This window comes from Prorops nasuta, unplaced genomic scaffold (genome assembly GCF_024137725.1).
Source record: "Prorops nasuta isolate Cenicafe-Biocafe unplaced genomic scaffold, Cenicafe_Pnas_1.2 PNAS00020, whole genome shotgun sequence".
NCBI classification, from domain to species: domain Eukaryota; kingdom Metazoa; phylum Arthropoda; class Insecta; order Hymenoptera; family Bethylidae; genus Prorops; species Prorops nasuta.
Genome location: NW_027116817.1, coordinates 1,880,554 through 2,168,911, shown reverse-complemented (window position 1 = coordinate 2,168,911; position 288,358 = coordinate 1,880,554). Strand labels below are relative to the sequence as shown.

At 35.6% G+C, this 288,358-nt stretch overlaps 3 protein-coding genes and 1 long non-coding RNA gene across 9 annotated transcripts; 1 reads left to right on the top strand and 3 right to left on the bottom strand.

The window, feature by feature from the left end:
• Window positions 1-18,647: 18,647 nt before the first annotated feature.
• LOC136780815 (uncharacterized) lies at window positions 18,648-19,316 on the top strand. Its single transcript, XM_066739359.1, has one exon. It carries the CDS (start codon window positions 18,738-18,740, stop codon window positions 19,314-19,316), a length of 579 nt encoding a protein of 192 aa, XP_066595456.1. The 5' UTR covers window positions 18,648-18,737.
• Window positions 19,317-61,505: 42,189 nt separating this feature from the next.
• On the bottom strand, window positions 61,506-62,551 carry LOC136780813 (uncharacterized). The gene is made up of 3 exons (XM_066739358.1): window positions 62,408-62,551; window positions 61,916-62,159; window positions 61,506-61,834 (listed from the first exon to the last, which is right to left on the bottom strand). The coding sequence occupies exons 1-3, from the start codon at window positions 62,549-62,551 to the stop codon at window positions 61,506-61,508; spliced, it is 717 nt and encodes a 238-aa protein (XP_066595455.1).
• A 17,101-nt stretch (window positions 62,552-79,652) lies between these two features.
• atl (atlastin GTPase) lies at window positions 79,653-282,230 on the bottom strand. Of its 6 annotated transcripts, XR_010823805.1 has the most exons (10): window positions 282,031-282,230; window positions 246,990-247,052; window positions 213,967-214,117; window positions 200,141-200,397; window positions 199,137-199,916; window positions 170,071-170,292; window positions 151,880-152,094; window positions 151,751-151,817; window positions 116,254-116,619; window positions 80,243-80,379 (listed from the first exon to the last, which is right to left on the bottom strand). XR_010823805.1 is itself a non-coding variant. In XM_066739260.1 (9 exons), the coding sequence occupies exons 2-9, from the start codon at window positions 247,017-247,019 to the stop codon at window positions 80,248-80,250; spliced, it is 1,854 nt and encodes a 617-aa protein (XP_066595357.1). In that variant the 5' UTR covers window positions 247,020-247,052; window positions 282,039-282,220; the 3' UTR covers window positions 79,653-80,247. The 6 variants fall into 6 exon arrangements, 5 of the variants coding, with proteins under 5 accessions (XP_066595357.1, XP_066595356.1, XP_066595360.1 ...); XM_066739260.1 differs by lacking the exon at window positions 116,254-116,619 and having other exon boundaries at window positions 79,653-80,379; window positions 282,039-282,220; XM_066739259.1 differs by lacking the exon at window positions 116,254-116,619 and having other exon boundaries at window positions 79,654-80,379; window positions 282,031-282,220.
• On the bottom strand, window positions 233,859-235,602 carry LOC136780769 (uncharacterized). Its single transcript, XR_010823823.1, has 3 exons — window positions 235,078-235,602; window positions 234,726-234,780; window positions 233,859-234,657 (listed from the first exon to the last, which is right to left on the bottom strand). It is a non-coding gene; the product is annotated as an uncharacterized lncRNA (long non-coding RNA).
• Window positions 282,231-288,358: the final 6,128 nt, after the last annotated feature.

Here is a 288,358-nt window from a genome sequence, read left to right as displayed (position 1 = left end):
AATTTGCAACTTAGAAAATATATACAATTCGAAGGAGTGTGAGTGGGGTAAATTTAGTCTTGGATGGAGTAAAAATTTCGAACCACCGTTACCCAAGTGTATGAATCATTATGGTATATGTTCACTGCAAAATGTTTACTTTATGAAATCTGTATATGATCAATATATAAAGGAATAAAAGACTTCTGAAAAAAAAAACAATGTATATCAATGTCAGTATGCATCTCGGACGAAACAATGGGATGTGTAGATACCCCTACTTCCATTCTCTATTCGATATATATAAGCGTTACTCTTCGGGAGAGACGCATTCACAATTATTAATTTATTGTTGTTGTTCACCGTATGACAGAGTCATTTCTTTAAGAAAAAACATAAAATGTCGACTGAATTGCGAAGAAAATTTTTTACAATTAATAGTGCGAATGAGTACGATGCGTGGGTACTGGAATGTCGCGAGCATATTCGACGATTGAGCAACGCGGATCGAGCTTTACCCGTTGGAACGCGTCAGAAGAATTTTGCCGAAATCGCGTGTATAAAGTGTCTGTTGCTACGAGCGCAGAGGGAATTGAATTATATTAAATCAGGGGCTGGTTGTAGCAATGACGTACAAGGACTTACCTGGGAGGAGCTTGATTCGGCGTTTCGAAGTCGAATATGCAGCGGCATGGTAGTTAATAGTAATTATATAGAGCCTAAGGATTTTTTAGTAGACGCGGAAGTATTAGTGCGTACGCGTATAGATAAGGTATTTGTTAGTGCAAATAGTGTTAAGGTTAATTGTGTATTTAACGGACAATTCATCTCTAAGGACCAGAGTGATGATAAAAACATTAGTACGACTAATGCTACATTGTATAAGACTGATAATTTTAGTGATTGGTATAGGAAAAACATTTTAGACGTTATAATGAAAAAATTAAGTGAATTTCAAGAGCGTGATAGTGGATGGGCTTTGCACAAAATTCATTATTTAATAGTTAACATTAATCGTTTTAACCCGTTGCACGCGGGTTGTAGAATTAATATACTATCCGCTATCACGAGTAGGAAAGCTCTGATAAATTTAGAAACCAGTGATAATGCATGTTTCGCGTGGTCCGTGACGGCGGCACTCTATCCGGCAAAACCTACGGCTAATCCAAAGCGCACGTCCTCTTATCCACATTTTCGGACGGTTTTAGACGTCGGTAGCCTAACCTTTCCGACTACGCTAAAACAGATTCCGAAATTCGAGACGGATAATGACGTGTCGGTTAACATCTTTACCTTGGAGAATGAAGAGCCAAATATCGACGCAAAAATCGTACCGCTTCAGGTGACGAAGAAGAAGAGATCGAGGCATGCTAATCTTCTTCTCGTCAACGATGAACAGGGGGCAGGACATTTCATGTGCATAAGGAATCTGTCGAGATTGGTGCGAAGTCAATTCACCAAGAGCAAAAATGCGCATTATATATGCGATCGGTATGTATTAATAATGATACAAATATAACTGCATATGTTTTATTTATTTATTTATTTATTTTTTTAGATGTCTCCACTACTTTCGCACAGTGGAGAGGCTGGAGTCGCATGAGCAGGATTGCTCGCAGCTCAACGATAATCTCCGATTGATGTTACCGAGAGAGTCCGAGGATCGCTGGGTTTCCTTCAAGAACATCAAAAATGGGGAACGAGTGCCATTCGTCGTATACGCGGATCTGGAGTGCATATTATCAAAAGTTGAACAATCGAACAGTAGTGATATTTATCAGAAGCATGAACCTATGAGTGTAGGCTATTATTTAAAAAGTGCTCGCGATGCGTCACTCTCGAAATACGATGCTCATCGGGGTGCCGACTGCATCGAATGGTTCGTACGCGAGCTCGAGGTCATTGCGCGCATCGCGAGCGAGAAACTGGGGACTGTCGTGCCCATGCATAATCTTAGTATTAGCGAACGATCGCGTCACTATAATGATCCCAATTGTCATATATGCAAAAAGCCGTTTCTTCCGAATCAACTACGAATTCGCGATCACGATCATCTGACCGGCAGATACAGAGGACCGGTTCACAATAATTGTAATTTAAATTTCAAAGATTCGCATGTCATTCCAGTCATTTTCCACAATTTTTCCGGCTATGATTCACATTTCATTTTCGAGACGATCGCTAATTTGTACGAGGGATCGGTATATCTGCTGCCTGTGCATAAGGAAAAATACATTTCATTCACCAAATATCTGCGAAATTATAATATACGGCTGAGATTTATCGATTCGTTCAAATTCATGGCCTCCAGTTTGGACAAATTGAGCTCGTACTTGGCGGAATCTCAGCTGACAAATTTGAGGTCACAATTTTCGGAATTGAGCGTCGAACAGTTGAATTTGCTTACGAGGAAAGGTATTTTTCCTTACGACTATATAGATAGCGCGGCTAGATTGGAAGAGACGGCTTTACCACCGCGACAGTCGTTTCGCAACAGACTGACCGACAGCGATATCAGCGAGGAAGCATACAATCATGCCGTAGAGGTATGGACCAAATTCCACATGCGCACACTTGGGGAGTACAGTGACCTGTACCTGAAGACCGATGTCCTATTGTTGACCGATGTTTTCGAAAGTTTTCGCGATAGTTGCATGCTAAATTATGAGTTGGATCCAGCCCATTATTATACGCTACCGGGCTTCACCTGGGACGCGATGTTGAAGCATACGGGAATCAGGCTGGAGCTTTTCACGGACGTGGATATGTTGCTGTTCGTGGAGCGCGGTATACGCGGTGGTTTGAGTCAGTGCTCCCATCGTTACGAGAGGGCCAACAATCGGTATATGCGGGACTACGATCCGGCGGAACCGTCGAAATATCTCATGTATTACGACGTAAACAATCTGTATGGGTGGGCAATGTGTCAGCCGCTGCCCACCCATGGATTCCAATGGATCGAGGACGCTGCCAATCTCGATGTCTCCGCTATACCCACGGATCATCCCGAGGGTTATATTTTGGAGGTCGATTTGGAGTATCCGCGCGAGCTTCACGACAAACACGCGGACCTACCGTTCTGCATGGTGCGCGAGAAGCCGCCGGGCGCGAGCCAGGAGAAGCTGCTGGCCACTTTAAACGATAAGACCCGTTACGTAATACATTATCGCGCTCTGCAACAATGTATGCGTAATGGACTCGTACTGAAGCGTATACATCGCGGTTTAAAGTTTCAGCAGTCCACCTGGCTACGCGATTACATCGAGCTGAACACGCGTTTGCGCACCGCGTCCACCAACGAATTTGAGAGGAATCTCTTCAAGTTGATGAACAACGCGGTTTTCGGTAAAACAATGGAGAACGTGAGGAATAGAGTTGACGTGAGGCTCGCAACCAAGTGGGAGGGAAGATACGGGGCGGAAAGCCTGATTTCCAAACCGAATTTTCACAGTCTCGCGATTTTCAACGAGAATTTGGTCGCGATTCAATTGTCGAAATTGTCCGCGAAATTTGATAAACCCATTTACGTGGGAATGAGTATTTTAGATATTTCAAAAATTTGCTTGTATGAATTCCACTATGACTATATGCTTCCTACATTCGGCGGTAAATGTAGAGCGATGTATACCGACACGGACAGTCTGATATACAGTGTCGAGTGCGACGACGTTTACTCGGTCATGAAACGCGATCTCGCGCGATTCGACACCAGCGATTATCCTGACGATAATCGGTATGACTTGCCACGCGTCAACAAAAAGATACCCGGTCTGATGAAGGACGAGAACAATGGTCGTGTCATGACCGAGTTCGTAGGACTGAGGGCAAAAATGTATACTTTCAAGGTGCAGGACTGTGCGAGAATTACCAAAAAAGCCAAAGGTGTCAAAGGTTACGTTATCGATAGAAATATAACATTTGACGACTACAAGGATTGCTTGGATAATTTCACCGTACAGTCTCGCAGTCAAAATTTGATTCGATCGAGGCTGCACCAGGTTTTCTCGATCAGTCAGAGAAAGGTCGCCCTCAGTCCGTACGACGACAAGCGTTTCGTTACACCCGGCACCGCGGCGACTCTACCCTGGGGACATTATAGTCTAAAATAATTTGTTTATTTATTTATTTATTTATTTATTTATTCTATATTTTGATACATCTTAATAAAAGTTATTATAAAACATTGCTCTTATTTATCCAGGAATTGTGCGTCCTGTCGAATCCCAGCCACTTAACGAACACTTTATCGCCCTTTCTACGCAATACTCTCTCCACCAGATACACATCGGGATTGATGGTTTTCGAAAGCTCGTATTCGTAAAATCCACCCAACAGTTCCGTACCCCTGGAATCCTTAAGGAGATACGTAGCGGGATTGGTCCTCTGCACTTTCGCCACCTCGAATATTTCGGTAGTCCAATTAGGCGTGTAGCCTTTGGCGAACATCTGCTTGTATTTACTGATTCGTACGAAATCACCGACTTTGAACTTGGCACGACCTGCGACCTTGATGTGGCTGTATACTGTCTTGAGTAGCTTATCTGCATGCTCGGGTTTCACATCCACGGGACGCATTCCCGTGGTACGATGCTTTCGCGCATTGTACGCGTCCACCAACTCTTGCAGCATAGCGCGCCACTTGTAATTACCGTTCAACGTAAATCGTTTCCACATTTCCGTCTTCAACGTACGATTCCAGCGCTCGACTATCGACGCTTTCATCACGCTGTAGGTCGAGTAGTGATTTATCCCGCGTTTCTTCATCAACGCCCGAAAGTCACTGTTGTAAAACTCCTTGCCGTTGTCGGTCTGTAAATTTTTCGGACATCTGCCGTTCTTCAGTAGGATTCTCGTCATTGCCGTCGTCACTTCTCCGCCGCTCTTGGTCTTCAATGCCACCGCCCAAGCGTATTTCGAGAGGGTATCGATTACAGTGAGAATGTACTGGTGACCCGCATCAACGTAATTGCGCATATCAACAAGATCGGCCTGCCAGAGATCGTCGAAGCCGTGCACGATGACTCTTCTGCGTGGAAAATTTATCCTCGCCGGTGCGTGGAGCTCCTCCACCAACTGTATCTTTTCTTTGCTCATTTTTTCAAAAATAGACAGATTCTTCGAAATTCCTAATGAAAAGTGTTGCTAAGTATTGCTCTTTCCAGATCTTTTTTACTCACTTTATCATCCAATTTTTCACAAATTGTTTGAAAAATTTGGTCCATCTTTTTCTCAAATTGTTCATTATGTTTATTCAATGTCATTGTCAGATATTGTTTGAATTCATGCAGTAAATGTTCTAAATTTGGTTCGTGTTTCCTACTCTCACCATCCAGTCCAATTCCAAATTTATTTATCGACATTTCAAAAATCAGTCTCCTGTTCCTCGTTATTATTATTCCTCTTTTTGATGGCTCGTAATGTCGAGAGTATACAGTCTACGATGTATGTTAAACAAATGCAAATTTCACAGCAGCAGGAGTCAGACATTTATTTACCTCGTACTACCGAAAGACGTTGATATTACACTGAGGTAAGAGTGTAACGTGCAACTTTCTTTATACGATGAGATCCTCGTCGCGCAACTCCTCGATTATCGACTGTATCTCGTTGTGATGACTCGTATTACCGGCAGCCACCGACGCGATCAAAAGTCTCAAACGTTCGATCAATTCATTCGGATCGTTCCAATGTACGTAGTTGATTGGTCCCTCGGTGACACGCATAAGACCTTTACCCTTTTTTTTCGATGATGCTGATGACGGTTTACTTGCGCTCGACGGTTTACTTGCGCCCGACGGTTTACTTGCGCCCGATGTTGACGCGTCAGAAGTTGACGATTTTCTTGCGCGTGATGTTGATGGTAACCGATAAGGCGGTAAAATAGGTTTTCCCAATAGCAATGGTTTCATAATTTCTGTATATTTTGCACCTCTATTACCTTTGATTTGTTTTAGACTATCGTTTAACAGTTTATGCGCTTTAGTTTGATTGAGAATACTCTTGTATTGTTCCAAATCGTCGGGTTTTATAATGGCTCGATTGGGTTCTCTCAAGAAAATTAGTTCATAAGTACCCATTGTACCGGTGTATAACGTCTTATCGAGAATAATATCTCCCTCATGACTTATTTCAAATTTACATTTACCAAGCGTCAGTTGATCATCTTCATAACGAGGTCCAAAAGCACGATCAATCAAGTTATCCCTATCAGTCAGAAGTAATTTAATATACTTGCCAGGGATCGGATGTAATTGAATATGTTGAAAGACATGTTGAAACAAGCCTGGTTCCTGTTTTTCATCAACATTTAATTTTTCTAGCAAACTTTTTTTTTAATCGGGCGACGGTTGATCGGTTATAGAAGACTCGTCGTCGTCGTCGTCGGTCATGAAATCCAATGGATTCGTAATAGTTTCACTAATATTACTACTACTAAGATTCTTTGCTCGTTTATGCGGTGTCGATGTGAAATAGGCTCCCCTCTTCAATTTATCGTTGTATTTGACAAACGAACTATTATTATTATTATTTGTGTTATCCTCCGTTTGCGAAACGAGTTTCTTCAATGGTTCGACTATCGGCTTGAATGTCTCGTTCAAACTGCTCTCCATTATCGCCTTCTCCGATTTCAAGGCACGATGCTTGTCGCGAATGACCTCGCTCGTCTTGGCGGTCCTCTTCAGAAGCGATTTTTCATCCATCGCGATGCTGTATAAAACAGCTTTCCCCCGAATTGAACGGTTTTTAACCGACCTGTTGCGATGCTGTATTCTCCCCGAACCGACACGGGTTTTAACCGACCTGACACGGTGATCCGAACAGCCTGCGCTCCAGTATCAAACTGACACTCAAGGCCGTGATCGTGAAACCTTACCGGCATGATTATCGACATTCACAAGGCCGAAACCTTACCGGCAAGGTCGAAACCTTACCGGCCTGACAAGACCGTTCACTCGATCGTGGCGTACTCGTTGAAACCTTTGCGATAACGACCGTTCCTCAGAGAGCTATCCTTGTCTATTACTAAGAAACCGTAATCGCGACTCCAACAGGTCGAACACAATGTGAGAAATTTCTCATACGACATATCACTGTTGACGTAATCGTTGAAAATATGCTTCAGATTAGTTCCATCCTGCTTAAATATTATTAGCAAGTTTGCGTTATCTCGTATCAGATGCTTCGGTATTTTCGCATAAGTCTGACAGAGGTAGAAACAATCGATGTTGGAATGTCTACCCATGCAAAAGTAGTCCCTTATATTGTCCTGCTTGTCGTTGGCCACATCGTCGAATATGAAAATGGAATTCGGCTTTGCATCCGCGACGTTCACAACCTCGCAATTGTTGGAAAATTGAAAGTAACCGATTTCCTCCGTTTCCTGCAGAAGCTGCTCCAGATATCGATACTTCGGTTGCTGGAGCGATTTCGAGTAGACGTACAGGTTCTCGAATCTCACACCGTGCGGACTCTCTATGAGGCTCAGCAGCACGTTTGTCTTACCGCAATTCGACGGACCGCAAACTATGCAGCGTATCGTAGATGGTAATAGCGATCCGTGACGTTTTTTTTTTATTTGCGCGGTAGCATTGTGAGCATCCAAATTTGTCACGCGAATAGTCGGCACGTGCTTCACGAAATGCATCCTCGCTATTAACCTTCGGGAACAGCCGTATCGTTCATTTATATTTCGCGAATTACGGAACTATTCGGTCAGTTGCCATTACGATGGCGTTCATGCTAGTCGTCGTCGATTCTCTGCATAACTTGACGAATCATCAGCTCGAACACATACCGAAGATCGTATTGCTCGAGTACTTTCCAGACAGTATCGCGAGTGTGTGGGAAAGATTACCTCGGCACATTCGCGCGGACTCGGATGTGCAGCAATATCAATATTGTTTGCAACACTACAATCTACCTGATACCACTCACCACGACGGACCACCGAGACGGATAAAAGACTGTTACGTTTGTCAGCAAGAGAAGCAGTTGCTCTAAATGTCTGGATCGTTCTTCAATAAAGTCTTGAAAAAATTGCCATTTGAGCTGCACGTGCCCGGTTACAATAATTGCGGACCCGGCACTCGACTTCGCGAAAGATTGGAGCGCGGCGATCGTGGTATAAATCCGCTGGACGAGGCCTGCCTCGATCACGACTTAGCATATTGGCACAACGAGGATCTACCGGAGCGTCATCAGGCCGATAAAGTGCTAGCGAGGAGAGCGCGTGAACGTATTAACGCAAGAGACGCGACCTTGGGTGAACGCGCGGTCGCCGCAGCCGTATGGGCATCGATGAATGCTAAGCGTAAACTTGGCTTGGGATTACATAATAATAATATTGTTGCGATGAAGAAAGCAGTAGCGGCTAAAAAAAAGAACAACAACAAGAAAAAAATTGGTATTACGAGGAAGAGAAGAATTCGAATGCCGAGGAAACGGGGTGGTATAATACCTATACTTCCACTACTAGGTGCAGTCGGAGCATTGGCAGGTGGAGCATCGGGTATAGCGAGTGCTGTAAACCGTGCAAAAGCTGAGAGAGAACGATTGCGGGAAATGCAACGTCACAATCGCGCGATGGAAGCGTCGCGCGAGAGAGGCCGAGGTCTTTATCTGAAACCGTACAAGCGAGTCGTCGGAGAGGGTATCCGTGGAAAAAAAAAACAAAAAAAAAAACAACAAAAAAACGGTCGAGGAAGAAAATGAATGAGGGAAAATTTCGTCGTCGTCGCGATGCTCTCCCGGATTCAGGTCCTACTAGTAACGTACAATTGGCACTCATCTGCCGACGCATACCATACTTCCGTGGAGTCTTTATGCGCACATCTCTGCCGCTAGACGGACCGCGGTGCAACGAGTGCGCGATCGTGAATCTCGACGATCAATGCGGTCCTGGTACCCACTGGGTAGCCTACGTCAAGCGTAACGACATCGTCCTATATTTTGATTCCTTCGGAAATTTGAAACCGCCGAAAGAATGTGTGCGTTACTTTGGTCCTAACGTTACAATCTACTACAATCATGATCGATATCAATCGTACGATAAAAGCAATTGCGGTCAGTTGTGCGTGAAATTCCTGCGAGAACAGATACTTTGAAAAAAAAAAAAAAAATGTCTTTCACCGTGACATTATCGGATCGTAAATCAGTATTAAATTCAGATTTCTTTCCCCCCATCAATCTGCAAGACGATCGCTACGAGATCGGTCTCGTGGACATGCAAACGTTCAACTCGATAGCCAATGTGGACGAGACGAATAATAAGTTTTACTACGATAACGATAAGGTACTGACGATACCCAGAGGCTGTTACGAGTTGAGTGCCATAAATGAATTTTTCCAGTCTGAAATTTCTGCGAGACATGAAATTAAAGACAACATTGACAGCGTCATTCTTCTACGAGCGAATAACAATACACTGAAGAGTGAAATATTCTGTAAATATTCGATTGACTTTGGAAAACCGAATAACACTGGCTCGCTACTGGGCTTCTCGTCGAATCGCGTGATCGAGCCGAACGTCCAGGCTGAATCCGACGATACCGTGGACATTGTGAAAACAAATATTCTACGCATCGAGTGCAACATTGCGGGTGGTGCGTACACCAACGGTAGACCACGACACATTATTCACGAGTTCTTTCCCAGCGTACCACCGGGCTATAAAATCTCGGAGGCATCGAAAACCGTCATTTATCTACCGGTCATCGTCAGAGTAATCGACCGTCTCACGTTACGTATCCTCGATCAGGACGATCGTCTCGTAGACTTTGGACGTGAAGAAATTACCATAAGATTACACATTAAGAAATGTTAATTTACAAAAGTAGTAGCGAGGATTATAAAGCGGTGAAACTGGATGAAACGTTCGCTAGTCGTTCGTCCTACGTGGAGTCGAATACACCGGCTCGGAGTGAAAATCGCGACAAGAGGAGCTTCCTGCTAACGAGAAGAAATATCGAATTTTTACAATCATTGGGATTCACCGTGAAGAGATTGGGCGAAGGTAGTACATAGTGGAACAATGGCAGATCCCTTGAACGTCACCGCACCGCTGACCTACGACAATCGCATCACGAAAATGGAGATGCATGCCTACAATCCGTATGCGAACGCCTCGTTGGCGAACAGCGACGAGATTCGCATTCCCATACAGCAGCAAGATTTGATACTCCTGCCGTGCGAGAGTTATCTCTACGTCGAGGGCCAGCTGGTGGAGGGTACGCGTGACGCGAGCGCCACCAACGATGATACAGTTACGCTCGACTGCAATTCCGCGGCTTTCCTCTTCGACGAGATTCGTTATGAATTGAACGGTATCGAGATCGACCGATGCAGAAACGTCGGTATTACCAGCACTCTGAAGAATCTCGTTTCCCTGAGCACCGAGGAGAGCGCCAGTCTACGTCATTCCGGATGGTTCGTCGCTACGGCCAGAGACCGGCTCAAAAAGGAGGAGGCTGTTAAGAATTTCAGCTTTTGCGTGCCCCTGAAAATGCTGCTGGGATTCTGCGAGGATTATCGGCGAGTCGTCGTTAACGCGCGTCACGAGCTCGTTCTCATTCGCGCGCGCGACGATACAAACGCCATTTACTCGGCGGTGAAAATCACCGATTCGTCGATCAAGCTGCTACGAGTGCAATGGAGAATACCCCATGTGACCCTGAACGAAATTACGAAACTCCAATTTCTCGGTATCGTCGAGCAGGACAAGAGTCTGTCACTCGCTTTTCGCGCCTGGGAACTTTACGAGTATCCCCTTCTGCCCAAGTCGCAGCGACACACGTGGTCCGTGAAAGCGTCCACGCAATTGGAGAAGCCGCGATACGTCATTCTGGCGTTCAGAACGAACAAGAAGAGTAATCAGCACGAGGATGTGCTGAGATTTAATCATTGCAAAGTCCTCGATGTCAAACTCTATCTGAATTCCGAATCCTATCCGTACGATCGTCTCGACACTGATTTCACGAAATCCCGCTACTCCGTCCTCTACGACATGTATGTAAAGTTTTTCACCTCCTATTACGCTGGTGAGAAACTCGGGAGACCCATGCTCGACTATACGGACTTTTTGACGTACGGGCCGCTCTTCGTCATCGACTGCTCGCATCAGAACGAGTCCATAAAAACCGGCACGGTCGACGTTAAACTCGAGATCGAGTGTATGGAAATCATTCCGGATAATACTACAGCCTATTGTTTAATCATACACGATAAAATTGTACAATATAATCCTCTTACGAATATTGTTAGAAATGTAAGTTAAAAAAAAAAAAAAAAAAATTATTGTTAGAAATATAAGTTTATAAAAAAAAAAAAATAAAATACTTTCTTAAAGTTCTTAATGTTTTATTCCTAAATTCTACATTATGGGAGATTAAACGTAGGGAATAAATAAATATTAATAATTATAAGCATCAATTAATTTTTTATTTTTAATACAAAATATCTATCAAACTTTACACTTAAATTCCACGTTGTGGTATTTTCCTCCTTTATATAACATTATTAAATTATTTGCTGCTGCAGCCTTTTGCAGCTGCTGCAACTGCTCCATATCTTCCGCCAATTTTGCCATTCTCCCTGGCAAGAATACCCAATCGGCTGTTGGCAGCTTTACAATAATTTTTATGCCATATTTTGTCTTAATTATTTCAACTTCAGATATTTCGTATTCGTCATTTTCCGTTAAGCTATCTAATTTAACGAATTTTTTTGGAATGACACTTCCCAATTCATTGATCTTATTGAAGTTCATTTTTATCTCTATGAAAAAATTAGTCTCATTAGAGTAAAAAAAAATCAATTAAATAATGCATTTACTAATCGAATGAAAAAGAAAATCCTTACCTTTTTTTATTTATGTAAGAATCAAGTTTATTTTTAATGCGTTCAAACACACACACACAAACTTATTTTTTCTGAATAGTTCAAGCACGGTGGTACGACTATGCAGCTCTCGTTTAACAGACTGACTTTTTATATGAACGATATTATCATATATTAAGCGTATGCAATGTTTGGAAGGGGTAATTTTTGTTTTTTTTTTTTTTTTCTTTCTTACTTGCGATGAATTTCCATTGTGATTGACCTATAGGTTTATCACAGTATAACACAATAGGAAAAAATATCTATGGATATCACTATACGGGGATTATTCAGAGGGTATAGTGTATCCTTCTTAATTAAGAAAGAAATAATGGAAGGGGTAATTTTTTTTTTTCTTACTTGCGATAAATTTCCATTGTGATTGACCTGTAGGTTTATCACAGTATAACACAATAGGGAAAAATATCTATGGATATCTCTATATACGGGGAGGGTATAGTGTATCCTTTAAGAAAGAAAGAATGGACTTCTAATGTAATTTCATATTGAAAACAAACGATAAAGACTCTCTCTCTCTCTCGACGGGATTTCTTCAGAGGCTGCATTCAGTCCTCGAACGTTCATCAGTGCGGATAGTAAAGTAGAAAAATAAAGAAATGGAAAGTGAACGTTGTTTAGTGACAATAAATCTAGTAGAGGAGGAGGAGGATAAAAATCAAGCAGAATCGATGTCTGATTACATCAAAAGAATTAACGATTCTCATAATCGTTATTTTGAAGAATATGAAGCAATGCTTCATCATAATATGCACATGAACTGTAAGTACTTATTTTAATTTCTTTTAAAGAAAAAAAACCCTACCCATCCATACAGATTGTTTATTTCAATAAATAGAATCATAAAAGAATTTTACGACACATATATTTGAAAACTGTTAACAATCCCACTATTTGACCAATTTTTTTTTTTTTTTTTTATTATTATTCAAAACGAAGAATTACGAAAAAAAAATTTTTTTCTTTTATTTTTTACCAGCCATTGCTTTAGAGGAGAGGGAGGAAGAAGAGGAGATGGTGGAAGAAGAGGAGATGGTGGAAGAAGAGGAGATGGTGGAAGAAGAGGAAGAAGAAGAAGAAGAGTTTGTGATTTTTGTAAGTATATTTGCTTTGTTAAAATAGTTATTACAATATCAAAAAAAAAAAAAAAATAAAATGTTTTTCAAATATGTCCCAGGTGAAAAATATGGCCACACAAATGGAGTCCATTGCTACAAGAACTGAGGCTACGCAAATGGAGCCTCAGATAGATCTCACACCACATTACTGGTGTACAAATTGTACAAAATATGGTCACCTACGCATCAATTGTTCACTACCAGAGTGGTGTAGCATTTGTCATAAATATATACATCATGCAATTGAATGTAAAAAAAATTTCTAAAAAAAGCATTGTAAATAAAACCTTTTTAATACTTCAATAAATTATAATTAAAAAAAAAAAAAAAAAAAAGATTCCCTTTTTTCTAACTTACGAAAAAAAAAAAAAAAATATATGGGGGAGCGATCACTGGATCGCTCTCTACGAGTATTCTCTCTCTCTCTCTCTTTCTCCAAAGCGTCTACACTATTCGCCTTAAAAGAAGTCGGTCGCGCGGGCACCCAGGAGCGTAAAGACTCGGTTGGGCACCCCCCAACTCTCATCCCAGGAGCGTCAAGATTCGCTTGGGCACCGCTCTTTAAGGAATTTAAGGTAAAAGGGGGAGGCCACATTTGTACCCCCCCACCAAAGGAGTCAGAGGGGGGATACACGCGACAACTATCGGTAGTTAGCGATACCGACAATCATCGATGGAATCTCTCTCTCTCTCTCTCTCTTTCTCTGCGTCCACTGCTTAACGTAAGAGGGGGGGGGGCCCACGTGTGTACCCTACGAGTTTAACGTCGGGGGAGGAGGATGCGCATGCGCACAACCGCTCGAGGAGAGGGGGCAATTCCCCTACTTCCCTTGCCCCCGCGGGACCCAGACCCCCTCGTCACCCGGTCATAGAATCCCCTTAGCTACTCTACTACTGCTGAAACTTCAAACCGCGATGTATACGCTTCAGTACGAGTCCATTACGCATACTTTGTTGCAGTGCGCGATAATGTATTACGTAACGCGTCTTATCGTTTAAAGTGGTCAGCAGCTTCTCCTGGCTCGCGCCTGGCGGTTTCTCGCGCACCATGCAGAACGGTAGGTCCGCGTGTTTGTCGTGAAGCTCGCGCGGATACTCCAAATCGACCTCCAAAATATAACCCTCGGGATGATCCGAGGGTATAGCGGAGACATCGAGATTGAGTAGACATACTATGCCGATTCTAGCCCCCCCCCCCCCCACCCCCCAATCCTGTCCACTCGGCTGAGCCTGGTTGCGAGGTAGTGGGGGGAGCCAAGAAGTGCTAAGCGGTGGTGGTGGGGGAAATCGGAGGCTCCACGTGAGCTTGAAGCAAGTATAGGCGAGAGGGTTGCGGGGGTGCGGGAGGATACTTGCAGCATTTTGACGTCACACCCCCACTCGTCTGACGTCAGGTCCCAGTCGGTAAAAGCAATTTCCTAGATGGTAAAACAGATTCTCTTTGGGGTGATTTTTTCGCTCGCATAACCTTGAATCTTTGCAGCATGTTACTGACCCCGCTGAAGCCGCTTTACCCTAAATGTAGCTGAGTGTGTTACTTTTTTCCATAGCTCAGCAATTTTTAAACTAATATATAATAGCATGTGCAAATATTTGATTTATTCATTGTGTGCTTGGGGTGCAACTTACTGTCCAGTACTCTCTCGAGTAAATAAATCGGTTGAGGGAGCAGGGACAACAGTTTAACACAATTTTTCCAAAAAAATCTTGAAGATTGAAAGGATGGCTCCAACATTTGTGGATTTTCAAGGTTTTCGATTGAAAGATAAATCATTCATAGTGAAAGAATTTGCAGTCTTACGTGATGGAAAAGTGTTTCACATTTTATTTTCACCACCGTTTCCATATACATGGTTAAATGAGGCGGAGATAAAGCAATCAAAGTAAGTATAATTGATTCTCCAAATGTATATCTTTTTAAATGATGAGTTTCTTGTTTTTCATTCCATCTAGCTGGTTATATTATAATCATCATGGTTTAAATTGGATGGATGGTTATTCGCCTTACTATAGATACAAAGAGGTTATAAGGAAATATGTGAGTTCAAATGAGGATGAAGAGATTTTCGTGAAGGGACTCGAAAAGAAGAATTGGCTTAGTAATATCTGCGATTTTGTTATAAGTGATATCGATGAATATGAGTGGGGTGATTTTAGACTGAAAGATAGTAATAGCAATACATACCTACCTACATGTCTAAACCATAATATTATGTGTGCGTTGAGGAATGTTTATTATATGAAATTTATGTATGAGAAAAAGAAGGAATAAATAATTCGGCTTGAAAATTCAATTTGCATTATTGTATCAAACTCCTGCAGTATTCTTATTGTTCTGATTCACGGCACGTGTTTAAAATAAAGAATCAGCATATTGGATATCTGATACCTGATTTTTTTCCATTTTCAAACGATTTTAACATTCACACATGCACATAAATAGATGACTAAGTATATCAAATTTCATCTTCATACGAATTATAAAAAGATTCATCGCGGGTGAAAAGTTTCATTATAGTTTCACCCAGCGATTTATTGTTGGACACGAAGCAACTTATCAGAGATCTTCCAGTGATCATACATTTACAAAATGTATACCGAACTTCGAAAAAAGTTTAGCTCAATTAGAACAGAGGATGAATACTCTACATGGGTTCGCGAATGTCGTGATTATATTCAGGAATTAAGAAACATTGATCGAAATGCTTCAGTAGGTACGCGACAGAAACACTTTGCCGAGATCGCGAGCATTAAATGCCTCCTCCTCCGATCGGCAAAGGATAAGAGTTTCATTAAATTTGGTTCTGGCTCCAATGCAGCGGAAGGACTCATTTGGGAGGAGCTTGAATCAGCGTTTAATAGCCGAATATGCAGTGGTATGGTGATAAACTCAAATTATATAGAACCATGTGATTTTCTGTTAAATGCACAAGAAATTGTACATACCCGTGTAAATAAAGTATTCTGTAGTGTAAATTGTGTTAAAATAAACTGTGTGTTAAATGGACAATTTATTAGTAAGGATATTAGTGATGATAAGAACATTAGTACAAAAAATTATGTTTTATATAAAACTGATAATTTTAGCGATTGATATAGGCAAAATATTGTAGAGACAATATTGAATGATTTGAGCGAGTTTCAAGAACGCGATAGTGGATGGGCTTTGGAAAGAATATTGAACTTGATAGTCAATATAAATCATTATAATCCACTGCGTGCTAGATGTGGAGTCAAATTACCACCCAGTATAATACATAAAAGAGCTGTGATAAACATTGATAATGAGGATAGTGCATGTTTTGCATGGGCTGTGACGGTAGCGCTTTTTCCTGCAAAACCACCCGCCAAAACCTACCGTACATCCTCCTATCCGCATTATCGGTCTGTTTTAGACGTTGGAAGCTTAACCTTTCCAACCACTCTGAAACAGATCCCGAAATTTGAATCGGATAATGACATTTCAGTCAATGTGTTCACAATGGAGGAGGAGGAAAATGAAAGCAAAACTGAAATAAACATCACACCTCTTCAGCTAACGAAGAAGAAGCGATTGAGACATGTTAATCTCCTTCTTATCACAGATGACCAAGGAAATGCACACTTTCTATGTATACGAAATCTTTCTAGATTAATAAGCAACCAGACAAATAAAAGGGGACATACTATTCATATTTGTGAACGGTTTGTAATGGATGTACAAATATATGTATACATAAATATTATATTCATACTAAAATCATATTCATTTTTTTGTTTAGCTGTCTACACTATTTTCATACGGCAGATAAACTTCAGGTTCATGAGAGGGATTGTGTGCAGCTTAATGACAATATCCGTGTCATACTGCCAAAGAATGCAGAAGACTGTTGGGTATCTTTTAAGAACCAGAAGAACAGTGAAAGAGTGCCGTTTGTCGTCTATGCAGACTTTGAATGTTTACTAGAGAAAATTGACAATAGTAGTAATAGTAGTAAAAATAGTTACGATTATCAGAAACATGTACCTTTTAGTGTAGGGTATTATTTAAAAAGTGCTCGCAATGCGTCACTCTCATGTTATAATTCACATCGAGGTGCTAATTGCATCGAATGGTTCGTATGCGAGCTCGAGAGCATTGCACGCATCGTCAGCGAAAAATTGAAGACTGTAATACCGATGAATACTCTTAGTGATGTTGAAATTTCGCGGCACTACAGTGAACCTAATTGTCACATTTGTGGAAAACCGTTTCTTCCAAATCAAGTGCGTATTCGCGATCATGATCACCTAACTGGTAGATATAGAGGACCGGCTCATAATAATTGCAACTTAAACTTTAAAGACTCGCATGTTATTCCCGTAATATTCCATAATTTATCCGGCTATGATTCACATTTTATTTTTGAGGCGATCGTGAATACGCTTGAGGGATCGGTAAATTTGCTGCCTGTAAATAAGGAAAAATACACTTCATTTAGTAAATATCTGCGAAAGTATAATATACAGCTAAGATTCATCGATTCGTTCAAATTTATGGCATCCAGTTTGGATAAATTGAGTTCATATCTGAATAGATCTCAGCTGAAAAATTTAGAGTCACAATTTTCGGAATTAAGTATTGAACAGTTCAGCCTGCTTACGAGAAAAGGTATTTTTCCTTACGATTATGTGGATAACATTACTCGCTTGGAAGAAACGGTTTTACCTGCACGAGAGTTGTTCTACAATAGACTGTCCGATAGCGATATCACGGAAGAAGCATATAATCATGCCAAAGAGGTATGGACCAAATTCTCTGTGACAACACTCGGGGAGTACAGCGATCTTTATTTAAAGACCGATGTCCTATTGTTGGCCGATGTTTTCGAGAGTTTTTGCGATAGCTGCATGAAAAATTATAGTTTAGATCCTGCTCACTATTATACGCTTCCAGGCTTCACTTGGGACGCGATGCTCAAGCATACGGGAATCCGTCTGGAACTCTTCACCGATGTGGACATGTTGCTTTTTATTGAACGCGGTATACGCGGTGGTTTGAGCCAGTGCTCCCACCGCTATGAGAGGGCCAACAATCGATACATGCGAAACTACGATCCGGCGGAACCGTCGAAATACTTGATGTATTACGACGTTAATAATCTATATGGATGGGCAATGTGTCAACCGTTGCCAACCCACGGTTTCCAATGGATCGATGACGCTGCCAATCTCGACATCCTTAATGTGTCCGAGGATTCGTCCGAAGGCTATATTTTGGAGGTGAACTTGGAATATCCACGCGAGCTTCACGACAAACACTCCGATCTACCATTCTGCCCGGTGCGTGAGAAGCCGCCAGGTTCACACCAGGAGAAACTGCTCGCAACCGTCGACGATAAGACGCGTTATGTGATACACTACCGTGCTCTACAGCAGTGTATACGTAACGGTATCGTCTTAAAACGCATTTATCGCGGTTTAAAGTTCCGGCAGTCCACCTGGCTGAAGGCGTATATCGAATTAAATACACGCTTGCGGACAGCCTCGAAAAACGATTTCGAGAAGAATCTCTTCAAGCTAATGAACAATGCAGTATTTGGTAAGACTATGGAAAATGTTAGGAATAGAGTTGACGTGAGGCTCGTAACCAAGTGGGAGGGAAGATACGGGGCGGAAGCGTTGATTTCCAAACCGAATTTTCACAGTCGTGCGATATTTAAAGAGAATTTGGTCGCTATTCAATTGTCGAAATTATCCGCGAAGTTTGATAAGCCCGTGTACGTAGGCATGAGCATTTTAGATATTTCAAAGACCTGTCTGTATGAATTCCATTACGATTATATGCTTCCTACATTCGGCAGTAAATGTAAAGCGATGTATACCGACACGGACAGTCTAGTGTACAGTATCGAGTGTGACGATGTTTACTCGGTCATGAAACGTGATCTGGTCAAATTCGACACCAGCGATTACCCTCCTGATAATCGGTACGGCTTACCTCGAGTCAATAAAAAAGTGCCTGGGCTAATGAAGGATGAGAACAATGGAAAGATCATGACCGAGTTCGTTGGACTGAGAGCGAAAATGTATACCTTTAAGGTGCAGGACTGTACGAAAATTACCAAAAAGGCTAAGGGGGTCAAAGGTTATGTTATCGATAGAAACATAACTTTTGACGACTACAAGGTTTGTTTGGATAATTTCACCGTACAGTCCCGTAACCAAAATTTAATTCGTTCGAAATTGCACAAGGTGTTTTCCACTACTCAGCGAAAAATTGCTCTCAGTCCGTATGACGATAAACGTCACATAACACCCGGTTCTGTAGCGACTCTACCTTGGGGACATTATAGGTTAAAAGAGTAGATTTTAATAGCTGTATTTATTGTATTATATTATATTACATAAATTATTATTATTATTATTACAAAACATTTGTTATGTACATAGAATAAACATACATAACTCATAGCTATTATAAGCACTATATAATTAATATTATTAATATTATTATCATTTAAAGATATAATTAATAACTCTAAATCTATCATGATTATATTAAAATATCAATAGCCTCATTGTAAAGGAGAGATACTCCTAAAAGCGACAAATTCCTAAATGTAATACGAAGCGCCAGACGCAGCTCGTTCACACAGTCGCCAAGGCTAAGTCCCGACACGTGGCAAAATGCACTTCGACGGCAGTCGAATGTTCTAGAACAATGACGCATTTGACCATTGGGACCCACAAATGTTACCATATAAGGTGATGTTTGACGCTGCACTTTGAGGGTAGGAGCCCCAAACGTGCAGCCCCAAAAATCAGTTCGAGTCAAAAGCTAGAAGGAGCAAGTCGAGTCTCCTAGGACCTTCAGTCCTCTTATTTCTTAAACTTATCCAGGCAATCCTTTGTCTCTTAAAACTATAATTATCTAGCTCATAGCTCTGGTTATCAATTTGTATAAAAAAGAAACATTGTAAATCAAACGTCAATAAACTTTATTATACAAAAGAATTTCGAGTTTGTCGTGAATCAGCGATTGAACCACAACAAACTGGTGGCAGCGGTGGGATCCGTTGACTGGTGAAGATCAAACCTACATAAATCTTCATCCCAAGGAAAATCAAGAAAATTCTATTTCTTCGATCGACCAACCTCTACAAGGACGAACCGACGTGGACGATCATCGATACTCAACGAGACCTCCGCCAACTTCGCCTTTCTCAGCAACGGAGCGACAAACCCACAACTTCGAGGTTCACCCCGCATACTACCTCACGACTACAAGAAATCAACGACTGGAAACCAGCAGAACTTGCAGCCAGCCAACCAGTGAAAATGAGCTTTTGGTGAGTACGGTACCAATCATATCAGTAGCAATTTTAATTGTGAACCTTGTAACCGCGAGCCCATAGCGTTCGTAGTACTAAATTTCTTCCATGTACCGTAATCCCGATAATTTAGACCGAACTCAATCTGAACCCAGCTTAACTCCCGCGACACATAGCGTACCTCGACCAAATCGTGTTTCAATCTCCCGAGAGATAGACAGTTGCATCTCTCAATTAGGGAATAGAACTTTGCGTACTCTTAGGGAAACCGACGAAGGAACCCCATTTCGAAACGTAAATACGCGAAGACGGAATAGACTAACTATGGCTCACCGTGGCAACGCGAATAACGACGCCCCAGATTTAGACCATAGTTACACCGCGGAACGTCCCCCTGTCAGAATAGAAGACGCACCAACAAACACGATTCCACTTGACGAAAGCGTACCTCCTAGCGCCATAGATGCTGAAATTAGAAGATTACACCACAGCATAAGGCCCCGCGATATTAGCATAATGGAAGAAGAAAACGCGAGACTGAGAGACGAACTCTCCAGGTTACGACAAAATTTTAATAGGTTTCCCTCGAGGACCTCCACGGCAAGACCGACACAAAGAACATCGTATGTGACTCCATGCGAAAGACCTCGATACGTGCCAGATCTAGACGATGAGGAAGAAGAAGAACCTCACCACGGATATGCTTCCCTACACGTAACTCTTGGAAGAATTCCAAAGTATAAAGGAGACCCAGACGAGCTAGAACCGTTTGTGAATTCCATAATTATGGCAAACCAAAATCTACACCCGTTAGATAGAGACGAATTTCTACGGCAGGTTAGATTCACTATACTAAGAGGCAAAGCTTACACCGAAACTAAGCACAAAGTAATCGAAAATATCGAGCAACTAATACGAGAATTAGAAGAAGCATTCAAACCCCGACGGTCTACCGCGACCCTTCAAAATAGTTTAAATCGATGCCGACAAGGAAAAGATGAATCGGTACGATCCTATGCTTCTCGACTAGAAGACATATTATCAGGTTTGAAAGAAAGATGCATCACGCCAGCAAATGATCCGGCTAAAAACGAAGCCATAGAAGAATTGTTAACGCAACAAGCGAAACATCAATTCATAAAAGGATTGAATTTTAAACTCCAAGTTATGGTAGCATCTTGTGAGCGTGCAACTCTAAGAGAATCAATTGCTATCGCAATCGATCGTGAATCCTTGACTCGCTCCGACGAAGAGTACAGAACTCAACAGGGCTCGACCCATGGCAGACGCGATAACCAAGGACAACAACGATCCTCCGGACAACGGAATAATTCGCACCTCCATTGCAAACGCTGCGATAGGAAAGGACATGTAGCCGAAAAGTGCTACGCGCGACTTAGCAACGCAAAACGGACTCAGAGTCACTCATCTTCCGTTAACAAAGTATCCACCTCTTGCAATTATTGCAAAAAACCAGGACACACCGTCCAAGAGTGCCGCACATTAAAAGCAAAGCGAGAAAGAGAAGCTCAACAGAATGCAAATAATTCAGAGCAACCAATTAACGAAAACCTGAATCGACCAACACCTGTAGGAAATTTAACCGCTAATATGGTATTATGTACTCCCATAAAAAATCTGATCGAAGTACAAGCCGCTGAATTCATACGACCAGCAACCTTACTCTTCGATACCGGAGCCGATGTCTCCATAATTAAAATAAAAGTCCTGCGCAAGGAAACGATAGCTGACAAAACCCCGATTACGCTAACAGGAATAAGTGGAACACCTGTAAAGACGCTTGGATCAGTTTACCTACACGTAAAAGTCGGAAAATACACTATAGCCCATAAATTTCAAATAGTACCAGACACCTTTTCGCTAATAGCCGACGGACTAATCGGTATGGATTTCTGGAAAAGAAACAGTTTCCATTATGAAAAGGACGTGTCCTTGACGATGCTGGGACACACCTGGCCAATGAAACAAGTAGTATCACGCACGGTATCACTAAAACCGAGATCCCAAACATTAGTAGCCGCGTTAACAGATAGTAAACAAGACGGCATTGTAAACGGACACCAAATACTACCTGGAGTGTATATAGGTAACTGTGCCACTAGGCCAACCAACTCTACCTGCTGCGTCAGCATCTTGAACATCACGGAGAAAGAACTAGAGATACCCTTGCCTACAGTTGTGTTAGAAGATATTCCGAGTCCACCGACTCAGGGCAACGACCCTTCTGTACCCATAACAGTATACGCTGTAAATAATTGCGCCAGCGATCGACTCGCCCGGCTAAAGTCTCAATTAGAACTAAATCATTTAAATCGGGAAGAATTGCGCACTCTAACAGAAATCTGTGAGGAATACAATGATATATTTCACTTAGAAGGTGACAAACTCCTCACCACTGAAGCGGTAAAACACACTATTACCTTGGTAGAAAATACCAAGCCTATCTTCAAGAAACCCTATAGGTTACCTGAAAAGCATAAACAGGAAATTGATAAACAAATTTCTCAGCTAGAAGCTGACGGAATAGTACGGCCGAGCCGAAGCCAGTGGAACGCGCCACTGCTCGTGGTACCCAAGAAACCCGATGCACAAGGAAATATAAAAATGCGCATCGTCGTAGATTTTCGCAAGCTAAACGAAGCTACTATAGGTGATGCCTATCCATTGCCAAACATCACCGAAATATTGGACCAACTAGGCCACTCGAAATATTTCACCACCCTTGACCTAGCCTCTGGATTTCACCAGATAGGCATGGCTGAAGAAGACAAGGAAAAAACTGCCTTCTCCACACCCCTAGGGCACTACGAGTACAACCGCATGCCCTTTGGATTGAAAAACGCGCCAGCTACGTTTCAACGTTTAATGAACACCGTATTATCCGGACTCCAAGGGATCCAATGTTTCGTTTACCTTGACGACATAGTAATTCACGCCCCTACTCTAATAGAGCACAATAAAAGACTAAAACAAGTGTTCATTCGATTGCGTGAAAATACTCTAAAGCTGCAACCGGAAAAATGCCGTTTCCTTCGCAAGGAAACTTGCTACCTGGGTCATATAATTACGGACAAAGGCATCTCTCCAGACCCAACTAAAATAGAAGCTGTAAAAAATTTTCCAGCACCCAAGAGCGTAAAGGACGTACAATCCTTTTTAGGCCTAGCAGGCTATTACCGAAGGTTCATTGACCATTTTGCTGACCTGTCGAAACCCATGACGAACCTGTTAAAGAAAGGAGTGAAGTTCAACTGGACCTCCCTAGAACAATCATCATTTGAAAATCTAAAGGAAAGATTGACTACTGCACCACTTTTACAGTATCCAGACTTTCATCTTCCTTTCATTCTGACCACGGACGCCTCCAATAAAGCAATAGGAGCCGTGTTATCGCAAGGCGAGGTAGGCAAAGACCTCCCCGTTGCTTACGCCAGCAGAACGCTTAACAAGGCCGAAGTAAACTACAGCACCACGGAAAAAGAATTAGCAGCTATAGTTTGGGCTGTACAAAATTTTCGACCTTACTTATATGGTACTAGATTTACCATCATCACCGATCATCAACCACTTACTTGGCTTTTCAATGTAGAAAACCCAGGCTCCAGATTGATGCGTTGGAGATTAAAGCTAGCCGAGTACGATTACGAAATTAGATACAAACCAGGTACTCAGAATACAAACGCAGATGCGCTAAGTCGTATATACGTAACCACGCGCTCAAGAGCACGGCAAGCCGCCCCAAGGCCAACCGACTCAGACGAGGATGCAACCTCAGCTAACTCCGACGCCGAGGAAAAAACAGCTGATGAGAAGTCATCAACCTATACTCCCGCAATGATAAACCAAATCCTTTACGAATATCACGATACTCCCTTCGGAGGACATGAAGGCGTAAATAGAACTCTGCAAAGAATTAAAATTAGACACGTTTGGCCAAATATGAAAAAGGACATTGAAGAATACATAAAAAAATGTGACAAGTGCCAGCGCAATAAAACAGGCAACGTGAAACGTGCACCAATGCAGATAACAGACACGCCAGTAGAACCCTTCGAAAAGGTCGCCCTAGATATAATAGGACCATACCCTGCGACCAAACAAGGAAATAAGTATGCCTTAACCTTCCAAGACCTTTTCACAAGGTACAGCATAGCCCTACCAATTCAAGACCAGTCAGCCTCTACTGTGGCACGACTATTCGTTGAAAGGATCATTTTTTCTTACGGGCTACCCCAAAAGGTTTTAACTGACCAGGGCACTAACTTTCTAAGTAACCTCTTTAAGGACGTCTGTAAGCTATTAAAAATTGACAAAATACAGACCACGGCATACCACCCACAGTCGAATGGTGCGCTAGAAAGGTCGCACCGAACATTGGCGTCGTACTTAAAAAACTTTGTCAACGAAGATTTAGATAACTGGGACGAATGGTTACCCTACGCCATGTTCACCTATAACACTACGCCACACACAGCTACAGGCCGAACGCCTTTCTCACTGCTATTCGGACGCGAGGTTGAATTACCGACCACGCTCAAATATCCGCCGCAACCTACGTATACATTTGAAGATTATTATAACGAGCTTCGCGAAAGAATTCGCTCAACAGGTAACGTCATGAAGGACCAATTAATACGGGAAAAGGAAAAATCGAAGATCTATTATGATCACAATACTCAAGAATCAAATTACGAAGTAGGAGACCAAGTATTGTTAAAGCGAGAAATGATTCGCGCTGGAAGACCAAAGAAACTGGAACCCCTATACGACGGTCCCTATACCATAACCGCAAAACTAAGCGAGTTAAATTGTGAGTTAGCAGTAGGTAAGAAGAAAATCGTAACCCACGTCAATAGGCTAAAGCCGTATCACGTATAGTTACCGACTCATACACTCACATACACTATCCTCTCTTAACTCTTTTTCCCATCGCCCTAATCAATTTCCTACTACAATTTACTCTTATAATTACTATTAAAATTAAATCAATTCTATATGCTACTACCACTAGAATTATCTAACCATAATAATTAAATTTTATGAATAATCAACCTTACCAATTTTTTTTTATCAAAATCAACTCTTAAATATTTTCGTTACAATTAATAAGTAAAGCTCGATTAAAAAAAAAAAAAAAAAAAAAGGGGAAAGAGATATATATACATAATTTTAATCCCTAAGATATTTTTATAAGTTTTCCCCTCCCTTATTATCATTAGAATTTCTCTAATTCCTCCTTCCTCCCTCTTGCCCTAACTATCTCTAAAAACTTAAATATCAGGGAAAGGTACTAAAATTAGAAATAAGACATACATTTAAATAAATCGGAATTTATTCAAAACCAAAAGAGTCAACACGCCTCCACTCACAATTGTTACAACAATTTTTTTTTTAATATATAAACATTTATTTTATTTTGAATACAAATTTTTTTTTTTAACTAAATTAAACCGTGGTAACGGAGGACGTCCTTCTCCTCCAACGGCGGACCCGTCCACCCTTCAACCTGCTGGTTGGGATACCCCCAACCACGGTAGGGCTCCACCCCGGTGTACTGGAGCCACCGTATTCCAAACAAGTCGAAGACGACCCAGAAGCTGTCCTCCAGGCAGTCATAGTCCCACTCGTGATGCCTCTGGATGCGGTCCGACTTTCGGCACATCCTCCGGAACTGCACCGCACCCACGTTGAAAATTATGACTAAATAAACAAAAAAAAAGGGGATAGAAACAACGAAATTAAAATTAATTAGAAACAAAAACAAAAAAAAGAGAGAGAGACACTCACCATCATCCAGCCTTAAGAAAAGGCGACGCCCCTGGCCGTCAATCTCTCCACGGTCGTACATGTCTTTTCGTTTGTACACTTGGACAGCCATTGCACAATAACTCTGGGAAACTTTGAAACTTTTTCGGTCGAATCAAGACGAAATGAAATTCCCCGCACGGGAACCACTAATATATAGTGCATTCCCCACTTCACGCAAATTCACGCAAAAACGCTGACCCAATGTCTACGAACTAGACGCACCTTCGCGACCGACTAAAATAACTCCCATGTAGAAATAAAACTTGTTTAAATTTTACATATTAAAATTCCAAAATTAACCAAACATACCCTTTATTATAGGTGCATGCTGACCCTTATGGTCATAACGATCCACAGAAGCTCCCAGCAAGTCCAAAATATTCCCATCAAAGGTCAACCGGGACTATTCTATGAAAAATTCGGCACGGTCAATTTTTATAAAGAGAAATGGAAATTAGTGATAACTACCGACATAGTAGAATACCGCCAAAGACTCGCGCAACTAAACAAATTCCTATACGACCACGCCCTTTGCTCCACACAAGAAGGAAAAAAAATCTGTAAACACTCCGTCATTGATACCGTCTACAAATTAGAGACAACCGAAAAAATCCTAGACGAAATAGATGAAGTAACGCTACATCAAGAAAGAAACAGACGAGGACTAGCAAACGGAGTAGGGTCAATCGGAAAAATTTTATTCGGAATAATGGACAGTAACGACGAAGAAGAAATAAATAAACATCTACAAAATTTAGATCAAACAGTAGAAACCAACAGATTAGCACTCCTAAAACAAATACAAATTATCGACCAAACCATAGAAACCTATAATAACACGATACAAAAAATAGATGCGAACGAAAAAATGCTGATGAAAGCAGCACGTGATCTAGAAGCCCAAGCGGACGAGCGAGAAGCTCTATATAACATTAATCTTACATCCGAAGAATTAATGATAGACACAGATCACTTATTAAATTTCGTGATAATGGCGAGCCAAGGAATAATAAACCCGAACATTATTCGATACACAAAAATTATCGAATACCTTAAAGATGCGATTCCTCACATCCCTCCTGGCACGCAATTCCCTTTTCCATTAGAAACACTAAACATCCATTTAATTTCCAAACTAATGCAACCCACAATTTATACCAAAACAAACAAACTAATTGTAGTACTCCATATACCTCTAATAACACCCAAAGAATTCGATCTTTTACAAATATATCCAATCCCAATCCCTATTCAGAATTCTACAACATTACACTCCATAATAGATTTAAGAAAAGATTACATAGCGATAGATAGCATCGTTGAGCGATACACAGAATATACCGAAGACGAACTACGAAAATGTTACACGATAAAAGATAATTATTTCTGTCCAACGGATAAACCATCCAACAAAATAAAGACAATTAATCCATGCGAAATTGCATTATACTTAAAATACATAGATATAAATACGTGCGAGCATAAACTTATACATTTAGTGCAACCGATGCTAATTCCCATGAAAAACCAAGCTTCGTGGATATACTCCACACCGCGATTAGAAATTGTAGAAGTAATCTGCAAACAAAAACCTACTTATAATATAGAATTAATGGGCTCCGGAGTAATTAATTTATATAAAAATTGTATCCTAACAGCTACTGATTTTGTTTTGGAACCCGTACAAACCTCCAAGCCCAACAAACATAAGAACTATATCCCGCACTATAATTTCTCTTTGAGAGCCATAGATCCTGAAAACTACGTAGCAGCAATCAACACAACCAAAATTCCCAGGCTGCATAACATCTTGAACAAGGTCAACGACCTCAACACGCTCAGCATCCAGCTAAAACAGCTGAAAAAGGATGTACAAAACGAAAACCTAGGACAACACCACACCTATCAACATATGGCCATCTCATACTCTACTACAACGCTAATCATCATAGGATTAACCATCTACATAATCTGGCGATATCTTCACAGAAGACCAAAACCTAAGCCAAGACTCAGGTCAATACAGGCATTGGCATCCAATGCCATCGTAACAGATGACGTCGCCGCCCCAGCAACAGACAACGTTGTCCCGACGCACATGATTATCGTCACACCTGAGCAAGCGGCAAACATTCAATACGAACCCGATTATTAACCACCTACCCTCTTTTTCCAGGGGGGGAGGGGTGTTATGTACATAGAATAAACATACATAACTCATAGCTATTATAAGCACTATATAATTAATATTATTAATATTATTATCATTTAAAGATATAATTAATAACTCTAAATCTATCATGATTATATTAAAATATCAATAGCCTCATTGTAAAGGAGAGATACTCCTAAAAGCGACAAATTCCTAAATGTAATACGAAGCGCCAGACGCAGCTCGTTCACACAGTCGCCAAGGCTAAGTCCCGACACGTGGCAAAATGCACTTCGACGGCAGTCGAATGTTCTAGAACAATGACGCATTTGACCATTGGGACCCACAAATGTTACCATATAAGGTGATGTTTGACGCTGCACTTTGAGGGTAGGAGCCCCAAACGTGCAGCCCCAAAAATCAGTTCGAGTCAAAAGCTAGAAGGAGCAAGTCGAGTCTCCTAGGACCTTCAGTCCTCTTATTTCTTAAACTTATCCAGGCAATCCTTTGTCTCTTAAAACTATAATTATCTAGCTCATAGCTCTGGTTATCAATTTGTATAAAAAAGAAACATTGTAAATCAAACGTCAATAAACTTTATTATACAAAAGAATTTCGAGTTTGTCGTGAATCAGCGATTGAACCACAACACATTATTCTTATTTATCCACGAATTATGCGTTTTATCCATTCCTAACCATTTTACAAATACCTTATTCCCTTTCTTACGCAATATCTTCTCTACCAAGTATACATCAGGATTAGCTGTTTTTAAAAGTTCATATTCATAAAATCCACCATATATGTCTGTACCACGAGAATCTCTAAGTAGATACGTGGCAGGATTTGTCCTTTGCACTTTTGTAATTTGAAATATTTCAGTAGTCCAGTTCGGTGTGTAACCTTTAGCAAACGCATTTTTGCATTTACTGATTCGCACGAAATCACCAGCCTTGAACTTGGTACGTCCAACGATCTTAATGTTGCTATATACAGTAGCAAGCAGATGCTCAGCATGCTCAGGTTTCACGTCAACGGGTCGCATTCCTATAGTACGATGTCTTCGTGCGTTATAATCATCTACCAGCTGTTGCAGTATATTTCGCCATTTGTAACTACCGTCCAGTGTAAAACGTTTCCACATTTCGGTTTTTAAGGTTCGATTCCAACGCTCGACTATTGACGCTTTTAACGTGCTGTACGTGGAGTAATGATTTATTCCACGTTTTTTCATGAGCAGTTGAAACTCGTTGCTGTAAAATTCTTTACCATTATCAGTTTGCAAATTTTTGGGACATCTTCCACTCTTTAAAATTTTTCCCATAGCTGTGGTCACTTCCTTACCACTTTTTGTCTTAAGCGCTACTGCCCAACCATACTTCGATAAGGTATCAATCACTGTCAGAATATAGTGATGACCAGTATCAACATAATAACGCATATCAACAAGGTCAGCCTGCCAGAGATCATCGAAACCACGTATTATGACTTTTCGTCGTGGAAAATTTCTTCTCGCAGGGACATGTAACTCTTGCACCAGTTGTTTCTTTTCTTCACTCACGATTTTCCCTGATTCGCTTTTTACAACCTTTCCCCCAGGCACATATAATTTCTGTTTCTTTTTTTCACTCATGATTCTTTTTCTTTCGAAAGCAATCGATTATCATGAGTATAAAATGTATGATGCATCCTAAACATCCACTTTTTGGATCCATCATTAATCTTGCTGTTTGTTTGCAAAAGTTTTGCCTCAATCTCCTGTATTTTTTTATTTATTCTTTCTTCAATTTTCTCCTCCAATTTAGCTAAACTGTGTTGCAAGAACTTTATATTCACAGCACATGTATTATTATCAGAATCAATAGTCAAATTTACTATTTTTTTATTATTCAAATCCAGTGCTCTTTTAGTCACATTTAATGTACCAATATTAAATTCTTTCCTTACGTTAAAACCACTACCAAATTTGTTAATTGACATATTGACGTGTGGTACGCAACTGAAGAAAATGTTTATAAACTGTACCCTTTTATAGAATAAGATCCTCTTCACGCAACTTTTCTATTATTGACTGTATTTCATTATGGTGGTTTGTATGACCTGCGGTGGTTGATGCAATTAAAAGTCGCAATCGATCAACTAATTCATTAGGATCGTTCCAATGTATATAGTTTACAGACTCATCAGTAAGACGCATAAATCCACTACCAGCTATCACTCGTTGTGATGGTACTTTATTGTAAATTAGTAGTTGAATAATTTTCTTATACTTTGGACCCTTATTCCCTTGAACCTGTTGGTAACTATCATTTGCTCTTTTATATGATTTAGTTTGTTCAAGGATTTGCTTATATATGATCTTGTCATCAATGGTGTAGAGCTTTCTATCAGGCTCTTTCATGAAGATTAATTCAAAAAGCCCTCTCGTACCAATATAGCGCTTTTTATCAATTAAAATATCACCTTCATGACTAATATCAAATGTACATCTTCCCATCACATATTGGTTCCTTTCATCTAATGTAACTCCGAAACCGTGATCGATTTCATCTTTATTACCGAAAAGGAGCAAATGCATATAATGACGTGCAATAGGTGGAAATGATCTCCAATCTATGGAATGATTTATTTGTTTTTTGAGCAATCCTAAGGTTTCCTGTCTTGATGTTGAATGTGATGATGATGTAGACTCTTGTCCTGGCTCTGAATGTAATGATGCAGATTCTTGTCCAGGCTCTGAATGTAATGATGTAGATTCTGGCATTGATTTCATTGGTAATATTGATTTATCAAAAGTAGATTTTTCATCATTATCATCATAGATCATCAATGATTTATTTGTAAGAGTACCGTCATTGTTATGCAATTTCTTTTTTTTCTTGATAATATACTCATTGGGGGTTGAAGTATGATAACGTTTCCGCTTCTTGTCATGATTTAGATCAATGTTTAAGTCATAAGATTGTTCATTGCTATTATCTGTTTGCATAACTAGTTTTTTCAGTGGATCAACAATTGGTTTAAAAGTTTCATTCAATCTACTTTCCACCATTGATCTTTCCGATTTCAGTGCGCGATGTTTTTCACGAATCACCTCACTCGTTTCAGCAATCTTCTTAAGTAGTGACTTTTCATCCATTTTTTTTATAAACTTTTAATTGTTTAAGCAGTCAATGTGCTAGTTCAATCGATCTTTAAAGCTGTTCAATCAACTAGTTTAGCAGTTCGACCGACAGGTTCAGCGGTTCAACCGACCTGTTTAGCGGTTCGACCGACCGGTTCAACGGTTCACCTGACCGGTTTAGCGGTTCAACCGATCTGTTTAGCGGTTCAACTGACCTGTTTAGCGGTTCAACCGACTTGTTTAGCGGTCCAATCGAGCTTTTCAGCGGTTCGATTGACCGGTTTAGCGGTTCGACCGACCGGTTCAACGGTTCACCTGCCGGTTTAGCGGTTCAACCGACCTGTTTAGCGGTTCAATTGAGCTGTTCAGCGGTTCAACCGACCTGTTTAGCGGTTCAATCGAGCTGTTCAGCGGTTCGATTGACCGGTTTAGCGGTTCGACCGACCGGTTCAGCGGTTCAATCGAGCTGTTTAGCGGTTCAACCGACCTGTTTAGCGGTTCAATCGAGCTGTTTAGCGGTTCAACCGACCTGTTTAGCGGTTCAATCGAGCTGTTCAGCGGTTCAACCGACCTGTTTAGCGGTTCAATCGATTGGTTCAACGGTTCACCTAACCAGTTTAGTGGTTCAATCAATCGGTTTAGCGGTTAACCGACCTCTTTAACGATTCGACTGACCGGTTTACCGATCCAAGAGACCCGTTTATCTGTATAACTGGTTTGCTTAATAATGTAACCGGTCCGTTTTGTGTAATTAAAAGCTTTACACTGTTCAATGCACTACGTTAAACTAACACTTTCCAGCACTGATATGATGCTTTATGCTACTCGATGGTTGCATACTCATTGAATCCCTTCCGATATCGACCATTTTGCATACCACTGTCCTTATCAATTACTAAAAATCCATAATCTTCCTGCCAACACTTTGAACACAATTCGCAAAATTTTTCAAATGTCATATCAGTGTTTACATGATCTTTGTAAACATGCTTCAAGTTAGTCCCATCCTGCTTAAAAATGATTATCATATTTGCATTGTCACGAATCAGATGTTTTGGGATCTTGGCATAGGTCTGACAAAGATAGAAGCAATCGATGCTCGAGTGCCGACCCATTGAAAAGTAGTCTCTTATATTGTCCTGCTTATCGCTTGCCACATCATCAAATATAAAGATTGAATTTGGTAATGCATCTGTCACATTTATAACCTCACTATTATTTGAAAATTGATGATAACCAATTTCCTCCATATCTGTCAATAGCTGTTCCAAGTAATGGTACTTCGGTTGCTGTAACGATTTCGAGTAAACGTACAGGTTGTCAAATCTTACACCGTGAGGACTCTCAATAAGACTTAGCAATACGTTTGTTTTCCCACAATTTGAGGGTCCGCAAACTATACAGCGTATAGTTGACGGTAGCAAAATTCCATGACGTTTCATATCACTAACGGTGGCAGTGTGAGAATCGGTATTAGAGATATTGATACTTAATGGCTGCTTTACGAAATGCATTCTCGAACGACTGTGAGGTTAAATCTTAATTGCACGAGCTACTTATAGGCATGAAATCAGAGAATTGAATCAGTTTTCATTATGCCTGCATTTGTGTTGGATGTTACAAGTTTGGAGGAGTTAAGCAGTGATCAATTGGAATACGTACCGAAAATTGTACTTCTAAAGTACTTTTCACACAGTATTGACAGATATTGGAATAAATTACCCAAGCATATCCGTGCAGATCCTGAGGTTCAAAAATATCGCTATTGTTTACAACATTTCAATCTATCTAATACTACTCATGCGGATGGACTACCACCGTTGATAAAAGATTGTTCTACATGTCGTGCGTTGGATGTGGATCATTTCTCAATAAAACAATAAACAAACTACCGATTGAGCTTCATTTACCGGGATACAATTACTGTGGACCAGGAACTCGACTTCAAGAACGATTAGCACGCGGTGATCGAGGTGTGAACCAGCTGGACGAAGCCTGTCTGGAACACGATATCGCATATTCGCAATACAAAGACCTATCGCAGCGTCATCAAGCTGATAAAGTGCTCGCAAAACGTGCACGTAGACGTATCACAGCTGGTGACGCAACCTTGGGTGAGCGTGCTGCAGCAACAGCTGTCTGGGCGTCTATGAACGCAAAGCGTAAACTTGGTTTAGGATTACAAACAGATATGGTGAGGAAAGCAGCAGGGAGAAAAACTGGAAATAGTGCTGTAAAAAAACGTAAAATTCGAGTGCCTAAAAAACGGGGCGGCTTGTTGCCTCTGCTCCCACTGCTAGGTGCGGTGGGAGCACTAGCAGGTGGAGCATCAGGTATAGCGAAAGCTGTAAACGATGCCAAAGCTGCGAAAAAACAGTTGGAAGAAATGCAGCGTCACAATCGTATGATAGAAGCAACTGCAAGAGACGGACGGGGGCTGTATCTCGCACCGTACAAACGAAGCGGAGGAGGCGTAGCAAAAAAATCAATGTCAAAGAAGCGAACAAAAAAGTAACTGTACACGGTCTACCAAGATCTGGTGCTACAAGTAATATTCAATTATCTCACGTATGTCGTGATATACCAAATTTCCGTGGAGTCTTTATGCGTACAAGTCTACCACGAAACGGTCCATGGTCTAAAGAATGTGCAATCGTTAACCTTGACGATTCTAATGGTCCAGGCACTCACTGGGTTGCCTACGTTAAATGCAATAATCTTGTAAAGTATTTCGATTCTTTCCGTAATCTGAAACCACCGACTGAACTTGTTCGGTACTTCGGTCCGCTTAGTACAATTTATTACAATCATGACCAATATCAGTCGTATGATACGAGCATTTGTGGTCAGTTGTGTGTTAAATTTCTAAGAGAACAGACAAAATGTCTATAACATTTACGCTATCAGGACACGGTCATGTGTTGGAATCAAATTTTTTCCCTCCGATCAATCTAGACGACGGTCACTATGAACTGGGGCTCGTAGATTTTCAAAGTTTCTACTCGATCGCCAATGTAGATGAGACGAATAATAATTTTTACTTTGGTAAAAATAAACTAATAACCATAACTACAGGCTGTTATGAGTTGAGTGCGATAAATGAATACTTGCGTATGCGGTTGGAGTTACCGTATGATGATAACGTTATTATTCTGCGTGCCAATAATAACACACTGAAAAGTGAAATAATGTGTAAATATTCTATTGATTTTACAAAAAATAATAATATTGGTTCTCTGCTAGGATTTTCGTCGGACCGCGTAATCCTACCAAACACTTGGGCTGAATCGGACGAACCTGTAAATATTTTAAAAGTAAATATTCTACGCATCGAATGTAACATTACCGCTGGTGCATATACGAACGGTAGACCACGACATGTCATCCACGAATTTTTCCCAAGCGTTCCACCAGGCTATAAAATCTCGGAAACACCGAAGAACGTCATTTACTTGCCAGTCATAGCAAGGGTAATCGATCGTTTCACATTACGTATTCTCGATCAAGGCAATCGTTCTGTAAATTTTGGAAAGGAGGAAATCACCATACGATTACACATTAGAAGATGTTGATTTATAAGAATACCTACGATTATAAACCAACATTATTCGATGAACCAATCAGTCAATTAGCTGCAACAGAGCTGAATACATCAGTTCAGAGTGAAATAGGGAAAAACGTGATCGGTGACAAAAAAGTTTTGACAAGAAAAAATATAAATTTTTTACACTCATTGGGTCTGACTGTGAAGAAAAGAAATCATGGATCCATTGAACGTTACCGCACAGCCTGCGTACGACAACCGCATCACTAAATTGGAAATACATGCTTACAATCCGTATGCGAATGCATCATTGGGAAATAGCGATGAAATTCGTATCCCAATACAACAGCAAGATTTGATTCTTTTGCCCAGTGGTAGTTACCTCTACATAGAGGGGAAGCTGATTGAAGGTACTCGTGCTGCTACTACACCTTTGACGGATAAAATTATGCTCGACGCTAATTCCATGGCATTTCTATTCGATGAAATTCGTTATGAATTGAACGGTATTGAGATTGATCGGTGCAAAAACGTTGGTATCACTACCAGTATGAAGAATCTCGTATCTTTAAGCAGTGAAGAGAGTATGAGTCTACGTCATTCTGGCTGGTTCGTTGCCACTCAAGAGCGTGAAAATGTTGCTGACACATTCAGCTTTTGCGTTCCCCTGCATATGCTGTTGGGATTCTGCGAAGATTACAAACGTGTCGTTATCAATGCACGCCATGAGCTCGTTCTGATACGAGCGCGTAATGATATAAATTCAATATTTTCTTCGAATCAGTTTACCGATTCTGGGATTGAACTGCATCGAGTGCAATGGAGAATGCCTCACGTAACTTTAAATGAATTTACCAAACTACAATTTCTACGCATTATCGAGCAGAATAAAAATCTCACCATGGCTTTTCGTTCCTGGGAGCTCTACGAATATCCCCTTTTACCTCAAACACAGCGACATGCATGGGCTGTTAAAGCAGCTACACAATTGGAGAAGCCTCGATACGTGATACTGGCGTTTAGAAAAAATAAGAAGAACGATCAATATTCGAATGTACTTAAATTTAGCGATTGCGATGTACGTGATGTTAAAGTCTATTTAAATTCTGAATTTTATCCGTACGATCGTCTCGATACTGATTTCACGAAATCTCGCTACTCCGTACTCTATGATATGTATGTAAAGTTTTTCCACTCATATTATGCTGGAGAAAAACTGTCGAAACCAATGCTCGATTACCTAAACTTCTTGCAATACGGTCCGCTCTTTGTAATTGATTGTTCACATCAGAACGAGTCAGTGAAAACCGGCACGGTCGATGTTAAGATTGAAATCGAGTGTTGGAAAAATATTCCGAGTAATACTACAGCCTATTGTTTAATTATACATGATAAAATTATAGACTATAATCCGCTTACGAATATTGTTAGAAATGTAAGTTAGATATGTAAGGTTAGAAAAAAAATAAAGCACTTTTTAATAAATATATATAAAGCATTTTATTCACTCATTTATTATGCAAAACACTTATTGTTTAATCTTAAATTCTAAATTATTATATTTCCCATCTAAATATTTCATGATTAAAATATTTTGTGATGCTGAATTTATCAGCTCCGTAAACTGATCCTGCGATTCGAGTAAGGCAACCATCCGGGCAGGGAGATAAAACCAATCCTCCGTTGATAGTTTCGCTATTATCCTCATTCCATATTTAGTCTTTATTTTCATCATTTCAATTATTTCATATTCTTTATTTTCCTCGAGACTGTTTAATTTAACAAATGTCTTCTCAGGGATGAAAGCGAATGCATTAACTCCAGTTAAAAATGCCATTTTATCTAGACCCTGTATTGCAGAAAACTATTATTATTATTATTGAAAATTAAAACAATATTTGAATAATATATTCCTACCTTTCTTTATCAGTTGAGACTGAGGTATAAACTGATCTGAGTATTCTTACTGGTTGTGGTTGATGCACTAACTAAAGTACTGATTTGAAGATTCTTGCTGGTTGTGTGGTCGATGCACTAACTAAAGTACTGATTTGAAGATTCTTGCTGGTTGTGTGGTCGATGCACTAACTAAAGTTTGAACAGATTCAAGCTGGTTCACTATTGTTCGAATCCATTTATATAGAAAAAAATGTTGTTGGAAGGGGTAAAATTCATTGGTGGAAGGGGTAAATAATTTTTTGTTGAAAACGTGTAAGATGATATACTGCTGATTAATCAAATTATGACTCTATTAAAAGAATATGCATGAATCATTCAAGGACATATTGATGATCTTCAATGTGTTAGGGATCAACATATCTGTAAAGATCTATCATCTGGATAAAATATATATTATTATTTTTTAAAAAAATATGATCTTGCTGAAGATCTCAATTTCACCCCCATACGTAGACATATCGTTATACGGTAAGGTCCAGTGTGGAGCGTATACGTCAAAGATATTTGTATATCTAAAGCAGGCTTCTCTTTCGCTGAAATTTGATGCATCAAAAGTATTTGAACATCCAAAACATACATCGTTCATACAAACCTTTCTAATATGTATCTTATTTAAGAATTAAACGACATAGGCTTATTAATAAAATTTCTTGAAAAATTTTTTCTTCTCGTGCTGAAATTAATACCACAAAGATATTTGTATATCTGAAGCATGCTTCTCTCTTGAATCTTTATTACATGCATTCTTACGATGATTTTAATTTCATTGTTTAATAAGATGATGATGTGTGTTTGTTTATCTAAACTTGGGGTGTAATTTCATCAAATGACACGTATAAGTACCCTCAACACTGTCGTTGAAAGGGCGTTTCTTATTAAGATAGCTGGTGTTAGAGATGGTATAAAAATCATAGTAGTTACGTTTATTCTCACGATGATTTTTGGTTCCATTGCTTAGTAAGACATTTGTACTTCTCGAGGAGTGAGAAGAAAGGATGATATTTTTTCCTGGAAGTAACTTACTCTTATTTCAGTTCAGAGAAAGAGATTTTACCACTGATCTGTAAAGATCTATCGTCTGAATAAAAATCCAAAATTTACATTAAAATTTTTTAAAAGGGATATAATCTTGCTGGAGATCTCAATTTCATCATACGTAGACATATTGTTTTATAGTAAGGTCTAGCGTGGAGCGTATTAGAAGTTCTTAATTTTCTTCTCTTGCTGAAATTAATACCACAAAGATATTTGTATATCTGAAGCATGCTTCTCTCTTGAATCTTTATTAAATGCATTCTCACGATGATTTTAATTTCATTGCTTAGTAAGATGATGATGTGTGTTTGTTTATCTAAACTTGGGGTGTAATTTCATCAAATGACACGTATAAGTACCCTCAACACTGTCGTTGAAAGGGCGTTTCTTATTAAGATAGCTGGTGTTAGAGATGTTATAAAAATCTGAGTAGTTCCAGACTGCTCATTAAAGTTTGCTTCTACTTCCGATCTGTTTCAATTAAAATAAACGTAAACATGTGCACCGGAAATATGTATAATGGTAATAGTATAATCCGAGAATCCTCAATCGATGGTAATATGATAAATCTTTTAGATGAAATTGGTGTTGGGACAGATTTAGGGGCGATAATAAGACTTTTATTAAATGACATTGAAGAAGTGGAGGAAATGAGTAGTGATGACGATGGTTATGATGGTGATGATGAAGAGGAGGAGGTTTTGAGGGATGAAGAGGGTGAAATGGATCTAGTAGTGGAGGACGATGAGGGCGATGAGGAAGAAATGGAAGAAATGGAAGTGATAGTTGTAGAAAGTGAGGATGAAGTACAGTTTTTATATGAAGAAACAAACATTAATGAGAGTGTGGTTGTAATTGACAGTGAAAATGAAAGCGTGGTTGAGGTTGATAGTGATGATGAAACTATAAATGAGATTTTGAGTATGGATGAAGATAGCAGTGAGAATGAGAGTGTAGTTGTGATTGGTAGCAGTGCTCATGAACAAATTGTGGAAATAGACGTAGAAACAGAAGTAGATGCTGACATTTTAGAACTTTTAAATGGATTTGAAAGGGATATTGAAATTATAATCGAACTTTTATTTAGTAGTGATATAGTGGAGGATAAGAGTGTAGTTGTGATTGATAGCGATTGATAGTGATGCCGAAACTATATTTGAGATTTTTAGTATGGATGAAAAAACTGATTCTGACAATGAAGATATGGAGATAGTTATGGTAGAAGACATGGATGTAAAAGAGGTGGGGTCGGAGTGAGAGAACTATGAATGCATGGAAATGATTGAGGTAATGGATATGAATGTGAAGAATGTGTAAAAAGTATAGTTAAGCTTATTTTAATAAATTGTAATTTCATTTTAATGCTAATAGTTATCTATTATGAGTTATTTAAATATCTATGTGTTTCATTTATATCAATAAAACAATAATATTAGTGATACAGCTTACCAAGGCTTTTTCCCTCTTTACGGAGGTTTTTATGCCTAGGTAAGTAATTGAACTATTAACTTCACAGGAATTAATCGTATATTTATTTACCTACCCGAACTCCTTAACCTTATAAGAATCCAGTTTACCACATATAAGAAATTAATTTTACCGACTGGAACCTGACGTCAGACGAGTGGGGGTGTGACGTCAAAATGCTGCAAGTATCCTCCCGCACCCCCGCAACCCTCTCGCCTGTACTTGCTTCAAGCTCACGTGGAGCCTCCGATTTCCCCCATCACCACCGCTTAGCACTTCTTGGCTCCCCCCACTACCTCGCAACCAGACTCAGCCGAGTGGACAGGAGTGGGGGGGGGGGGGCTAGAATCGGCATAGTAGTTGGAGAATCAATTATACTTACTTTGATTGCTTTATCTCCGCCCCATTTAACCATGTATATGGAAACGGTGGTGAAAATAAAATGTGAAACACTTTTCCATCACGTAAGACTGCAAACTCTTTCACTATGAATGATTTATCTTTCAATCGAAAACCTTGAAAATCCACAAATGTTGGAGCCATCCTTTCAATCTTCAAGATTTTTTTGGAAAAATTGTGTTAAACTGTTGTCCCTGCTCCCTCAACCGATTTATTTACTCGAGAGAGTACTGGACAGTAAGTTGCACCCCAAGCACACAATGAATAAATCAAATATTTGCACATGCTATTATATATTAGTTTAAAAATTGCTGAGCTATGGAAAAAAGTAACACACTCAGCTACATTTAGGGTAAAGCGGCTTCAGCGGGGTCAGTAACATGCTGCAAAGATTCAAGGTTATGCGAGCGAAAAAATCACCCCAAAGAGAATCTGTTTTACCATCTAGGAAATTGCTTTTACCGACTGGGACCTGACGTCAGACGAGTGGGGGTGTGACGTCAAAATGCTGCAAGTATCCTCCCGCACCCCCGCAACACTCTCGCCTATACTTGCTTCAAGCTCACGTGGAGCCTCCGATTTCCCCCACCACCACCGCTTAGCACTTCTTGGCTCCCCCCACTACCTCGCAACCAGGCTCAGCCGAGTGGACAGGAGGGGGGGGGGGGGCTAGAATCGGCATAGTATGTCTACTAGATTGGCAGCGTCCTCCATCCATCGGAATCCATGGGTGGGCAGCGGCTGACACATTGCCCACCCATACAGATTGTTTACGTCGTAATACATGAGATACTTCGACGGTTCCGCCGTATCGTAGTCCCGCATGTACCGATTGTTGGCCCTCTCGTAGCGATGGGAGCACTGACTCAAACCACCGCGTATACCGCGCTCTATGAACAGCAACATATCCACGTCCGTGAAAAGCTCCAGCCTGATTCCCGTATGCTTCAACATCGCGTCCCAGGTGAAGCCCGGAAGCGTATAATAATGGGCTGGATCCAAGTTATAATTTAGCATGCAACTATAGCGAAAACTTTCGAAAACATTGGTCAACAATAGGACATCGGTCTTCAAGTACAGATCACTGTACTCCCCAAGTATGCGCATCTGGAATTTGGTCCATACCTCTACGGCATGATTGTATGCTTCCTCGCTGATATCGCTGTCGGTCAGTCTGTTGCGAAACGACTGGCGCGGTGGTAAAGCCGTCTCTTCCAATCGAGCAGCACTATCTATATAGTCGTAAGGAAAAATACCTTTCCTCGTAAGCAAGTTGAACTGCTCGACGCTCAAGTCCGAAAATGGTGACTTCAAATTTGTCAGCTGAGATTCCGTCAAGTACGAGCTCAATTTGTCCAGACTGGAGGCCATAAATTTGAACGAATCGATAAATCTCAGCCGTATATTATAATTTCGCAAATATTTGGTGAATGAAATGTATTTTTCCTTATGTACAGGCAGCAGATATACCGATCCCTCGTACAAATTAGCGATCGTCTCGAGAATAAAATGTGAATCATAGCCGGAAAAATTGTGGAAAATAACTGGAAACACATGCGAATCTTTAAAATTTAAATTACAATTATTGTGAGCCGGTCCTCTGTATCTGCCGGTCAGATGATCGTGATCGCGAATTCGAAGTTGATTCGGAAGAAACGGCTTTTTGCATATATGGCAATTGGGGTCATTATAGTGACGCGATCGTTCGCTAATACTAAGATTACTCATGGGTACGATAGTACCCAGTTTCTCGCTCGCGATGCGCGCAATCAACTCGAGCTCGCGTACGAACCATTCGATGCAGTCGGCACCCCGATGAGCATCGTATCTCGAGAGTGACGCAGCGCGAGCACTTTTCAAATAATAACCAACATTTATAGGTTCATGTTTCTGATAAATATCACTACTGTTCGATTGTTCAACTTTTAATAAAATGCACTCGAGATCCGCGTATACGACGAATGGCACTCGTTCCCCATTCTTGATGTTCTTGAAGGAAACCCAGCGATCCTCGGACACTCTCAGTAGCATAAATCGGAGATTATCGTTGAGCCGCGCGCAATCCTGCTCATGCGACTCCAGCTTCTCCACTGTGCAAAAGTAGTGGAGACATCTAAAAATAAATCATATGCAGTTATATTTGTATCATTATTATTATTAATACATACCGATCGCATATATAATGTGCAATTTTGCTCTTGGTGAATTGACTTCGCACCAATCTCGACAGATTCCTTATGCATGTAATGTAGGGGTCAGCCACCTCGCCGAACCAAAATAGATCGCACGCGTCCGTGTGCAATACCGGTAGTATTGCACATTGCTGACACCCGGACTTCTTTTCCGGAAATGCGTCAAACCTCGGGCGTCGGCCGTGGATGTGGAGACTTTTTGGTTGTCATGTGTCGAAAGATCATGGCGCTACTGACGACACATGACCTATTAAGCCTCCTACATATATGCGAGTTCCGCGACCCTCAAATTGAGTCTTATTCTGTGCAAGCTTAGCCGCTGCCGCATCATCCGCGTTCCAAGGTCGTAACTCTAGTGTTCGTTCCACGGGAGCAGAGTACTCCACCGTATTCTAACAAATCTCTTGCCCAGTCGCCGTGTACTGGTAGTTAAGTCTAGTATAATTCAATCCGAAACAAGTCGTGTAGAAATTGTCGCGAGTGTACATCTTTCAGTCGTGCCTAACACGTACCGTTCTGGAAGACAAACACAACTACTACGAACTGCTCATAATTAATTAAGTGTGAGAAATCCACAACCATAGGAGAGTCTAGTCTCTCCAATAGTTGTGACAAATAGTAAATAATCCTGCGAATGCTGATCCAGCATAATTAGCGTTTACTGTAAGTATAATTGTAATACCTGAAAATACATAGTTTTGTGTCACACCTGCTGTTCCAACGTATGTTTATACATACTATCATTCACCCCGAATCTTGCCAACTCATTACATTCTTACCGCTCGGAGTGTAATACTTTAGTATGTTGTACTGTGAGTCGCAAAGCTCAGTCGGCGTTTCTACTGACCCAGACAGTAGTGTCAAGTCAGCCGAAACACGACCGATAGGCGGCCACGACTACCCAGTACGTAACATGCACATAAAATGTGCAGCTCCCTGTTCATCGTTGACGAGAAGAAGATTAGCATGTCTCGATCTCTTCTTCTTTGTCACCTGAAGAGGTACGATTTTTGCGTCGATATCTTGCTCTTCATTCTCCAAGGTAAAGATGTTAACCGACACGTCATTATCCGTTTCGAATTTCGGAATCTGTTTTAGCGTAGTCGGAAAGGTTATGCTACCGACGTCTAAAACCGTCCGAAAATGTGGATAAGAGGACGTACGATTTGGATGAGCAGTAGGTTTTGCCGGATAGAGTGCCGCCGTCACGGACCACGCGAAACATGCATTATCACTAGTTTCTAAATTTATCAGAGCTTTCCTACTTGTGATAGCAGATTGCAGATTAATTTTACAACCCGCGTGCAACGAGTTAAAACGATTAATGTTAACTAGTAAATAATGAATTTTTTGTAAAGCCCATCCACTATCACTCTCTTGAAATTCACTTAATTTTTGTATAATAACGTCTAAAATGTTTTTCTTATACCATTCACTAAAAATATCAGTCTTATACAATGTAGCATTAGTCGTACTAATGTTTTTTTCATCACTATTGTCCTTAGAGATGAATTGTCCGTTAAATACACAGTTAACCTTAACACTATTTGCACTAACAAATACCTTATCTATACGCGTACGCACTAATACATCCGCGTCTACTAAAAAATTCTTAGGCTCTATATAATTACTATTAACTACCATACCGCTGCATATTCGACTTCGAAACGCCGAATCAAGCTCCTTCCACATAAGTCCTTGTACGTCATTGCTACAACCAGCACCTGATTTAATATAATTCAATTCTCTCTGCGCTCGTAGCAATAGACACTTTATACACGCGATTTCGGCGAAATTCTTTTGACACGTTCCAACGGCAAAGCTCGATCCGCGTTGCTCAATCGTCGAATATGCTCGCGACATTCCAGTACCCGCGCATCGTATTCATTCGCACTATTAATTGTAAACAATTTTCTTCGCAATTCAGTATACATTTTGTGTTTCTTAAAGAAATGACTCTGTCATACGGTGAACAACAACAACAACAATAAATTAATAATTGCGAATGCGTCTCTCGCGAAGAGTAACGCTTATATATATCGAATAGAGAATGGAAGTAGGGGTATCTACACATCCCATTGTTTCGTCCGAGATGCATACTGACATTGATATACATTGTTTTTTAAGTCTTTTATTTCTTTATATATTGATCATATACAGATTTCATAAAGTAGACCTTTTGCAGTAAACATATACCATAATGATTCATACACTTAGGTAACGGTGGTTCGAAATTTTTACTCCATCCAAGACTAAATTTACCCCACTCACACTCCTTCACATTGTATATATTTTCTAAGTTGCAAATTTCTCTCAACCAATCATATTTCTCCCATCCTTTCACGAAAATCTAATCTTCCTCGTATGACGTTACATACTTTCTTATTATATCTTTATACTTGTAATAAGGTGAATGACCGTCGGTCCAATTGAATCCATGTCGATTAAAATAAAGCCAACTTTAAAAAAGAAAAAAATTATATACAAAACATTACATTTAAAAAAAAAAAATACTTACTCATTCTGTTCTCTCTCGAGATCGCTCAACCAAGCTCCTTGAAATGGTGGTGAAAATACATTGTGATACACTTCATTATCACGCAACACCGCAAATTCTTTAACTATAAAACTTTTGTCGGTCAATACAAAACCTTGAAAATCAACGAATGTCGGTGTCATTGTCGTCAGTCACTCGATGCAATACTGACTGATCTTGTTTTTTTTCCCCCATTGTGATTGTTACCTATAGTTTAATCACAGTATACTACAATAGGAAAAAAAATATCTTACGGAGATTATGCAGAGGGTATATCTTTCTTTGATTAGGAAAGAATGGACTCCTTATCAAATGTAACTGTATATTTTAAAGAAACGATAAAAATTCTTCCTCTCTAAGGGGATTGCTTCGGAGCTTCATTTCAGTTTTTTTTTTCTTCGTCGAGAATAGCGCGAGCGCAACAATGCATAGAATAACTCACATAATGGATATAGAAGGTTTCTTAGTTTATAAAAAAGAACTTAAATATAAAGTGTTATGTACATAGAATAAACATACATAACTCATTGCTACAATAAGCATTATATAATTAATAATTATAATATTATTATCATTTGAAGACATAATTAATAAATCTAAATCTATCATAGTTATACTAAAATACCAATAGCCTCATTGTAAAGGAGAAATACTCCTAATAGCGACAAATTCCTGAGTGTAATACGAAGCGCCAGACGCAGCTCGTTCACACTGTCGCCAAGGCTAAGTCCCGACACGTGGCAAATGCACTTCGACGGCAGTCGAATGTTCTAGAACAATGACGCATTTGACTATTGGGACCCGCAAATATTACCATATAAGGTAATGTTTGACGCTGCACTTTGAGGGTAAGAGACCCAAACGTGCAGCCCCAAAGTGCAGTTCAAGTCTACAGCTAAGAGGAACCAGTCGAATCTTTTAGGACCTTCAGTCCTCCTGCCTCTTAGACTTCTCTAGGCAATCCTTGCCTCTAAGTACACTATTAACTAGCTCATAGCTCTGGTTATCAACTTGTATAAAGAAGAAACATTGTAAACAAATCTCAATAAATCTTATTATACAAAAGAATTTCAAGTTTGTCGTGAATCAGCGATTTAACCACAACAAAAGATATAGCTATAATTGATTTAAAAAGTAACCAAATTTCTTACGCATCTTTTCGTTTGCGTGACACTATTAACAACCTTAGTGAGAAAGACAAAAAAACTGTGTTGTATTTGCTCAATATGGTGCATGGTATAAAATACAGTGATACGGGATTCGAGAAATACGAGCAGGAGGATGTTGAAAATTTTATTAGAGATTGCTTAACCTGCGAGAATCCCGTAGTAGCATAGAAGGGAGGGGATATTGAAAAAAATATATTGAATAGGATGAATGTGGAAAATATCAATTTAGAAGTGTATGGTTGTCCTAAGTTTAAGGATTTAATTAAATTATATGATTTTGAAAAAACACCGTGTAATTTACACGTTCGAGAAACGAACTTGGACAATGAACGTATCCACTGTCCGTACGAGGAGGTGTCAGTTTTTGCCAAGTCGATAAAAGCAAATATGTGATTCTTTAAAAACTATTTAGAGAAATAAAGAGAAGAACACAAGTCCTCAAATCTTCATTCAATCTTATACCGTCGTCGGTGCTGCACACAGAAAAAAAAATGAGCTGCGAAAAGTGTAAATTAATCATGATTCAAGAGGATATTGTTCCTCATTCACCCACTCTTCCCAGAGAATTGACAGAGGAATACGTCAATGGAATTAACGATTTTTTCAATCGTTACTTCGAAGAGTATGAACGGAAACTGCATCATTATTTGCATAAAAACTGTAAGTATTTATTTTTTACATTTTTTCATAATTATTATTTGTTTGTTTGTTTTTTTTAAATAAAGTGAAGAAAGACGAAGAGAAACAGGCTGAGGAAAAAGATATTGAGTCAAAGGAGACGAAGAAGGAAGAGGAGGAAAAAGTAGAGGAGGAAGAATGTAAGTATTTATTTTATGTTTTTTTTTTACCTTTTCGTAATTATTACCTGTTTGTATTTTTAAAATAAAGTAAAGAAAGACAAAGAGAATCAGACTGGGGAAGATATTGAGTCAAAGCAGATGAAGAAGGAAGAAGGGGAGGAAAAAAAATAGAGGAGGAGGAAGATATTGAGTCAAAGCAAACGAAGGAGGAAGAAGAGAAAAAAGTAGTGAAGGAGGAGGAGGTGGAGGAAAAACATATTGCGTCAAAGCAGACTAAGAGAGAAGAAGAGGAACCACCACATTTCTTTTTCTTTTACTATTAAATTATTTTATCAAATAAATTGAAAAATATTATTGTAAATATACCTTTTACTAATTCATCTGGAGATAACGGAAAGAAATCTAATACGTATTGAGAAATGGATATAAACTTCTCTCCGCATTGATAATGAGATGTAAACTTCATCCGAAGTGGAGAGACAGAAAGCTAATATATATTGATAAAGAGACGTAAACTTCATCTGAAGTGGAAAGAAAGAAGGCTAATATGTATTGATAAAGATATGTAAACTTCATCTGGAGTAAAGAGAGGAGAGCACTTTTCGCTTCAGTCTTCAGTGAGACATCATGAGCTCCACACGGCCAATAAGTTTACCAGAGAAGAAACTGACATTAAAAGACTTAGAAAAAAAGTAAAAACAAAAGAAGTTTTTTCTAACGCACTTAATCTCTTTCTTTTCTTCGATACGTCTGACACTACTGGATCTGCTTTGCAGAATAAGTTTTACAGACTGAAGCTTTTTCTTCTTCTGCTGTTCACTTGACTTCTTTGCAAAAGATATTATCGTATGTTAAGCGTATTTAATTTCAATGTTTTGGAAGGGGTAATTTTCTTTTCTTTCTTGCGATGCACTTCCATTGTGATTGACCTATAGGTTTATAACACAATAGGATAAAATATCTATACGGGGATTATTCAGAGGGTATAGTGTATCCTTTTTGATTAAGAAAGAATGTACTCCTAAGTGTTATCAAATGTAACTTTATATTTAACAAATGAACAACAAAGACTTTCTCTCGACGAGATTTCTTCAGAGGCTTCATTCAGTCGTCGAACCTTCATCAGTGCGGTATAGATTGTAACGTAAAATATTTAAAATAAATGGAAAGTGAACGGTGTTTTGTGACAAAAAATCTAGTAGGGGAGGATGAAAATCCTGCAGAGTCGATGCAGGATTATATCAAAAGAATTAACGATTCTCACAATCGTTATTTTGAAGAATATGAAGCAATGCTTCATCATAATATGCACTTGAACTGTAAGTACTTATTTTTATTTCTTTTAAAGAAAAAAAACCCACCCATCCATACAGACTGTTTATGTCGTGATACATGAGATAATGTCAATAAATAGAATCATAAAAGAATTTTACGACACATATTTTTGAAAACTGTTAACTATCCCACTATTTGACCAATTGTTTTGACCAATTGTTTTTTTATTCAAAACGAAGAATAACGAAAAGAAGTAATTTTTTTCTTTTATTTTTTACCAGCCATTGATTTAGAGGAGAGAGAGGAAGAAGAAGAGGAGATGGAGGAGGAGGAAGAAGAAGAAGAGGAGGTGATTTTTGTAAGTATACTTGCTTTGTAAAATAGTTATTACAATAAAAAAAAAAAAAAATAACAAAATGTTTTCAAATATGTCCCAGGTGAAAAATAGTGGTACACAAACGGAACCTATTTCCGCAATAATAGAAGCTACGCAAATGGAACCTGCGATAGATCTAACGCCACATTATTGGTGTACAAATTGCAAAAATTATGGTCACCTGCATATTAATTGCTCACTTTCAGAGTGGTGTACCATTTGCAGAACATACGTACATCATGCCATAGGATGTAAGAAAAACTTCTAAAAAACAAGCATTGTATTTCAATTAATCGCAGATGCTGTTGCTGCTGCAGTTTAGGAGCAATATTATTATTATTGCTATTATGTGTTGTGACGGGGGTTTTCATTGTACCCCGTCCCAAGAATATAATTAGAGCAAGTGGTCAAAATTGAGGCCCCAGGGGTAGAAAGACGGTCCGAGTGTTTGAGGAGATATCCTTATAGTGCGACTATCTCTCCCTTTACCCCGATATCCACCTCCTCTAAAAATCATGAAAATCAGTCCATTTCTGAGTTAAAGTGTGTCTGGTGATTGTGTTCAAGGTATCGTTATGGAGAATGCGAGGCGGGATAGCAGGGATTTTTTGTAAAGTTTAGAAAATTAGGGGACGTCAGGCCGGAAGTAGCACAGGAGGTGATGGCGAATCGTCGAGCCGAGAGAGAGAAGGAGAGAGAGAGAGAGAGTACCCACTCCGACGTGTAAAACCTTTTCGGAGTGAGAGGAAGCTATCCCGAAAAGACGACCAGAGCCAAAAACATCCGCTGCCTGGTTATGCGGAGCGATGGGCGAATAAGATGCCACCGAGGACTCCGATCGGCCAATCAATAGGCTATCATATTATATGGAATCTTCATATAATCGCCCAATGTTGACAAAAACTATCAACAAGGAGGGATGGAAATAACGAAGAGTGGGGAATGGAAGGAGAAGATGATCTGAGACCGATCGAGTGAGGGATCGCTCTCTTAATGCGAAGACCCACGGAAGAGGTAGAATCATCCCTTTAATAGGAAGTCCAGCGGAGCGAAGAGTTGCGATACGGAGTTACTGAAAAGACCATAGGAGAAGGAGGTTAATTCGCGGACTCAGGATTGAAGAGGACAACTGAGAGAGAGGGAACCGTTGGGAGGCCTGGAGAGAAACCTGGACGGGAGCCTTCCAGGAAGCGGTGAGAGGAGGTGACCAGGAGGACCTGCGAGGAGCTGCTTCTGGAATTGAAAGGGACAGGTTAGAAGGTAGCATCTTTCCATAACCCTCTGTGTGTGTGTAGTTTAGCAGGGAGGATCGTCCCAGGAAGGGGGAGGTGTGCTGAGGAGACCCCTGTGAGGAATTCCCCGCAGTTTCCGGCTTTCCCCGGAGATGGTTTTCCCGGTGAGTGGTAGCCTCTCCCGGTGTTCTACTCCGGGTGTATTGGCTGGTGAGTGGGCGATCGCGAGAGGGTGGAGAGGTCCCCTCCTCGCGAGGTCCAGGGTTAACTCAGAACATCACTCCCTAGGAATCCCCCTGCCGAAGGGCAACATATAGAAGGAAGGACTCCTGTAGGGAGTAGATGAATCCCCTAACTTAGAGGAGAGTAGAAGGACCGTCGGTTGGTCCATAGAATCATTCACGAGCCGGGTACGCCGGCCCCCGTCCTTGGGACGGGTGATATCCGATCGGGTGAGGGAGGTACCCCGGACCTGCGACGTTGCCTAGGGAAAGGAGCTGTTCGAGGTGCCGGGAGTCCTGTCGCTAACCCTCACGCCGAGTATCGCCTTCCGGAGGGGCCTCTTCAACGAGCGCGGTTGGAGAGTGTGTGCCGAGGGCCTCCCCGTGGGGTTCGAGGTATTCAGGCTCGGAGCGTAAGCCTCCTTCTGGACTTGGCATTAATAATCGGGATCATCTATTCCCCGTCATCGGGAGAAACTATCAATACACACAGAGTGGTGCGGGCGAATATCCTGCCCGAGTCGAGTCCCCGTAGTTCCGTCTCGCATGTCTAGAATGAATGTGTGTGTCGTATGCGTATGCCCTGTGTGACGGCAGTTATGTGGATGAATGTGATTAAGAACATAGTAACGCGGGAAAATAAATACAAAATTCTTCCCGATTGAATTTTTATTGTTTTACTTATGAAATCCTGTCTCCTCATCGGAAACATACACTTCTAACCCTTACCCCCACCCCCTCTACCATTTTACACACCTAGCTAGCCTGGTGAATGGAAAGGTAACATGCCGCTGGATTCCCGATGCTATGGTTCCGTCAACGAACCTGGCGCCCAACTACTATGTAATATAGTAAATTTATCTATTTTCCCCTTACCGGGTGATATTCATAGCGTCAATCCTAGAGGTATGCTTTTATACGACTATGTGTGGAGATAGGAGTCTTGGAACACACATAGATACGTTATAAAATTTGGCGCCCAACGTGGGGCCCGATTAGAGTGTGTGTTTCAGTAATGTGAGGTATAATAGTGTCCACTGTTGCTATGCCTCAAAAGTATTGAACGGGAACGGGTGGAAACTTTGTAGAAGTGGTCTATGAACCTCCCCTACCGAGGGAAGCTCGGTTCAGGAGATTGTTCCTACCTTTCTGGAACAAGTCCCCTTATGAGGGAGGAATCTTTGTGACGTGGGCATTATTTTTCGCGACCCACTCACAGAAGGTAGAATGAAATCGGTATGACTGGTATAGAATTAAGTATCCCCGCCGCGGGTAGAAAATCTATGTAGAAGAAGTATGCGAACCTCCCCTGATGAGGGAAGCACGGTTCAGAAGTTCATCTTTGCGAGTAGGTGAGTCCCCTTAAGAGGGATGATTTTACTCCATCAATCCAGGACCGAAAACTCAGTACTCTGCCGGCTGAGAATGTGCAATATGGTCCAGGGTATGTTCAAGGTACCCTGGGTGAAGGAAGGGGGAGTTGTGACGGGGGTTTTCATTGTACCCCGTCCCAAGAATCTAATTAGAGCAAGTGGTCAAAATTGAGGCTCCAAGGGTAGAAAGACGGTCCGAGTGTTTGAAGAGAGATCCTTATAGTGCGACTCTCTCTCCCTTTACCCCGATATCAACCTCCTCTAAAAATCATGAAAATCAGTCCATTTCTGAGTTAAAGTGTGTCTGGTGATTGTGTGCAAGGTATCGTTATGGAGAATGCGAGGCGGTTGACAAAGATTTCGGGTGTCGTCAACGGGTAAATGTTCCCCGAGGACATAAATTCCCCGATAGATAAAATACAGTAAATTTTCCCCTGATTGGAAGGGTGTATAGCGGATAGGTTAGCCACGTATCATTAAGTGATAAGTAGGAAAAACACTATAAAATCCCCCTTCCCAATTTTCTCCTATCCCCGGTCGCGTGAGGGCGATCAAGGGTGGATTCGGGTGATGGTAACAGGAGAATATTCCCCGAAAAAATTAATTCCCCAGTAATAAGGAGAATAAGTTAAACGATCTCCAGTGGAGCGGAACAAAGGGATCTAAAATGAGTGATCCTTCGACTAACAATCCAGTGCCCCGCGATAGTGATGAGATCGACCCGTTAGCGTGGGTAAATACCCTTAATACGGAGGAACTTAGGGCCCAATTGGCCACTTTGGGACAGCCAACCAGTGACGTACTACCAACTTTGCGCAAGCGTCTATATGGGTATCTGCGTAAGCAGGATCGTGACGCGTCTAGGGGTGTGCAGGAGTTTTTGGCCCCGGAGAGAGTGGAGAGCGCGGACGCGGCGGTCCCCGGCCCATCGGGAGTTTTACGGGATCCATTGGCTGATCGGGAGGAGTCCAGCGAGCCATGGGTCAGTTCCCCCGAGATTGTGGGTGGAGGCGGAGAATTGGCGGCGTCGGAGTCTGAACAGCCTTCGAGAATTGGCGGTTCCGCGGAAGCCTCGATGACTGAGTCGCGTAGGGATTGTGCTAGGATTTCACGGTTAGAAGTCCAACTAGCCGACTTAATGAATCGGTTAGCCGTGTGTTTTCCGTCGGGAGTGCGGGCTGGGGAAGGGAGGCTGCCTGTCGCGGATCACGAGCGAGGGGTGGCGCGGGATTCTCCAAAGGGAGAAATTCCGAGCCAGGGGTTCCCAACACGGGAGATTCCCGGCAGGAGTACTGGAGACGAACATTTCCTCCCGGAGAACAGCCGGTTGGTCCCTGAGCGGGTGGTAGTAAGTTCGAGTTCCCCGGACACGTCGGGTGCGAGATACCCCTTTATCTCCTTTGTGCCCGCGACACAGATCACAGATCCAATACGCATCACGGCGGGTTCGACCCAGACGGCAGTGAGGGAGACCGTTAATTACCCGAATCCCCGTTGTGCCACGGGAAGTTTGCAAGGTAGTCGGGGGAATGAATATGATTCCCACCCCCGAGGAACCAACCGACTGGGGGATCCGCAGAACCCGACGGGGACCAGTAGGATGATCGGCTCTATAGATCCATATTTGGCTTATTCAACGCATACCGTACCACCGCCCACAGTGTATGGAACGACGGGTTATTAACGCGACAATCTTGCCAACCAAGTGTCTGCCATTTGCTCAATGTTCAGTCGGCTGTGGATGAGCTTTTCGGGAAAATCCGGGGAAGACCCCGAGGCTTTCCTTCTGCGATTGGTGGATGTCCGCGTGCCGTTGAACATTGCGGACTCAATGATGTTAGACTATGTTCGTTACGCACTAACGGGCATCGCGTTGCAGTGGTATCGAGGGTTGCGTCCGCGTTGGGGTAACTGGTTCGCGTTCGAGAGTGCCTTCCGCTTGCGTTTTGGCGGGCCTAACGCACAATTTAATTTGCGCCAGGATATAGCGAAACGCACACAGGGGGAGGGAGAGTCCGTCGCGGATTATTTTGTGTGTATGCGGAATTTGTTGGATCGATTAAATCCCCCCTGGCCGGAACGTGAGTGGGTATGGACCGCATATAAGAATTTGCTCCCGAGATTGCAGCCCGCGATAGATATTGACGCTATTGGATTATTTGACGCCCTCGAAATGAGAGCCTGTCGTATTGAGGAGGCCATGAGGGCTGCCCTGACGTATGTCGCTCCGCCCCCCCCCCCCCCCCCCGATCGAGTATTATACCCGGAATTGGCGTGTCCGCCGAACGCTCGGACCACTCGCGCACCTAGAAGAACCACAGCTATGATGGGAGAAATGCCGGACTTAGGTACTGAGGTCGTCCCCCTCGCGGGTAAATCCGAGGAGGGCGTGAACCTAGTCCAGCTTTCAAATGAGAGACTCGCAGCGACGACCTCGTCTCTCGAGCGACGACCATTGAGGTGCTGGAACTGCGCACAAGCCGGTCATTCGTGTAGAAACTGTCCCGCGACTACCAGGAAAATTTTTTGTTATCGATGTGGAAAAGACGGAGTTGTAAGCGTCCAGTGTGAATGTCAGTCGGGAAACGCGAGCAAGGGTCAATGAACATGCCTTTGACCTACGAATGTATTAGGTCCGATGAAATCATATCTCCCCCAATCGATTCGATATTCCAGATTGGGAACCGTGGTCCCTTATTATATCTAGCCGTATTAATTGAAGATGTACCCTTACCGGTTTTGGTGGATAGTGGGGCCACGAACACCTACATCGGGACACGCGGAGTGGAGATGTTGGCGAGTTTGGAGTTGTCGATTTTATCGGGATCGGAAAGCGTAGTGGTGACAGCCGATGGTACACGGATCGAATTGGACGAGGAAATTATACTCCCCATGACGTTGGGCTGGACTAGTCAGGATGTCAGGACTAGGTTCTTTCCTCAATTGGCGGTCCCCTGTATACTAGGGCTGGATGTGTTGCGCGCGTTTGGGATCGTGGTAGATTTCGCGAACTGCTGTTGGTGGTTTGATTCCCAACCAGGGCAGATTTTCTCCTTTAATGGTGAAAAGGGTAAGGAGGTCTCCGAATCCCCAGAGGTAGAGTCCTGGGAGAATCGGGTGCAAGATCTCCTCACAATCGAGCCCTCTGACGAAGTTCCCCCAGAGTGGGAGGCGGAAATAGTTCCTGCAGACGATCCCCGCGTATCGGGAGAAATAGTTTTCCCCGCCAGACTGACGGGAGGATTGCGACTCCCCGGGAACGGGAGAAAATGCTCTGAAGTAAGTCTGGGACTTAGTGAATTGGAACCCGCGGATGAAAGGATTTTAGAAACCTTTCTAGAAAAAGAACGACCGAAACTGTTGGCGGCACCCGGTCTTACAACTCTCACATCACATCGGATCGACGTCGGGGGAGCCACCGCCATTAAACAAAGATACTATCCCGTATCCCCAGTAGTGCAGCAAGCCATTTACAAAGAAGTAGATCGGCTATTGGGAGAGGGAATAATCGAGCCATCGGGTAGCGAGTGGTCCTCACCTATCGTCATGGTGCGGAAGGCGGATGGATCGTATAGGTTCTGCTTGGACGTCCGCCGAGTCAACGCTGTGTCACGGAAGGACGCATACCCTTTGCCCTACATGCAATGTATTCTCGACAAACTCCGTTCCGCTCGTTTTATTTCGGCCATAGATCTTAGCCAGGCATACTTCCAAATACCGATGGAAGAATCGAGTCGTGAGATTACGGCGTTCACGGTGCCCGGTCGGGGATTGTTTCATTTTCTCCACATGCCGTTCGGTCTGACGGGTGCTCCGGCCACCTTCCAGCGTTTATTGAATAAGTTGATTGGCCCCGAAATGGAGCCACACGCCTTCGCGTATTTGGACGACATCATCGTCGTTACCGAGACCTTTGCGAACACCTTCACTGGTTAAGACTCGTGTTTGATCGTGTCGCTGGAGCCGGATTGCGAATTAACCCTGATAAGAGCGAGTTTTGTAAAGCTCAAGTTCGTTACTTAGGTTTCCTAGTTGACAGACATGGCTTAAGGATGGATCCCGAAAAAGTCACTCCCATCTTAGAATACCCGCCCCCGCGTAACCTGAAACAAGTGAGAAGGTTTATGGGGATGGCCTCGTGGTACCGACGATTTATACCAAACTTCGCTTCGAAGAGTGCACCGATTAACCGGCTACTGAAAAAGAATCAAGTATGGGTTTGGGGGGAGGAACAAGAGGATGCGTTTAGGGATCTGTGTCATCATCTGGTCACCGCTCCTACGTTGGCATATCCCAGATTCGAACTACCCTTTACCCTGCAGACGGACGCAAGCACCATCGGGTTAGGGTCTGTTTTGGCACAAACGTTGGAGGGTCAAGAACACGTCATCGCGTACGCGAGCCGATCCTTGAATGATGCCGAGCGTAACTATACGACCAAGGAATTGGAGTGTCTGGCGGTAATTTGGTCAATTAAAAAGTTCAGGGCATATCTGGAGGGTACCAGATTCACTGTTATAACTGATCATAGTAGCCTCCGTTAGCTACATAATCTCAAAAATCCTACGGGTCGTCTAACGCGATGGGCACTGGAATTGTTGGAGTATGATTTTGAGATAGTCCACCGAAAGGGTGCGATGCATCACGTGCCAGACGCTCTGTCTCGCATGTTTGAGGGGGATGAAGGAACTCTATCGACGGGAGTCCCCCAAATAACAGGGGCGATATTTACCATGGGAATAGAGGAAGGTAAGGAAGTGAGTTCGGAAAAAGATTTTGAGGATGTTAACGATGTGTGGTACACCAGGAAATGCTCGGACGTCGCGAAAGAGCCCGGGAAATATAGGGATTGGCAAATCGTTCAGGGGCGTCTTCTTGTCTATCGTCCGAATGGAGAGTGCGAACCGGATTTACGCGATCTAAATGCTTGGAAACTGGTCGTTCCCTTACGATGGCAGACTCGGGTGTTAAATGAATGTGATAGTGAGTCTCAAGCGGGTCACCTGGGTATCGATAAGACCTACAGGCGGGTAGGACTGCGGTACTTTTGGCCTCGCATGTATAAGAGCGTGCATGACTATGTTTCGAAGTGTGACATTTGCCAGAGGACGAAGGTCGAGACCAAAGCCCCGGTGGGGATGATGGGTCGTAGAATCGTTGAGAGACCCTGGGAGTGCGTTGCCGCAGATATCATGGGACCTTTTCCTCCTAGCCGACAGGGTTTTGTTTACGTCGCGGTGTTCCAGGATTACTTCACAAAGTGGGTGGAGTTGTGCGCGCTACGTAAAGTCACTGGTCCCAAGATTAGTGAGTCGTTCCGCGATCTAATTCTGTCAAGATGGGGAGCTCCTAGGGTACTACTAACTGATAACGGGACCGAATTTCTGAACTGTGTTATCGATGGCTTATGTAAAGACTATCACATATATCATGCCACCACACCACCTTACCACCCACAAGCGAACCCCGTTGAGCGAGTCAACCGCGTCGTAAAAACTATGATAGTGGCTTTCCTAAGTAAAAATCAGAAAGAGTGGGACGCGCACCTGACGGATTTCCGTTTCGCGTATAATACCGCCCAACATTCGACCTTGGGGATGAGTCCGGACTTTTTGAATCTTGGACGAGAGTTGTCCCCAATCGAGTGCTTCCACCTACAACAGGGTATGATGCTCCCCGCAGATAGTGAAATTTCATGGAGCGAACGCATGACCAAGTTGCGCGCGGTACAAGAATGGGTCGTTAAGAAATTAGACCAAGCTTATACGAAACAGTCTCGGAACTATAATCGGGGGCGACGTAACCTTAGCTATCAAGTGGGCGACTTGGTTTTATCCAGAGCTCACTGTTTGTCGTCAGGTGTTCGGAATTTTTCAGCCAAGCTAACACCCAAGTATAAAGGACCCTATCGTGTGCGTCGAGTCATTTCCCCGGTTGTGTACGAGTTGGAGGATGTCGCTACGGACAAACATTTCAAAACTCATGTATCCTATATGAAAGCATATTTTCCAGCTCAAGGGTCCCCGAATCTAATACCACGGGAGGAGGGTTAATTTCCGGAAGGAAAATAACTCCGCCGGGCTGGTATCCCCGCACTGGGTGAGTGGAAGCTCCTTCCAAGGATCCGAACGGGGTAGCCTTTTCCCAATACGGGCTGGTCGAACTCGATCCCCGGTTTTCGAGAAAATCCCCCTCTTTGTGGAGGAGAGACCAAAAAGTAATAATACGAAACACTACCAGCTACCCGGGAATTCAGAGCCCAGTGAAGAATAATCTATAATGTCTAGGAACGAAAATTTCGGCATTCCGCCGGACGAAAATCCCGAAGTACCCTTGAGGCGACCGAAGACAAGGCCGGGGACCACAACATCGGCAGGTCCTAACGACTTTGAGTTCGTGGACCTCACTGAAGGAGACAGCGAGCCGGAGACCATCCGCCGGGAAGCGAAAGTCAGCAGTGACGAGGAGGTCGATCTCGACGGAGAGCCACCAGACCCGCATGGTACCGACCCAAGTCGTCCCCTCTGGCCGTTTATTGGAAAAATTGAGAAGTGGTGTCGCCGCTACCCAAGTTTGAAGGAGCGGGTCACCGACAGTCTAACGAGGCTCCTGCGGGAGGATCCAAATACGGTCCGAAATTATTCCCACCCGACCTCTATACAAGTCGGTCAAGTGGACCGATATACGCAGACCGATTCTGTACAAATAATAACAGATCAACCCGGCCCGAACGAAAAGGGGGTACAAACCGAAAAGGAAGAAGAGGAACCGGCGAAACCATCCACACAGGAATCCGGGGTGCAAGTAGATATCCTACCCGGGCCTTACCCGGAAGGGGGAATGAGTAAATACCCCAATCCGGGCAGTGGTAAACCCCCTCAACCCACGCCAGAAGGAGAGAGTAGCCCTAATGTGGGATCCGAATTGGAGAAGTGGGAGGCCGCCCCAGACGAGTCACTTGCTGCAGGAGATTCGACCCGTCATCCCTCCACCAGTCGAACTCCAGAAACTCAGCCGGGGGGAGCGGAACAGGAGCTCCCCGGTCCACCCGCACTGGCGACAGTAACCAAACGAAACTTGCCAGAGGGTGCGCAATACTATAAAAGTGCCCGCCAATTTACCCGGAGAGAGGGGGACGGGCACGCAGTAGTCGAGAGACGCATTCACTATTACCAAATGGGAGGAACAGGAGGGACCCCACCCATCAGGATTGTCACTCGGGGCAGGCCCCGTTGTTTCCTTTGCCTGACCCGCGGGCATACCTTCCTGAATTGTCCTACGGCGGCTGCTCATCGTTAGTTTAGGCTGATGTCTAATGGTCAATCCCCGAATCGGGCGGAAATATTGTAATAGTATAATAGTTCTCCCGAATTAAAGGGGATGTTTTGTAATTAAATAAAAAAAAAAAATAAAAAATAATCTATCACCGAATTATGTCCATCCCCTCTTCATGGGAAGTTCTAGATATATGGTCGGAGGCCTTAAGCCTGGGTCGGGGATAGCAATTCGAGTAGTTTTTAAGTATCCCCGGAACGGGTGGAAACTTTGTAGAAGTGGTCTATGAACCTCCCCTACCGAGGGAAGCACGGTTCAGAAGTTCATCTTTGCGAGTAGGTGAGTCCCCTTAAGAGGGATGATTTTACTCCATCAATCCAGGACCGAAAACTCAGTACTCTGCCGGCTGAGAATGTGCAATATGGTCCAGGGTATGTTCAAGGTACCCTGGGTGAAGGAAGGGGGAGTTGTGACGGGGGTTTTCATTGTACCCCGTCCCAAGAATATAATTAGAGCAAGTGGTCAAAATTGAGGCCCCAAGGGTAGAAAGACGGTCCGAGTGTTTGAGGAAAGATCCTTATAGTGCGACTCTCTCTCCCTTTACCCCGATATCAACCTCCTCTAAAAATCATGAAAATCAGTCCATTTCTGAGTTAAAGTGTGTCTGGTGATTGTGTGCAAGGTATCGTTATGGAGAATGCGAGGCGGGATAGCAGGGATTTTTTGTAAAGTTTAGAAAATTAGGGGACGTCAGGCCGGAAGTAGCACAGGAGGTGATGGCGAATCGTCGAGCCGAGAGAGAGAAGGAGAGAGAGAGAGAGAGAGTACCCACTCCGACGTGTAAAACCTTTTCGGAGTGAGAGGAAGCTATCCCGAAAAGACGACCAGAGCCAAAAACATCCGCTGCCTGGTTATGCGGAGCGATGGGCGAATAAGATGCCACCGAGGACTCCGATCGGCCAATCAATAGGCTATCATATTATATGGAATCTTCATATAATCGCCCAATGTTGACAAAAACTATCAACAAGGAGGGATGGAAATAACGAAGGAGTGGGGAATGGAAGGAGAAGATGATCTGAGACCGATCGAGTGAGGGATAGCTCTCTTAATGCGAAGACCCACGGAAGAGGTAGGATCGTCCCTTTAATTGGCAGTCCAGCGGAGCGAAGAGTTGCGAATCGGAGTTACTGAAAAGACCATAGGAGAAGCAGGTTCATTCGTGGACTCGGGATTGAAGAGGACAACTGAGAGAGAGGGAACCGTTGGGAGGCCTTGAGAGAAATCTGGACGGGAGCCTTCCAGGAAGCGGTGAGAGGAGTGACCAGGAGGACCTGCGAGGAGCTGCTTCTGGAATTGAAAGGGACAGGTTAGAAGGTAGCATCTTTCCATAACCCTCTGTGTGTGTGTAGTTTAGCAGGGAGGATCGTCCCAGGAAGGGGGAGGTGTGCTGAGGAGACCCCTGTGAGGAATTCCCTGCAGTTCCCGGCTTTCCCCGGAGATGGATTTCCCGGGGAGTGGTAGCCTCTCCCGGTGTTCTACGCCGGGTGTATTGGCTGGTGAGTGGGCGATCGCGAGAGGGTGGAGAGGTCCCCTCCTCGCGAGGTCCAGGGTTAACTCAGAACATCACTCCCTAGGAATCCCCCTGCCAAAGGGCAACATATAGAAGGAAGGACTCCTGTAGGGAGTAGATGAATCCCCTAACTTAGAGGAGAGTAGAAGGACCGTCGGTTGGTCCATAGAATCATTCACGAGCCGGGTACGCCGACCCCCGTCCCAGGGACGGGTGATATCCGATCGGGTGAGGGAGGTACCCCGGACCTGCGACGTTGCCTAGGGAAAGGAGCTGTTCGAGGTGCCGGGAGTGCTGTCGCTAAACCTCACGCCGAGTATCGCCTTCCGGAGGGGCCTCTTCAACGAGCGCGGTTGGAGAGTGTGTGCCGAGGGCCTCCCCGTGGGGTTCGAGGTATTCAGGCTCGGAGCGTACGCCTCCTTCTGGACTTGGCATTAATAATCGGGATCATCTAGTCCCCGTCATCGGGAGAAACTATCAATACACACAGAGTGGTGCGGGCGAATATCCTGCCCGAGTCGAGCCCCCGTAGTTCCGTCTCGCATGTCTAGAATGAATGTGGGTGTCGTATGCGTATGCCCTGTGTGACGGCAGTTATGTGGATGAATGTGATTGAGAACATAGTAACGCGGGAAAATAAATACAAAATTCTTCCCGATTTAATTTTTATTGTTTTACTTATGAAATCCTGTCTCCTCACCGGAAACATACACTTCTAACCCTTACCCCCCCCCCCCCCCCCCTTCTACCATTTTTCACACCTAGCTAGCCTGGTGAATGGAAAGGTAACATGCCGCTGGATTCCCGTTGCTATGGTTCCGTCAACGAACCTGGCGCCCAACTACTATGTAATATAGTAAATTTATCTATTTTCCCCTTACCGGGTAATATTCATAGCATCAATCCTAGAGGTATGCTTTTATACGACTATGTGTGGAGATAGGAGTCTTGGAACACACATAGATACGTTATAGTGTATATTATTAAAAATATATAAATTTTAATTAAAAACTCCAACGATCGTTCATTTCGCAACCCCCCATTTTCTTTCTCCTTCTCCTTCTCTTTCTCTCTTTCTCTCTCTAAGGCGTCCACTGCTTAACGTAAGAGGGGGGAGGTCACATGTGTACCCACACCAAAGGAGTTTAACGTGGGTGTTTTCTCTCTTTCTCTCTCTAAGGCGTCCACTGCTTAACGTAAGAGGGGGGGAGGTCACATGTGTACCCCACACCAAAGGAGTTTAACGTGGGTGACACACAATGCGCACAATCGCACGAGGAGAGGGGGCAATTCCCCTACTTCCCTTCCACCCGTGGGATCCCGACCCCCTCGTCATTCGGTCCCAGAATCCCCATAGCCACACTACTCATTATATTATCTTACATAAATTATTATTATTATTATTACAAAACATTGTTCTTATTTATCCACGAATTATGCGTTTATCCATTCCTAACCATTTTACAAATATCTTATTCCCTTTCTTACGCAATATCTTCTCTACCAAGTATACATCAGGATTAGCTGTTTTTAAAAGTTCATATTCATAAAATCCACCATGTATGTCTGTGCCACGAGAATCTCTAAGGAGATACGTGGCAGGATTTGTCCTTTGCACTTTTGTAACTTGAAATATTTCAGTAGTCCAGTTCGGTATGTAACCTTTAGCAAACGCATTTTTGTATTTACTGATTCACACGAAATCACCGGCCTTGAACTTGGTACGTCCAAAGATCTTAATGTTGCTGTATACAGTAGCAAGCAGATGCTCAGCATGCTCAGGTTTCACGTCAACGTGTCCCATTCCTATTGTACGATGTCTTCGTGCGTTATATTCATCCACCAGCTGTTGCAGTATATTTCGCCACTCGTAACTACCGTCCAATGTAAAACGTTTCCACATTTCGGTTTTGAACGTTCGATTCCAACGCTCGACTATTGACGCTTTTAACGTGCTATACGTGGAGTAATGATTTATTCCCTGTTTTTCCATAAGAAGTTGAAACTCGCTGCTGTAAAATTCTTTACCATTATCAGTTTGCAAATTTTTAGGAAATCTTCCACTCTTTAAGATTTTTCCCATAGCTATGGTCACTTACTTACCGCTTTTTGTCTTAAGCGCTATTGCCCAACCATACTTCGATAAGGTATCAATCACTGTCAGAATATAGTGGTAACCTGTGTCAGCATAATAACGCATGTCTACCAAGTCAGCCTGCCAGAGATCATCGAAACCACGTATTATGACTTTTCGTCGTGGAAAATTTCTTCTCGCAGGGACATGTAACTCTTGCACCAGCTGTTTCTTTTCTTCACTCACGATTTTCGCTGATTCTCTTTTTACAACCTTTCCCCCAGGAACATATAATTTATGTTTCTTTTCTTCACTGATGATTGTTTTTGTTTCGAAAGCAATCGATTATCATGAGTATAAAATGTATGATGCATTCTAAACATTCACTTTTTGGATCCATCATTAATCTTGCTGTTTGTTTGCAAAAGTTTTGCCTCAATCTCCTGTATTTCTTTATTTATTCTCTCTTCAATTTTTTCCTCCAATTTAGCTAAATTGTGCTGCAAGAACTTTATATTCACAGCACATGTATTATTATCAGAATCAATTGTCAAATTTACTATTTTTTTATTATTCAAATCCCGTGCTCTTCTAGTTACATTTAATGTTCCAATATTACATTTTTTCCTTACGTTAAAACCACTACCAAATTTGTTAATTGACATATTGACGTGTGGTAAGCAACTGAAGAAAATGTTTATAAATTGTACCCTTTTATAGAATAAGATCCTCTTCACGCAACTCTTCTATTATTGACTGTATTTCATTATGGTGGTTTGTATGACCTGTGGTGGTTGATGCAATTAAAAGTCGCAATCGATCAACTAATTCATTAGGATCGTTCCAATGTATATAGTTTGAAGGCTCATCAGTAACACGCATAAATTCACTACCAGCTATCACTCGTTGTGATGGTACTTTATTCTAAATTAATGGTTGAATTATTTTCTTATACTTTGGACCCTTATTCCCTTGAACCTGTTGGTAACTATCATTCGCTCTTTTATATGATTTAGTTTGTTCAAGGATTTGCTTATATATGATATTGTCATCAATGGTGTAGAGCTTTCAGTCAGGCTCTTTCATGAAGATTAATTCAAAAACACCTCTCGTACCAATATAGCGCTTTTAATCAATTAAAATATCACCTTCATGACTAATATCAAATGTACATCTTCCTATCACATATTGGTTCCTTTTATCTAATGTAACTCTGAAACCATGATCGATTTGATCTTTACTACCGAAAAGTAACAACTGCATATAATGACTTGCAATAGGTGGAAAAGATCTCCAATCTATGGAATGATTTATTTGTTTTTTGAGCAATCGTAAGGTGTCCTGTCTTGATGTTGAATATAATGATGCAGATTCTTGTCCAGGCTCTGAATGTAATGATGTAGATTCTGGCATTGATTTAATTGGTAATATTGATTTATCAAAAGCAGATTTTTCATCATTATCATCATCATCATCATAGATCATCAATGATTTATTTGTAAAAGTACCATCATTGTTATGTAATTTCTTTTTTTTTGATAATATACTCATTGGGGGTTGAAGTATGATAACGCTTCCGCTTCTTGTCATGATGTATATCAATGTTTAAGTCATAAGATTCTTCATTGCTATTATCTGTTTGTATAACTAATTTTATCAGTGGATCAACTATTGGTTTAAAAGTATCATTTAATCTACTTTCCACCATTGATCTTTCCGATTTCAGTGCGCGATGTTTTCCACGAATCACCTTACTCGTTTCAGCAATCTTCTTAAGTTGTGACTTTTCATCCATTTTTATTGTAAACTTTTAATTGTTTAACCAGTCAATGTACTAATTCAATCGATCTTTATAGCTGTTCAATCAACTAGTTTAGCAGTTCGAGCGACCGGTTTAGCAGTTCGACCGACCGGTTCATCGGTGCAAATGACCTGTTTAGCGGTTCAATCGAGTTGTTTAGCGATTCGATTGACCGGTTAAGCGGTTCGACCTACCGGTTTGGCGGTTAAACCGATCGTTTAGCGGTTCAACCGACCTGTTTAGCGGTCCAATCGAGCTGTTTAGCGGTTCGACCGATCGGTTTACCGGTTCAACCGACCTGTTTAGCGGTTCAATCGAGCTATTCAGTGGTTCGATTGATCGGTTTAGCGTTTCGACCGACCAGTTCAACGGCTCACCTGACCAGTTTAGCGGTTCGACCAACCTGGTTAGTTGTTCAATCAATCGGTTTAACGGTTAACCGACCTTTTTAACGATTCGACCGACCGGTTTACCGATTCAAGTGATCCATTTATCTGTATAACTGGTTTGCTTAATAATGTAACCGGTCCGTTTGTGTAATTAAAAGCTTTACACTATTCAATGCTCTATGTTAAACTAACACTTTCCAGCATGTGATATAATTGTTTATGCTATTCGATGGTTGCATACTCATCGAAACCCTTCCGATAACGACCATTTTGCATACCACTGTCCTTATCAATTACTAAAAATCCATAATCTTCCTGCCAATATTTTGAACACAATTCACAAAATTTTTCAAATGTCATATCAGTGTTTACATGATCTTTGTAAACATGCTTCAAGTTAGTCCCATCCTGCTTAAAAATGATTATCATATTTGCATTGTCACGAATCAAATGTTTTGGGATCTTAGCATAGGTCTGACAAACATAGAAGCAATCGATGCTCGAGTGCCGACCCATTGAAAAGTAGTCTCTTATATTGTCCTGCTTATCGCTTGCAACATCAACAAATATAAAGATTGAATTTGGTAATGCATCTGTCACTTTTATAACCTCACTATTATTTGAAAATTGATGATAACCAATTTCCTCCATATCTGTCAATAGCTGTTCCAAGTAACGGTACTTCGGTTGCTGCAACGATTTCGAGTAAACGTACAGATTTTCAAATCATACACCGTGAGGACTCTCAATAAGACTTAGCATTACGTTTGTTTTCCCACAATTTGAGGGTCCGCAAACTATACAGCGTAAAATTGACGGTAACAAAGATCCATGACGTTCATATCACTAACGGTGGCAGTGTAATAATCGGTATTAGAGATATTGATACTTAATGGTTGCTTTACGAAATTCATTCTCGAACGACTGTGAGGTTAAATCGTAATTGCACGAGCTATTTTTTATAGGCATGAAATCGGAGAATTCAATCAGTTTTCATTATGCCTGCATTAGTGTTGGATATTACCAGTTTGGAGGAGTTAAGCAGTGATCAATTGGAATACGTACCGAAAATTGTACTTTTAAAGTACTTTTCACACAGTATTGACAAGTATTAGAATAAATTACCCAAGCATATTCGTGCAGATCCTGAGGTTCAAAAATATCGCTATTCTTTACAACATTTCAATCTACCTAATACTACTCATGTGTGCGGACTACCACCGTTGATAAAAGATTGTTATACATGTCGTCGTTGGATGAGGATCATTCCTCAATAAAACAATAAATAAACTACCGTTTGAGCTTCATTTACCGGGATACAATTACTGTGGACCAGGAACTCGACTTCAAGAACGATTAGCACGCGGTTATCGAGGTGTGAATCAGCTGGACGAAGCCTGTCTAGAACACGATATCGCATATTCGCAATACAAAGACCTATCGCAGCGTCATCAAGCTGATAAAGTGCTCGCAAAACGTGCACGTAAACGTATCATAGCTGGTGACGCAACCTTGGGTGAGCGTACTGCAGCAACAGCTGTCTGGGCGTCTATGAACGCAAAGCGTAAACTTGGTTTAGGATTACAAAACAGATATAGTGAGGAAAGTAGCAGTGATAAAAACTGGAAATAGTGCTGTAAAAAAACGTAAAATTCAAGTGCCTAAAAAACGGGGCGGCTTGTTGCCTCTGCTCCCACTGCTAGGTGCGTTGGGAGCACTAGCAGATGGAGCATCAGGTATAGCGAAAGCTGTAAACGATGCCAAAGCTGCGAAAAAACAGTTGGAAGAAATGCAGCGTCACAATCGTATGATAGAAGCAACTGCAAGAGGCGGACGGAGGCTGTATCTCGCACCGTACAAACGAAGCGGAGGAGGGGTAGCAAAAAAATCAATGTCAAAGAAGCGAACAAAAAAGTAACTGCACACGGTCTACCGAGATCGGGTGCTACAAGTAATATTCAATTATCTCACGTATGTCGTGATATACCAAATTTCCGTGGAGTCTTTATGCGTACAAGTCTACCGCGAAACGGTCCATGGTTTAATGAATGTGCAATCGTTAACCTTGATGATTCTAATGGTCCAGGCACTCACTGGGTTGCCTACATTAAATGTAATAATCTTGTAAAGTATTTCGATTCTTTCGGCAATCTGAAACCACCGACTGAATTCGTACGGTACTTCGGTCCGCTTAGTACAATTTATTACAATCATGACCAATATCAGCCGTATGATACGAGCATTTGTGTGTTAAATTTCTAAGAGAACAGACGAAATGTCTTTAACATTTACGCTATCAGGACATGGTCATGTATTGGAATCAAATTTTGTCCCTCCGATCAATCTGGACGACGGTGACTATGAAGTGGGACTCGTAGATTTTCAAAGTTTCTACTCGATCGCTAATGTAGATGAGACCAATAATAATTTTTACTTTGGTAAAAATAAACTAATAACCATACCTACAGGCTGTTATGAGTTGAGTGCGATAAATGAATACTTGCGTATGCGGTTGGAGTTACCTTATGATGATAATATTATTATTCTGCTTGCCAATAATAACACACTGAAAAGTGAAATAATGTGTAAATATTCTATTGATTCTACAAAAATTAATGATATTGGTTCTCTGCTAGGATTTTCGTTGGACCACGTAATCCTACCAAACACTTGGGCTGAATCGGACGAACCTGTGAACATTTCAAAAGTAAATATTCTAAGTAACGAATGCAACATTACCGCTGGTGCATATACGGTGGGTAGGAGAATGACCTAAAGATAAAATGTCCTAACGATAAAATGACCTAAAAACGCTAACTTCACGTTGGTTAAAAGCCGGTATTGCAGATTACCGACCGAAACGTCCGAATTTCCTAAATTTGAGTAGCTGGCAACGCTGGACTGTCAAACGTCAGTAAATAGAGACAGAGGTTATGCACAGTAGGGAAAAATTCTGGACCTGTCAGATAAGTATTTTAAATGAATAAATGAAAATGAATGAATTACTTTGTGGGTATTTCTTACATTTTACAGAAGAGCTACGAGAGGAAACATTTAAAATATTATGATGTCATGGAAGATGAGGATGTATTCATAGAATTTGCTAAGCAACATATTTTGAAATATTTAAGAGCCGACCCACAATAGGATTATTTGTTATCCACACTGACAGTCTTTGGATAAACGAGAGAGAGAAGGTTATGCTGCTCGAATAATGTTAGGATATTAATACTGTGCCTGGATTGCATATTGCTGCCAAACAGTTTTTGCTTTAGCAACCTTCGTGTTGAATAATGCCTATAAAGAAGGCATGTTTTCAAGAGGTCTAGTATATAGGGGAGATCGTTTTTCTCGTGTAATTTTGGTAGTGAGTATAAACTTAAAACTTTTCAATCTGGAACAAGCTTATGCAGGATTAACGCAAATTACTTGTATAGTTATTTGAGCAAATAAATTATTTTTAGAAGCTCTATTAAACATATACCTTTTGCTTGGATATAATGTTATATGTTTTTTGTAGATTTGTTGAGAAGAAAAGATGTGAGATTACCTTTCGAACAGTCTTTGGAAACTGCAGAAGCTACCTGACAAATATGGTTGCAATCTCACTGAGGTAAAAGAATGAGATATCTTGGTGAATTTTGTAAAATACAATTCTATAGAAATGTCCCAGTTACTTTTGATAAGAAGAAAGACCAATTAATTTTATTGAAACAATCTGTGTATGTGCTATAATATTTATTACTTTTCTTAGATACAATGATGAAATAAATTTCTGATTGCCTGGCCTGTATTGTGGAGAACCTGATTCAGAAATAACTACTACTAGACTCGAGGAATCGAATATAAACCTTACTAGAAGAAATTGGAATATTAATGTAAAGCATTGCATGCTGTGCATTTCTCTCAAATAGAAATTATTCTTTCTATCATGATAAATACTTCATAATTTTAACTGAACTTTGTTAAATGACTGTTTCAATTTTTCATATTATTCTGTAGATTTCACAATTTACCTGATGGAAGAAAAATATGATTAGAGGAATTCTAAACTACTAATAGAAGCATTATAAATTTCCAGTGCTATTATTACACGAATTTCCTGAAATAGCTGCCTATAATTGGGGATATACAGAGTGTCCACATTTTAAATGTTGAAAAATCAGGAATTTTTGGTTCTAAAGTAATGACTTAAAAAGACCCTCGATTAAAAAATACATTTTGTGCATTAAGTGGAACTTAGAAGAGTGTTTGCAGATTAAATTTAAAAAACGCATGTTCCAATATTTATAATTGTGGTGTGGCAAATTTATGGTCAGATATATAAGAACCTTTGTGTCTTTTACCTTCATATATATCTGACCATAAATTTGCCACACCGCAATTATAAATATTGGAACATGCGTTTTTTAAATTTAATCTGCAAACACTCTTCTAAGTTCCACTTAATGCACAAAATGTATTTTTTAATCGAGGGTCTTTTTAAGTCATTACTTTAGAACCAAAAATTCCTGATTTTTCAACATTTAAAATGTGGACACTCTGTATATCCCCAATTATAGGCAGCTATTTCAGGAAATTCGTGTAATAATAGCACTGGAAATTTATAATGCTTCTATTAGTAGTTTAGAATTCCTCTAATCATATTTTTCTTCCATCAGGTAAATTGTGAAATCTACAGAATAATATGAAAAATTGAAACAGTCATTTAACAAAGTTCAGTTAAAATTATGAAGTATTTATCATGATAGAAAGAATAATTTCTATTTGAGAGAAATGCACAGCATGCAATGCTTTACATTAATATTCCAATTTCTTCTAGTAAGGTTTATATTCGATTCCTCGAGTCTAGTAGTAGTTATTTCTGAATCAGGTTCTCCACAATACAGGCCAGGCAATCAGAAATTTATTTCATCATTGTATCTAAGAAAAGTAATAAATATTATAGCACATACACAGATTGTTTCAATAAAATTAATTGGTCTTTCTTCTTATCAAAAGTAACTGGGACATTTCTATAGAATTGTATTTTACAAAATTCACCAAGATATCTCATTCTTTTACCTCAGTGAGATTGCAACCATATTTGTCAGGTAGCTTCTGCAGTTTCCAAAGACTGTTCGAAAGGTAATCTCACATCTTTTCTTCTCAACAAATCTACAAAAAACATATAACATTATATCCAAGCAAAAGGTATATGTTTAATAGAGCTTCTAAAAATAATTGATTTGCTCAAATAACTATACAAGTAATTTGCGTTAATCCTGCATAAGCTTGTTCCAGATTGAAAAGTTTTAAGTTTATACTCACTACCAAAATTACACGAGAAAAACGATCTCCCCTATATACTAGACCTCTTGAAAACATGCCTTCTTTATAGGCATTATTCAACACGAAGGTTGCTAAAGCAAAAACTGTTTGGCAGCAATATGCAATCCAGGCACAGTATTAATATCCTAACATTATTCGAGCAGCATAACCTTCTCTCTCTCGTTTATCCAAAGACTGTCAGTGTGGATAACAAATAATCCTATTGTGGGTCGGCTCTTAAATATTTCAAAATATGTTGCTTAGCAAATTCTATGAATACATCCTCATCTTCCATGACATCATAATATTTTAAATGTTTCCTCTCGTAGCTCTTCTGTAAAATGTAAGAAATACCCACAAAGTAATTCATTCATTTTCATTTATTCATTTAAAATACTTATCTGACAGGTCCAGAATTTTTCCCTACTGTGCATAACCTCTGTCTCTATTTACTGACGTTTGACAGTCCAGCGTTGCCAGCTACTCAAATTTAGGAAATTCGGACGTTTCGGTCGGTAATCTGCAATACCGGCTTTTAACCAACGTGAAGTTAGCGTTTTTAGGTCATTTTATCGTTAGGACATTTTATCTTTAGGTCATTCTCCTACCCACCCATATACGAACAGTAGACCACGACATGTCATCCACGAATTTTTACCAAGCGTTCCACCCCAAGCTATAAAATCTCGGAAACACCGAAGAACGTCATTTACTTGCCATTCATTGCAAGGGTAATCGATCGTCTCACATTACGTATTCTCGATCAAGGCAATCGTTCTGTAAATTTTGGAAAGGAGGAAATCACCATACGATTACACATTAGAAGATGTTGATTTATAAGAATACCTACGATTATAAACCAACATTATTCGATGAACCAATCAGTCAATTAGCTGCAACAGAGCTGAATACATCAGCTCAGAGTGAAATAGGGAACAACGTGATCGGTGGCAAAAAAGTGTTGACAAAAAAAAATATAAATTTTTTACACTCATTGGGTCTGACTGTGAAGAAAAGAAATCATGGATTCGTTGAACGTTACCGAACAGCCTGCGTATGATAACCGCATCACTAAATTGGAAATACATGCTTACAATCCGTATGCGAAAGCATCATTGGGTAATAGCGATGAAATTCGTATCCCAATACAACACAGCGCAAGATTTGATTCTTTTTCCCAGTGGTAGTTACCTCTACATAGAGGGGAAGTTGATTGAAGGTACCCGTGCTGCTACTACACCTCGGATAAAGTTTTCCTCGACGCTAATTCCATGGCATTTCTGTTCGGTTAAATTCGTTATGAATTGAACGGTATTGAGATTGATTAGTGCAAAGACGTTGATATCACTACCAGTATGAAGAATTTCATATCTTTAAGCAGTGAAGAGAGTATGAGTCTACGTCATCCTGGCTGGTTCGTTGCCACTCAAGAGCTTGAAAATGTTGCTGACACATTCAGCTTTTGCGTTCCCCTGCATATGCTGTTGGGATTCTGCGAAGATTACAAACGTGTCGTTATCAATGTGCACGCCATGAGCTCGTTCTGATACGAGCGCGTAATGATATAAATTCAATATTTTCTTCGAATCAGTTTACCGATTCTGGGATTGAACTGTACCGAGTGCAATGGAGAATGCCTCACGTAACTTTAAATGAATTTACCAAACTACAATTTCTACGCATTATCGAGCAGAATAAAAATCTCACCATGGCTTTTCGTTCCTGGGAGCTCTACGAATATCCCCTTTTACCTCAAACACAGCGACATACATGGGCTGTCAAAGCAGCTACACAATTGGAGAAGCCTCGATACGTGATACTGGCGTTTAGAAAAAATAAGAAGAACGATCAATACTCGAATGTACTTAAATTTAGCGATTGTGATGTACGTGATGTGAAAGTCTATTTAAATTCTGAATTTTATCCGTACGATCGTCTCGACACTGATTTCACGAAATCTCGCTACTCCGTACTCTATGATATGTTTGTAAAGTTTTTCCACTCATATTATGCTGGAGAAAAATTGTCGAAACCAATGCTCGATTACCTAAACTTCTTACAATACGCCCCGCTCTTTGTAATTGATTGTTCACATCAGAAAGAGTCAGTGAAAACCGGCACGGTCGATGTTAAGATTGAAATCGAGTGTTGGAAAAATATTCCGAGTAATACTACAGCCTATTGTTTAATTATACATGATAAAATTATAGACTATAATCCGCTTACGAATATTGTTAGAAATGTAAGTTAGATATGTAAGGTTAGAAAAAAAATAAAGCATTTTTTAATAAATATATAAAGCATTTATTCACTCATTTATTATACAAATCACTTATTGTTTAATCTTAAATTCTAAATTATTATATTTCCCATCTAAATATTTCATGATTAAAATATTTTTTGATGCTGCATTTATCAGCTCCGTAAACTGATCCTGTCATTCGAGTAAGGCAACCATCCGGGCAGGGAGATAAAACCAATCCTCCGTCAATAGTTTCGCTATTATCCTCATTCCATATTTAGTCTTTATTTTCATAATTTCAATTATGTCATATTCTTTATTTTCCTTGAGACTGTTTAATTTAACAAATGTCTTCTCAGGGATGAAAGCGAATGCATTAACTCCAGTTAAAAATGCCATTTTATCTATACCCTGTATTGCAGAAAACTATTATTATTATTATTGAAAATTAAAACAATATTTGAATAATATATTCCTACCTTTCTTTATCAGTTGAAACTGAGATATAAGCTGATCTGAGTATTCTTACTGGTTGTGGTTGATGCACTAAAATACTGATCTGAAGATTCTTGCTGGTTGTGTGGTCGATGCACTAACTAAAATTTGAACAGATTGAAGCTGGTTCACTATTGTTCGAATCCATTTATATAGAAAACATTGTTGATGGAGGGGGTAAAATTCATTGGTGGAAGGGGTAAATAATTTTTTGTTGAAAACGTGTGCAGATTTTTAGCATGTCATTAACACTGATTAGTAAGATGATATAATGCTGATTAATCAAATTATGATTCTATTAAAAGAATATGCATGAAACATTCAAGCATATGTTTCATTTTAAGAAAAAAGATGATCTTCAATGTGTTAGCGATCAATATATCTGTAAAGATCTATAATCTGAATAAAAATCCAAAATATACATTAACATTTTTTTAAAAAGAATATGACTTGCTGGATATCTCAATTTTATCATACGTAGACATATTATTATATAGTAAGGTCTAGCGTGGAGCGTATTAGAGGTTCTTAATTTTCGTTTCGTGCTGAAAATTAATACCACAAAGATATTTGTATATATGAAGCATGCTTCTCTCTTGAATCTTTATTATATGCATTCTCACGATGATTTTAATTTCATTGCTTAGTAAGATGATGATATGTGTTTATTTATCTAAACTTGGGGTGTAATTTCATCAAATGTGATCAATATATCTGTAAAGATCTATCGTCTGAATAAAAATCCAAAATAAACATTAAAATGTTTTAAAAAGGATATGATCTTGCTGGAGATCTCAATTTCATCGTACGTAGACATATTGTTATATAGTAAGGTCTAGCGTGGAGCGTATTAGAGGTTCTTAATTTTCGTCTCGTGCTGAAATTAATACCACAAAGATATTTGTATATCTGAAGCATGCTTCTCTCTTAAATCTTTATTACATGCATTCTCACCATAATTTTAATTTCATTGCTTAGTAAGATGATGATATGTGTTTATCTAAACTTGGGGTGTAATTTCATCAAATGACACGTCTAAGTACCCTCAATACTGTCGTTGAAAGGGCGTTTCTTATTAAGATAGCTGGTGTTGGAGATGTTATAAAAATCTGAGTAGTTCCAGACTACTCATTAAAGTTTGTTCTACCTCCGATTTGTCTATATTAAAATAAACGCAAACACGTGTACCGGTAATATGTATAATAATGATAATAATAATTTAATCCGAGAATCCACAGTCGATGGCGGTATAATAAATCTTTTAAATGAAATTGGTGTTGGGACAGATTTTGGGGCGATAATTAGACTTTTATTAAATGACATTGAAGAAGTGGAGGAAATGAGTAGTGATGATGACGATGGTTATGATGGTGATGATGAAGAGGAGAAGGTTTTGAGGGGCGAAGGGGGTCATATGGATCTAGTAGTGGAGGACGATGAGGACGATGAGGAAGAAATGGAAGTGGTAGTTGTGGAAAGTGAGGATGAAGTGGAGTTTTTGTATGAAGAAATAATTGTTTTGGATAATGAAGATGACAATGAAGACGAAGTATTGATATTGGATGAGTGATTGAATCGATTGATAGTGATATTGTTACAATTTGTTTTGGATAATGAAGATGACGATGAAGATGAAGTATTGATTTTGGATGAGTGATTGAAATGATTCTTGAGGAGGTTCATCGGCAAATTTCTAAAGGACACTTTAACTGTAGATATAATATTTCATGTAAAAATTGGTTAACATTAATTGTAAGGGGACATACACATGCGCTTAAGCCTAGGTTGTACGCAAACTAAATTGTTCTCCATCGTGCTTCGAACCCATCGGAAGAGGAAAACTCGCTCGAGGACGGAGGACTCTTTGTTTCTCCTTACGTAAAATTTCTCTATCGATCAAAACTGTGATTTATGGATTTTCATCTGAGGTGTGCAGCAACAACAACAACTACCATTCAGTGTCTCAGCAAACTTCCAAACGTTATTTGCCATTCTCTCACAATGTACATTAACTAGAATTTTGTAAATAAATATGAACGAAATACAGAGAGAAAGAAAGGGCAACAAGAATCGTACCAACGACTCTTCGAGGGGTTGGGAGAAAAAGGTCAGGAATTCAGTTGTGCTGTCTCAGCTTTACTCACAGCAGAGTGAAAGATTTTGTATATGGCAAAAATAAAATTGTACTCTGAATAAAAAAAATGAAAGGAATGTTTTGTTAAACTTACCCGCTGTTATAGCACAGTTGAAAACCATTTAAGAAGTATTTCCAAAAGGTTTGATGTAACGTTAATAAGATATTATCTCTATACTGATATTGTTAGAATTAAGATGCACTAGCTTTATTCACTATAAGAAGATTAATTTTAATACTAAATACTCAATCAATTTATATTATATATATGGGGCATTCCACGCCATAAATCGGACGGTCACTTACCTTTAGATCTCTAATTTTTGGGAAACTGTTTTTTATGATTAGTGCTTAGCGAAATATGTCTTCAGATTTTTTCCTAAATTTTTTCAGCTTGCTATTTAGGAAGTCTGAATTTTTGAAAATTTGATCCTCTTTTTTTTTAAATACTTATATCTTTCTCAAAAATGCATAAATTTTAATAATTTTTTTTAACTTCTTGTTTTTGACGTACTTACAGAAAAAAATATTAAAGAATCATAGGAAGGTAACTATTATGAGATTTTTCGATTTTTGGAATTTATTTCACTGTAACTTTTTTGTTGTACAGATCGATTTTCTTCAAACTTTTTTATTAAAATCTACTAGAGTTTTTACAAACGTCAACCGATTTTGAAAATGGGCACACGAGATTTACTATTTTATTCTTCGAATTTTAATTATGTTATACATAGTTTCCACTTGTATACATTATGGAAATTCGTTTCTAAGAAATCAGAGAAGAGTTGAGATTCGGATGCGTCTCGCTCTCACTCTGATTTTATTTTTCACTAGTCTCTAGTTTGCCTAGCCACAGCTAGGTGTAGACAACCCAGTATACCACCAGCAGGGATAAATAACTAACTCCGTAATATAGGTTGGTACGACTACTCAATGCAAATAAATTTAAGTTATACTTGGCTGTTAAAATTGACCTCGCTAGTGACTTAATACGAAGACGAAATTTATCTTTGTACATATCATTATAATAAGTATTTATTTCTTCTTGCGATTTGAATAATTATTTAATAATAATAATGAGTGTTGGCGCTTTTAAAAAATGCTGCAATCCTTTACTTTTGGAGCATCATAAAGTTCGGAATAAGGGTCTACGACCACCATCTGCAGCTATTAAAGAAATGTGGAATTTAAGTAACATGGATTATTTATGTACCCAATGTAGGAAAAAAATTAAAAGCTTGAAGGCTTCATCTAACAATATTGTGGCAAAAAGTAATAAATGCGTCAAAATTATTACTCAAACTGAAAATGTTGACCATACCGAAGAAAATAAGTTACTCTCTCCAATTTCAATTGGTGTTATTGGTTAATTTATTTATGGTTATTGATTAATTTTATTTAAATGCAAAAATATTAATGTTAACATATGAAATATTATGAAATATCACTAATATTTTTTTAGAATCAGGATCCTCTGATGACATATTAGAAGCTCAACTTAGTACTTGTTCTCGAATCAGTCTAAATACAGAGCTTCCCATAATAAATACAGCTTTTCTGTTGCTAAAGGAGTCTCCAGTACATAAAAAGAAAATTAACAAAATTTCGTATTTGAAAGCAAAACTTGAAAATGTAAACAATAATTTGAAAGATACATTAGGCATTGGTACGAATTCTGAAGATGAAACTAATTCAAAAGACTTTAAAGATATGATTGGTGATTTAAAAAGAAAGTTCAATGATGAACATACTAGTCAAGACGAAAAAGTACAAATTTTGACTTTACTACCGAAAAGTTGGAGCATTGCAATAATTGCTGAAATTTTTGGAGCATCGAAGCATATGGTAATATTAGCTAAATCACTTAAAAACGAAAAGGGAATATTATCTAAACCTGGATTAAAAATAGGTAATTGCACTTTTCATATAAAATATCGGTTCATATAAATGTATAACACAATATTATAACTAATTATTTTTACTCGTAGGTCGACCCTTATCTAATGAAATAAAGTCAGCTGTATTAGATTTTTATATAGATGACGAAATAAGCGTGAATTTGCCAGGTATGAATGATGTTGTTTTTGTTCGCAATGACCATGGTAAACGTGTGATTTACAAAAAAGGCTAATTCTCTCTAATTTAAAAGAGCTGTATAAATTTTTCAAAAAGCGATATCCTGATTATAAAATCGGTTTTTCAAATTTTCCAACTTTACGCCCTCAACAGTGTTTACTTGCTGGTTAAAGTGGAACACATACGATATGCGTTTGTTCAGTACATCAAAACGTAAAACTTATGATGATAGACAAGCATAGTTTTATCATTAAATTCATGTTGTTAATTATAATACTTAGAATTTTTTTACAGGAAGTAATTTACCTATTTTAACAAAAGATCTGTTGGCACCTTTACGGCAATATAATGATTGCATTAAAATGGTCATCTGCGAAGACCCGCTATTCTATTGTTATTTTGAACGATGCGATAAGTGCTCAGGTATCAAGGTTCTTAGAAGTTTGTTAACTGATATATTTTACAATAATGATATCGACGATATAACATACAAGTACTGGGTTTCAAATCCGCGTACAAGCCTAGAAACATTTACAAAAACCTCAACTGATTTTGTGGATAGTTTATGCGATAACATAAAGAATCTTTTACCTCAGGCATTCATAGCAAAGGAACAATCACATTCTTTCAGATCTTTGAAAGAATCTTTAAACCCAAATGAGGTTATCATCGTATGCGATTTCGCAGAGAATTATGAATTTGTAGTTCAAAATGCCGCACCTGGATTCCATTGAAATAATAATCCAGCTACCATATATCTGATTGTTATTTATTTTACTAAAAGTAATGAATTATTTCATAATAGCCTAGTGATTATTTCTGACTGTCTACAACATGATGCTACTTCCGTGCATCTATTTTCAAAAGTTGCTTTGAACTATATTATTAATAAGATATCCAAAGATATGTCTAAAATATTGTGTTTTTCTAACGGTGCTCCCCAACAATTTAAAAATTTTAAAAACTTTGCAAATTTGAGTTGTCACGAAGAAGATTTTGGATTAAAGGCGGAATGGCACTTTTTCGCCATAGCCCATGGTAAAGGAGCTTGTGATGGTATTGGCGGTACAGTAAAGAGATTCGCTGCACGAGCAAGTCTGCAGTTATCTTTGGATCGACAAATTACAAATCCTAAAGAACTATATGAATGGGCTACGAGACCCAATAAATTGAAGAACATATCGATTTTTTGTGTGCCACAAATCGATTATACTGAAGAGAAGAGAAAACCTGAGATCAGATATAGAAGAGCGCAATCAGTCAAGGGTACATAAAAGTTTCATTGCGTCATTCCCATACAGAGAAAAACATTACAATTTAAAAAGTTTTCATGATCCGATATGAATAATGTTCACAAGATATTTAAATAATGTTAAATATTTAAGTATATGAATAATAGATCTTTAATAAATAAAAATGTATGTAATATAATATAGCGTATATCATTGTCTCAACATCTTTTGAATGGTTTATTCAATTTTGCCATTAATCTAAAATAAATTTTCAATAAATATTTTCATATAATTATAGTGATATAATTAAAAAATCGAAGAATAAAATAGTAAATCTCCTGTGCCCATTTTAAAAATCGGTTGACGTTTGTAAAATCTCTAGTATATTTTAATAAAAAAATTTGGAGAAAATCGATCTGTACATCAAAAAAGTTACAGTGAAATAAATGCCAAAAATCGAAAAATGTCATAATAGTTACCTTCCTACTATTTTCTAATATTTTTTTCTGTAGGTACGTCAAAAACAAGAAAGTTAAAAAAAATTATTAAAATTGATACATTTTTGAGAAAGTTATAAGGATTTAAAAAAAAGAGGATCAAATTTTCAAAAATTCAGACTTCCTAAATAGCAAGCTGAAAAAATTTAGGAAAAAATCTGAAGACATATTTCGCTAAGCACTAATCATACCAAAATTTTCCCAAAAATTGAAGATTTATAGGCAAATGACCGTCCGATTTGGCGTGGAATGCCCCATATATATATTAGATTAAAAATTATTGTGAGATATGCAAAAAGTAACACGCTCAGCTACATTTAAGGTAAAGACCGTTCAGCGGGGTCAGTAACCTCTTAAAAAGATTCAAGGTTACGCGAGCGAAAAAATCGCTGCAAGGAGAATCTCTCTGTTTTACCATCTAGGGAACTGCTTTTACCGACTGGGACCTGACGTCAGACGAGTGGGTGTGTGACGTCAAAAGGCTGCAAGTATCCTCACGCACCCCCGCAACCCTCTCGCCACTACTTGTTGCGAGCTCACATGGAGCCTCCGATTTCCCCCACCACCACTTAGCATTTCTTGATTCCCCCCAATACCTCGCAACCAGGCTGACCCGAGTGGACAGGAGTGGGGGGGAGGGGGAGGGGCTAAAATCGGCATAGCTTGTCTACTTATGAGTTTTCATTAGATAAAACTTTAACCCTCTAAGTGCACTAGGGGTCTAAAATATCCCAAAGAAAATAGCTTTAATTGTAACTTGTAGGATTTAAATTTTGTGTTTGTACCGGCAATTGTGAAGAACTGATTCATGAGAAACATTATTAATTATTTTCGTAATAGATTACTTGAAAATACAAGTTTTGTAGACATTATAAAACGTTAGGGTCTTTAGACCCCGTGTACGTTTTATGATATTAATAAGAAGTGTACGCTTTAAGGGTTAAACAAGTTTTTCTCAAAATTACATTTTTTAACTTAGCGCAGATGATTTAAAATAAAACGATTAAAATTACCGACTTCAAATTTTGACAAATTATTCAGAACAGTCGGGACTATCGTCGAAATATCAATTGTATTAAAATTTTGATTCTAACATAATTTTGTAGTGATTAATACAAATAAAAACGCTTTTTTTCCTTCACTTGTGCAAAAATCATCGCCATTTTATTATTTTTCAATGGAATTTAAACACTGAGGTTCTAACGATAGCGATACTACCATAAATTATGAATATTAATCAATTTTTTTGTTTCAGATATGTAAAAGGGGTGGAATCATTTACGCCAGAGGAACAAGTTTTTATTAGTATTGGTTCAAGAAAATATAAACAAATAAATTATGCTAAACACATTAATTCATTATTAAAGCAATTGTTTCTTATTTTCCTAAACCTTACCTTTCGAGGAAAAAAATTTTGATTTATTATATGCAACAATTTTTGAAAAAAATATTGAAAATGATTGTTCTTAGAAGTGGTCATTATACTATACCATTAAAGTACAGAGGTTTTATACAAATAATAAAGAACATTTTTTTGTATAGAGTGTATGGATTTTAATCAACCTTGTTATAAAAAAAAATACTACATATAGACAAAATACATGTTTTTTCACCATTTTTTTTTTATACATTATCTCCAATTAAATACACATTCAACAAAAAGTTTAATCTTCGCTTAAAATGTAAACATTCCTTGGAAAAACGGTTAATCGCCGTAATACAACAATTTTTTAATTTGTCTCATAATATCATTACAATTATAAAAATTGTTCAAATAAATAATGACAAATAAAACGATCCACTACAAATTAGAACATTTAATAAGAAAAAGAATATACCTTTTAAATATATTTTAAAATACAAACATCAAATTAAAGTTATTACTTTAAATATATTAAAATATCGATGAGATAAATCCATTATACGACAATAAATCAAGTTAAAAGATTATACATCTGTTCTCAATGCCCACAATTTTACAATCAAGATGATATATATATGCCTAGAATTTTTTAACTGAGTGCGTACTACACTACCATTTTATATTTTTTTATTTTAAAAATAATAAAAACTATTCGTTTGAGAGTAAAAGTGTGGGCTTCAAAAATAGAATTTATGCTATAAAGTTTACTTACATGAACATATTATACTAACTCGCTTACAAAAATCTAATAACTCAACAATTTTATGGTAACTTATACTTGGCAATAATAGTTGAATTAGCATTAATAGTCGAATTTGCCGTTATTTCAGTAGCTTGTGCCACAGCTGCCGATACTGACTTCTCCATTAACGTCTGATAAAACGGCTTCATAAACTAAACAAAAAAATAATTGCGAATTATTTAGAGTAAATGATTACTAATTATAGTTTATGGTATTAATAGTAAATAAATTGATCGAATATAAATAAATTTTGCAAGTTTACAAGGGTAATTTAAACGACATGGAATCAAGTGTATCATATATAATTTTCTGAATTTGAATATGACTTCTTTCTCTCATATTACGTCACTTTTTTTAGTTTTGCTTAAAATATAGTTAAGTTTACTACATGTTATAATACATTTTGCGGAGTACGGTTCGGACTTTTATAAAAACAAAACATGTTATGTTAAAAAGAAACACAATAATTTTGTTTAATGTAAGATTTAAAATCCTATATTACTTCAGTGATATAAGGCTCTAGTTTGCATTAAAACTTTCGGGTAGAGTTTTATCCAAAAAACGCATACCTTACCCTTAACCCATTTGGGACGCAATCGCCATACATATACGTTTTACATTTGTCATATTTCCGGCTTACGACCGTACTTTGACGTTATGAAGGCTCTTAGCTTAAATTGCTGCTACGAATTTTAATAGCATTGTTACTTTGCAGACCGATTAACATGTATGTACGGGGCCTTCGTTTGAATTCGATATCAAATGTTATGCCTGTATGTTCCAGGTGCCTTGATAATTTACATCTGCGCGAATGGATTAAGGGGTTAGGGGATTTAGAATCGCGAAATAAATCACATATTTCACGGTGTTTTTTTTTTACATTTGGTGAAATATTTTATGAAAATAAAACAGAGTACTTTAATAATGTTATGTCCCTAACCAATTATTTAATTTCGAAAAATTAAATTTATTTTATAATAGAAATACGATAACTGAATGCAATCCCATATACCAGAATCTACAGCCACCGTTGCCGGGATCTTATCTTTGCCTACGTTTGCATCTTGTATCATGCGACTGCAAGTCCGTGAGAGAATTCTGCCTCCCACTCACTCTAAGATGCTTTAATTCTTATTGGTCAAAGATAGGAAAATTTCATTTTAAAAACGCTTTGATTGGCTTAGCCATCTCCTTGGACCATGATCCAGGGCCCGGCGTCGGTTAATTCGATTAGTCGTTAAGACAGTACTAATTGTACCTTCAACAAAAATAGCCTTGCAAGGCTCTTATACTTGTTACGGTTAATAACTAAAACCATTAAAAACCATTGAAGTCTACTTTAACTAAGTGTTACATCCTTCGACACAAATCCTCCATCGAATTTCCTACTACTACCAGCTGGTAGGGAGCGGTCGCTGAAGCCCACACTAAAAACTGTTCCTAAAACTACTACACAAGTAAGGACATAACAATAACAAGGCTTTAATGAGTATATGTGAATTTTTTCATAACAGAAAAGTTATATGGGTAAGTACACCAGCCGGTTTCATGGATGACCTTTCCAAAAAAGGTTGCTGGCGGTGAGCAGCATAACTCAGTAATGGATCGTCTGAAGATAAAATTTAAAATTATTATGAAAAGTAGAATCTTGTTTGGGTTCTCTGATCAAAAGGATTGCTTATTATCTTTACTACTTTTTGTTTTATTAATAAAAAACATCAAACAAATTTTTCAGCAAAAATGAATTTTCAAGTTTAAAGATTTGTCATTTTGTTTATAATATATTTTTTTCAAATCATTCGGCCCGGAACCCAGACAAGACTCTACTTTTCATATTAATCTTAAATTTTATCTTTAGATGATCCAAACTGAGTTATGCTGATCACCGCCAGCACAACTTTTTTCGGAAAGGTCATCCATGAAACCGGCTGGTGTACTTACCCATATAACTTTTTTGTTATGAAAAAATTCACATATACTCATTAAAGCCTTGTTATTGAAGTACTCTTTTTTATTTTCATTAAAAATTTCACCAAATGTAAACAAGAAAATCGTAAAATAAGTGATTTACTTCGAGATGCTAAAATCCCCTAATCCTTTAAAACAGAATCACAAGTACATAAAAATCCTAATTGAAATAATATCATAGTTAACACTGCTAAGAAAAAAAAACACATTAATTACAAAACGTATTGAGATCAAAATTTTAAGCAATTATTGGTAATCCTAATTAAAAACAATATTAAATCAAACAAAAATAATAGTTAAAATAAAAAATGAAACAAATGCAAAAGTTTTTTAATTAAAAAATTTTCACAAGTTAGGCATAACTTTATTCGATATTAAAAAATAATGTTTCGAAATATACAGGATCCGTGAGATAATTCATATCAAGTAGTGGAGTCCCCGCTACTTGAAAAGCCCCCCAATAGTAATTAAGATCATGATTGGTCGCGAAGAGATAGATATAGATAGATAGATAGTAATTGAGGGCCTGGAAAGCATAACGCGACTCGCGCTCGAGGTAGACCAACCTAGTACGTAAGGGAGGGGGGATAAAGTCTACTCATCGCAAAGAATATAATATTTGAAATAAATTCCCAATATTTTCAAATCACAATTTCTCAGTTAATGATAGTTGGATTGACTTCTTTTTTGTGGCAAATTATTCGTGAATTTACAGCGCTTCTGTTTATTCCAGACATATCATCAATTTTTCATAATATTTATTGATAAACATTGAATAAATTTGTCAAGAATATTATTAATTTCATTACATTTTCTACCTATTGAATATATTACTTTCAATGATTTGTAAGGTAAGTTTGATGCAATGGATGCATTGTAAAAACATGAAATTTATAACTTCGTTTTTTAAGCTCTAAGGTGGGTAAAATTGATTCATTGTTTATTAATAAGTATTATGACAAATTGACGATAAGTCTAGAATAGTCAAAAGTACTGAAAATTTACGAATATCTTGCCACGAAAAAGAAGTAAATCCAACTATTATTAACTGAGAAATCGCGATTTGAAAATATTGGAAATTTTATCAAAATATTACATTCATTGCGGTGAGTAGACGTTATCCCCCCTCCCTTACGTACTAGGCTAGGCTACCTCGAGCGCGAGTCGCGTTATGCTTTCCAGGCCCTCAATTATTATCGTACAAGAGCAAAGCTCCATACCTGAGTCGAAATTTTACTCTTACCGTAATCCTACGAAAGTCCTCTAGTGAAGACTTCATAGTATTTGTATAGAATTTCGTTAATGGCTTCACATTCTCTTTTAATTCTAAAAGTTGTCACATTTTGAACAATTCCCTAACTAATATGACAAAGGTAAGATTTAGCAAAACCTCCTATAATCCTTTGAACTCATTCTTTGGAGTAATGTAGTATGTGGCTCACCGGATGGATCGTGCAACGCATTGATACGTCGGGATCGGTTCCGTTAATCTAATCTGATTTTAATATAAACCATGAGTCTAATATTGATTACGTCTTTATCAGGAAAATCGGATAAAAAAAAAATTTCTTTAACAATCTTTGCATATTTTAGCCTCTAAGCAGCTACAGCTCAACTACTATATCAAATACTATTTATTATTCATGTGAAAAAGCGACCTGTAAATATATTTCATTTCTGCAACAGTGGGACTCGAACCTGGGACCTCGCCAACAGCAGTCCATGCCTTTGCCTACTCCGCTAACCTGCGATTCTTATAATGTTGATTTCTTATAAGACCTCCTTTGGACTTCAAAGAATCTAGTGTAAACAAGGGCTATGAAGGCGCTAAAGATCTTTTAAGACGTAAAATAGGCTTTCAGAATAAAATTTGATTTTAATTCTACAATATCATACGTTCAAAGTTCATTGAAAAGCCTATAACAGCCTACAAAAGGAATTAATATTACTTCATTCACATTGAAGAATAATTTAAGATTTAGAAAGAAGTTAGATAGTTCTGTAAAGAAGGAAAGTACGATTGTAGAACAAAATAGGATAAAATGAGGTTTTTTTAAGATGTTTAAGGACTAATGTAGGGTTAAAATTTCGACTCGGGTATGTACAAAATAAATAACAAATTTTTATAACAAAAAAAAAATAAAACCAGGACAAGAATAACGTCCTTTTTATTCCCTTTATATTGCTCTCTTATTAAGTAAGACGTAACAAAAGTAGATTACCATCAAAGTAACAGTTATACTTTTGAACTTAAACTAATTGTGGAACCATGCGTAAGATTGATAATACATAACACTGAAACGAATTTATTGCAACCTATACACTCGTCTAAAATTCGGAGTGCCCATTGAATATAGGATTATACAATTTGATTTTTAATTTATTAAAAGATCTAATATCCTATATGTTAGGAAGTAATCATTCCAAAAAAGAGTACCAGTAACAATAAATGGCTGCTGTTATATAACAGTTCAGCATGAAGGTATCTTAACATTAAACGTACCGAAGATATTTTATACACGCGAGTTTACATTTAAAAAGGGTCTTCTGACTGTCAAATGTTAGCTTTAATGTTAATATAGAATTTAGGACGTCTAATACTACAAGATAAATCAGAATATTATAGGAGATTACTCACTATATTACGAAACGCTGGTACAGTAGGCTGGTGAAAGACTATAAATACTATCTTTTAAATAAAAACATCGTTTCTTTATTTTCAGGAAATTTGTCCTTTTATAGTATTAAGTGATATGATCTGAATTTTAACCTCATAAATTGCATGCATGCATTTAATGCTCTTTGAAATCTAATATCCTCAATTACACATATGTCAATGAAACCAATCAACAATAATCAAAAATTGGAAATATAAATGAGTTAAAAAGCTTCAGCCTCATTCTTTGAAAAATACAACTTTGATTAGGTCTAAGCTGGTATAGAAAACACGACAAAGTTTTGCTCCAGTTGAGTCTAGATAAAATACATACACCAATATTTTTAGCAGAAAAAATAAAGGGGACAATAACCCCATCAAGAGACAGGGTAGTATTTTGAAAGCAAGTTCATACAGTGCTAAAAAATTCCTGGATCCCCTAAATAACTTGAGAATAAAGAGTTTAAAAAAAATGCTTCAAACAAATTTGTAGGGTTTAAAAAATTCAGTGCAGCAGTACTATAACTGTGATCTTGAACAACCACGTGGAGCAGATGTGAAGGTCACGACAAGATTTTTAAATGGCAACCCAAAATTTTGTAACATCTTCTTTGTAGCTTATTTCCAGAACTTTTCAAAACATTATATTAATTTATCATTTGAACTAACCCTTCACTAAATACTGCGAATTGAAATTGCAAGTAGTTAAGCGACTATGCTTATGTATGAGTAGCAGTCACGCACACTACTTTCAACAAACCACCACATATATGCAATTTCAAATTGAAATATCTAGTGAACCACTAAATGGAATTGATTATTAATATAGCTTTTTAGAAACTTCTTACATAAGCTACAAGAATATGTATACAAAATTAGGGTTAGTATTTAGCACAATTTCTACCACGATTTTGTGTATACTTATTTCGACCAAAAGGTGTCTTATTTTGATCCAGGATGAGGTGAAGGAAGTTGATACGGCTAAATATAGAAAACTACTATTGTATATAAAAAGTTTAAATATTAATCGAACAAAAATTATTAAACCTAGAAAAAACTTTAAAGTTAAAATTTCTAAGGGTGTCTTTCAACACCTTTGGCAGATATAGTGCTAAAATACTCCTAGTAACCTTCACACCTTTTTCACAAGTCGTTCATGAACTAATCAAGAGACACGGTAGTGTCTCGACGGCAAGTACATACAAAAAAAAAAAAAAAAGAAATGTCTATACCGCCGAGCACTACCGTTAACTTATACAGCTAGTTCGGCCGTCCCAATTTTCAAACCGATTTATCTCCGTGAATATTCCATTGTCATGATTCAAGTAAAGCTTTTCTTAAAATAGTTTTGAACAAGCTTTCATTTGAGCCCATAAACATCAAAATCGGTTCACGCAATTCAGAGATCTTATACTCTGTTAGCTATATACAGTGGGTCAAAAAAGTTTACATCTTACTTAAAACACTTTTTTAAGGTAAATTGATAAAATAAATTCAAAAGGTAAACATTTTTTTGATGGTTTAATATATAACGAGGTATAATATACCAGGTTAAGTAATTAAATATCAATATATTAATCCATTAATAACAAAAATTAAACTCTGCAAAAAATCTGACAAAATTTATGTCAAAGAACTCTCCGTACATATATACTTATTACGACTATTAAATGACTTTTTTTAACTTATTAAAATGAAAAAGTATTTCATTTGTATATTTTATTATTCTTTAATAATCGGTTGGACCTCCTTTAGCTTTTAAAATTTCTCGCATTCTTTTTTCCATCGCATTTACTAGTTTCTTTGTAGTATCTGGTTCTATTTTATTCCATTCTTCAATTAATACATCTTTTAGCTGCAGCTTCTTTCATACATTTTTTGTTTTAATACGCCTGACTAATTCGTCCCATAAATGTTCGATAGGGTTCATATCTGGTGATTGTGGGGATGTATGCAGCTGCTTAGGCACATTGTACAGTAACCACTTTTTAACTTTTTTAGCTGTATGCTTTGGGTCGTTATCCTGTTGAAAAATAAACGATGACGTAAGACCCAATTTTTTAACACTATCATTTAAATTATGTTTTAGAATATTTAAATAAATATGTTGGTCCATATTATTGTCTATAAATACTAAATTTTCAATACCAGCTGCACTCATGCAACCCCAAACTAGTAAGCCGCCTCCACCATGTTTCACAGTTGGACATAAGTTTTTTAATTTCATATGTTCATTGGGTTTTCTCCAAATTGTTACCCTTCCATCTGAACTAAAAACTTTAAATTTGCTCTCATCACTAAATAAAACTGAGCTCCAGAAATCTGCACACTTGTCAATATGAGCTCTTGCAAGCGCCACGCGTTTTTGCCTGTTCACCTTACTGATAAAAGGCTTTTTTCTAGCTACGCGCCCCTTGTATCCTGCTTTTCTTATTACATTTCGAATAGTTTCAAGTACTACTTTAACATTGTAAGTAGAGTAGCTGTAAGGATTCTGGGACCGGGTGGCGAGGGGGTCGGGGTCCCGCGGGGGTAGGGGAAGTAGGGGAATTGCCCCCTCTCCTCGTGTGGTTGTGCGCATGCGGTTGTGCGCATTATCGCGTTTCCCCGACGTTAACCCATTAACGTCCAAAATGTCAAAATTTCTTGCACGTTTTCAAAGTGATTTTTTCCTATGTAATTGGCGTTGAAAAAATTCTTGAACCACATATTCTGATGTAAAATTGCATGCTCTTTCAGAATCCGTTGCCAGAATCATGATAAAACTCACAGGAAAAGAGATATGCTCGATTGAAACATAAAAAACACCTAAATTTTCGAAAAAAAAAATTTTTAGGATTTTTTTTCGAAGTGTTACGGTGAAGATATCACCTTGCGACCGTGATCAAAGGTGATCATGGGAGTTGAAGTTTAACAGGGAATTTTTTTGTTGACCTTGAACCATCACTTCTTTACAAAATGGCGGAAAAAACGAATTTTATTTTTTCAATCTTCATCAACTTTTTTCTCGAAATCTATGGTCTTTAGAAAAAAATTCATAAAAACAAAAATGCCATAGAATCGCTCTAGGAATATTCTCAAATTTTTTCAGAATTTTTTGAGACAATTTTTTTTTTTCCGGGAAACTTGTGAAATGGAATTTTCAAAAATTGTCTCAAAAAATTCTGAAAAAATTTGAGAATGTTCCTCGAGCGATTCTAAGGCATTTTTGTTTTTATGAATTTTATTCTGAAGACCATAGATTTCGAGAAAAAAGTTGATGAAGATTGAAAAAAAAAATCGTTTTTTTCCGCCATTTTGTAAAGAAGCGATGGTTCAAGGTCAACAAAAAAATTCCCTGTTAAACTTCAACTCCCATGATCACCTTTGATCACGGTCGCAAGGTGATATCTTCACCGTAACACTTCGAAAAAAAATCCTAAAAATTTTTTTTTTCGAAAATTTAGGTAATTTTTATATTTCAATCGAGCATATCTCTTTTCCTGTGAGTTTTATCATGATTCTGGCAACGGATTCTGAAAGAGCATGCAATTTTACATCAGAATATGTGGTTCAAGAATTTTTTTAACGCCAATTACATAGGAAAAAATCACTTTGAAAACGTGCAAGAAATTTTGACATTTTGGACGTTAATGGGTTAATTAATGAAAAGAATATATAAATGTCACTACAGTTTACCAGGGAAAGAGCCATAATGCAAAGGTGATAGTGAGAGTAACAACTAAGAAAAAGGTGGATTTAAAGGTAAATTTAGAAACAAATTTTCGAAAGCGAAAGGCTTTAAGGAGATTTTGGGTATAAGATGTTGAAAATATAATTAAAACAGTCATTGAATCCTATGTTAAATGCTTCTAAAAGTGTTATTATGATAAAAACTCATCATTGTAATATTTTGTATTTTATTTAATAGATTAATAAATTAATATCTCGAATTGAAGCTGTAATGTCCAGGCCGATTATTCTTATTTCTCAGGCGTTCTGATAACTTTAATTTCGTTTCATTATTTCTTTTAAATAGATTTGTTACTCTAGAGTAAATGTAACATTGTTTCGAATCTCTTACATTATTTGCTCAGACCGATCGTCAGCATCCCTTGAACTTCTTTCTTGAACATTTCGATTCATTCATTACTTTTCCTTGCGTTTAAGAGTAAATGTCTTATTTATATTTAAAAATGCTTTCATTCATTATTTTTCCTTGCGGTTAAGAGTAAATGTCTTATTTATACTTAAAAATGCTTCATATTCCAAAAAACGCGCCAGCGATCATCTTATCTTCGCGCCGCGCGGATCCAGCTCCTGTTTTCCTTCCCCCTTTCTTTGAAAGGAATTAATTAACTCGATTGTTAGATAATCTTTCTTTTATTAATCATTCTTTCCTGTTGGGTAATCAATTTTGCCCTTTTGGTCATTTAAAATGCTAGCGCTTTCCCTTAGTCGGGAATAAAAGATTGCAGGCAGCACATTAAATCCAAAGGTTCTTCAATGTCCGAAATCTTCCTCATCTTACAATTCTCCATATTTTTCCTCCTCTTTGGATCAATTTATTTAACAAATACTAATTTTGTTTCTTTTCCTTATCTTCTCTTTCTCTCTCTCTCTCTTTGTTTGCTTTCCCAAAAACCCACCGTTAGTCACGTTACTCGCGATAACGTTTTCTCTCAGACGCTAGTCAGCGGATCTCACGCTTACTGCCTTATGCTATTCTATTCCAACTTTAATACATCCTGTGTCCAAATTTTAACCATCAAATCCGTTCTGTCACCAGCATGGCCCCAAAGGAACTTTTCGTTTGCGAGCGGTTATTATACAAATATGTTAGGACCAATCCAGCCCAAAGGATCTGTACCTATTGCGAGGCCGCCCTTCCGGACAACAAACGAAATATCTTAGCGACAATACGTCAGCACCATCTTAGAGCTGCAAAAGATATTTTTTTTTTTTTTTTTTTTATTTTCCTGAGCGACCTTTCGGGGTTCGCCCCAATTTTCTTATAATCGTTCCACATAATTCCTTACATCTACTTATCCTATCTTAACCTATTTTACTCCATTTTCTTAATCCTTATATACATAGATACATACACACAGATACATACAGAGAGAGAGAGACGCCTCATTCATCCTTCCATTCCACTCATCCTCACGCATCCTTCCGCTGACCTCCGCTTCCGGCTTATCCACCCATTCCTCTCTTCATCCATCTCTCTCATCCATTCCACTCCTTTTCCACTTCCATACAATATCTCCCTTATCCTCTCCTCCACCCCCGTCTCATCCCCTTCCTCACCCCTTCCACATCTTCCCAACACATGCTCCCAGCTTTCCCTTTCCCACCCATATACCCTACACCTTCTCTCATCCTCTTTCCTCCAATATTGCCCTTCCCTCATCTCATTTCCTAGCCTATACCTTGCTATTCTTCTCCATTCACCTTCTCTCTTTCCTCCTCTCAGGTACTCCGGTATCCCTTCCTCCATCACTATCCTATACCACCTATTATATCTCGATGCTCCTATCCTACTCCTTCTCTCCTCTTCTTCTCTCCTTTCCATTTTCCTCGCTACTTCATCCCATATCCTTTCTCTCTCTTCCTTGTTTTCCCATCCTTCCCTGCCTCTCTTTTCACCATACTCCTCTAACAGACTTCTCCTCTCCTCTTCCCATCTTGACCCTTTTTCTCCTCTCCTTTCTTTCCCTTCCATCTCCCTCAGACACTCCCTTGCCCACTTGCTCCCTTTCCCTTCCCTCAGCTTCTCTTCAAAATCCCATGCCCTCTTTCCTGCCTTTCCCTTTAGCTTTCTCATTTTCACTTCCTCCCTCACTGCATAACCTGGTGTAACCCACTCCACCCCCAGTACCCATTTAATGAATCTCTCTCCCATCGCCTCTATCCTTCCTCTCTCTACCCAACCCCATATCTCTGCTCCATATCCCATCACAGGCCATATCATCCTCTCAAACATCCATAGTCTTCTTCCCACATTATTTCTAAATATCCTTCTTCCTAATCCCCATACCACCTTCATCACCGCTCCGGTTTTCCTCACTCTTTCCCCTACGTGCCCGTCCTGTCTTCCATTTCTCTTCATCGTGTATCCTAGGTATTTCACCTCGTTTACTTCTTCGATCCATCCTCCCTTCCACCTGCATCTCACCTCCCCTCCTACTCTCTTTCGAAATCTCACTATCTTTGTTTTTTCCACACTTAATTCCATCCCTCTATCATCCAAGAACTCCTCCACTACTCCCAGCATCATCTTCATTCCCCCCATTCCTTTTGCCATCACTACAATGTCGTCCGCATACGCCAGCGAATATATCTTCCCTGCCCCTATTTGTATTCCTCCTTTCGCCCTCTCCACCAATCTTTCCTCTAACTCATCAATATATAAGATAAAAAGCTTCGCGCTCATCGGACAACCCTGCCTTACTCCCCTTCCCGTCCAGAATTTCTCCCCCAACTCTTATCCCCTCCTTACTCTGCATACCGTTTCCCCATACATTTCCTTTACCGCCTCCCTCAAATCTTCACTTACCCCTTTCTTTTCCATCACCTCCCATAATATCTCCCTGTCCACTCTGTCAAAGGCCGCCCTTATATCTATGAAACATCCTACCATTCCTCCTCTTCCCTCCTCCATTTCCCTATTCACCAGGTAGTTCAGCACATAGATGTTTTCCATCACTCCCCTTCCTTTCCTAAAACCCGTCTGCCCTTCCCCTATCATTCCTTTCTCCTCCATCTCCTTTTCTAACCTTTCCCCTAACACCCCCGCATACACTTTCGCCATTGTGTCCATTAAGGTTACCCCTCTGTAATCCTCCACTTTCTTCCCTTCTCCCTTCTTCCTAATCGGCACAATTACCCCTACCTCCAATCCCTTCGGCCATCCCTCTCCTCTCCATACCCCATCACATACCCTCCATGCTTCCTTTCTTATTCCTTCCCCCCCCCCCCCCCATTTCCATACTTCATTTTCCAATCCATTTTCCCCTGCCGCCTTCCCTCCCTTTAGCCTTTCTATTTGCCTCTCTACCTCTTTCTCATCTATTCCCCCTTCTCTCTTCTTCTTTCTCCCTCTTCTCTCAACCTCCACTCTCTCTCCCTTTTCCTCCCCCCATCCCCCTAACTGCTCCTTAAAAAACCCGTCCCATTCTTTCATTGCTATCTCTTCTGCCCTATTCACTCCCCTCCTTCTACTCCTCCTTATAATTTCCCATACTTCCGCCTCTGTTCTCGCTTTGTCCACTTCCTTGTACCATTCCTCTCGCCATCTCTCTTTCTTTCCCTCACACATCTCCTTGTACATTCTTTTCTCTCTCCCGTACTCCTCCTTCCCTCCAGATCCTCTTAACCACCTTCTCAGCTTCTTCCTTAATTCCCTTTTCTCCGCTCTACATTCTTCATCCCACCATCCCCTCCTCATCCCCGCCCCCTCCCTCTTCTCCTTCTTCACTTCTTCCTTCACTTTTCTCACCTCCTCTTGCAATTTTTCCCATCTCTTCTCTACGCCTTCCTCCCCTTCCCTTTCTATCCTCTCTGTTTTCTCTTTAAACCTTTCCAACTGCTCTCTTTCCCATCCCCTCTTCACCCCGCCCTTCCTCCCCCTTTCCTCTGTCTTCTTCCTCTCTTTGTCTAGTTTCACCACTATCGGTAAGTGATCCGATTCTACTCTCACCTCTACCTCCATCTCCCTAATCTCCTCCCTTGTTTCCATATCTCCCACTACGTAATCTATTACTGATCTTCCCATGTGCCCTACGTATGTGTATTCTCCTTCACTATCACCTCTCACTGTCCCATTAAATACCACCAGTCCCACCTCTCCCATCAATTCCATCATCCTTGTTCCCTCTGCGTTCACCACTCCGTCCTTCGACTTTCTTCCCATACTCCTTCCTCCCTCCTCTCCTTCCTCCTCCTCCCTTGCCTCTCCTATTCTTGCGTTCCAGTCGCCTCCTATCAGACATTTCTTTCCCTGTTCCCTTTCCACCACTCTCCTTATCCCATCTTCTATGCTTCTAATCCCCTTTCCGACATACACTCCTATTATTCTCCACTCCTCTCTCCCTATCTTCACCTCTATCTCCATTATTCCTTCCTCTTCCTCCTCCTCTCTTTTTCTCTTTCCGTTCATTCCTTTTTTCACTCCCATTACTATCCCACCTTTCGCCCTCCCCTTTTTCTCCTGTCTTTTCGCCCACTGTACCCACCATTCATGCCCCCTTGGCATCTTCTTCTTTAAGGTTTCCCATCCCTTCTCTTCCAACCACGTCTCCACTAAACACACCACATCCCACCTCCCTATCCTCTCCCAAAAGTCCTCGTCCTTGTTACTCACCCCTGCCACATTCCAAAAAGCTATCTCCACTCCTCTTCCCTTCCTATCCATTTCTCTTCTTTCCTGCCTCTCTCCTCTCTTCCCCCTCTTCTTTTCTCCTCCACCTCCTTCTCTCTCTCTCCCTTCCTTCTTTCTCCCATCTATCTCTTCCCATTCCCCTTCCCCTCCCTTCCCCCAAAATTTTCTCCCTCTCTTGCCTCTTCCTTATTCCATCCTTTCCCTTCCTTGTTCCATAGCCCTCCCTTCCACTCATTCCACCTCCACTCCTCATTATTCACCCATACCTTCATATATCCCACCCTTACCCTTTCCCCCTTTCTTCTTTGTCCCTCTGCTATCTCCCTTACCTTCCCCATTATCCTTCTTTCTTCCCATGTTAGATCATCCTCTATCCTTTCCTTCCTCCCCTTCAATTTATTCTTCCCCTCCATCACTTTTCTCTTCACTTCTCTACTTTCTAGTTTTACTTCTATCCCTTTTCTCCCTTCCCCCTTCATCCCTCTTAGCACCCTCACCTCCCTCACCACTCCTTTCACCCCAATCATCTCCATTATCCTTCCTACCTCCTCCTTCAATCTTTCCTCACCTCCCTCTTCCCTTTCCATCCCCACATTATTATACTGTTCCTCCTCCTCTCCCTTTCCTCTCTTTCTCTCTCCCATTCTAACCTCTTTATCCTCTCTTCCATCTCTCCGTTTTCCTGTCCTCTGTTCTCTTTCCCTACCCTTCCCTCCTGTCTCTCCCTCTCCTTCTCTCTCTTTTCCAGCTCCTCCATTCTTCCCTTCAGTCCTTCTATCTCCCCCCTCCACTCCCTCCTATCCTTCTCTATTTCCTCTCTCACCTCCTCTAATTTCTTCAGTATCTCCTTCTTTCCCTCCTCTATCCCACCCATCTTCTCCTTTATTCCTTCTATTGCCTTCAACACTTTCTCCATTCCCCCTTCCTCTCCCCTCACCGGCGATCTCTCCACCCTGGCACTCTTCTTGAATGCCCATTTGTCCCCTCTTCCTCTCTCCTCCTCTCCCTCTCTTTCCTTTCTCTTCCCCCTCAAAAAATCCTCCATACTTCCAGTACTCTCCGTCCTCCTCCTCTCTCCCTCCCCTCTATCCCTTATCAGTCTTCCTATATTCATTCTCCCCCCTTCCCTTTCCTTCTCCACCTCCCTTCCCACTTCCTCCTCCTTCCCATTTTCCTTCTCCCCTCTTTCTCCTTCCCTTTCCATTTCCTTAATCTATTCCTCCTTCCTACCTTACCGACCTCTCTGTCCTTCCTTTTTTCCCCGCCAGGTGCCCCAGTTCTCTTCTTTTCCCCTTATCGCCTATCTACCTCCCTCTCTCACTTTCCCGCCTTTCTTCCTAACCTCCAAATTCCTATCTCTCTTTCTCTCTCCCTTTTCTGCTCACTTTCCCTTCCCCTTCCTTCCCTTATATTCCCTTCTCTCGGGCTCCCTTTCCTTTTCTCTTCTTTCTACTTCCTGTCTTATCCTTTCACTAACCTTTCTTTTTTCTTGCCTCAAATGCCACTCACTCACATCATTCACCCATCCACACACACACCGGAAACGGAAGTCCTGCAAAAGATATTAACCACATCTTTTGTAACATCTGTCATAGATCGCTGTTTTTTATCGCCCCACTTAACACGTGCCTTTGCTGCAAATATGCTTTTTATTTGCATAGAGAAACCCTTCAGCGAAAGGAAAATAATCGAACCTTTGTAAATTCCATTATCTACGAAGATAGATATTGGAATTTCGATTTTCCTAACCTCAATAAACCATGGGGAACATAATTGCGATAAAATATTAAGCGTTTTTCCTCCGTAACCATTCGGGCATTTTTTCTTCACGCTTAACTATTTTAACCGTTTTTTTTTCTTTCCTCTTCTCCGTAACCATTCGGGCCACCGTCTATATAAGTCCAACCATAGGAATAAGAAACATTAGGTTATTAGATATCCGGTCCCATGAGTAACGTGATATCGAATCACAAGCAGCCACGTGCATACTATTTTTTGTATATAACTTTCCCTTGGAAGCGGTCAACCGTTTAACAATTTAATTGTTATGGGATCTTTAACCCTAAAACGGTGATCGTTTTCCTCTCGCAGTTTTCATCCTTTTTTATTAGTACTTTTCCCTCATGCCTAGATTAGGACACTTTTTGCTCATGCAACGGCTAATGTCGTATTAATCATTAAATTTTGTTAATATTTTTTATATAATTGCGTTTTAGTCATAAGTAAACGATTGTATGCAAAAAGGTGCAAGCTCAGCACCCTTTGTGCCGTTCTCTAGCGTACCCAAGCTTAGGCAGTAGCGCCTTCTTATTGGCTCAAGGCGACGCGACGCCCCCCCCCCCCCCCCCAGCTAATTATTTAAGAGCGGAACGGATGGACGCCGCATTCATTCGTTCATTCTTTTTTCAAGTTAGACTCATTCGTTTTTTTTTTCTCTAAATTACTTTCACTCATCTCGCACGTTTTGATTAAGTCAATTCATTAAATTTTAGAATTTGCATAAAGTTTGAACCTAGAAAGTGAGACAAAGTTCGCGTTCATAATATTGTCAAAATACAAGAGCATTAGTTTTTTTCTTTTTTTTTAAACGAGTGAATTATTTACTAAATTAAAAATCATTTCTCTCTATAATCGATTCAGTGCACATATTTCTTTTCACCAAACACTCATAATCATCCCTGGTTCCCTACGGCGACGACGACCGTAGTCCAAGCAGCAGTTAACAGGAGAGTCTCCCTTCTACCTTCTACCTTCTTCTTTCATTATTTTTTATTGTTGTTCATCACCAGGTAATATTTGAATTATATTTATTTCTAACCCTGAATTTCATCTTTTCTTCTCATTTTGTACGCCAGAGTTTCTTTTCCTTACCTACGACGCCTTATTTAAAAGAAATTAATAACGCTACCTAAGGACTCAGCGACAATATAAAATTGTAGTTGAGCATCGTATTAAATTTAGCAATCATACAACTCTGGACATTACAAAGCTTTACATTATGGAACGATGAGAACATTGGAAAATGTTTTGTTACATTAAATTAGTTAAAACAATTTTTTAGTTTTAATTCCTATATTCTTACAAAACGTTATAAGATCCCATAAAAAACTAGCTTCGCTTGTAAAAAAAGGGCGGCAAGTACATAAGTCGTATCTAGCATAATTAAAATATAGTAACATAAAATATTTTAATTAAAAAAAAATAGTGAAATCCAAATGTTAGGCAAGTATAAATTTCTACTATGGCGAACCTTGAAATTTGGAACAAAGTAAATAGTAATACAAAAATTACTTGCCGGGCCCGTAATATTCATGTGTAAGTCACTATATTGCTATATAAGCTTTGCTTCTCGTAAGTTAAAAATGTGGTTATTTAATACGACTGCATGCAAAGGGCCCGGCAAATAATTTTTGTATTACTATTTACTTTGTTCCAAATATCAAGGTTCGCCATAGTCAAAATTTATACTTGCCTAACATTTGGATTTCACTATTTTTTTTTAATTAAAATATTTTATATTACTAAATATTAATCATGCTAAATACGACTTATGTACTTGCCGACCTTTTTTTACAAGCGAAGCTTGTTTCTTTGGGTTTATATTACTGTTACATAGAATTTTTTAAACCTCACAATTTTTCTACGAAGCATCTTTTAAAAAACCTATTATTCCCAAGTTATGTAGGGGGTCAGGGAATGTTTTGAGCATTCTGTATACAGGGTGTAATAGCAATGATGTTTTTAATTTTAACCACATATTCTTGAGGCTAAACTAAGTAGAAAAGTCCTATACTATGACATCCGTAGAAGCATAATTGCTCAGATAAATCAATTTTAAACCGATAAATCAGGGCTTTGATTCAACGGAAAAATTACTTTACTTTCAATTTCGTTGACAATTTCTTTTCGAAAAACAAAAGAAGTTCGTACTTCTCCACCATTTCGTATTGTCGTACGAGCACACACACATGTACGCAACTACGCTGATTATTAATATGACCTCCTAATGTCTTATATTTCTGATCCTAGTGCTGTATGAAATTTATTTTCTGTCTATTTTAAGGAGATCCTTAATATCACCTATTAAGTCGAAGATTTTGAACAATGATACGGCGTTATTTGTAGATTAAATTCGAAGCTGTTTCATCTTTTCGGTGATGCGCCCTATGAACTGCTCTATCTAATAAAGTAGTCAGAAAATAAGTATTATACTAAAAAGCCTATTTGAAGAAACACTTTGTTTGCTTTTTGAGAATCTTACTGTTGTATTACATACAGCAGATTGCTACATTAATGAAAAAATAAAATTGCTAGAAAATCGGTTTTCACGCAAGTAATACCATAGTCTTGTCTCGAAATTTCGGCCTAAGCCGAGAGCCTGAAGGACCCCTTAAGAATAAATAGGCCTTTTTTCATTTTATGGAAGGACAAGACACAAAATCAATAATAATATTTTGTTAATGCCGTAGATTATTATTCATAGATTTTACAGGCTCTTAGTTATAAGAATATTCCAGATAAGTTGGTAAATACTATTGTTTTTCTCTTCCTTTTATTACAATTACGTTGATGAATTGATAAATATTTCACTTAGGATCATGCCATCCTCTAGTCACTATAAACTACAATCTGACCTAGCAATTGCCTAATTTTACTGGCGTCTATTCAGGCAGGCACTATGCAAAAAGTAATAAGCAAAAACTTTGGATAATCTACGGCATAAAGAAAACATTCGTACTTTTTTAGTTTGTCCTTTCGAAGAATAGAGGAGAAAAGGCTCATTTATTCTTGAAGGAATCTCTCAGTTTCTTCACTTCAAAATTTCCATACAAGAATATGGCCTTACTTGAGAATATATTTTCGAGTTATTTTGTTCTTCCAATGATGTAGCAAACTGTTTTATCTGATAAAACAGTAAAATTTTCAAAAACCAAAAAATATTAAAATTGTTTAAAATCGTCTTTCTAATATAATACTCAATTTCTGATTACCTTATTAGACAGAACATTTCATACGGCGCATCACCGAAAAAATGAAACGGCTTCAAAATTAATCGGCAAATAATGCCGTATCTCTACTCAGAATTTTCAACTTAATATGTCCTATCAAGGATCCATTTAAAAATAGGTAGAATATAAATTTCATCAGCACCATGATCAGGAATGTAAGACGCCAGGAGGTAGTTTTTAATTGGTATAGTTGCACATGTGTACGAGTGACAATACGGAACGGTGAAGTACGAACTTCTTTTGCTTTTCGAAAGGGAATTGTCAATCAAAGTAAGAGTATAGTCATTTTTCCGTTGAAATATAGCCCAGATTTATCGGTTTAAAATTAACTTCTCTCAGCAATGATGATTTTACGGATGTTATAGTATAGGACTTTTCTACTTAATTTAGCTTCAAGAATGTGGTTTAAATTAAAAACATCATTGCTGTTAAATCCTGTATAACGCCAGGTTAAAGCATTTAAGTTGAGAGTTCTTTACTTTAATCTATTACGATATATACACTTAACACCAAAAAAGAGGTACACCTAAAATTTGAGAAAAAATTAACAAATTTAAAATCACTGTACCTCGGGTAATAATAAAGATATTAACGTTACGAAAAATGTAAAATGAAGTTTGAAAGTTTTACTTGAAGAAACCTTAGTCAAACTAATTGTTTGCTTGCTTTCATGGAGGTTCCTGATGATAGAATAAAGTAATGCGATTTTGCTAAAAAGCGAGTCCATTTCAAATCGGTGCACGGTGTAAGTGAAGCGACGCAGATGAAGGAAACTAAATGTATTTTAAAGTGTATTTCCTTACCTTCAAAATGCTTCCACCTAGATCTCGATACGATTTTTTTTACACGAAGTTATTGCAAATTTAACTGAAAAACAAGGTTTTTGTAGTAGTTTCAATAATTCCGGGAAAAATAATTGTATCGAGCTCTGCGTAGAAGCATTTAAAGGTAAAGAGATACACCTGAAGATGGGTTTGGTCTCTTTTATCTGTGTCACCTCATTCATACAGTGTGTCATTGGAAACTTTTATCTTTTTTTATTAATGTCGCATCTCCTAACTTTTTTACCCCGACTTTTCGGGAAACATTAAGTTTTGAAAATATCATTAAAATTCCAAGAAAGACATTTCCAAACCTTTCAAATAAGACTACAAATTTGTCTCTAGGACTTTTCAATCTCAAGATATTCAATTTTTAGCCGAGAGTAGGGTTAAATTTAACGTTACTTTGACCAGCTACTAAGACACTGTTTTCTTTTCCTATGCAAATTACGAATAAACTCATAATCGATCGCGAACGTACTAAATAAATGAAGTACAATATAATCTTTATGTATCAGTGTTTCTCCATACAAATTTGAATGCACAAATGTAAAATTAGGTTCGTTAACGATTCCTTTCGCTGGCTAATTTAAGGGATTCGAGCTTTTCCACCATGTAAAGGTGAATCCTCGGAAAGGGTGTGTATATGAGCGTTTTTTGTATATGTGCATACCTGCAGTAAGTTTATACCGCAAATGTAGGGACCCCGTTGTGGGTTTTCGCCAATTCCACGGTATTTTCTGACTCCAAACTCTGTTTACGATGCTCCACTTTTTTCTTAATAACGTGTATGACTACCTCATGTCCGCATTACTTCCTCCATACAATTAGGCATACTTCTTATTAATATCCTTTTTTCATTTTGATTTTTAAACAGCCTTTTTATGTTGATCTTTTATGAATTAATCAATATAAAACGGTCATCGTTTTGATCAATAGCACGAGAGCGTCTTGAGCTAGATCTTCGTTAGAATGAATTGGTCTTTTCTTTTAATCCCTGAAGAAATCTGCCGCATCTTCTACTTATTTATTTTTAATTAAAACCGTTGTATGAGTACAATGTACAAATATCCCGATGTGGAAAAGAATTAAACTCGATCACATCAAGAGACACGGTATTGTCTCGACGGCAAGTACATAAAAGCAGAAAAAGTCATGTCTATACCGCCGTCGAAGCACTACTCTCTTATATAGCTAGTTGGGGCGTCCCAATTTTCAAACCGATTTTTTTCCGCGGATAATACATTGCCATTATTTAAGTAAAGCTTTTTTTAAAATAATTTTGAAAAAGCTTTCATTTGCGCCTAAGAACATCAAAATCGGTTCAAGCAATCCAGAGATCTCATACTCTGTTAGCTATATATATATTGAAAATAAAATTTTCCTTTATAATCTTCTTCTTCTTCTGCAGCCAGAGTGTATGTCTCGGGCTGAAGTTGGTCGCTAAGAAAAATGACGTCATTTTCACAACGCTTACAACATAATATACTCAAACGACCAAACTATATATGGTTGTGAACTGTCAATTCGGCGACTATACTCTAGTTAAGTACCGCCAATAGCGCCAACTGGCGGTGAAAATTGTAGGAAGGGGGAGTACACATAAAACATTGCGGGAAATAGATATTTCTATTCTCGAGTAATGCAAGCCTATATTGTAATTTAAACAATATAATTGATAAAGCCTTTTAAAGTATGCCTGGTGGCAATCGAATTTGTTGTGTTGTGGGTTGTACACACACAGAAAGAAAAAATCCTGAATTGCAATTTTATAAGTTTCCTGGCCGGACAATTCAGAGAGAACGAAAATTGCAATGGATTACGGCTATACGTCGTTTGGGGTATGTAATTTGAAATGTTCTCACTATGAGTATTATTGCAAATCTTAACTAATAATATTATGTCAATATTAATAAAAGCCATTTTTAAAGTGCAAATAATAAACCATGGAGACCAAAATATTATTCAAGAATATGTAGTTCTCACTTCGAAGGTGGAGAAAAATCGGAAGATCCACGGAAAATAGCGTATAATCCTACTATCTTCCCACAACAATATAGACAACGAACTTTAGGGAACTCGCACAAAGCTGAAAGATTAATAGCTCGCAACATGCGAAAAAAAACAGCAGCTACTTTGCGAAAAAATAATAATAATAATGATAATGAAGGTTAAGCAAATTTAATTATAATAATGCTTGTAATATTAAACCATTTATTAAATTATTGTGATTTTTAGATTCTATTATGCTAGAAGAGAGCTGTAAAAATAGTACACAGGAACAAACTTTATTAGTTGATGCCATTACACAAACAGATCACACATTGAGTACAAACGATAATTATCATTATAATAATACGAATAATTTATCATGCTCATTCTTTGTTAAAAATGAAGCTTCAACTCAAAGTAATATATGTATTACTTCTACAAATTCAACGGGAAAAATACGGAATAATAATTTATTAAAAGAACCAGTAAAAACATACAAAAATGCATCAGTGGGTGTTGATAGTTACATGCATACTTGTTTTGTAGGTTTTCAATCTGTAAACAATGATAAATCTATTAGGCATCTTGGCGGGGTATCATTAGAGCTTTTTAATATATTGTTAGAGTTTATTTTACCTGGAAAGAATGGTCAGCCTCAGTATTTTAAAATTCTTTGTAAAAAAAATAGGCTGTTATTATTCTTAATGAAAATGAAGACTGGAATAAGTTTAGCGGCCTTGGGAGACATCTTTAATATATCAACAACAACAGTATCAACGATATTCTTTAGCATTCTAAAAACTCTAACAACATGTACAAAAGACTGGTTATATTGGCCTTCAAAAGAGGCCGTAAAAGATACGATGCCGACTTCTTTTGAAAATTATCCCAATTGCCGTATAATTATCGACTGTACAGAAATTCATTGTGATACTCCACCTACCGTAGAACAACGAGTGTTGATGTATTCAACATATAAAAATGGATATACGTTGAAATTCTTGATAGGAATAAGTCCTTCTGGACTAATAATATTTTTATCTAAAGCTTATGGAGGTCGTGCTACTGACGCATTTATAGTTAATGATTCAGGTTTCTTAAATCTTTTAGAATCTGGCGACGAAGTTTTGGCAGATAAAGGATTTTCACAAATTAAAATAGATATATTATAAAAAGGAGCTACAATAGTTATGCCACCATTTGCTTACAAATCACAGTTTACTGAAATGGAAGTCGTAGAAGGATATTCGATAGCTTCTGTGAGAATTCACGTTGAACGAGCAATTCAGAGAATAAAAATTTTTAAAATTTTTTCACAGGTCAATGTGGAATTATTTGAACACATTGACAATATTATGTTTATAGCCTGTATTTTGGCTAACAACAAAGAACCTTTAATAAAAAAATAAAATCTGCAACTTATTCTTTATTAAAGGTGATCCTATTAATATTAAATAAAATTATTAGCTCGACGATACTGAATTACGCTATTCCGGCTATCTTTGACCGTATATTCACGTTTCTATGTATGTACGCCCAATTGTTTACAATAATATAATAAAAAAACACATGCAAGACAAATACTAGTTAAAGAGCCTTATTTATTATCATTATTTAAAATAGCTATAAAGTATTTGTAATAAAAATATTCCATTTTTGGAATATTTTCGCATACAAAATTTTCATCTTTTGTAATAAGTATGAGTATGTGATCTTTACTCGAGTAGATGAAAAAATGGCAAAGTTTCAGATTCAAAATATACATGGAAACCTGTATTTGGGTATAATATTTATGCGATTTTTTTAAGCTCGCATTACCATTTTCGTCAAATACTAAATATTCAAGAATGCTCGTTCTAGTTTTCCGATCAATTATAAAAGTATCCTTACATCTGAAAGGGCATTTTACTTCTAATAGTCGGTAGGAACCATCAATTAATATAATTCCATCTGGACTACACGCAAGAAAAGGTTGCAATACTTTGACTACTAAACCAACTGAAAATACTTTTGTAATATATTTGTTCTCAAAATAGCATATGGCCTCCCTTTCCATAATAATACCATATACTATCTCTTTATTTTTCATCTTTTCTTTTTGCACACCTTTACTAAATCTAATTGCTAATTCTTCGAAGTTATTTTGCCTTGTTTTTATATTGTGTGCTTTAGAGCTGCACGTTATTCTAATAGAACGCTCGTTAAACCATAAAGCGGTTTCAGACTGGTTTACGGATTTCACGCATATGTCTGTCCATTTTTCTTCATCCACTTTGATACAGTTAAATCGATCTAAATATTTTGTTGGACATTTTAATTTTTGTAATTTTATACAGCAATTCTCGTTTTTGGTTATTTCATATGCATGGTAAATATTTTTGTCACTATAATTAATTTGTAAATAATATAGGCTTTTTAACAGATTGCGAAGTTTCAATTCTTCTTCAATATTTGCTCGCTCTCTTGCCTCTTTCTCGGCTGTAAACTTAACATCAGCTTTTATCATTTCAACCATTGGCGAAACCATGGCTAAATGACTCTCAGTGAGCATCGGTATTTTGCGACTGATCTGGTCAACCACATCTAACTCTTCTCTCTTGGTAAATAAATTGGAAATTTTACAACCTTTTTTATATTTTTCCAATTGTTTTTGGGATGGTTTATTCCAAATCATTGGTTCATTTGTCTTAGAACAAGTTACTTCCATATTAACAAATAAACAAACTGCAGCTGCATGCTTGCATGATATTAAACCAGCTTTACAGCAACAAAATGTTTTTATTATTGATCTATTAGAATTTAACTGTAATAAAGCAAGTAATATATCGAACATATGAATACTTTATAGTGCTAACTCAGTTAAGTGAATTTATAAAAATTTTAATTTGATATACATACGTAGTTAACTTACGTCGATCGTTACTTTATAAAAGTTAGATTGGTTTCTAGTGCTAACAGCACCCGGAGTTTCTCGCAAAACGGTACCATATATTTTGATTTCATTAATATTAATGACATGTTCTTCTACATCACTTACGTGAAAGCTTTTCAATAATTTAGCTCCTTTTGAAAGACTTTTTGGTCGAAAATTACTAATATTAATATTTTGGAAGCCAGTCTTAATAATTATTACCATTATGATTTCAGAAAAAATGTCAAAATTTAATAAAAAAATACATCCAATTGAAAATGTTTCCAGTGTATAATGGCTAAACAGCATGGGCTTTACCAGGAGGCAGGAATGATTATACTCCCTCTTTTTCAATTTTCATCCGCGAGAGGCGCGCATGTTCCCGGTCAAAGTTACTTAACTAGCGTATATTGAATTGTGTAAATTGTAATGTGAGGTTATTTTTATTTAATGCAGTGAGGTTATTCATCGTGTTGCGATATTGCATCTGTTAATTTATACAATCACAAATAATTCAATTAACAGTGACTGAAGGATTCGCGAATTAGATAAGTATAATATTATATTTTACAATACAGGATGTAGTATACTTTGTGGTGGTATTTCTTTTTCAGATTAAATTAAGACAGAACACTTTCATATTCATTGATGAGGATAAAGCTGACTAGATTAAATATGATTAATATTTACAACTCTGTGCCAATGAGAAGCATACTTTCAACATTAATGTACATCGGTCATTATCAGGAGGATATTAATTGAAAGAAATTGTTAAGGTATTTAATAATCATATGCTTGCTTCCAGGTGTGTAAATCTTTAATAAAATATGTTTAACTTTTTCTCTTTTTAAACTGATATGGATATCAATTGTTCGCTAGGTTATATCATTTAGGCAAACAAGTATTTCAGACTAAATTATAATAATGCTTGTTTGGAAAATATGAAGCATTCCGATGAACCTTCATCTACGTAAAGTACAAGTTGACTAGTGTTTGGATTTAAGCTAATTATACGATAATAGATGTTTACAAAAGATGCGAAGGCAACCAAATATTACAGAAGTTAAGTCACCAAGCAATAAAGAAAATGGAGATGGGGCAACATCAAATACTCGTAAGTAACTGAGATGCTTCATGTTCCTTCAAATATTTATTTTCTTTGAAGATTAAGATTGTTAAATGATGAATTTGATTTCAGGCTTACTCATAATGTTATCATTTAGTATTTTACAGTCACTGTGCAAGTGTATTATAGCAAATAGTAATACTTGTGCTTCGACTTAAATACATTTGGTACAATTGAATTAAAAATCCAAGGAGGAAGGTTCGCACACATACTGACTATTGGAGTTGAATCAACAATTGCGCTTTTCACTCTTGCAATCTGGTACTTGAAACAGGCAAAGATGAAAGCATTGAAAGATTGGCAAAGTAAGAATAAGCCAATATTCAGAAAAACGACATCCATTGCTCAGCCATAATTTAAGGATGAGATTCATTGTATGAAATTCTGTAAAATTGAGTTAATAACTGTTGATAGTTTTCCTCTGTTACCTATATGCTAGTATTCTAGGCCAAAGGCCGTATACTAGTCATTGGTATGGATGAAAAAATGCACGTTTATTCTCAATTGAAACTCAATCCAAAAATTAATGGTTTCTACTCCATTTTGCAGCACCAGAAGTCCGACCAGTTTCAACAGTGTATAGAAATTAGCGAAACGAACATCTGAGGACTCTGGCACAGGAAATGTTATAAGGACGACTTGCCAATGTATCTCCCATGCCACCTATGTCAAGAGTTAGCAGCATAAATGTAACAACGATTGGTGCCAAAGAGAAACGTGGTATGCAAAACGACAATGTCAACTTTGAATATATGCTTAATTGTAGCTTATTCAAAGCATGTCGAATTGCTTGTCCAGTCTTGCCCCAGTATCATCTCAAGCAGTTGGTGAAACTTGTGAAGTCTGAAAAAGTCAGATGGTGGTAAAAAATCAAATGTCGGTAAGCAAATAAGATGCTTCAAGCACCTTCAAATATTTTTTTTTTTTGAAGAATTGAAATTCTTCAATGATGAATTTGATTTCAGGTTTACTCAGATGTTATCATTTAGTATTTTACAGTCACTGTGCAAGTGTATTATAGCAAATAGTAATACTTGTGCTTCGACTTAAATACATTTGGTACAATAGATTTAAAAATCCAAGGAAGAAGGTTCGCTCACATACTGACTATTGAAGTTGAATCAACAATTGGGCTTTTCACTCCTGTATTCTGGTACTTGAAACAGGCAAAGATGAAAGCATTGAAAGATTGGAAAAATAAGAATAAGCCAATATTCAGAAAAACGTCATCAATTGCTCAGCCATAATTTAAGGATGAGACTCATTGGATGAAATTCTGAAAAATTGAGTGAATAACTGTTAATTGTTTTCCTCTGTTACCTATGCTAGTATTCTAGGCCAAAGGCAGTATATACTGGTCATTGGTATGGATGAAAAAATGCACGTTTATTTTCAATTGAAACTCAGTCCAAAAATTAATGGTTTCCACTCCATTTTGCAGCACCAGAAATCCGACCAGTTTCGACAGTGTATAGAAATTAGCGAAACGAACATTTTAGGACTCTGGCACAGGAAATGTTATAAGAACGACTCGCCAATGTATCTCCTATGTCACCTTTGTCAAGAATTAGCAGCATAAATGTGAGAGTAATTGCTGCTAAAAAGAAACGTGGTATGCAAAACGACAATGTCAGCTTTGAATATATGCTTGATTGTAGCTTATTCAAAGCATGTCGAATTGCTTGTCCAGTCTTGCCCCCGTATCATCTCAAGCAGTTGGTGAAACTTGTGAAGTCTGAAAAAGTCAGATGGTGGTAAAAAATCAAATGTCGGTAAGCAAATAAGATGCTTCAAGCACCTTCAAATATTTATTTTTTTTGAAGAATTGAAATTCTTCAATGATGAATTTGATTTCAGGTTTACTCAGATGTTATCATTTAGTATTTTACAGTCACTGTGCAAGTGTATTATAGCAAATAGTAATACTTGTGCTTCGACTTAAATACATTTGGTACAATAGATTTAAAAATCCAAGGAAGAAGGTTCGCTCACATACTGACTATTGAAGTTGAATCAACAATTGGGCTTTTCACTCCTGTATTCTGGTACTTGAAACAGGCAAAGATGAAAGCATTGAAAGATTGGAAAAATAAGAATAAGCCAATATTCAGAAAAACGTCATCAATTGCTCAGCCATAATTTAAGGATGAGACTCATTGGATGAAATTCTGAAAAATTGAGTGAATAACTGTTAATTGTTTTCCTCTGTTACCTATGCTAGTATTCTAGGCCAAAGGCAGTATATACTGGTCATTGGTATGGATGAAAAAATGCACGTTTATTTTCAATTGAAACTCAGTCCAAAAATTAATGGTTTCCACTCCATTTTGCAGCACCAGAAATCCGACCAGTTTCGACAGTGTATAGAAATTAGCGAAACGAACATTTTAGGACTCTGGCACAGGAAATGTTATAAGGAAGACTCGCCAATGTATCTCCTATGTCACCTTTGTCAAGAATTAGCAGCATAAATGTGAGAGTAATTGCTGCTAAAAAGAAACGTGGTATGCAAAACGACAATGTCAGCTTTGAATATATGCTTGATTGTAGCTTATTCAAAGCTTTGCGAATTTCTTGCCAGTCTTGCTGGGTATCAACTCAAGTAGTTGATGAAACTAGTGGTCTGGCAAGGTCAGATGGTGGTAAAAGTCAAATGTTGATAAATAGAAAATGTAAATTAATTAAAACATACATTTTACTTAATTATTTTTATATGTTTAAAGTATGTTTATTGATTATGAAAAATTTAATCAAACTTTTATTATAGTGAAACTGAAAACATTAAACAAGTAGCCGGGGCATTAATTATAAAGTTCATTTATGCAGAATGCATTACAAATATCAGTAAATTCAATGTGTTGACTGTGATACTTTTTCAATATTAATATATATTATTTTATTTGTTAAGCGCTGCTGTTTCAAAAAATGAGAAGTGTGGAAATTTTCCTTAAATTCTGTAGAAAAATTAAAAGAATTATTTAATATTTTAAATATTATACTCTTACAAAACGTTATGAAATCCCACAAAAAACAGACTTCGCCTGTAAAAAAAGGCGGCAAGTACATAAACCATCTAGCATAAATAATATAGTAAAATTATCCAATTAAAAAAAGTAGTGAAATCCAAATATTATGCAAGTGTATTTTTTCCCTTAGCAAAAGTTAAATTTTTGAAAAAAAAAAAGGAACAAAGAAGTTACTTGCCGGGCCCGTAATGTCCATGCACCGTGAGAAATAGAATCGTATATGTGGTTCGGCTAACTTCACTCTGTATTTTAACATGAAATTTACTATACTACGCTATAGTATGAATCTCAGACACGATTCAATTTCCCACTGTGCATGGACATTACGGGCCCGGCAAGTAGCTTTTTGTTCCTTTTTTTTTTCGAAAATTTAACTTTTGCTAAGGTGAAAAAAAATACTTGCCTAATATTTGGATTTCATCACTTTTTTTAATTGGATAATTTTACTATATTATTTATGCTAGATGGTTTATGTACTTGCCGCCTTTTTTTACAGGCGAAGTCTCTGGTTTTTGTGGGATTGAAGAAATACAACAAACAATTTTTGTGAAAAGAATAAAGAATAGAGAGAAAAATTACCGGCAAGTGTATGTCAATAAATTTCGTATGTTAATTTCACTTACACTTATCGGTATTTCTTCTCGTTTTCATTCTTATTTCCATAAACATTTATGCTGTATTTCTTCAATCTTCTGTGAAAACAGTGATTATTAGTATCAACTTAATACCTAGATTACATTGGTACAAAATATATTTCAAAAAAGCAATAGCTAGTGATTTAAATATATATAATGTCTTTATTTTAACGAGATATTAGTGAATAACAAATAGAATTGTTTCTCTGTAATAACAAAGATTTTTATTAGTTTATATAAAATGTAACGAAGTTCCCCGTTACGTATACGAGATACCGAATAAAGAATATAAAAGCTACCGAACAGTGGATATTATTAATCACTACGTTACCGACTCGTGAGATAGGCTCACGAGTGGATTATAGCTAACGTCAAAGATAGACCCCGTTGACAGGCAGAGGCCCGGATGAAAAGACCGGCGCTCCAGGAAACGATGTCCAGGTTGTCCTGAGAAGTAAGGCTGGGCCATGCCAAACAACCCAGGCAATCTGAGATAAGGAGAAGCGGCCTCGGGGAGTCCTAAAAGAATGACAGTGTCTATAAGTCCCCACGAGGAGGGGAGATAGAACATCGAGTCTGGCTTGAACGCTGGTTACGCGCTTCAAGCAGGCTGCGCGAATGTCGTGCGCAGACTGCCATAACAGGTAGTCGGAACGCGACCATGGGACTGTGCTGATGTGTCCGTGCATGCTGGTGAGCGCGTGAAGCGGCACTCAGATCGCCATGGGTCCGTTCGCGTACGTGAGGCGTGTGCTATAGGCCAGCCTGCACGTACGTCATGACTGGATACCAGCCAATGCATAGTAGGTTGTGCAAGGGCGTAGTTAGCCCGTTGGAATGTATCCCGGTGCCCTCCGTAATTCCATAGGCTTGCGCTATGGCTGGACGGGCCGCGAACATTGCCTCCGTGGTGGTCCGCTCCTGGCAAACTCTATACTTGGCAATGATACCGCATGTTCCCGCACTCCTCACCACCACCTGTGTGTGGGTGGTGAGGGGGATAGATGTATGCCCCTCAGCAGATAGGTCGGCGAGGCTCGGACTTCCGCAAGGAACCCTCCCCTCTCTCTACGACCTAGCAAACTGAGCGACCCTGGCTACCGCTACCGTCCAAATGCATGGCCGCAGGGCCATATGAAGTGCATGTAAAAGGGAGTCGAAAATCTCAAAAGATAACGTAGGGTTGTTGGCCACACAACTGACCAACTGGCGCCCTGATATCGATCAATAAGGACGGGCGAAGGTAATGGAAAACCTGTAGTGTGAGTGGCCCCTCACACCGACGGGAATAACGTTACAAAAATTTATAATATAATGTTTTAAATCAATTATTAATCCTACCTGTAATAACAAAGAAACAGCATTCAATGTTATTATTCACACCTTTTTTTCTTAATTCAAATTATAAATTAGTTTTATAATTCTTAATTAATTTTACGTGTGCACAACGTGGCTTACATCATCGCTCTGCCCACGTGTCAATTTATTCGATTCTCTTTTGATACAATGGGAAATCTTACTTATCGATCTATTTACGCGCTAAATTCAAATTTCCTAAGCATACTTTCTTACATATATAAACACTTTTAATTATTTAAATACTTTCTTTTACCTAGAACCCGTATTTTTCTCTTAATTACCTATATTTTGCATTTTTTTCTTCTATTTCTTCAGTTTGACGTTATTTTAAAAATTATACAGTTATGTTTCTCAAAATCATGATTTTTATATGAATATTACGATAAAATCGTCACGACACTGCAGCAAAATGCCACTAAATTTTGGCCATATTCATTAATCTTATAGATATTCGAACCACATTCATAAAAGTTTTCGGAAAATCCAGTACCTACCCAACAGCATCGATAGAGTTGGAAATGTGCACATGAAGATTAAAATACTTGTGAAATTATCGACTATAATGCTTCACTGCAACTATTTCTCGAATATTCACAGAATAATTATAAAATAGCTAACAAAATAAATTATTTATAAATCTCTTTTATCTCTGTATACTATTATGTATTACTCGTCCAGATATTATCGTGTCTCTTAACCTGCAAATATGCTTGCGCACGACCCAGATCGACACACTTCCTACATGATCAATCCATGATATAAAATATCATTTTTATCAGTTTTGTAAGACGGATAAGAGAGCCCTCTCAACTTCCGGCCTTCTAAAGGTTAATAGAAGACTTGAATATTATATGTTTATGTAATCCAAATTTGAAAATCAAAAATCTCAAAGATAACTTTATTTATTTTCGAAAGAGTAGATCTCATAACTATTGTTATATACATATAACTACTTATAATACTTTTCTTTATTAACCTAAAACCTAGCTAATAACTTTGGAAAACTAGGATTTTAAACATTTAATTAATTTAGAGTTAGTAAAATTAAGAAGGCTCCGATTTCATCCCGACTAAACGCCATGTGGCGTTATTCGTATGCAACCTGAACCTCTTTCTTAGGCAACAGTACTTCCTTGTTGCCGGGGCCTCAGAGTGCGCGTGGCCAAAAGTCTTAGTCAGCTATTAGAACAATCGACTTATTGACGCACGGTCGACTTAGTAACCATTGACGCACGATTGACTTCAAACCATACTATATATGATCATGAGAATCGATGCATTTTAGGCAACGACTCGATTGCTTGGCCCCTGACCGATCAGTCCGGGCTCAGCAGATACTAGAACAAGTCATCTGACTTTACCTGAGCATTAGCTCCCAAGTTACACTAAATTCTATCTAACTTCAATTACATAATTACATTACTAAAACCTCTAAAACGTGTATAACTATTAAATTTATTTTATATTATTGAACATTGTAAAATAACTCTACAAGGACTGAATAAATTTAGTTGTACCAAAGTATTTGAATTAGTTTGTCACGGTGTGAACCCATAACACTATATTCCAGGTTAATAGTTACAAAAAATTATTTAGATTATTTGTAACAATTTTCTGTACAATATACTAAAATCGATGAACTGTTTCGAAAACAATTGAATCGAAAAATTTGGGTCATTTTAGGATCAAACAATTCTTATCACATTTTCAAAAAAAAAAATGTTCACGAAGTATTTTCATTAATTTTGGTATATTACTTACAAAATTGTAATGAATAATTTTGTATAATTTTTAACCTTGAATTTGGTTGTTCTTTACTCTTTCGAAAGAATCTAGTTTTATTTTTAGAGATTCCTAGATTTTTAATTTGAATGACACCAACACATGATATTCAAGTACCCTACAAAAAAGGTTAATCAAAACTGTGATATTACAAGTTAATTTACAAATGTTCTGTAAATATTTGGGAAATATCAGTAGTGAAGCATTAGAGTCGATAATTTCACAAGTATTTGAAGACTAGTATCATTGAAATGATAAAGACCTGAGCGTCGCCAAATTGTTATCCAAAAAATGACATTTTCACCCCATTCTGCAACGTCGCTAATGCGGTGTAATCAGTGAAGTCAGTCTAGGACTAAAATGATACCCCACTATGCCTCCACAAACTCACCAACACGCAGAGCTGCTAAAGCATCCATGAGAGCACTCACTGCCTCTCTGAATGTTGTACGCATACCATTACTGCAATACGTACATATTTCGGACTCCTTCGTATAGCTTCGGTATATTTCGAGTACGAGAGAGAGAGAGAGAGAGAGAGAGAGCGGTATAGTTTTCTCGGACCTCCCTTTCTCGTGCTCGATCCTCGTTCGTTTAGTCAATGAGCCAAACCGAGCTAGCCGAAGCAAGATCCTTTTCGCCCAGCTCTGATAAAAGCTGGCCACAGTAACTGTACAATAATGAAATATTTATAGGCAGCCATTGACTTATTACATTTGATAATGAATAAAGAAAGGCGATCATAATACGTAACATTGATCAATTTTGTTATGACTCATATGTTACGTATTATTGTTAAAAAGATTTCATTTTTTAAATTTATTATTGAATGTAGTAGGTTTATGATAAAAAAAAATGCATAATATTTGAAGAAGTTTGCACGAATCTGTGTGCGTGTACGGGAATCTTTCCCGTGTCCGTAGAATTGCAGGCAAGCTCCTTATCACCAGCGCTACGGCACTTGTTTGACTACTTAGAGGCAAAGTCGTCTGTTAGATCGATAAAAGCCTTCTCTATTAATTTTAACAAACATAAGAAAATATCAGTTATCATCGCATAGATATTGAATTAGTACATGTTCAATAATAAAGAAAATTATTTGTTGCCATAATTGTAAACATTCATTACTCAACAGCTCTAGTTTCAAAAAGTGGCTCCAACATCATAAAGATTACTTTTGAAAGCTGTAAAATTAAAAATACGCGACCTAAGATTGGTAATTTTGATTTAATTTCTTATTTTTATTGCAATCTATTTATTTTCAAATAGAGCTCATTGTATATAGAATAACAGACATTCGCTAGTATCAAGTAAACACGCACGGTTGACAGAGGTGAAGCGATGTTCCCAAAACGAAGTATTTATAAGACATATACACTACATTAAAATGCTCTCAGAAGAAAATCCCAAATACAAATTTTGGGTTGCTTATTTTTAATTTTACAGCTTTCAAAAATAATCTTTATTATGTTGGAGCCACTTTTTGAAACTAGAGCTGTTGAGTAATGAATGTTTACAATTATGGCAAAAAATAATTTTCTTTATTATTGAACATGTACTAATTCAATATCTATGCGATGATAACTGATATTTTCTTATGTTTGTTAAAATTAATAGAGAAGGCTTTTATCGATCTAACAGACGACTTTGCCTCTAAGTAGTCGAACAAGTGCCGTAGCGCTGGTGATAAGGAGCTTGCCTGCAATTCTACGGACACGGGAAAGATTCCCGTACACGCACACAGATTCGTGCAAACTTCTTCAATTATTATGCATTTTTTTTTATCATAAACCTACTACATTCAATAATAAATTTAAAAAATGAAATCTTTTTAACAATAATACGTAACATATGAGTCATAACAAAATTGATCAATGTTACGTATTATGATCGCCTCTCTTTATTCATTATCAAATGTAATAAATCAATGGCTGCCTATAAATATTTCATTATTGTACAGTTACTGTGGCCAGCTTTTATCAGAGCTGGGCGAAAAGGATCTTGCTTCGGCTAGCTCGGTTTGGCTCATTGACTAAACGAACAAGGATCGAGCACGAGAAAGGGAGGTCCGAGAAAACTATACCGCTCTCTCTCTCTCTCTCTCTCTCGTACTCGAAATATACCGAAGCTATACGAAGGAGTCCGAAATATGTACGTATTGCAGTAATGGTATGCGTACAACATTCAGAGAGGCAGTGAGTGCTCTCATGGATGCTTTAGCAGCTCTGCGTGTTGGTGAGTTTGTGGAGGCATAGCGGGGGATCGTTTTAGTCCCAGACTGGCTTTACTGGGTATAATGAGATTGAAATCGGTCACCAAATAACACCGTTTCGCTGACATGCAATTTTGGATCATCCTTCATAGTATTTATATGAAGGAACCCATTAAAGCGAGTATTCGTCTGTTAAATTTTTCCATTTTTTATGCTACACCACTCCAAATCAGTGAAGCCAATCTAGGTCTAAAGTTCCCTCACTTTGATGTCCAAGCCCATATATTAACATCACACACACACATAGAAGGATGACCAGAGTGGGGGGGTCCATTCAGGCCCAGACTGGCTTCACAGCTCCAAATATTTTTTGGAAAGAAATATAAATGAAGGTAGAATAAATTTAATTTCAAAAAATTGTAATATATGACGTATTTGTATAATAATAGAGTTTTTATTCAATTTTTGCCATATAAATTAGTAATTTTTGACTTTTTAAAAAAAGTTCAAAAATTTCTATAAATGATTTTCACACGGGTAGTTCCAAATTATTAAACGATAAATAAAGTTTATACTAAAGGGGATACAACAAAAGATGAGTTATGATACCTTATAACCGTACTCAGCAATTTTTACACGCGAGAATCACCCTTCGAAGTGATTTCCTTCGCATCTACGTCGCTCCTTCACAATACCCGTGGACTGATCCACCGTTTAGTCTATGAATCTTTCCGGCGCTGGTTTATTCTACGCATTTTATAAAGTGACGACGATTATGGACGGAGAAAATGTTTCGAAAAATGAATCTTGTGCGTAATATTTTACTGAGAACTATCTTACAATCATGTACATCAAATGCTTTGCAGAGAAAATTGATATCTGTTTATTTTCTTTTAATTAAAGAGCAGTGTATAACCTAAACTCGCAACGTGATAGGAGAAAAAAGAGGTCATATTCAAATTAATCGGCGAAACCCATATAAAATACAGTTGGTTTCATTACAATTGCAAAAATAAATGAAAATTAATGGACCTGTGTGTGAGTTATTAATCCCTTAAAAGCTGATGCAAAAAATTTGTGCTTCCGGAATTAATCAAATCTTCCATGCTTGCGATTAAGGGATTAAGAAATTTCTCTTTTTACAAATTATCTTATCTTTAGAACAAATCGTGTGGTAATTATTAAGAAAGCCCTAATAATTTTAAAGAGGTGGTTCAAAATATCACTGAAAAAGTCATGTTACAAGGACTCCAGAGCTGCCAAAATAAAGCAGAAGTTATAAGTATTTGATAAAGTGTTGTAACATTAACAATATTTTAATGCGATCGCTCTACTTCTACTATATCAGCATTATTGCTGACACGATCGATAATATATAATTACAAATATATCTCAAGTATACAAAAATAAATGACACCAAAGCTGTACGATACGCCTGACAATAGATACGGATCTCTGTTTAGCAAAGTCACTTGAGCCGACCCTGCTGTTTAAAGTAGTGAAGGTATAGCGACTGTACTAAAATGGCTCAAATCTGGTAATTAAACATAGAGAAGTTATAAAGACCAAAAGGCTGTACACGCGACTAGACATTATAAGGTTATAGACAGTGATGCAGAATTTCAAATACCCACTTCCTACTATGCCTCCAACTCCTATATAGTTGTATGAGCTTAGAAATTCTAGTAGGAGGCTTGAACCTCTATAATCTGGCATCAAGACACACACACACATATGGTTGCAATCTTGCGTCATTATCTGCGGGAATTAATTCAAGAAGATAGTGTTGCTTGGTGGAAAAAGAAGAGAGTTAACGAGGTAAGGATAGAAATAAGCACCTACATAAATAAATGATACATTAAAAGCGCTAGGGTTCAAAATTTTGGTGCGTTGATTCACTCTACTAACTTTACAGGTTGATCGCACCTTGAAAAACGTGAGATGTTTATATTTCTATATATTCTCTTCTTTTGACAATACACTGACTATTTTCCGTAGCTCTTTTTCAGCAGTTTGGTGTTCTTGAAACATGATCTCTTAAGTTATACTCAAACTCTTCATCCTTCTGTGAAAGTTTGAAATTTGTCTCAATATTTACCAATATTATTTACATATATTATAATGTCATATAATAAAATTTAGTCCCTATTTGTATATTTACTCGTACCTTTTTCTAAGACTGTGATCCAATTTGCACCCATCTTATATTAGGAATCGAATTTAGCTAATATGAGTAACCAAAATTAACGCAATGTCAATAAATACTATTCATTTTAGAAAAATGAGAGGATAACTAATGAATCGTCAAATTATAGTAACTCATAATGAAACTCTAGTCTCTTATTTTCCTTAAAATAGTAATTTATTTGTTAAATAATTTTAAATTTACCAAAATTAAATCGTAAAATCAAAAGTGAAAATGTTTTTGAAAATTACTACACGTTAAAATATACAAAGTAATTAAAAATAAAATAAAATAAATTAATAGGAGTAGGTATCTTAATAAATGTACACACTGAGTGCATTGCCAGGCCTGTTAGGAGAAGAAATATTAGGTATTAATTCGGATATGCGTAAAAACTTGTTTTCATTCAATGATAAAGCTACATACTATAAGAGAGACTGAAGCTTTTTGTAATATTTTATGTTTAGTATAAAACATATGTATAATATAGAGTAACAAAAACTCTGTTATTTCTGAACTGATTTTGAAAAAGTATTTATTAAGCTATAAAGAGAAAGAGTAAAAGCATTGAGGAAGAGTTTTTCATTAAAGAGATCGGAGATGTTTATCCAAAAATGTACGATTGTTACTTTTTAGTCTGTGTCAGAGCATAAGTAATACGACTGGGGGGGGGGGGGGGGCAAGTTGATTCATATAAGAAAATACTTTGAATAAAAGAAAAATCTATTTTTCGCATTTTCTTTTTCTTTTTTTTCTGTTATACCATATGCACCACCACAATTAAAAATATTTAATTAAAGGATAATAAAAAAGATCACACGAAAGAATATTATACAAGGATCGCGAGATAAAGTGACTCAGCGTCTGAAAGTGCAAAAATTGCGATGGCGGACGATAGTAAAATCATTGGTTAAGACTAGAGAGAAACAATCAAGTGAATCGCTCTCTCTCTCTCTCTCTTTATTTTCGTTTTATTTTATTTCCTATCATGTTCATAAATTCAATTACTTTTAACCCTTAACGCTCGAAAGGCTCCACAGAGGGGGCATGTATTAGTGTTATAAAAATCGAAAGGCACATTTTTATCGAGCGTTAAGGGTTAATAATTTAATTCACTCGACAAAGTATCTTTAATACAATTGAGAGACTAACATTGGTTATTAACCCTTAACGCTCGATTAAAATTTGCCTTTCGATTTTTATAACACTAATACATGTCCCCTCAGCGGTGCATTTCGATGTTAAGGGTTAATAATTTACCAATATTGCTATTGTGTTTCCTTACCACCTACACGCGTAGAAAAAAATCACCATTTCCCATACATTGCCCACACTATGGCCCACATGTGGGTCAAACTGTGGCTACTGCCAGAATCACACACTGTTTCCCATATTCACGACATGGTCTGTTTTCTAGGAAATATCGATTATCAATAATATTTCTTCTATATACTGCATATTAAAAACAAAAAAAAAATTTAATTATTTTTTCTGCGGTAGGAGTCGAACTGGTAACCGATTTCCTTTGAATGTTCAACTATCCTGTTCGACGTTTAGTCCACTCGGCTAATCTATAGGTATTGAAAGATTATACAATATTTGCTTGTATAAAGACAATAGACAAATGCCGTAAATTTTAAGACAGATGGCTATAGTTATAGTCTTTGATAAAAATGAAGTCTTAAGTTAGCCGAGTGGGCTAAACGTCAAACACATGAACATTCCAATGAAATCGGTTACTGGTTCGAGCCTACCGCAGAAAAAAAATGCAAAATTTTTTTTTTGTTTTTAATATGCAATATATAGAAGAAATATTATTGATAATCGATATTTCCTAGGGAACAGACCATGGCATGAATATGGGAAACAGTGTGGGATTCTGGCAGTAGCCACAGTTTGACCCACATGTGGGTCATAGTATGGGCAATGTATGGGCCACTGTGTGGGCAATATATGGGAAATAGTGATTTTTTTCTACGCGGGTAGCGATAGATACAAGGCGCGTTCTGCTTTTACACAGATAAACAATATTATTTAATTCAAAGAAATCTTGTTTTTGAATATTCACAGTAACATACTATTTCAGTCTTAATAAGTATTTACTTATGTTAAATTAAATTTATTCTATTTAAATTATATTTTATTGCAAAATTAAAAATAAAACAATATATGAAAATTAATTAATATTAACCTGCCAATAGGCGCAGGCATTTTTATTACGTAAATAGGCAAATAGGATCCCACAGATATCCCATTTGTTTTTCGCTACTTAACGTAAAGTATTTACAAATTCAAATTTATTTTTCAATAAATATCACCTACGCGATGTTCCCTTTGGTATACAATAGCAGTTGCATTTATTTAAGTTATTTCTATTAATTAGATGCTAATACTCGTAAGTGACTGCACAAATTTGTCGCTAAGTTACCGATAGACTTCTATTCTTGGGGTGCTCTGACATCCCGCGCGCCCATATACGGGTTAAAAATAACTTAAGCAAAATTATTAAATATTTCGCTGTTTTATCCCAAAGGCGTTATTCTGCTGATTTCGAAACGCTCGCGAGACCGAAAATCGGTTCACAAATAACGCTGCTTTTTGAAAACTAGTACTTTTTATTTAAATTTGTCCAAATAGATGTAATGTCAGTAAAATAGAAGAGTTTTTCTAATAGCATTTGTACTCGTAGGAGAGCACTGTAAATGCACAAATTTTGTAAATAAAAGCATGCAAAACTAAATACAGCTTGCCCGATTTATTATTACATACAATAACAGGGAATGCTGAAGCTGATGGTACAATGAAAGTGATGCCTTGTTCACAACGCATTCAGCTAAAATAACATCAAAGACGTCAGACTAAAAGTTTGAATAAAAAGAATGTATAAATATTACAGAGCGATGGTTGGAAAAGGATAAGCATACTGATTTCTGCTTCCTATAGTTTCTAACAACAAATCTCAAATATAACCAATGATATAAAAAGATATAATGATAAAGATTGAAGCATATATGCTTTTGTATACATTTTAGTCTATAACATTATACCTTTGCCAGTTCTCAATGCTCAGCTGATGACAGAAAGAGTACAATGTACGCCATATTATGTCTGTGTCCTTCTGCAATCAATGCTGTTTTCGAATAAGACATTTTTTGCAGTCAAACTATTGATCCGATCGAGATCATCTTTATTTTGGCTGATAGTGTGGTAATTGTGGAAAATGTCATATTTTTCCCATCAAAATTGAGCTCGTACTATCGGAACTAGAACAACGTGGCTTTCGCCCCGTCCCTCTTTCCCCTCCCACAAGCATGTACAGCTAGCCTGAATCCGAGTTTCAGGGCTACTGCGCGGTAGAAGGTAAGGGGAATGCTCCGATCCTTACCTGGCGAGACGGAAGGAGACGCGAGGGAAAAGCAAGTTTCGGGAGACGAATTTTCATAGTACAGACTTATTTGTAAAGAAAAAAATCCGGCATGTTCTTCATTAGATAAACTATGGACTAAAACAAAGGTATTCTCAATCCGACAAATAGTTTGTCTAAGAAAAAAGTTTTAATCTTAAATTTGCTTTCCCCTCGCGTCTCCTTCCGTCTTGCCGGGTAGCGGTCGGAGTATTCCCGTTACCTCCTACCGCGCAAAAGCCCCGAAACTTAGTTTTACACTGCCCATATATGTTTGTCGGAGGGAAAAGAGAGGCGGGGCAAAAGAGCCACGTTATTCTAATCCCGATAGTAAGGGCTCATTTTTGATGGGAAAAATATGGAAAAAATATGACAGATTCCACAATTACCACACTATCAGCTAAAATAAAGATGATCTCGAAGGGATCAGTAGTTTTACTGCAAAACATGTTTTATTCGAAAATAGCATTGATTGCAGAAGGACAGATATAATACGGCATGCGTTGTACTGTTTCTGTCATCAGCTGAGCATTGATAACTCGGAAAAGTATAATATTATAGGGTAAAATGTATACAACAGCATATATACTTTGATCTTTATCATGATATCCTTTTATATTGTTGGATATACTTGAGATTTGTTGTTAGAAACTATAGGAAGCAGAAATCAGTACGTTTATCCTTTTCCAACCATCGCTCTGTAATATTTATACATTCTTTGTATTCAAATTATTAAACTGACGTCTTTGATGTTGTTTTAGCTGAATGCGTTGTGAACAAGGCATCCCGAGTCGAAATTTTAACCCTACATTAGTCCTTAAACATCTTAAAAAAACCTCATTTCATCCTATTTTGTTCTACAATCGTACTTTCCTTCTTCACAGAACTATCTAACTTCTTTCTAATTCTTAAATTATTCTTCAATGTGAATGAAGTAATATTAATTCTTTTTGTAGGCTGTTATAGACTTTTCAATGAACTTTGAACGTATGATATTGTAGAATTAAACTCAAATTTTATTCTGAAAGCCTATTTTACGTCTTAAAAGATCTTTAGCGCCTTCATAGCCCTTGTTTACACTATATTCTTTGAAGTCCAAAGGAGGTCTTATAAGAAATCAACATTATAAGAATTGCAGGTTAGCGGAGTAGGCAAAGGCATGGGCTGCTGTTGGCGAGGTCCCAGGTTCGAGTCCCACTGTTGCAGAAATGAAATATATTTACAGGTCGCTTTTTCACATGAATAATAAATAGTATTTGATATAGTAGTTGAGCTGTAGCTGCTTAGAGGCTAAAATATGCAAAGATTGTTAAAGAAAATTTTTTTTTATCCGATTTTCCTGATAAAGACGTAATCAATATTAGACTCATGGTTTATATTAAAATCAGATTAGATTTAACGGAACCAATCCCGACGTATCAATGCGTTGCACGATCCATCTGGTGAGCCACATACTACATTGCTCCAAAGAATGAGTTCAAAGGATTATAGGAGGTTTTGCTAAATCTTACCTTTGTCATATTAGGTGGGGAATTGTTCAAAATGTGACAACTTTTAGAATTAATAGAGAATTTCAAGCCATTAAAAAAATTCTATACAAATACTATGAAGTCTTCACTAGAGGACTTTCGTAGGATTACGGTAAGAGTAAAATTTCGACTCGGGATCACTCACATTGTACCATCAACTTCAGCATTTTCTGTTATTGTACACCGAGAAAAAAGAATGGTTGATACAATTGAATATCAATTTGCTTCAACAAAATTTTCGCTTACAGGGGGCGAAACGAACTTTTTGCTACTACAAGAAATTATGGTTTTCATTTAACAAAATATTATAGTTAAATAAAATAAAGTGGTATTTAATTGAACAGTATTTAACTTAAAGAAAAGATACAATTCTTTTCTTAATCCTAATTTTAAATGAACTAACATAGCATTAGTTTAAGTCAAATTATTAATATGTTAAATGAAAAAATTTATATTTAAAACGAAGCAATTTATTTTTTATTTTAACGATATAGATTTATAATTAAACTTTCCATTGAATTAAAACAACTTATAAATTATTTGAAATAAATTTAATAATTCTTGAATCAACCAAAAAATTTGTTGGTTCCTTTTTATAAACATTTAATTTTACTGCAATAAAGATATTTACAATGTTAACTCACATATGAAACCAACACATACGCAACTCTCCTTTTTCTTACATCGTGTTATTTTCATGCATGTTTTTGAGAACTGTCACATATAATTAAGGAAATAAACAAATACATAGTTAACACCACACTATACATTTTTAAATATTGATCTGAAATAATACATATTAATGACGATGTGGTGAAACCGGTGATCCTGCTCCTAGAAACTGTATATTTTATAAAGTGAAACTTCATTTATATATACAAAATTATGACATTAGAACAACTAGCGAGAAACTCTGGAAGAACCTTAGTTGAAGGCACCACCTAGCGGAGTATTAAGAACTAAGATATTTCATTCGTTGTTAAGTTCAAACTAACTTTGGTTTATTTGATCATGTAATCTTTATTTTAATCAAATATTAGTTGAATTTACAAACAATCGGTAATGACTTGAAATAAATAAATTTGTAGTAAATTCAACAAAATTTCTTATTAATATATTCAGTAAATATAACTATTTATTCAATTCAATTATCCGAATTTAAACTTTAATCAACTATATCAATCTATTGATACAACAAAACAACATCTTGTTTGATATTTATATGTAATGTTCTTTCAAACACATTTATGGTTAATAAATAACTAATTTATATTACAAAAAATTATTTAAAAAATTTGTAGAAAAGTTTAATAATATATTTTGTTACGTGAACCAAATGTATGCTTGAGTTACTGCAGTTAATTTAAAAACATATATATGTTTTGCATAAATCATCATTATGTTTATTTCAACTCTGTCTTCGGTTTCTATAACCATTTTATTGATTCTTAAAACTAATTTCATAATTGAATATAAAGATCACATAAGAAAATTAGGTTCTTTCTTCAATACGATATTCGTTTAGTTTAAATAAATTATCTTTCAATTTAATTACATATTTATTTGAATTAACACACTCATCTTACTTCGATTCAAACAAATGTATAATAAATTAAAACAGCTGCAGCTTAACGAAATAATATAACATTTTGTTCGTTCAATAAAATGTATAGTTGAATGAATAAATTTGGTGGTTAAATTAGTTTTTTGTTTCAAATACTTATTATGGTTAATTGTGAAACAATAATTTATTAACATTAAAATATTTCTTTGTTGATTTAACAAAATGAATAGTCACAAAATATATTATAAGCAAGCAAAAAAATTTTGGTTGCGCTAATACGAGATTTAGTTGAATTTACTGAATTATGATAAACAGTTTAGTTGATTTAACTAATTGACAGTTGAATCAATTAAATTTAATTCAACACATGAAAAATGATAAAATCAACCACTTTTTTTTCTCGGTGTATGTAATAATAAATCGGGCAAGAGCCGTATTTAATTTTGAATGCTTTTATTTACAAAATTAGTGCATTTACAGTGCCCTCTTGCGAGTAAAAATACTATTGGAAAAACTCTTCTGTTTTACCGACATTACGTCTATTTCAATCAATTTCAATAAAAATTACTAGTTTTCAAAAGATAGCGTTATTTGTGAAACGATTTGCGATCTCGCGGGCGTTTTGAAATCAGCAGAATAACGGCTTTGGAATAAAATAGCGAAATCATAAAAATTTTGCTAAGTTAATTTTTAATATCTAATAATTAGTTTTCATATATTTTTTGTTATTGTAATTTTGCAATATATCTTTGTTTTATCCCAAAGCTGCTATTCCGCCGATTCCAAAATTATCGCAAATTTGAAAATCGGTCCATAAACATCGCTTTTGTTTGAAAACTAAGATTTCAAGTGGAACCGAACTGTAGTGTCGGTATAGAACTTCCCGTTAAATAATTAAATTAATATGATTGAAGGTAAAATAAGATGGAAACGCCGAGAGAAAAAGAGAAAGAGAGAGTTTATATTTTCACGCGTGTAGACAATCTCTGCTCTCACTTACTCTTGCCAGTTTCTTGTTTTTCTCATTCAGCAACGAATCAGAAAAATGCTTGAAAAAAGAGGACTAGGAGTAAGTGAATGACTAAGAGAATGAGTAAGAGAGAGAGAGGGAGAGAGGTGGATTTTGTTGCCACGCTTGTATCCTGGTATTGGTATCTCTTTCTCATGACTTCCTCTCTAGTTTTCGACCTTGAACCAATAACGTGCTTGCTCCCCCACCATGCGTTTCGCATCTACTATCGACTTCAGGGCAAATTATGTGATACATCCTGAAAAAATGTTTCGACGTGCAAATTAGGACTTGCAACGCCTCAAAAATTAGTTTTCGTATTAAGACGAACGAGGTTTTAAAATCTGCCCATCTTACGTTAAGCCCCAGTCTCCCCTAATGAACTGTTAAAACCATCTAAATATGTATATTTTGCCCAAGGAGAGATCAACGCCTTAGCAAGGATAAGTTAAGTTATCCCTGAGTCATTTCACATAAAATCGGATAGATTTTGGAGTATAACACCGATTTGTTTGAAATTCAAATATGTTAAACTAGAAAAAAATTTAAGACTTTTGACACAAAAATAGTTCAAAATATTATCATCATCCTATGATACGAGGTCACAAAAATAGTATTCGTCGATTTTTTACCAAAACATCTAAATTTTGAAAATTCATATCTCTTAAACTAATAAAGATTCGAGGGTGAATGCTACACATCAAGAGACACGGTAGTGTCTCGACGGCAAGTACATAAAAGTAGAAAAAGTCATGCCTATACCGCCGTCGAGGCACTACTGTATCTTTTACAGCAAGATTGGCCGTCTCAATTTTTAAATCGATTTTTCTCCGTAAAAGATACACTGCCATGATTTCAGTAAAGCTTTTCTTGAAATGGTTTGGAATAAGTTTTTATTTGAGCCCATGAACATCAAAATCGGTTCACGCAATCCAAAGATATCATACTCTGTTAGCTATATATACATATCGAAAATAAGATTCTTCTTCATAATCTTCTCCAGTCAAAATGTATGTATGTCTCGGGCTGAAGTTGGTCGCTAACAAAAATGACGTCATTTTCACAACGCTTCCAACATAATATACTCAACGATGAAACATATGGTTGTAAACTGTCAATTAAAATCGATATAATCGATAATTAATACGGCGACTACATTGAACTGTGTAAATTGTAATATGAGGTTATTTTTGTTTAATGCAGTGAGGTTATTTATCGTGTTGCGATATTGAATCTAATAAATTTCTAAAACCACAAATAAATTCAATTAACAGCGACTGAAGGATTCGCGAATTAGATAAGTATAACATTATATTTTACAATACAGGATGTAGTATACTTTGTGTTACTTTGTGGGGGGGGGGGGGGTATTTCTTTTTCAGATTAAATTAAGACAGAACACTTTCATATTCATTGATGAGGATAGAGCTGACTAGATTAAATAAGATTAATATTTACAACTCTGTGCCAATGAGAAGCATACTTTCAACATTAATGTGCATCGGTCATTATCAGGAGGATATTAATTGAAAGAAATTGTTAAGGTACTTAATAGTCATATGCTAAACTTTCAGGTATTGAAATCATTAATCAAATGCATGTTTTGCCCTTTGTTTTCTTTAAACTGATATTGATTGTAACTATCCGATAGGTTATATCATATATATACGAACAAATATTTCAGATTAGATTATGGCAATGCTTATTTGAAAGATATGAAACATTCCAAAGAATCTTCATTTACGTAAAATACAAGTTAACTAGTATTTGGATTTGAAAAAATTATACGATAGTAGATGTTTACAAAAGATGCGAAGACAACCAAATATTACTGAAGTTAAGTCACCAAGCAATGAAAAAAATGGAGATGGAGCAAAATCAAATAGTGGTAAGTAAATGAGAGGTTTCATGTTCATTCAAATATTTATTTTCTTTGAAGATTAAGATTATTAAATGATGAATTTGATTTCAGGCTTACTCATAGTGTTATCATTTAGTATTTTACAGTCACAGTGCAAGTGTATTATAGCAAATAGTAATACTTATGCTTTGACTTAAATACATTTGGTACAATTGAATTAGAAAACCAAGGAAGAAGGTTAGCACCCATACTGACTATTGAAGTTGAATCAAACATTGGGCTTTTCACTCCTGCATGCTGGCAAGGATGAAAGCATTAAAAGATTGGCAAAGTAAGAATAAGCCAATATTCAGATAATCGTCATCCATTGCTCAGCCATAATTTAAGGATGAGATTCATTGGATGAAATTCTGTAAAATTGAGTTAATAACTGTTGATAGTTTTCCTCTGTTACCTATATGCTAGTATTCTAGGCCAAAGGCCGTATACTAGTCATTGGTATGGATGAAAAAATGCACGTTTATTCTCAATTGAAACTCAGTCCAAAAATTAATGGTTTCTACTCCATTTTGCAGCACCAGAAGTCCGACCAGTTTCAACAGTGTATAGAAATTAGCGAAACGAACACATCTGAGGACTCTGGCACAGGAAATGTTATAAGGACGACTTGCCAATGTATCTCCCATGCCACCTATGTCAAGAGTTAGCAGCATAAATGTAACAACGATTGGTGCCAAAGAGAAACGTGGTATGCAAAACGACAATGTCAACTTTGAATATATGCTTAATTGTAGCTTATTCAAAGCATGTCGAATTGCTTGTCCAGTCTTGCCCCAGTATCATCTCAAGCAGTTGGTGAAACTTGTGAAGTCTGAAAAAGTCAGATGGTGGTAAAAAATCAAATGTCGGTAAGCAAATAAGATGCTTCAAGCACCTTCAAATATTTATTTTTTTTGAAGAATTGAAATTCTTCAATGATGAATTTGATTTCAGGTTTACTCAGATGTTATCATTTAGTATTTTACAGTCACTGTGCAAGTGTATTATAGCAAATAGTAATACTTGTGCTTCGACTTAAATACATTTGGTACAATAGATTTAAAAATCCAAGGAAGAAGGTTCGCTCACATACTGACTATTGAAGTTGAATCTAATAACTATTGGGTATGTAATTGAGTGAATAATGCGATCAAGCATTCCTTTATGAATGGAATGTTATTTATTATATTTAACTTAAATACATATTGGAACCAATCTCAAAAGAAACTCTTCTATTCTTTTATACGCCATACAACCATGAGGTCTTATCCACCATTATATATTTTAATGTTCTACTCTACTGCCCTCTACTTCCGCTCGATAGAGAGCGCTGTACGCTACTTAAACCTATTTTTGGCGCGTAGTATAAATTGCTCTATTTCAACACCCCTCCTCAATTTATACATTGTTAATAACAATTTACATAAAGTGTAAACCATTTAATACTTATCTATCATTCCTATCTTTCTAATATTCTTGACAAACAGTTCTGCGCTAAGTCCTTTTGTAAGAATATCAGCCTTCTGATCATCGGTAGGAACATAAATTATTTTTAGCACATTATTCTTACATAAGTCTTTTACAAAGTTATATTTTATATCAATATGCTTTAGACGATTTTTATCCCAGTTCTTTATCGCACTAATACAGGATTGATTATCCTCATATATAATAGCAGGTAGATCAACTTTAATTTCTATCTCTCTGAACAATTGAATAATCCATAAAAATTCACAAATTGCCATTGCCAATGCAATAAACTCTGATTCTGTTGTCGAAAGTGACACCAATGATTGTTTTCTAGTTTTCCAACAAATCGTATCTCCGTACATTTCAAATAAATACCCTGTTATCGATTTTCTATCTAAGCGATTCGCAAAATCTGCATCAGCATATCCTATTATTAGATTATTATTCTTTCCTTCAAACAGTAGCCCTAATTGCATCGTTCCTCTTAAATATCTAAGAATTCGTTTTAGACCAATCCATTGAATTTCTGTTGCATTTGATTGATATTGACTATAGTAATTCACCGCTGCACTAATATCTGGTCTAGTTGTCATGCTTAAGTACATTAAACTTCCAACCAATTCCCTATAAGGTTTAACTTGTATAATACACTCTCCAGTAGTTTCTTGATTTGGTTGTTGTTCTAAAGGAGTTTTTACTGATTTACAATTTTCCATTTTGAACTTTCTTAGTATCTTTGTAATATAGTTATTTTGACTCAGAAACATTGTCCCTTGCTTACGTTCAATTTTTATTCCTAGAAAATATTCAGCTTCTCCTAAGTCTCTCATTTTAAATTCTAATTTAAATTTATGTTTAAACTCTTCTAATTTTTCTAGATCATTACTAGCAATAAGAAAGTCATCGACATATAAAAGCATATACATTACTATATGATTCTCCATATATTTATATAAACATCTATCTGACTGACATTGTTTTAAACCCAAAGATTTTGCATATGTATCAAATCGTGAATTCCACTCCATTGGTGCTTGTTTCAACCCGTATAATGTTTTTCTAAGTTTCAAGACTTTTCCTTCACCAATCTGAACTCCTTTCGGAGGATACATAAAGATCTCTTCTTTTAAATATCCATGCAAAAATGCATTTTTAACATCAAGTTGATGGACATTCAGATCATTATGGTTCACCAAGCACAAGAATATTCGTACTGTAACCAATTTAGCTACAGGTGCGTAAACATCATAATAATCAAAACCCTTTGATTGTGCATAGCCTTTAATTACCAATCGTGCCTTATATCTTTGTAATTTTCCTTCCTCATCTTGTTTAATAGAAAATACCCATCTACTATCCATTATTTTCTTTCCTTTTGGTATATCTATTTCTTCCCAGGTTTGGCTTTCTTTTAAAGATTCTATTTCTTCATGTACCGCTTTTATCCACAACTCTTTATCATCCCTTTCATTCAGTTCTTCTATATCTACTGGTACATTATCGCAGTACATAACTGCATTCAAAGCAAATCTTTCACAATTAGCCAGATCCACCACTGATGAGTCTACATGTTCATAACAATTTCCTTTATTGTTTACCAGGTCTTCTATTTGCTTTATACTTTGTAACTGTTTTAACTCTTCACTTTTACATGACTTTTCATATTGTAGTTCCTTTTCTACCGCATGTACAACATAGTCCTTTAAATACCCAGGAGGTTTTCTTTCTCTTACATTTCTCACTATTTCAGACGGATAATTTACCCTTTCATCCTCACTATTTCCTCTATCAGATTCCATTCTACTGTTGTCTTCAGAACAAATTTCCCCTCCTGAATCCATACTCTCATGTTCATTATTATTACTATTTTCCGTACATTCAGTTCCTTGTTCAGTTTCCCAATACCTTTCTTCAAACTTTTTCATGTTCTCATTAAATATTATACTACTAGCAACTATTACTCTATTTAAGTCAGGACACCATAATCTATATCCATTATCACAATAGCCTAACATAATACATTTCCTTGTATGCGTATCAAACTTTCCATTTCTCTCCGCTTTTACTCTATAAGCATATGCAATACACCCGAATACTTTAAGTTTTGACATTCTAGGCTTTCTCTTATACCACAACTCCGCAGGTAATTTATCCATGGTTAATGCATTCGTCGGGCTTCTATTAATTATATACACAGCAGTATAGACAGCTTCCAACCAAAATGTTTTCTTTAAATTTGAACCAATAAGCATACATCTGGCTTTATCCAAAATTGTACGATTCATTCTTTCTGCAACCCCATTTTGTTCAGGAACCCTAGGAATTGTTAGTTCATATGTAATTCCTTTTTCTTCAAAGAAACTACTCACTTCCCTATTTACATATTCGCGTCCATTATCGCACCTAAAACTACAAATCTTTTCAGAGAACCTAGCAGTAGCCATAGCCTCATATAACCTTAAATATCGCAATACTTCTGTCTTATCCTTTAAACCAAAGACAACTGTGAAATGCGTAAAATCATCAATTATTGTCATGATATATCTTTTTCCATCGTATGATGTCGGGCTGATTGGTCCACATAAATCACTATGCACTCTTTCTAATGGTCTTTTAGCTCTCATTCTAGTTTTATTATGAATACCAGCAGTCTGTTTGCCTTTAATGCAAACATCACATTGTTCCTTTGTTTCTTTGCCTATTTCACCCAGGTCATCTACAATCTTAGATAATTTTATCAAGCTTTGATGATTTATATGTCCCAATCTTTCATGCCAAAGTTTTACATCTTCAGAACTTAGGCATACATTTGCACATTTCACATTTTCTTTCATAAATATTGACATCTTATAAAGGTTAGCTTCCCTGAACGCAAATCCTATAATCACATTTCCTTTACTTATAGTACATTTTCCTTTATGAAATAATAATTCATAACCTTTACTCTCAAGCTTCGGAACTGATATTAGGTTACATTTTAAATTTTCTACTAACAATACATCTTTTATTATCAAATCTCTAATTTGTCTTTCTACAAGAACTCTAACTTCTACATCAGCAATTTCTTTAGCTGGGCCATTCCACGTCAAAACAGACAGATTTCGGAGTACAACACCGATTTTTTTTTTAAAAATATGTGTTAATATATAAGAAAATACAAGACTTTTGGCGCTAGTTTGAGTCAAAAATCTTTTTTCGTTTCGGAGATACGAGCTGTCAAAGTTTGCAGTTTTACTGTTTTTGGTAAAAACACGTAATCTTTGAAAATTTATATCTCCTAAACGAATAAAGATAGAAGACTCTGGCTGGAACGAGTGTACTCAGAAAGAATCATACTTTATTAGAAAAATATAAAAAAAGACAGTTTGTTTTAATTGGTTAAAACTATTAACAATTAAAATAAACATTTGAATTAACAAATGTGTTGTCATGCTCTGACAATTATAAAAAAATATCAGGAATGTTCCTTGGAATGTCCTCTACAAAGAAAAAAATTAAAACGCGTATACTCTCTTGGTGTTCATAGTGAAAAAAAATATTTTATCACGACGCGCTCGGCCAGAAGCGTCGTTCGAGCAGCGTAAACCGGTGAAGCGCATGCGTAACTGAGAGCGACTAGTCTCTACATGTCGGAATCCATCAATCTATGAATAATGCGAGCTAATAACATGTTTTAATTGTTTGTTTATGTTTTTATAAATATTATAAATTAACAATATATTTATTATTATTCTGCTTTATAAGCAGTCGTTATTTATTTACAAAATAATTAGCAATAAGACATTTGAACATGGCATTGAATATACAAATTATATACTAATTTATATTTACATATTTTATTAAATTATGGCAGAAGAAAATATTATGAATATGAAATTTCTGTACTGAAAATATTTAACAAACTTTAACAATTGTATAATTATCTGATTGAGGAAAAGCTTTAGTTTGTAATTGTGTCTTTGAATCTATCGTTAAAAATGCACGATAATTTCTAGTTCCTTTAACTATTTTTACTTTTCAAAAAAATCTCGTTTAAATTATTTTAATGCTTATTAAAACACTTCGTACGAGATTTTTTGAAAAGTGAAAATAGTTAAAGGAACTTGAAATTATCGTGCATTTTTAACGATAGATTCAAAGACACAATTACAAACTAAAGCTTTTCCTCAATCAGATAATTATACAAATGTTAAAGTTTGTTAAATATTTTCAGTACAGAAATTTCATATTCCTAATATTTTCTTCTGCCATAATTTAATAAAATATGTAAATTTAAATTAGTATATAATTTGTATATTCAATGCCATGTTCAAATGTCTTATTGCTAATTATTTTGTAAATAAATAACGACTGCTTATAAAGCAGAATAATAATAAATATATTGTTAATTTATAATATTTATAAAAACATAAACAAACAATTAAAACATGTTATTAGCTCGCATTATTCATAGATTGATGGATTCCGACATGTAGAGACTAGTCGCGCTCAGTTACGCATGCGCTTCACCGGTTTACGCCGCTCGAACGACGCTTCTGGCCGAGCGCGTCGTGATAAAATATTTTTTTTCACTATGAACACCAAGAGAGTATACGCGTTTTAATTTTTTTCTTTGTAGAGGACATTCCAAGGAACATTCCTGATATTTTTTTATAATTGTCAGAGCATGACAACACATTTGTTAATTCAAATGTTTATTTTAATTGTTAATAGTTTTAACCAATTAAAATAAACTGTCTTTTTTTATATTTTTCTAATAAAGTATGATTCTTTCTGAGTACACTCGTTCCAGCCAGAGTCTTCTATCTTTATTCGTTTAGGAGATATAAATTTTCAAAGATTACGTGTTTTTACCAAAAACAGTAAAACTGCAAACTTTGACAGCTCGTATCTCCGAAACGAAAAAAGATTTTTGACTCAAACTAGCGCCAAAAGACTTGTATTTTCTTATATATTAACACATATTTTTTAAAAAAAAATCGGTGTTGTACTCCGAAATCTGTCTGTTTTGACGTGGAATGGCCCAGCTAATAAATATACACCTGACTTTGCTACACCTATTGAGATAGGTTTCTCTAATCTTCTCTTATTTACTACTGCTGTATCTAGTTTTACCATATGATCCGTAGCTCCAGAATCTAAGATCCATTCACCACTCTCTGTCGCAGCACTATTCTCACTACCTACACTATTTGCCGAAATAATAAACGAATAGTTACATTTATCTTCTTTACTTTCTTTGGCTACGCTCGCATCGCCTGAAGACTTTTCTTTGTTCTCCTTATTGTTCCTGTTGCCATTTCTAAATCTTCCACCACCTGGTTTCCAGCAATCCGATTTCTTGTGTCCTTGAATCCCACAGTTGTGGCAATTGTATTTGAATTTAGAATCCTTAGTTTTTCCCTTAGACGATGCATTTCCATTACCACCAGTAGATTTCCTAAAGTTTGAATATGCTACAGGTTGCGATAATTGGTCCAATTTGCCTCCTTTTCTTTCCTTTCTAGCGATTTCTTCTTCCTCTATTCTTAACCTCACAAAATCTAACGTGAGCTTATCTATGCCTAGTGTCTGTATACCAGATACAACTCCTTCTAGTTCCTCTGGCATTGTTAGTAGGAATTTTATAACTATTCCTTCATTATCTAGCTTTTCTCCTGAATTTTTTAATTCTCTCACTAATCTATCAAATTTCAAGCAGTATTCGCTAAATGACTCAGAGGATGATACATACCTCATATTGTGCAATTTCTTATTAAGAATCATTCTATTTGTAGTTCCTCGCTTTTCAAATTTATTCTGCAAACTTGTCCAAATTTCAAAAGCAGAATTCTTTCCTTTTATATGTTCAAGTTGACTATCTTGGATTCTTTGCACAATATAACTTTTACATTTTTTATCAGCACGTTTAATTTCCAAAAGAGCTTTTGCCTTTTTGTCTTTTACCTCCTGACTATCACCTTGCGCCGGATTATGTTGTGATTGCCATTCACTTAATGGTTTCACCAGCAAGTCCAAGACTTCTTTCTCATCAAGGAATATTTCCATCCTAAACTTCCAGTCGTCAAAATTTCGACCATCAAACAATGGAACTTTATATTTGTCCTCCTCCATTTTGGCTCTACTTGATTCCGTCATTTCACTGACTCACAAGATTACACTCATTTTCTGGGCCCATAACCTAATAACTATTGGGTATGTAATTGAGTGAATAATGCGATCAAGCATTCCTTTATGAATGGAATGTTATTTATTATATTTAACTTAAATACATATTGGAACCAATCTCAAAAGAAACTCTTCTATTCTTTTATACGCCATACAATCATGAGGTCTTATCCACCATTATATATTTTAATGTTCTACTCTACTGCCCTCTACTTCCGCTCGATAGAGAGCGCTGTACGCTACTTAAACCTATTTTTGGCGCGTAGTATAAATTGCTCTATTTCAACAGAATCAACAATTGGGCTTTTCACTCCTGTATTCTGGTACTTGAAACAGGCAAAGATGAAAGCATTGAAAGATTGGAAAAATAAGAATAAGCCAATATTCAGAAAAACGTCATCAAATGCTCAGCCATAATTTAAGGATGAGACTCATTGGATGAAATTCTGAAAAATTGAATGAATAACTGTTAATTGTTTTCCTCTGTTACCTATGCTAATATTCTAGGCCAAAGGCAGTATATACTGGTCATTGGTATGGATGAAAAAATGCACGTTTATTCTCAATTCAACTCAGTCCAAAAATTAATGGTTTCCACTCCATTTTGCAGCACCAGAAATCCGACCAGTTTCGACAGTGTATAGAAATTAGCGAAACGAACATTTTAGGACTCTGGCACAGGAAATGTTATAAGGACGACTCGCCAATGTATCTCCTATGTCACCTTTGTCAAGAATTAGCAGCATAAATGTGAGAGTAATTGCTGCTAAAAAGAAACGTGGTATGCAAAACGACAATGTCAACTTTGAATATATGCTTGATTGTAGCTTATTCAAAGCATGTCGAATTGCTTGTCCAGTCTTGCCCCCGTATCATCTCAAGCAGTTGGTGAAACTTGTGAAGTCTGAAAAAGTCAGATGGTGGTAAAAAATCAAATGTCGGTAAGCAAATAAGATGCTTCAAGCACCTTCAAATATTTATTTTTTTTGAAGAATTGAAATTCTTCAATGATGAATTTGATTTCAGGTTTACTCAGATGTTATCATTTAGTATTTTACAGTCACTGTGCAAGTGTATTATAGCAAATAGTAATACTTGTGCTTCGACTTAAATACATTTGGTACAATAGATTTAAAAATCCAAGGAAGAAGGTTCGCTCACATACTGACTATTGAAGTTGAATCAACAATTGGGCTTTTCACTCCTGTATTCTGGTACTTGAAACAGGCAAAGATGAAAGCATTGAAAGATTGGAAAAATAAGAATAAGCCAATATTCAGAAAAACGTCATCAATTGCTCAGCCATAATTTAAGGATGAGACTCATTGGATGAAATTCTGAAAAATTGAGTGAATAACTGTTAATTGTTTTCCTCTGTTACCTATGCTAGTATTCTAGGCCAAAGGCAGTATTTACTGGTCATTGGTATGGATGAAAAAATGCACGTTTATTCTCAATTGAAACTCAGTCCAAAAATTAATGGTTTCCACTCCATTTTGCAGCACCAGAAATCCGACCAGTTTCGACAGTGTATAGAAATTAGCGAAACGAACATTTTAGGACTCTGGCACAGGAAATGTTATAAGGACGACTCGCCAATGTATCTCCTATGTCACCTTTGTCAAAAATTAGCAGCATAAATGTGAGAGTAATTGCTGCTAAAAAGAAACGTGGTATGCAAAACGACAATGTCAGCTTTGAATATATGCTTGATTGTAGCTTATTCAAAGCTTTGCGAATTTCTTGCCAGTCTTGCTGGGTATCAACTCAAGTAGTTGATGAAACTAGTGGTCTGGCAAGGTCAGATGGTGGTAAAAGTCAAATGTTGATAAATAGAAAATGTAAATTAATTAAAACATACATTTTACTTAATTATTTTTATATGTTTAAAGTATGTTTATTGATTATGAAAAATTTAATCAAACTTTTATTATAGTGAAACTGAAAACATTAAACAAGTAGCCGGGGCATTAATTATAAAGTTCATTTATGCAGAATGCATTACGAATATCAGTAAATTCAATGTGTTGACTGTGATACTTTTTCAATATTAATATATATTATTTTATTTGTTAAGCGCTGCTGTTTCAAAAAATGAGAAGTGTGGAAATTTTCCTTAAATTCTGTAGAAAAATTAAAAGAATTATTTAATATTTTAAATATTATACTCTTACAAAACGTTATGAAATCCCACAAAAAACAGACTTCGCCTGTAAAAAAAGGCGGCAAGTACATACACCATCTAGCATAAATAATATAGTAAAATTATCCAATTAAAAAAAGTAGTGAAATCCAAATATTATGCAAGTGTATTTTTTCCCTTAGCAAAAGTTAAATTTTTGAAAAAAAAAAAGGAACAAAGAAGTTACTTGCCGGGCCCGTAATGTCCATGCACCGTGAGAAATAGAATCGTATATGTGGTTCGGCTAACTTCACTCTGTATTTTAACATGAAATTTACTATACTACGCTATAGTATGAATCTCACACACGATTCAATTTCCCACTGTGCATGGACATTACGGGACCGGCAAGTAACTTTTTTGTTCCTTTTTTTTCAAAAATTTAACTTTTGCTAAGGTGAAAAAATACACTTGCCTAATATTTGGATTTCACTACTTTTTTTAATTGGATAATTTTACTATATTATTCATGCTAGATGGTCTATGTACTTGCCGCCTTTTTTTACAGGCGAAGTCTATTTCTTGTGGGATCTGAAAATACTCGAATAATTATATATTATAAAAAAAATATAAGACAGTTTATGTTAGATTTCCTCAATACAATTAACAATTATAATAATCATTTAAAAAGAACAATGTATTGTCAAGAGCTCTGACAACAATAAAAACGAACAAGAATAATTATTATTTTCTTTAAAAAAACTAAATGAATAAAAAAGGTACTTTCTTATTATTTATACCAAAAAAATGTTTCTATAATAAAACGTGCACAAGATGAATCAGTCGGGAGGCACGAGGCAAAATAAGTGTGTGCGACTAAACACGGTTCGTCTTTACGTGTTGGGTTATTAGAATCTGTGGACTATTTTTTATTGATGCTCTTAGTGTAACTACGAATTAACCATATTTATGCTAGTATTTTATTATTTATTGCATATGAAAATTTTTCTCCAGTTATGATCATGCAGATGTAGACAGATCACAATTGTATGGTGCGTCTATGAAAAAAGTAAACTTAAATATAAGGACATTTCTACTGTTTCGCTTTCTTGTTATTACTGTTCTTGGAAATTATAAATAATACTCATAACGGTAAAAAATTAAAAGGACGAATGATTTTACTAAAGCGTAAAGACTTTATCGGAAAACGACAAAATCGCTTTTCACAAATTTCAAAGTGCAATCTTACGTAAAATATATTTATAAAAGTAGGTGATTTTTTATGGGACTATACTGCTTTTATACAAGATGAAATCTACAGTTATCATTGGTCTAGCACAAACATCAATTATGATATATCTTTTCGTTACATATTAAAAAAAATTGACCACGTGTCGTTTGTCGTAATGTCGGAAGATATAAATCACAAAATAGTGTCAGTCGATTTATTCTAAAGTGAATTATTTAAAGATTAATCATGTGGATAATTTAAACAAAATTTTTTGTCAGAAGGATGTGTACAGACAAATATAAAAATAATCTGAATGTTATCCATTTTGTTTTCGGCAAGAAATTTTAGGAATAGAAGCTGTATAGCATTTTTTCACAACATTTTATATTCAAATACATATGGTAGTTTGAAGAAGTTGTGTGAAATCTCTTGCTCCTAAAGATATTTTAAACAGATCATGGAATAATCAGATTATAAGTGCTTTATTATTATTTCACACAATAGGCAGAAGAAACCATCAAATATTTATATTTTGCAGGAACGATGAAAATGTGAGCAGCATACATATATTTTAGGTGACTATTTTGAAAAAACAAAAACTGTTAAAGGAACAAGAAGCAGCTAAGCATTTTTAATAATAGATTCAATAACGCAATTATATCTTACAGCCTTTTTCTCATCAGATCATGTTATAAACATAAAACTATATTCAATTTTTCCAGAATATTACTATTAAAAATATTTTCTCCTATGATAGTTTAATAAAATGTGTATATGTTGTGACGTAGCCAATTATGGTGTCGTCAGCAAAATATTAATAGAACCATTTTCACGCTCTCGCATACGGTTTCTTTATTCCTATTCAGTAATTTGGATTGGGATTCGATTGTAATTTTATTTTGGTTTTGTTTATCCCCTATCTTTATTTTAAGCATGCTAGGTTAAAAGTTATTAGCTCAAGGCCAGAGGAGACTCCAGAGCTACATCGGAATCCCGCCACGCGCGATGAAAGATTTGAAACACCATTTATTTGTTAATTTAGTTTTAGTCTTGATATCAGCATGTCATCTTTACATTTTTATTATATCACATGTTTTGGTTTATTCCTTGTCTTTCGGGAACTGTTCATCCTGTATTGTAAGATAACCCCGTTGCGTGTCGATCTAGTTGAGGGCCTCATCCATCCTCTTCTCTACAATATCTAGAGAGGTCATCTCCGCTAATACTATCATCGAGGAAAGGAAGAGGGACGCCTCCTTCAGCCCTCTACGAGCTAGCATTGGATTCCGATCATCGTCTGGAAAAGACGTGGGACTGATCGAACACCTCAAGGTCATAGAACAGATAAAGCAAGACTGGAATCTTTTGGATTCAAATGGTATCAACATCGGAAAAATTGGGATATCGTTTGTTCGTGTTCTAATGTGACCATTACCCATTAAGAGACACGGTAGTGTCTCGACGGCAAGTACATACCGTCGCGCGCCAATGTGTAACTTATGTACTAAGTTTGGCGGTTCCAATCTTCAATCCGATTTATATCTGTGAATGATTCATCCTCATGATTTAGGTAAAGCCTTTCTTAAAACGGTTTTGAAAAAGCTTTCATTTGAGCCGATGAACATCAAAATCGGTTCATGCTATCCAGAGATCTCATACTCTGTTACCTCTATATATTATGCCAAAATTAAGATTATATAGATCTAGTATCTTCTTCCGAAACTAAAATGTTTGTTTCGACCTGATGTGAGCAGAAGAACTGTTGTCATTTTCGCACTACTATCAATCTAATATTCGGCTCTTAAAATTTGTGACAACTACCAACCTAATTTTGGGCTGTTAAAATTGTATCAGCTGCAGTGTTTCTAATAAGGTTATATTTATTGTCATGGTGTTGTCCACCCATTTACGAATGTGAAAATTGTTTAAATTCAGAAATAAAATCAATTAACAGTGACAGCTAGAAGGAGTCGACAATTAGATGAGTATAATATTAAATTTTATACAATACCACATGAAGTGTACTTTGTGGTACTTTGTGCGATTTCATTTATATATTTTATAAATTACAATAAAACATTTATTTTGGCATTGTGTTGAGGATCGAGCACTCTGATTGGATTAAGTGAAATTGATACGAACAAGATTGATAAAGGGAAGTCTAGAGAGTCTAACATTCAATTACATGGCTCATGATCAAGGCTATATTAAAGAATAGAAACTGCTAATGTTATTGAAAATTATACGAAATCTTTTAATGTATTAAAAGCATTAATGAAATGTACATATGTGTTATTTCATCTCTTAAAATTGTTATCGATACTAATTTTGTAAAAGAAAATATAACACATATAAAAAATTTCTCATTGGACAATGAACACTTCTTCTTGCTATACAATTAGAGGAAAGTAGATAAATATACATTAATTGCTTTTGAATGTTAAATTATGATATAAAAGGACATTAGAAACAAGTACTGACCTACTTTTCTATAATCTTAGTTATAACAGATTATATCACCTCATAAAAAAAAAGAAATCCAAATATTTAAAATAGCTTGTTAATATTAAGAGAAAGAACCGTAAAAGTGCAATTATGGTAAGAGCTTTAAAATTTTGCATGTGACAGGAATACGTCGGATAAATTAATGAAAACAAAAGTTTATATTGCATTAATAAGTATATTGCCTAGTTTATTTCAATCAAAGGAAGCTAGAAATTATCTTAGTTTGAAATGGAAAGAGTTATAATGCAAAGTTGATGTTGAGAATAACATTTAAGAAACAGGATAAAAAAGAGGTAAATTTAAAAGGAAGCTTTTGAAAGTGAAAGGCGTTCAAGTGATTTTGGGCATAAAATCTTGGAAATATAATTCAAATAGTCACTGAATATTATAAGAAGATCCTCTAAAAGTGTTATTATGATAAAAATTTTTCATTATAATATTTTGTATTTTATGTAATAAATTAATAAAATAATATTTTGAATTGAAGCTTTACATTATAGAACGATGAGGACATCGGAAACTGTTTTGTTAGATTGAATTAATTAAAAAAAATTATTTAGTTTTAAAATTCCCATATACTTACAAAACGTTATAAGATCCCACAAAAAACAAGCTTTGCTTGTAAAAAAAGACGGCAAGTAAATAAATCGTCTAGTGAGAATAATATAGTAAAATATTCCATTTAAAAAAATGAGTGAAATCCAAACGTTAAGTAACTATATATTTTTTCGGTAGCAAAATCTAAAATTTCGAAAAAAAAAATAGTAAAACAAAAAATTTACTTGCCGAGCCTATAATATTCATACCTAAGTCGTTATCTTACAATACAAGCATTATTTCCTGTCATTTTAAAATGTAGCTATTTAAGGGCATGCATTAAGTGACCCAAACACTCATTCAAGTTTATCTTCCAAACTATTAGGAATATGAACTTTTTTGTAGAGATTAAAATTACTCTTTTGACTATACTGAAGCGCGCTAGGAACTCGGTTTCTCAAAATTATAAAAAAAAATTTCATAAAAATTATAAATACTTGTAATATTGTTGGTCATAATAATATTGAAAATTAGGCCTTGCAGCGCGCTAAAGAAAAGTTCTATTACTAATTTGAGACCAAGAAGAAACAAATATACCTAAAAATGTGGAAGATTTTTTTGAAAAACTAAAGTAGCTATCGAAAGACAAGTTTTACACTGTTTTACCGACGGAGAAGTTTCACAGTGCGTTAGACAAGGACAGGCCTATTAGCTCTCTCGCTTTAGAAGGGGTACCCACTCTCTCCCTACCATTCCCCGCTAAACAAAACAGCTCTCCTACACACAGCAAGATGGCTGGCTAACGCTGCTTGTCGGTGTGAATCCGTAACGGAATGGAAGAACAAATAATTATTTGTAGATTTCAGGGTTAGGTTTTCGCAAATCCAGCTTTGCACCGCCTTTCCATATCATTTCCGACAGCTACTATAAATTTCTCAAATCATTTTATCATCTAGAAGTCTCAAAAAACTTGAATTAGTTGACGAAAACGTGACTCGTAGCAGCCGACGCTGATCGCTAAATTGTGTAGGGCATCAGCGTCGGCTGCAACGAGTCACGCTTTCGCCAACTAATTCAAGTTTTTTGAGACTCGTAGATGACAAAATACTTTGGAAATTTTACTGTAGCCTCCCGAAATCATATGGAAGGGCGGTACAAGGTCGGTTTTTGCGAAAACCTAACCCTAAAACCTAGAAATAATGATTTATTCTTGCATTGCGCTACGGAATCACACCGATAGGCAGCGTTAGCCAGCCGTCTTGCTGTGTGTCAGTGCTTGTAGGTGATGCGCTACACAACTTAGCGATCAGCGTCGGCTGCTACGAGTCACGCATTCGTCAACTAATTCAAGTTTTTTGAGACTTGTAGATGATAAAATGATTTGAGAAATTTATAGTAGCTGTCGGAAATGATATGGAAGGGCGGTACAACGCTGGATTTGCGAAAACCTAACTCTGAAATCCACAAATAATTATTTGTTCTTCCATTCCGCTACGGATTCACACCGACAGGCAGCGTTAGCCAGCCATTTTGCTGTGTGTAGGAGAGCTGGTTTGTTTAGTGGGGAATGGTGGGGAGAGAGTGGGTACCCCTTCTAAAGCGAGAGAGCTAATAGGCCTGTCCTTGTTTAACGCACTGTGAAACTTCTCCGTCGGTAAAACAGTGTAAAACTTGTCTTTCAATAGCTAATTTAGTTTTTCAAAAAAATCTTCCACATTTTTAGGTATATTTGTTTCTTCTTGGTCTCAAATTAGTCATAGAATTTTTCATTAGCGCGCTGCAAGGCCTAATTTTCAATATTATTATGACCAACCAAGTTACAAGTATTTATAATTTTTATGAAAACTTTTTTATAATTTTGAGAAACCGAGTTCGTAGCGCGCTTCAGTACAGTCAAAAGAGTAAATTTAATCTCTACAAAAAAGTTCATATTCCTAATAGTTTGGAAGATAAACTTGAATGAGTGTTTGAGTCGTCAATGCATACTCTTGATACCACTGCACACAACGGGTTCGGAAAGTAACTTTTTTGTGTCAATATTTTTTTTTTCAAAATTGTAACTTTTGCCACAGTAAAAATAAATATTTGCCTAACATTTGGATTATATTAATTTTTTTTAATTCGAATATTTTTTTACAGGCGAAACTTGATTTTTTGTGTTCATTTGTTCACTAGCAGCTGTGGTCAATGGTCAACGCTACCGCTGTTGCAAACCAAAATATTGAGAGTAGCGTAGGACATGGATTGTTCTAAACGCCGAAAAAAAGAAGAACGAGATGGAGAAAAGGATCGCACGACATCGCGAATTCTCGTGATCGTTCGGTAATCCTACTAATACTCGAATCTAATAGTTACGAAGGGAGGATGATCGCGAATTGCCGAATACATTGACTCACTACCGCATTCCGATTAAGCTCTGAAGCCTCCAGGACCCAAATAATAACAACTCCGTCATGGTCATTCCTGTCGCCTGTATTGCAGCCTAACACTTGTTCCAAGGGTGAAGCCGTGGGAGAGCGAGAGAAGGAGGACAAATCTAATAAGAAAAATCGCCGACTGGTGGAAGCCTCCCTTAGATCGACCATGCCAAGATTCGTACAATTGCTTCTATTGATTGTGCTTAATCACGTCTCTTCATTCACCCATTTCTTGTGTCGATTTCGTATTATTTTGGCAAATTAATTAATATAGTATTATAGCATTTCAGGTTTTATAGAGATTAGAGCATCATGAGATAATCGGGGAATTTTCGCGTTTTCCTTGGGTAAGTATTGTTTGGCGGTGTCGTGCGTCGAGGCTATACTATTATCGGCTCGACATAATTATCGGTTTAACTTTTAAAATTTTCCGGGAGTTATTGCCCGTGTATATTATCGTATAAGAGGTTGGTGAGCCAAGATGGAGCGTCGCAGGACATCAGAGCTTCTCCCCCGATTCACTCTCATTTTTGGTTAAACTCTCCGCTCTCGAAGCGTGTGAGATAATTAAAGTTCCGTGTAGATTTTTTATTTAGTATTTTCGTTAACAATATCGATATATTGCCAGAGTCATACCAATATCTCATTTTAACATTAGTTATGCTCTATTATAATTATTCTCATTGTTCTTATCGCACACCATTTCTGATTTCGTTTATGCGTATTTGATTACGATTCTATTGCGATCTTATTAAGTTTTCTTTTGAGTTCTATAATTAAGTAAGTTTTGTGTATAGAACATTGATCATGTAACGGTAATATTTGAGTTAAGTTTCGCTCTTCCTGGGCTTCAATTATTTTGTTTACAGTATCAAAATTTGTACTGAAAATCCGAGTATTTGGTTAATAAATTAAGTTATTCGCTGTATCATTTGTGCGTTTTACTTCCTTTTCGTCTGCTGTCATATCGCGTACACTGAGAAAAAAAAAATTTTGTCAACGATGCCATGAGGTTGAGTTATATGCAGTTACACCAAAGTAATTAGAATTAAAATAATAACATGCAGTATTGATTAAATATCATGCATTAAATTACGTCAAGTGTTTCGTATAATTGTTTAAACTAAATATTTAGTAGTGTGGGAATAATACATATTTGTATAAAACAAAAATGTATCTGAAGAAGAATATACGCATATAGTTCAGCCAACCTCATATAGGATTCGATGAAATATAAAAAATCATTTTTACAATAATTTATCCATTAAAACAAAATTTTTTAGGTAATTAAATTAATATTATTAATGATACTTTATTGAAACATGCTTTCTTTTAATGGAAACAAAACTTATTTAAATGAAAATAGTCGAATTTTTTGAAAGGAAGGCTTTCAATCATTTTAATAAACAGTGTTAGCTACTTTGATTCATACGTAAATTATTTTGCTTTTATTTCTCTAATAAAATATGATTCTTTTAAAGTATTTTAATTCAAGTCAGAGTCTTCTATCTTAATTTGTTTAGGAGATATGAATTTTCAAAGATTTTATGTTTTCACAAAAAATAGCAAAAATGCAAAATTTGACCGCTTATATCTTCGGAACAAAAAAAGATTTTTTACCTTAACTTGCGCCAAAACTCTGGTATTTTTTCATGTTTTAACATATTTTATTTTGATAAAAAGCGGTGTTGTATTTCGAAATCTGTCAGTTTTTACGTGGGACCCTTAAAACTTCAATTCTAAGCCTATACTTTATTAAGGAGCAAATAGCCGAGTGGGTTAAATGCTGGACTAGTAATCACAGGATCCTAGGTTCGAATCCCGTCAGAGGTTGTGGTTTCTTCTCAAGGAAAAATTATATAGTTCAGTTAGAAGGTAAGTTGTGACTATATATATACACTTATAAATCAAATAAAAAATATATATATGCTACTGTGATATTATAGGACCTTTCATACCAATGACAATTATGTTAATCTACACGTGTATGTGAGAATCTATACAAATTTAAAATAATATAAAGTTAAAAAGATAGAGAGAGAGAGAGATAATTTCATACAAAGTTACTGATATTACGTATGTTTTTTGCTGTGTGTGTGTGTGACAAAAATTTATACAATTATAAATTTATTTGGTTCAAAGTTATATTTCATTACTGCAATTAAACATTTTTATCTATTCTTTCAAAGTAATTATTTTTATATCCTACATTTCATTTATATCATAAGAAGCTCATTTTTAATTAAATTAATAATCTTCCTAGTATTTGAATTAATTATTTATGAAGTAATAGGAAATTACTTTAACCATGTTACAACACTTTTAAAACATACCTATGAATACGAAATCTATTATATTAATTTATTCGCGTAGTTGAGACAACGAAACCTCTCAACTATATCTGGTGGTTGAAGCAAAACCTATATTTCATTCGCCGTATTTAACCTCACGGCATAGTTGAGCCAACTACGTTTCGTTTGATAACACTATATTTTTTTCTCAGTGCAGGTATGAATTATCAAAACATAGGCACTTTGGCCCAAATCGAACAAATCCTAACTTTGAGATTTCGTATTTTCAGAGTTAATTAAGATTTTTAAATATTTACTACGCCTAGTATTCTATATTCTTATAGTTTAACATATTCTAATTGCGAAATAATCGATCCTATACTCCGAAATCTGACCATTTTGAAATAAAGGAAAACCCCTCTACTAAATTATTTCAGTCTGCCAATTATTAAGCTTATACAGGATGTATCGCCAAATACGTACCAGGACCAAAAGAGGACAGAGAGCGCGTAGCTGGGATAATTAAAGGCATATGATTGATTGAAGATAGAAAGAGATAGAGTGAGTAAGAGATGGTGAAGGGGAGAGCTAAACGTTGGTATACATTTGGCATATCTTCCCACCCTCTTTTAACACTACATCAACGTTCACAATTTCACTCTGTATCAATCTATTCCTTTATTTATTTCCAAATTTCTCTTTATATATTACCATGGTTGTGGTATGATCCTTTCTCCCTATCACTGCCAATTCCTTATTTTTGACTTATTAATTTATTGCATAGTTTAAAATCATTAACTATCTTTTCAACATCATTTTTCAATAGATAGATAACAAAGATTAAGAATTGGCATTGATTGCGAGAAAGACCAGGATTCCCCTATGGAGAAACAGAAAGAATAATTTATAAATATTAGAGAGAAAGAGAGATAGAGAGGGATTTCAACTAATGATGTAGCGATATGTAACGTTGAGGGATGGGGGATATTTCAAGCGTATAGATCTCCACTTCTCCATCTCATGGTCCATCACCCCTTCTCGATTCTCAGCCAATCATATGACTTTACCTCCGCCACGCGCTCTCTTTACGCCTTCGGTCATGATGCATCTTCCATGGCATACCTTATATATAGATATTATTTAATCCACCGAAAAGGAGCTGCAAATCAAACAAGTAAAACTATTCAAAAATGAGTAGTGATATCTCTCTGGATAGAGTATAGCTTGGAAGCTCAATATGGCAGGCAAGAAATTTTCAGATAGACACATTATATGGTTTTGCTACATTCGGGACAATATTAGATTAATAGGCACTTATTGTTTCTACCAAATTACTTCAATAATTTATCACGTGTCATTCCTAACTATTTTTTTTACTAAACTCGATTTCAACTCTACAGTCGATTGCGACTAAAGATTGTAACATAGGGGTTCTCAACACGTACCTGTACGACAGAACAGTTACAATAAGTCTGTCGCATACCTATATCCAGTGTGTAATAGCATAGTACGATTCTCAGATTAGATGATTAGAAAAACTTGAATTTGTGCAAATAGTGAAAATGTTTTATAATCATTGTTAATAAATAATTTATGTATATTTTTGCCATCAAAATATATCCAAATGAGGTACTATTACAAATATTTTTGGTATATATTGTGACACTACTGTCTATCCCGAGGGATAGCGTAGAAGGGGAGGGAGGAGTGATCCCTCACCGATCGCGTTCGCGTCCCAATAGGCGACTTCCTACAAGACCCGGGCGCCTTCGATGTAATATTAATAATACCCGAATATTTATTTATACAGAGGGGGTTCTAACCCTCGTACGCGAATATAGGGGAGGGGGTGCTAATACAATAATTCCTCAACTTCGGTTAAACTCTCTTTATTATAAATTCCGTGCTCAATACAATACCCGGTTCTCCTTACACGTTATAATTGTGTTAGGCGAGGTCCTAAGTGTGGACGCGGCCTAAGTTGTGCGAACGCGGCTGAAGCCCCGATGACATAGTAGCTAACTTCGCGCTCGAGCCACTAGTCGGCGCTCGCGGTGGTCCCCACCGAATCGCGCGGTACTCGCGCGCCACCGGCGGATTCCTAAGCTGACTACCACGCGACGCTACCCGGATAAGTCCTTATCCCCGAGCGTGCACGTCACTCGACGGTAATTCGCACTTACTCCGTTCCCGCGTACTCAAGCACAACAATGACCCGGATTGTTTACGTTTGGGAGTCTAAGGTCGCGAGTCCTCACGATGATTATACTAAGTCCGCGGCCTTAAACCAACTCAAGGGAACGATCCTGTCAACGGTCAAACTCACAACGAATATATGCAATCGCGGACACTCGGTTACTTCGCGCTTCTACACAATATGCTTTCGTTATCGGTTCGACGGAAGGAACACTCCGCTAGGTTTCCCGCTTACCCGTGACAGATGAGCAGGGCCGGCGGTTCCCTACAAAACTGATCGGTGCTACGAGCCCTAGAGCCCTAGCACACCCCGGGACGTCACAGGACTTTAATACAAAACGAATAATCACCCTTACTTCAGCTTTCAAGGGCTGGCTCTCTTCTTTCTCTCTCTCTCTCTCTCTCTCTCTCTCTCTCTCTTTCCTTCTCTCGCCATGATTCTAGCCCTTAGGGCCGGTGCACTCCGCTGTCCGGTATGGGTTCGCGGCCGGGCAGCAGTCGCTGCACTATCACTGTCACTGGTTTTCTATATAGCGGCTGTGGCTTCGGTCGCGAAGTTATATCGGCGGCGGGGACTCTTCGGCACGGTGTGTCACCTTTGACATCTAAATTACGTGTGTCGGGGCAGTTCGCGGAAGCAGATCAGGCCCTGCGCCTGTCCCGCCGCTTTCCCGCTACACCCATCGCCCGACACTAGAGACCCGACAAGTTTTCGATCCTAGATCAATACCTATCGGTTGATAATTCCCTAGTTCGCACGCGACCCGCCTATCTAGCGCTTGAGGTTAGCAAAGCGCTAGATGGCAGCTATTGCAACGCTGCGGGAACGCAACGTTACAATATATAATATTTTTATACCTTGGTTCTTCAGTTAAACCTAAAAATATTTTGATCGTAAAAATGTATACAATTCACTAACATAATAATTTTAAAACAAATTACTTCTCGACTTAAGGCGACAGGAAATAAACATATTACAATTTTAGCCTTTAAATCCTTGCCTATTGCTAAATTTATCCACTTGACCAGATTAAATCACAATCACTGTATATTGATAGACTTATCGCAATGTAAAGGTAATCCGTCAGATAAAATAACTTAACGTCTGAAAGTGCTAATTCGCGATGGTAGGTTATAAATATACTATTGATCAAGGACAGAAAGAGAGAAACGATCAAATAATTAGCGGTCTTCCACTTTCTCACTGCTATCATCCACTCCCCCTGGTTGAATTCATGTTCTATTGAAAGAGATGATTAAACGGGTTGAATGATTAAAACAACACAATTGGTATCTTCTTTCTCTTTTTCTCTCTCTATCTCTATCTCTATCTCTTACGCTGACGCTCACATTTAACCATCTCTTTCAATAACAAATGAAATCAATTTGGGGGCAGGGAATAGGAGCGGGAAAAAGAGAGAGATCGCAAATCACTTAGTCATCCCTCTCTTCTTATCTTCAACCAATAGCATGCTAATTTTACGCCATCGCGATTTTGATGCTTTTAGATACTGGGTAAGTTTATCTGATGGACCCTGTATATACGCCTTCAGTAGTCAATGATGAAGGACTACCATAATATACTTGTGATTATATAACAATTATGTTTTGGTCCAAACTGGATGTAAAAGAGTAATTTTTGGCAACTGCTTTCTACTAATGCGTCTGATATGCCGTGTGCTATCCCGTGCAGGATAGGTGTGGGAGAAGCTTAAACTAGATGAGAACAGGTGATATGATTACTCTTTTCCAACTATAGTGTGACTACCTTGCCGTGGTAATACACGTTACATAGGTATGAGACAGACTTAACCCGGACACAGTAGATAGAAAAAGAAAAAACAATATGCATTGAGAAAAATTAAACATTTTAAATTCAATTTATTATCAATAAAAATATTATAATCGCTTAATTAATAATGCAGCGACTGGAATTATATAAAATACGACAAATTAGATAATTTTTAGTCTTTATAATATACACAACCGTCTTTTACATAAACTACACTAATCCCATCGGTTATGCTCTGTTCAGTATCATTATGTTTGTTATATTTTAATTAAAGCAATGATAATATTTTGAATGCTATTAAATTAGATTTGAAAAAATTCAATTTTTTCCTTTCAAGTATTGATATTTGCTTGCATTATCTGCTATGTATAAATTAGTTACCGTAGACGCTTCAACATAGTGCGAATTGGTCAAAAAACATGTCCTACCCTAGATATATTTTCATCGTTGGTCTCGCAAAATGGAAATTAAACGGAAATTTACTATAAAAAGTAGAATACAGTTGTTTATTTATTTGTTTTACAGCACTGGGCAAAATAAAGCATGTGTATTTTGCATTTTAATTTAAAAGGCATATACTGCTGATAATTAATTACACAGACTAATATTATTTCCCCCTTTTGAAATTTTAACATTATTTTCGATCAATTTGACACGTTGAATTAGTATTTAGCACCCAAATTTAATTACCACGTTAAATTTCCAGTATAATTAAGGTTAAACGAGCTAAAAAATTACATTTTTTAGTTATACTGTCCTATGTTATTGAAATGAGCATTTTTTTTTTCGAATATATTGCATAACACCATGATAAATTACTAATCTCCCCCTGCAAAACTCATTTTTTAAGCATCCTATTATTACTGATTCATGGAATAAATCACATTAAGCGTGTTCAAATTACAAAGTTTGCAAAGACTGAAACTGAACGTTTTGAGAAATCACTAACTGTTCTAGGAAGTTACGAGCTAAATAAATAAGAGTAAAATACGACAGTATAAATAATTTTGAGGTAAACTAAAAACAGCCTTATTGATATCCCGCTCTTTAACATTTTGACTGCTGGAATTTCTCAATAGAAATAATGGTTCTTTTTTCTCAAAGATTTGTCAATATAAATAACATATGTAGTTAAAACATTACCGAGATTACTATAAAGCTACTATAGTGACTTTACCGACAGCTTAAATGTTAATTCAGTGTAATAGCCCATACAGCACACTTGACTAAAAGTTGTCTTATAGACATCTTTTAGTCATCCAATTGTCTAAAAGATACCTAAAAGATGTTTTTATGTCACTAGGTGCTTTATGGGAGTTGATGTTATTGTTCCAGTGTAGTTTTCCTCGTGTTGATCATATTTCACAGAATTTAAAAAAGATATATTTTTTACTTTAGAATCGCTTAAAACTTTGCAAATTTAAATTGAATGTTGAATATAATTGATAAACCGAATATTACAATATAAACCATTAATTTGTACTGTCAAATCGTTTCTATTCGAGCCAATAATTTTCGTTGTGTAACGCTAGCTTCAGAAAAAACCTTTGTATGAGTAATTCTACTAGGAAGAAGAAATACACCATTTACTGATAGACCATAGAGGGAAAGAATTTGGTAGATTTTGGACATCAGCCCCCCATCTACTCCAAAACCGAATTAGATTAAATAAGAAATAAGGCAGTTAATCTTTACTGTGCACATTTTCGTTACGTATCTTCAAGGACTCGTGGGGTCGAACTGACCCTATATGATCAAAACTACGTTTATTCAGAAAATTTATACCAATATTTTTGGTAAAAAATATACTTAACTTAAACCACTTTATACATAAGCTCATGAATGACTAGGTTACTATTTACTGGTAAACATACGCATTTTCGTAACTGAAATAGTCAGCCAAATTTGTTTGCTATTTGTATAAAATCGATCTACTTGTTCTTGGCACCGAAGAGGTCAAGCAAGGTCATACAAGCTATTAAGCTAATACATGTGCAAATTTGCCTGTAAATAGGTCCAAATCGTTTACAAACTTGTGGATCAAATGGTTAAGGACATCAAGTGTCACTTTAAAATATATTTCTATCGTCGAGAAACGTGCTAGAAGTCAATCGTTCAAGCATGTTTGAAAACCATTTTGTGGTCACAGTAATTCGTGTGCACAATAATGATTAAGCAACGAATCAAAATTAGGAAAAATTTAAGATAGCAGTATTTTTAATTATAGATTTTAAGGAAATCAATGGTTAAAATTAAAATACTACCACTAGCACGGCACTGTGTACTTAAGTATGTTTTCTAGTATGGAGGGGATTCGAATATTCGCCTTTTCCTTCTAAGGAGAGATAATATTAAGTTATTACGGTTTTTAATTTGCTAAATTTGTGACGTAAATGCTATAGTTGATGTCATGCTTGAAAAAACAGTTTATCGCTGTAAAAATGAAAAAAAAGATATATTCATTGTAAGATGCCATCGTGAAAATAAACAAATAATCTTCTTCAACTTTATTTCACTAGTCTTAATAGTTTATCCGAATCTGTTGTAAAGTACTGAAATGAATTCATATATTTTATACAGTAGGTGTACAGAAATCTCAATCATTAAAAATATAACAATTTACTTCTTCTCATTCTTCATGCATACTTACTCTCTTTCCTCACCATGAACAAAAAAGTTTTTTAAATACTTATTATTTCGCGAGGTTGTCCTAAAATTAGTAATTAAACAATTATCATCAATTTATGAGATGAAGCACGTAATACCATCAAAGCTATTTGGTGGGCATGTTGAAGATATCAATCATTTGATCAAATAATTATTTAATGGGAACCTTGAAGATTTTACTTTGAAATGAAAAAGAAATTTAAAATAAGGAAAATAAGTGATTGTGTACTATAATAAAATAAAACTGAGAAAATTGTAATGCTTGTGTAAGGAGTGAGAATGTTGTGTGTGTGTAGTAAAAAATATTTAAATTAAATCTTGTCCATTCACAGAAAGTATTAAAAAGGCGTACGAATATGGGTTGTCACTAAAAGATTATTTACCGATTTTTTAAACAGCAATTAATTTGTGAATAGGAATGTTATTATATTTATATTAATGCAATTTCGTTGTCAATGTCATTTATTTAGCCTGACATCAGACGCATTATTTTTCATCCTGTATTAACAAATTAAAAATCGTAATAATTGATAAAATCACCCTTCTTGGTGCAAATTTTCTAAGGAGTGGTGGTAATAAAATAGTTTCAGAACTACTCTTAATAGAAAAGCAGGTTAATATTGAAATATTCTTTATAGCAATAAAATTTTAATTATGTTTATCATTAAAGATACTTACTTTTTCCCATATAACACTTGCCAAATGATCTATGTATGTACCAAACTCTCGAAACTCGCCTTTGTACCTAAAGTATTTCATTATCATTATAAAATTTGGATTGAAAATTTATACTTAATTCACATTTACCTTATGTATGCCCATAAAGCTAAAGTAAGTAAACCAATGCCCATGACAAAATTGCAAATATTTGCTATTGTATATAGGCCGAGTAGACCAAAAATCCCAGATAATATATACATTGTAACAGATATAACAAAAAATACCGCAGGGGTTCTAGCTGCTTTGAAAATATTTTTACTTTCATTATGCAATTTAAATTGCGCATAAGCATCGTCCATGTCCTGCGAATAAATAATATGAATGATTATTATTTCTTTAACTATTTTATGGAATTAATTAACTTTTAGACTGACGGTGTTCCATCCAAATGAAGTGTTAAATTAGTCAAGAAGAATCAGATACAGTAATGGCAAATGCTTAAAGTAAATTAAATAAGAGTTGAAACCGCTAAGGAGTAACATATACATATATACAATAAAAATAGAAAGGTATACCAGATCAAAGAGCTTTGCTATTTCCAAAAACCTTACAACTGGAAAAATAACTGATTATGCTTTGTATCTCGCTCTCCGATCACTTGGTAGTACCGCTAGAGTACGCCGATGTCGCCACAACTTTCAGTGTCAATAATTTTTTGACTCTATGGGCAACTCCTGTTCCTGCCCACGTTCGTCATAACGCTTTTTGTGCGCAAAGCGTGAGCCCCGATTCAGCAAGTGGAAATTGATGTTATCTACTAGAGGGAAGAAAAAGAGAACATTCACCCTTCTTGACCTTTGGAGCGCCGGAAAGTCTTATACAAGGTATAACAGCAATGATGTTTTTAATTTTAACCACATATTCTTGGGACCAAACTAAGTAGAAAAGTCCTATACTATAAGGTCCGGAAAAGCATCATTTCTGAGATAAATCAATTTTAAACCGATGAATCAGGGCCTTGATTCAACGGAAAAATTATTTTACTCTCACTTTCGTTGACAGTTCCCCTTCAAAAAACAAAAGAAGTTTGTACTTCTCTGTCGATCCGTATTGTCGTACACGCATATACACACACTCACGCAACTACGCCGATTAATAATATTATCTCCTAATGTCTTACATTCCTGATCCTGGTGCTAATGAAATTTATTTTCTGGCTATTTTTAAAAGGATCTTCGATAGCACCCATTTAGTCGAAAAGTCTGGAAAATAATACGGCGTTATTGGTAGATTAATTTTCAAGTCGTTTTATCTTTTCGGTAACGCGACTTATGAACTGCTCTAAGGTAGTCAAGAAATAAGTATTATATTATAAAAGCTATTATAAGAAATTGTATTTTTTTCTTGATTATGAAATCCCACTGTTTTATCAGATAGATGAGTTTGCTGCGTCATTGGAAGAGCAAAATGATTCGAAATTTGGTTTTCAAGTAAAGCCATAGTTTCATTTAGAAATTTCGGCCTAATAAGTGGAGAGCCTGAAGGATCCCTTTAAGAATAAATGAGCCTTTTTTCATTTTATGAAAGGATAAGCTACAAAGTTAAGAATAATTTTTTTTTAATGCTGTAGATTATTATTCATATTCTTTGCACGTTCTTAGGTACGAGAAGATTTCAGATAACTTAGTAAATACTTATGCTTTTCTCTTTTAAAGTTTATTACGATTTGCTTCGTGAATTGTAAAATATTTCATTTGGTAACCTTATCAACTTGTAGTCACTATAAACTTGAATCTGTTCTAGCAATCGACTAGTTTTACTGACAAGTCCATTTAGGCAGATACTTTGTAAAAATGCAAAAACTATAGAAAATCTGTGGCATAAAGACAAAATTATTCTTAATTTTGTGTATTGTCCCTTTCATAAAATGAAAATAGGCTTATTTATTCGTAAAGGGATCCTTCAAGCTTTCCACTTAGGTCGAAAATTCGAGGGAAGACTATGGCCTCACTTGAAAATCTATTTTCGAGCCATTTTGTTCTTCCAATGATGCAGCAAACTCCTCTATCTGATAAAACAGTGACATTTCCAAGAACAGAAAAAACACAGTTTCTTATAATAGCTTTTTTAATATAATATTTATTTTTTGATTACCTTAGAGCAGTTCATATGTCGCGTTACTGAAAAGATAAAATGACTTGAAAATTAATCTACCAATAACGCCGTATTATTTTCCAGACTTTTCAACTAAATGGATGCTATCGAAGATCCTTTTAAAAATAGCCAGAAAATAAATTGCATTAGCACCAGGATCAGGAATGTAAGACATTAGGAGGTAATATTATTAATTGGCGTAGTTACGTGAGTGTGTGTATATGTGTCTACGACAATACGGATCGCGGCGGAGAAGTACAAACTTCTTTTGTGTTTTGAAGGGGAACTGTCAATGAAAGTGAAATTAAAGTAATTTTTCCGTTGAATCAAAGCCCTGATTCATCGGTTTAAAATTGATTTATCTCAGAAATGATGCTTTTCCGGACCTTATAGTATAGGACTTTTCTACTTGGTTTGATCCCAAGAATATGTGGTTAATATTAAAAGCAATCATTGCTGATACACCCTGTATACTAAAATTATGAAACCAGTAATTAATTTCTTAAGAAATAAGGGCTTGTCATCAGTAGTTTATTGGGACGACTGGTTGAATTTTGGAAGTACTTACAATGACTGTTTGAAAAATTTAGTTTTAATCGTATGTGTATTAGAGTCCTTAGGTTTTATTGTCAACAGAGAGAAAAGTAGTTTAATTTCAGAGAATAGCTGTCAGTTTCTAGGCATGGTTTTAAATTCATCAGAGATGACCATTGAATCGCCAGGGACAAAAAGATATCAAATTGTTAAATTTATAAAAAATTTGAGAAGTAAACGTGTATGTTCTATTAGAGAGTTTGCAAGTCTAGTTGGATGCATTATAGCTGCTTGTCCAGCCATACAATATGGATGGCTTTACACGATAAGCATGGAAAGATTGAAATATCTTAAATTATTCAGCAAAAATGGTAATACCACGGTCTCTCTCTCTCTCTCTATCTCTCTCTCTCTGTTGATTTGGATTGGTGTGATAATAAAATCCTATTTAGTAACAATAAAATTTGTTCAAACAGATATGAACTAAAGATATTTTCTAATGCATCGCCTTTAGGCTAAGGTATTACTAGTAACGGGGAAGTCGGTTTTGCTTATGGTATGATGACGAAAAATTGAATCACATTAATTACCTAGAGTTACTGACAGCGTTCAATGGGCTAAACAATTTTGCGAGTACTAATCGTGATTGCGAATTATTATTATGAATTGACAATACAACTGCAATATCGTGTATAAACCGAATGGGCGGTATTTAATACCCAATATTAAACAAAATAGCCAGAAAAATTTGGCAATTCTGCGAAGCGAGAAATCTATAGGTTTTCGCTTCTTATATTGCATGTACAGATGACATGGAAACAGACACTGCATCATGAACGAGTAATGTAGATACGGAATGGGAAATGTCTAACTAGGCGTTCGATAAAATTACTGACAAGTTCGGTGAGATTGAAATAGATTTATTTGCGTTTAGCTTGAATAAAAAATGTGATCGATATTGTTCATGGCATCCAGAATCGGAAGCATATTGTATAGATACATTCACAATTGACAGAAGTGCATGGAAATTCTTCGCGTTTCCGCCAATGGCCCTAATTTTAAAACGTTTACAAAAAATTACAAATGACCCAGCACAAGGTGTATTAGTTGCATCAGTCTGGCCTTCACAACCCTGATATCCATTATGGAGTGCCATGATAGTGGGAGAGCCTATTAATTTTCAACCGGATAATAATTTATTACTGTCTCCACGTAGGGCGATGCAACATCCATTGGCATCCAAACTGCGATTGATGGCCGGACTATTGTTTGGAATGCTTATAAAAAGGAAGAACTTGAGGACAGAGCCATTAAGTTATTAATTCAATCGGTTTCAGAGACTGCTTTAAAATAATATTCGAAACCGCTTGTGGATTGGGTGAACTACTGTAAAAAGATTACAACTATGATATGTATAACCCAGAAATTAAAAGTATAATTTCCTAGCTGTGCGATAGATACTGAAACGGGGCGTCCTTTAGCACAATGAATACTTGTAGAGCAGCCTTATCTTTAATTTTAGGCGATAGAGTAGGTAAAAATCATATAATAAATAGATTGCTTAAACGCATCTACAATAATAAACTGGCAAAGTCCAAATATGATAGAACTTATGATCTCGATCCTATTCTTTTAGCATTAGAAAAATTATATCCTTTGGAGAGATTGAATCTTCCAGAGTTAACTGATAAGCTAGTCATGCTGTTTGCATTAATTATGGCTCACAGAAAACAGACATTTTCGTTTATTCTAATTAGTAATATTATTGAGACAGCTAGAAGCTACGAGATAGAGATTCCCTAGAAGGTAAAAAATTCTAAATCCGGAGCCTTCCAACCTTTGTTAATTTTGCCGAAATTTACGGGAAAGTCCGAGCTATATGTATCGTTAATACTCTAAATAGATATTTAGAAGTTACAAAGGATTTGCGTGAGCAATGTGACAGTTTGTTTACCACAACCAAAAAACCATGTAGAAAGGTGTACAAGGCACCATAACCAGATGGATAAGAGCTTTTCTAGTAAAATGCGGGGTAGGCAAACAGTTTGTTCCACATAGCTTGCGACATGCAGCTACATCGAGTGCCTTGAAAAAAGGAGCCGATATTAGTGTAATAAAAAGCTTTGCAGGATGGTCGGAAAGTTCAAATGAGTTTAACAGATTTTATAACAGACCAATTGTAAGCGACAAAAACACTTCTGCGGAAGCGGTAGTTCTAAAAAGAGAATCATAAGATTAATAGCTTTAAAGGTTTATTAAATTTTTGTGAATTAATAAACATTTTCAGGCTTATACAAAACTGATGTATGTAAACTAACTCTAAACATCTTCCAAGTGATCGGAGAACGAAACACGAAGCTTGATTGCAATTCTGCAGAAGGTCTCGTTCGAAAGGTCACTCCCTCCCATATATATATATATATATATATATATATATACATACAGGGTGTTTCACGTAAGGCGCCCCAGCTCGAAAAGAGGACTTAGAACGCATGGTGGGGGCAGATGCATCTAATTGGCCGCGGTTGGAGAGAGAGAGTAAGAGAAAGAGGACAAGAGTTGACCAAAGATGACTGGTGTGAGCGGGGAAGGGAGGGGCAGCGATACGCTAGGCGTATCGTCTAGTAAAGGATAGCTCTATCCTTCTCCACGTTATTCCTAGCAATTCCACCAATTCGGGAACTGGTTAAACCGACGCACATCCCAGATTTTTTTTATATTCTCAGATCTTGTTCTCTTTATCGAAAAATGATTCTCTAATTTTTTCAGAATTTTTTATCCATTATTTACGACGTGGTTATATTGGAAAGTTTTTAATTTTAAGTACGTCCTACCTTTTAATTAATTTTCTTTACTTTTTCAAATAACTTAATAAATTTTTTTCACACATGATTTACATGTACAAAAATCTCACCTTTCCAGTGGAATAATTGTTTTTCTAGTAACATCACTTTATACTGAAGAAAGTAGCGATTAAAGTATAAAAATCAATTTTTCAGGAAATGCGTATTTTTTTTTTTTTTTTTTTTAGTATTTTTTTCGTAAAGTTGAGAAAATTTCACATGGAACCTGTAACTCTCAAAATGAGATCCCTATTAAAATTCGTCGAATCGATAATAATAAAATAAAAAAAAAAGAAATAATAAATAGTTTACCGCAAGTATTATGGATTATCTCGATTCTTAGGGACGTTTTTTCCAAGTATGACACTAGAGCCTGTAATATTTATTCGAAATGACTTAATTGTATTACTGTAAGTGCCGGTGTCTTTGCGTAAAAGTCGAGATTACGTGGGAGTACCAATCTAAATTTTTTGTTCCCCAACCCTAAATATACTCTTGTTTTGAAAGTTTAAAGTTTAAAATTTGTAGGTTTGAAGTTGATTTAAAAATAAAAAATGATATACCGAGTAGAAAAAACACATTGGGGGAGCTATTACTACAATTAAAAAAATTTAATCTGGTACTCCTACGTAATCCCGATTTTTTCGCAAAGACACTGGCACTTACAGTAATACAATTAAGTCATTTCGAATAAATATTACAGGCTCTAGTGTCATACTTGGAAAAAACGTCCCTAAGAATCGAGATAATCCATAATACTTGCGGTAAACTATTTATTATTTCTTTATTTTTTATTTTATTATTATCGATTCGACGAATTTTAATAGGGATCTCATTTTGAAAGTTACAGGTTCCATGTGAAATTTTCTCAACTTTACGAAAAAAATACTAAAAAAAAAAAAAAAATACGCATTTCCTGAAAAATTGATTTTTATACTTTAATCGCTACTTTCTTCAGTATAAAGTGATGTTACTAGAAAAACAATTATTCCACTGGAAAGGTGAGATTTTTGTACATGTAAATCATGTGTGAAAAAAATTTATTAAGTTATTTGAAAAAGTATAGAAAATTAATTAAAAAATAGGACGTACTTAAAATTAAAAACTTTCCAATATAACCACGTCGTAAATAATGGATAAAAAATTCTGAAAAAAATTAGAGAATCATTTTTCGATAAAGAGTACAAGATCTGAGAATATAAAAAAAATCTGGGATGTGCGTCGGTTTAACCAGTTCCCGAATGGGTGAATTGCTCATATATAAAAACTCACATTTGTTTCTTTTCCCACCCAGAGAATAATGTATAAATCCAGTATCAACACTCTAAAATTATGACAAGTATGGGCAGCAACAGGAGTTGCCAAGCCATTGGCTATAAAGTCAAAAAATTATAGACGCTGAAAGTTGTGGCGACATTTGCGTACTCTAGAGGTACTACCAAGTAATCTTTCGAACGAGACCTTCTGCATAATTGCGATCAAGCTTCGCCCGTCGAATTGCTCAGTTCATTTTTTCGCATATTTTTTCATATAACTTTATATATATACTATTAAGAAAAAAAGATATTGAGAATGAAAAGTTCGTTATAAAATTTCCTATAAGATAGGATTGTTTATTAACTTGTTTGTACGCCATATTTGTGTTTATATACAGAATAATAGTAGGGTAATAAAAGATGAAAATCGACCTAAATTTTGAGTGCTCATTTTAAAGGTAACAAATTATCTGTGATTGTTCAATAATTCTAGATATTATTACTTAAAAGTATACTTAATCAAAATTCGAAAGCTGATTAAGTTCGGTGCAATAGTTTTCGATTGTTGAGAAAGTAACAGGCTGAAAAAGTTACTATTTTTTTAAAGTTTGTCCCAGGGCTAAAGATATCCATCTTAAGAGTCGCTGATATTTTTAAACATTATTTAAGATCTACATTATTATATAAAATCACTACAATATTAAATTTTTAATTATTATCCACTTTTAGAGCGAAATTAAAAGATAGAACAATTTTTCTTTAATAAATAAATTCGTCCATGAAGCGTTTTTGCTAGAATAAATAACATGAAAGTAGGAAAATAGTTCATGAAGAGACACATAATTTAAAAAAAAGTCATTACGTTTCTTTATATATATCCTCATATAATGACTCCCGAATTCGGCAAGCCTTACTTCTGAAATTATTCATAACGTAAAAAAAAAACAAAAATAAATTCTAATACAATTTTTGTTAAATTTTGTATGTATGTTTATTCGAAAGCTGGCGAACGTGTAGTTTTGTAGATAAATTCAATTAATAGCATCAAACCGGCCACATTACCGACAAAACTGAATGATTGCGAAACATGCACGTGCGCGTTCAAAATTAACGTGATCGCTACAGCGTTCAATATCCTAGTTTCTATTGCTTTGTTCTTCATGATTTTTTTAATGGATATAGCAAAACGAGAGAAATCCAATTATCGGTATTTTATTTCAATATTAAAAAATCTTGTGAACCTATTACGAATACTTACATCTTCATATATTTCAAGGAGATCGTATGAAAAAAAATTAACAAAGTAAATAACGAATTTGCTTGTAGGGGAGACTGGGGTAAAACGGTACCCTTAAGGATAAAGGCTTATATTTAGGTTATTATTTTTAAAAAATTGAAAATAAAACGACTTTGATTTAATATAAACCTTCTTTAAAGTGGTGACACAAAATTAAATAATTATTTTTATTTTTGATCAATCAAATCTTAATTTAAAAAAAACATAACAATTTACGGTTTTACCCCGGCCCATGGGTAAAATAGGGTACTCCACAGATTCAAATTGGATACAAAAAATTGATACAAACTTAGCATGTATTACATGAGAAATTATGTAAATCTTCAATTTTCTAGTCAGTTCATCCTTCATGAGCCCATTTAAAATTTTTTATGCATTGTACTCATCCTTCTTGTAATTTTGTTAATGCGCATATTTCTTTACAATAAATACATTTATTAGGGGAAACCCAGGTAAAATATGGTACCAGGGTAAAACAAGAACCCATTAATATAACAAAAATTATATTCCTGATTCAGTCATTAATGAAGGTATGAGGTCCGATTTTACCCCGTACGGTTTTGCCCCTTAACCATACAAAGTGTATTTAAATATTATACCGACATATATCGTATGTAAATTAAAAATACGACTAACGAAATTATAGTTAAAAATATTACAAATTAAGTGACAATTTACTCTATTAGTCCAAATTTTGTACTGAACACTTCGAAATTATCGGAAACTTTTAAGAATTATGTGCAAAAATGAAAAATAAAGCGTTTGGAAAGTAATCAAGCGCCAATGTTTACAAATTTTTGCTGACAAATATCTTCAAGTGGCACCATAACATACCTTCATTAATGACTGAATCAGAAATGTAGTTTATGTTATATTAATAGGTCCTTGTTTTACCCCGGTACCCTATTTTACCCCGGTCTCCCCTACCTGTACTACTTCGCTTTGTAAAATAAGTTCATTGCGCAAGTATTATCAAAAACTCAGTTTCGTGTGCTATGTTTAGTAATAGAAAAACAGTAAAAAATTATATACTAATACCGTTTTGAAATTTGACATAATGCACAGGAAGGATACGCGTGACATAGTTTAAAAAAAGTATAAGAATACATATTAAACATATTGTTCTTCACATATAAATGAATATGTAAGGACAGTGAATAAGATTTTATGAAAGCAAGATATTTTAACTCATTAATTCCCAAACTTTCTGAATTTCTATTAAGTTTTCAACGCGATTATTTCGTGTGTTATCAGTCTGAAAAAGTTTTGCAATGACTATATTTCAAAGTAAAATTTGGTGCTTTTTCAGAATCCGTAGGAAAAATTATGATTAAACTGTAAGGAAAAAAAATATGGCCCATTTAAGTATGAGAAATGTGAAAATTTTCTAAAAAAAAACAAATGTTTCTCGATTTTTTTCGCAATGTTGTTGCAAAGGATTCATCTTAAAACTATGGCCAATGGTAGATAAATTACTCGAAGTTTGATAGGAAATTTTTCTAATAAATATTTAATCGCTCATAATTAAAAAATGTCGGCGAAAATGTAAAACTTTTTAAAAAATCGGTACTTATCTCTTTTTTCAAAAACAATTGAGTTTAATGAAAATATTGTCAAAGAATAAAAATATCTTAGAATTGACTGAAGACTACTCTTAAATTGTTTAAGATATTTTGGAGACGTTTTTTAAATATTTAAATTTGGCAATTTTTCAGAAGACTAAAAATTATCTCCAAAAAATCTGAAAAAATTTGGGAGTATTCTTCAATTAAGAGGGGAGCCTCGTGTAATAAGTTTTAAAAATCGATTTTTTTTTTCATATATGGATAGTACATAGCCTAAAGATATTACCTCTAAAATATTACATTAAAATTCGTACTGAGTACATAGTTATAGAGATTCTTGTAGATGTGCATCACGCAATAATATTGCTTGCGAGCGTACTGTTCTGCTAGAAACAATAGCTTTCATTATCTCTATGTACGGTTAAACCTTGTTTTCATACATTGTCTGAGACTATATTTCATATAAGTTTGGTAAAAATATTTGTTATAGTCAACAGTTATGGATCCTGTTATCGTTCGTCAGCTGAAAGTCTCTTTCCTACTGGAAACTTTAAACGCATTTTTTTCAAAACCCCTTTTTCCAAATTAGCGTGACGCATAACTCGAAAAGTTCTCAACCGATTTAAATTTTTTTGTTTTAAAGATAATAAAATTCCCCTATAGATGAATCTCAAATGAAAAATATTTTACGAAATAATATTTAGTAATCTGTTTTAAAGATGAACAAAAAAACTGTCAAAATTAGACTTTATTTCTCACAGTTGATATTTATGTTTAAATTATCATTTGTTTTCAATGAAACGAGTTTCATCCAGAGGGAAATTTTATTAGGATTGTACTAACAAAAGATAAACATGACTTTTTTGGCTTTTTAGGGCAGCTACATGTTATTCCGTTTGAGGATGTTCATGCAGACACTTTAACATTAAAGTTAAATATTTTTTTGTAACTCAACTAAAGTACAAAAAAAATATGAGAATATTTTTGAGAATACATACGATCAACAGCGAAAATAGCAATTCGATTATATATTCCCTTACCCCAGAAAAAAAATCCCAAAATCTGCTAATTTTTCGTGGTGTTACACGAGGCTCTCCTTTTAATTCTAAGATATTTTTATCCTTTGACATTATTTTCATTAAACTCAATATTTTTTGCGAAAAGAGATAAGTACTAATTTTTATACAATTTTTACATTTTCGCTGTCATTTTTTAAAAAAGAGCGATTAAAAGTTTATGAAAAAATTTTCCTATTAAACTTCAAATAGTTTTTCCACCATTGACCATAGTTTTAAGGAATCCTTTGCAATAACATTGCGAAAATCAATTTTTCTTTTAGAACATTTTCACGTTTCTCATGCTTATATCGGCCATATTTTTTTCCTTGAAGTCGAATCGTAATTTTGCCTACGAATTCTAAAAAAAACATGAAATTTTACGTTGGAATATAGACATTGCAAATCTTTTTCAGACCGATAACACATGAAATAATCGCGTTGGAAACTTAGTGAAAATTCAGAAAGTTTGGACGTTAATGGGTTAATATAAAAAATAATGTTTTTACTTCAAATTACAATGGATAATGTAGAAACAGTCTGCATCATTTGTGAGAAACTTCTGAACACTGGTGTGGTTCGAATGATTCAAATTAAAAACAGTTAAGTGTTGCATACAAGCAAGGCTTAAAAAACATAATGGCAGTAGTGTAGCTATGAGCCGTTCTATGATTGTAGTGAGGGGTGTACTGGTATGCGGGGAGGGTGCCGGACGAGGTGTTCTATGATATGGGTGAGGTTGTATGGGTGTAAGGGGGTTGCGAATGTGGGGGAGCGTGTCCCTCCTTCACACACAGGACCCCTCCACTCAGTCACAAGTTCTTTGGGACTCTAGATCTTCCTTTTCCGAAGTCTTTTATGTAGAACCCGACATTTTTTCTTTCTCCAGGAAAGGTATACTATATGTCCCATGACCATGACAAAAGGTTTTTAGGGTAAGAGCTGAGGAGTCTTTTGTTTTTGTAGGAAGAGAGTTTGTCATCGAATCTTCTCTCTCTCTCTCTAGTTTTTTCATTAGCCCCTTATGGTCCTTTTAGAAGTCTTTCACATGATTTTCTAGTATATCCTCACTTTTCCCTAATTCTACTATTGATTTATCACATTGATTTTATACATTGCTTTTTTACTTATAAATAATCAAGCTAGTTTACCCTATAGGAAATTTTATAACGAACTAGTTCTTTCCTAATATAATTTTTTCAAAACAATACGTTTACAAAGTTGTATAAAAAAAATGAGGAAAAGCGAGTCATTTTTACAGTTTTTAACTTTTTTGTTAATAGTACACGTCTTTGAACTGGCGTACCCTTTTATTCTTATTGTATGCATATGTTACTTTTTAGCGATATCAATTGTTATTTAATCTACGCCAAACAATTACAAAATCTGTGAATAGTTTTGAAAATAACTCTCCTGGCTTAAATATGATCTATGACCATTTGGCTATTTATAATATATTTATGGTCAAAAATCTTAACAAAGATCTCGCGACTTTAGACAGACCCCAGCAGTCTAAAAGATAAATATTCTAAACATGGCATAAGATTAATTTCTGATAATCTGAAAAATTTAAGTAGGGGAGGGAATTGTACATTGCACGTTGTTAATGGTGTTCCTATAGGTGTACGCTTGTTTTTTCGATCGTATCGTCTTCTTCATTCAGTCAAGTGAAAATATATGGTAAAAGATTGACTACCTCACCACCATATTTTTATGAAGGTCAAGTAGGCCCTTAAACCTCATACACATTTTTCATTTAACTAAAATCCGGGGATGATTTGACCTAGCCAGCAAGCGTAAACTATTAGGAGCGCCACTACTACAAGTCGGCGTACGTATTTCATAATAAAAATAACTTAAGGATCAATTGCATTATTGTTTAGAATTTATAGGAATGTGATTCATTAACATATTTTTTGTTTGAAAAGATGAGTAATATAGTAGAAATGCCTTCGTTTTCCATGTCATGTTGTTTTAACATCTCAGGATTCCAGCTGTTACTTTTAACACAAAATAACTATTCCTTTTATAATACGGAGAAAAGCACTTTAGCCGCAAAAGGGTTAAAAGCATACTGCAAAGGTGAGGGGGGGGGGGGGGTTAAGCGCTGGTGGATGAAGACCAAACATAGAGAGACTATACACACTAAGAGAAAATTATAGTCTAACACTCGCATTGGCCCATTGTTACCTCTCTGCCATTCATATTAGTTTGTCTCTTCGAAGTAACTCGCGACTGTATCTTCTCCCTCCTTCATTTCCTCCTTTGCAGCCTTTCTTGCTCTACCTGCCTACCTAAAGCCGTCTTCCCTTTCCTGCGTAACTCTATTTCATAATAATTTGAGAGAAAAAATGTTTTATTTATTTAATTAATAACAATCAGAACGTAGAGGATCTATACGGTCATTATCATTTCTTCGCTACATTACGATATACACTGCAAGCCAAAAGTTTAGAACCACTTGGTAAAATTGTCAAAAAGACAGGCTCTTCTTTAAGTGCGTGTAGTTTGGCAACCTTAAGGGGTAGAACAAATTTAAGGATATCGTCGTGAAGCTTATTAAATTCCGCGTCCTAGACACATTGATTTGACCTGAAAAAGTCTAATGGGTACCTGTGTTAAAGGAGAGGAACATGACAACATTTTTGATGTCTCTTCATTTATGGATGTCAAATTTCAATGACTTGCATCGGGTATAGTAATAGTCTTACGAAGTTGAAACTTAAGTACGTGAAAGCTTGAAACTTAAGCTTTCATTTAAGACCAAAAACATATATGAATTGTTATTTGATCCGCAGTTATTTGAAAATTAGTCGAGCAGTGCGCGACTATCATTTTATCCGCAAAACATTTGCTCGCTAAGCTCTAAGAACAAATGCATGTCGGTATAAACTATGAGTGCCAAACGGGTACCACTTTCAATTTTTTTTATTTCGATTATTAACAATACTACGTGTTCCAATTCAATCAATAAAAGTATAAATATGTTAATTGTATTTAAGCTTTCATTGATTTATTTGAACCCGTAGAATAGTAGTTAATCAAATTAAAGAAAAGTTAAACGTGGTTCCCCCTTTTGGCACCCATAATTTATACCGACCTGAATTTGTTTCAAGAGCTTAGCGAGCAAATGTTTTGCGGATAAAATGATGGTCGCGCACTGCTCGACTAATTTTCAAATAACTGCGGATCAAATAACAATTCATATATGTTTTTAGTCTTAAATGAAAGCTTAAATTTCAACTTCGTAAGACTATTACTATACCCGGTGCAAGTCATTGAAATTTGATATCCATAAATGAAGAGACGTCAAAAATGTTGTCATGTTCCTCTCCTTTAACACAGGTACCCATTAGATTTTTTCAGGTCAAATCAATGTAGTAGGACGCAGAATTTAATAAGCTTCACGACGATACCCTTAAATTTGTTCTACCTCTTAGGGTTGCCAAACTACACGCACTTAAAGAAGAGCCTGTCTTTTTGACAATTTTACCAAGTGCTCCCAAACTTTTGGCCTGCAGTGTATATACAACGGGGTGTATCACTAATGCGGTATATAATTTAAACTATATATGTTTGAGAATTAAATAGCCGAAAAGTCCTCAACTATCTCTTCCGCAAAAGCGCGTCGTTACCTAAATAATTCATTTTTAAATTGAGAAATGAAGGATCGAATTCAATAAAATGATTACTTTGCTTCCACTTTCATTGACAATTCGCTTTTAATATACAAATGAAGCTTGTACTTCTCACCGTTCTGCGTCGCCACACACCCTTGTAAAACTATACAGATTACTAATATTATCTGCTGACATCTTTACTTTTCTGACCCTGGCGTCGAATAAATTCTGTTTCCTGCACATTTTTATAGGGATCCCTAAAAACGCCTAGTAAGTTGAAAATTTTAGACAACTATATGGCGCTATTTGTAGATTCATTTTAAAGTCGTTTGATTTTTTCGGTGACGTGTGGTAAGCACTGTTCTATATCTAAGAAAGTAATAACAAAAATAGATTATAATAAAAAGGCAATTTGAAGAATTTGTTTTCACTTTTTGAGAATCTTACTGTTCTATTAAATAGAACAAATTGCTATATTATTGAGAGAATAAAATGACTTGAAATTCGGTTTTCACACAAATAATCCCATAGTCTTGTCTCAAAATTTCAATCTAAATGGAAAGCTTGGAGTATCTCTTTAAGAATAAAGAGAAGTCTTCTTTCATTCTATGAGAGGCGAAGTTACAAAATTAAGAATATTTTTTAGTTATTACCGTAAATTATTCATAGGTTTTATACGCTCTTAAGGGGAATCCGTATATCGACATTACAGAGTGAAATTCTTGCCGCACATAGTTCCATCGTTTCTTAGCTGATTTTGATGTATAGATACCTTTTTGAATACGCCAGAAGGAGATAAAGCGACCCACGTTGGCTGATTTGTAAAAAAATGAAAAACTAAAAAAAACGTTTAAAAAATGAAATTCGAAAAATCGGCCAATGTGGGTCGCTAGATCTTCTTCTGGCGTTTTCAAAAAAATACCTATACATCAAAATCGGTTAAGAAATGACGGAACTACGTGCGACAAAAATTTTGTTCTGTAATGTTGATATACGAATTGCCCTTAAGTACGAAAATATTCCAGATAAGTTAGTAAATACTTTTGCTTTCCTCTTCATTTTATTACAATTTCCTTGATGAATTGATAAATATTTCATTTTGGTGACCATATCACTCTCTCTATTCATTATAAACTAGAATCTGACCTAGCAATTGGCTAATTTAAATGGCAAGTCCATTTAGGCAAGCCCAATGGAAAAAGTACAGGGCAAAAACTATAATTAATCTACGGCATAACGAAAAAATTATATTCTTAAATTTTTGGCTTGTCCTTTTGAAAAATGGAAGGCTTTATTCTTAAGGGGATCCCTCAAGTTCTTTTTTAGATCGAAATTTCCAGACAAGACCATTGCATTAATTCAAAACCGATTTAGAAGTTATTTTTCTCTTCCAATGATGCAGCATTCTGCTTTATCTTATAAAACTGTAAGATTTTCAAAACCCCGAAAAAAAATGTTTTTCTTAAAATTGCTAAATATATTTCTTTATTGACTACCTTATTAGATAGAGTTTATCATACAGCGCGTCACAAAAATATTAAAGGACTTCAAAATTAATATACAAAAAGTGCCGTATTGTTGTCCATAATTTTCAGCCTAATATGCCCTTTCAAAGAACCCTTTAAAAATAGGAAGAAAATAAATTTCATACTGCGTCTGGGTCAGGAATATAGGACATTACGAGGTAATATGGGTAATCAGTGTGATTACATGTGTTTACTTATGGCAATATAGAACATTAAAGAAGTACGAGCTTCTTTTGACTACATATTGAAAGGGAGCTATCAACGAAAGAGACAGTAAAGTAATTTTTCCGTTGAATCTAAGCCTTGATTTATCAGTTTAAAATTGAATTACCTCAGCAATGATATTTTACGGAAGTAATGGTACATGACATTTCGACTTAGTTTATTCTTAAGAATAGGTAGTTAAAATTATACACAGGATATACCACTTAAAATGACCAACTGCGAGATCAGGCTGTGAAAGAATGAGTGGGGAGAACATCGGCGACTGATGGAGAGTGAGGATAGCGCTGAGGCAAACTTTGCTTGTGATGAACGATCGCCGAAAATCAGACCTCCCCCTTTACTCTCAAACCCAAATCCAGAAAACTGTTTGGACTAGAGAATCTAGAGGGGCGAGGGGCTTCGAGCGTCGACGATACGTACTTGGTACGTTTATGTTTATATATTTATCTCTCTCTCTCTCTCTCTCTCTCTCTCTCTCTCTGTTTTTTATAATAAAAGATAGCTTAATTTATTATAAAAGACAGAAAGAGAGAGAGGGATAAAGAAACGTACTAAGTACGTACCGTCGGCGTTCGAAGCCCCCCGCCCCTCTAGATTCTATAGTCCAAACAGCTTACTGGATTTATGTTTGGAAGTGACGGGGGGAGATCTGATTTTCGACAGCCGTCCATCACAGGCTGGTTTGCCTCAGCGCTATTCTCAATCTCTATGAACCGTCGTCGTTCTCCCTACCCACTCATTTTAAGCCTGATCTCGTACTGGGTCCTTTTAAATGGTACTCCCTGTAGGACCTCAGACACATTAGACATTAGACTATCTCATTAATTCTGGTTAGTCGTAAGTTACCTCAATTAAGCAATTTATTCATCTGTAAAGGTGCAATAGATATTATATACATTGCTCGAAAACAGTTTGAACTTGAAAAGAAAAAAATTCTTTTGTTGTAGGATAAAATTCTGCTGATTCTTCTGTATAAATACTATTATTCTATAGCAATCTGATTGTTCACAGAAATTTACAATATCTATAATGCTTTTATAAAATAATACATGGATAAATCACAATCAAAAATCTAATGATTCTGCCACGGCACCTCTTAATGTAAGCTAATCTTTCGCCGAACCTTAAAATCTTTCTATTCCTGGTTTAAAATCTTATCATATTTATAAATTTTTCAGATTAACACGCTTTAATCGTATGCCCTTTAGAAAATATTTACTTATATTAATACTAGGTTATATGTAGGACATTTCACGTCAAATCACCGAGTTCAGGACCCGAACATTTTTTGATTTTCGTGAAAATTTTTTACTGTTTACAAACTTTTGGAAAAAAGTTTCTGTGTAAATTCTCAGATATTTTCATTAATCCTTAAGAAAGATATAAATTTTTTAAATTGTAAGATTTTTAATGTTTTCAAAGTTTTAAACGTTTTTATCTGAAAGGAAAGTTAAGATATTGTAATGTTCGGCATGCCCTTTTCTTTGTTTTCAGTTGAATTTTTCTATAAAAATGTGAAATAAAATTTTCCGTATTATTTACTTATTTTTTTATCGAATCAAAGTAAAAATTTTGGTCTTTCAAAGTAAATATTATTTTTCATTTTTTTTTCAAAATTCTGGAAAATTCTAGGACAAAAAAACACAATTCTTAAGGCTAATGTAATCATGGATCGATGTTCGATTTCTTTTATTCCCTTTAAATTAGAAGAAAATCACTTTTTTTAATAAGGTAATAATTTTTTAATTAAAAGATATGAAATTCTTTGGCTTTTGAAGGATAACAAAAAAAACAGAAATTATTCCATGATCGCACACATACACACATTGATCTTAAAAATATGTAGTGTTTCTCGTCATAGAATTTTCGGTAACTTTTCTACAAAAAGGAAAAATGATGTTCACTTTGGAAAACTAAAATTTTTACTTCAATTCGATAAAAAAAGAAATAAATAATATGGAGAATTTTATTTCACATTTTTATAGAAAAATTCAATTGATAACAAAGAAAATGATATGCTGAATATTAAAATAACTTAATTTTTTCTTCAGATAAAGCATTTAAAAACTTCAAAATAATAAAAATCTTGCATTTTCAAAAATTCATATCTTTCTTCAGGATTAATGAAAAGCTCTAAAAGTTTACATAGAAGCTTTTTTGCAAAAGTTCTACACAGTAAAACATTTTCAAGAAAATCAAAAATGATTGGGTCATGAACTTAGTGATTTGACGTGGAATGCCTTATATATTATTCATATAATACCTTAATTAATTTTTCCATATAAGTTTGACTAAATTCTTCACCACCCATTTTCCTTTTGTTCTGGAATAAGTGCAGCGCTTTGTCCATGCAACGCTGGTGCTCCGATTCTAAATGAGCACTTGCTAAAAACGGTTTTGCACCACCACATATTGTTTCCATCATTTGCTTGTAAAGATCTTTGGCCTCTGCTACAGCAGTCAAGTTATTAGCTTCAGCCGTTGCCTGAAAAGTAGTTTAAAATTTAAATTAATCTTTATATTAATCCAAAGAGATAAGTACATTAACAACTGAAATTAGCGAGAAACGTGAAAAGTAAAATTCATAAAATAATATTGTGCATACAGGGTGGTTCCATTAAGGGGGAAGTCACGTGTAATAAGTTGAAAAAATTGATGTTTTTTGTTTTTCATAAATGGATAGTGATAGAATTAACCCATCACAAAAAAGTCAGCAGGCTATTTCTTTCATAAAACTGATAGGGGGAAGTCCCCTAGTACCGACCACTTAAGCAATTTAAAGAATAGCTCAACAAATAATAAGAAAAAAATGATTTTCTTTTATTTAATCAATAGTTAAAGAACCTGCGAAGATATATATATATGAAGAAATCTATTAATATTTGACATGTATTAATAATTAACAACGATAAATTTTTGGTAAGAAATTTAGTAAAAACAAAGTATGGCACTTTGTACCGGAAACATTGAAAAAAGTTTTCTAAATTTGAATAGTCTTAAGGTGGTTCATGCGCGACTCTCTAGTCAAATAGAGTTATAAGTAGTTACAAAATTGAAAATAATACTTTACTTATTCTGGCTGTGATAGAAAATTAATTTGTAAAAACTTAATTATTTAAGTGTTATTTTTATTAATCTTTTTGAAACAATTATATTAAAAGAAATACACATATGACTTGAGGAGTTACCACATTTCCATGCAGAATATAAACAAATACGAGATTTTTAAATTTCTTAGTAATAATAATAGGCGATTAGTATCGGTAATGTACACATTTTCGGTTATTAAAAAATTGCTTATAATTTATAAAATATTTCTACAGTTTTTTATTGCTTTGTGAAGTCATTGCAATACGGGACATCGTAAATTTCTTCAGAATGTGTTGATCACCCATTAGGCTACACGTTAAAAGTGCCAATTTCAAATAATTATTTCTTACTTATATCATCGGTAACATCATTCCAAATTTTAATAGATTATCCCTCTATGCCTAAATAACGTTTCTTTAAAATTTTAAATAATACTGAAGAAATTTTATTTACGTAGGAACCACCTTAATACAATTTACATTCAATACAAATAAAAACGATAAATGACTCAGAAATATCAGTGCAAGCTTCATGAGCCCATCCTTTACAATTTGAGCACCGAAACCAATCTTCTTCATTCGTTTTAAGTAGATTACACAAGCTATTTCATTATTAACATTGTTTCCATCTAATGACTTTCTTCTCTACATATTTTTAAACTTAGTAGTAAAACCCTAGAGGATCAAAAGACAGAAACAGTAATATCGAGACGTACTGGTTTAATTTTGTTGTCCGGTACTAGGAGAAACATTTGTTGTCCAATAGTAGGGGACATGCATAATATATACAATAATAAATAAACAGTTGATAGCTCCGATGCTTGAATGAATTTTAAATTTGACTGTAACAATACTGATAAAATTTGCATCTTAGAACAGTAAATGTTAATATGATTTGCTGTGTTTATTTAATTATTCGAGGAAATGAATATTATGCCGTACAATCTAACTAGCAGTATCATCGCAATTAATGGCTGCCCATTGGTTAATATAATAAAACAATAGCGTTTCGCGACATACATGTGTATTACTTTCTTCCTCTATCCCTACTGTGTAGGCATTTTTTCGTTTTTACTTATTTATACGGAGATACTGAGTGTGTCAGGTACTAGGTGCTGTCCAGCGTTAGGGGACTTCCCCCTATAGTTGACTACCACTTCACAAAATTTCAGATTTCTCGCTATAATTTTACTTAAACAATATTTTCTATATGTTTACGCATGAAGGATGTATAATACACTACCATATACAGTCAGCTGACTATTTTTTTAAATTTACATACAATGTGATAAGTACATATAAAAATATCACAAACACAAACACAGCTTTCTTTATATATACACACACACACACACACACACACACACACACACACACACACACATATATATATATTTTAATATTTATCCCTCAGAAAAACACTTACGTTGAAAAAAAATGACAAGCAATTAAAATAATTCTTAATATAAAAAAAAATTGAAATGGAATTAGATAAATTCGACAAGTAACTGACTTATTTGATATAACAAATATATTTAAGAAATAGAAAAAGAGATAAAGTACAATTATGTATTCTTTAATAAGTTAATATTTCAAATTTCATTTAAAAGAAAAATAAATCATTACGAAAAGCTTCTTGCCGAACTTGTGGTTTATGTATTGTGACGCTACTGACTATCCTAGAGGATAGCGTAGAAAGGGAGGGAGGAGTGATCCCTCACCGATCGCGTTCGCGTCCCAATAGGCGACTTCCTACCAGACCCGGGCGCCTTCGAAGTAATTTTAATAATACCCGAATATTTATTTATACAGAGGGGATTTTAACCCTCGTACGCGAATTTAGGGGATGGGGTGCTAATAACTGTAATTCTTCAATTCCGGTTAACTTCTCTTTATTATCAATTCCGTACTCAATATCATACAATGTTCTCCTCAAACGGTTTAGATACGCTAACGCGAAGTCCTAAATGTGGGCGCGACCTAAGTTGTGCGAACGCGGCTGAAGCCCCGATGACGTAGTAAGCCTCGCGCTCTCGAGCCACTAGTCGGCGTTCGCGACGGTCCCCACCGAGTCGCGCGTTACTCCGTGCGCCACCGGTGGACTACTCAGCTAACTACTACGCGACGCTACGCGGATGAGTCCCTATCCCCACGCCTTGCGCGTTCCTCGACGGTTATTCGTACTCTCTAAGTTCCCGGGTACTCTACCACAACAACGACCCGGCTTGTTTTGATTCGGTACCTAAGATCGCGAGTCCTCACGGAAATTTTACTAAGTCCGCGGCCCTGAACCAACTCAAGGGAACGATTACGTCAACTGTCAAACTCTCAACGAACTTATGTAATCGCGAACACTCTGTTAATTCGCGCCTCTACACACTATGATTTTCGTTATAGGTCTGACGGAATGACCACTCTGCTAGGTTACCCGCTTACCCGTGACAGGTGAGCAGGGCCAGCGGTTCCCTATAAAACCGATCGGTGCTACGAGCCCTAAAGCCCTAGCACACCCCGGGAAGTCACAGGACTTTAACACGAAACAAATAATCACCCTTACTTCGGCTTGCAAGAGCTGGCTCTCTCTCTCTCTCTCTCTCTGTAAGTAGACCTACTTGTCACTATTTTTGCTCTTACTTTGAAACACGATACTGCTATCTGTTCTTGCCCTACATGGGCGTGTTATTGCAGATTTGCTTTGTGAGATCTCCTGCTTTATTCTGAGATATTTACTCAACAAAGTCTTCAATCATTGAGCTTGAAATCTGGCATAGAAATATTGCATTCATTTCTAACCTCAATCTAATTGCTGGGACATCTTAATTAGTGGCGGGAGAGGACCTGTTCTATTATCAGCCTACTCTGCCGTATTGTTGTTGTCTACCATTGGCTACGACCTCTACATAGCTGCGTGCCTATACTCTATACTACGGACGCTGGGAGACACCTGTGTTATTAATTATTGAACTATCCGCGGCCGACTGCTAATGCTGGCATAGGTTATTTCTGTTTTGACATCTGCTGTAATAACCAAGTTCGGTGTCACACCTGTACATTATGCCATCGATTAGCTGTGATGTCTGTAATCGTTTCATCAAAACCGAAGATATTACTCGGTTTTGTAATGTGGATGCTCATGGTTTTCACGGACAGTGTGTTAGACAACAACTTGCATTAGCTGATACTGACCCGCTGCCTAACATTGGCTGTCCGGTGTGCAAGAAATCTGCTGGCCCCTCCAATTCGCAGCAACTGAAAAAGAAGTCTACGCTCAAGGTGCCAACTGAGCCAGCTGATACTTCTGTGGACAATAGCTCCTTGGCTGGTCTCATTAATACCCTCATAAATGGAGTGAATACTAGGATCGACTCCATGATGCCCATGATGGATAAATTAAACCATATGGACACCATAAACAGCAACATTCAACTACTTCTGACTCGCATGAATGACATATCGGAGCGTGTGGCTAAGAATGAAACTGATTTAGCTGAACTACGTGAAAGGGTATCATTAATTGAGATCAACCCGTCTACAAACTCTAACCATGGTGAGGCAGTTGCTGACTTATCCACTCGACTCATGCGTATGGAGTTTCAGCAATCTCTTACGAATTTGAGATTCTCTGGCATTCCTGTACATGAGACGATTGCGGATGCGGAGCTTTTATTGAAATTGTCCAGGAATCTCAAGGTCAGTCTCAAACATTCTGATATTAAACGTCTTCGTCGGCTTCGGGCTGAGAAAACTGACCGTCCCAGCACTCTGGTAGTTGAATTCGGCTCACCGGCAATTAGCTCTGCTTTCCTGGCAGCTAAGCGTTCTACTCCTTCTCTAAAGGCATCCACCTTGGACAGTAGTTTTCCAAGTTCTCCTATTTATATTAATCGACAGCTGCCTGTGGAATTGCATAAACTTTTTACTGCTACCATTGAGGCCTCACGCAAATTACGTTATAAGTTTCCATGGATTGATGACAGCGGGATCATTAAGATTAGGAAAAATGATTCCTCTCGTCCGGTGTCTATCAATTCACTATCCGATATAGCTACATTAAATTGACATCATCGTCCTCCGCCGACCTCTCCGCTCGCACCTCATGACGGGACTATCCATATAAATGAATTAATGGTTTGCCATGTTAATGCGCAATCGCTTACTGCACATTTTACTGAATTCTGTGATTTCTTTATGCACCATGACTATGATATTATCATGGTTTCTGAAACTTGGCTTAAGCCTTTCATTGATAGTCACGTTGTTAGACTTGATGGTTATTTTCTACTTAGGTGTGATCATAATGAGGTTCGTGGGGGTGGTGTCTGCATCTATATAAGAGATGCCCTTTCGACGGGCCTTACTTTTCTGAAGTCATCTGCTTCTTCTGGGTATCGTGCGCAGGTTGAATACCTCTACGCAGAAGTCACCCTTCCTAACAACTGCAAATTACTTATAGGGGTAATATACCGCCCTCCGAAAATAGCTTTTAACTTAGTTCCTGAAAGTGATTTGTATGGTTTGTGCCAAGATTACCAACATAGAATTATTATGGGGGACTTCAATTCTGACCTCCTAACCCAATCTGCAGATAGCCTGTACCTTCAGCGTATTTTTAATTCTACTTCTTGTTATTTAATCCTATACTCAGCTACTCATCACACCAACAGTTCTCATACTTGGCTTGATCTATGTATAGTGAGCGATGAGTCTCGAGTCCTTCGATTTAGCCAACGATCTATGCCTTTTTTATCCGGTCATGACCTAATCGACATTACATATAACATCGAACGAGGATCTACCTGGGTTTCTTGCGTACGCATTGGTCGGTCTTGGAAACGCCTTGACACTAGTGAAGCTATAGCATAAATAAACCTCCTTACTTTTCCGCAAGCTTTTCTAGCTGACACACTAGACTCCTCCGTTTCCCTGCTTAACACTGAGCTCAATGAGACATTCAATGCCTTGGTGCCCTGTCAAACCATTCCTCCTCCCTCCCTACGTGTGCCTTGGATAACTCCGGAAATCAGGACCAAGATTAGGGAGCGTAATAGACTTCGACATCGATTACGTCATGCATGCGATCCAGCCGAGTCCCTTCGTATTTCTTATCGTGCTCTTAGGAGTGAAGTTAAGGCTTGCATCAGAAGGTCTAAAGAGGCATACTGCTCGCATGCCATTGGCAAATGCTCCTCTCCCCGAGAACTTTGGAACTGTTTAAGAAAACTCTGCATAGTATCTCCCAAAACACAATCTCAAATACTGCCATTTGACATTAACAATATTCTTGCTCATTTCTGTGAAGTTTTTCATCCATTAAATTCTACTGCTTCTCTCAGTCTACCTGAATTACTCAACAACCCCCAGTCATATGATGAAGAGCTTTTCCATTTTTCTTATATTACTCCTGATATACTCTTATCCAGTCTGAAACTGTCTGATTCTCTTGTATGCGGCATTGATGGACTTCCAGGTCGCTTTCTTCTTAAATGTACCATTCCTATCTTTCCCATCATGCTTAAAATATGTAATTGGTCACCTATGAACTCTTACTTTCCCCAGGCATGGAAATTTACTCTTATCACCCCTATTCCTAAGGTCAAGCAACCTGCTGCCGTAACTGACCTTCGTCCGATCTCCATTCTACCTGAATTGTCGAAAGTGTTAGAACGAGTAGTCTTCAGGGACACTTGGCAGTTTCTGCGGAGTGGAGGTTTTGACGATGAATCTTAGTATGGTTTCTACCCACATCGTTCTACCCAAGATGCTTTAATTAAGCTCACTGATGATATCCGCCATGGCATTGATAAGCGAAAGCTGACCATTCTGGTTTTGTTTGACTTTTCGAAGGCATTTGACACGGTGGATCATGCTTTACTATTGCATAAGTTAGCTGCACTCGGCTTCTCCAGCTCTGTATTGCAGTGGTTCTGGTCATACCTACATGGCCGTCAGTGCGCCGTGCGACTTGATGGTCATATTTCCTCGTGGAGAGATGTAACGTCTGGTGTACCTCAAGGTTCCATTCTAGGTCCGCTTCTTTTTCTATTGTACACTACGGATATTAATAAGATTTTTCGGAGATATACCCTAATTCGGTACGCTGATGACATACAAATATATGCTCAGTGCTCTCCTTCACAACTGAATGATTGCATCTCTGTCATGAATACTGAAATAGCTAAATTCTGTGTATGGGCCTTGAGAAATAAACTAACTCTCAATCCTCTTAAAACAAAGGCTATTATTTTTGGGTCAGCTCGTTATCTCAACTCTATCAATTGGGATACCACTCTCTCTATTATGGTTAGTGATACCTCAGTCGATTTTGTTAATTGTGTTAAAAATCTGGGAGTTCTTATCACAACTACCCTTTGTAGGCATGAGATGGTAACCCATATTTGTAACAACATATTTAAGACGCTTTACCAGCTCCGCAATGGTCAAGTCAGCCTTACTCAAGCTCTTAGACTTCAACTTGTGAAGTCTCTAATTTATCCACATATAAATTATTGCTCTCTGGTATTCACTGACATCACTAATACTGATAATGTAAAGCTACAACGTGCGTTGAATGCAGCCGTCCGCTTTGTATATAATCTCCGAAAATCTGAACATATTACTTCTTACTTTAAGAAAGCGGAGCTGCTTAAGGTACATGAACGACGTTTATTTTTCATCGGCATTGCCATTCATAAAGCTATTTACTATTCGCATACCTCCTGCATTAGTCAACTTGTTCGGCTTGTTCGAGCTTACAATAGTAATTCCACTTCGGCACGGAGGTGTTGCTTGGATGTTCATGTACCTTCATACCGCACGGTTAGCTATGAACAATCATTTATTGTCACTGGTTTGCGTTTTTGGAATAGGCTACCTTTCTCTATTCGTAAACTTAAAACTGCGCTGGCTTTTAAGATGGAACTTTACCAGTTTCTTCTTGATCGCCTGGATTCAGGTTAAAAGCCGTGTTGTCTCTTTATTTACTATTGTATTATATGTTATATTTTATCATTGTTACTGTTATCTTACTATTGTTTGAGTGAGAGCGCTATTTTGCTTACACTTATAATATATTGTTCGAGATTGGGAGGAGCAGAAAATGTTGCGAAGTAGATTCCGCATTTCTCTGTTATATCTCCCATCTCTATTGCGCTCACAATAGACGGCTAGACCGACAGCGTCTAGCCGCTCTATCTGTCCCTCTCTCCGCGGCGCGCTTGCGCGTCTTCTGGCCCTGGCGCGTCGCGGCCGCGAAGCGACACTACTTGCGCGCTTGGCCACTAGGTGGCCAGCGCCCGCGGCAGCTCACTCGCTGGCAAGATTAGTGTCGCGTAATTATATAGATGGGTCCTTGATAAGGACCCATCGCACCTCAGCCTTGCTCGACAGCTGATTAACAGCAGCAACCGCAGCAACAGAAAGCAGCTTTTGTTCGCCTCCACGGCACCTAACTGACGCCTCAACGGCAGCGCCTCCACTTGGCCAACTTTTTGGATACTTTGGTAAGTATCACCCACCACCCACTGCCTTCCAAGAGGGGACTTCCCCTCTGCGGCATTTCCTCCCTCCTAAGGGAGATTTCTCCGGGGACTTCCCGGGAGAAGTTAAAACCCTCTCCTTCCCCTCCACACTGCCTCCGAGGACTACCTCGGACCCAGTGTTCCGACCCTCAAATCCTGGGCTCTCGACGAGTCGGGTAGTGGGAGGGGTAGAATCACCCTAAGGGTTGGGGTGGCTCGGAGCCACTAGAGCTCTTGGAGAAGGCGGCCGAAGGGTAAGGGGACTTCCCCTTCCCTAAAACCACTTCTCCAACTTCGCTTCCTCCCGTGGCTGGGGATTTTACTAGGGAATACCCTAGGAAAAATTGTCCAGTCAGGGAGTTTCTAAGTCCGCGTTCCTTTCTGGGGAATTCGAGTCTCTACGGTTATTGGGAATCTTCGTCTATCGAAATTCCCTAGAATCTGACGACGACAAATTCCCTAGAAAGTCGATCATCTTAGTCTCAGCGGTTCTTTTTGTAAATATTGTAAAATTTTGTATAATTTTTATTTATTTGAATAAAGACACTTTTACCTCTTACATTTGTCTTCGAACTTTTATTCTCAGATATAACCTTCCCTTCTGACCACAGGACTGGAACCTACTTGGGCACTGCCTCGCACAAATTTTTGGTCCTTCGAGCCGGATATCCGGCAAAAAACGTTCGAAGTGCATCAGTGTTCCTGAGTGGGTATTCCGGGCTGTGTTTTGGATTGTGGGTTTGTTCTGGAATAGAGTTTCAAGATGACTACGCCTAGCTCCGGGGAATTACTAGAAGCGATCAATTACGTGCCCATGATTCGGGATGAATTCGTTCGGTTGGTCGTTAACATTAAGAAGCGTGGAGTCCACAACTTCACCCTCCTATTCTTGGAGGATAGGCTTGCGGCCGTCGAGAAGTGGCTTAAGGCGTTGCATAAAACTCACGTTAAGATCACTACTCACACTAAACCGGCCGAATTAGCTAAAATGGAGTACGTAACCGATAGCTGGTATCAAGCGGCCCTTGATGCCCATAGTGACGCGGAAGAATTCATCCTAGGACATCTAGATGAACTTCGACCCAATCAGGGTATGTCGGCATCAGGTCCCACTGCGCCTTCAGGCGAAATAAACCACATTAGGCTTCCAGTTATCGATTTACCAAAGTTTTCCGGGGATTACTTAGAATGGAACAACTTTTATGAAACGTTTAGTTCCATTGTTCACGACAAAGTGTATGTCTCCGATCGGGACAAGTTCCATTACCTAAAATCCTGTCTGCAAGGAGAAGCAGCAACGGTCATTAAATCTTTAGCGATCACCTCCGAGAACTATGAGATAGCATGGGATACTCTGGTAGCTCGGTACACTGACAAACGAATGATCACGGATACGTTCTTAGATCAGATCTCGCAAGTACCCACGCTTCGGGGTGACAATTTTAAAATTCTGAAAGAAGTTAGGGACTCTGTTACGGTTGCTCTCAACGCCCTTAAAACTATGGGTTACGGCGTCGATCATTGGGATCCCATCATTGTTCATTCACTGAAGAACAAACTGGATGACACCCTCCGCTTGGCTTGGGAGATATATCTAGGAAGCAGCAAGGATTATCCCACCTTTCTTCAATTTTCGGAGTTCTTGACGCGACACATTAACTCATTGCAATCATTAGGTAACAAACCTAAGACTTCCAAAAAGGAATCTGGGAGATCCTTGAAGTCACACGCCGCGAGTGTGAATAGTACCGGTTGCGCTCATTGTGGTAGTAACCATCTCTTGTATCAGTGCAAGGACTACCTTGCATTGACCCCTCAGGCTCGATCAAAGTTTGCATTTTCACAGAACCTCTGCATCAACTGCCTGAGGCCAGGGCATAGTTGCTCCAATTGTTCTTCTTCGTCACGCTGCAGGAAATGTAGTAAAATGCATCATACGTTGTTGCATTTTGACAAATCTGGCACCGGGGGGAGCAAGTCACGGGGGTCTACCCCTGCAGCAAACTCCGCTTCCGAGCCTGAACCCTCTAGCTCGCATTCTACAACGTATCTCAGCGTTACCGATACACGTTCAGTTCTGTTGGACACGTTCTCTGCTAGAATCGATGCTCCTGACGGTTCTCGTATCATAGTCCGCGGACTTTTTGACACGGGCTCAGAAACTTCCTTTATCTCAGAAAATTTAGCTCAGCAGTTACGAATACCGCGAAAACGTATCAATCCTACCATTCATGGTGTTGCATTGACTTCGGCTCAAAACGTTCGAGCAGAGGCACAGATTACCCTTCATTCTCTCTCAAGACACGATGTTTCGTTGGATGTAACTGCAATAATCTTACCAACGATTACTCAATATCTCCCTCCGACTTATTCTCGATCGTCTTTTCCATCGCTTAGTGGAATCGATTTCGCTGATAATTTCGCTTCAACCAAGGTTTCAATTGATGTGCTCATTGGTGCAGATTACCTCACGTCGGTGGTAGAAGGCCCGTACATTAACTCTCCTGATAATTCGTTACGAGCCCAGCGGACTATTTTCGGTTGGATCGTAGCTGGAGTCGTACCTAAGGCGGGTCACTCTCATAGCCTCACGGTTCATCATTGCTTTGACCTAGAGAACACTCTTCGCGACTTCTGGGAACTGGAAGAAGTTCCTGAAGTCAAACCCATGTCCACAGAGGACTCCCTCTGTGAACAACATTTTGTGGATACGGTAACACGCACCCCCTCGGGGCGTTTTGTCGTCGCTTTACCTTTTCGATCCGACATCGAAAAGCATAGTCTAGGTTCTTCTTCTCGGGTAGCAGAGAAAACCTTATCACGGATACTTCGGCGATTGGAAACTTCTCCAGACCAGGCTGAAAGTTATTCTCAATTCTTACAGGAGTATATTATGTTGGGACGTATGTCTCCTGTTCCTATGAACTCTGATTTTCGCGTCTTCCTGCTTCATCATGCAGTATTTAAGACCGATAATCAGAAGACAAAGATTCGCGTTGTATTCAACGCATCTTCTAAAACCTCTACTGGCGTCTCGCTTAATGATACGCTATTCATTGGACCCAAACTCCAACAGGACATCACGCGGATCCTGATGAATTGGCGTTCCTTTCGATATGTAGGCGTGACAGACATTGTTAAGATGTTCCGACAGATTCTTGTGCGTTTGGAGGACCGCAAGTATCAGAACATTTTATGGAAGACTGATTCCGGTGCGCTTCAGGCTTTCGAACTCAACACGGTGACCTACGGTACGGGACCGGCACCGTTCTTATCCTCGCGAGTTTTGCGCGAATTAGCTTACACGGACGGAGCTAACTTTCCTCTCGCACAGGATGTGTTGTTAAATTCTACTTATGTAGACGACATACTTTTTGGGGCCCATGACTTAAAGCAACTTAGTTCGGTCAGGGAACAACTCATCGCTCTACTGGCGAAAGGGGGCTTCTCCTTAAGCAAATGGGCATTCAATCAGCCGGGGACTTCCCCGCTTGAACCTACCGAGCTGCACTCTTTCTTTGAGGATCCTGCTGGATCAAGTAAAGTCTTGGGCATATATTGGGATCACGGGGATGATAGCTTCCGCTTCCGTGCTTCTCCTTCTCACATTGGTGTACTAACCAAACGCATCCTCTTATCAGAGAATGCCAAGATCTTCGATCCATTGGGATGGATCTCTCCAATAGTCATCACCTTAAAGCAGTTAATGCAATCCACCTGGTTGCTTAAACTCTCTTGGGATGAAGAAATTCCCGAGCCTATTCAGTCAAAATGGCTCAAGTGCTATGAGCAGCTCCGAGACTTACAGACTTTACGGATCCCACGGTGGACTGGACAATCACTTACTACTGGAAAACGCGAATTAATTGGATTTTGCGACGCCTCAGAGCTTGCGTACGGCGCGGTCGTTTATGAACGCCTCACTGATGAGGACGGTCAACTCTCGGTACATTTAGTGATGTCCAAAAGAAAGGTCGCTCCGATCAAGACCACTTCAATCCCTCGTCTGGAGTTGGTCGCCGCTGCCCTTCTTGTCAAGTTATTGGTTCACGTCAAGGGAAGCTTGGTCGGGAGTTGTGATGCGATTCGTTGCTATTCAGATTCGCAGGTCGCTTTAGCTTGGATAGCAAAGCAACCCGTACATTGGAAGACGTTTGTGGCCAATCGCGTTTCATATATCCAAACACATTTATCGGAAGCCAGCTGGCATTATGTACCCACTAAATCGAATCCTGCAGACTTGTGTTCAAGAGGAACCAGTGCTCAACAGTTATCAGAGGACTCACTTTGGTGGCATGGGCCTGCTTTCCTCCATGAGCACACCGTAAATCCCGTTCAGATCTTTGAAACCGCGGAAGAAAGTCGGAAGGTAGCGTTAACCGCTCAAATGGACAAAGCCCAGTGTTGGTTTTTTGATAAATTTTCGTCTTGGTCTAAACTGGTCCGAGTTATGGCCTATGTTCTTCGATTTGTCCAGCGGACCAGGAAAACCGGCCAATGGGAGGACTCCCTCCTGTCCGCTTCAGAGATTCGCGATTCTATAGTCGCTATCGTACAGGTGGTTCAACGGACACACTTCGCCGACGAGCTTTCAGCCTTGAATCATGGGTCACGTATACCGTCGCGCTCAAAGCTTCTTTCATTATATCCGGTAACTGATTCACAAGGAATCCTAAGAATAGGGGGGCGGCTTCGGAACGCCGAAATTTCTGAACAAATGAAACACCCCATTATTCTTCCGGATTGCCACTTAACGGCCATTCTTATTAGGCAAACTCACCTAGATACACTTCACGGGGGACTGCAATTAACTTTGTCTACGTTGCGACAAAAGTTTTGGGTCGTGAATGCACGCACTCTAGTAAAGGCATGCGTTCATAAATGCATCACGTGTGCCCGCGAACGCGCTAAACTCGGCACCCAACTCATGGGTTCACTTCCTGCCGCTCGGGTTTCTCGCAGCTTTACCTTCGAACACACCGGAGTAGACTATGCCGGGCCCTTTTTGGTAAAATTACACCACGGTCGCAATGCCAAGTCCGTCAAATGCTACGTGGCGGTATTCGTATGCCTAGCTACCCGTGCTGTTCACTTGGAACTCGTCTCCAGACTGGACACCGAGGCCTTCCTCGCCGCGCTGACTCGATTTATCTCTCGTCGTGGAAAACCCGCCGTCATGTATTCGGACAACGGCCTTAATTTTCAAGGAGCGGACGCTGAACTAAAACGCGCCTACCGATGCTCCTTAGAAGCTGCACGCGCTCAGAACACCGATTCCATCAGTAAAATCGAGTGGAAATTCATTCCGGTCGCTACTCCCCACTGGGGCGGTCTTTGGGAAAGTGCCGTAAAAAGCATGAAGCACCACCTGAAGGGCTCCCTCGGAGTTTTCGTGCCTAATTTCGAGGAAATGGCCACACTATTGACCAAGATTGAGGCCTGTCTAAATTCACGACCTATATCGCGGTTACATGATGATCCAGAGTCGTTGGACGTACTCACTCCGGGGCATTTTTTGTCAGGACGGGCGTTAAATTTCCCACCTGAATTATCCACCTTGGATTTACGCGAATCATCATTAAACCGTTGGCAAACCGTGAATCGAATCACCGAGACCTTTTGGAAGAAGTGGTCTTCCGAATACTTACACACTCTGCAACATAGGCCGAAATGGCAGAACTCTAACTCGGAATTCGGTGAAGGAGATTTAGTGCTTGTCAAAGTAGCTAACAATCCTCCCCGTATGTGGACCTTGGGGCGGATTCTCAAACTAGTTCCTGGGGTGGACGGAGTAGCTCGCGTAGCTGTCCTTAAAACCGCGAGAAAAGAGATTCAACGGAGTCTCTCGCAACTCTGTAAACTCCCCTCTTAGCCCTCACTTTGGGTCGTATCAGGGTCTATCTTCACCCTGCTTTCCGGCATCCTGGGACTCTTCAGGTTGCCACTTTCCTTCGCAAGCTTCCTGGGGCTCTTCAGGTTGCTTACTCTCTTCCTGGTTTCCTGGGGCTCTCCAGGTTACCACCTCCTCTCTCGGGCGTCCTGGGACTCTTCAGGTCGCCCTCTTTCCTGTTCCAAGCCTTCTGGAACACTTCAGATCTCCGCCATGTCTTTTCTTCCAAAACTCCAACAATACTTACTGAGTCTTCGTACTCATCATTTGCCTTTTTTGGTGCAGCGATATTTGAGCATGGCGGATTATCCATGGGCCCACCTACTGGGCGTAGGCTATGAGGACGAGGGGGACGACGTCCTAGAATTACATGCCCCCCGGGAGGAAAGTGAATTTCGGCGGCTGTTCGGCCATGTCCTCCCGGCGGGGCCGAATGAGGAGCCGGCACCGCCACCACCTCCACCTCCAGCAACCCGAACACGGGCGAGACGGCAGAGGCCCGTCATCGCCTCTAAGAAAAGCATTGCCTCGGCGAACTGGGTTGGGAAAGTCCTAGACGATCCCAGCGCCAGGGAGCTCGAGCGCAATGCTCAACAAATCAGGGTCCGCGCATTCGGGCAAGAAATTGAAGTGCCCCTATATTCCGTCCTAAAACTGCGGAGATGGAAGGCCTGGGCCCCTCAGGGCAAAATTATACTCCGGTGGACTCCGGCCCTGGAATTAAATTCCGCAAAACTTCAAATGAAGCCGTGTAAATAGTCGTCTCGTCCTTATATGTTTTATATTCTTTATTTGTAAATAAAACTTGTTAAACTGATTACACTCTTTCTTCCTTGTCTTGACGCTATCGCGTCAACGGGGGGAGTTTGTTCGAGATTGGGAGGAGCAGAAAATGTTGCGAAGTAGATTCCGCATTTCTCTGTTATATCTCCCATCTCTATTGCGCTCACAATAGACGGCTAGACCGACAGCGTCTAGCCGCTCTATCTGTCCCTCTCTCCGCGGCGCGCTTGCGCGTCTTCTGGCCCTGGCGCGTCGCGGCCGCGAAGCGACACTACTTGCGCGCTTGGCCACTAGGTGGCCAGCGCCCGCGGCAGCTCTCTCGCTGGCAAGATTAGTGTCGCGTAATTATATAGATGGGTCCTTGATAAGGACCCATCGCACCTCAGCCTTGCTCGACAGCTGATTAACAGCAGCAACCGCAGCAACAGAAAGCAGCTTTTGTTCGCCTCCACGGCACCTAACTGACGCCTCAACGGCAGCGCCTCCACTTGGCCAACTTTTTGGATACTTTGGTAAGTATCACCCACCACCCACTGCCTTCCAAGAGGGGACTTCCCCTCTGCGGCATTTCCTCCCTCCTAAGGGAGATTTCTCCGGGGACTTCCCGGGAGAAGTTAAAACCCTCTCCTTCCCCTCCACACTGCCTCCGAGGACTACCTCGGACCCAGTGTTCCGACCCTCAAATCCAGGGCTCTCGACGAGTCGGGTAGTGGGAGGGGTAGAATCACCCTAAGGGTTGGGGTGGCTCGGAGCCACTAGAGCTCTTGGAGAAGGCGGCCGAAGGGTAAGGGGACTTCCCCTTCCCTAAAACCACTTCTCCAACTTCGCTTCCTCCCGTGGCTGGGGATTTTACTAGGGAATACCCTAGGAAAAATTGTCCAGTCAGGGAGTTTCTAAGTCCGCGTTCCTTTCTGGGGAATTCGAGTCTCTACGGTTATTGGGAATCTTCGTCTATCGAAATTCCCTAGAATCTGACGACGACAAATTCCCTAGAAAGTCGATCATCTTAGTCTCAGCGGTTCTTTTTGTAAATATTGTAAAATTTTGTATCATTGTTATTTATTTGAATAAAGACTCTTTTACCTCTTACATTTGTCTTCGAACTTTTATTCTCAGATATAACCTTCCCTTCTGACCACAGGACTGGAACCTACTTGGGCACTGCCTCGCACATATATATATTCTATATATGTCTGTATTTTATGTACAAATGGGGCTCACACCCTTGTACTTTATTACAATAAATCAATCAATCAATCTCTCTCTCTCTCTCTCTCTTTCTCTCTCCCTATCTTCTTCTCGCTCTTTACGCAGGCCCGAAGGGCTGGTAGTCTCCGTTGTCCGGTATGGGTTCGCGGCAGGGTGGCAGTCGTCGCACTTCCGTTGACACTTTCATTTTTCGATGCGGCGGCTGCTGCTTTGTTGCGGCTTTATATCGGCGGCGGGGATTTCCTCCAAAAACTCACTGTCCCTATGGACCTCCAAACTACGTGTGTCGGGGCAGTTCGCGGGAGCAGGTAAGCCCCTGCGCCTGCCCGCCGCTACCCCGCTACACCCATCGCGCAACACTAGGAAGCCGACAAGTTTCGATCCTCGATCAATAACTCATCGGTTGATAACTTCCTAGTTCGCACACGACCCGCCTATCTAGCGCTTGAGATTAGCAAAGCGCTAGATGGCAGCTATTATAACGCTGCGGGAACGCAACGTTACAGTATATACTATATACTTATAATATCCTTAAGGTTGTTCCGTCGTGCTGTATCTAATATCTATTCCACCAGTCAGACATGTTTTAAATTTGAAATATAAACAAGGTTTAGCATATAATTGCATAAAGAATGCTCTAAAATATACCAAATAATAATCTCAACGTAATACAAAAAAAATTTATTTCACGTTTATTTTGGATTTGCAAGCCATTTTATTATCTGTATTGTTCCACATTCTTTTTGAGCTTAATTTTTTCCATTAAAAAGTTTTATATTTCGTTCGATTTTATTTTTCGAGTAGTTGTTTTAAACGTTAAAATATACTCTACCAATTCACCGAATCTAATTTGTATTATCTACAGAAATCTAGAATGAAAAGCATTATCTTTTCGCATTTAATTAATCATAATTTTATTATAAACAGAAAAAGGTAGATTTGAAAGGTCATTAAACATTATTTCAAGAAATCGAATTGGTTAAATTGTGGAGTATACTTTAATGATTAAAACGATTACTTAATAAATAAAATCAATCGAAACATAAAAATTTTAAATGGGAAAAATTAAGCTTAAAAAGAATGTGAAAAAATACAGATAATTAAATGGCTCCCGAATCCAAAATAATCGTGAAATATATTTTTTGTATTGTGTTTAGATTATATTACTTGATATATTTTAGCATTATTTATTCAGTTAAATGCTAAACTTTTGTTTATTTCACATTTAAGACATGTGTACCTAGTGCAGTAAATACAACACGACGGTGCCACCTTCATATCCTAAAAATATTATTTCTTGTAAATTAATATTTCAATATCTTACTCAATCTTATAAAGCATATGCTCGGTAAGTAGGTTCTCGTAATGATCTCTCTTTCTTTTAAATGTAATTTGAAATATTTATTTATGGAAGAATACCTAATAGCACTCTATCTATTTTTTAAATATTTGTTATATTGACAAGTCACTTGTTGAAATTATCTAATTCCATTTCAATCCTTTTTGTTATTAAGCATTAAATCAATTACTTGCCATCTTTTTTTTTACACGCAACTATTTTTTGGGAGAACCTCAAAACTTTTTTTAATGGTTCAAATATCTTAGGCCAGCATTACAATGCGCATGGAGTGGTAGCGACACGCGCGGTAATAATACACAGTGGGAAATTGAAACGTTTGTGGTTTAGCTATAGTGTAGTATATCATTTTCCATGTTAAAATACACAGTGAAGCTAGCCGAACCACACGATTCAATTTCTCATTGTGTAAGAGGAAAACGACGTGACCGAGAGTCGTAACGTGTTTCACCCACTATTTACCGCAAGCCATGCACGTCACTCCATACTCCTTGTAATTCTGGCCTTAGGAAATTTTCATTTACTATATAATACTGCTGACACAATCACATACATGATGCTACTAACACGTATATGCACAACCCTGCCACAGGATACTAAGCGTTTATTGGCTAGCTAGTTGATGTCAGACTATATCGGAAGAGTGGAGGAAAGTACAAAAATGCCGGAGATAGGCTTTTAATGTGAAAGAGTGGGAGTTCCGATCGAGACAACAGTTTTCGGTCGGGAGAAGAAACGCTGAAAGTAGCTAATCGTAATTGCTCAATCTTGATATTTCAGCATTGAGTGAACCGATTTAGATATTCGTGATCTCATTCGAAAGCTAAGATTCGATTTATATAGTGAAACTTATATTAAATTTTTAATTAAATGAGTCGCTTTGAAAATATTTGCATCGGAACTAAAAATTAGATATAGTATAGTCAAGTTTCTTGTAAAAGAAGGTAGTGTTTCGGCTTTGTAATTTACTTGCCATCGAGACACTACTGTGTCTCTTGATTGTACATGTGTGGGTGACCGACGTGACTGCACCTGCCGTAAATGCCCCAGCCGACGTTCGCTTCCATTCTCAGCATTACTCAATGAACTACTGGAAAAAAATCTAGCTTTCTTTTCGTCATGAAAATTGACAGCTGTCTCCCGAACTAATTGATTGCATATGAATTTATATACACCCCAGTTTGAACCACAATACAAATCTGCTTCGTGTTTTTATTAATCAATGTCTTTTCAAATATCGGTCTAGCCTACAATACGTGATACTCGTAATGAAATCAATAGCCTCGCATAAATCGGAACGAATCAATGAAATACTCCGTCCATATACGAATATACATAACATTAATACCTTCGAGATATTATGTTCTCTTATGCAGTAAGTCTGGCCTTATGATTGTCTTGGTTAAAAAGAATAGCTAATCACAATAATACCGAAGGAAATTTTGGCCACGAAAAGCGACGGTAATTTTTTACGGATTCTTCTGGTACTTCAGATTTTGAAAACGATAATAACTAATTTAACGACTTATGCTAGTCAATTATATATATAAATAAGAAGAAAAAGAATTATATCAAGAGACACGGTAGTGTCTCGACGGCAAGTACATATAAAAGTAGATAATGACATGTCTACACCGCCGAGCAATACCGTGTAACTTATACAGCAAGTTTAGCCGTCCCAATTTTCAAACCGATTTATTTCTATGAATAATCAATTGTCATGATTTAAGTAAAGCTTTACTTAAAATGGTTTTGAAAAACCTTTCATTTGAGCCTATAAACATTAAAATCGGTTCACGTAATCCAGAGATCTCATACTCTGTTAGCTATATATATGCCGAAGTTGAAATTCTTCTCCCTTCTTTCTTCCCGAGTGGATGTCCCAGGCTGATTCTGTATGTCTCGGGCTGAGAAGTTGGTCGCTAAGGAAAGTGACGTCATTTTCACATCGCTTCCAACAAACTATACTCAACGACGAAACTATAGTTGTGAACTTGCAAATAAATCGATGTAATCCATATAACTAATCCGGCGACTTGTCAACTGTCAATAGTAATGTAAGTTTATGTATATTTAATGCAGTGAGAATGTTCATTATTATGTTAGTGAATGAGTTTAATTTTTAAAATGACAAATATATTCGAATAATAATGACATAAGGAGTTGACAATTATTAGATATAAGTATAACATTATATTTTATAATACAGGATGTTAGTATACACTTTGTGGTACTTTGTAAAATTTCTTTTTCAGATAAATTAAAATAGACCATTTCAATTTTCATTGCTGAGGATAGAGCTGACTAAATGAAGTAAGATTAACATTTACATATTTTCAACACTGCCAAGGAGAAGTATACATTCAAAGTTTATTTGCATTGGTGATTATCAGGAGCATATTAGTTGCAAGAGAGTGTTAAGTTATTTGAAAATCTTATGCTAAACTTCTAGGTATCAAAATCATTAACAAAATGCATGTTCAACTTTCTTTTATCTTTAAACTTATGTGGAATTTAACTGTCCGATAGGTTATATCATATATACAGTCAATTTTCCAGGAGACAATAAAACTCTTATTACTATGATTAAAGAAAAGTAGATGAATATTTGGTAATCGTTAAATAATATTCAATTATAATATAAAAAAGTATTAAAACCAAATATTTATCTACGCTTCCCACAATTCAGAGTAGAAAAAAAATTATTATTATCTCCAAAAAAATGATCCAAATTTAATTTTTTATAAGTATAACATTGAATTTTACAATATAGTATGTAATATATTTTTTGGTACTTAGTGAGATTTTATTTTAAATTGAATTATAATAATGTGTTTATTGTGTCACATTGTACAGGCTTGAACTGTAATATTAAATAAAAGAAGTCAGAAATGATACCAATTTGCCATAGAAAGAGCCATAATGCAAAGTTAATGTTGAAAGTTAACCCTAAGGAAAAGGTGGAGAAATTAAAAAAATTGGAAGCCAATTTTTGATAATGAAAGGCTTGTAAGGTGATTTTGGGCATAAATTCATTGAAATACATAAGTCAATTAAATAATAAATATAATGATAACATCATCTCGAAATGAAACAATGAAAAGAAGTCATCGGTTTAATATTTTCCATGCAATAAAATATACAGTGAATAAATTTGGGAAACTGAAAACAGTATATCTGAAAAAGAGAGGCTCCATTGCATTAATTTGTGTATTTTTTAGTTTATATTAATGAAAACAAAATACAAATGGCACTAGTTTGTTTCAAGAAGAGTCCTGATTCATAGTTGATATTGGGAGTAACAGTTAAGAAAACGGTAGATAAAGGGATGAATTTTCTAAGCAAATCCTTTGAAAGCGAAGGATTTGTAGGTCATTTTGGGCATAAAATTTTTGAAATATAAATCAAATAGTTAATACAAACTATAACAATATCATATAGATCTGTAAATATGAAAAGAATTCATGATTGCAATATTTTAAATGTGATGGTTCATACGGTGATTAAATTTAGGAAGCTGAAAGCTGTACATCTAAAAAGAGAGGCTTCCATTGCATTAATTGGTGTACTTCCTAGTTTATATTAATGAAAGGGAAATATAAATGGCACTAGTGTGCTGGAGAAAGTGGCATAATGCAAAGTTGATATTGAGAGTAACAGCCAAGAAAATAGTGGAAAAATGAGTCAAGTCATAAGAAAATCCTTGAGATTGAAGGGCTTGCAGGTGATTTTAGGCATACAATTATGGATTTAGAAATCATATAGTTAATGAAATTTATAATAAAATCATGTAGATGTGTAAATATGAAGAGATTTCATGATTTCAATATTTCACATGTAATAGAGTATACAGTGTGTAAATTCAGGAAACTGAAAGCAGTATACCTAAAAAACATAGGCTTCCGTTGCATTAACTGATATATATTTTACAGTTTATATTAATCAAAAGAATATATAAATGGCACTTGTTTATCAAAGAAAGAGCCATAATAAAAAATTGATAGTAAGAGTAACACTTAAGAAAAAGGTGGATTTAGAGGTAAATTTAGAAGCAAATTTTTGAAAGCGAAGAGCTTTAAGGTGATTCTGGGTATAAAATGTTGGAAATATAATTCAAACAGTCATTGAATACTATGTTTAAAGCCTCTAAAAGTGTAATTATGATAAGAATCCATCATTGTAATATTTTGTATTTTATTTAATAGATTAATAAATTAATATTATGAAATAAAGCTTTACATTATGGAATGATGAGGACATTGGAAAATGTTTTGTTGTATTGAATTAGTTAAAACAATTGTTTAGTTTTAATTCCTATATTCTTGCAAAACTTTATAAGATCCCACAAGAAACAAGCTTTGCTTGTAAAAAAAGGACGGCAAGTACATAAGTCGTCTCCAGCATGATTAATACAGTAATATAAAATAATTTAATTTAAAAAAATAGTGAAATCCTAATGTTAGGCAAGTATAAATTTTTACCATGGCGAAAATTGAAATTTGGAAAAAAGTAAATAGTAACACAAAAATTACTTGCCAGGCCCATTGTATGCAATCGTATTAAATAGCCGCATTTTTAACTTACGAGAAGCAACGCTTATATTGCAAGATAGCGACTTACACATGAATATTACGGGCCCGGCAAGTATAATTTTTGTGTTACTATTTTCCTTTTTCCAAATTTTAACTTTCATCGTGGTAACAATAATTTATAGTTGCCTAGCATTTTGATTTCACTATTTTTTTTAATTAAAATATTTTATATTACTATATTAATTATGCTAGATACGACTTATGTACTTGCCGTTCTTTCTTTACAAGCGAAGCTTGTTTTTTGTGGGATCTTATAACGTTTTGTAAGAATATAGGAGTTCAAACTAATCAATTATTTTAGCTAATTCAATCTAACAAAACATTTTCCAATATTCTCATCGTTACATAATGTAAAGTTTCAATTCAAAATATTAATTTATTATTCTATTAAATAAAATACAAAAAAAAACAATGATGAATTTTTATCATAGTTACACTTTTAAAGGCTTTTAACATAGTATTCACAATAACTGTTTGAATTATATTTCCAACATTTTATACCCAAAATCACCATAAAGCCTTTCGCTTTCAAGAATATGCTTCTAAACTTACCTCTAAATCCACCTTTTTCTTAGGTGTTACTCTCACTATCAACTTTGCATTATGGTTCTCTCTCTGGTAAACTAGTGCCATTTATTTATTCTTTTGATTGATATAAACTGTAAAATATATACCAGTTAATACAATGGAAGCCTATGTTTTTTACCTGAAGTTACACACTGTATGCTCTATTACATGTGAAATATTGAAATAATGAATTCCTTTCATATTTACACATCTACAAGATTTTATTATAATTTTCATCAACTATATGAGTTCTAAATCCAAAAATGTATGCCCAAAATAACCTGCAAATCCTTCCCTCTCAAGGATTTTCTTATGAATTGACTAATTTTTCCACCTTTTTCTTAGCTGTCACTCTCAATGTCAACTTTGCATTATGGCACTTTCTCCAGCACATTAGTGCCATTTATATTTTCCTTTCATTAATATAAACTAGAAAATACACCAACTCCTGCAATGGATGCCTCTCTTCTTTAGATATATAGTTTTCAGATTCCTAAATTTATTCACTGTATGCCCTATCACATGTAAAATATTGCAATCATGAATTCTTTTCATATTTACAAATCCACATGATTTTGTTATAATTTTCATCAACTATGTGATTTTTAATTCCAAAATTGTATACCCAAAATCATCTACAAGCCCTTCATTTTTAAGGATTTGCTTGCAAATTCATCTCTTTTTCTTAACTGTTACTCCCAATATCAACTATGATTCAGATCTCTTTTTCAAGCAAACTAGTGCCATTTGTATTTTCTTTTCATCAATATAAATTAGAAAATATACAAATTAATGCAATGGAAGCCTCTATTTTAGATATACTGCTTTCACTTTCCCAAATTTATTCACTGTATTATGTATCGCATGGAAAATATTAAAATGATGACTCCATTTCATTGTATCACTTCTAGATGATGCTTTCATTATACTTATTATTTAATTGACTTATATATTTCAAAAGTTTATGCCCAAAATCACCTGCAAGTCTTTCATTACCAAGAATTGGCCTCCAAATTTGTTAATTTCTCCACCTTTTTCTTAGATTTGACTCTCACCATTAACTTTGCATTATGGCTCCTACTATGGCAAACTGATATCATTTCTGATTTCTTATATTTAATATTACAGCTCAAGCCTGCACAATCACACAATAACCACGTTATTATAATTCAATCTGAAATAAAATCTCACTAAGTTTCAAAAAATATATTACATATTATATTATAAAACTCAATGTTATACTTATAAGAAATTAAATAATTTTTTTGCAGATAATAATAATTTCTTTCTACTCTGATTAGGGAAGCATAGATAAATATTTGGTTTTAATACTTTTTTTATATTATAATTGAATATTAAGTAACGATTAGCAAATATTCATCTACTTTTCTTTAATCGTAGTAATAAGAAAGTTTTATTGTCTCCTGGATAATTGTTTGAATATATGATATAACTTATCGGACAGTTAAATTCCACATCAGTTTAAAAAAAAAACAATTAAACATGAATTTTGTTAATGATTTCAACACCTCCAAGTTTAGCATATATATGATTTTCAAATACCTTAACAATTTCTTGCAATTAATATGCTCCTGATAATCACTGATGTACATAAATGTTGAAAGTATACATCTTCTTCGCACAGTGTTGAAAATATGTAAATATTAATTTTACTTCATCCAGTCAGCTCTATCCTCAACAATTCAATAGAAATATTCTATTTTAATTTATCTGAAAAAGAAATTTCACAAAGTACCACAAAGTATACTAATATCCTGTATTATAAAATATAATGTTATACTTATCTAATAATTGTCAACTCCTTATGTCATTATTATTCGAATATATTTGTCATTTTAAAAATTAAACTCATTCACTAACATAATAATGAACATTCTCACTGCATTAAATATACATAAACTTACATTACTATTGACAGTTGACAAGTCGCCGGATTAGTTATATGGATTACATCGATTTATTTGCAAGTTCACAACTATAGTTTCGTCGTTGAGTATAGTTTGTTGGAAGCGATGTGAAAATGACGTCACTTTCCTTAGCGACCAACTTCTCAGCCCGAGACATACAGAATCAGCCTGGGACATCCACTCGGGAAGAAAGAAGGGAGAAGAATTTCAACTTCGGCATATATATAGCTAACAGAGTATGAGATCTCTGGATTACGTGAACCGATTTTAATGTTTATAGGCTCAAATGAAAGGTTTTTCAAAACCATTTTAAGTAAAGCTTTACTTAAATCATGACAATTGATCATTCATAGAAATAAATCAGTTTGAAATTTGGGACGGCAAAACTTGCTGTATAAGTACACGGTAGTGCTCGGCGGTATAGACGTGTCATTTTCTACTTTTATATGTTGTACTTGCCGTTGAGACACTACTGTGTCTCTTGATTGTATTATGTGTATAAAAAGTGTACCATTTTACTTTATCCATTCAAATATATACAAAAAACCAATTTCATATAAAAAGAAATATTGAACAAATGTTGTTTGACTACGAACGGGAAATAAGGCGGTGATGTTGCCTCTATGTAAAAAAATTATTTGACAGTTACATGAAGGTCCCCTCAAAATTTTTAAGTAGAACAACTTATACATTATTTGATATTCTGGTAGCTAGCCTAAGGAGCTTTCCAATATCCTCTATTCGTTTTGTTTTCATTTCAACCTATTCGTTTACGAGATACCTCGATTTGAATGAATATACAAGCACAAGCGATTATAAATCCATAAGCATAGCCTTTGCGCACACTACTTTAGCCAATTCTACAAACATATGCAGTTTCAAGTCGAAATATCTTGTTAACCAATACTCGACCATTTTGCACGTGAGGGTCACTTTTCAATGTGCTTCTTTTCCGATTAAATTTGCACCTTTACGACAATCAAGAGACACGATAATGTCTCGGCAGCAAGTTCATACCACCACGCGCTTCGTATAACTTATACAGCAATGTTAGCCATCCTAATTTTCAAATCAATTTATTTTCGCAAATAATCCATTGTCATGATTTAAGTAACGTTTTTCTTAAAATGGTTTTAAAGCAGCTTTCAATTGAGCCCATGAACATCAAAGTCGGTTCATGCAATCCAGAGATTTCATACTCTGTTATATATGTATATGCCAAAATATTAATTGTCTTCCAAAATCTTCTCCTTCACCCGCCGAAGTTTATGTCTCGGGCTGAAGTTAGCTGTTTAAGTGACGTTAGTTTCCCACTACTACCACCCTACTTTTCGCCTCTCTAAATTTGTCACTAGTACCAACATAATATTAGTCTATCAAAATTTCGTCGGCTGCTGTGCTTATAATAAGTTTATATTTATTGTGATGATGGTCACCCAAATAATTAATTGTATTCTGATTATGAATGTGACAATTTTTCATATTCGAAAATAAATTGAATTAATAGTGACAGAAGGAGTCGAAGATTAGATAAGTTTATTATTATATTTTACAATACAGGATGAAATGTACTTTGCAGTACTTTGTGGGATTTCTTTTACAGATTAGAAATTAAAATGAAACACTTATTATTGCATTGTTGAGGATGGAACTCTCTGCATGGATTAATTGAAACTGATATGAACAAAACTCACATTGGGAAGTCTACATTCAACACTTAAGTACATGGTTCATGATTAAGAGTATATTAAATAATAGAAACTGCTAAAGTAACTGAAAATTATATGCAATCTTTTAGTTTATTCAAACTATTAATGAAGTGTATGTTTTATTTCCTTTCTTAAAATTTATATCAATACTAATTTTCCAAAATGATATATAACACATTTGGGAAAATGTTTCATTGAGCGACAAAAACTTTTTATTGAAATAATTAAAGAAAAGTAGGTAAATATATATTAATTGTAATTTTGAATGTTCAATTATAAGAACATATTAGAAACAAATATTAACCTACATTTTTCTTATCTTAGTTATAACACGGTAGTATAATCTACTACAAAATTAAATTTCCAAATAATTCAAATAGTGAATACTACGAGAAACGCTTCTATAAAAATGCAATTATGGTAGAAACTTTAATATTCTGTATATGTGACACAGGCATACGTTGGGTGTTAATTTATGAAACTGAAACAAGCATACCTAATTAGAAGAAGCTTCCATCAGTGATGTCGATCTGTGGACGGACGGACTCCCCACTATCTGTCCGCGGACTCACCAACACGTTCAGAGATGATTGCATCCGTGAATCAACCCCACTTCCCTAGTTACGTACACCATTGCATACAGATATACGTGTCTTGGCTTGCATCACTCAACATCAGTGAGCGTCGGTAGTCTGGGGTGCGAAAGGGAACGGAATAGTTTTCACGGATCTTTCTGTCTCGACCCTGAACTGATCCGAACTTAACTTCATTCGGTAAGCAAGTTAAAATCCTTTTCGACCGGCAGCTTCGCCTTTTTTTCATAGATTCCAGTTCGATGACTCCTAAGAACTTTTAAACGATAATTACGAAATACTCAACATACTCTTATTTGCTCTAGTACTATTAAATAATAAATAAAAATAGTATTTTAACATAGAATATAATAATGTACAACTTTAATTCCCACATCCCCTTTCATGCAATACAAATTTGATTTTCTATTCCATTAATAATAATGATAGTATTATTAATTGCTATTCAAAAATATTCTTCCAACATATAATACTTATAAAATTAAAAAAAAATTGAAAGGATTCGAACCCGCGACGATTAGCATAGCGAGCAGATACTTAATCACCTGCGCTACACATGCTCCTAAGAGCTTACGGATAAGTAGGCAATATAAATGGAGGCTCCCTTGAAATGATAATTATTTATATTCTTTTTTTCTTGAATATAGTTTAACCCTTTGCACTCCGCTATCCCCTCTGAAGGGACATAATATTCTTTGTACGATAACAGCAGAGTGCAAAGGGTTAATAACTGGAATTATTGAAACTGTTTTTGGACATTCGATTAGTTTTAATTGTTTAGCTTCTGTTCTGCCTGATTTATCGTTTCGAATTATAACTGTAGATATTATTTCAGCTATTAAACTATAATCAAGCAAAAAAAGAATAAAAATAATTATTATTTCAAGAAAGCCTTCATTCATATTGCCTGCTTATCTGTAAACTCTTGAAAGCATGTGTAGCGCAGGTGATTAAGTATCTGCTCGCTACGCTGATCGTTGAGGGTTCGAATCCTTTTAAAATTTTGTTTTTGTTTTTTTAATTTTATAACATTTATATATTGGAAGAACGTTTTTGAATAACAATTAGTAATACAATCATTATTATTAATGGAATAGAAAATGAAATTGGTATGGCATGAAAGGGGTTGTGGGAATTAAAGTTGTACATTAGTATATGCTGTGTTAAAATACTCATTTTATTTATTATTTAATAGTACTAGAGCAAATAAGAGCATGTTGAGTATTTCGTAATTATCATTTAAAAGTTCTTAGGAGTCATCGAACTGGTATCTACGAAAAAAAGGCGAAGCTGCCGGCCGAAAAGGATTTTAACTTGCTAACCGAATTAAGTTAAGTTTGGATCAGTTCGGGGGTGAGACAGAAAGATCCGAGAAAGCTATTCCGTTCTCTTTCGCACCCCAGACTACCGACGCTTACCGATGTTGAGCGATGCAGGCCGAAACCCGTACATCTCCATGCAATGGTATACGTAACTAGGGAAGTGGGGTTGACTCACGGATGAAAGCATCCCTGAACGTGTTGGTGAGTCCGCGGACAGATAGTGGGGAGTCCGTCCGTCCGCAGATTGGCATCACTGCTCTCATCCCATTTCCTCTACCCATAAGAGTTCTCAACTGTCTTTAATAATCTTCATGTTAGTCATTCACCTCAGGGTGGACCCTGATTGTTAGGAAGATATGAGGAAGAAAGACAAACTTAATATCTAACATTTTCGTCGTCCACCACTCTTCCCACCGATCGTAACCACATGTCAATCAAAGTCATGATGTTGCAAACCTACTCGCATAGTTTGAACAAAAGTTTTAATTAATAGCTACTATACTGCTGCGATATTTTAAAATTATAAGGAAGATTTTGTCTTAAAAATGTAAAAAAAATTCCTCGTTTTTACTCGATCATCAATTCTTTAACAGCCTGTATTCTAATAGATAAACTAGCGAAATAACAAATAAAGCTTCTGTTGAAACTTAAAAGTTTACTAATAAAAAATAAATAAATAAAAATTTTAGTCTTTAATAAAATTGTATCATATTGAATCTTAGGTATAATTTATATTAGAATAACATAAAAATGTACCAAAAGAATAAACATACCACAAGCATACTTTTCGGCTCAGGCAGCTCATCTCCTTTATAGATTTTAATGTAACTTTTAAAATATTCTAATAGATCCTTTGCTTTGACCACTTGACCATCGATCTTTTTTGTGATCAAATTTTCAGGTGCTAATAGCATTGGAATTAATGTTTTCAGCTGTTCTTTAAATTCTGATTCAATCTCAGACAATCTACCATCAAATTTTGGATTTGTGGCTATTTTAAGACCAGGGTGTGGCATTAAAAAACAAGATATTTCTGAGAAGCATGATTTTATATGCTTTCTTAAACTTTGTAGTTCAGGATGTTGTTTATTAGATATTTCTAATCTTCTATGTAAAATTTTGTTACCACCTTCTATACCGTAATTCGCCTCATAAGGATAACTCCAATCTCTTACTAAGAACTGTAGTTTTTGAAAGGGAGTATTTCCAGATTTTTCCAAAGCTAATCTTCCATATTCTGTAAATAACTGCAAATGCTGAAGATCGTCTTCTTGAATATTTTGGGATAAATTATAGATTTGGACCGAAGATAACATCGTGCTGAGTGCGAATACAGTTGCACAGTCTCTTACAGTGGACTGACTGTCAAAAGCCCCTTGGGTATCCATAAGAATTACTGCTACTTTTTCTCCATTTGGCAAAGTACCAGGAAAAACTTTTGACCACATTAAAATTCCAGTTGTATCCCTCTCTGAACCACCTCTCCACGAAAAACCGCTTAGTGGTTCATGCTCCGTGCCTATCCAGTCTTCATCATTTTGTTCATTATTATACTGAAATAAAAAAAGTAATTTCGATTACTTGTACATTATTAATACTAACCGAAATAGCTAAATAAGAAATAGACCATTTATAAATATAATACTTTTAATAAAGTATGTATACTGTTTCTAAATTATATATACACTTAGTTTCAATTTGATATTACTATTAACAGCAGGCTATAATACTATAACTTAAATATGGTTTATACAAGTAAGTATTCTAGTCTTCTTACCATAATATTCATATATCGAAGAAAAAAGTCGAGCAAAAAGCTTTTGCCTTTCCTAAAAGCTCCAGCAACCGATACCACAACGACATTTCTATCTTTTACTTCTGGAGCAAGAAGAATTTCTGCTAAAGCATTTTCATCTAACTCAAAAGTATGATCAGAATGAGCAAGCACTACTTGTACAGGTTGGCCAACATTTATACTGCTTTCATTCGTTGAAATCAGCTCTACCGTTTCCCTTCGATTCAATGAATTCAGTTCTGCAATAAAATTTTTAAATAAGAAGGGTTTTAATTAAATATTACATATAAAGATCATTTAAACTATTAGAAGTAAAAGCGGAGATAGAATAATAAGACAAAGATTTAAACCCCACGTATGATCATCAGCGACTAAAAAAAAAAAAAAAAAGAAACTAACGGGATGGTAAGTAAAAATGCATATTTAGAATTCTGGTGCAAGCCGCGTGAAATGAGCAATAAGTGAGTCACTTGTACGAAACTAGAGGTAGTGTTTGATGGAAGATTTGCGCAGGCCCATATAGAGGATAAAGATAAAAAAAGCCAGAAGAGAGAGAGAGAGAGTAGTATATAATAAGAGAAGGTTCGTGAAAAAAAAGATTGACCATTTTTGTTGGACAGTAGATATAACAAGATTTTCATTTCACGTAGTTCATGTGGGAAACAATGTGAGAAAAGTGTAGTATGAAAAGATAGAATAAAAATGAAAGTGATAGTATTGTGTGTGTGTGAGATTAATTAGATTAAATGAATTATAAAAGAAAGAAGTAAATAAAATATGGACGAAATAAGTAGAGAGAGAGAGAGAGAGAGAGAGAGAGTAATAAGAAAGATTAGTGAAAAAGTTATACAAGAGGAGAGAAAGTAATTGGTCTAGAATAGTATGTGCTACGACGGCGAGGACAAAAGAATAGTTAAGGAAACAGATAGAAGCAGCAAAAGTCAAATTAATGAAGAGGTATGCATTTGGATGAAGATGCTGTGTATAAAGAATCAGAGCGATCAATATAAATAGAGATAAATATTTGTCAGGTTAGAGTTAGATTAGGCACGTATGTTACGATGCCCATCTAATTACACCGCTGATAGCGGATGTGAAAGGGTGGTGGCGGAGGTGAGGAAAAGAAAGAAAGTAATTTAGGAAAAAGAGACTGTTCGGAAATCGATACGCAGGTAAAATGGTAATGATGGTAAATAAAAAACCAGGAATGAATTCATGATAAGAAAACGCAAGTATTCGAAAGGAAAGTACTTGGAACCAAATGTACAATGACCGGCAGAAATGGCGTCCCTTGATGCGTTTAGGAACCGCATTTTAGGATCCTTCACTGTATACTCTATTCTGCTAGGCGGAGATAGGGGAATGGAACGCGATAACTATAGTAGTTAGTTTATCTCGCTCTAAATGCGTGAGTGCGAGAGAGAGAGCTTTATACGGCATAGCAGGGCAAGCCAGGCGTCCCGAGGCTTATTTCTATCTGTGCCATTGCCTATGGCTATCTCTCTCGCTCGGTAAGAATCATTCGTCTGTCCTTGTTTAGGTCAGTTGTACGCCAATGGATACTCTCTAAAGAAGATTTTCTTAGGCGACACCATTGAAGACTGCGATTACAGCGGGGATTTTAAAATACTGTGCACCTGTCACTGTCAAACGTCAGTATGAAAGATTATTGTCGCTTACAGCGTTTGGTGCAATTAACATTATAAGTCTGGATTATTATGTGATATTCTGTAATGCACATATATATATACATATGTTAATTTACTTTTAATTTTTTAAACCAATAAGTTATTGGCATTATAGAAGAAACTCATTTAAATATAAGAATATACTGGTTTCCACTTATGTAACTTTTCTTGTAAATATAACATAATTTTAATTAATAAAATTCACTTGTTTATTAATCAGACTAAGAAGAGTTATTTCTTTTAAATTTTAACATGTATAGAATAATATCCTAAACGTGCACACTTAACTAATTATTATTAGAGAAATATTTTTATAATCGTTACACATTGATAATAATATATCTCAATATCCTTCAGTTTAAAATATCATTTACATTGAAGAAATTTTGATCAATGGTCATGAAGAGTTCGTGGCTCAATGGCTAGGTCGCTTGCCTCGAAGATTAGTTAAAGCGCTTTTGTCGGTGGTTCGAGTCCCGCGGGAGATATTTTTTTTTTCGTTTTAAAAGCATTATTATCTTTTCTTTTTGTTAATTATTTGGAAGCATTGCTACTGCCTCCAAACATATTTTTGCAAACCTTAAAATATACAATGTTATATTTATGCTTTTTTTGTAATCTAATCCATATGAGCAGGAGCTCGCTTCTTCGACATTTGTTTTTGTGCATTACAGAATATCACATAATAATCCAGACTTATAATGTTAATTGCACCAAACGCTGTAAGCGACAATAATCTTTCATACTGACGTTTGACAGTGACAGGTGCACAGTATTTTAAAATCCCCGCTGTAATCGCAGTCTTCAATGGTGTCGCCTGAGAAAATCTTCTTTAGAGAGTATCCATTGGCGTAGAACTGACCTAAACAAGGACGGACGAATGATTCTTACCGAGCGAGAGAGATAGCCATAGGCAATGGCACAGATAGAAATAAGCCTCGGGACGCCTGGCTTGCCCTGCTATGCCGTATAAAGCTCTCTCTCTCGCACTCACGCATTTAGAGCGAGATAAACTAACTACTATAGTTATCGCGTTCCATTCCCCTATCTCCGCCTAGCAGAATAGAGTATACAGTGAAGGATCCTAAAATGCGGTTCCTAAACGCATCAAGGGACGCCATTTCTGCCGGTCATTGTACATAACATAGAGATGATGAAGTTTGGCAAAGGAAAGAGAAGAGTTAGTGAAAAAAGAGAGAGAAGCATGATTGAAGAAGTGAAATGCTTCAGGTACTGGCAATAAACATTTCATAGAAATGGGAAATAATAAAAACATATTTGGAAAAGGTAAGGCGAGGATTAGCAAAAAAATATTCAAGAGAAATTATATTCGGCAAGGATATGGTTTTTAATAGTCGTATTGAGAGAAAGTCGTTGGCTTTTACATATATAGAAATATGGGTGTCGAAAGAGTGAGGATAAATTGAAACAGGATACAAAAAGTTCTTTACAGCTTGATCTACTTGTTCAAAATTGGCGCAATAAATAAAAATCCCATCAAGGAAACGAATAATTTTTTTGACATTTCTGAAAGCATGCGGTGAAGAGGGAATAATATAATATAATATTATACACTTTAAAAATATATTCGCAAAAATTAAAAAATTAACTTTTCTTCTCAAATTAGAAACATTCATTTATACTTATAAAAATTTATGATAATATTAAATAGCATTTAGCACTTATTTAAATGGCTTTAAAAATCAGGTGTCTGTACGAAGAAAAGTGTACTCGGTGTCTCACTGACATGTTGTTTACTATTACTGCTTGGCGCAAGACTTCACCGAGTCTCCTGATTAAAGTAAACTCGCTTATTATGGTACACTGCGAAGATCGGGTATCATTATGAAAACCCAAATATGATATTCTATTTTACGGACAATTATTATTCATTTGGCGTTATTAAAAAATGGGTACGTTATCTTTGAAATGTTCACTTTATAATATCATTCAAATAAATAGGGAATAACAATTGTTTGAATAAAGAAACAAGATTTTTATCGCGTACTTGTAACATATGCAACTCGTAATACATATCTGGCGAATCAGCAATGAACGAAACATTCCCCTTTTTTCATAGATTTAATGTCCACTCAATAATTATCGTACTTAAAACTAGTTCAGTTAGTATATAAAAGTTAGTAGATTCGATTATTATCGTTTTCTTTTGTTTGTAATATTAATATACAAAAAATTAATTTGTGTTTTTTGATAATAACAGTTTTTTTTTGCTCCTACTAGTGAAACGTCAAAAATTCGTTTTTTACAATTAGAAACGCGAATTCCGTATCGTTCCCCATTTATGATAAACGATAATAATACCGTTAAGTCCATTTCGGAGTCGTGAGTCTTCAAACTTATCATTTGTATAAAGTGTACTTCTTAACTGTAAGGGAATCACTCGGTATTACATGTGGAAAAAATCAATTTCCATTTGGAAAATTTGGTTCTTGAATATGAGTAGAATATTTCAGTAAAATAGTCTTCGAAAGTTCTAGTCGTTGAAAAGTTTGTCTTTAGAAGGCCAGCTTTTGAAAGCACTAGTAAGATGCTTGGCGTGGTCAGGCGTCGGACCTATTGTGACGCTTTTCATTGCTACGGGACACTTCTCAAAATTTAAGTTGGAAAAACACTTAGAGGTCAAGTTTATACTCGCTAGGAATTTTCTATGAACTAAGCATTGCAGACTAATAGTGAGTAAATACTTTATGCTCTAAATCATATTTATGCTATTAAACGCGTATTCTCAAAACTGTTTTTCGATCTGGTCTCCATGATATTTTAAAATTGTATGATCCATTGCTTAGATATATTAATGGTAGCTTCGAAACATGTATAGTTATAGCATAAACCAAATAATGTAAACATTCCGAGACGTTTGTTAGTCGTAAGAAAAAAATCGAAAAAAAATTATGAAATTTAAAAATTAATTTTCAAAACGTTTCAATTATTTAGTTATTAATATCTTCGAATGATTCTATTTCATACGATAGCCATAGTATCACAGATTAAAGTACAGTTCAATATTTTAATTTAAGATTAGCCTATCAACTGGAATTGTGGAGACCGCCGACATCTGTTTTCTCGATATACAGGGTGATTCTCTAACGGCGGTATATAGGACATTCGTGTTATATGATTGTAGCACTCGGAATGATGAAATCCGAGAAGGTTCATTGGTTAGTATTGTATAGTGCCAACTTAAAACAGCCTTTTGCCAATAGTTGGCTACGAAAAATGAGACCCACCCGCCATTTTGGTGTGGAGAAATGTTTACATGCTAATCGCACCATAAAAAGGTGTAAAATGAAGAAATGATAAAAAGGTGAGATACTAAGGTAAACATTGAAAATAATGAAAGGAAATTATGAAAAGTCTTATTTTTCATACATTATTTTCAATTTTTGCTTTAATAACCACACCATTTTGACATTTCCCCATTTTACACCCTTTTCTGCGGTGATTAACATGTAAATACTTTACACGTCAAAATGGCGGATGCGTCTCATTTTTTGTATCTAGCTATTGGTATTAAACTATTTTCGTTTGGCTCTGTATGACATTCATCAATTAAAAGTCTGGGACTCACCATTCTGAGTGCTACAATCAACTAACACGAATCTCCTACATGTCACCGTTAGAGAATCACCCTGTAGGTACATTTGGAATGGTGTCACACAATTCCTAATGAAGATTTTGCTTAAAAACAATTCTAACTTACTATTGTAATATCAATAAATATACAGCATGACGCAGCTTTCCAAACCACGGGAGGAATGGAAAAGGACGAAGGGGCGATCCCTCTATCTTAAGCCAGTAACTCAATTGGTAGCTATTCTTAAAACCACGAACGCCTTCAGGAATTTTACACGCGAATATTTATTTCTGGAAGGAAGTTTTAACCCTCGTACTATTATTTGGGATAGGGTTGAAAAATAAGGTAGTTCAAATAATCACACATTTATTCAAAGTACGCAACGTTTTTTATCATTCCCTAATAAGAGTAAGGTCCATACCCACATTACAGAGCAGTTCCACCTGAAATCTTAGTTTTCAAACATCAGTCTTATGTATGAACCAATTTTTAAATTTGCGATGGTTTTAGAATCAGCAGAATAGCAGCTTTGGGATAAAACAAATAAATATTGCAAAATTACACAAAAAAAAAAGTATTGAAAATGAATTAATAAATATTAAAATTTAATTAAGCACAAATTTAAAGATATCGCTATTATATCCAAAAGGCGTTACTTTGCTGATTCCAAAATGCCCGCAAAATCGAAAATCAGTTCACAAATAACACTGTAGTTTAAAAACTAGTAATTTTGATGGAAATTTGTTCAAAGAGATTTAATGTCGGTAAAACAGAACACTTTTTATAATATTATTTTCACCTAAAAGAGGGCACTGTAAATTTACAATTTTGTAAATAACAGCATTCAAAACAAAATACGGCTTCCCATAATTATAATTATATACACTATTTGAAGATGTTGAAGCTGATGCTACAAGGAGAGAGATGTCTCGTTCATTACACATTCAGCTAACACAACAATAAAGACGCTCGGACTAATAATGTAGATGCAAAAAATGTATAAATTTAACAGCGAAATTTGGAAAAGGATAAACGAACTGATTTCTGCTTCCAATTTTTCTAGTAACAAATCTCAAATACATTCTACAATATAAGAGGATATAATGTTAAAGATGAAAGTATAGATGCTGTTATATATATATTAGCCTATAACATTATACTTTTGCAAGTTTTCAATGCTCTATTGAAGACAGAAAGAGTGCAACACATGCCGTATTACGTCTGTCCTTCTGCAATCTACGCTCTTTTCGATTAGAACATTTTTTTCAGCCAAACTACTGATCCGATCGAATTCATCTTTATTTTAGCTGCAAGTATGGTTATCTGGGATCCTCTCATATTTTTTCCATATTTTTCCTATCAAAAATGAGACCGTACTATCGAAATTAGAACAACGTTGCTCTTGCCTCGCCCCTCTTTCCCCTCCGACAAACGTGAGCAGGCAGCGTGAAGCCAAGTTTCAGGGCTATTGCGCGGTAGGAGGTAAAGGGAATGTTCCGTTCGCTACCGGGCGAGACGGAGGGTGACGCGAGGGGAATGCAAGTTACGGGAAACGAATTTTCATACTACGGGCTTATTTTTAAAGGGAAAAATCTGAAAAAAATCAGCCATATACCTCTTTAGACGAACTATGGGATAAAACGAAGACATTTTCGATTTGATCAATAGTTTGACTGCAAAAAATGTTTTAATCCAAAACTTGTATTCCCCTCGAATCCCCATCCGTCTCGCCCGGTAACAAGCGGAGTATTCCCCTTACATCTTACCGCGCAAAAGCCCAGAAGCTTGGTTTTACGCTGCCCCTACACGTTTGTCGGAGGGGAAAGAGGGGCGGGGCAAGAGCAACGTTGTTCTAATTTCGATAATACGGGTTCATTTTTGATGGGAAAAATATAGAAAAAATATAACATATTCCACAATTACCACACTATCAGCCAAAATAAAGATTATCTCGATCGGATGAATAATTTGGCTACAAAAAATGATCTAATAAAAAAAAGCGTTGATTGCAGAAGCACAAACGTAATAAGGCATGCGCGTTGTACTCTTCTTGTCTTCAGTGAAGCATTAAAAACTTGCAAAAGTATAATGTTATAGACTAATATATATACAACAGCATCTACAGGGTGTATCAGCAATAATGCTTTTAATTTTAACCACATATTCTTGAGCATAAACTAAGTCGAAAGGTCCGATACTATAAGATCTAGAAAAGCATCATTGCTGAGATAAATCAATTTTAAGCCAATAAATAAGGGCTTAGAATCAACGGAAAAATTACTTTACTTTCACTTTCATAGACAGTTCCCTTTCGAAAAAGAAAAGAAGTTGGTACATCTCCCCCGATCCGTATTATCGTACACGCACGCAACTACGTTGATTATTATAATATTACCTCCTAATGTCTTACATTCCTGATCCTGGTGCTGATGAAATTCATTTTCTGATTATTTTTAAAATGATCGTCGAAAGCATCCATTTAGTTGAAAATACTGGGTAACGATACGGCGTTATTTGTAGATTAATTTTCAACTCATTTTATCTTTTCGATGACGTGACATATGAACTATTCTAAGGTGGTCAACAAATAAGCATTATATTAAAAAAGCTATTATAAGAAATTTTCTTTTTTCCTGTTTTTGAAAATCTTACTGCTTTATCAGATAGAGCAGTTCGCTGTGTGCATCATTGGAAGATCAAAATGACTCGAAAATAGATTCTCAAGTAAGGCCATAGTCTTTACCAGAAATTTCAATCTAAGTGGAGTGGTTGAGGGATTCCTTTAAGAAAAAATAAGCCTATTTTCATTTTATAAAGGGATAAGCCACAAAATTAAGAATAATTTTATCTTTATGCCTTAGGTAATACATAGTTTTTGTCTAATACGTTTTGCATAGTGTTTGCCAAAATGGACTTGCCAGTCAAATTACCCAATTGCTACAGCAGATTCTAGTTTACAGTGGCTAGAAGTTGATTGATTACCAAAAAGAAATATTTTACAATTCACCAAGCAAATCTTAATGAAGTGAAGAGAAAAGCATAAGCATTTACTAACTTATATCTGAAATCTTCTCGTACCTAAAAGTGACCAAAGACTATGAATAGTCATCTACACCATTAACGGGATCCCTCAAGCCCTCTGTAGCCAACATTACGGAACGAAAAACAAGGGAGAATTGTCCAGCGCTATTTTTCAACCGATTTCAATGTTTTTGGGCTTGTTGGAATCGTTAGGACTCGCACTTTGTCATAAGTAAAGCCGCATTTTCCAAAAGACGTAAAGAAAATAAAATTGTTTAAAAATTCGCATTAATAATATTTAAACGCAAAACAAATCGAAAAATCGGGCTTCTTTATGACGAGGTGCCAGACCTAACGATTCCAACAAGCCCAAAAACATTGAAATCGGTTGAGAAATAGAGCCGTACCATTGTCCCGCGTTTCTGAGGTGGACGAAAACCAAAAATGTTTAGGAAGGAAGCTAGGCTTCCACCCCTCTCGCGGCTCACGCTAACGTATTCCCCCACTCCAGCGTCGAAACTTACTGCGAAGCTTTCCTCATATTTACGCTATTCCCCTATCTGTTGCTATACACATATAAATACCGCTAAAATAATGCTGAGAACATTTCATTTCGCCGATATAATGAAATTGCTAAAAATGCAATTATCATTTTGAAATAAAATCGTAGAAAAGGAGATTTCGTAATGCTTGAAATATAAGGCATACGGCGAAACGCGGGACAATAGTACAGTCGTATTTTTCACCAGAATTTGATGAGACTAGTAATAATTAAAGCCATTCTTCATGTAGATTGTCCTAAAGTGCTCGAGTTTTCGATAAAGCTTATAGTTTTCCAGTTATGAGCGATTGAAGCTGGACGTGCGCAGCAGCTGATCTACGCGAGAGAAGAAATATGTATTTGTCCGCCGTGCAACTTCAATCGTTTATAACTGGAAAACTATAGGCTTTATCGAACATGCGAGCTCTTTAGGACAATCCACATGAAGAATGGCTTTAATTATTACTAGTCTCATCAAATTCTTTTTAAAAATACGACTGTACCATTGTCCCGCGTTTCGCCGTATGCCTTATATTTCAAGCATTACGAAATCTCCTTTTCTACAATTTTATTTCAAAATGATAATTGCATTTTTAGCAATTTCATTATATCGGCGAAATGAAATGTTCTCAACATTATTTTAGCGGTATTTATATGTGTATAGCTACAGATAGGGGAATAGCGTAAATATGAGGAAAGCTTCGCAGTAAGTTTCGATGCTGGAGTGGGGGAACACGTTAGCGTGAGCCGCGAGAGGGGCGGAAGCCTAGCTTCCTTCCTAAACATTTTTGGTTTCGTCCACCTCAGAAACGCGGGACAATGTTACGGCTCTATTTCTCAACCGATTTCAATGTTTTTGAGCTTGTTGGAATCGTTAGATCTGGCACCTCGTCATAAAGAAGCCCGATTTTTCGATTTGTTTTGCGTTTAAATATTATTAATGCGAATTTTTAAACAATTTGATTTTTTTTCATTTTTTGGGAAATAAGGCTTTACTTATGACAAGGTGCGAGTCCTAACGGTTCCAACAAGCCCAAAATCATTAAAATCGGTCGAAAAATAACGCTGGACAATTCTCCCTCGTTTTTCGTTCCGTAATGTTGGCTACAGAGGACTTGAGGGATCCCGTTAACGGGATCCCTCACGCGTGCTTTACCGGCAGTACAAGTCAATAAACAATTCGTTTAATAAAAGTCAAATGCGAAGCAAATTGCAAAAACGGGCTTCTTTATGACAAGGTGCCAATTATAACGAGTCAATTGAGCTTAAAAAAACTCAAATCGGATGAAGAATAATGCTGTACCACTGTCCCGCGTTCTTGAAGTGGAAATAACCAAAAGTAACCTCTCTTCAAGAACGTGGCACAATGGTACAGGGTTATTTTTCAAGTAATTTGAGTGTTTTTAAGTTCGTTTGACTCGTTAGGACTGGCACATTGTCCTACAAACCCACGATTGTTCAATACGCTTTGCATTTGAATTTTATTAAACTAATTGTTTATTGACTTGAACTGTCGATAAAGTAGGCGTGAGGGATCCCGTTAAGGGGATGCATTCAGCGACTCAAACACTAATTCAAGTTTATCTTCCAAAATATTAGGAATATGAACTTTTTTGTAGAGATTAAATTTACTCTTTTGACTGTACTGAAGCGCGCTACCAACTCGATTTCTCAAAATTATAAAAAAAAGTTTTTATAAAAATTATAAATATTTGTAATTTTGTTGGTCATAATAATATTGAATATTAGGCTTTGTAGCGCGCTAAAGAAAAGTTCTATGACTAATTTGAGACGAAGAAGAAACAAATATACCTAAAAATGTGGAAGATTTTTTCGAAAAACTAAATTATAGCTATTGAAACAAGTTTGACACTGTTTTACCGACGGAGAAGTTTCACAGTGCGTTAGACAAGGACAGGCCTATTAGCTCTCTCGCTTTAGAAGGGGTACCCACTCTCTCCCCACATCATTCCCCGCTAAACAAACCAACTCTCCTTCACACAGCAAGATGGCTGGCTAACGCTGCTTGTCGGTGTGAATCCGTAACGGAATGGAAGAACAAATAATTATTTGTAGATTTCAGGGTTAGGTTTTCGCAAATCGAGCGTTGTACCGAGCTTCCATATCATTTCCGTCAGCTACTACAAATTTCTCAAATCATTTTATAATCTACAAGTCTCGAAAAACTTGAATTAGTTGACGAATGCGTGACTCGTAGCAGCCGACGTTGATGACTAAGTTGTGTAGCGCATCATCTACGAGCACCAACACAAAGCAAGACGGCTGGCTAACGCTGCCTATCGGTGTGATTCCGTAGCGCAATGCAAGAATAAATCGTTATTTCTAGGTTTTAGGGTTAGGTTTTCACAAAACCGACCTTGTACCCGCCTTTCCATAAGATTTCAGGAGGCTACAGTAAAATTTTCAAAGTATTTTGTCATCTACCAGTCTCAAAAAACTTGAATTAGTTGGCGAAAGCGTGATTCGTAGTAGCCGACGCTGATCGCTAAGTTGTGTAGCGCATCAGCGTCGGCTGCAACGAGTCACGCTTTCGTCAACTAATTCAAGTTTTTTGAGACTGGTAGATGACAAAATACTTTGAAAATTTTACTGTAGCCTCCTGAAATCTTATGGTAAGGCGGTACAAGGTCGGTTTTGTGAAAACCTAACCCTAAAACCTAGAAATAACGATTTATTCTTGCATTGCGCTACGGAATCACACCGATAGGCAGCGTTAGCCAGCCGTCTTGCTTTGTGTTGGTGCTCGTAGATGATGCGCTACACAACTTAGTCATCAACGTCGGCTGCTACGAGTCACGCATTCGTCAACTAATTCAAGTTTTTTGAGACTTGTAGATTATAAAATGATTTGAGAAATTTGTAGTAGCTGACGGAAATGATATGGAAGCTCGGTACAACGCTCGATTTGCGAAAACCTAACCCTGAAATCTACAAATAATTATTTGTTCTTCCATTCCGTTACGGATTCACACCGACAAGCAGCGTTAGCCAGCCATCTTGCTGTGTGAAGGAGAGTTGGTTTGTTTAGCGGGGAATGATGTGGGGAGAGAGTGGGTACCCCTTCTAAAGCGAGAGAGCTAATAGGCCTGTCCTTGTCTAACGCACTGTGAAACTTCTCCGTCGGTAAAACAGTGTCAAACTTGTTTCAATAGCTATAATTTAGTTTTTCGAAAAAATCTTCCACATTTTTAGGTATATTTGTTTCTTCTTCGTCTCAAATTAGTCATAGAACTTTTCTTTAGCGCGCTACAAAGCCTAATATTCAATATTATTATGACCAACAAAATTACAAATATTTATAATTTTTATAAAAACTTTTTTTTATAATTTTGAGAAATCGAGTTGGTAGCGCGCTTCAGTACAGTCAAAAGAGTAAATTTAATCTCTACAAAAAAGTCCATATTCCTAATAGTTTGGAAGATAAACTTGAATGAGTGTTTGAGTCGCTCAATTCATCCCCTTAACATAAAATTATTTTTAATTTTGTGGCTTGTCCCTTCATAAAATGAAAAAAGGCTTATTTATTCTTAAAGAGATCCTTCAGGCTCTACATTGATTAAGCCGAAATTTCGAGACAAGACTATGGCTTTACCTTAAAAACAAATTTTCGAATAATTTTGCTCTTCCAATGATGCAGCAAACTGCTCTATCTGACAAAATAGTAAGGTTTCTAAAGACAGAAAAAAATAAAATTGCTTATAATAGCTTTTTTAATATAATACTTATTTGTTGACTACCGTAGAACAGTTCATTTGTCGCGTCACTGAAAAGATAAAATAAGTTGAAAATTAATCTACAAATAACGCCGTATCGTTACCCAGGATTTTCAGCTAAATGGATGCTTTCGACGATCCTTTTAAAAATAATCAGAAAATTAATTTCATCAGCACCAGGATGAGAAGTGGAAGACATTAGGGGTATTATTAATAATCGGCGTGGCTGCGTGCGTGTGTGTGTACGTGCACGACAATACGGATCGGTCGAGCAGAGCAAACTTCTTATGTTTTTTGAAGGGTAACTGTCAACGAAAGTGAGAATAAAGTTATTTTTTCGTTGAATTATAGCCCTGATTCATCGGTTTAAAATTGATTTATTTTAGCAATAATGCTTTTACGATATTAGTGGTATATGACTTTTCGACTTAGTTTATGCTGAAGAATATGTGGTTAAAATTAAAAGCATCATTGCTGACACACTCTGAATAGTATATGCCAAAATTAAAATTATTCTTCTTCTCCAGACAGAGTGTATGTCTCAGGGTTAAGTTGGCTGCTATTTTGAATATAATTTAGTAGACGTAAGCTAATGTAACTATAAATGCAGTTCATATGATGAAATGTAAGCATAACCCTATACCGATATATCCCTATATTTCGATCCAACTGTCAATAACGTCAAAGTCAAAATTACTCGGTTGTGAGGATAATAGTGTGATATAATTAAAACGGTGGAAAATTAAATAAAATAAAGGAATAAACACACATGAAGGAGTCAGTAAGAGAATCAGATAAGTAACACGATCTTGTAAAATATATTAAAATTTAATGCTTTGTGATATACTTTGTGTGGTCTTATGTTTTCAGATTAAAATTTGTAATTTCACCTAATTTTAGTAAAACTTATCGTTGCCAAAAAGGAAAATTGGAAAAGATATATTGGACTATATACAAAGGTATGCAAAAAATGCAGAAACTTTAGGTTGTCTAAATGGATGTTCAAGGTATATCGACACTAAAAATAATTGTTGTAAAGTTAGCTTTTGGAGAAATTTTAGATTTAATGGTAAGTAATTTAATTCTTTTAAAATTTTTATAAGTATAACAATGAATTTTATAATATAAAATGTAATATATTTGGTGGCACTTCTTAAGAATTTACTTCAGATGAAATTATAATAATCCTTTTTTGAAAAATATGGTACATTCAAAGAACCTTCATTTACCTAGAACGCAAGTTGTCCAGCAGTTGGATTTAAGCAATTTATACGATAGTAGATTTTTACAAAAGAAACAAAGAGACACCCAACTATTACAGATCCTTAGTCTCGAGGATGTTAGGTTGCAAAGAAATGGAGATGGTACAAAGTCAAACGCCTGTAAGCAAATGAGATAATTTATATTCTTTCAAATATTTATTTTCACTAAAGAATTCAGATTGTTAATGCAGGTATTATAATATTGTCATATTACTTTCATTATTGTAATTTCAACCTTTAATAGTAGTTACAACATAAAAGAAAATATCTTTCAGTTTTGAACATTGTTAGTGAACAGCAAACTTGGCATAAGACAATTGGACAAATAGACAATCCTGTTTTGTTTATTTAGTGCAGTGTCATTTTCAGGTGAAGCTAAAAAAAAATTTTTCGTCACATGCTGCTGAGAATAGTACTGCCTAGTATAAGTCTCCATTAACCTCATCAAATAATTATTGAGGTTTTATTTTTATTAATGCAAATGGGTCAATGTTAATCTAAACAATTAGATAATTATATTAATATACAACTTTAAAATGGCATATAGTACTCTGTGATACCTTGTCGAATGTCTTTTATCAGATTAAATTAATAGAAACATATTATTTGGTCATTGCTGAGAATCAAGCTATCAGGATATATTGGCCTAGAAATAACAAAAACACTATTGAAATGGAGTTTAAATAATATAAATGTGTATGGACCATCATTTTATTCAAATTCAACACTTCAATATGTGAAAGGCATACATTATTGAAAAAATCTAGGAAATTGGAAGCAGTATGCTTAAACAACAGGGGTTTCCATTGAATTAATTGGTATATATTTCACATAGTTTATATTAAGTAGAGGAATTCAGAAATGATAACAGTTTGCCATAGAAAGAGCCATAATGCAAAGCTAATGCTGTGATTTAAACGTAAGGAGAAGGTGGAGAGATTAAAAAATTTGGAAGCCAATTCTTGATAGTGAAAGACTTGCAGGTGATTTTAGGCTTAAAATCATTGAAATATAAATCAAATAAATAATAAATATAATGATAAAACTATATAGAAATGTAACAATGAAAAGAAGTCATCACTTTAATATTTTACATGTGTTGGAGCATATGGTAAATAAATATGGGAAATTGAAAGTAACATATCTAAAAAAGACATGCTTCCATTGTATTGATTGGTGAATTTTACAGTTTATATTAATCAAAAGAAAATATAAATGGGGCACTATACAGTTTGCCAGAGAAAGAGCCATAATGCAAGGTAGATATTGACAGTAACACCTAAGAAATAGGTAGAATTAGGGGTAAATTTAGAAGCAAATTTTTGAAAGCGAAGAGCTTTAAGGAAGTTTTGGGCATAAAATTTTTGAAATGTAATTCAAACCATAAAAAACAAGCTTCGCTTGTAAAAAAAGGACGGCAAGTACATAAGTCGTATCTAGCATAATTAAAATATAGTAATATAAAATATTTTAATTTAAAAAAATAGTGAAATCCAAATGTTAGGCAAGTATAAATTTTTACCATGTCGAAAATTGAAATTTGGAAAAAAGTAAATAGTAATACAACAATTACTTGCCGGGCACGTAATATTCATGTGTAAGTCGTTATCTTGCTATATAAGCGTTGCTTCTCGTAAGTTATAAATGTGGCTATTTAATACGACTGCATACAACAGGCCCGGCAAGTAATTTTTTTATTACTATTTACTTTTTTCCAAATTTCAATTTTCGCTATGGTAAAAATTTATACTTGCTTAACATTTGGATTTCACTATTTTTTTTAATTAAAATATTTTATATTGCTATATTTTAATCATGCTAGATACGACTTATGTACTTGTCGTCCTTTTTTTACAAGCGAAGCTTGTTTTTTATGGGATCTTAGAACGCTTTGTAAGAATATAGTAATTAAAACTAAAAATTGTTTTAACTAATTCAATCTAACAAAACATTTTCCAATGTTCTCATCGTTCCATAATGTAAAGCTCCTATTCGAGATATTTATTTATTAATCTATTAAATAAAATACAAAATATTACAATGAAGAGTTCTTATCATAATTACACTTTTAGAGGCATTTAACATAGGATTCAATGATTGTTTGAATTATATTTTCAACATCTTATACCCAAAATCACCTTAAAACCTTTAGCTTTCAAAAATTTGTTTCTAAATTTACCTTTAAATCCATATTTTTCTTAGGTGTTACTCTCACTATCACCTTTGCATTATGGCTCTTTCCCTGCTAAACTAGTGACATTGTATATTCTTTTCATTAATATAAACTGTAAAATATATACCAGTTAATGCAATGGAAGCCTATGTGTTTTAGGTATACTGCTTTCAGTTTCCTGAAGTTACACACTGTATGCTCTATTACATGTGAAATATTGAAATCATGATTTCCTTTCATATTTACACATCTACATGATTTTATTATAATTTTCATCAACTATGTGATTTCTAATTCCAAAGTTGTATGCCCAAAATCTCTTGCAAGCACTTCGCTCTCAAGGATTTTCTTAAAAATTAACTCATATTTATCCATCATTTTCTGAGCTATTTCCCTACACATCAACTTTGAATTATGGCATTTTCTCCAGTATACTAGTGCCATTTATATTTTATATTCATTAATATAACCTTGGAAATACACAAATTAATGAAATGGAAGCGTCATCTCTTCTTAGATGTACATCTTTCAGTTTCCTAAATTTATTCATTGTATGCCCCATCACATGTAAATGATTGAAATCATGAATTATTATCATCTTTACACATTTATATGATTTTATTATAATATTCATTAACAATTTGATTTATATTTCTAAAATTTTATGCCTGAAATCACCTACAAGCCCTTCACTTTTAAGAATTTGCTTAGAAATTGATCCCTTTTTTTTACCTTTTTCTTAACTGTTACTCCCAATATCTACTATGAATTATGGTTCTTTTTCAAGCAAACTATATAGTGCCATTTGCATTTTCTTTTCATTAATATAAACTAGAAAATATACAAATTAATGCAATGGAAGCATCTCTTTTGTGGATATACTGCTTTCAGTTTCGCAAAATTATTCACTGTATATTCTACTGCATGGAACATATTAAAATGATGACTTCTTTTCATGGTCTCATTTCTAGATGATCTTATTATTATATTTATTATTTAATTGACTTATATATTTCAAAGAGTTTATTATGCCAAGTATCACCTGCAAGCTTTTCACTATTAAAAATTGGCTTCCAAATTTTTTAATTTCTCCACCTTTTCCTTAGGTTTAACTCTCAACATTAACTTTTCATTATAGCTCTTTCTATAGTAAACAGGTATCATTTCTGACTTCTTCTATTAAATATTGCAGCTCAAGCCTGCACAATGACACAATAAACACGTTATTGTAATTCAATCGGAAATAAAATCTCACTAAGCACCAAAAAATATATTACATATTATATTATAAATTTTAATGTTATTTTTATAAAAAATTACATTTGAAAATTTTTTTTCGAGATAATAATAATTTCTTTCTATTCTGATTAGGGAAGCGTAGATAAATATTTGGTTTTAATACTTTTTTATAATATAATTGAATATTAAATAACGATTAGAAAATATTCATCTACTTTTCTTTAATAGTAGTAATAAGAAAGTTTTATTATCTCCTGGAAAATTGTTTGTATATATAATAAGTAGAAACTGTTATTGTCTCATGGAAAATTATTCTTATATGTTATATAACCTATCGGGCAGTTGAAGTCCATGAGTTTCAAGAAAAGAAAAAGTTAAAAATGAATTTCGTTAATGACTTCTATACCTGAAATTTTAGCATATGTTTATCAAATATCTTAACAATTTCTTTTAAATAATATGCTCCTGATAATCACCGATGCACATAAATGTTGAAAGTATACTTTTCCTTGGCACAGTGTTGAAAATATATAAATATTAATCTTACTTCATCCGGTCAGTTCTATTATCAACAATGAAATTGGCAATGAAAATGTTCTGTCTTAATTTAATCTGAAAAAGCAATTTCTCACAAATACCAAACAATATAAGACATATTATAATGTAAAATTCATTTTTACCTAATCGTAGTAAACAGAAACTTTATTATCTCCTGGAAAATTGCTCATATACATGATTTAACCTATCGGATAGTTGAAATCCATATGAGTTTAAAGAAAAGAAAAAGTTAAACATGAATTTTGTTAATGATTTCCATACCTGGATGTTTAACATATGTTTATCAAATATCTTAAAAATTTAATTTAATTAATATGTTTCTGATAATCACCGGTACACATAAATGTTGAAAGTATACTTCTCCTTGGCTCAGTGTTGAAAATATGTAAATATTAATCTTATTTCATCCAGTCAGCTCTACTATCCTCAGCAATGAAAATAGAAATGTTCTATCTAAATTTATCTGAAAAAGAAATTTCACAAAGTATCACAAAGTATATATTAACATCCAGTATTGTAAAATATAATGTTATACTTATCTAATAATTGTCGACACCTTATGTGATTATTATTCGAATTCATTTATCATTTTGAAAATTTAACATTCACTAACATAGCAATGATTAACCTCACTGTATTCAATATAAATAACCTCACATTACAATTGACAGTTAACAGTAGTCGCCGGATTAATTATATCGATTACATCGATTTTATTTGATAGTTTACAACACTGGTTCTGTCGTTGAGTTTAACCAGTTGGCAACGCTGAGAAAAAATGACGTCATTTTCCTCTTAGCGGCCAACTTCTGCCCGAGACATACATTCTGGCTGGAGAAGAAAATGACGAAAGAGAAGAATCTAAATTTTCGATATATATATAGCTAACTGAGTATGATATCTCTGGATTGCGTGAACCGATTTTGTTGTTCATGGGTTTAAATGAAAGCTTGTTCAAAACTATTTTAAGAAAAGCTTTATTTGAATCATGACAGTGTATCATTCACGGAGAAAAATCGATTTAAAAATTGAGACGGCCAAACTTGCTGTATAAGATACAGTAGTGCCTCAACGGCGGTATAGATACGTCTATACTTACTTTTATGTACTTGCCGTCGAGACACTACCGTGTCTCATGATAATGGGTGAATACTATGATAAAAGCCTCTAAAAGTATAATTATGATAGGAATTCATCATTGTAATATTTTGTATTTTATTTAAGAGATTAATGAAGTAATATCTTGAATTGAAGCTTTACATTATGTAACGATGAGGACATTGGAAAATGTTTTGTTAGATTTAAGTAGTTAAAACACAATTGTTTAGTTTTAATTCCTATATTTTTACTAAACGTTATAAGATCTCACAAAAACCCAACTTCGCCTGTAAAAAAAGGCGGCAAGTACTTAAATCTTCTAGCGTAATTAATATAATAAAATAAAATATTGGAATTAAAAAAAATATTGAAATCTAAATTGTAGGTAAGTATTTACTTTTACTGCGGCAAAAGTTAAAATTTTGAAAGGAAAATAGTAACTAAAAAAGTTACTTGCCGAGCCCATTGCACTCAAGGACATAAAATAGTCACATTATGAGGTTACGAGAAGCAACACTTGTATTGTAAGATAGCGACTTAGGTACGAACATTATGGGCCTGGCATATTATTTTATTGTGTTTCAATTTTTTTTTCGAAATTGTAACTTCTGCGACAGTAAAAGTAATTGTATACGCGCCTCCTCCTCAAGATCAATTTATAGTACCCCCTCTTCATGCCATATAATCACTTTTTTAAAGAAAAAAAACCGCTCGTTTTTGATAGACTGCACTTCGATCTTCATTCCTTTTCTTTGTGCCAAAGAAGTCACATCGTGGTAGAGAAAATGAAAAGAAGAAGGTCACCAAATAATAGTGAATCTTCTGATGAATTGGATAATATAGTATTATTGAAGCGATTGAAAAAGTTAGAGAAGAAATATCGTCGAAATAAGAGGAAACTTCGTCATGACAGACGTTCGTCTTCATCAAGTCCTCCTAGACGAAGAAAGTCTAGCACAATTTACACAGGCTCTATCCTGTTTAACTTTGGGTGTATATTCCTCCTTGGAATAAGTTAGACCTATTCTACACGTTGTTCCTCTTTTTATAAAAACTTATCCGACCTATTCGGACATATGTTGAGGTTTAGTCAAGCTCTAACTTGTTTAGAAAATATATATATATATATATATATATATATTGTAACGACGCGTACGTTCGTCACGATAATATTCTAATGTTCCGTTCTTTCTGCTAATTTTTGTAAAGGGGAGGGGCAAGCGCCATCTGTGCGACCCCGCGATCATTACGCGTAATAGGTTCGATCGCGGGTCGATAGAGGGTCGATCCGCGCACGCGCGACAGTAATTATCTCGCGTGCCACTGTCCTCCCGACTCACTCGAAATTTTGGGACCTTCGAGTCTGGACGTGTTGCTTTTTTTCTACTTTCTTTTTGGCATCGTCCATTTTTATATCTCGGTAAGGGCATTGCCCTGTAGTTATTTCTCTGGGTATGGTAGTGCGTAGTTAGTGCCTGAGTGTCACGCAGGAATTAAGAGCATAGCAGGAGGTGTAGCAGTCGACCTGATGGTAGAGGACACGCACCGACGCATGCAGTATCCTAGACTCTTTTCTATGGCCTAAGTAGCATTAGTTCCCAGGTAAACCTGATTTCTCTGTAGGAGGAATCAGGACTTCTTTTGATTGTCTTTTTGTTTATTCCTTTTCGTTCCTCGAGCTCTGTCCGGCATCAGGTAGTCGCCTTAACGTTCGATTAAATGTTAATTCCTCGACTTGCGGAGGACTACTTAATCCGGATGTTTATTCTTTGATCGGTTACGTTTTCGGGAGCGGTGTAAGAGCAGTGGGCTAATGGACGGGTCGCGAATCGCGTAGGGATCCCCTGTATTCTAGGAATACGTTGTAGGACGGGGTGTAGTCCCTCAGAGCCTTCTCGAAGTTTTCCCGACGCGAGCCCGTTCGAATATCCTTGCCCTAGCCGTTTCCCCGTTATTCTAAGTAAAATTTACGAAGCGTCTTGGTCCACGCATAAGACGAGTCTCCAGCCGGCCAACCGCGGAGGTATATTATGAAAATTTCCAGCGAACTGGCGCCCAGAACTAACGCCATCGGATGAAATAATTAATTGAATTGAGTTAATGCGAAATAGAATTTATGTATAGCTTCATTTTTGTTCGCGGAAATAAAATTGTGATTTTTATATATTAAGAATTGTAACGAGACTTCATTTAATATTTCCTGGCCATCAAACCTCCGTGTGTCTTGTCGTCCGTTTCTGGTCCCTGCCCTCCCCTGGCAAACCAAGGACGAATAGCGTTCGATAAATATTCTTTTAGGGAATCTCCTGGAGTGAAAACACTATTCGAGGCCAAGCCGTGAAACGTGACGTTACAAATTGTTTAAATATATGCGACAAAATTTATCACTTCGGATGCCATTTTGGATTATTCGAAGGTAAAAAGTAATTTGGTAAAAACGTATTTTTTATATTTAGATATCGGGTGCACGTCTAAAATTAGTCACAAGTTGATTGGTTTGCGGGAAGTCTTTCAAAACTAAGATTTAACAACAAATCTGAATGTAAAAATTATGTTTTTTAAAGTTTTTTTTTAAATCCAAGAGTCAGGTGTAATTTTTTTCAAATTTAAACTATACCTTTCGAAAAAGCACACCTGAAACCAATGGAAAATGTTTGTCCCGAATTTTTTTTACTCTTCTTTTTGAAGCAGTAAAACTTCAAAATAAACAGTCAAAATCAGTGCATTTGGGCGTAGAAGTGTGAATGAAAGTCAATTGTGATGGAGAATCTTTAATTGCTCTAATAACATTTTAATTAAGGGTGCTAACAAAAAAGTGGTTGGATCTTATTTACTTAAAATTTCGCCTATTATCCGAATTTCCCAGGCTCGCCATTGTTGGAGATTGGAGGCAGCGTTGCCAAGTGTAGTATAATTATACTACCGTAGTATAATTTTCCTATAGCGTAGTATCCTTAGGATACTACGCTACAGTTTCTGTTCCCTGCGGGATCCTACGCTATAGTTTCTGTTCACTGCGGGATCCTACGCTACAGTTTCTGTCCTTGCGGGATACTACGTTTTGCCTATTAATCTTGAGTCTTGGCGAGGGGAAGTTAGAATCAGAGGGGCGAGGGGATTTCTAGGGAGTTTATCCGTAGCTGTCAAATGGCGCGATTAACCCTCAATTTTATATCATCAACAAAAATAATATTTTCGGAAAACGAATGTGGAAAAGAAGAAAGGATTTTAATAATTAACAGAGAAGACAAAATATATCAGATGAGTATAAATTAATAAAAAAAATGAAAATTATTGTGAATTTTTAAGAAAATATACTTTGGGGTTATTTTATTTTTGTTACAGTTGAAATCCGGTTATGATGACTTTCAATTAAGGAAAAAAGTAATTATAGACTAATAAATGAAAAAGTATTAAAACATGAAGCACTTCTCTGTATGGCCCAGTCATTTCAATAATTGTGACTTAATGTTATAATAGTGAATGTGTAAGCGATTAGTGCATATACAACAAACTCTTATTGTAAATTTAATAATCTTGTATGACAATGTTTTAATTGCTATTATTTTAAATTAAAGCTAGTTTAATTAACATATTTTTATTTCATCCCTTTCTCAAAATTCTAAACACATGATAATTACCTATTCTTGTAGTAGTCATATATTCGTTAAATTACATACAAAATTACAACTGTTTTATATTTGTAAAGCATAGCTGTTTGTTGCAATGATTTTTATTATTCAATGTGAGACAAATTGCATTTTGTTTAGGTAAATGTCTTATTTATCCGCCACATCCTTCCATATCTTATGCGACATTTATTTGGCTCCGTTGCACTATTTTCTTCCAGTCTATATCATATAACATTAATTTTCTAATCATTTATACATACATACAGATCTAATAATACTGCTGATCTGCAATTATTTTTGTAATTGTTGAAATGATTGTTAAACCATTATCTTGTTTAATTTGTAAAATGGATATTTGAATGATGCTATTAAAATTTGGCAACTTTTCTGCGAGATATGTTCTGATAATATTTGTGAAGATAAAGTTCTTTAAAAGGTATATGTATACTGCTGAGTTCATCTTGTTTTCAGCTTTAAATAGTTTTCCAACTACACGCATGGATATCTATTTTGAATATAGAATACATATTTCATTACATCTATTATGATATTGTTAAGATTGATAGAAAGATATCAATTCTTTGAAAATGATATATTATATATCTAGTAACTGGATTAATTAAGGTTTTAGAACAGATAAATTTCACAAACAAATAGGACTAACAAAATATATATTATATATTGAGGAAGAATATCCAAATGTGAATTATTTGAAGCTAAAAGCAAGATAAATTCAGCAGTATCCTTAAATGTATTGGAGAACAACTTCCTCTCAAATTTAAAGAGAAGATATCCTATGGAAGAGATGCCAAACATTATAAGTAAAATAATTCAAGTGTCCATTCTTCAACTTTAATAGAACAATGGTTTACCAATCATCTTGACATTTATAAGATTAATTAGTCAATAGAATAGCTATATCTGAATGTATATAAAAATAGCAAAAAATTAATCGTATATTTTGAAAACTAAAAGAAAGAAGTAACAAGGCAAATAAATGTTACATAAGATATGGAAGGATGTGGCGGATAAATAAGACATTTGCCTAAACAAAATGCGATTTGTCTCACATTGAATAATAAAAATCATTGCAACAAACAGCTATGCTTTACAAATATAAAACAGTTGTAATTTTGTGTGTAATTTAACGAATATATGACTACTACAAGAATAGGTAATTACCATGTGTGTTTAGAATTTTGAGAAAGGGATGAAATAAAAATATGTTAATTAAACTAGCTTTAATTTAAAATAATAGCAATTAAAACATTGTCATACAAGATTATTAAATTTACAATAAGAGTTTGTTGTATATGCACTAATCGCTTACACATTCACTATTATAACATTAAGTCACAATTATTGAAATGACTGGGCCGTACAGAAATGCTTAATGTATTAATACTTTTTCATTTATTGGTCTGTAATTACTTTTTTCCTTAATTGAAAGTCATCATAACCGGATTTCAACTGTAACAAAAAAAAAATAACCACAAAGTATATTTTCTTAAAAATTCACAATAATTTTCATTTTTTTTATTAATTTATACTCATCTGATATATTTTGTCTTCTCTGTTATTTATTAAAATCCTTCCTTCTTTTCCACAATCGTTTTCCGAAAATATTATTTTTGTTGATGATATAAAATTGAGGGTTAATCGCGCCATTTGACAGCTACGTACAAACTCCCTAGAAATTCCCTCGCCCCTCTGATTCTAACTACACAACTAACACAACGCCGCGACGCAAGATTAATAGCCAAAACACGTCCGAAAGCACTGAGAGCTTATTATACCTAAAACACTATACTTCGTTTCTTCTCTGTGAATCACACTTACTATACATTTTGCGTGGTATATTCAATTCTCGCCAACAAACTATACAGCGTAGTATCTTCCAACATGGCGGACTTGGCAACGCTGATTGGAGGTCTGTTGGTATGAGCGGTTCGGAATTCTTGGGCCGCCTCGCTCCAGCGCACTCTCCGTCTTTGTTCCAAACTCCCCATTTTTTGACAAATGTCGCCAGATAGCCATCTCACGGAGTGTTCTCACTAGTCAAATTTTACTTGTATAGTATATAATTCCGCGAGTCGCGCCAGTTCGTCCTCTCGATTACTCGAAGCTAGGAACAGTTCCTATATATCGTTTTCTTTATTCAATACTCGTAGCACTATCGTATCATTATACGATTCCGAGACCCTGTATTCCTTAATTTACAAATAACCCATCTGTGTATACCACTTCGGTTGCGCAGTCTATTTCCTATTCTACTATCCTTCAACTTTTCTTGACTTCTGCTTTGGAAACCTTACCGGGTCAAATATCTCACAAGTACATTTGGAAGAAGAAATGGACAATATTTTTCACAAAAATATTGATTTAATAATAAGTGAGTTATATTTAATATAAACATTTTGGATTATATATAAAATTTTGATATACTTTTTGTTGACAATATACATATTTCATTTATTTAAACATTTACAATAATATCCGCGAATGAAAACGTGTAGTATTTTTTTATTGTTAATTAAAAGTATAGTTTAGAAACAATTAATTTTCGTAAATAATACTCGTAAACGTTTTCAGCAAGTAAAAATTCATCAGCTTCGTTCGAAATTGTGGGCGAAATTGCACATTTAGAAGAATAAACGGATGATATAGACCAGATTCTACATAATCATTTTTAAAACAAATTAAAAAGTGGGTAATATGACATAAACCTACATTAACAAGAAAAGCTGTGGAATATTATTACAAATACAAAGAAATAATAGCCATAGTGAGTTCCGTAAAATGTGAGCAATAATATTAAGTACACCTAGATCATCAACGTATGATATTAAACTATAAGTAGTTGGAAAAATTCTGCTGGATTTCATACATATAATAGTGTAGACAAAAACTTATGCAATCAAATTCGAAATATTATACATAAAGAATAAAATATCAAATATATTAATAAATATAGATGGTTGACGATTTTGAATAATTCAAATAAGTAGTTCTTGATCTAATTTATAATAAAAAGTATAATTCAAAATTATTTCTGATTGCTATCTATATTATGCAGATTCAAAACAAACCAATCCAAATTGTTTATTATTATAGATTTTGTGAAAGTCATCAAATTTAATAAAAAATGGTTTGGTTATTGCATTACAAAAATATGAATTTAAAATTAAAACTATTATACGCTATACATACTCCTGCGAGACTATTTATAAATTGCGTAAAAGGGCACGGCGGCTTCTATAGCTGTGTACAATGTGCTACAAAAGATGCACATATCAATAAAAAAATAATTTATCCTTATGTAAACTGTCCTGTTCAAACAAAGTAATCTTTTGATTCCAAATGTCACATTTAGCATCATCAAATGACACCGAAGAAAGCCGACAGTTTCGGAGACAAGTTGAGCACCATTGCTCATATACAATTTTGCTAAAAGCATTATATTTCGATCTTCAAACGAATTAAAAGCTTAAATTGGTCTAAAAAGACATCATAGATACCATATTAATTAACAAAATCGATTTTATTTAGTTATTTTTACTGTCATGGATAGTTCTCACTAACGAATTATTCACGGCTATTATAAAATATAGCAAGAAACTTTTTTAATTTTTTTCGTCAATACAGTTTTATAGAGTTTGAAATTCTGAAGAGAATGATGATAGTTTTGTGAGGGATGGCGCTCTCTTTATCACATTTTTTCAACAGAAAACAGCTGTACATAAGAAAAAACTTTTTTTTCAACTTTCCGCTAAAATTTTCAAGCAGTAGGAAATTTGTTTATTTTTTTTCACCATTACAGCCTTATACAGTTTGAAATTCTGATGAGAATGGTGATACTTTAATCAGAGATCGCGCCCTGCTTAAGCCTTTTCTTTTTAAACAACGAAGACAGAGCATTGAATGACAAAATTACGTTTTCGTATTGTCGGCTGACTTTTTTCTACCATAGGAAATTTTCTTCATTTTTTTTCAACTGTACAGTCTTGTAGCCTACTAAATTCTGAACAGGTTAGTATAAATTTTATTAAGGATCGCACTCTCTTTATCATATTTTTTCAACAGAGAAGTGAGTCGAAATTCGTTGATAACTTAAAGCAATATTGTTGACATTCTTGACGCTATATACTCACATGTATCTTTACTGTCTATCTTATAGAAATATTTTAAGAGAACCGCGATCTGCAATGAAACTTATACTGACCTACTCCGAATTTAATAGGCTTCAAACTTTACAGTTTAAAGAAATTAAAATCCCACAAAAAACAAGCTTCGCTTGTAAAAAAAGGCGGCAAGTACATTAATCGTCTAGCATGAATAATATAATAAAATAAAATATTCGAATTAAAAAAAAAAATGAAATCCAAATGTTAGGCAAGTATATATTTTTACTGTATATAGCAAAAGTTAAAATTTCTGAAAAATAATAGTAATACAACAAAGTTACTTGCCAGGCCCGTTGTATGCAATGGCATTAAATAGCCACATTTTGAAATTATGAGAACCAACGCTTGTGTTGTAAGATAGCCACTTAGGTATGAACTTTATGGGCCCGGCAAGTAACTTTGTTGTATTACTATTATTTTTTAGAAATTTTAACTTTTGCTACAGTAAAAATATATACACTGCAGGCCAAAAGTTTAGGACCACTTGATAAAATTGTCAAAAAGACAGGCTCTTCTTTAAGTGCGTGTAGTTTGGCAACCCTAAGAGGTAGAACAAACTTAAGGACATCGTCGTGAAGCTTATTAAATTACGTGTCTTACTACATTGATTTTACCTAAAAAAATCTAATGGGTGTCTGTATTAAAGGTGAGAGATAACGTAAAATTTTTGATATCTCTTCATTTATGGATATCAAATTTCAATGACTTGCATCGGGTATAGTAATAGTCTTACGAAGTTGAAACTCAAGTACGTGAAAGCTTGAAACTTAAGCTTTCATTTAAGACCAAAAACATATATGAATTGTTATTTGGTCCGCAGTTACTTGAAAATTAGTCGAGCAGTGCGCGACCAGCATTTTATCCGCAAAACATTTGTTCGCTCAGCTCTAAGAACAAATGCAGGTCGGTATAAACTATGAGTGCCAAACAGGTACCACTTTTAATTTTTTTTTTATTTTGATTATTAACAACACTACGTGTTCCAATTCAATCAATAAAAGTATAAATATGTTAATTGTATTTAAGCTTTCATTGATTTATTTGAAACCGTAGAATAGTAGTTAATCAAATTAAAGAAAAGTTAAACGTGGTTCACCCTTTTGGCTCCCATAATTTATACCGACCTGAATTTGTTTCAAGAACTTAGCGAGCAGATGTTTTACGGATAAAATGCTGGCCGTATACTGCTTCATTAATTATCAAATAACTGCGGACCTAATAAAAATTTATAAACGTTTTTGGACTTGAATGAAAGCTAAAGATTCAAGCTTTCACCTATTTGAATTTCAAATGCCTCAGACAATTATTATGAGCGATGCAAAGAAATAAAATGTGATATCCATAAATAAAGAGACATCAAAAATGTTTTCATGTTCCTCTCCTTTAACACAGGCAGCAATTAGATTTTGTCAGGTCAAATCAATGTAGTAGGACGCGGAATTTAATAAACTTCACGACGATATCCTTAAATTTGTTCTACCTCTTAGGGTTGCCAAACTATACGCACTTAAAGGAGAGCCTGTCTTTTTGACAATTTTACCAAGTGGTCCTAAACTTTTGGCCTGCAGTGTAGCTAACACAGTATGAGATCTCTGGATTGCGTGAACCGATTTTGATGTTCTTAGGCACAAATGAAAGCTTTTACAAGACCATTTTAAAAAAAGCTGTACTTAAATAATGGCAATGGATTATTCGCAGAAAAAAATCGGTTTGAAAATTGGGACGCCCCAACTAGCTGTATAAGAGAGTAGTGCCTCGACGGCGGTATAGGCATGACTTTTTCTACTTTTATGTACAATGACCGGCAGAAATGGCGTCCCTTGATGCGTTTAGGAACCGCATTTTAGGATCCTTCACTGTATACTCTATTCTGCTAGGCGGAGATAGGGGAATGGAACGCGATAACTATAGTAGTTAGTTTATCTCGCTCTAAATGCGTGAGTGCGAGAGAGAGAGCTTTATACGGCATAGCAGGGCAAGCCAGGCGTCCCGAGGCTTATTTCTATCTGTGCCATTGCCTATGGCTATCTCTCTCGCTCGGTAAGAATCATTCGTCCGTCCTTGTTTAGGTCAGTTCTACGCCAATGGATACTCTCTAAAGAAGATTTTCTCAGGCGACACCATTGAAGACTGCGATTACAGCGGGGATTTTAAAATACTGTGCACCTGTCACTGTCAAACGTCAGTATGAAAGATTATTGTCGCTTACAGCGTTTAGTGCAATTAACATTATAAGTCTGGATTATTATGTGATATTCTGTAATGCACATATATATATACATATGTTAATTTACTTTTAATTTTTTAAACCAATAAGTTATTGGCATTATAGAAGAAACTCATTTAAATATAAGAATATACTGGTTTCCACTTATGTAAACTTTCTTGTAAATATAACATAATTTTAATTAATAAAATTCACTCGTTTATTAATCAGACTAAGAAGAGTTATTTCTTTTAAATTTTAACATGTATAGAATAATATCCTAAACGCGCACACTTAACTAATTATTAGTAGAGAAATATTTTTATAATCGTTACACATTAATAATAATATATCTCAATATCCTTCAGTTTAAAATATCATTTACATTGAAGAAATCTTGATCAATGGTCATGAAGAGTTCGTGGCTCAGTGGCTAGGTCGCTTGCCTCGAAGATTAGTTAGAGCGCTTTTGTCAGTGGTTCGAATCCCGCGGGAGATATTTTTTTTTTTCGTTTTAAAAGCATTACTATCTTTTCTTTTTGTTAATTATTTGGAAGCATTGCTACTGCTTCCAAACATATTTTGAAAAGTTTATTTTGCCCTGAAAAGGGCAGTTAGTCAGACACGGCTTCTATAATGCCAATAACTTATTGGTTTAAAAAATTAAAAGTAAATTAACATATGTATATATATATGTGCACTACAGAATATCACATAATAATCCAGACTTATAATGTTAATTGCACCAAACGCTGTAAGCGACAATAATCTTTCATACTGACGTTTGACAGTGACAGGTGCACAGTATTTTAAAATCCCCGCTGTAATCGCAGTCTTCAATGGTGTTGCCTGAGAAAATCTTCTTTAGAGAGTATCCATTGGCGTAGAACTGACCTAAACAAGGACGGACGAATGATTCTTACCGAGCGAGAGAGATAGCCATAGGCAATGGCACAGATAGAAATAAGCCTCGGGACGCCTGGCTTGCCCTGCTATGCCGTATAAAGCTCTCTCTCTCGCACTCACGCATTTAGAGCGAGATAAACTAACTACTATAGTTATCGCGTTCCATTCCCCTATCTCCGCCTAGCAGAATAGAGTATACAGTGAAGGATCCTAAAATGCGGTTCCTAAACGCATCAAGGGACGCCATTTCTGCCGGTCATTGTACTTGCCGTCGAGACACTACCGTGTCTCTTGATAACATGAGATATGGTATAGGAAATAGTATAGGAATATAGTATGGGATATTATCAAGCGACACAACATCTCTTTCAGCATAATTATGACTTTTGGTAAAGAGCCTGAAAAAACTATTTGTCATTCCGTACTTTTTTTACGCGAGTAGTAAATTGAAAGATTGTTAAAAATAATTGCAAGCATATGTAATATGTAGGATATAAAAAAATGGAAAATTGTGAAAAAATTCTTTTTCCCTAAATAAATACGTAATTCAGTTTACTGGATCAGAGGTAGATCTAAATTGTAAGATCAGACTCAAGTCCGTTTTGCCTGATCAGGGTGAATTTAATTATTTCAAGTGGCTCGGACTCGCCGAGTCGCTATATATCCGACCAGGTCTAAATTCGGTTGCCTGACTTGTGGGTCGGACTAAAGCAAGAGCTTGCCCCAATCTCGGCTCTGGATAAACAATAAGAAATTTCTATTAGGGAGTAGGGACCCTTGATGAATTTATCGATAAGAAACATACCGCGGTTCAAACAGTAGTAACGATAATGGCGACGAAATGTATGTTATATATAACAAACCGTTTAAAAATTAAACTTATCGAGAGGTTTAGATTCAATGTACATACATTTTGCACTCTATTCGCTGTTTTAAGGTGGCAAGTACATGTAAAACACTTTTTATAAAGGATTTTTTTTTAGAAATTATTCGAGAAATTAATTTGTAATTTGCATGGTTATTGTTCACCATAAAAACTATAAACAACGATACTTTCTTTTTCTTTTAATATTTATTATTAATAGAGTAATGGTATCTTAAACTGTGGATGCTAAAAAAAATCACCATGCAGCGTGGATGTCAATAGAATCATCTGAAACAGATCTACCGAAAAAAATTCATTAACTTATGCAAAGCCGCTTTGCATAAACCTAAAAAAATAGAAATATCCCAAACATTATGTAAAATATTAAGTTTTTTTAAAACATTTGTATTTTCTTCATAATTTATTGTTAATAATTTTTTTAATTGTTTTAAAAAATATATATCTAAGAGGTTCAATCAAAGGTGTATTAGTTAAGGAAGAATCCCTTAAGGTGGTTCGAGCGCGACTCTCTAGAGTCAAATAGAGTTGTAAGTAGTTACAAAATTGAAAGTAGTACTTTATTTATTCTGGTTATGGTAGAAAATCAATTTGTAAAAAATAGATCATTTAAGCGTTATTTTTATTTATTTTTAGTAACCTTTTTGAAACAATTATATTAAAAGAAATACGCATATGACTTGAGTAGTTGCCACATTTCTATGAAGAATATAGACAAGTACGAGATTTCAAATATTTCACGAGTAATAATAGATTGTTATCGGTAATATACACATTTTCGATTATTAAAAAATTGCTTATAATTTGAAACATATTACTACAGTTTTTTATTGCTTTGTGCAGTCATTGCAATACGGGACATCATAAATTTCTTCAAAATGTGTTGATCGTCCATTAGGCTACACGGTAAAAGAGTGCCAATTTCAAAGAATTATTTCTTACTTATATCATCGATAACATCATTCCAAATTTTAGTAGATTATTCCTCTATGCTTAAATAACGTTTGTGACGCTACTGTCTATCCTAGGGGATAGCGTAGAAAGGGTGGGAGGAGTGATCCCTCACCGATCGCGTACGCGTCCCAATAGGCGACTTCCTACAAGACCCGGGCGCCTTCGATGTAATTGTAACAATACACGAATATTGATTTATACAGAGGGGGTTTTAACCCTGTACGCGAATCTAGGGGATGGGGTGCCAATAATTGTAATTCCTCAATTCCGGTTAAACTTTCTTTATTATAAGCTCTGTACTCGATATAATACAAGGTTCTCTTTACACGGTATAAGTGTGCTAACGCGAAGTCCTAAATGTGGGCGCGGCCTAAGTTGTGCGAACGCGGCTGAAGCCCCGATGACGTAGTAAGCCTCGCGCTCTCGAGCCACTAGTCGGCGTTCGCGACGGTCCCCACCGAGTCGCGCGTTACTCCGTGCGCCACCGGTGGACTACTCAGCTAACTACTACGCGACGCTACGCGGATGAGTCCCTATCCCCGCGAGTGCGCGTTCCTCGACGGTTATTCGCACTCACTAAGTTCCCGGGTACTCTACCACAACAACGACCCGGCTTGTTTTGGTTCGGTACCTAAGGTCGCGAGTCCTCACGGAAATTGAATTAAGTCCGCGGCCTTGAACCGACTCAAGGGAACGATCACGTCAACTGTCAAACTCACAACGAACTTATGTAATCGCGAACACTCTTTTTAATTCGCGCCTCTACACAATGATTCTCATTTATAGGTCCGACGGAATGACCACTCCGCTAGGTTGCCCGCTTACCCGCGTGACAGATGAGCAGGGCCAGCGGTTCCCTATAAGACCGATCGGTGCTACGAGCCCTAAAGCCCTAGCACACCCCGGGACGTCACAGGACTTTTACACGAACAAATAATCACCCAAACTTCAGCTTACAACGGGCTGGCAATCTTCTTTTCTTTCTCTCTCTATCTCCTTCTCCTTCTCTCTCTCTCGCTCTCTCCTCTCGCTGGCTCTCGCTCACTGCTCTCTTTCTTTCTCTCTCCGTACACTCTACAAAATTTTTGTGTAAAATTACATCGAAAATGGTGGGACACGTTTAGCCATCAATTATTGATGTAACAATACAAAATTTTGAATATTTACAAAAAGAAACAATTTTTCTCTTTTCTATTGTAATTTTGCAAATAAAAATAGAAATAATCAATTCTTCTAGTAATATTACAAAAAAATTATGAAATAACACATACATACAAAGGAAATTTTATTTCGAATTAGTAATATTACAAAAATTTAATTGAAAATTTAACTTTCTCTTTGGTAAAATTAATTATTCCATGTATTATTATTTTCACTAATTGTAAAAAAACATTTCTTTTTATTAATAAATAAATAATAATAATGTAATTTGGTTGAACTATTATGTAAAAACACAAAAATTGTAATATAACTTTATATTCTATATGTATAATTTTTTTATATTAGTGTAAGATTACAAATCTTATTTAATCTTTTTTATTTTATTGATATAAATTTACTGATATGAGTAGCTACCCCTTTTCTTATATTTTGTAATATTAGACATCTTCTTTAAATTTTTTCTATTTTATTTATGAATTTTACCTCGAAATTTACTAACAGTTAGATTCACTGTCTTGAGTTATTCAAAGTTATTTTATTATGTTAGTATAAAATGCGTCGTATAAATTACTGAAAGACTAAAACACTGGAAAGGAGTATAAGTAAACGATCGACATCAAATAACATAGTCGCTAACGTGCCTCTCATATGTTATATATAAGGTATATTTATTCGATTAAAACATTTATGTTAATAGCAAATTAATATTTGAATTCTTTAAATTTATCTTTCATAGATTAAAATCTTGCCAAACAGCCTAAAATCTCACTGCTTTTTATCTGTACATCTTCCCAATGTGTTTTAATTTCTGAGTAATTTACACAAGAGAGTAGAGAAATCTGTAAACAAATTTATACACGTAATATAGAAAATTAAACAGTATATATTTATTGTTATATTAGCATCCATATAATATAATATTAAACCTTAGAAGATTATTTTATGGCTATATGCATATTGCCGTACCAAGTGCATACATTAGGATGGCTACACAATATATCAAATACGTTTATTCATAGGTTAGGCGGCCCAAAATATAAAACTTAAGAAACGAGTATATTACTAATGATATCATGAGCATAACAAGTGCACATATATACGGATAATTCTACTATATATTAATTATCTTTATGCATAGGCTAGGAGTAGTTCCAAAAAATAATACTTAAAAAAGCACTATATTGCTATTCATAATACGAGCATAACAAGTGCATATATAAGGATAACTCCAAAATATATTAAATATATTTGTGTATACACTTGATCGGCAAGAATATAAAACACTACAAAAGTACATAGCAAATAGTAATAAATTTAAATTATGGATTTACGTAGTTGAATCGAAGCTTGAAATTACTGACTTATAAATCTGTTTCATTGTCTGCACTTTCCTCACATTCATTGAAATCTCTTAATTTATTAAAAAGAGTTAAAACCTTCAGCTTAGTAGCAGCAGCCTTCTTCGACTTACTACCGACCTCCGGATAAATCCCCATAATGTATTTTTGTAAGAATTCAAGCGTACACATATGCTTAGGAGGATATTGCATATTAAACACGTAGTACGAAGCAAACATTAATTGAACGCCCTCGATAAATGAATTTGTTTCTTCTATTAGTTTTTTTTTCAATAAAGAGATAGAATCTCTTATGACTACTGCACTCTAAAATAACATATTGATTAATTGACATTAATTTCTGTATTAAACATACATGAGAAATAGCAGCTTACCATTAATTACAATGCACGGAGCATTTAAATCACTTATAAGATTCGTAGAACCATTCTGTAATCAAATGAAATATTGTTATTTCTTTCAATTTTTAGATCAGATCCACCATTTAAGACACCAAACCATGCAAAGAATAATACGTTTATTCTTGTTTTTATGACTTAAAGATATCCAAATTTTGCATTAGATCAATCTAAATTGAAGTAAAAAGAAGCCTTGTAAAAGTCCTATGTATCAATTTAACGTTTCTTCTATATAGTTAGAGAGTATGAGATACACGTCTCTTTGCATCTTGAGGTATTTTAAATGGCGATAGGTGTATACATAAACAAATTATGAAATAGAATTTACCTTAAAAGTTTTAAACAGTAATTCAAATTCCTCTTTAAAATATTTTGTAATAATTTTTATAACATTTATATAGTATTCCTCAGCATCATTCATATATAATTCATTTATATAATTTTTTCTTATTCCAAATTGTATGATTTTATTTTTCTTTTTTTCTATATTTTCCTTCAAGATATTTATATCATGTCCCATTAGTTTTCTATAGTGCCAGAAAAGGTACTCTTTCTGTAAAAGAATAGGCCATTCGCTCCTTAGGTTAGAAATTGCGGGCGGATTTTTAACGTCATTAATAAATAGTCTCTGTACGGCGTAAGTATTTTCCATATATGCAATTACTTTTTCTTTATTATTAATTAACTGAATTTTATCATTAACCACATCTTTTAAGTACTTTACTTTGGTTTCTATCGTGTCGTCATTCTCATTTAGTGGATAATCATCGGGCTGCCAGTTGCTACACCCTGCTTTTGCAGATAAAATACTTCTCTGTTTATTGAAGGGTACACTCAATGTTTGTATCAAAGATTTTTTCATATGAGATCTGTTTAGATATGAATTACGATCGCGCATTTTAAAAATAATGTGTGGAATCCACTTCCAAAACATTTGTTATCCTCATCAATGTCTTGAAAAACTTTAGGGTATTTATTAGCTACTGTAGCCGCAACATTTTTAAATGCTTTAGAAGGGATATATGCTTGACATTCTCTCATTCTTGAGACTATCATGTTTACTGTGGCATTAATCACTTGTTTGCTTCTATGTCCTGCTTCTAACTCCCTTAATATATATGGTTCTGATGCATGCCATGGAACTTCAAAATCTAATAATGAGCGTTCTTTTGATAGCATATTATTATGAGATTCTGATTCAGTGACAAGGGAAGTAGAATCTAATAATAACGATTCTGATGACATAGATTCCAACATAGATGTTAATGATTCGTTTTCTTGATTTTTCCACTTTTCATTACTTTCCAATAATAATAAAATATTTGAATTGCATAACTTTAATACATCGTCATCGTCGATAACAGTACCATCATTTTCTAATACTAGGATTGATCCTTTAATATTCATTTTCTTGGATGCTTTTGTAATTAAACGTGAACACATATTGTCATAAAATTCTTCAAATGCTATTGCTGTCTTCTTTTTTCTATCACAAGACCATATTTTGAACAATAAAGCCATCTGAAAAAAATTATTAATTAATTCGTAGTAAAAATAAAGCTGAATGTTTACTGAATATTTGCATACGCACTATTTTACAGGTCGATAGGTGAATATCTAGGTAGAAAAGCCGTGAGGTCATTAAGTGTAGTAGTATAAAATGGATGAATGGATAGCAAAGAAGAATAGGAATAACGGTTAAATTTTCAGAACAATTATCATATTCTTCAATTTCTAGCTCCTCATAAACACCTAATTCAGTACATAATATTATTTTTATCGCAGCTCCAATAAAGTATATCAAATTGTAATTTTTATTTATCAAAATATAAGAAATTTTGCACAGTAAGAAATTATCATATTACCTATGCAAATATACATATTGCTCTTATATAATACACCTCTATAATCAACATTTCTGCTAATAAAGTAAAAACTTTCATTTCGATGTTTATTGAAGTACTCATTTATCGCGTAAACGACACTGCTATGATAAGTTCTTTCTACATAAGCAATAGAATCTTCTGCTGTAGCTAATTTAGAATATTTAAATTGTTCTGAATTAAATGTCTGCTGCATTTGATCCCTATGTGACAATGTTTTTAACAAATTTTTGAAGTTATACGAATGTCTTACGATTTTTTTAAAATAACCATGTTTGCTCTCAAAACGCATGGTCCATAAATGTTTTAGCGGACCATAAAACTGTATAAGAGAAGGATAGTGACGCATATAATGATGTTTCGGTCTTAAGGATATATCAGGAAAACATTTTAATCTTAAGTTTAAATAGTCGTCTATAGTTTCTTGCAAAAGTGCAATTTGCCTTAGCGATAGAGCAGGAGCACATATTATGCTACAAATTTGTCGAATAAGTAATATAAGCAACCAAACGTCATTTTCAAAATTCTTAACACAGTCAAATACTATTATCGGAAATATTAGAATCAATCTTCGAATCTGACTGGCATTACCAATTAATGTAGAACCTTCTTTTATAAATGGAATCCTACTGTAATTTTGTTCTCCTTGTAATTTTATATTATTTATACGCATATTTAAGAAGCTGTAGGTAAACCACTTGTTATGTGTAAAATATTTTATTGCATAATTCAGGTCATATGGAATTATACCTTCAAACAAATCGTGAGCAATGCAAGGAGGCAAACCAGGGTTACAAACGTGGAAATAACTTAAATTATTTAATGGTGAATTTTCTTTTATCCCTTGTACTATGCTATTATTTTCTTTTGCTAATTTACAACATTTAATGTATGTCTCTGGACTACGTTTCTTTTGTATAGAAAAATTATCTATTTTTAATTTACTTCGAGATATGTTACAAAATCTACAAAAATATCTACCAGAAAAACTACCTATGAAACCACCTATTTGATGAGAACCCAAATTGTCACCTACCATTGCCACAAGTGTCCCAAAAAAGCAGTAATTTTCATTATTAATAATCAATTGAATGCCTTTATTTTCTAAAATTTTTAGATCACGAATTAATTCTTCTGTTATTTTAAACCAGTTGAAGTGCGTTAAATCCTTTTCATAACACAAAAGAACTAACTGTAAATATTCAACTTTTGATCTCAAATATGGTGGCAAATTAGCTAAAACCATATAGAATCCTACGAGCTTAAATTTCTTTCTAGCTGTACCAACTGGGTTGCAAACTTCGAATGCATCTTGAAATAATATTAATTGTAATGCATTTTTTTTTAGTTTTAAAAAATATTTATTTTTTTTATAACATTTCCATCACATATATCAGAAAGAATATCTGAATGAGTAACTTTATTTGTCGAGCAATGTGATCGAATTTCATCATTTTGCAGCAATGAATATAATGTTTTTAAAATCGGAATGTAATTATAAAAGCATTTTCTCCCTTCTGGAGAAATACCTAACTCGACTTTTTCTGGCAATATGATGTTTAACCTCTTTTTCATAAAATACGTTTCTACAAAACGGATTTCTAAGATATCCTTCTTCTTTATTATGAGCTTTATCTATAATGTTAAAACTTTGCTTAAAAGCATTTATGATCAATTCTTTTGTATTTATTGGAAGATTACAATTGGTTATGAATGATGAAAATTGCTCTCGACATTGATTTATAATACTCAACATTCCTTCAATCATAGTTTGCAGTGTATTTTCTGTAATTAAATTTTTCGCGCGTAAATTTAAGTAAGTTTCTGCTAACATGCGTATGTTTAAACTTTCGTTAGTTATTTCACTTTCACCCATATTTAAACAATTTACTGTAATTTCATTTTCTATATAATTTACTTGGTCATTATGTAATGTGGAGCAAGCATCATCATCATAAGTAGTACATTCGGAATAATTGAATATTTTTCGTTTAAGACTGTGATATCTCGAAAAATGAATTTTATAAGCATTTAAGGTTTTAAAAATATAATGATTGAGCTCGCAATTAAAGTAATTACAACGCATACCCGTTTTATTTCTTTTAAAGTGCGCATAAGAATGAGAATTAAATAATTTTATATTACTACAAGTAAATGTACAATTATTCTGAATGCAACTAAGTCTATCTTCGTAGAACATCTTTGGAATATTCTGTCGATGCCATCGTGCTATATGAATTGTATAGTTCACGTATTTAGTGAAATGTTTATAACAATTTTCATAATAGCAAATTATGCGCAAACCGGGTAAAGATTTATGATATAATTGGTGTTTATTATATCGTAGTATTGAGGTAAAATTATTTTTACACATGTAGCACTTAAATACAGAGGACATTTTTCAAGGAACATGCATTTAGGAGAAAGATATAAGATGATAAAGGGAAGAAGAAACTACACTTTTTAGACCTTATATGCACCTAGGACAACAAATTATACAAAATATTGAAAAAATTCTTGTAAAATAACAAAGGGTCTGTTCTTTTTCACTGTACTAACTGAAAAGGTCTAATTTATTTAAATTATGCAAACATTTTTTCTGATTATCTAACTTATTGCATCACAGTACAGTAAAAAAGAATTTCAATCAAGTACATATCTAAATTAATTCTACATATGGAAACAAGGAGAATAATAATTTTATTAAATTGTATGTAGTACCATATATGCCATCATTAAAGATTTTTGTTTTTTGTTTTTAACTGCACAATTATTACAATATTATGTATTTATTATTATTAATATAGAATTTAAAAATTAATTATTATTTTTTTTCCATATGTGAATTAAATTGGATTCCATTAATTCAAATAATTATGAATTGTACTTACGTTTTTCCAGTATTCCTATTAATTTTATTTAACAATCGACGTTTCTGTGAACACTGCACTGATGTGAGACGGGAGACCAGAGTGGCACTGAGTTGAACGTGTCCTAGCGTGTACCGACTGCCGAAGATAGACGAATCACTTCGAGTCACATATATGTATGCATTACACAGATTTGCCACGCACACTAAAAATCGGATAACCAAAACATTTTGAATCTTCCACAGAGTAACTGCATGCCAATAAGAGCTTCACAGAGGTTAAACCTTGGTATACAAAAAACAAACCTAAACACGCGCGGGATTTTACTTTTTTGGTAGTTGACAATGATAATATGTCAGATAAATATCAAATGTAAGGCATAGATAGATAGAGTATATACGAATAGGAGAGATATATGATATTGTCAATCAATTAATATAATCGTAAATCATAGCATATATAATATTTTGAAAAACCCTGAAATTTTAATATTTTATGTTTAATGACATTGAGATTTATTGCATAAAATTAAAATACACTTACTTTTGTGAAAATTTCAAGCAGAAAGCTATTGATCTAAATCAATTCATATATTATATATAATTTTCAGTAATAAGAGGGTATATGTTTCTTTTCTTATGTAAATGTAAAAAGTAAAATTGTATAAATACTATTTTCTCTAATTACCATATTTTGTTGTGATCTTACTAACATTTTTATTGTAAATTTACCAAAGTAGCAAATTTACAAGATGATGAAGAAAATTTTTTTGTTTCTAGTATTTTTCTAGCCAATGTGCAGGAATTTTAACAATATATAGAAAACATTCATTTTAGAACAATTTTTATTCATAAACATTACCATTTTATATGTAATTTTCGCCGTTAAATAAGAGAAATATTTATTTTCATTAATGAATTTACAATGTTATTTTGTAAAAATACTATTTCTTATAATTACAATGTTTTATTTGTATTTTTACAAACATTTTTCTTGTAAAGTTACAGCAATAGCAATTTTACAAGTTTAATAAGGAGAATAATCAATATTTCAGTATTTTTTCATCTAAAATAGTAGTATTTATACATAAAAATGTAAAGATGTAATATTTCTGCCTAGATTGTTGTGAAATTTCAAAATTTTACCACAATTATGTATGTAAATTTACCAATATTTTTTAGAGGGTAGGCCCAGTGCTGGCCCTTAGGACTGGAAGGCTACGCTGTCCGATATGGGTTGTGGCAGGGTGGCGGTGGTCGCATCTCACGATTGCACTTTACTTGTTGCTATATGCGGCGGCTGCTGCTCTGTCACCCAATATTGGCGACGGGGCACAATTTGTCACTCGTGTCACTTGGACCTCCTAACTATACGTGTGTCGGGGCAGTGTCGCGGGAGCAGGTAAGGCCCCCTGCGCGCCTGTCCCGCCGCTGCCCCGCTACACCCATCGCGCGACACTAGGAAGCCGACAAGTTATCGATCCGCGATCAATAATTCATCGGTTGATAATTTCCTAGTTCGCATACGACCCGCCTATCTAGCGCTTTTGAGATTAACAAAGCGCTAGATGGCAGCTATCGTAACGCTGCGGGAACGCAACGTTACACGTTCCTTTAAAATTTTAAATAATTCTGAAGAAATTTCATTGGCGTTCGAACCACCTTAAATACGTGCGCGCTCTTAACTCTCGCTTTTAACTCAAGAATAATACGAAAATAAATCTAAAATCATTTCGAGAGTTTTACAATCGTTTTCTAGACATATTTTCTTGTCATATTAATAAAAACAAACACTGATTACATGTATTTCCCCCCTTAAGCGATTATATTTGAATAGCACGTGTTTTTTTCGATCGAAATCAGAGTGTCAGCACAAAATTATGCTTTTTTTGCCTTTTTATTGAAAATATTTTAGCCGCAGTCTATCGCGCGCGTCTCTATATTTATAAGATTATGATTCAAATTATGTGATATTGGATCATTTTATGCCACGAGCGCGAGGGTAAAGTGATCCTTTTGTAAGATTTACATTACATCGATTACTACAAAGCATCTATAACAATTTAAGTTTGGCCACTACAAAGAAATATTAAATAATATGTCATTTTTCCTTCATAAAATTTGTGCAGTGTTAAAATGGGTAATAATGCCACTGCGATGGATTTTTTCTCAGAAGGATTATTTTGTTCCATTCTTCCCAACTATAATAATCTTAAAACTACGGAAAATCTTAAGAATTTGTGTGTGATTTATACTGTAGCTAGAGCTTTTACACACAAGAATCCAAAACCCTAAAAAGAGTGGCCGAAAGTTTCAGTGTTAATTTTAATGGTTTAACATTATTTGAAGAGGGATTTCACTGTTTTAGGCTTTACGTATTCACGGGAGCATTCGCTACAGTATTAAATACGACGATTCTTCTGATTTTCTGCGGTTCTTGCATCAGTATAATAATTATAAAAAAAATAGTTGTTTCTCTAATGTTAATGTTTTAAGCTGTAGTCGAGGTTCTAGCAATTGAAAAATAATAAAATAAATTGATAAGCCCGATTGCAAATAACGCCAATTTAGTGGAATTACTAATTCATTCAGGGAAAGTGAAGTTACTCAAGCTTCCAGTACCCACTTACACTGTGTAAAAATGATGAATTTTCAACAAATCCATAACTTAATCTCTCATGGATACATAGCTAATTATGCAGGGATTATATTTAAAATAGTTATTATTTACATTAGTAGAATAGAAAAAACAAAGAAATCGGTATTATCCATGTGGCGATAAAATTCTCACATTTTTCGCTTGCTGTCTACGCGTTATCTATTCATTGGCGAAAATTTCAAAATGCGGCATACAAGTAGAAGCAGGTTCTAAAACACGAATTATCATAGAGAAAACCCCCAAAGCAATTATAAAATGGCAATTTATGATATAAAGTTTAAGTTTCGTTTGCCACGTTTCAACGTTTCTCTGCAGTGTCCATTGCAAATTTTCGAATATAATAAAGATCAATATTGAAATTGCAGAACTATGTATCAAAACTATTCCGTCATAGATATCATAAATAAGTCTTAGAAAAATGTATTCTATACATTTTTCCTATTTAAAAATTCATTTTTTGAGTCAACCACTACAGGATCGCGTGAATTAAGGGAAACGTATTAAAAGCAGTAACGACATTTCTACTCTGCCTCTCAGAGAAACACCACTGCCTCACTGTACAATAGACTGTCCTGAATTTTTTTATTATTTTTTTTTGTTCGCTCCAGCCTTGAAAATCGTTAATTTGGATAGAAAAACAAGTTTCTTAAATTTTCAGCTTAAAACAAAAATTTTTAGAACTGGCTCAATCAACATTTATGTTAATTGTACATAAAAATTAATTTATCTCCGAAACTATAGAAGATATCAAGTTATTGCTAAGAACTTTTTAGAAAGTAAATGAAAAGAGGCATACAAAAGGTTATGTAAAAAAAATTTATATCTGTCATAATTTCAGAAATAAATTAATTTTTACGTACAAATTGCTATATTTTAGGGTTCCAGAGGAATAAAAAATAACTAAAATTTGACGCTCCAGCGAAGAGAAACGTTGATTTAGATCGATCAAATGATTTTATAAAAATTTTAGCTCAATATTAAAAGTATTAGAACTGTCTCAATCCATATAATATAGAATGTCTTATCAAAGGCGCATCAGATGTGGAACATAGAAATCAAGAGACACAGTAGTGTTTCGACGGCAAGTACATACAAAAGTAGATAAAGACATATCTATACTGCCGTCGAGCACTACTTCTCTTATACAGCTAGTTCGGCCGTCCCAATTTTCAAACCGAATTATCTCCGTGAATAATCCATTGTCATGATTCAAGTAAAGCTTTTCTTAAAATAGTTTTGAACAAGCTTTCATTTGAGCCCATGAACATCAAAATCGATTCACGCAATCCAGAGATATCATACTCAGTTAGCTATATATATATCGAAAATTTAGATTCTTCTCTTTCGTCATTTTCTTCTCCAGCCAGAATGTATGTCTTAGGCAGAAGTTGGCCGCTAAGAGGAAAATGACGTCATTTTTTCTCAGCGTTGCCAACTGGTTAAACTCAACGACAGAACCAGTGTTGTAAACTATCAAATAAAATCGATGTAATCGATATAATTAATCCGGCGACTTGTTAACTGTCAATTGTAATGTAAGATTATGTATATATAATACAGTGAGGTTGTTCATTGTTATATTAGTGAATGTGTTTAATTTTAAAAATGATAAATAAATTCGAATAATAATGACATAACGAGTCGATAATTATTAGATAAGTAAAACATAATATTTTAGAATACAGGAGGTTATATGCTTTGTGGTACTTTGTGAAATTTCTTTTTCAGATAAATTAAAATAGAAGATTTCTATTTTCATTATTGTGGATAGAGCTGACTGGATAAAGTAAGATTAATATTTACATATTTTCAACAGTGCCAAGGAGAAGTATACTTTCAATATTTATGTGCATTGGTAATTATCAGGAACATATTAGTTGCAAGAAATTGTTAAGATATCTGAAATCATATGCTATACTTCCAGGTATTGAAATCATTAACAAAATGCATGTTTAACTTTTTTTTTCTTTAAACTGATGTGGAGTTTAACTCTCCGATATGTTATATCATATATAAAAACAATTTTCCAGGAGACAATAAAACTTTCTTATTACTACGATTAAAGAAAAGTAGATAAATATTTGCTAATCGTTAAATAATATTCAATTATAATTTAAAAAAGTATCAAAACCAAATATTTATCTACGCTTCCTAATTCAGAGTAGAAAAAATTATTATTATCTCCCAAAAATTATCCCAATTTAATTTTTTATAAGTATAATATTGAATTTTATAATATAGTATGTAATATATTTGTTGGTACTTAGTGAGATTTTATTTCAGATTGAATTATAAGAATGTGTTTATTGTGTCATTGTGCAGGCTTGAACTGTAATATTAAATAAAAGAAGTCAGAAATGATACCAGTTTGCCATAGAAAGAGCCATAATGCAAAGTTAATGTTGAAAGTTAACCCTAAGGAAAAGGTGGAGAAATTAAAAAAATTGGAAGCCAATTTTTGATAATGAAAGGCTTGTAGGTGATTTTGGGCATAAATTCATTGAAATACATAAGTCAATTAAATAATAAATATAATGATAACATCATCTCGAAATGAAACAATGAAAAGAAGTCATCGGTTTAATATTTTCCATGCAATAAAATATACAGTGAATAAATTTGGGAAACTGAAAACAGTATATCTGAAAAAGAGAGGCTCCATTGCATTAATTTGTGTATTTTTTAGTTTATATTAATGAAAACAAAATACAAATAGCACTAGTTTGTTTGAAGAAGAGCCCTGATTCATAGTTGATATTGGGAGTAACAGTTAAGAAAACGGAAGATAAAGGGATGAATTTTTGTCAGCAAATCCTTTGAGAGCGAAGGGCTTGTAGGTCATTTTGGGCATACAATTTTAGAAATATATATCAAATAGTTAATGAAAACTATAACAATATCATGTAGATCTGTAAATATGAAAACAGATCATGATTGCAATATTTTACATATGATGGGTCATACAATGAATAAATTTAGGAAGCTGAAAGCTGTACATCTAAAAAGAGAGGCTTCCATTGCATTAATTGGTGTACTTCCTAGTTTATATTAATGAAAGGAAAATGTAAATAGCACTAGTGTGCTGGAGAAAGTGCCATAATGCAAAGTTGATATTGAGAGTGACAGCTAAGAAAAAAGTGGAAAAATGAGTCAAGTCATAAAAAAATCCTTGAGATTGAAGGGCTTGCAGGTGATTTTAGGCATTCAATTATGGATTTAGAAATCATATAGTTGATGAAATTTATAATAAATCATTTAGATGTGTAAATATGAAGAGATTTCATGATTTCAATATTTCACATGTAATAGAGTATACAGTGTGTAAATTCAGGAAACTGAAAGCGGTATACCTAAAAAACATAGGCATCTATTGCATTAACTGGTATATATTTTACAGTTTATATTAATCAAAAGAATATATAAATGGCACAAGTTTACCAGAGAAAGAGCCATAATAAAAAATTGATAGTGAGAGTAACACCTAAGAAAAAGGTGGATTTAGAGGTAAATTTAGAAGCAAATTTTTGAAAGCGAAGAGCTTTAAGGTGATTTTGGGTATAAAATGTTGGAAATATAATTCAAAAGTCATTGAATAATATGTTTAAAGCTTCTAAAAGTGTAATTATTATAAGAATCCATCATTGTAATATTTTGTATTTTATTCAATAGTATAATAAATTAATATCTTGAATTGAAGATTTACATTATGGAATGATGAGAACATTGGAAAATGTTTTGTTAGATTGAATTAGTTAAAACAATTGTTTAGTTTTAATTCCTATATTCTTATAAAACGTTATAAGATCCAACAAAAAACAAGCTTCGCTTGTAAAAAAAGGGCGGCAAGTACATAAGTCGTCTCTAGCATGATTAATACAGTAATATAAAATATTTTAATTAAAAAAAAATAATGAAATCCAACTGTTAGGCAAGTATAAATTTTTATCATGGCGAAAATTGAAATTTGGAAAAAAGTAAATAGTAACACAAAAATTACTTGCCGGGCCCGTAATATTCATGTGTAAGTTGCTATCTTGCAATATAAACGTTACTTCTCGGAAGTTAAAAATGCGGCTATATTTAATACGATTGCATACAACGGGCCCGGCAGGTAATTTTTGTTTTACTATTTACTTTTTTCCAAATTTCAATCTTCGCCATGGTAAAAATTTATACTTGCCTAACAGTTGGATTTCACTATTTTTTTTAATTAAAATATTTTATATTACTGTATTAATCATGCTAGAGACGACTTATGTACTTGCCGCCCTTTTTTTACAAGCTAAGCTTGTTTTTTGTGGGATTCATTTACTCCGAAATTATAATAGATATCAATTTTCTTTACATAACTTTTTCTATGCTTCTTTTCATTTTCTTTCTAAAAGGTTATTAACAATATCTTGACATCTTCTACAGATTCGGGTATAAATGAATTTTGATGTAAAACTGACATAAATTTTGATTGAGCCAGTTCTAAAAAAAATTTTTTTGAGCTGAAAATGTGAGAAAGTTGTTTTTTCTACCCAAATTAACGATTTTCAAGACTGGGGCGAACAAAAAAAATAAAAAAAGAATTCAGGACGGTCTACTGTACAAGTACCCGCGCATTAATTGATTTAAACAGGGAAATGTAATAGAACAATGTTTTATAAGACTTCTTTAAATATAATTATCATATATGTTTATCGTTAAAAGTTTTTTCTGCTAGGTAATTTTAAACAATAAATTGCTAAAATATTTTAATGATTATTAAGTATAGCTCAATGAATCGCTAACTAAAAATATAATCTCGTAGAACAACTTTCTATAAGTAATCAATTTTGTATTACCTTCATCCTCCTGTGGAACACGGTTAACATTTTGTTCAATGACCATCATCGTAGATTCGTTTCCTGAAAGTGAAAATAATCAAATATTATATTTTAATATATTAATATATATAATTTTCTAATTATAACAAATTTCAGAATTAATTATACAGAATTTAGGATTAATTTGTGCCGACGCGAAATATGTAAAGTACAATAGAATTTTTACTTTTCGACAGGGTCGATCTCTCAAACACAAAAAAAAGTGAGCGTGATGCATAACTAAACTATCTTTTCTGTACTATCACTGTTGGGACACAGCTTCGTTAAATTGCAGAGGAGTCTAAAATACTGAGTTACTGTAAGATAGAGGTCGCTAAGGTTCTCTATTGAAAAAAATGAAATATAATTTGCTACGTGTATCACTGAAACCAACCGCGCCCAAAGGTAGGTTAGCACATTGAGGGTCATGCAAATTCTTAAGGAAATCCCAGTCAGGCCACGTGCGCTGCAGAAGTGCTGGATCTGCGGTATAGAAATGCGAAATGGACTAATAACAGATTGAAATTTACTCCCAATAAAAGTGTAAATGTATTGCGGTCATTGTTTCACACACACACACACATATTACAGTAGAAGACATTTACGTAATTTCAGTAATTACTTAAAACAATAAAAAGATTTAGTTTTATATCATACTTTGCACTGGCATCCATTGGTGGTTGACACGACTTAACACGTTGAACGTCACGCGTATTTTTAAGGCAATCCCGTTCAGGCCACGCTCACCGCTTAGAAGCGCTGCTATTGTAGGGACAGTGTTTCTTATCGCAGTAGAAGATAGGTTACATTTGGAACGTGATTCGTATAAGCATTCATTCAATGCGTAATGCGACAAGTCTGTTTTTATAGTTCTATATCATGTTACACACTGCCAGCAGCCACTAATGGCTGACATGGCACTCAATGTGTTAAGAAAAGAACTATTGAAAAATATTATATTTCGCTCATACTTCTTTTAAATCAGGATAAAATCAGGTAGTTTTTCCCTTTTAACGGCTAGGCGCTTCCTAGGCATTTGATAGGACTTTACTAATAGGGTAAAACTACCAAGGCTTTTGTTAGGCGTTTGATAAGACTTTAGTGTTAGGAAAAAACTATCTAGGCCCTACCCTGTTTCCATTAATTTGCCAGTTTGCTGTGTCTACACATGGATAAATATGGGAGAACTATGAAGGTTCTATTTTTCTTGCAATTGAATTGCCAGTTTAATGAGGTTATAGGAAATTAATATGGAAAACTATCAAGGTCCTATTCTGGTTTGCCATTGAATTGCACGAAGGTGAAACTAGCAGCCGATTGGTAGAGCAGTGATACCGATCTGCGGGCGGACGGACTCCCCACCATCCGTCCGCGGACTCATCAACACGTCCAGGGATGCCTGCATCCGTGATCACAACCCCACTCATGTCCTACTCCCTAGTAACTCACACCATTGCAGGGATGCATAGGTGTCTCGGCTTGCGTCGCTCAAGTTCGATGAGCGTCGGTTGTCTGGGGTGCGAAAGAGAGCGGAATAATTTTCTCGGATCTCTCTGTCTCGAACCCGAACTGACTCGAACTGAACTTCGCTCAGCCGACGAGCTAGAATCCTTTTCGGTGGCAATTTCAACTTTTCCTTTCGTAGATTCCGGTTCAATTACTGTAAAAGTTTCGTATGATGATAAAGAAATGCTAAAATTGTTTGATTGTATTATTAAATAATAAATAAAAACAATATATTAATTCATTGGAATATAATAATGTACAATTTTAATTCCCACACCCCATTATAAGCAATTAAAGTGTTTATTTATTTCTCCATTAATAATAATCATTAAATTAATAATTTATTTTAAAAATCAATCTTAGAATGTATACAAATCTTAAACAAAATTAAAAAAAAAAAAATTTAATAAGACTCGAATCCGCGACAATCTGCGTTGTGAGCAGACAGTTAGCCCCCTGTGCTACACAACCTTTCGACATTTCTTGTATAAACGGACAATGTAAACGGAGGTTCTCGTGAAATGATATTTATCGTATTTCTTTCTTCAACATAGTTTTAAAGCTGAAATCGTATGCAGAGTTATAATTGCATAATATATATGTCGGAGATGATAGGTTGAGAAGTGATTGGTTGGGGGAATATAGTGGGAGGTAGTTGGGCTATGGTGGAGATAGCAGTAATATGTTGAGAAGAACGAGTGAGCGTTAGGTTCAACGAGATGTAAACAAACCGGAGTTAGTAATGTAAAGTGGGTTAGTAAATAAACAAGACGTGGAAGGGAGGGCGGAAGTATGATGCGGAGTAAAATTAGTGACAGTTTCACGGTGGGAACCGGAAAAGACGGAAGTAATCGGGTGGCGGCTAGAAAAAATCAAGTGTTCTCCGATATCAGAAGTGGGATTACCACAAATGAAAAAGGATGCAGTTGGGATTGTTAGGCAGAGGAAAGGAAGAAAATGGGCGATGTATCGGTGGTGAAGAGCATAATGGATTTGTGAGTTGATCAGTAAGTATTGAAAAAAAAAAAAATTGAAGTTGTGTGAGATGCACCAATAGTTGTATCGTAGCCGTAGCCCGGTACTCGTCTATTAGAGTCCGTGAGTGGGCGGTGGGCGAACGGACTATTGGTGAGGATAAAGAGGTTGACAAATGTGTTAGGTATCATGGATTTGATACTAGCAGGTCAATGGTATGACCGAAAGTTTTTGTTGGGTATCATGGATTTGATACTAGCAGGTCAATGGTATGACCGATAGTTTTTGTTGGGTATCATGGATTTGATACTAGCAGGTCAATGGTATGACCGATAGTTTTTATTGGGTATCATGGATTTGATACTAGCAGGTCAATAGTACGACCGAAAGATTGATGGGCATTATGATTTTAATATCAAGTGGGTTGTTATTGTGATTGTGGAGCAACATCCGAGGACGGATGATTTGTCAGAATGGCCGTGTCGGAGATGATAGGTTGAGAAGTGATTGGTTGGGGGAATATAGTGGGAGGTAGTTGGGCTATGGTGGAGTAGCAGTAATATGTTGAGAAGAACGAGTGAGCGTTAGGTTCAACGAGATGTAAACAAATCGGAGTTAGTAATGTAAAGTGGGTTAGTAAATAAACAAGACGTGGAAGGGAGGGCGGAAGTATGATGCGGAGTAAAATTAGTGACAGTTTCACGGTGGGAACCGGAAAAGACGGAAGTAATCGGGTGGCGGCTAGAAAAAATCAAGTGTTCTCCGATATCAGAAGTGGGATTACCACAAATGAAAAAGGATGCAGTTGGGATTGTTAGGCAGAGAAAAGGAAGAAAATGGGCGATGTATCGGTGGTGAAGAGCATAATGGATTTGTGAGTTGATCAGTAAGTATTGAAAAAAAAAAAAAATTGAAGTTGTGTGAGATGCACCAATAGTTGTATCGTAGCCGTAGCCCGGTACTCGTCTATTAGAGTCCGTGAGTGGGCGGTGGGCGAACGGACTATTGGTGAGGATAAAGAGGTTGACAAATGTGTTAGGTATCATGGATTTGATACTAGCAGGTCAATGGTATGACCGAAAGTTTTTGTTGGGTATCATGGATTTGATACTAGCAGGTCAATGGTATGACCGATAGTTTTTGTTGGGTATCATGGATTTGATACTAGCAGGTCAATGGTATGACCGATAGTTTTTATTGGGTATCATGGATTTGATACTAGCAGGTCAATAGTACGACCGAAAGATTGATGGGCATTATGATTTTAATATCAAGTGGGTTGTTATTGTGATTGTGGAGCAACATCCGAGGACGAATGATTTGTCAGAATGGCCGTGTCGGAGATGATAGGTTGAGAAGTGATTGGTTGGGGGAATATAGTGGGAGGTAGTTGGGCTATGGTGGAGTAGCAGTAATAATGTAAAGTGGGTTAGTAAATAAACAAGACGTGGAAGGGAGGGCGGAAGTATGATGCGGAGTAAAATTAGTGACAGTTTCACGGTGGGAACCGGAAAAGACGAAAGTAATCGGGTGGCGGCTAGAAAAATTCAAGTGTTCTCCGATATATATATATATATATATATATATATATATATATATATATATATATATGAGGCCGAATAGAAATTATGCAAATTAAAAATATTCGAATCTCCGAAAATCAATTTCAACATTATTTGCGAAGATGTTAATGCAAACGCTATTCAGCATTATGAAATATAATAAACGTCTATTTTCAGAGAAAAAAATAACAATAGAAAAATATGTTTCCTTGCTTATATCGTTAAATAATCAATAGAAGTAGGCTTTTTACATGTAATAATAATGTGTAACATTAATACCTACACCCTATATCATGCAATTACAATTTAATTTTTCATTCCATTATTAATAATAATTATATTAGCAATTTTTATCAGAAATCATTATTTCAATGTAAACATTTTATATAAAAGTGAAAAAAAAATTCAGAAGGACCCGAACCTGCGGTGATAAGCATAGCGAGCGGACATTTAACCACATGCGTTACGCAATCTTATGTTGTCTCGTAAATAAAATAGCAATGTCAATGAAGCTTTCTTTGATATCTTAATTATATTTTCTTGTAATATAGCTTACATAGAGATAATTCTATCGCTTTCCATCATACCTTCGTTTAGGCAATAATTTCGAGCAAAATATTTTCTTGATAGCTAGGCTATAATTGATACATTAGTTAAGGATAACAAGAATGTATAAATCGGAAAAAGCAAACATGAAGAATATTCCATAACAGTAAATCTATACCTTTTTCACCTTGAACTATTATTTTAGTTCTATAGAAATGATTTTAATTATGTTGGTCTCAATTTTATTATTAACTACTTATAATTGAAGATAGAGTCTTATTAACAATTAATTTAATTAAGTAATATGGACATTTTGCTTAAAGCTCTAATCTGTAATATTATTAACACTAAACGCACCGATAATTATTTAATTAATGTTTTATTTGCAAAATGGCTTGTAACCTATACGTGGTACCTTTAATGTTAATTATTTAATAAATTGGAAGGAGATTGAAATAATAAATATAATGTACATTGATTGATTGATTTATTTTTTATTAATTTAAATAATAATTTTTTATTACAGGGCCAAACCCCCCCCTGTCGCACCCCCACCTCCTCTTCCACCCACCCTCTCCCTCCTCCTCTTTCACCCACCCTCTCCCTCCTCCTCTTCCACCCCGTTCTTGTCCACGCAACTGTGCCCAATGTCGGCGCGCCTTCCCACCTCCAGATTTTTTATCTGTAAAATAATAAATAGCAATTAATTCAAATTACAAGAGCTACATTACAGAGAAATTGTTATATAAGTATAGTAATTGAAATGCCAATATGTATACTATATAAATAAAACAATTGATACTTACGGTGACGCGCCGACACCATTTGCTGTTGTTCCTGCAGCTGTTGTTGTTGCTGCTGCTGCTACTCCTGGTGCTCCACCAACCTCCTCACCAGGTCTTCCAACGCAGCAATGCGCTGGTTGGTGGTGGGGCCCATCTCCGCCACATTGGCCATGACATCTTGAATTTGATCTGAAATAAACATTAATTTAATTAAGTAAGAAAAGTCTAAAAATGTAAAATTTCCAGGACGATGAAAAAAGTTTACTTACTTTCAGCCGCCGATTCGTTACTCGACATCCTGAAACATAAATATTAGTAATAAATTAAACATGCATTTAAATTGTTAATTTAATTATTAATATTTGCGTTGTGTATATTATGCAAAAATTTTAAACTTTATGACCTTTTCTATTTTTCAAATTTAATAGTAATATAACACTTTTATTAATGTATTTTAAAGTTTAATAAATTGTATAATATACACTAAGAAAAGTAAGAGTATTCACGCTCCAAATAGATGAGCCAATTGATCCATGAGAACTGAAGCTCCACTTTGACAGCTACCTATAAAAGTAACCTGACAAACAATATTATCGTATTAAAATTGGTATAGTTTCTCACCAATTCCATATGTAAGGTGTACTAGAAAGAGTTAAACTAGATCATCAAATAATAAAGGTAATAAATCTGTCACTGCAAAATGTAAACACGTATAGCGCCTCGAAGTAAACAAATGTTTACCTCGTTCAGTCGCTTTCAACCGCTTTCTTTGAACGACTTAAATTAAATACCGCAATAAAAGTGTAAAAGTTTGCATGATTTTTTTAGCGTATTTCGCGCTTTATTTGTGTGAAATTTATTCATAAACAGTGAATAATCATTTTCAAGCTTTTCCCAGTGTGTTTAAGTGTGGTGGTAGTTTTTTGTGAAAAGTGGTACTCCCTGCTAAGGATTATTAACAAGGAAATATTACATCTTATGTGAGTACAATAAGCTACATTATAATAAAAATAATAATAAGATGGCTTCAAAGGAAAAATCATCAAACCGAGAAGAAAAAAAATTCAATTGCAATGGTACAACGATTATCCATCTTGGAAGATTTGGGTGAAGAGAGTTCCGAATGATGATTACAAGTATATTTGCGTTGCTTGTAATAAATCTTATGCTAGCGGTCAATCACAAATTTTACGGCACTCTGAATCCTTAACTCATCTAATGAAAATGAAGGAAATAAATACTGCAGAAGACGAGGATCTTACAAATCCTGGTACTTCTAGAGATGAGCAGCTTGATTTCAATGACAAAGTTAAAGTAGCTGAAATCAAGTTAGCTACCTTTTTCGTAGAGCACAACATTCCGTTTGTTTACAGTGTAGAGCTATTGACGATATTTAAAGAGATTGGTAAGGAACCAGATGTTTTTCAATCAATGTCTTTAGGGAGAACTAAATTGTAAAATATTATTAATAATGTTTTATGTCCGTATGAGACCAAACGGATAACAAATAAATTAAAAAACAATAAGTTTTCCGTGTTTGAAGATGAAACTTCAGACATTACAAATGAAAAAAAAATGATATTGCTTACACGATACGTGGTCAGTAGATCTTTACGCGTACATACTGAATTACTTCAGTTAATTAACTTAGACGCGAGCGATTGTTCTGCTCAGAAAATATTTAATTCATTTAGTTCAGAATTAATTAAAAAAGAAATACCTTTAGCTCAAATTATCGGATTAAGTTGTGACAATGCTTCGGTAATGGTTGGAAAACATGATTTTTTCCAAACCAGATTAGTACAAAAATGTCCACGATTGGTAACAATGCCATGTATTTGTCATTCCTCTGCACTGGTAGCTGCTAATGCTTGTAAAACTTTACCAACGGAATGCGGAAACTTTATAAAAAAAGTGGTTTCTTTTATAAGTGGAAGCCCAAAAAGAACCGCTATTTTTAAAGATTTCCAACAAGCGTTTACAAACGAGAATAAAATATTAATAAAGTACGGAGAAACACGTTGGCTTTCACGTCAGAAATATATAGAACGTTTGTTAGAAGTATGGGATGTATTGCATAGTTTCTTATTAGAACCATTTTCAGAAAAAATAAGTCAAGCAGAGGAATTGCTTCGAACAATGGATGAGACTGAAGATAGCCGCGAGTTCAGGAAACGCACAGCATGAAGTTGTCGAGTCACCCGGTATATGAAATCGGTGGCACTCCTACTTTCAATCGAGTTTTTTATAAATAAAGAAATATTTTTAATTTCCTTTAACAAGACAGTTTTGAAGCTGCTTAAATTCGGAATCCAACAGTATGGATTTCGCGAAGGTTTGCGACTCCCTTAATGCTCTTCTTAAGAGAGAAACAGGACATTAACCTAACAAACTCACGTTTTCCAACTTTCGGCTGGATGTTTGAAATAGCAGGAAATTTGTTGAATTTTTTCACCTACAGTCCTCTAGCCCATTAAATTCTCAATAAAACAGTATGGACTTCGTGAAGGTTCGCGACTTCCTTAATGCCCTTTTTTTAACCAAGAATTAACCAGAATTCATAATAGATGGATAAACTAACGTTTTCTATCTTTGGGCTGGATTTTTTAAATAGCAGGCTTGTTTTTTAATTTTTTTCACATACACAGTCTTCTAGCTCATTAAATTCTCAATAAAACTGTATGCATTTCGTGAGGGTTCGCGACTCCCTTAATGCCCTTTTTTAACTGAGAAGTAGAACTTTGTATTGCATAAACTGGCGTTTTCCAACTTTTGGCTGGATTTTTCAAATAGCAGGCATTTTTTTTAATTTTTTTCACACACACAGTCTCAAAGCCCACTAAATTCTGAATATAACGATATGCATTTCGAAAGGGTTCGCGACTCCCTTAATGTTTTTTTTAACCAAGAAGTAATCAGAATTCAGAATAGATGGAAAAACTAACGTTTTCTGTCTATTCTGAATTCTGTCTAGTTCTTGGTTAAAAAAGGGCATTAAGGGAGTCGCGAACTCTTTCGAAATGCATATCGTTATATTCAGAATTTAATGGGCTTTGAGACTGTGTATGTGAAAAAAATTTTTAAAAAATGCCTGCTATTTAAAAATTCAGCCCAAAGACAGAAAACGTTAGCTTATCCATTGCGACATGATTCCCGTTATTGTGGGGAAGACACAATTTTAACAAGAAATCAGTGCAAAGGAACACAGACTTTACTTATAAAGAGCGCCAGGCTCATGAACTTTATATATGAGCCAGTCTGAAGCTTGCCGGCTTGAGACTTTTCAAGGACGTGGCACGCTGTGAAATTAAAGTGGATTCTCTAGCAAAATTACCAGTACACATTAATAAAAGTTAAAATAAGAATTATATTCTATAACTGCTCTTTCTATCAATTTTCAAGTATAAAGTTAAGATAATTATACAGTTATACATGGGATTTCTCCCCAAATCTACCGTTAACTTCTAAAGACCAGAGCAATGAAATTATAACTATTCACAAAAGAAAAGTACTTATATAAATAAAACAACTGAATATTAAATGATATTGAGGATGTCCGGTAATTGGATGACTTTCAGTCCATATACTGGACAGAAGGTTCTCTCTCAATCCTCCCAACGCTAGCCCTTCAAGAACCTAAATACTTGCTGTACTATTCCTGTAGGAAATGTAAAAGACACAAGGAAAGAGGTAACACCAAGTCAAGCAAGGCATAGCCAGGTCCATCAATATCTAAATCATTACTAAGAAAGTTACATGACTAAGGTTGTCCAACGGAGTCTCTGAATCTCCTTTTTTAATGTGCTTATGCACCAAATTTATTAACCTTATATTAACTATAATATAATTCCAACACCTAGTCAGGAAGCAATTGATTGAAATCAAACTATGTACAAGTTTATAAGTAAGGAAGAAAAAAAAATAAAAGTATATATATATATATATATATATATATATTTGGCATTAAAGCCTAATTCTTGTCATCGTACAGGCTATGGAATTTATAATCCAACTCATCTCAATGATAGTTCACTTTCCTTGTAGGAAATACTAGACTATATGAGTGCAAAAAGGGAAAAGCTCTGTACCTATCTCCTGTAATTGGAGTTGAATTCAATAGTACTCCCTACGTAGACCTGCTACACCCTACCAAGCCTGGAGCCACCAAGTTAGTCACAAAGGAATATTAAAAATTAAACGTTGAGTCCTAATATCGGCCCTCAACGCTTACCTTCATGCAATAAACAGTGTAACAAAGTTCAAGCCTGGCATGCACAGCAGTGTCAATTTTTAGGTTAGGAATGGTGGAATGGAGTTGAAGTTCCCAGTTGAACCTCCTGACAGTTCCCAATTTCCTGTCTGCCCTCCTTCCTTCCTTCTTAGTACATCAAATCCTGGTTCAGGGTCCACTTACATGGATATTTGAACCTGATCGAAGCCTTCCTTGGATTTTTACCAAAATACGTCCTGCCTTGATGACTGGTAAAAGCGGTGTGTCTGCGCCTAAGGCCCCGCTCGACCAGGCGATCGTGGCAGCTGTGCACGGGGCACAGCGCCGCCACCCGGGATCGAGAGCAACCTCATTTACGCGCGGCGTTATAAATCAGAAATAAATTATGTATCAAGGCAAGAGAATTTGCCTTGTTACCTATTCTGATTTCTGGTTACTTCTTGGTTAAAAAAGGGCATTAAGGGAGTCGCGAACCCTCACGAAATCCATACGGTTTTATTCAGAATTTAATGGGCTAGAGGACTGTGTAGGTGAAAAAAATTAAACAAATTTCCTGCTATTTCAAAGATCAAGCCGAAAGTTGGAAAACGTGAGTTTGTTAGGTTAATGTCCTGTTTCTCTCTTAAGAAGAGCATTAAGGGAGTCGCAAACCCTCGCGAAATCCATACTGTTGGATTCCGAATTTAAGCAGCTTCAAAACTGTCTTGTTAAAGGAAATTAAAAAAATTTCTTTATTTTTAAAAAACTCGATTGAAAGTAGGAGTGCCACCGATTTCGTATACCGGGTGACTCGCCAACTTTATGCTGTGCGTTTCCTGAACTCGCGGCTAGATAGTCGCGGCTATCTTCAGTCTCATGAACAATGGAAAATAGCGAAAGCAAAGCTTATTTATTGTTTTTGAATAATATTATGAAAAAGTTTAATTCATTTAACGCTTTTTTCCAACCTAATGAAACTAAAGTATACCTAGTTCAACAACATTCTTTGCAATTTCTGACCTTTTTCTTGCAAAAGTTTTTGAGGCCTCCACTATTAAAAGAGGAATTAGTTCCTCAATATTTAAGAAATTTAAGTTTTTCAGCAATTGAAAACCAACTACCTCTGTAATCAGTTGATATCGGCCTTGAGTGTGCTGATTATTTAGAAAATTAATTCTCTTTGGTGGAAGATAAGTACAATTAATTCGTCAAAATTCTGTGTCGTTTTTGGTAAAAGCTAGCGAGGAAATTCGAGACCGCTTTCCTATTTTCGATAGATATTTAGAAAATTTGAATATTTTTAAAGAAGAAGCATTATTTACCGAGAATCGAGAAGCCAGTACTTGGAAATTGCTGGAAATATGTCGTAGATTAGGCAATTTTGACAAAGAATTAATTAAAAATGAATGAACTTCTCTTTATTCAACAGAAAGCTCCGAAGTAAAACAATATTGGTCGAAGTTACCATTTGGCAATATGTGGATGGCGATATGTTCTAAATTAACAGAAAGAAAAGAAATAAAATATCCACAATTGCGTTTGTTATTAAATATTGTGAGGTCTCTTCCTCATTCAAACGCGGAAGCAGAAAGATGCTCTTCCATAATTCCCAATAATATAAATAAGAAACGCAATAAACTATCGTCTGAAACAGTAAATGTAATTTGCGTAATAAATGGCGCTGAAGATAGCAGAAAGTTTCAGCAGAAAGTTACGGACGCAAGTTGAGAACCGCTGCTCATACTTAATTTTGCCGAAAAACGTAATATTTCGAGATTTAAATGGCGCAGAAGCTTAAATTAATCGAAAAAGAAAATATTCATTTGATATTCATTAAAAAAAATGATTTAGTTGACTTTTTTTTACGTTCATGAAAAGATGTCATCAGCGAGTCATTCACGACTATTATCAAATAGCTGGAAATTTTTTTTATCCATACAGTCTTTTAGCTTATAAAATTCTGAAGAGAATGATGCTACTTTCGTGAGGGATCGCGTCCTTTTTGTTATACTTTTTTAACATAGAAAGCAGAGATACAGGAGAAAACAGATGTTTTTAAACCTTCGGTTAAAATTTTTAAGTAGCAGGACATTTTTAAAATTTTTTTAAATCATACAGTCTTGTAGCTTATTAAAGTCTGCATAGACCAGTATGTATTTCGTTAGGGAGCGCGACTCCCTTAAGACATTTTTTTAAGATTGAATGCAGAGATACAGATGAAAAATTAAGTTTCTGGAGTTTTGGGTAAATTTTTCAGTTAGCAGGAAATTTTTGTAATTTATTTGATTTTCACAATCTTCATGCTAATTAAATTCTCTAAAAGACAGTATCAAAATTTTTAGGGATCGCAACCCCCTTAAAGTGGTTTTTCAACGATTAAAGAGAACATCTGTAAGATACCACCAGAATAATCGACGAATCTCATGTTTCTGCTGAAATTTTCAAGTAGCAGGAAATTTTTTTAATTTTTTTATATCATACAGTCTTGTAGCCTATTAAATTCTGCATAGACCAGTATGTATTTCGTTAGGGGACGCGACTCCCTTATTAGATTTTTTTAACATTGAAGGCAGAAATACAGATGAAAAATTACGTTTTTGGACTTTTGGCTAAGTTTTTCAGTAAGCAGGAAATTTTTTATAATTTTTTCAATCATACTGTCTTTCAGCTTAGGAAATTCAGAAGAGAATGGTAGCAGTTTTGTGAGGGATCGCGCCATCCTTAACGTTGTATTTTGACAATAAACATAGAAATCTTGAATCGCAAAATCACGTTGTCAACCTTTCGGCTAAGTTTGAAAATGTGTTTGTGTGATTCACAAGTCCTATCTTCATTGTTGAAATAAGATATTAAGGGGGACGCGATCCCTCGCGAAAGTAGCACCGTTCTCTTCAGAATTTCATGAGCTAAAAGACGGTATGGTTGAAAAAAATTACAAAAATTTCCTGCTAACTGAAAAACTTAGCCAAAACTCCAGAAACGTAATTTTTCATCTGTATCTCTGCTTTCAATCTTAAAAAAATGTCTTAAGGGAGTCGCGCTCCCTAACGAAATACATATTGGTCTATGCAGAATTTAATAGGCTACAAGACTGTATGATTTAAAAAAATTAAAAAAATGTCCTGCTACTTAAAAATTTTAACCGAAGGTTGAAAAACATCTATTTTATCCTGTATCTCTGCTTTCTATGTTAAAAAAGTATAACAAAAAGGACGCGATCCCTCACGAAAGTAGCATCATTCTCTTCAGAATTTTATAAGCTAAAAGACTGTATGGATGAAAAAAATTAAAAAAATGTCCATCTATTTGATAATAGTCGTGAATGACTCGCTGATGACATCTTTTCATGACCGTAAAAAAAAGTGAACTAAATCATTTTTTTTAATGAATATCAAATGAATATTTTCTTTTTCGATTAATTTAAGCTTCTGCGCAATTTAAATCTCGAAATATTACGTTTTTCGGCAAAATTAAGTATGAGCAGCGGTACTCAACTTGCGTCCGTAACTTTCTGCTACTATCTTCAGCGCCATTCGTAATAAAGTACGCACTTAGATCCAAAAATGAAACATCGCATTCAATGACTGTGACAGAACAGCAATTACATTTAATGAAAACCCAATTAAATGTAAGGCATTCTGTTACAGCAGGAAGCAGCTTAAATGTTTATAGATGTGATGATAGCGATTACAATGACATAGATTTAGCATAAATAATTATAATAGCAAGTCGTTTGTTAAACGACTACTTTGCAAAGCTTTAACATGAAAGTGTATAGTCGATTCTTTAAACGACTACTTTGCAAAGCTTAAATATAAATGTTTTCAGTCGGTGCCTTGACCGACTACTTTGCAAAGCTGAAATATAAATAGTAATAGTCGGTGCTTTAATCGACTACTTTGCAAAGCTAAAATAAAAAAAGATTAATAGTCGGAGCTTTCATCGACTACTTTGCAAAGCTCTAACATATTGTCATTTATAGTTGGTTCCTTTACCGACTACTTTGCAAAGCGTTAAAAGCTTGTAACGAAGTTCCCCGTTACGTATACGAGATACCGAATAAAAAGTATAAAAGCTACCGAATAGTGGATATTATTAATCCCTACGTTACCGACTCGTGAGATAGGCTCACGAGTGGATTATAGCTAACGTCAAGGGTAGACCCCGTTGACAGGCAGAGACCCGGATGAAAAGACCGGCGTTCCAGTAAACGATGTCAAGGTTGCCCTGAGAAGTAAGACAGGGCTATGCCAAACAACCCGCAGGCAACCTGAGATAAGGAGAAGCGGCCTCGGGGAGTCCTAAAAGAATGACCGTGTCTATAAGTCCCCACGAGGAGGGGAAATAGAACATCGAGTCTGGCTTGAACGCTGGTTACGCGCGTCAAGCAGGCTGCGCGAATGTCGTGCGCAGACTGCCATAGCGAGGCAGTCGGAACGCGACCATGGGACTGTGCTGATGTGTCCGTGCGTGCTGGTGAGCGCGTGACGCGGCACTCAGACAGCCATGGGTCGGTTCGCGTACGTGAGGCGTGTGCTATAGGCCAGCCTGCACGTGCGTCACGACTGGATACCGGCCAATGCATAGTGGGTTGTGCAGGGGCGTAGTTAGCCCGTTGGAATGTGTCCCGGTGCCCTCCGTAATTCCATAGGCTTGCGCTATGGCTGGACGGGCCGTGAACATTGCCTCCGTGGTGGTCCGCTCCTGGCAAAACTCTATGCTTTGGCAATTGATACCGCATGTTCCCGCACTCCTCACCACCACCTGTGTGTGGGTGGTGAGGAAGAAATGTATGCCCCTCAGCAGGCAGGTCTGCGAGGCTCGGACTTCCGTAAGGAACCCTCCCCTCTCTCCACGACCTAGCATACTGAGCGACCCTGGCTACCGCTACCGTCCAAATGCTTGGCCGCAGGGCCGTATAAGATGCATAGAAAATGGAGTCGAAAGTCTCAAATGATACCGTAGGGTTGTTGGCCACCCAACTGACCAACTGGCGCCCTGATACCGATAAATAAGGACAGGCGAAGGTAATGGGAAAACCCGTAGTGTGAGTGGCCCCTCACACTGACGGGAATAACGTTACAAGTTATAATTAATCTAAATAATGTCTGTAGAGTCAGAGGATTGTTTAGTGGGTAGAATTTAGGCCTTAAAGATCCAGGGAGTTTGAGCGAGCATTTAAAAAATCGGTGCAATGACAATTCCTGGGGACCATGAGTCCCACACTATCAACGAACAAAAATCCTATCGTTAATTCGAAGGAAGTTTACTCGTTGGTGTGCAAATGCATTTTAACTTCACAAAAAAAAAAAATAAAAAAAATAAAAAAAATAATAAAAATGTTATCCTATCCACCCTTACACTTTATTTACAGGAATCCTCTCGCCGCTATAAAGAAACAGAGTTGGTACGAAAAATAAAAAAGTTAAAGATTTTATTCATTTAGATAATAAAAATGTCAATTTTTCTTAAATATAAGCTATTGCATTTGCAAGAGCTTTGTGTTTAAAAATAAGTAAAAATAAGTTTCGACTTATTCCGTGAGGCATTATTTACGGAAATCAGCTGTTACTTTCGAAAAGGCGATGTCCTATTAATCTAAATGTACATCAGTCCAAGAAGGATAGCGCTATGAAATCATAACACGAGTTTTTCTAAATATCGAAAGCGCAGGCACTTATTAAAAGGAATGCGGTGCCTCTTTATCTATTAGGAGAATGCGTGCGAGGGAGAAAACCACTGTCTTCGCTACGAATATCCGCACAAAGAGGAGAGCGCGATAATGCTCCAAATTTTAATAATTGTAATACGAGTTCATAAATACACACCATTGCTACTAGATTTTATATAATATTTCAGTGCAAATGAAATAAATTTTATGCACATATAATTGTAGCAACTCCTGAACATACAGAATGAGCTGATGGTAGTTTTCAAGGTGTATAATAATTATTTCTTGATGAATTCATTATAATTATTCATATTTAGAGCGTTATCACGTTCTCCTCTTTGTGCGGATATTCTTAGCGAAGACGAGCTATCTCTCTACCATGTAATCTCTAAATATAATAAGGGGGGACGCTATCCTTTTAATAAGAAAATTTGCTTTTGCTATTTATAAAAACTCGTGTTATTATTTCGTATCCCTATCCTTGTTATACTCATACACTTGAATACCTAGAACATTTGCTTTCTAAGAGAAACAGCTGATATTTGTAAATAATACGTGGCCTCGATTAAATGCTATATACCATATGTTTTTAAAATCACTATTTTTAAATCAAAAATTTAATAGGTTCCTCCTTCACAAATGGTTTTCATTACGCTGATATTTATTCACGAAATATGTGTATAATCATCATTAAATATATATATATTCTTTTGTAAAAGTACGATGTTTCCATCAAAAAATTAACGTCATTTCACGTATACCCTTTTATCATAGTAATGAAGTCATTTTATGACTGTTATTTTTTTTTTCTGAAAATAGACGTTTATTATATTTCATGCTTCATAATGCTGAATAGCGTTTGCATTAACATCTTCGAAAATAATGTTGAAATTGATTTTCGGAGATTCGAATATTTTTAATTTGCATAATTTCTATTCGGCCTCATATATATATATATATATATATATATTATGCAATTATAACTCTGCATACGATTTCAGCTTTAAAACTATGTTGAAGAAAGAAATACGATAAAAATCATTTCACGAGAACCTCTGTTTACATTGTCCGTTTATACAAAAAATGTCGAAAGGTTGTGTAGCACAGGGGGCTAAGTGTCTGCTCACAACGCAGATTGTCGCGGATTCGAGTCTTATTAGATTTTTTTTTAATTTTGTTTAAGATTTGTATACATTCTAAGATTGGTTTTTAAAATAAATTATTAATTTAATGATTATTATTAATGGAGAAATAAATAAACACTTTAATTGCTTATAATGGGATGTGGGAATTAAAATTGTACATTATTATATTCCAATGAATTAATATATTGTTTTTATTTATTATTTAATAATACAATGAAACAATTTTAACATTTCTTTATCATCATACGAAACTTTTTTACAGTAATTGAACCGGAATCTACGAAAGGACAAGTTGAAATTGCCACCGAAAAGGATTCTAGCTCGTCGGCTGAACGAAGTTCCGTTCGAGTCAGTTCGGGTTCGAGACAGAGAGATCCGAGAAAATTATTTCGCTCTCTTTCGCACCCCAGACAACCGACGCTCATCGAACTTGAGCGACGCAAGCCGAGACACCTATGCATCCCTGCAATGGTGTGAGTTACTAGGGAGTAGGACATGAGTGGGGTTGACTCACGGATGCAGGCATCCCTGGACGTGTTGATGAGTCCGCGGACGGATGGTGGGGAGTCCGTCTGGCCGTCCGCAGATCGGCATCACTGTGGTAGAGGCCGATGCGAGCATTATTGTCATAACTGTACACGTACCATGTTATGCGCCGCGTAAGTAGTAAACGTATATTCTCGCTAGCGCGCCGTATGTAGTCAGACACATTCTACGTGTCCCTGAACGATGCGAGCGACTTAATAACGCTCAATATTATCTAAAGCAAACACAATAAAAATTTAAAAATATGCATTTTCTTCCTTCTTTGATAAGGAAGAGATCCATATATGTTAAATAGTGGCACGGCCACCGGAAATGGCTTAAAAAAAATTAATGAATCTTAGCTTTCATAGAATTTTCGTTACATCAACTTATATTTAACTGTCTGATGCATAGTAGGAAATTTATTTCGCCATTCAAAAAATATACATCTTCTTACTTATTTAAAAATGAAGAGATCCATATATATGTTAAAAAGTGACACGGTCACCGGAAGTGGTTGAAAAAAATTAGAGAAGCTTAGAATGCGTGACATTTTTTCAGATTTCTCTACGTTTTGGCTAAGTTTTCTTCTGCCGTTAGCCACAGGAAATCCCTCAGCCAATTTAAACCATATGCATCTTCTTCGTTATTTCACAATGCAGAGATCCTTATATGTTACAAAGTGTCCTGAGAATTGGAAACTGTCTAAAAAAATTAAAGAAACTCAGATTTCGCTGTGAATTTTGTCCCTACATGCATATATAACCGGCTGCTGCATTCAAGGAAATTCCAAAGGCTGATAAAAAAATATGCAAGTTCTTCGTTATGATATAACGAAGATATTGCATATAGTTTCAATTGGCTGAGGAATTTCCTGTGGATAACAGCGGAGTAAAACTTAGCCAAAAGAAAAATCTGAACAAATGTAGCTCATTCTAAGTTTCTCTAATTCTTTTCAACCACTTATGGTGGTGGTCGTGCCAGTTTTTAACAAATATGGATCTCTTCGTTTTTAAATAAAGAAGAAGATGCATATTTTTTGAATGGCGAGACAAATTTTCTACTATGCACCAGATAGTCAAATATTAGTTGAGGCAGCGTAAATGCTACGAAATCTGACGTTCCTTAATTTGTTTCATCCATTTCCGGTAGTCGTGCCACTTTTTAACATACACGGATCTCTTCGTTATCAAATAAGGAAAAAGAGACATATTTTTGGAATGTAGAAAAAAATTTCCTACTATGCACCAGACAGTCAGATATGGGTTGATGCAACGAAAATGCTACGAAATCTAAGTTTAAATAATTTTTTTCAGCTATTTCCGGTGGCCGTGCCACTTTTTAACATATATGGATCTCTTCGTTATCAAATAAGGAAAAAGATGCATATTTTTTTATTTTTATTGTATTTTCTTTAGATAATATTGAGCGTTATTAAGTCGCTCGTATCGTGTAGGGGCACGTAGAGTGTGTCTAACTACATACGGCGCGCTAGCGAGAATTTACGTTTTCTACTTAAGTCGCGCATAACATAGTACGTGTACAGTGTTGACAAAAATACCCGTATCGGCCGCTAGCAATCTGCGGCTAACTGCAGCTTCGTTTGAATTGCCGGGTTTGACAAATTATTCGGAAATCATTAATGCCCTGAATTTTTCTTCACTAATTTGCTTGTATTGCAAATGCATGATATGTGAAAAAAAGTATCCAGCCTGTGTATAGCGAAAAAAAGTTCAATATATATTCTTTGATTTACTTTAAGAAATAGAAAATATACGGCCCTAAGTGCTGAACATAGTACCAATAGTGACCGCAAGAGCGGCGTTAAGGAGCTGAAATGGCGGTCCTTTTCCTCTCTACCTCGATAGTTCGGTCTGCCTGGCTAAATATCCATTTAAGCAGTAAAAATGGATAGTAAAAGATGAAAAACCAGTGCAAGTGTCAAGAAACATAGCGAATTAAAAAAATTAAAACTAGAACTCTGTTTTTTGTGGATAAGCTACACATACAGGGTGTATCAGCAATGATGCTTTTAATTTTAACCACATATTCTTCGGACTAAACTAAGTCGAAAAGTCCTATACTATAAGATCTGGAAAAGCATCATTGCTGAGATAAATCAATTTTAAACAAATAAATCAGGACTTTGATTCAACGGAAAAATTACTCTAATTTCACTTTCATTGAGAGTTCTCCTTCAAAAAACAAAAAAAGTTTGTACTTCTCCGCCGATCCATATTGTCATACATGCCACACTCACGCAACTACACCGATTATTAATATTACCTCCTAATATTTTACATTCCTGATCCTGGTCCTAATGAAACTTATTTTCTGCTTATTTTTAACAGAATCCCTATGATGTAATTATTAATTATAACATTCTGGAAAAAATTTCTGCGATTTAAATACCTTTGCCTGCAAATTATCGCCACCACTCCTCAAGGTTTTCGAAGGATCAGCATAATCTCTGCGTACTCTTCATTGGTAAAATTCGGCATTTTAACCACTCACATGTTTTCGAAATAAAAATATGAAGTAACTTCCGGCTTCTTCTTCCGATGCGTTGTTGTTTGTCACGGTAATAAACAATCAGTCTTTCGGACCTTTCGGATAAAGTGAAAGTGAACTGCATATCATGGGATATAAGTAATGCTTGAATGTTTTAAAAATGCTGAAATTCGCCAACGCCGAATACGCTGAATACGCCGAAATGATGCTCATCCTGGGAGAAGCTCGAGGAGTGGCGGCAGAGGCGGTGAAAATTTACAGAGAAAGGTATCCAAACAGAGGACAACCAAGCAGGAGGTCATACACAGATTTTTATCAGAGATTGATGAATACAGGTTCTTTTTTGCCAAGACAAGAGAAAAGTGGACATAACGTACGTGACAGACGCCAGACGGAAAAAGTACTGCATTTTAGTAGAAGCTGATCCGACAAAACGCACTCGCCGCATAGTTCGAGAAGCAACAATCTCATATATGACGGTATATCGAATTCTAAAGGCTGACAATTTGTATCCGTACCATCAAACACCTATTCAGTATCTCCTGGAAGTTGATTTTGCAAAACGTGTTAATTTTTGTCGTTGGCTTCTGAGACAATCAGAAGTCAATCCTAATTTTCATCGCAGAATTTTATTTATGGATGAATCCCTATTTACTCGTGCCGGAACATTCAATTTTCATCATTCTTACACTTATGCCGAGTTTAATCCACACACCATATGTGTGAGAAACTGCCAGCACAGGTGGAAATTAATTGTTCGAGTCGGGTTAACCTTTGGAGCGCCGGAACGTCTTATATAAGACACTATTTCAGATCGTTTTTTTTTGGGGGCTTAACATAAACAAATATAAATCAATATTGCTGCTTTTCAAAGGGTAAAAATGTCGTCAAAACCCCGGCGTTCTAAATGTTAATAGGGACTCATACGATCGGGCCGGTTATTCTTCCAGAGAACATGAATGGGGAAGCATATGCGAGATTCCTCAAGGAAGATTTCCCTGGGTTGCTTGAAGATGTATCGTTAGACCTGCGGACCACGATGAGGTTTCAGCAGCACGGTACACCACCTCATAATACTCGACGAGCTTCCGCGATTTTGGAAAATTATTTTCCAAATCGATGGATCGCTTATCGACGACCTTAAAGGTGGGGTCCTCACTCTCCAGATCTGACACCGCTGGACTTCTTCGTTTAGGGTCACCCGAAAAATGAAGTTTATGTTACAGAGCTTGGCTCGCCGGAGGTAGCACTCGAACGTTTAAAGGCGGTGATTACAAACATAGACGAACGTACGCTGGACAACGTATGGACAGAACTGCTGCGACGAGCGCGATTTTCTATCGAACCAAGGGGGAAGACATTTTGAACAGTTTTTAAAAATAGTAGACAAAGGACGACAATTTAACATGACGTAACTGACGAACGAAGACAGAATTGGAATATTTTTCCTGTAAATAGTAGCAGATTTATTTCTGCCGGAAAAGTAAGTCTTCTTTACTTAATTGCATGTTCCCTGGCGGAATAGTAAAGGGCTTTTCCGGATAAAAATGTCGAATCGGCTTAAACAATTATTTTTAATTTTTTTATTACTTTCATATATATATATATATATATATATATATGGGGACAAATAATAAATTTTCGAATGGTTTGTTTTTATGAATCTGTGATATTGCCCGCAGTGTGTTAATAAAATCTATTTTTCGATTTTAATTAATTTCTTATTACCTATAAGACAAAAAATTCAGCAAAAAATTCACAGCATTAAGAAACTAGAACTTTTTTAGAGTAATTTTTTTTCAATTTTCTTCTATCCTAAGGTAGCCGTTAAAAATACGACGTGTAGTCAATATATTCCCGGAATTTTAACATAGTTTGGTACTTATGAAACAATAACAAGAAATACATTGCTATATAATCCATGTAGTGTGTTGCCACAAATTTGACAGGTTTAAACAGGTCAAAACAGGCAGCGTGACTGCTGTGCTGTAAAGCGTAATAGTGAGTTCGAAGGATTTGACGCGATATCGCAGTTTGAGCAAAGGGCGAACATCAAATTCATGTACAGATTGGGAAAATCTGCTGCAGAGACGTTGTTGTCTTTACAAAAAGTATATGGTGACAATTCTAAAAAAAAAAAAAAAAAAAACAGCCGTTTACGAGCGGTTTTCGAGATTTAAGGGTGGAAAGGAATCGTTGGAAGATGAATATCGAAGTGGAAGACCATCAACCTCTAGAAATGAAGAAATGATCGTGCAAGTGAAGCAGTTGATCAAATCAGACCGGAGAATGAGCATTGACGAGCTGTCACAAGAGGTGGGAATCTCTCATGGATCCATTCACACGCAATCCTATCAGAAGATTTGAAGATGAAGCGCGTTAGTGCAAAATTTGTTCCACGGCAGCTACTCCCGGATCAAATGGAAATTCGGCAGTTGATTGCAGGCGAATGTTTTGAAACAAGCACGAAAGATTCGACGTTTTTTGACAAAATTGTGACCGGTGATGAAGCTTGGGTATACGCATATGACCAAACAACAAAGTTACAATCATCAGAATGGCACACAAAGCTCTCTCCCCGATCAAAGAAGTCAAGACATGTTAAATCTAAGACAAAGGTGATGCTTATTGTGTTCCTCGACAACGAAGGCCTGAGACACTATGAATTTGTACCAGTAGGCCAAGTTGTTAACGGGATCCCTCACGCGTGCTTTACCGACAGTACAAGTCAATAAACAATTCGTTCAATAAAAGTAAAATGCGAAGCAAATTGCAAAAACGGGCTTCTTTATGACAAGGTGCCAATTCTAACGAGTCAATCGAGCTTAAAAAAAACTCAAATCGAATGAAGAATAACGCTGTACCACTGTCCCGCGTTCTTGATGTGGAAATAACCAAAAGTAACCTCTCTTCAAGAACGCGGCACAATGGTACAGCGTTATATTTCAACTAATTTGAGTGTTTTTAAGTTCGTTTGACTCGTTAGGACTGGCACATTGTCCAACAAATGCCCGATTGTTCAATTTGCTTCGCATTTGACTTTTATTAAACGAATTGTTTATTGGCTTGAACTGTCGATAAAGTAGGCGTGAGGGATCCCGTTAATGGCCCTTTTTATGCGGAAGTTTTGAAAAGGCTTAGGGAGGCAATTCGAAGAAAACGTCCATGCAAATGGCGTGGAGGATGGTTACTTCATCACGGTAATGTTCCTTCCCATACATCCATTGTTGTGCAGACATGGCTAGCCGAAAAAATTATTTCACATCCTTTTACAACCTCCATACTCACCAGATTTAGCACCATCGGATTTCTGGTTCTTTCCGAGGATAAAAATGAGCCTAAAAGGTAGTCGCTTTGACTCCATCGAGGATATCAGAATAAACGCAACGGCTCAACTGCGAAAAATACCAAAAGAGGACTCCTATAATTATTTCCAAGAATGGCAGGCGCGATGGAGCAAATGAAGCTGAAACTGGCGGCCAAAACTAGCGGCCAGCCGACGGCGCTCAGCGAAACTTTTTTCACGGACTGTATCATTCTTAAATATTCAAAATTAGTACACATGCTAAACGCAAAAGGTAGCCAAGCTGAAAATTTGTACATATATTCCTTATAACATATGTAAGACAATAGGGCTATAAAGATTTAGGGGCAGCGCTTCCTATTTTATTTAAAAAATGAAAGGTCTCATATATCGTAAAATAAGTGCAGGCCAAACGCAAAGAGTATCTGGGCTGAAAATTTTTGCATATATTCCTTGAATCATATGTAAATCATTAGCACCATGAATATTTTGGGGCAGCGCTTTCTATTTTGTTTAAAAAATAAAAGTTCTCATATCTTGCAAAATAAGTGCAGGCCAAACGCTAAGAGTATCTGGGCTGAAATTTTTTGCATATATTCATTGAATCCTATGTAAAACAATAGCACTTTAAAGATTTTGGGGCAGCGCTTCCTATTTTGTTTAAAAAATAAAAGTTCTCATATCTTGCAAAATAAGTGCAGGCCGAACGCAAAGAGTATCTGGGCTGAAAATACTCTTAGCGTTTGGCCTTCACTTATTTTGCAAGATATGAGAACTTTTATTTTTTAAACAAAATAGGAAGCGCTGCCCCAAAATATTCATGGTGCTAATGATTTACATATGATTCAAGGAATATATGCAAAAATTTTCAGCCCAGATACTCTTTGCGTTTGGCCTGCACTTATTTTACGATATATGAGAACTTTCATTTTTTAAATAAAATAGGAAGCGCTGCCCCAAAATCTTTATAGCCCTATTGTCTTACATATATTATAAGGAATATATTACAAATTTTTAGCCTGGCTACCCTTTGCGTTTAGCATGTGTACTAATTTTGAATATTTAAGAATGATACAGTCCGTGACAAAAGTTTTGCTGAGCGTCGTCGGCTGGCTGCTAGTTCTGGCCGCCAGTTTCAGCTTCATATGGAGTAAGTGTGTGTGTATTCGAAAGGAGCTTACTTTAAATGGAACTGAGTAAATTACTACAAAGAAAGTCATATTTAAATGTTACAACAAAATTCCGGAAACTTATTGACTGCTCCTCGTATAACGACAATACGGAACGGTGGGTAAGTACGAACCTCTTTTGTTTTTCGAAAGGCAACTGTCAAAGAAAGTGAGAGTGAAGTAATTTGTCCGTTAACCCTCGGTGCGCACACTGGGTTATAATGACCCGTGGTTTGGTTTTTCTCTTATTTTAGGTAATTATAAAGATAAGTAATGCCATAAAAGTACTATAAATTATTAGTTCAATATCTTAATTATAATCACGTATGGTGTTTTTAACCGCTACAACGTCAATACCCAAGTGCCATTAATATGTTGAAAAAAATATATTTTTTGAAACCAAACAAAGTCTTATTATTTTCACGTTGAAGAATATCTTTTCATCTATAGAAACCAAATGTTTGAGCTTTTAAAATTCAAATTTGAAATAACTACACAATTTTCAAGTAAGAAAGCCGTTGCTCTGCCATGCTCGTATTTTGAACAGTCTGCAAATAATTTATTATAATTATGTCTAACAAGAACTATATAATGTAATAAAGAAAGGTTCAGGGTAAATACAGAAATTAATTTTTTTATTCTTGCATGCATGGTATACGAAAAACCGTCATTCAAAGCTGTTGGGTCAAATTGACCCAGTGTGTGCAGTATAGTATTTTCGGGATGTGTGCGCACCGAGGGTTAAATGAAAGCCCTGATTTTTAGGTTTAAGGTAGTTGTCTCGTTGCATTCAGACTGTACTAGTCAGACATATTTTAAATTCAAAATAAATAAAATCCTACTTTATAATTTATTTAAGGGTGGCATATACCAATTAGAAAATTCAAAAAATCAATCTTTTTTTTGTTGAATAATATTTAAAGAATATGCCTGCAAAGTTTTATGACAATATTCGAATTCGTTTTGAAGTTACAGCCATTTGAGTAAACAAAGCACGCTCGAGTCAGAACGCTCGCTCGCCTAATTTTTGTTATTGGTTTAGATGAAATCTGCTAATGACGGTTTTGGATTTAAGTATAACTTTGAAAAGCTATTAGAAGTATTGTGTTTACATAAGGTAACATGATGGTGCAGGTATAGCTGATTAACCGCTGAGTCATTTCAATCTATTACTTCTTACGGTTTTTGTAAGTTATTCAACATATCCAACTTTAAATGGGTTTTTCCACAACTTGCGTTTTTTCAATTGGTGTACACGATTGGCAGAAAATTATTAAACGAATTTTCCTGAAAACTGACACACAGCTTCCTTATACTATTGCCTATTAGATGAATATAATTGATTTTTTAAATTTTAATAATAAACTGCTTTCTTATGAATAAAACAAAGGAAAAAATAGGGTCATTTTTTAGCTTTTCATAATTTTTGTGTCAGAAACGAATTTTTTTCATTTTCAATAATTCATATGATAAACATAGTTAAAACTTTAAAATATTTCTTCCTTTTTTGTTACAGATCAAAAGAGTAGTCGTAATCGTGTACACTGATATTCAAAAGGATCCGAATAATGGCTGCATAAGTCCGCCACATTTAATGAAAAAAATAAATAAATAAAAGAAAAATCTTTCTTAAATGTTAAATATGCTACTTATAAATCAATAACTTTTGTTAAATATTCTTTGGTTCTTTCATGATTAAACAAATTTATAAAAAGATAGCAGTCTAATTGATATGCCCCCGTTAATGATGGTGAAATATCAAATAATAGTTAGAACACAATGTAGAAGAAAATTTTGCACTTTTATATTTGCATCTAATACCGTTTTATTAACTATCATCTTTTAATTATTTTTTTTACGTGGTTTTCTTCATAAAAACTTTATTTTTCTCACGATTTTTATTTTTGACGTGCCATATTAATTATGAAATTATACTCTGTAGCTTCACTGAGTCGGCTTTTTATAATAATGATTAAGGTGTATGGAAATCTCTTTTATTTAAAAAAAAGATACTTAATGATATGAGAACAAATGTTATTATTGTTTCTGTATATAAATTGAAGAATTAATTCGATGAAGTTGCAGAGTATATTTTCATAATTAATATGGCACCTCAAAAATTAAAATCGAGTGAAAAATAAAAATTAAAAAAAAAACAAAATTAAAAAAATAATTGAAAGATGATGTTTAATAAAATGGCATTAGATGCAAATATAAAAGTGCAAACTTTTATTCTACATTGGGTTTCACCTAACATTTAATATTTCATCATTATTAATTAAATTATAAAGTAGGATTCTGTTTATATTTTAAATTTAAGATATGTCTGACTAATACACAGTCTGAATCCAGCGAGACAACTACCTTAAAATTAATTTACCATAGCAATGTAGCTTTTACGGATGTTATTATATAGGATTTTTCTACTTAGTTTATCCTCCAGAATATATAGTTAAAATTAAAAACGTCATTGCTGATACTCCCTGTATAACGAAAGTTAATTTTTAAAATTTTGAAAAAAAAAAAAAGATATTTTTGTTCACAATTAACATCTTCAAAAAACATATTTTATTCTATTAACATCAATATTTAAAAAAAAGCTTCTTTTTTTAATTTTTCTCGATGTCATATAAAAGGTACACATAATTTAAACAAGAAAATATTGTTTTAGTTGCAGATAAAGGGCCACGGGCTCACACAGAGTGTATGCCGATTTTAAATTGCTGCTGCCGTTTGTGTTTGACGCAGCTCCGTCATTTTACCATTGATCTCTTAAAAAATATATACTTGGATAGATAAATATATATATACCCTATACAAAAAGTTTTACTTTTGTAAATTAATTTCTTCTTAACCCATTAAGGCCGAAGACGGTGGATTTTAGACTATGTTTTTGTAGCTAAATTTCAGATATTTAATGAAGTAGTAACTGGGTCTAAGGTGTGATTCTTTATGTTATTAGGTGTACTGAATCAGAATCCGGCCTCAAAATCCATAAACTTTGACCATTAAATTAAATATGGCGGTTTTTTGCAAAAAAATTAAAAAATGTTGTCATTTTCGAAGTTTACGGTTTTTTTTTAGGCGTAAAACGTATAAATATATGGAGATTTGATCAACAATCGGTGCACAAATTTCCTGAAGTTTAACGGTTAATTTTTACGTACATACTTTATTTGCAAAATAGCTGAGGAAATGCAAAAAAGTAAAAAAAAATTGAATTTTTTCAATAAGAACTAAAATTTTAAATAAAAATTATTCGAAAATAAAAATGTCTTAGAATTGATTGAGGAATTCTTTAACATTTTTTAACATTTTTTGGAGACAATTTTTGAATATTTTAATTTTGCAATTTTTCAAAAAATCAAAAATTATCTCTAAAAATACTGGAAAAAAATCGAGAGTATCTTTCAATCAATTCTAAGATATTTTTATTCTTAGACAGTTTTAATCAAACTTTGTAGTTGTCGAGAAAAACCTTATTTAAATTTTAACTACATGTATTTTTAAGTGTAGACACATACTTTAATAAATTTTTTCTCGAAAACTACAAAGTTTGATCAAAACTGTCAAGAATAAAAATATCTTAGAATTGATTGAAAGATACTCTCGAATTTTTTTTTGAGTATTTTTAGAGATAATTTTTGATTTTTTGAAAAATTGCAAAATTAAAATATTCAAAAAAGGTTTCCAAAACATTTTAAAAAATGTTAAAGAATTCCTCAATCAATTCTAAGACATTTTTATTCTCGAATAATATTTATTTCAGATTTTAGTTCTTATGGAAAAAATTAATGAAGAAAAAATTCAATTTGTTTTACTTTTTTGCATTTTCCCAGCCATTTTGGCAGATAAAGTATGTACGTAAAAATTAATCGTTAAACTTCAGGAAATTTGTGCAGCGATGGTTGATCAAATCTCCATATATTTATACGCTTTATGCCTGAAAAAAAAACGTAAACTTCGAAAATGACAAAATGTTTGACATTTTTTTGCAAAAAAACCGCCATTTTTAATTTAATGGTCAAAGTTTATGGATTTTTAGCCCGGATACTGATTCAGCACACCTAAAAACATAAAGAATCACACCTTAGACCCAGTTACTACTTCATTAAATATCTGAAATTTAGCTACAAAAACATAGTCTAAAATCGACCGTCTTCGGCTGTAATGGTTTAATGAAAATAATTAAATACAAAGGATTAAAATTTGGTCGTGTAAATAGACATTCTCCCTTATACATGTACTAATCGACAGTACAATTTAAAAATTGGATAAAGTATGCTCAAAGGGTTCGAAAAAATCTTCTCTAAGTGATCAAAAATCGAGATTTTTGCCAACATGTTTTGTTTTACCCCTCATCAACTCATCCTTAGCAATCGAGATCCCTAATAAAATCTATATCATTATCTTTCTAATTTAATGTATTAATCGACAGCAAAGTCCAAATTTAGAAAATATTCTTAATAATCAAGGAAAGATGTTTCCTTTCTTAATACGTATTACCTGAATATTGTTGTGTGGACAATACTTTTCTTAAGTTTTAAGGGGCAACCAGCTTTAACCCCATGATCTATGATGTTCAGTACCATGCTTTCAATTATATAATAAAATACTGAATGAGCATTTAAAGAAAGACAGTTTAGATAAAAAATCAAATAATGCATAATACAGAGCAAGGCTTTTAAACTATGTAAAGTTATCATAATTTCACAAATTATAAGTAGAGGGAAGTCCCCCATTACCGGGCGGCACCCACTATCGGACATTAGCTTATTAGCCAATCTGATAATTAAGAGCATTTAATTTGTAAGTTATGTGAAACATGAAGACCTTTAGTCGGGAGTCAGGGTACAAAAATATAGCACTTTTTCCACTTCGTGCCATAGAGAATTATAATTTTTTTATGTATAGTTTAGAACGTTCTTAAAGAGCTCCTAAAGTCTCTAATACGAACGAGGTCGGGAAGGTTATTATTATTTCAAAAAAATGTTGAAAAATGCGTTTATTTCTGGTTTAACTTAAATAACTCGCTTATTATTAATCGTATCAAAAAATGTGTCAAATAAAACTTGTTCGTAATTAAATTTTCAATAAGATAGGTGGGGTTTAAAAAATCAATTTGTTTTGTTTATTTGCAAAATGATTAATGAAGTACAGGAAGTGGAGAAAAGTTTAAGCAGTGAAAAACCATATAACAAATGCTTGATTGCTACTAGAAGTTCACTAGAAGGTGTCTTTTAGTTAGTAGAATTTGCTATAAAAGCCATTTTTTGATATCTAAAAATGGCGGCCTATTGCAAAATTATTTATGTCAAAACTTTAAGTAGCTGCCAATTTTTTCCTGGCGGTCATAAATTAATGAAACCAATTGCAAAAAATTGGTATTAACATTATTAACAAATGGTATAAAAGCATATTTTTCATTAATAAACAAAGCATTTTTAATTGAAAAAACCTATTGCTATCGTCCGTATTTCAGCAACTATTGTATTTTAACAATTGCAATAAAATGCATCGTAATGTTTATAAAAAACCATGAATCTAAAAAAAAAATCATGGCGATTGGAGCAGTTTAAGCTGAGATCATCAAGTTTTACTTCATGGTGCACTACGTCGAAAGTATTTGACCTTTCGACCTGAAATTTGGCACAGTAGTAGTGCACATATCACCCTATTACCTAAATTTTTTTCTGAATCTTTCATTCAATTTTTGTTGTTTGCAACGAAGAAGAATCTGTTAGAAATTACGCGCTCGTTGGTAGCGATCTCCTCGCTACGTGGCGCGGTAGTGGGGGTAGCGCCTGAACAGTGGAGGAGACGCGCTGGAGATATTAAAAAACTTAATTGAAAAATTTATTTCTACATAACCAAAGGTCGTAGATGGATGATTTTTTTTTAATTGTATATCATTTTTTCCGTAATTTCTAGCAATATTTATAAAAATTTTATAAGAGTACGGCAAGTGTCAGAAAACTATGTTTTTTAACTTATTTGTAATATTCCAGGATTTCGAAATAAAGTACAGACATGTTTCTAAATTGCAGTTAAATATCATATGAATATTTAACTATGCAATTTAAAAACATGTCTGTACTTTATTTCGGAATCTTTGAAAATTACAAATAAGTTAAAAAGCATAGTTTTCTGACACTTGCCGTACTCTTATAAAATTTTTATAAATATTGCTAGAAATTACGGAAAAAATGATATACAATTAAAAAAAAAAATCATCCATCTACGACCTTTGGTTATGTAGAAATAAATTTTTCAATTAAGTTGTTTAATATCTCCAGCGCGCCTCCTCCACTGTTCAGGCGCTACCCCCACTACCACGCCACGTAGCGAGGAGATCGCTACCACCGAGCGCGTAATTTCTAACAGATTCTTCTTCGTCGCAAACAGCAAAAATTGAATGAAAGATTCAAAAAAAAATTTAGGTGATAGGGTGATATGTGCACTACTACTGTGGCAAATTTCAGGTCGAAAGGTCAAATACTTTCGACGTAGTGCACCATGAAGTAAAACTTGATGATCTCAGCTTAAACTGCTCCAATCGCCATGATTTTTTTTTAGATTCATGGTTTTTTATAAACATTACGATGCATTTTATTGCAATTGTTAAAATACAATAGTTGCTGAAATACGGACGATAGAAATAGGTTTTTTCAATTAAAAATGCTTTGTTTATTAATGAAAAATATGCTCTTTATACTATTTGTTAATAATGTTAATACCAATTTTTTGCAATTGGTTTCATTAATTTATGACCGCCAGGAAAAAATTGGCAGCTACTTAAAGTTTGGACATAAATAATTTTGCAATAGGCCGCCATTTTTAAATATCAAAAAATGGCTTTTATAGCAAATTCTACTAACTAAAAGACACCTTCTAGTGAACTTTTAGTAGCAATCAAGCATTTGTTATATGGTTCTTCACTACTTAAACTTTTCTCCACTTCCTGTACTAATCATTTTGCAAATAAACAAAACAAATTGATTTTTTAAACTCCACCTATCTTATTGAAAATTTAATTACGAACAAGTTTTATTTGACACATTTTTTGATACGATTAATAATAAGTGAGTTATTTAAGTTAAACCAGAAAGAAACGCATTTTTCAACATTTTTTTGAAATAATAATAACCTTCCCGACCTCGTTCGTATTAGAGACTTTAGGAGCTCTTTAACCTGTAGGCGGCCGGCATTTTGGTGAGCGTGCATAAGTCATACTTTGAATTATTTTTCTATAGAAAAAGTTCCCAATGGACCTGACATAAAGGCTTAACCTTGAAGTGTGCCGATCGGCACTTTCCGGCCGCCTGCAGGTTAAGAACGTTCTAAACTATACATAAAAAAATTAAAATTCTCTATGGCATGAAGTGGAAATTCAAATGCTATTTCTCCCTGACTAATTGTAAACAAAGAACATGCATCAATATGTGACGAGATCATGTATCTTTGTGAGAATATATATTCAGTTGTTATTTTGATCGGCAAATGACTGCACGCAGTAAATTTTAAAATATTCCAGAATTTATAATTTTAAGTGAAATAAGTTTTATATCCTCTCATTAGGTCTTTGGTAAATATTTTTGTCATCCCACATTGTTTTTTTTTAGATAAAAAGTATATTTAGAAGCAACGACTGTGTTCCCTACTATCGGACATATTATTGTCCCTCAATACCGCACAATAAAAATTTCCATCCTGCTTGTGAATTCCCATCTCAATCAATGTTATAATTTATACATTTGTTTTCAGTAATCTTTGGATAATAAATAGTTAACAAAATACTGAAAAAAAAAATGGATTCATGAGGTTTGTGCAGATATTCCAGAGTGTAACTATAATTACACATGTAACAGATGCTTGTAATTTTAATTATTTAATAAAAATGTTAAATGTCAAATAAGCTGTATATGTTATGATTCTTGGATTATTATTAATAACATATCATAAAAATCCACTATTAAAGGCCTTCCTACAACTGTGTTCGGTACTAAGTGCCAGTTTCGGATTTCCGAAATTCGTATATCAAAATTTAATGTTAATTTAATCCAATTATTACCATAATACAGACTGCACCTTAACTATATTTACATCACTGGCATTATTAGCTTCCGAAACACACCAATTAGGATAATGAAGGTATCATAATTTCTTAGTTATTCTAAAAAAGGCTTAACGGGAATCCGTAAACCGATGCTGTATGCGAAATAGTTTTCGCCCTGTAATGTCGGTATACGGATTCCCGTTAAGCGTCTGGTACTGGGGGAATTCCCTCTATAAAAATCTCAAACTTTAAAAATTTTGTTAAGCATCTTTAGATTTTTTGAAATCGTGGAAGCAGTTAAATTGTTTGAAACTTATTTTTGGTTTTAGTCTTTGGTACTAGACCAGAGAAACTAAATATAGAATATAACAGAGCAACTGTAATACTCTTCTAAACAGTTAGAAAATAGGTAATTTGAAATGATATCAAACATGTTTCTACATATACTGAACATACTCTCTTAAACAGTTGTATTATTTACAGATGACCCAAACTAAAAATAGTTGCTTTTAGTAGAAAATTCAATTTTGTAAATTTAACCATTATTTGTATTACATATTGTAATAACTTATCTCAAGGACTTTACACAGAATCTGATTTATAGTTTATAATTTCATCCAGCCGGTTATCAGATGTTTAGATTTGAAAACGAATATGGTTGTGGATTCGCATGAGTATACAGGGTTGTTCAGATAAAACAAATCAAACCATGGACATAAAATGCTGTTTAACTTTGTAACTGGAGGTAGTAATTTTTGCAATAAGACGTTTTTGAATGCAAATTAAAAGACGCTTTAAAAAGGTCTTATAGCAAAAATTGCTATCTCTTCTAGTTACGAAGTTAAACAGTATTTTATATCCATGGTCTGATTCGTTTTATCCAAATATCCCAGTATATTACTGATATGCATACCGACATAACCCTTTACATATTATACTTTCAAATAAGAATAGCTTAGAAAAGAAGAATAAAATAAAAAAAAGAGAAATAAATTTTTGCAAAAGCTATTGGGACCTTGCAAACCTACTAATGGCAGTCAGATGAGAATGTGCAGCTGTATACATAAACAAAGATAGTCTGGCAAAAGTGAGAAAATTGACTTATAGACAGTTCTGATATTATGCATATGCATTATTACACATTCATAACCTAATGCTACTGTATAGGTGTGCATATAGTGAATAGAGAAGTATGTTATGAGAATATTTGATAATAAGAGATTCCATTTAAAAAATTGAAGCTCCTACTTGAAAATAGTATTTGTTATTTGGATCTACAAGGAGAAATAGAATTATTTTGCAAGGCATATATTCAGTATGTATACACTAGTAAAGTACTAATACAAAAACAGTGAAGTGAGAATGTGTAGTAATGCATATGCATACTAACAGTGTTATCTATCAGTAACATTTAGCATTTTTGGGAGTACGTTCTCCTACACATATATTGCAATACAATCTCCCAACATTATGATTGTATTAGTACTTTACTAGCGTATATGTATGCATAAAAATATTTCTGTTTAATTCAGATTAATTACTGCTCCACTTTCTAAAATAGAGATACAAGCTATGTTATATGCTGGGTCTATTCATTTTTGCTCCACAAAAATTTAGTATAATTAATTAAAACAAGACAATCATATGTTTTTTCTTTTTCATTTAATGCACTAGTATATCAGCTAAGTAACAAAGAACAGACCACCTGTATAGATACTAACCAGGAAAGATTTGTAATTAGATCTATGTAACATATTAGGTATACTTTTGGCTAATTCTGATAAAGGGTTTGGAAAAAAAAGCTATTCTTATCAAAGGTTAAGAAATAAATAATTATATTATTTTCAATAGGTGTTTACTTTAATACACTTATATGTTCTATGCATTTTATTTTGTACTTATATCCTTTTTCATATAAAAAGCTTTGATTGAAAAATAATGCTGATATATCAGACGTGCATTAATTATGTTTCATTATTGATTGCAAGTGCTCTAATATAATAAAAAACTTATTAAAGCAGCTAATGCCATAAATCTAGTTAAGTTAAATGTTAAAGTTATATCCTTTTTGCAGATGTATACAACCTAACCTTGTGTATATATGTAGGATAAACATTATTTAACAAATTTAACATTTCTGTATCTTATTGTTTCAAAAAGATAATAATGAAATTAATAACCTATTAGTATTATGAAACACTTTTCAATTGATTTTGTACTTTAGGTATATTTGAATTTTTCTTGCAAAGAAATATTTTTGCTATAATTTCTTAAATAATTCATTATGTGTTTACTATTCATAATGTACGAGGATTTTTAGACTTTAAACTACGTAAACTTAATAATAAAATTTGACATTGCATTTAATACTTCAATTAAAGCTGAAAAATACTAGTTTTCTTAGGTATATTAAGAAAAAAAGTTAATTTATAATTCACATTATAACAAAAAAATTTTTGTTACATCAATGTTTACATTAATTGTAAAAAAAGGTAATCTCATTTGGAAAATTAAATGTATTGCCTGTTTAAAATATCTCTTTAACGTAAGTAAACAGTCGATATTTATAACCGTTCTTTCATTTTTATTTAACTACTAGTGATTAAAAATATATAATAAATGTATTAATTTAATAACTATACTATATAAATTCTATTTCAATATAGTGTACTCTTGGTACTTGACACCTAACCTAAACTAATTGAAAATGTAGTTTTACTTTTCCAAACTGGAGGGCAATAAATTCAATAAAAAAATTCTTGTAGCTGCAAACTTAGTTTTATAATTTAATATAAAATTATACGAAAAAGAAAAAAACAAATAAGGATGTGCTTAAGTGTGAATTGATTTTATACCAAATTTAATCGAAATACTACTAAGTCAAAGAAATGTCAAAAAAGCGCACACTGACGTGATATATTTTTAACACATGTGTATGCTACTACAGTTATAATCAATTATTAAATTTAAAAATATGTGTAATATAAGTTACAAGCGTTGTTATTCGAACATTTTCTAAAATTAAATGCATAAAAATATATGGAAAAATACTCACGGACATACATATGAGAATCAGTAGCAAGTATCACTTGTCAAGATTTTACGATGTTTAGTATCATGTAATATACACTTAATCATTTCCGGGCTCTGAACTTTTTAGAATGAAAGCTGAATGTTGGGTGATTAGGATTGCTATCGGATTTCATCTTTGTTTTACCTGGCCACAGTGATGCAACAAAAGCCATTATTAACATAAAAATTCACTAAAATTTCTACAGTGCACGCACTGCAAGCATTTGGCCCGGGGCCGGTATAGGGGCCGTTGTATATAATCAGCGTTGCCAAGTCCGCCATCTTGAATTACACTACGCTACATAGTAAGGGCCGGTTGTTCCACCTATTGGCAAACGTCTGGATAAATTTATCCGTTTGGTAAAGCTTGAAATTGAATAGAATTTACTACAGTTTGTAAATTTTACCAAGCAGATAAATTTTACCAATAGGTGGAAAAACCGGCCCTAAGTGGCGAGAACAAAATATACTACTCTACGTGGTATAGAAAGTGTCTAGAGTAGTCTAGACTACAAACTGTAGTTTGAACTGGAAGTATACCTAAGATGCGTTCGAGAATGAATGACTAAATGTGATTGGTCAATTTGGAAGGACGTTGATCATGAAGGATATCCTTCATGACGTTGATCAATCATGAAAAGTCACTTGCAAAGTAAAAGATTTCGATTACCGTACCTGCAAAACTGAGAATTTATGCCGAAAATCGTATGCCAATTAACTGAGTACACATAAAATCATATTATTAATTACTTAGGATGAAGAGTAATGTCTTTTATGGAAGTTTCAATCGAGAAAAATTTATCTTTGCTAAGACTTTGATAAGCTGAAATTCCATTTTAACAGGATCGGTCTTTGGCGTCTTGGCTACCTTCGTTGGCTGTATTAGCTGCTATTTTCGTCATTAATATGATGATGCATATAACAGAAACTCAATAAAATAATAATGTGATGTATATTTTTTCAAAGTTTAGGAAGTAACATAAGCTCTCATTTAAAAATTATTCAACCGATCTTGATTAAATTTTCAACAGTGCTTCATAATATTAATAATTTTTGCATGAAATCTAGCTACTTGTTTTTATATATTTATAAATAAAATACTATTTTTATGCAATGAAAATGAAATGATGAAAAACATAGTAAGAATAAACATTGGGTGCGTTCGTTTTTGTGCTGGCAGTACTGGCAGTAGTACGTCATCAGTAGTCATCACAGTGTATTGCAATCAACGTTCGTTTTTTAATAAGCGTACTGCATTGCGTATTGCATACTGTGGCTGCGTTCGTTTATTAACTGCGAGTACTAAAACTCTACAATGTATGTTACGTAAAATATAGGTTTTCAGTACTGGCAGTACATAAACGAACGCAGCTTGTATTTTCGAACGGTTGACAGCAGTTTAGTACCTCAGTCAAGTTGGCCGGAAATAATTGAATAATAGAAAAAAAAACTACAGTAGTTGTTTGTTAAGCGTTTGTAGATGTTTGTTATATCAATAAAAGCGTTTGTTAGTTGCTAATTTTTGAGAAAATGCAAAAATAAAAATCAGCGTTAAGTTGGCCGAACATTAATTACTTTTCTTTAGATAGGGTGTTATATCGATTCAGAATCGTTTGTAGTTTCTACATATAAAAGAAAAAATGTTTGTTAGTTAATGGATTTGAACGAAAATGAAATTAAAAAATTCACAATTTAGTTCGAGAGCAAGTATAGGTTATACAGGGTCTTTTCCTAACAGCGGAGCATAGGAGATTCGTGTTAGTTGACTATAGCACTCGGAATGATGGAATCTGAGAGCGCTGATTGGTCAATATTACGTAGTACCAACAGATAATAAGTCGTTACCAATAGTTGGGTACAAAAAATGAGATTCATCAGCCATATTGGTGTGGAGAAATGTTTACATGCTAATCCTAGCAGAAAGAGGTGTAAAATGGAGAAATGTCAAATGGTAAGGTTACTAAAGTAAAAATTGAAAAAAATGAATGGAAAGTATGAATATTCTTCATTTTCCTTCAAAGTATTCAATTTTTACTTTAGTAACGATAACATTTGACATTTTTCCATTTTACACCTCTTTCTGCTACGATTAGCATGTAAACATTTCTCCACACCAAAATGGCGGATGAATCTCATTTTTCGTATCCAACTATTGGTAACGGCCTATTATATGTTGGTACATACTACGCAATATTGACCAATCAGCGCTCTCAGATTCCATCATTCCGAGTGCTATAGTCAACTAACACGAATCTCCTATGCTCCGCTGTTAGGAAAAGACCCTGTATATATTATTCTATTTTACGATTTTTCACCCATATTTTGATAATAAACGTTTGTTAGGTGTTTGTAGATTCTTGTCACACCAATAGAAGCATTTGTTATGATTGACAATTTTTGCAAAAATGCAGAAAATAAAAATCGCATCAGTGTGAAGTTGACTGGGCATTAACTAAATTTTTCCTTAAATAATGTAATCACATCGATTTAGGATCGTCTGTAGTTTCTGAAAACATAAGTTACGTTTGTTAAATGTTAATTATGAAGAAAAATCAAATTACAATCATTTCCAATTTTGTCCATAATAATGTAGTATGTATGTACATACATATGCATGGACAAAATTGGAAATGTTTGCAATTTGATTTTTCTTCATAATTAACATCTAACAAACGTAACTTATGTTTTTAAAAACTACAGACGTTCCTAAATCGATGTGATTACATATTATTTAAGGAAAAATTTAGTTAATGTCCGGTCAACTTCACACTGATAGAAAAGTATAGTTTGTGGTTTTGTCCAATTTCTCACACTGCCTGTGTATATACATATACATACATACATATATGTATATGTATAAGTAGGTGCCTTCATCTGGCCTAACCAAAACTAACAAAATTAGGAGAACCGCTGTTGCAGACGCTGTCTTTCGTTAAGTAGTGGCCGGCCGCAAAAGCTCACTTTAATAGTTTGGACTGGTTTGAACATGGAGGCTGGAGTACCATCATTGTTTAAAGAGACGGTTTTGATGAGGGATAATATCGATATCATATCATTAGTCATTTCCATCAGTACGTAAATTGTTTATGCAATGCACTTATATAATGACTGTTACCCTTATTTTTATTTAATGTACACATCAAAATTTCGATCATGAAAAACTGCACACTATTAGCTCTTTGCAGCTTTATGTTTATGATTTTAATGGTTAATTCGTATGATACTGTCAGCTTAACCTTCAGTGTGACCCTACAACTTAAGCAATGTATTATTGATGATAATTGGGAAAAGTCTTCTCAAAATACTAATAAGGTAATTAATGTAATTAATTATTGCAATTATGACCGGTATTACACTGATTACACAGTATGAGGATAGATGCGCCATGCCACGTATCCATCTACTCGTAAAAAAAAATCGAAATAGAGATCATCGCGCTGCTGTGGCTTTGTATATATTAAACTTAAGTGTAGGCTTACACCTATACAAAGACATGGCGCGAGGATCTCCACTTCCAATTTTTTCTATATGTAGATAGATACGTGGTGTGGCGCGCCTATCTAAACACCGAGTATAACACCCTATGATTGTTTATGTGTATTTTTTATATGTTGAAACTTATTATCTAAAATTTCACGAAAAACAACTGGATTATTATAACAATAATATCCTCTTAAATATCTCTATACTTAATTGTTTTTGTTCTTTTTTAGCTATCAGTAAAAATGCCACGATTGTCTAACGTCTCTGTTGAAGAGGCTGTTAATATACTAAAAAAGTATATTAAGTATTTTGATAAACCAGTGTTGCCGAAATATAATTCTGAGGTTTACCATAAAATAAGTAACGACTTAATGAAAAAATGGAATGCTCATTGTGTTTACGTCAATATAAAAAATAATCGAAGATGTATTTTAAGCAAGGCAAGAGCAGAAATGGGTATATTAAGCATCGACACTAATAATAATTCTAGTGTAGAGAATTTAAGTGATACAAGGAACACTAATGATTCGTTGCTTTCATTATTGGGAATAAATGAGAGTGAAAGCATTGATTCGTCAATAACTTCTGATGAAGTTGAAGGAACATTAGAATATTTCGATTTAGTTTTAACCGAAGAAGAGTGGAAGGATATAAAACCAAGCTGTGTTTATTATAAAAATAGATCAAAGTTAATGTTAAAAAAATGTGACTGGACAAATGTAATAAGCCTTGCTTTCTGGAAACAGTATAGGCTTCCTTGTGCTTTTGTGTTTAAAAGAGCAGATGTGAATTGTAATGATTTAAAAATCATTGGTAAATGCAAAAGCAAGAAATGTGGAAACGTATTTAAAGGATATGCTAGCTTAGCACAAGATGAAAAGACTTTTAAAATTAAAGTTAATACGAGAGATACTCATTTTCAAGCACACGAAATGGTCAAACGCCCACTGAATTTTAAATTGAGGAAAGTAGTTCAAAAAGAATTAATTGCTGAAGGCTGCAGTGTATGGATGAAACGAAATGCACGTGAAACTATGAAAACAGGAGAAACAGATCCTCCATTTCTACCAAACAACAACGTACTGAGACAGGCAAAGAAAGAATTTCTCGACAGTGATTTAAATGTAAAGCCAAATGATCCAAGAGATTTAATAAGAACACTTGAGGAAATTTCAGAAACATCCGAATATTATGGATTAATAAGTGCTGTTGGCTCTAAACCATTTTATGTGTTTTATAGTACGCCAGCTCAACTGCATACGTACAAAGAGTATTGTCGTTTTACAAAATACTGTAGTAAAATCAGTATTGATGCTACTGGTAGTTTGGTAAAAAAACTGGTACGTGCAAATTCTGTAAAGTCAGGACATATATTTTTATATGCAATCGTAATTAATTTTGAAAAAACCTCTTTATTAGTAAATCAAATGTTAACAGAAAAGCATGAGACAGAATTTATTGAATACTGGCTTCGTCAGTGGTTACGTCAGCGTTGCCAAGTGTAGTATAATTATACTACCGTAGTATAATTTTCCTATAGCGTAGTAAACTTAGGATACTACGCTACAGTTTCTGTTCCCTGCGGGATCCTACGCTATAGTTTCTGTTCACTGCGGGATCCTACGCTACAGTTTCTGTCCTTGCGGGATACTATGTTTTGGCCATTAATCTTGAGTCTTGGCGAGGGGAAGTTAGAATCAGAGGGGCGAGGGGATTTCTAGGGAGTTTGTCCGTAGCTGTCAAATGGCGCGATTAACCCTCAATTTTATATCATCAACAAAAATAATATTTTCGGAAAACGATTGTGGAAAAGAAGGAAGGATTTTAATAAATAACAGAGAAGACAAAATATATCAGATGAGTATAAATTAATAAAAAAAATGAAAATTATTGTGAATTTTTAAGAAAATATACTTTGTGGCTAATTTATTTTTGTTACAGTTGAAATCTGGTTATGATGACTTTCAATTAAGGAAAATAGTAATTATAGACTAATAAATGAAAAAGTATTAAAACATGAAGCACTTCTCTGTATGGTCCAGTCATTTCAATAATTGTGACTTAATGTTATAATAGTGAATGTGTAAGCGATTAGTGCATATACAACAAACTCTTATTGTAAATTTAATAATCTTGTATGACAATGTTTTAATTGCTATTATTTTAAATTAAAGCTAGTGTAATTAACATATTTTTATTTCATCCCTTTCTCAAAATTCTAAACACATGGTAATTACCTATTCTTGTAGTAGTCATATATTCGTTAAATTACATACAAAATTACAACTGTTTTATATTTGTAAAGCATAGCTGTTTGTTGCAATGATTTTTATTATTCAATGTGAGACAAATCGCATTTTGTTTAGGTAAATGTCTTATTTATCCGCCACATCCTTCCATATCTTATGTAACATTTATTTGCCTTGTTAGTTCTTTCTTTTAGTTTTCAAAATATACGATTAATGTTTTGCTATTTTTATATACACTCAGATATAGCTATTCTATTGACTAATTAATCTTATAAATGTCAAGATGATTGGTAAACCATTGTTCTATTAAAGTTGAAAAATAGACACTTGAATTATTTTACTTATAATGTTTGGCATCTCTTCCATAGGATATCTTCTCTTTAAATTTGAGAGGATGTTGTTCTCCAATACATTTAAGGATACTGCTAAATTTATCTTGCTTTTAGCTTCAAATAATTCACATTTGGATATCCTTCCTCAATATATAATACATATTTTGTTAGTCCTATTTGTTTGTGAAATTTATCTGTTCTAAAACCTTAATTAATCCAGTTACTAGATATATAATATATCATTTTC

Excerpts from the sequence above, each read along its gene's own strand:
- LOC136780815 (XM_066739359.1), top strand. The coding sequence starts at position 18,738 with ATGAGCATTTTAGATATTTCAAAGACCTGTCTGTATGAATTCCATTAC.
- LOC136780813 (XM_066739358.1), bottom strand. The coding sequence starts at position 62,551 with ATGTCAATTAACAAATTTGGTAGTGGTTTTAACGTAAGGAAAAAATGT. Across the intron at positions 62,160-62,407 it reads CTGATAATAATACATGTGCT|GTTGTAAAAAGAGAATCAGC; the intron begins GTGAATATAAAG and ends CCTGGGGGAAAG. Across the intron at positions 61,835-61,915 it reads AGCGCTTAAGACAAAAAGCG|AATTTTACAGCAGCGAGTTT; the intron begins GTAAGTAAGTGA and ends ATAATGGTAAAG.
- atl (XM_066739260.1), bottom strand. The coding sequence starts at position 247,019 with ATGTTAACCGTGTTCCACAGGAGGATGAAG. Across the intron at positions 214,118-246,989 it reads TGTTCCACAGGAGGATGAAG|GCGTTTGACTTTGTACCATC; the intron begins GTAATACAAAAT and ends ATTTGCTTACAG. Across the intron at positions 170,293-199,136 it reads AGCCGAAAAGTATGCTTGTG|GCAACGGCTGAAGCTAATAA; the intron begins GTATGTTTATTC and ends ACTACTTTTCAG.